Source organism: Oryzias latipes, chromosome 16 (assembly GCF_002234675.1).
Source record: "Oryzias latipes chromosome 16, ASM223467v1".
Taxonomy (NCBI): Eukaryota; Metazoa; Chordata; class Actinopteri; order Beloniformes; family Adrianichthyidae; genus Oryzias; species Oryzias latipes.
The window spans coordinates 1-216,604 of NC_019874.2; the positions used below are offsets into that span (position 1 = coordinate 1).

A 216,604-nucleotide genomic window follows, 5' to 3' on the forward strand; every position below is an offset into this window, starting at 1 on the left:
ACAGTCATACTCTGAGCAGAAAACGCTTTTTTGACACTTTTGACACTTTTGACTGACAAAATTATTTTTAAGCACAAAATCCACCCAAAAGTCAAAGTTCTCATTTGCAGTTCAAGAAAGTGTTATTTTTGTCACGTTGTAAGTTGAAAATTCAAAACAGTCATACTCTGAGCAGAAAACGCTTTTTTGACACTTTTGACTGACAAAATGATTTTTAAGCACAAAATCCACCCAAAAGTCAAAGTTCTCATTTGCAGTTCAAGAAAGTGTTATTTTTTGTCACGTTGTAAGTTGAAAATTCAAAACAGTCATACTCTGAGCAGAAAACGCTTTTTTGACACTTTTGGCACTTTTGACTGACAAAATGATTTTTAAGCACAAAATCCACTCAAAAGTCAAAGTTCTCATTTGCAGTTCAAGAAAGTGTTATTTTTTGTCACGTTGTAAGTTGAAAATTCAAAACAGTCATACTCTGAGCAGAAAACGCTTTTTTGACACTTTTGACTGACAAAATGATTTTTTAGCAAAAAATCCACCCAAAAGTCAAAGTTCTCATTTGCAGTTCAAGAAAGTGTTATTTTTTGTCACGTTGTAAGTTGAAAATTCAAAACAGTCATACTCTGAGCAGAAAACGCTTTTTTGACACTTTTGACTGACAAAATTATTTTTAAGCACAAAATCCACCCAAAAGTCAAAGTTCTCATTTGCAGTTCAAGAAAGTGTTATTTTTTGTCACGTTGTAAGTTGAAAATTCAAAACAGTCATACTCTGAGCAGAAAACGCTTTTTTGACACTTTTGGCACTTTTGACTGACAAAATGATTTTTAAGCACAAAATCCACTCAAAAGTCAAAGTTCTCATTTGCAGTTCAAGAAAGTGTTATTTTTTGTCACGTTGTAAGTTGAAAATTCAAAACAGTCATACTCTGAGCCAAAAACGCTTTTTTGACACTTTTGACTGACAAAATGATTTTTTTGCAAAAAATCCACCCAAAAGTCAAAGTTCTCATTTGCAGTTCAAGAAAGTGTTATTTTTTGTCACGTTGTAAGTTGAAAATTCAAAACAGTCATACTCTGAGCAGAAAACGCTTTTTTGACACTTTTGACTGACAAAATGATTTTTAAGCACAAAATCCACCCAAAAGTCAAAGTTCTCATTTGCAGTTCAAGAAAGTGTTATTTTTTGTCACGTTGTAAGTTGAAAATTCAAAACAGTCATACTCTGAGCAGAAAACGCTTTTTTGACACTTTTGACTGACAAAATGATTTTTAAGCACAAAATCCACCCAAAAGTCAAAGTTCTCATTTGCAGTTCAAGAAAGTGTTATTTTTTGTCACGTAGTAAGTTGAAAATTCAAAACAGTCATACTCTGAGCAGAAAACGCTTTTTTGACACTTTTGGCACTTTTGACTGACAAAATGATTTTTAAGCACAAAATCCACTCAAAAGTCAAAGTTCTCATTTGCAGTTCAAGAAAGTGTTATTTTTTGTCACGTTGTAAGTTGAAAATTCAAAACAGTCATACTCTGAGCCAAAAACGCTTTTTTGACACTTTTGACTGACAAAATGATTTTTATGCACAAAATCCACCCAAAAGTCAAAGTTCTCATTTGCAGTTCAAGAAAGTGTTATTTTTGTCACGTTGTAAGTTGAAAATTCAAAACAGTCATACTCTGAGCAGAAAACGCTTTTTTGACACTTTTGACTGACAAAATGATTTTTAAGCACAAAATCCACCCAAAAGTCAAAGTTCTCATTTGCAGTTCAAGAAAGTGTTATTTTTTGTCACGTTGTAAGTTGAAAATTCAAAACAGTCATACTCTGAGCAAAAACGCTTTTTTGACACTTTTGGCACTTTTGACTGACAAAATGATTTTTTAGCACAAAATCCACTCAAAAGTCAAAGTTCTCATTTGCAGTTCAAGAAAGTGTTATTTTTTGTCACGTTGTAAGTTGAAAATTCAAAACAGTCATACTCTGAGCAGAAAACGCTTTTTTGACACTTTTGGCATTTTGACTGACAAAATGATTTTTTAGCACAAAATCCACCCAAAAGTCAAAGTTCTCATTTGCAGTTCAAGAAAGTGTTATTTTTTGTCACGTTGTAAGTTGAAAATTCAAAACAGTCATACTCTGAGCCAAAAACGCTTTTTTGACACTTTTGACTGACAAAATGATTTTTAAGCACAAAATCCACCCAAAAGTCAAAGTTCTCATTTGCAGTTCAAGAAAGTGTTATTTTTTGTCACGTTGTAAGTTGAAAATTCAAAACAGTCATACTCTGAGCAGAAAACGCTTTTTTGACACTTTTGGCACTTTTGACTGACAAAATGATTTTTTAAGCACAAAATCCACCCAAAAGTCAAAGTTCTCATTTGCAGTTCAAGAAAGTGTTATTTTTTGTCACGTTGTAAGTTGAAAATTCAAAACAGTCATACTCTGAGCAGAAAACGCTTTTTTGACACTTTTGGCACTTTTGACTGACAAAATGATTTTTAAGCACAAAATCCACCCAAAAGTCAAAGTTCTCATTTGCAGTTCAAGAAAGTGTTATTTTTTGTCACGTTGTAAGTTGAAAATTCAAAACAGTCATACTCTGAGCCAAAAACGCTTTTTTGACACTTTTGGCACTTTTGACTGACAAAATGATTTTTAAGCACAAAATCCACTCAAAAGTCAAAGTTCTCATTTGCAGTTCAAGAAAGTGTTATTTTTTGTCACGTTGTAAGTTGAAAATTCAAAACAGTCATACTCTGAGCAGAAAACGCTTTTTTGACACTTTTGGCACTTTTGACTGACAAAATGATTTTTTAGCACAAAATCCACCCAAAAGTCAAAGTTCTCATTTGCAGTTCAAGAAAGTGTTATTTTTTGTCACGTTGTAAGTTGAAAATTCAAAACAGTCATACTCTGAGCCAAAAACACTTTTTTGACACTTTTGACTGACAAAATGATTTTTTAGCACAAAATCCACCCAAAAGTCAAAGTTCTCATTTGCAGTTCAAGAAAGTGTTATTTTTTGTCACGTTGTAAGTTGAAAATTCAAAACAGTCATACTCTGAGCAGAAAACACTTTTTTGACACTTTTGGCACTTTTGACTGACAAAATGATTTTTTTGCAAAAAATGCACCCAAAAGTCAAAGTTCTCATTTGCAGTTCAAGAAAGTGTTATTTTTTGTCACGTTGTAAGTTGAAAATTCAAAACAGTCATACTCTGAGCCAAAAACGCTTTTTTGACACTTTTGACTGACAAAATGATTTTTTAGCACAAAATCCACCCAAAAGTCAAAGTTCTCATTTGCAGTTCAAGAAAGTGTTATTTTTTGTCACGTTGTAAGTTGAAAATTCAAAACAGTCATACTCTGAGCAGAAAACGCTTTTTTGACACTTTTGACTGACAAAATTATTTTTAAGCACAAAATCCACCCAAAAGTCAAAGTTCTCATTTGCAGTTCAAGAAAGTGTTATTTTTTGTCACGTTGTAAGTTGAAAATTCAAAACAGTCATACTCTGAGCAGAAAACGCTTTTTTGACACTTTTGACTGACAAAATGATTTTTAAGCACAAAATCCACTCAAAAGTCAAAGTTCTCATTTGCAGTTCAAGAAAGTGTTATTTTTTGTCACGTTGTAAGTTGAAAATTCAAAACAGTCATACTCTGAGCCAAAAACGCTTTTTTGACACTTTTGGCACTTTTGACTGACAAAATGATTTTTTAGCACAAAATCCACCCAAAAGTCAAAGTTCTCATTTGCAGTTCAAGAAAGTGTTATTTTTTGTCACGTTGTAAGTTGAAAATTCAAAACAGTCATACTCTGAGCAGAAAACGCTTTTTTGACACTTTTGACTGACAAAATTATTTTTAAGCACAAAATCCACCCAAAAGTCAAAGTTCTCATTTGCAGTTCAAGAAAGTGTTATTTTTTGTCACGTTGTAAGTTGAAAATTCAAAACAGTCATACTCTGAGCAGAAAACACTTTTTTGACACTTTTGGCACTTTTGACTGACAAAATGATTTTTTTGGAAAAAATGCACCCAAAAGTCAAAGTTCTCATTTGCAGTTCAAGAAAGTGTTATTTTTTGTCACGTTGTAAGTTGAAAATTCAAAACAGTCATACTCTGAGCAGAAAACGCTTTTTTGACACTTTTGACTGACAAAATTATTTTTAAGCACAAAATCCACCCAAAAGTCAAAGTTCTCATTTGCAGTTCAAGAAAGTGTTATTTTTTGTCACGTTGTAAGTTGAAAATTCAAAACAGTCATACTCTGAGCAGAAAACGCTTTTTTGACACTTTTGGCACTTTTGACTGACAAAATGATTTTTAAGCACAAAATCCACTCAAAAGTCAAAGTTCTCATTTGCAGTTCAAGAAAGTGTTCTTTTTGTCACGTTGTAAGTTGAAAATTCAAAACAGTCATACTCTGAGCAGAAAACACTTTTTTGACACTTTTGGCACTTTTGACTGACAAAATGATTTTTTTGGAAAAAATCCACCCAAAAGTCAAAGTTCTCATTTGCAGTTCAAGAAAGTGTTATTTTTTGTCATGTTGTAAGTTGAAAATTCAAAACAGTCATACTCTGAGCCAAAAACACTTTTTTGACACTTTTGACTGACAAAATGATTTTTTTGCAAAAAATGCACCCAAAAGTCAAAGTTCTCATTTGCAGTTCAAGAAAGTGTTATTTTTTGTCACGTTGTAAGTTGAAAATTCAAAACAGTCATACTCTGAGCAGAAAACGCTTTTTTGACACTTTTGGCACTTTTGACTGACAAAATGATTTTTAAGCACAAAATCCACCCAAAAGTCAAAGTTCTTTTTTGCAGTTCAAGAAAGTGTTATTTTTTGTCATGTTGTAAGTTGAAAATTCAAAACAGTCATACTCTGAGCAGAAAACGCTTTTTTGACACTTTTGACTGACAAAATTATTTTTAAGCACAAAATCCACCCAAAAGTCAAAGTTCTCATTTGCAGTTCAAGAAAGTATTATTTTTTGTCACGTTGTAAGTTGAAAATTCAAAACAGTCATACTCTGAGCAGAAAACACTTTTTTGACAATTTTGACTGACAAAATTATTTTTAAGCACAAAATCCACCCAAAAGTCAAAGTTCTCATTTGCAGTTCAAGAAAGTATTATTTTTTGTCACGTAGTAAGTTGAAAATTCAAAACATTCATACTCTGAGCAGAAAACGCTTTTTTTGACACTTTTGGCACTTTTGACTGACAAAATGATTTTTAAGCACAAAATCCACTCAAAAGTCAAAGTTTTCATTTGCAGTTCAAGAAAGTGTTATTTTTTGTCACGTTGTAAGTTGAAAATTCAATACAGTCATACTCTGAGCAGAAAACACTTTTTTGACACTTTTGGCACTTTTGACTGACAAAATGATTTTTTTGGAAAAAATGCACCCAAAAGTCAAAGTTCTCATTTGCAGTTCAAGAAAGTGTTATTTTTTGTCACGTTGTAAGTGGAAAATTCAAAACAGTCATACTCTGAGCCAAAAACACTTTTTTGACACTTTTGACTGACAAAATGATTTTTTTGCAAAAAAGTACACCCAAAAGTCAAAGTTCTCATTTGCAGTTCAAGGAAGTGTTATTTTTTGTCATGTTGTAAGTTGAAAATTCAAAACAGTCATACTCTGAGCAGAAAACGCTTTTTTGACACTTTTGACTAACAAAATTATTTTTAAGCACAAAATCCACCCAAAAGTCAAAGTTCTCATTTGCATTTCAAGAAAGTATTATTTTTTGTCACGTTGTAAGTTGAAAATTCAAAACAGTCATACTCTGAGCAGAAAACGCTTTTTTGACACTTTTGACTGACAAAATTATTTTTAAGCACAAAATCCACCCAAAAGTCAAAGTTCTCATTTGCAGTTCAAGAAAGTATTATTTTTTGTCACGTTGTAAGTTGAAAATTCAAAACAGTCATACTCTGAGCAGAAAACGCTTTTTTGACACTTTTGGCACTTTTGACTGACAAAATGATTTTTAAGCACAAAATCCACCCAAAAGTCAAAGTTCTCATTTGCAGTTCAAGAAAGTATTATTTTTTGTCATGTAGTAAGTTGAAAATTCAAAACATTCATACTCTGAGCAGAAAACGCTTTTTTGACACTTTTGACTGACAAAATGATTTTTAAGCACAAAATCCACTCAAAAGTCAAAGTTTTCATTTGCAGTTCAAGAAAGTGTTATTTTTTGTCACGTTGTAAGTTGGAAATTCAAAACAGTCATACTCTGAGCAGAAAATGCTTTTTTGACACTTTTGACTGACAAAATGATTTTTTTGCAAAAAAGTACACCCAAAAGTCAAAGTTCTCATTTGCAGTTCAAGGAAAGTGTTATTTTTTGTCATGTTGTAAGTTGAAAATTCAAAACAGTCATACTCTGAGCAGAAAACGCTTTTTTGACACTTTTGACTGACAAAATTATTTTTAAGCACAAAATCCACCCAAAAGTCAAAGTTCTCATTTGCAGTTCAAGAAAGTGTTATTTTTTGTCACGTTGTAAGTTGAAAATTCAAAACAGTCATACTCTGAGCAGAAAACACTTTTTTGACACTTTTGGCACTTTTGACTGACAAAATGATTTTTTGGAAAAAATGCACCCAAAAGTCAAAGTTCTCATTTGCAGTTCAAGAAAGTGTTATTTTTTGTCACGTTGTAAGTTGAAAATTCAAAACAGTCATACTCTGAGCAGAAAACGCTTTTTTTGACACTTTTGGCACTTTTGACTGACAAAATGATTTTTAAGCACAAAATCCACTCAAAAGTCAAAGTTTTCATTTGCAGTTCAAGAAAGTGTTATTTTTTGTCACGTTGTAAGTGCAAAATTCAAAACAGTCATACTCTGAGCCAAAAACACTTTTTTGACACTTTTGACTGACAAAATTATTTTTTTGCAAAAAAGTGCACCCAAAAGTCAAAGTTCTCATTTGCAGTTCAAGGAAGTGTTATTTTTTGTCATGTTGTAAGTTGAAAATTCAAAACAGTCATACTCTGAGCAGAAAATGCTTTTTTGACACTTTTGGCACTTTTGATTGACAAAATGATTTTTAAGCACAAAATCCACCCAAAAGTCAAAGTTCTTATTTGCAGTTCAAGAAAGTGTTATTTTTTGTCATGTTGTAAGTGGAAAATTCAAAACAGTCATACTCTGAGCCAAAAACGCTTTTTTGACACTTTTGATTGACAAAATGATTTTTAAGCACAAAATCCACCCAAAAGTCAAAGTTCTTATTTGCAGTTCAAGAAAGTGTTATTTTTTGTCATGTTGTAAGTGGAAAATTCAAAACAGTCATACTCTGAGCCAATAACGCTTTTTTGACACTTTTGGCACTTTTGACTGACAAAATGATTTTTTTGGAAAAAATGCACCCAAAAGTCAAAGTTCTCATTTGCAGTTCAAGAAAGTATTATTTTTTGTCACGTTGTAAGTTGAAAATTCAAAACAGTCATACTCTGAGCAGAAAACGCTTTTTTGACACTTTTGGCACTTTTGACTGACAAAATGATTTTTAAGCACAAAATCCACTCAAAAGTCAAAGTTTTCATTTGCAGTTCAAGAAAGTGTTATTTTTTGTCACGTTGTAAGTGCAAAATTCAAAACAGTCATACTCTGAGCCAAAAACACTTTTTTGACACTTTTGACTGACAAAATGATTTTTTTGCAAAAAAGTACACCCAAAAGTCAAAGTTCTCATTTGCAGTTCAAGGAAGTGTTATTTTTTGTCATGTTGTAAGTTGAAAATTCAAAACAGTCATACTCTGAGCAGAAAACGCTTTTTTGACACTTTTGACTGACAAAATTATTTTTAAGCACAAAATCCACCCAAAAGTCAAAGTTCTCATTTGCAGTTCAAGAAAGTATTATTTTTTGTCACGTTGTAAGTTGAAAATTCAAAACAGTCATACTCTGAGCAGAAAACGCTTTTTTGACACTTTTGACACTTTTGACTGACAAAATTATTTTTAAGCACAAAATCCACCCAAAAGTCAAAGTTCTCATTTGCAGTTCAAGAAAGTATTATTTTTTGTCACGTTGTAAGTTGAAAATTCAAAACAGTCATACTCTGAGCAGAAAACGCTTTTTTGACACTTTTGGCACTTTTGATTGACAAAATGATTTTTAAGCACAAAATCCACCCAAAAGTCAAAGTTCTTATTTGCAGTTCAAGAAAGTGTTATTTTTTGTCATGTTGTAAGTGGAAAATTCAAAACAGTCATACTCTGAGCAGAAAACGCCTTTTTGACACTTTTGACACTTTTGATTGACAAAATGATTTTTAAGCACAAAATCCACCCAAAAGTCAAAGTTCTTATTTGCAGTTCAAGAAAGTGTTATTTTTTGTCATGTTGTAAGTGGAAAATTCAAAACAGTCATACTCTGAGCCAATAACGCTTTTTTGACACTTTTGGCACTTTTGACTGACAAAATGATTTTTTTGGAAATAATGGACCCAAAAGTCAAAGTTCTCATTTGCAGTTCAAGAAAGTATTATTTTTTGTCACGTAGTAAGTTGAAAATTCAAAACATTCATACTCTGAGCAGAAAACGCTTTTTTTGACACTTTTGACTGACAAAATGATTTTTAAGCACAAAATCCACTCAAAAGTCAAAGTTTTCATTTGCAGTTCAAGAAAGTGTTATTTTTTGTCACGTTGTAAGTTGGAAATTCAAAACAGTCATACTCTGAGCAGAAAATGCTTTTTTGACACTTTTGACTGACAAAATGATTTTTTTGCAAAAAAGTACACCCAAAAGTCAAAGTTCTCATTTGCAGTTCAAGGAAGTGTTATTTTTTGTCATGTTGTAAGTTGAAAATTCAAAACAGTCATACTCTGAGCAGAAAACGCTTTTTTGACACTTTTGACTGACAAAATTATTTTTAAGCACAAAATCCACCCAAAAGTCAAAGTTCTCATTTGCAGTTCAAGAAAGTGTTATTTTTTGTCACGTTGTAAGTTGAAAATTCAAAACAGTCATACTCTGAGCAGAAAACACTTTTTTGACACTTTTGGCACTTTTGACTGACAAAATGATTTTTTTGGAAAAAATGCACCCAAAAGTCAAAGTTCTCATTTGCAGTTCAAGAAAGTGTTATTTTTTGTCACGTTGTAAGTTGAAAATTCAAAACAGTCATACTCTGAGCAGAAAACGCTTTTTTGACACTTTTGGCACTTTTGACTGACAAAATGATTTTTAAGCACAAAATCCACTCAAAAGTCAAAGTTTTCATTTGCAGTTCAAGAAAGTGTTATTTTTTGTCACGTTGTAAGTGCAAAATTCAAAACAGTCATACTCTGAGCCAAAAACACTTTTTTGACACTTTTGACTGACAAAATTATTTTTTTGCAAAAAAGTGCACCCAAAAGTCAAAGTTCTCATTTGCAGTTCAAGGAAGTGTTATTTTTTGTCATGTTGTAAGTTGAAAATTCAAAACAGTCATACTCTGAGCAGAAAACGCTTTTTTGACACTTTTGGCACTTTTGATTGACAAAATGATTTTTAAGCACAAAATCCACCCAAAAGTCAAAGTTCTTATTTGCAGTTCAAGAAAGTGTTATTTTTTGTCATGTTGTAAGTGGAAAATTCAAAACAGTCATACTCTGAGCCAAAAACGCTTTTTTGACACTTTTGATTGACAAAATGATTTTTAAGCACAAAATCCACCCAAAAGTCAAAGTTCTTATTTGCAGTTCAAGAAAGTGTTATTTTTTGTCATGTTGTAAGTGGAAAATTCAAAACAGTCATACTCTGAGCCAATAACGCTTTTTTGACACTTTTGGCACTTTTGACTGACAAAATGATTTTTTTGGAAATAATGGACCCAAAAGTCAAAGTTCTCATTTGCAGTTCAAGAAAGTATTATTTTTTGTCACGTTGTAAGTTGAAAATTCAAAACAGTCATACTCTGAGCAGAAAACGCTTTTTTTGACACTTTTGGCACTTTTGACTGACAAAATGATTTTTAAGCACAAAATCCACTCAAAAGTCAAAGTTTTTATTTGCAGTTCAAGAAAGTGTTATTTTTTGTCACGTTGTAAGTGCAAAATTCAAAACAGTCATACTCTGAGCCAAAAACACTTTTTTGACACTTTTGACTGACAAAATGATTTTTTTGCAAAAAAGTACACCCAAAAGTCAAAGTTCTCATTTGCAGTTCAAGGAAGTGTTATTTTTTGTCATGTTGTAAGTTGAAAATTCAAAACAGTCATACTCTGAGCAGAAAACGCTTTTTTGACACTTTTGACTGACAAAATTATTTTTAAGCACAAAATCCACCCAAAAGTCAAAGTTCTCATTTGCAGTTCAAGAAAGTATTATTTTTTGTCACGTTGTAAGTTGAAAATTCAAAACAGTCATACTCTGAGCAGAAAACGCTTTTTTGACACTTTTGGCACTTTTGACTGACAAAATTATTTTTAAGCACAAAATCCACCCAAAAGTCAAAGTTCTCATTTGCAGTTCAAGAAAGTATTATTTTTTGTCACGTTGTAAGTTGAAAATTCAAAACAGTCATACTCTGAGCAGAAAACGCTTTTTTGACACTTTTGGCACTTTTGATTGACAAAATGATTTTTAAGCACAAAATCCACCCAAAAGTCAAAGTTCTTATTTGCAGTTCAAGAAAGTGTTATTTTTTGTCATGTTGTAAGTGGAAAATTCAAAACAGTCATACTCTGAGCAGAAAACGCCTTTTTGACACTTTTGGCACTTTTGATTGACAAAATGATTTTTAAGCACAAAATCCACCCAAATGTCAAAGTTCTTATTTGCAGTTCAAGAAAGTGTTATTTTTTGTCACGTTGTAAGTGGAAAATTCAAAACAGTCATACTCTGAGCCAATAACGCTTTTTTGACACTTTTGGCACTTTTGACTGACAAAATGATTTTTTTGGAAATAATGCACCCAAAAGTCAAAGTGCTCAGTTGCAGTTCAAGAAAGTGTTATTTTTTGTCATGTTGTAAGTTGGAAATTCAAAACAGTCATACTCTGAGCAAAAAACGCTTTTTTGAGACTTTTGACTGAAAATATGATTTTCTTTTAGCAAAAAATCTGCCCAAAAGTCAAAGTTCCCATTTGCAGTCCAAGAAAGTGTTATTTTTGTCACGTTGTAAGTAGGGCTTTGACGATAACCTCATCACCTCATCACCGCATCACCTCACGTTTTTTTTGTTGTTAAGTTTTGCATATGGCGCGTGAATGGAGCTATAATAAACACATTAAACACATTCATCTTTCCTGATAATTGACTTTTTCTGCTAGTCCTGTGTTCCGACTTTCCTTCTTTCTTTCAGACTGTTTTCTCCTTCTCTCCCATTGCGCTCCCTCATAGGCGCGCGATCTCAGTTTCTCCGCGCTGCACGTGGCACGCGGCTCCCTTTACACACAGGAGCGCGCTTTCAGAAGCACACTAACTCATTCTACAACAGAAGTTTTCGTCTCGCGAGGAAGGGCGCGCGACACGGAGGAGGATTTTGTGTGTGTAGGGAGGGGGGGGGGGGTTATTAGGGTTCACCTTCACTCCAAACATGAACGCGCGCTGTTAGAATTCCATGAATATCACTACATGTTTTGTTTGGGAACTAGTTTTTGCAGCGTAACGTTACGTGTCTGTATAAACTAAGGCGGAGCCTCCTGCCCCGTGTTCTTCGTGGCTACCGGAAAAGTGACAAAGTGTCTGCAGTCTGTTTATTACTGGGCAATATTTAATATTCTGAGATGTGTGTACCAAAGAGCACAGGTGAAGGCTCGCGTGCAGCTAGAGAACGGTCCGCTGCAGAGGGATCAACACGCACCCCCAACACACATGTGCGCACCTTCCTCCTACGTACATGCAGCGCTGACCCACACAGTCACAGTCAATCCACAACACCTATAAGGGCTTTATATATAGTTAGTTCATTAGTCAGGTAGTAGTTAGTTGTTACTGTTATTTTATAATAAAGAATACTACGTTGTCATTGTATTTATTTCTGATGCGGCCGCCGGGGGATTCTCTTTTGGGGTGGGGGGTGGGGGCTGCGGTTAACCGCGACACCGCGCCCCCTGGTGGTTCAAAATCCGACACCGTCACAGCTCTAGTTGTAAGTTGAAAAATCAAAACAGTCATATTCTGAGCAGAAAAACACTTTTTTGACACTTTTGGCACTTTTGACTGAAAATATGATTATTTTTTTTTAGCAAAAAATTCACCCAAAATCAAAGTTCTCATTTGCAGTTCAAGAAAGTGTTATTTTTTGTCACGTTGTAAGTTGAAAATTCAAAACAGTCATACTCAGAGGCGAAAACGCTTTTTTGACACTTTTGGCACTTTTGACTGACAAAAATGATTTTTAAGCACAAAATGCACTCAAAAGTCAAAGTTCTCATTTACAGTTCAAGAAAGCAAAATATTAGTAAAACGTTTAATTTTCTTTAAGATCTGTTAGTTAAAACAAAACAATAAAAGATTTAAAGCACTTTTTATGCTGCCCAAGTGTTGGAATTAGATGAACAGCAATAACAAGCTAAAAAATGATGTCACACCAAAAGAGACTCAATGTATTTAGCAAAAGAAGCATTTTTACATTTTATAATAATTTTGACAGTCTGTTGTGTTTTAGAACTCGTGAACTCGTGAAAAAATTCTATTTTCTCTTAATATTTTAACATTTATTGATGAAAATAAAATAATAGTTCAGATACAAATCTTAAAAAGTGTTACTTCCTGCTGGATGGAGCTTGAACAATTTTTTTTTCTGCTGCAGACATTTTATACACGTTAGTCGTTACACTGACATAAATCAATACAAAACTTGGTTTTATTTTAGCTGCTTTGCTGCTCCTTCTGGGTTTTACTCTGAGAGAGAATGGTTGAAAATGGTTGAAAAATTGGAAATTGTGTCTGAATTCCCACCCTAATACCTAACTACTAAAACCATAAATAGTGCGGCACTATATAGTTCTCTGGATTTTCAAAGCAATTCGGACACCAATGCTCATTACTTTTTTCTTTCGGGTGTTGTTCATTTGGCGCTTGACAAGAAAACAAAGTGGCGCATTACCGCCACCACCTGGTCTGGAGGTGAACTACTTCTATTTCCCCAGACTAAGACAAAACCAATTTTCCAAAGTAAAAAAACAAAAAATATAAACATTTTACGAAGACTATTTATGAATCTGCTGTGTTCTGATGATGAAAAATATGACTGATTTATAAATAATAAAATTACAAACACATTGGTTTTGATATAATGTATTTGTTCAGAAATAAAGGGCAAGTTACTACTAGTCCATGGCAATGTTTATATTTATTTTCGCGCCGCCAAACCCTTTACTGTCTCGTGCGAGGAGGCATTCTTTCTATTTCACTTTACTGAAAATGGCGAACATTTATCTGGCCGTTTTCCTGTTGGCAATAATTTGATTGTTTTTTGTGAGATCAGTCAAAACATTTTCTTGCAGCCCTGTGCTGCATATCAGCTCAACAACTTGAGAGTTAAACTTTAGCATTTGGGGGTACGCCATCTACTGGGCAAGAGTTTAACATACTTTTTCAACACTGGAGTATGAGTTGTATAGTCTAAATCCACATAACACTCTTGTGAGTTCAGAGAAAGTTTTGTATTTTTTCTTCAGAGTCAAACCATTTCAGCCTTTAACACAAAGTATTATATATCAGTTTATTTAGAAAAAAGATTTACAGCACACTTGTTTTATACAAAAATACATTCATTTTTAAAAATTAATATGAAAACCCAAAAACCCAGCCAAAAAAACATGAGATTTTCCAGCATTCAAAAAGACTTTATAAACTAAAATGTAAGACATCAGAATAAATAGAAACATTCCAAAAGTTAGATGTAATTTCCAAAATGAAATAATTAATGCTGCATTTTACAGGGTCTTCCGCATCTCTACTGCCTTCCCAACATAAAGGTGCCTGTCCTGGCCCTCTTTGCTGATGGTCAGTCTGACACAAGACCAAACTTTCGGTTGACGTGCAGGTCCATCGAGCATCTGGTGGAGCAGCTTCGGGTTCCTCACACTCTGAGGGGGGACAGGAGACTGAGGTCCTGGTGTTTCTTTTCTGGCTGGCGTGTGGCACATCTTACAGTGTGGTAGCCAGGGCCTTTGACATGCCACTGAGAGGGACGTTGTACACAGGACGGCAGACCGCATCCTCCAGCTGATGCGCAGGGTCATCCAGCTTCCCAGTGTGAATGAACAGTTGCCTCTCGTTTTGAGCAGCTCGCTGGGTCTGCTGCCTTCCAAAAGGCCGTGGGGAGCATTGATGGCTGCCACTGAGCGAATCTTTTACCAGAAAAAAGGCTCTCTTTTTTCCATCCGCAGGCGGATCAATTTTTCCACATCCTCGTCTGTCCCTACATATATATATAAAAACACGTTAATAATTTATGACTGAGGTTAGAATTCATCCTTTTTGGATGTACTACCTCCTGCGTTTGTTTTTAGCCTTCGACGCTAGTTAGCGTTGGCATTACCGAAATTAATGAGCTTCAAAATAATGTAGGTTGTCGATTGAGGAATATAACACATTACACGTTATATAATATATATACAAATATATTTGACAACAGGTACTTGCTACTTCTTAAAATACTTACATTTATAAGTCATCTTCTTCACGCCACCGTCCTCCATTTTCGGATCCATCAAACGCAATGCATTGTGGGTCATTTGCCATGCATTTTGGTCTACATGCAAGGCATTTTGGTCTATATTCGCCAATCTAGTGACCATCGATCCACACTTCTGGGAAATTTCTAGGGCACTCGATTTTGGAACTGTAGATTCGGACACCCCTACATACACAAATGGTGACCGCACTATATAGTGCACTATATAGGGGTTAGGGCGGTAATTCGGACACAGGGGTAGTCCCTCCAGCGTGTCCTGGGTCTTCCTAGGGTCCTCTGCCCAGTGGGACATGCCGGGAACACCCCTCTAGGGAGGCGTCCAGGAGGCATTCGGACTAGATGCCCGTGCCACCTCAACTGGCTCCTTTCGATGTGTAGGAGAAGCGGTTCTACTCAGAGCTCTCAGCGGGTGACCGACCTTCTCACGACATTCTGGATTTAATTGATAAAAAACTCTTTAGCCTTGATTGCCGCCTTAATCTACTGGAGATCCTCCATAGAGAGTTCCAAGGCCTGTGAGAGTCTCTGGAGTTCAGCCAGCAGCAGGTGCGGGAGCTCGCATCGGCGAACCAGGCCCTCAGACGTTAAGACCCTGAGCAGCGACACCGCTCGTCTCTCTCTGAAGAGAACCGATCCATCAAGGAAACCCTCCTGGATCTTCAGGCGAGGAGCATTAGGGACAATCTGGTGATCTCGTGGATTCTAGAGGAGGCAGCGGAAGACCCGGAGGCCACGGTGAAGTCCTTCATGGAGGTGAAGGGAATGCAGTTTAGCGTGACAACCAGTTCCCGGCAGAAATCCTCTGTAGAAGAAAGATCCTTTTCCCGCTGAGGAGGAAGCATCTCACAGCCGGGTCCAGAGCGGTGGTGGCCGTCGACAAGCTGTACGTGGACGGCCGGCTGTTCCAGGACCCAGAGATCACCCCCTGGCTGTGCTGAAGGCTTTCAGATCCGCGCTGAGAACATCTGCGCTGCCCAGAAGACACCAGCTAAACTTATCTCAATGAATGGAAAACCAGATCATCAATAACCCAAACCTTGATCTCAGGAAATCAGTCTTTTTCTTCACCTCTCACTCATGTTTCTGTTGTTGTTTTGTTTGTTTTGTTTTCTCTTCTTTATCTTTTTTTTTCTTTTCCTTAGTCCCCCCCACTCCCCCCTCCTCATATGTAAATCACCTAAAAGCAACACATAAGTATTTATTTATGCACGGACGGGCGCGCGCGCACACAAGCGTGCACATAGGCATGCATAATATATATATATATTTTTTTTAACTTGTCCTGTCCAACAGCTAGGCAAACAGATGAGAACTGAGGGCCTCTTGTGTTGGACATATTTTATTTTAACAAGAGGGGTTATTAATCTTCAGACAAACCAAAGGTATGTCTGAATAAACCCCTTTTGTAATTGAGGCCAAACTTTATTAGTTTCAATCATGTTTGAAAATCTTTGGTGTTGGACCGGACGGAAAAGGAAAGAGGGGAAAAAGAGAGAGGGACGTTAGAGAGAGGGGGGGGTAGGAGGGTGATAATAGGAGGGGAAGGGGGGTAAGACCATGAAGCAGCATAGAGCAGACAGGTTTACTGGTTGTTTATCATTACGGTACGGTTCAAATGTAGTACAAAAAGGGCGGGGCCTGTTCACACACACTCAAATATTATCAACACACCTGCTAGCTGCAAAAATGTCCACATGTCAACATGTGCACAAAACAGATAGTGTTCACAAACGCATACCTATGCCTTAAAACCAACTAGTGTGAAATCTTTCATTCATTCAATCATGCAAACTATTAGTGCAAAGGTGAGCTAACACCTGTGCTCAAGTGAGTGTTTATGTTCTTCTAAAATGGATGGTGGAATGTGAAAAGAAGGAGGAGGAGCGCCCAGCCACCCCCACACCCTGACCCCCGCCGCAGCAGCAGCGGCAGCCGGAATTCCCCCAACGCCACACGGGAACAGGCAGGGAACAACCGCCCCCCGGGCGACCAAGACCGCCACCTAGGCCAGGGCCAGCAGGACCGCTGCGAGGCCCCCAGAGCCAGAGAGAAGGGAGGCGCGGAGGGAAAGAGAGCGCCGCCCCAGCCCAGCCAGGAAAGCAGCCCCCCCGCCGCGCCGGAAGAGCCCAACGCAGGGCCCCACCGGAGAGGGACGCCCACAGCCCCAGACGAGCACCCCACCACCACCCAGGAGTTCCGGGCATCCCCCCGCCCCGACCCCAGGTACGAGCCAGGACCCCCCTAGGGAGACCCGCTCCGCACCCCAGGCAGCCACCCACCCGGCCCACGGTTGGTCCAGGTAGGAGCAAGGCAGGGGCCCGCCGCCCCCGCCCAGGAGGGGGGAATCCCGGGGAAAAAAGGGTGGCCCACAAGGAGTGTTATAAATATGGCCCGACCAGGCTCGGCCATGTTGGAAGTTTGGCGGGGCCCAGCTCCCAGGGGCAAGGACCAGGACCCACCCCCCAGGGACACGAACACCCCCGGCTCAGGTGTAATATGAACCCCCCCACCGTCCGGAGAGAGCACTGCCGGGCCCAGGGAGCCGGCACCCAAGGGACACGGCCGCCATCGCCAAGGGGCCCACACCCCCCACCAGGGAAGGGGTAGGGGACAGATGGTCCTAGGTCCCACCTTCCTTGTAAAATGTGAGTGCGTGTATGGGTGTTTGAGAGGGTGTTTGTGTGCATGTGTGTGTGTTTATGTTTGAGTGTATATATTGAATGGGGAGGGGTGTGTGTACTAAGGGGAGTGCAGTTAAAATTGGCGAGTAGGGCACTAAGGGGACATCTCCTGATTACTCACAGTGATGTCCCCTCACCCTCCACACCAAGGGGCCCTAAATGTCTAAGGTGCGGTTAAAATTGGTGGGTAGGGTGCCAGGAGGACATCTGCTGCTTGCTTGCAGTGATGTCCAAGCACCCCCCCTACCAAGGACCCTACATGTCTAAGGTGCAAATAAAACCGAAAGAGGGGGGGCCCACTCCATACGGCAACCATAGGAGGGGGGCCACTGCCAAGTAGCCCCCCCCCCCAAGGCGCATCGCAGGCTAGGACCCCCACCCCCTCACCCTAATATGAGGTTATATGAGGAAGGGGGTAAGTTGGGGACAGCTGGTAGACTGTCCCCTGGTGGTCAAACAGCCGTCCCCCAGCCCCCCCTAACAAAGGGGCCAGGGCCACCCAGCCCAGGGGCCCCACCCCCGGAGGCGCCGACACCCCAGGCCCGGCACCACCCACCCCACACAGAGAGAGAGGAGCCAGAAAGCGTCGCCCCCCCCCGGAGCAAGCCCAGGCCCCCACCCCCAGACGCCGGCCCTAGAGGAGCTCTGGTCAGGCCTCGACGGGACCGAGGAGGCCAACCGGCCGAGGCAACCACCGATTGCCTCAGGGGAGACCCCGACCCGCTAGCCCCCCCGATCCGTACCAATAATGGGCCCCCCCTCCCCCCCAGAACGCCCCCCAACAGGACAGGGCCGACAAGCCCCCCACCCCACCCCAGACCCCGCAGCCGAAGCGGGTGACACCCAGAGCGACCGGGGGCCCCGAGAGGGTTGTCCCGTCCCGTCCCAGAGCCAGGGAAGGGCCGATCCCAGCCCCAGGTGCAGATGGGCAGCCCATCCGGCGCCGCTGGCCCCCCCCCCCCGAGCAGGGCCCCCCGCCAACCCCCCCCAGCACAGGCAAAGGGACTACCAAGCCAAGCCAGACCACCACCCCACCCCCCCACCACGCACCCCCACACCCAAGCCCAGAGGACCACGCAGCGCCCCAGCCCACCCCACCCAGGCACCGGACCCGACCCCCCGACCAACGGAGCCCCCCACCGCCCCCGCCAGGCACCGGAAGCCCCGACCCCCACCCCAAACCACAGCAGAGGGGCAAGGAGCAGCGACAACCAAGCCCCCCACCCCCTAAGTCATGGAGTCAACCACAGGAGACCAGAGAGACTGGATTCTTTCAAAGTTACTTGAGCTTTGGGCTGACATTTTTTCCAAGCTGATATGATCAAACAGCAGATTTCTGTGTTGACTTATGTTTATATTTTTCTTGTTTTTCCAATTTATTAAAATAGTTTTTTTGGCAATACAAAGAGTTATGAAAATGATAGATGCTAATCCTTTTTCTATATCGATGGCACTCATGTCACCAAGCACACAAAGTGACGGTGAGGCTGTGATTGAAACCTTAAGCCAGACTGATAAATCGGCACATACCTGCTGCCAGAGAGCCTGGACAGGAGTGCAGAACCACAGTGCATGCATGTAGCTGTCGGGTAGATTATTATCACAGTGCTCGCAAATGTCTGAGTTACTGAGACCCATCTTGAACATCCTCTGTCCAGTGAGGTAAATTCTGTGAAGAGTTTTGAGATGGATTAGCTGCAGATTTGGACTTTTTGTCAGTTTAAAGGTGTTTAGACAGAGTTCTGACCAGAAGCTTTCATCTGTGCTGATGCTCAAATCTGCATCCCATTTTTTTGTTGGAAGGGCAATATTGTTATCTAAATTACATAAAAGTTTGTATATTTTGGAGAGAGTTCTATTCATTGAGAAATTGATCAGAGTGGTAACTAATCAACCTAATTTCTTACGTCTATAAAACTCATTAATTGTTTATACAACTCAAATTTATGTATTTATCTAACTAAATGTCATATTACTCCAATTCAATTAATACTTTTTCCATCTTAATTAATTATATTTCTTGATCTCTCATATGTCTAAGTATGAGCCGGCAGATATGCTCATTTTTATAACAATAAAAAGGACGGGAAAAAAATGCATGTTGCGCAGAAATTCATTAAAGAATTATCCGTCACTGTCATTACAGTATAATCGGTATGGGTGCTATATAAACTCATCATCCTCTCCCTCCCTCTCACTCATGGTGCAGAGACATAAGCACAGTAGGACAAAATGACTCAGCAAAACATGGCAAAACACAGTCAAACAGCTAAACAACCAAACAGACAGGCAAAAGGAAATAGTATCCCACAATCCCTTGCGGTGCCGACCTAACAGCAGCACCAAAGTTACACCTACTTAATTGAATTAATTTGAATGAAAGTAAAATAAATGTATGATAACTACGTGTTATTTTTAAACTGACTTAACAAACAAATGATTTATCTTAACTGAAGCAAATGACTGAGTTAGATCAAAGTGAAAAAGTTTATCTTTCCAACATCCATATGTGGTCTTATCACCCTCTCATGGTGGAAAAAGTATTATCTGAGCTTCTTCATCCACTAAATCATCTTCAAATGGACACGCCATGCTGCTCCACCTCTCTGAAAACAAACTAACCTTCAACTAAACCTGCTAAAGACCAGGTTATGTTCAGAGCATGAGTTGCTATGGCAACTTGACCTACCCTGAAACATACCTCCATTTCTGGAACCGAAAACTGAGGTTATCAATTTCCTTAGCCTCAAACTTACCGTGGGAGCTAGCATAACCTGCTTCCTGGAATACCCCCCAGAACTCTTAGAGAAGAATTAACTTATCTAACACTACAACTACATATATAAAGTCCAGCAGACGAGCTTCATCCAGCCGTTGTCGGGGGGACAGTCAGGGGCGCGAGTCGAGCCTGAGACAGGAACCTCAGCCAGGTGTAGGAGCGGGAGCAAAGGCGAGGTAAACGGTCAGGAACAGGAGCACGGATGAGCCAACAGGAGTCTGGAAGCACTCCCACTCCCGAGGAGGGGAGAGGGAAAGAGGGACAATACATGAATCGCACTGCACCAAACAGAGGCATGGAGAACTAAATGATACATGATGATCAAGAATAGAGGAGAGGAAGGGTAGAAGTAGAAGAGAAAAGAGGACAGAACCCCAGAGCACCATAGTTACTCCAGCTTCAACTTATAGCAGCCTTTATAAACAAATAGTTATTGTTATTAAGTTTAATTTAACATTGATAAACACAAATTAACATTAAGTTAAATAATCTCTGAATACTAACTGATAATAATCCTGTCCAAAGAGGAATGTTTTTAGTCTAACTTTGAATGTAGAAACTGAATCGGCCTCTCTTCAATGAGCTGGGAGTTTATTCCATAAAACAGGAGCTTGGTGGCTAAACGCTCTACCTCCAACCGTACTTTTACTAATTCTAGGAACCACAAGCGGTCCTGCATTTTGCGAGCGAAGTGTTCTTATCGGATGGTAAGGGACTATGAGGTCCTATGCGGTCGAGTAGGAGATCTTGGATGAGATTACCCTTGCTTGTGAGAGAGCGGATGTTCAGAAGTCCAAAGTTGGCGGAGAGTTTGGCTGCCGCATCGTTTGGTGACCAAGGTAGACGGGCCAGGAAGTTTTGATTAGCGCGACGACCGAAGTATCTCTGCGGATTATTTCATGAGCATATTATTTTTGGATATTTTGCACAAGGGAGACTTAATGCAGAGAAAATATATGTAGTTAATTTACTTATGATTATGGCTAAATACTTTATACACAAGTGTAAATATGCCAACAAAAAACAAATATTCTATGTTTTTCAGAAAGAAATGGTACTGTATGTAAACAGTATAAAATCCTCCACTAACAAAAAAGCTGTCAGAACAGTGGAAACATGGTCTCTTTTGAAACTGTATCCCTTGTGCTATCCTAGGCACTTTAACATTTGGAGTTGGGTCATCTAGACCCACTAGACAGTGCGCTGAACCTTTTTTCTTCAATGATTTGTGATCTTCACTGGTGTCCATGGATTACATGAAATCCTCTTAACCAGGGGTGCTCACACTTTTTTGGCGTGTGAGCTACTTTTGAATCGACAATGTCTTGAAGATCTACCTATAAATATATATTTATGTATGTATATAAACGCCCCTCTCACCCTCCGCGGGTGGTTTCTCCTCCAAGCTCGGGTCCTCTACCAGAGGCCTGGGAGCTTGAGGGTCCTGCGCAGTATCTTAGCTGTTCCTAGCACTGCGCTTTTCTGGACTGAGAGGTCTGAGGTCTTTCCAGGTATCTGTTGTAGCCACTCCTCCAGTTTGGGGGTTACTGCCCCGAGTGCTCCAATTACCACAGGCACCACTGTCACCTTCACTTTCCAGGCTTTCTCCAGTTCTTCTCTGAGTCCCTGGTATTTCTCCAGTTTCTCATGTTCCTTCTTCCTGATGTTCCCATCGCTTGGCACTGCCACATCCACCACAATGGCTTTCCTCTGTTCTTTATCCACCACTACAATGTCTGGTTGGTTCGCCATTACCATCCTATCAGTCTGGATCTGGAAGTCCCACAGGATCTTTGCCCTCTCATTCTCTACCACCTTCGGAGGTGTTTCCCATTTTGACCTTGGGGTTTCCAGTTCATATTCTGCACACATGTTCCTGTATATTATTTCAGCCACTTGATTGTGGCGCTCCATGTATGCTTTCCCTGCCAGCATCTTACACCCTGCAGTTATGTGCTGGATTGTTTAAGGCGCCTCTTTGCACAGCCTACACCTTGGGTCTTGTCTGGTGTGGTAGATCTGAGCCTCTATCGCTCTGGTGCTCAGGGCTTGTTCCTGGGCTGCCAGGATGAGCGCTTCAGTGCTGTCCTGTAGGCCAGCCCTTTCTAGCCATTGGTAAGACTTCTTGATATCAGCCACTTCAGTTATGGTCCGGTGGTACATCCCATGCAGGGGTTTGTCCTCCCATGAGGATCTGTCCTCCAGCACTGTATCCTCTGCTCTCCATTGCCTGAGACATTCACTGAGCGCACTGTCATTTGGGGCCTTGAGCTTGATGTACTCATGGATCTTGGATGTTTTATCCTGGATAGTGGCTTCTACGCTCACTAGTCCTCGGCCTCCTTCCTTGCGGCTAGCATACAGTCTCAGGGTGCTGGATTTGGGATGGAACCCTCCATGCATGGTGAGGAGCTTTCGTATTTTAACATCCGTGGTCTTCATCTCTTCCTTTGGCCATCTTATTATTCCTGCAGGGTATCTGATAACTGGCAGTGCGTAGCTGTTTATTGCCCAGGTCTTATTTTTGCCATTGAGCTGGCTTCTCAGGACTTGCCTTACTCGTTGGAGGTATTTAGCTGTTGCAGCTTTCCTATCTATCTCTCATCTATCTCAGATGTGATATATATATATATCCCTTGTGTGGTGTTCATATTGTTGTTACTCAGCCAGTGTTCGTGGGTCTGGTGGACCCGTTGCATGTTGTAGTTTTTATGCCTCACAATCAAACACTTTGATGTTAAAATACTCGACAGGTGTTTACCTCATCCATTTACAATCAGTATATTTGGTTGATATTTGCCCTTTACCTTTGTTAGATCACATTCATAACTCATTATTTAAAACGTGATAAAGAAAATCAATTAAAATCAAGATATGAGTGGAAACAAATTTTCAAGTGAAGCAAGGGTTTTCAAAACTACTGCCTTATTTATTTGAACACAGAAACTGAACCCATTCAGGTGCACAACACAAGCTGAACACAAGGAGTAAACCTATTAGTCAAGACAACACGTCAGCCCCATTGAACACATGGCCTCCTAGCCACTAGCCTGTACAACACATGGTCCTGGCTGCTGACGGCCTGGTCCTGTGGCTGGGTGCTGATGCTCAATCTAAATGGCAAATTGCATATACTTATATAGCGCCTTTCTTCCAACAAGGACAAAGCGCTTTACAGTCACAGACCCATTCACCCAGTCACACACACATTCACTCACTGGTGGCGGCTCCGCTGCCAAACCCAGGCGCCCGCCTGCCACCAGAGGCAAGGTGGGGTTCAGTGTCTTGCCCAAGGACACTTCGACTCATGGGCGTGCAAGGCGGGAATTGAACCTGGAATCTTACGATCATGGGCCGGCCGCCCTACCGCTGCTCCACGGCCGCCCCAATCTAATCATCTTCTTCAGAGTCACTGTCAGACTCTGAATTTTCAGAAATGTGATCCTCCAATTCTGAAACCTCCTCTTCTGAATCGTCTCCCTCTACATCATCATCAAAAACGTCTCTCTCGTCTAAAATCAATTCCAGGGCCCTCTGCGCAGAAAGTCTTTTGGCCATTTTGATCAGTTGTGATAAGAAACCACACTGGCAAAGCTATATTAAACGTGTCCCGCCTCCAATTTGTAGCAGATAAAGAGCGAGATATTAAAGATTCCCGCAAGAAAGTCAAATGGTCAAATGTGCGGGAGAACGAGAGCAAACAGAGTTGATGCTTGAATTATTCTAACAATTTTGCAACCTTGTGCGGGAACCGCAGGTGCAGAAACAGAACTCACATTTACAGTGAATCTTTCTCTCTTTGCCACTCTCTCTCTCTCTTTCTCACTGGTCACACACACACACACACACACACACACACGCACACACACACACACACACACACACCTACACACACCCACACACACCCACACACACACAGCAGGCCCAGACAGGTGGAGGACAGAGTGTATAAAACATCAATTTCCACACTTCTATTAGCCCCGGGTCCAGTGGACCCGAACATCTTATATGTAATAGAAATGTGTTGGGGGGGTATACGGTGTGTGGTCATTAAAAATGTATTCTGATATATGTTCTTCACAGAAAATGAGCCAAGGCCAGTGAGTCTGAGTTTGAAAAATTAATTAATGGTATCATTTTTCTTTTGATAAAAAGTGAAAATGGGTCCCACAGACCCGAACACCACATAAGGGATATATATATATATATATAAATATATATGTATGTAAAGTACTATTAGTAAATGTTTGTTATTTATGTTTATTAGTAACATTATTGTTTATGTACTGATGATTAAAAACTACACAGTAAGATTACGCAAAGATACTTAAGCATTAACAGATAATTTTATTACAAAGACAGAAAGCAGCAACCATCGTATTTCATACTCTGCTGTTAACCGTGGAATGGGGGGAGCATCATGGCGTTTCAAAGGTGCTGCTGGCTCCGTACGAAGCGCGTGCCTTGGACATAACAGCTTCCTTATGAGCTCGTATTTGTCAGGCGAGAACCGCATAGTTGATAGCAGGAGGAGACACGCCGCGCGGAGCGGTCTTCTGCAGGGAACTTGACGTGACGCGGGGCAGAGAGCAACTCTATTATGTCAGAAAACACACGTCTGCAGCAACGTATGCATCAGAGGATGTCCGATTGGCCGTTCTGCATGTCAATCAAGTCCCGTACTTCTCGGTGAGGATTTTGATTGGCTGGTGGATTTTTAAGAAGTAGTTTTTTTTAATCTTCTCTGTCCCGCAATCTACCCTCATGTCCTTGACGATCGACCGGTCGACGTAATGAGCATCCCTGGTATTCACCTTTATCCACCTTTGTCATGGTAGGGAGAACACGTCAATGTGGGTCAAAAGGTGGGGTCATCTAAGATAGCACAAGGGTTAACAAATTCCTTTGCCTTTATTATTTTTGTTTTATTTTTGCTTAACCTGTTTTACATTGTTATTATGTTTTGGGTCTTTTTGTTCATTTTCCTGGCGAACGTGAAAATTGTATTTTGCACACAGTGTGGAGTTTTGTGTTTGGTATTTTGTATGTCTAAAGAAGACAGAATGCAGGCTAGAAAAAGGAGGAGCAGAAAATACAGGTGAGAGGAGACGACGCTGAAGTTAGCTTCCGATTCGCGAGGGCACTACTAAAGGAACATTCTACTGCATTTTTCCCACTAAGATCACCTAAAACCAGGTCCTGTTCAAAAACCCCACGACCTGGACTGCTCATACCTGAATTATATTATGCATTAGATATTAAAAAACACTTTAATCACAGTTTTTGATTTGTGAAACCTTTCTCTGATTTGTTAAAATGTGAAAAAGGATGATTTGATTGCATTTTTTGCACTAAGATCACCTAGAACCGGGACCTGTTCAAAAACCCCAAGACCTGGACTGATCCAACCTGGATCTGAGCTCAGAAGGATACATCTGCGCATCTCCAGCATCTGCTTTATTACTGACCTTTTTCTCTACGCAGGAAGAAGATGCTTTACTGCATGACACCATTTAGGCAGCCAGGTGGAGCAGAACTCAGTCATTTCAAGGAAGATGTTCCCTGCCTGATGTTCTGAAGGTGGATGAAGGAGAACAGAAGAAAATTTTGAAAGCGCTCCAAAACTGCTCCCTCGAGTGAATGTGACGAGAGATTGATGGAACTGTGGGAGCTTTTCGTTTTTTATTTCAGTTTTTCAGCGACTGTGAAGCATTTTTCACAGAAATTATGAATAATTGAAATTTAAAGATGTATATGTGTTTTGAGGAACAGTAAATCGCAGTGTCTGCCATTTTTAAAAAATGTTTTTATTGTCTATATTTGTATATGTGTAATGCTATAATGACTGTAGCATTACATTCATTCATCTTCTATTCCGTTTTACCCCTTTTGTGGTCACGGGGCTGCTGGAGTCTATCCCGGCCACTTGCTGGTGAAGGCGGGGGACATCCTGGACAGGTCGCCAGTCTTTTGCGGGACCACAATCACACATCCATAAACTCTCACATTCACACATATGGACACTTTAGAGTGACCAATTTACCTATTAACCCTTGTGCTGTCTTAGATGACCCCCCCCTTACATTGACGTGTTCTCCCTACCATGACAAAGGTGGATAAAGGTGGAAAGATTTCATGTAATCCATGGACACCAGTGAAGATCACAAATCATTGAAGAAAAAAGGTTCAGAGCACTGTCTAGTGGGTCTAGATCAGGGTTTTTCAACCAGTGTGCCGCGGCACACTAGTGTGCCGTGGAAAATTGCCCTCATTAACTGATCTAAAAACATTTCCCCTCTCCAGGAAATCAGCTCTTTGTTCATCCAAACAGGTCCTGAGAAAACACTGAATAGTTAGGAATATGAAAGATCATAAAATACTTTTTTCTTTGTGTTTATTTGATTCTATTAGCCATTTTGATAAGAATGACGGTAACGCGATTTAGCTGCAGCTATAACTGTTTTCTGAAAAGTCCCGCAGCTTCCACCAATCATTCTTGAAGGCTAAATCACATGTCATCACTCTGACCAATCAGAAGTGTTTAACGTCTTCACTTCCTTGTTCCGATTCTTCTCATAAAGTCTCTCAGTTCCAACAATCATCAATCAACCCACAATTATCACAAAAATACATGTCAGATTGCCGGGGGGGGGGGGGTGTAGATCAAAACAGACTGAGTTTCTGCGTTTTTGTTTTGTTTTGGGATGCTGGTGTGCCGCGGGATTTTTGTCAAGATCAAAGTGTGCCGTGGCTCCAAAAAGGTTGAAAAACACTGGTCTAGATCAGTGTTTTTCAACCTTTTTTGAGCCACGGCACACTTTGACCTTGACAAAAATCCCGCGGCACACCAGCATTCAAAAAAATAGATAAATTAAAAAAAAAGAAAAAGCTCAGTCTGTATTGATCTACAGCCGCTCTGCAATCTCACATGCATTTTTGTGATAATTGTTGCAGAAAAGGCTGGAAGCTGCAGCTGTTTTTTCTAAAAGATGTATTAAAAATTCAGTCAAAAGATTCAAAAACTGTTTGATGTGTGTTCGTTGTTTTAAGACGTTAATAGGAGAGACTCATTGTGCGCTAAGACAGTCACTTTACTGCATCATGGGAGATGTAGTGCCTGTAATCCGCCGACCGCAGAAAGACCAGCGTCTTTGAGCTTCATGGTTTTGTTCACTTGTTCCAGTCCGATACCAGATTCTGTGGAAAGCTACACCGCTAAAGACGAGCTTTAGCTGGTATTTTTGTTAGAACAGAGAGACTTTTTTGCGCTAAATCGAAACAAGGAAGTGAATACTTTAACCACTTCTGATTGGTCAGACTGATGACATGTGATTAAGCCTTCAAGAATAATTGGTGGAGACAGTTAAAGGGGCGGGACTTTTCCTTACACAGTTATAGCTGCAGCTAAATCGCGGTATCCCGTTATTCTTATCAAAATGTCTTTAATAGAATCATATAAACACAAAGAAAAAATAATTTTATGATATTTCATATTCTTAACTTCTCAGTGTTTTATCAGGGCCTGTTTGGATGAACAAAGAGCTGATTTCCTGGAGATGAAAATGTTTTTAGACCAGTTAATGAGGGCAATTTCTCACGGCACACTTGACCATCTCCCACGGCACACTAGTGTACCGGGGCACACTGGTTGAAAAACACTGGTCTAGATGACCCAACTCCCAACGTTAAAGTGCCTAGGATAGCACAAGGGTTAAGCATGTTTTTGGACGGTGGGAGGAAGGCCCGGAGAAAACCTACGCATGCATGTCTATTTTGGGGTTTTATTTTCCGCATTTAACTGACCTGAGACTATGCACTCCTTGAGTTGTGGGAGACTGAGGATAAAACACAACAGTTATTACACAATATCTTGGTGGAACCTGGGTGTGATAAATTATATATTTTAAATTGTGATATATTTTTACATGACTGTAATAGGAGGCCCCTTCGGGTGTCGCTATTCCCACTGTGCAGAGGGTATAAAAAGGAAGTTTATGTGTGGTTGCCATGGCGCTAGTTTCCTGTGAGAAAAGCTGGTTAGCTCACAGAGCGGTGTTAGTTGGCTCGAACCTAGAGTGTGGAAAGACTGCTTTTATCCTTACCTGTTGATGTTTTTAAGCAGTGCCTGATGTTTTTATTTTTAGTTTCTGACAGGATCACGGTAGAGCTAGATCCTGATTTCCCGGGGGTTTTATTGACTGGGCCTGGTGAGGTTGTGTGACGCACCAGGTATAAACGTGCTTTTATCATTGTTCCGATTATTATTAAGTGCATTTCCAGCCGAACGGACTGCGGTCCAAACCCTTCTCTGGATTGAACGCTATAACAAAGCACCTTCCCTGCCTTCAAACACTATGAGACCAAAGCTGTTCTGCTCAGAGACACGGTTCGCTCGTGTGGAGCAGCCAGTTCATTCTAACAGACACAGATCTTTTTGAGGGTTGAGGGGTAGGGAGGTTAGAAGAGTGTGACCAATCGGTGGCCAGCTGAAGGGGTATGTGCGCGCGTTTGGTGTTGCAACTGCACGGTAAGGCCGAAGAGAACTATCTAGCAACCAAACCAACTCTCCAGCAAGGCCTAGCTGCTGTTAGACACTACATGCTTCAGTCTGCCTCCGAGTTTGCCCATTGAACACTACGTGCCGTGGTAGGACGCAGTGCAGAGCCGCATGTTTGTGTGGGAGCCCAGCTGCCCCAAGAGCTGCTTATGCTGGGAGAGAATATGCCTGCGAGCTCTGAGTCTCGGTTCCCCGAGAGTTGCATTACATTCAGATTTTTCCCCCACAGATTTTCAGATTTACCAAAGAGTTTGCACTGTCAGAAGACTGTTTATGTATACTGCACTGGAAGAATGTTCAAAGATTATTAAGTACATGCAGTACATGGTTGCCGTATGGAATGGGCCCCCCCTCTCTCGGTTTTATTTGCACCTTAGACATGTAGGGTCCTTGGTATGGGGGGTGCTTGGACATCACTGTGAGTAATCAGGAGATGTCCCCTCAGTGCCCTACTCGCCAATTTTAACTGCACCTTAGACATTTAGGGCCCTTGGTGGGGAGGGTGAGGGGACATCACTGTGAGTAATCAGGAGATGTCCCCTCAGTGCCCTACCCGCCAATTTTAACTGCACCCCCCTTAGTACACACACCCCTCCCCCCTCAAAATATACATTCCAACATAAACACACACACATGCACACACACACCCTCACTAACACACGCACAGTCATTTCGCAAGGAAGGTGGGACCTTGGACCATCTGTCCCCTACCCCATCCCTGGTGGGGCGTGCGGGGCCCTTGGCAATGCCGGTCGTGTCCCCCGAGTGCCGGTTTCCTGGGCCCGGCAGTGCTCTCCCCACGCGGGGAGAGGGATCCCTGAGCTTTCTGGCAAGGCCAGCAGCCGGGGATCATATCACACCTGAGCCGGGGGTGTCTGTGTCCCTGTGGGCTGTGTTCTGGTCCTTGCCGCCGGGTACTGGGCCTTGCCAATTTCCATCTGTGGCCGAGCCTGGTCGGGCCATGTCTACAACAACCCTGGTGGGCCCCCTTCTTCCTGGGGTGCCCTCCCTCCTGGGCGGGGGCGGCTGGCCCCTGTCTTGCACCTTTCTGGACCGTGGGCCTGGTGGGTGGCTGCCTGGAGCGTGGAGCGGGTCTCCCTTTGGGGGTCCTGGCTCCTACCTGGGGTTAGGGCGGGGGGATGCCCAGACCCCCTGGGTGGTGATGAGGTGCTCATCTGGGGCTGTGGGCACCCCTCTCGTGTGGGGCCCGGCGTTGGGCCCTCCTGGCGCTGCGGGGGGGCTGCTCTCCTGGTTGGGCTGGGGCGGCGCTCTCTTCCCCCCCATGCCTCCCTGCTCTCTGGCTCTGGGGGCCTCGTGGCGGCCCTGGCCTGGGTGGCGGTTGTTCTCTGCCTGCTGCCGTGTGGCGTTGGGGGCTTCTGGTTGCCGCGGCTGCAGCGGCGGGGGTCTTGGTGTGGGGGTGGCTGGTCAGTCCCCCTCCTTTTCACATTCCAACATCCATTTTAGAACATAAACACTCAATTGAGCACAGGTGTTAGCTCACCTTTGCACTAATAGTTTGCGTGATTGAATGAATGAAATATTTCACACTAGTTGGCTTGAAGGCATAAGTATGCGTGTGTGAACAATATCTGTATTGTGTGCATGTTGACATGTGCATTTTTGCAGTTAACAGGTGTGTTTATAGCAATTCAGTGTGTGTGGACAGGCCCCGCCCCTTTGAGATTTGTATTCAATCTGAACCTTACCGTAATGATAAACATCCAGTAGCTTGTTGCTTTATGCTGCTTCATGGTTTTACCCCCTCCCCCCTCCTATCCCCCCCCTCTCTAATGTCCCTTTCTCTTCTTCCCTCCTTTCCTTTTCCGTCCGGTCCAACACAAAAGAATTTCAAAAACAATTAAAATGAATAAAGTTTGGCCTCAATTCCAAAAGGGGTTTATTCTGACATACCTGTGGTTTGTCAGAAGATTTATAACCCCTGTTGTTAAAGTAAAATATGTCCAACACAAGAGGCCCTCAACTCTCATCTGTGGCCCAGCTGTTGGACAGGACAAGTTTAAAAAAAAAAAAAGTACATGTAGTAGAGTTGAAATAGGGCTGACTTTCTTTTACAGTCATTTGCATCTGAAAGAAAACAGCTGACAGAATCTCCATTCAGATACAGCTATAAGTTGCTGTTACCTACAATGAAGCACACACATGGAAGCAGTTCTGAAAGGAGCATCAAACTGACATGTTCATCAACCATGCAGTTTCATTGTTGCTTTACTGCAGCCACCGCTTTTTTTGTATGCCTCTACAGAGTCTGTGTAAAAAAAAAAAGGAAAAGCGCCTTACAAATTTTCTCCTTCAAGAAGCTTCGAAATTTAAAAGTTGCCAAGAAACTTACCTTTAAAGAAAAAAAACAAAAGAAATTGAAAGCTGCAAAGTAAGTAAAGACTTTAACTAGGGGGAAATTTTTTTTATTTCAGACAGGAAAAAAAGTTTAGGAACCCAGTATTTTTTTCATCAAATGTGCAGCATAGTTGTGTAAATGTTGAACAATGACCAAGAAATATCTCAAACTTGTATTTACGTCTGAACAAGATGTAATCGAATTATTGCTTAAAGAAAACATTGTCCATAGGAGTCATTAACAGTGTGCGTTTTCGTTCTGTACATGCAGCCATATTCACAAACATTCAAAATACCACCACAGCCTTTCAATGATTTTATAAAGAGAAAGATTTTAAAAAACTATTAAAAAAATACTTGCTTGTCTCATACTACGAAATACGTCCATAAACATTTCCTCCCAAGGTAAGAACAGCAGTCCTAACAAAAAGATCCAACTTTCATCCTGAGCTCACGTACCCTCACTACAGATACAGATTAGTCTAGTGCAGAGCATCCAAACACTCCTCCACTCTGGAAAAGACATCAACTCTCTTGCTTGTCCTTTACCAGTAAGACTGTGTGCTGCCCTCCACTGGAGACCAACAGTACTTCACGACCCTCCAGCTGTTTGCCCGTCATCTTCACAGGGCCCCACTCGTCATCCTCCTCCCCAGTGCCAAGCTGGAGGTTGGTTCCCATTCCCCAGGCATAAACAGATCCTGGAATGAGTAGAAACAAACAGAGGAAAGAGTAAGGAATGAAACATAAAATATCCCAAGAAATGAAGAAAGATAACAGCTGAAAAACAAAAAACTGCAAGAAATTAAGGAAATTATAACCCTGCTACTTAAGAACACCCTAGATCAGGGGTCTCAAACTTGCAGCCAGCGGGCTATTTATGGCCCCCGCCTTAATGTGAAAGTTTAATGTTAGTGCGTCCCGCCAGTTTTTTTTTATGACTGACACTTTTTCAGTGTTGTGTGCGGAGCTGACAAACAAACCAATCACAGTAGGGTATATGACTCTTGGGGGCGTGACACTGACTGGGCTTGAAGCAGGAAAACATTTGGGGAGACTTGACAGCCCCCTCCCCGGACCACATGAAGGAGCTCCTTACTTTCCTTTTTAGAACGTGTCTATTCGTATGTAATTTTCGAAATACATGCACCCAGTGCTTAACTTGTTTCTGGTTCGCACAGACCCAGAAACGCGTGCGGCCGTGTATTAATCCTACCCAAATGGTTTCCTGTGACTGCAGCTCACACTCTCCCAGAGGATGAATCTTCAGACAAACCAAGGGTATGACTGAATAAACCCCTTTTGTAATTGAGGCCAAACTTTATTCATTTCAACCATGTTTGAAAATCTTTGGTGTTGGACCGGACGGAAAAGGAAAGAAGGGAAGAAGAGGGAGGGATGTCAGGGGGGGGGGGGGGGGGGGGGGTGATAGTTAGAGGGGGGGGTAAGACCATGAAGCAGCATAGAGCAGACAGGTTTACTGGTTGTTTATCATTACGGTACGGTTCAAATGTAGTACAAAAAGGGCGGGGCCTGTTCACACACACTCAAATATTATCAACACACCTGTTGTTGACATGTTCACATGTCAACATGTACACAAAACAGATAGTGTTCACGAACGCATACCTATGCCTTTGGACCAACTAGTGTGAAATCTTTCATTCATTCAATCATGCAAACTATTAGTGCAAAGGTGAGCTAACACCTGTGCTCAGGTGAGTGTTTATGTCAGGGGTGGTGAACAAGTTTGACACCAAGAGCCAAATTTTTTCACTGTGAGAGTCAAAGAGCCACACCACACACTGACCTGCCAAGACGCACACACACACACACACACGCACACACACACACACACACACACACACACACACCCACACACACACACACACACACACACACACACACACACACACACACACACACACACACACACACACACACACACACACACACACACACACACACACACACACACACACACACACACACACAATTAAAGCTGTATTATTGTCCATAACACACTCCTCTCCCTACAACAGAACAGCAGTATTATAATTGTGATTATTTCAAGAAAAGTGTCCACCCTCAATACATACATCAATGCAGCTTAGCCAGAGTTAACACAGAGACTACCCTAGAGGTCAGATACCCCCTCCACACACAGGCACCTCTCTCTCATTTCATACACACACTCTCTCTCTCTTCATCTCACTCTTTTCTCTGCCTCTCTCTGACACACAACTACTCAGTGACGGGCAGTAAGGTTGATGCTGGTGAGAATGTGACTCCTCTGAAGTCAGATTTATGATGATAAAACTGAATATTTCATCGTTTATCCAACAGCATTTAACTGGTAATTCTTTGTGTCTCAACATTCCTCTTTCAATGATACTTACACCAACAAATACACAAACATCTGGACAGAGCATCCTTCTGGTGTCTGAGTCATTTATATTCACAATAAACACATTAAATACATTACATTTCAGTTGTGTGCAACTTAAATTAATTTTGACCTTCATTAGAATATCTTGCTTTACATGTTTTTTTAATTCAAAATTGTATGACTTACATTTGCATCAAAAGCAAATAATTTCTTAAATATTAATAAATTGCAATGAATCAGTTTATACTAAGTCAGTTATAATTTAACTGACTGCGTCATTCACGTACTCTCCTTCCTGCTCACATTAGGAACCCGGTAACTTCGATACACACCCATTCGCCCAAACGGCATGGAACTCAATTCTGCTAACAGCTACCTGGCTCATGGTTTTACACTGAAAATGCCCCCCTTCCCATGAGTCTTAGGGGCTGAAGGCGGGGCTAAGCCCCAAGCCAGTTGTAGCCTCTGTGATCAGCTCCTTTACGTGAGTGTCGGTCAGAACGGACCGATGTCTGTTCTCCAAATTATAACAGGGCCTTCTTTCAAAGAGATTTCTGCTCATTTATCTCCGGTTCTCTCGCTGCCTCATCAGTGACAAGCAGGGATCTCAGGGAGTCAGTCTCTGTATTAAACGATCAATGATAAAAAGGATCTGCGGTCGTTTCAGTCCAGTTGCGCAAGCAGCGTCACGTTCTGCGCTTCATTCATTCTGATTGCAGCTTTCTGCTGTTTGAGCTCCGCAAAGAAGGCAAGTGGGATGATTGCCGTTTGAATGTGCACTTTGAAAAGCTTCAACTTGTTAATAAAGGAGACAATTTGTGTCAGATCAGGAAGTTTTTCATTTTCTCCGGGATACGTTTTGTTCTTTTCTGCCATGACCAATGTTACTGGTTCCAAAAGCTCATAATAATAAACATCGTGACGCTATTCTGTTCAGTAAAAAGTAAGAATCTTCCCGTCTTCCAGAAACATCCTGTGTTTATCTGTATACTCTGAATTTCACCATTTTGACCATGAGGGTAACGGTGTGCACGCACATCAATCTGTATCTGTGTTCCGGCAGTGGGCGTAACCCGCGCAAATGATTGGCGGTCACGTATGTGTCGGGAGCAGAATCAAACACACACACACACACACACACACACACTGCCAAATTACTTTTATTATTAATTATTTATTTTAATACCCTTTGATGGTTTGAGTGTGGTTTAAGAGGGAAAAAATTATGAAATGAGGCACAGGATATGGAAAATATGACGAGACGCAAAGAGCCGCACGCTCATTGTCCAAGAGCCGCATGCGGCTCGAGAGCCGCGTGTTCGCCACCCCTGGTTTATGTTCTTCTAAATTGGATGGTGGAATGTGAAAAGAAGGATGAGGAGCGCCCAGCCACCCCCACACCCAGACCCCCGCCGCAGCAGCAGCAGCAGCCGGAATTCCCCCAACGCCACATGGGAACAGGCAGGGAACAACCGCCCCCTGGGCGACCAAGACCGCCACCCAGGCCAGGGCCAGCAGGACCGCCGCGAGGCCCCCAGAGCCAGAGAGCAGGGAGGCGCGGAGGGAAAGAGCGCCGCCCCAGCCCAGCCAGGAAAGCAGCCCCCCCGCCGCGCCGGAAGAGCCAAACGCAGGGCCCCACCGGAGAAGGACGCCCACAACCCCAGACGAGCACCCCACCACCACCCAGGAGTTCCGGGCATCCCCCCGACCCAACCCCAGGTACGAGCCAGGACCCCCCAAGGGAGACCCGCTCCGCACTCCAGGCAGCCACCCACCCGGCCCACGGTTGGTCCAGGGAGGAGCAAGGCAGGGGCCCGCCGCCCCCGCCCAGGAGGTGGGAATCCCGGGGAAAAAAGGGTGGCCCACAAGGGGTGTTATAAATATGGCCCGACCAGGCTCGGCCATGTTGGAAGTTTGGCGGGGCCCAGCGCTCAGCGGCAAGGACCAGGACCCACCCCCCAGGGACACGAACACCCCCGGCTCAGGTGTAATATGAACCCCCCCACCGTGCGGAGAGAGCACCGCCGAGCCCAGGGAGCCGGCACCCAAGGGACACGGCCGCCGTCGCCAAGGGGCCCTCACCCCCCACCAGGGAGGGGGTAGGGGACAGATGGACCCAGGTCCCACCTTCCTTGCAAAATGTGTGTGCGTGTATGTGTGTTTGAGAGGGTGTGTGTGTGCATGTGTGTGTGTTTATGTTGGAATGTATATATTGAAGGGGGGGGTGTGTGTGTACTAAGGGCAGTGCAGTTAAAATTGGCGAGTAGGGCACTAAGGGGACATCTCCTGATTACTCACAGTGACGTCCCCTCACCCTCCCCACCAAGGGGCCCTAAATGTCTGAGGTGCGGTTAAAATTGGCGGGTAGGGTGCCAGGAGGACATCTGCTGCTTGCTTGCAGTGATGTCCAAGCACTCCCCCTACCAAGGACCCTACATGTCTAAGGTGCAAATAAAACCGAAAGAGGGGGGGCCCATTCCATACGGCAACCATAGGAGGGGGGCCACTGCCAAGTAGCCCCCCCCCCAAGGCGCATCGCAGGCTAGACCCCCCACCCCCTCACCCTAATATGAAGTTATATGAGGAAGGGGGTAAGTTGGGGACAGCTGGTAGACTGTCCCCCAGTGGTCAAACAGCTGTCCCCCAGCCCCCCCCCCCCAGCAAAGGCGCCAGGGCCACCCAGCCCAGGGGCCCCACCCCCGGAGGCGCCGACACCCCAGGCCCGGCACCACCCACCCCACACAGAGAGAGATGAGCCAGAAAGCGTCGCCCCCCCCGGAGCAAGCCCAGGCCCCCACCCCCAGACGCCGGCCCTGGAGGAGCTCTGGTCAGGCCTTGACGGGACAGAGGAGGCCAACCGGCCGAGGCAACCACTGATTGCCTCAGCGGAGACCCCGACCCGTACCAATAATGGCCCCCCCCTCCCCCCCAGAACGCCCCCCCACAGGACAGGGCCGACAAGCCCCCCACCCCAGACCCCGCAGCCGAAGCGGATGACACCCAGGGCGACCGGGGGCCCCGAGAGGGTTGTCCCATCCCGTCCCAGAGCCAGGGAAGGGCCGATCCCAGCCCCAGGTGCAGATGGGCAGCCCATCCGGCGCCGTGTGTACAAGTTTTTATAAAAGTTTTCAAATGCGTTATTAATCTTGACCGGGTCATGAGTGACATTTCCTGTTTGGTCCGTAATAGAGGTGATTGATGATTTTTCTCTATTAATTTAAGCTGATTAGCCAGAAATTTGCCAGATTTATTAGAGTTTTCAAATCTTTCAAGTCGTAGCCTTTGTATTTGAAATTGTGTTCGTTTATTAATGATGTCATTTAACTGCAGCTTTAAATTTTTCAGATCTCCCAGAATGTGTTCCTGTGCAGAAGCAGCATAAGCAGTCTCCAGGGTTTTGATTTTATTTTCTAATTCTAATAAATCTGCTTTCTCTTTGAGTTTTTTGTGCGTTGAATAAGAAATGATTTTCCCTCTCATGACTGCCTTTGCTTTTTCCCAAAGAATGCACGGTGGGATGTCTGGAGTATTGTTGAAGTCTAAGAAGGTTGCCCACTCTTTTTTAAAGAACTCAAGAAATTCCTGGTCCCTTAACAGAGACGTATTAAACCTCCAGGTTGTACCAGAGGGTGTGGATTTTTCCCTAGAAATATTTACAGAGACTGGTGCATGATCACTGATAATAATTGGATGGATATTGGAGCTTTGAATATTTTTTAAAAGAGAGTTACTGATTAATAAATAGTCTAAACGGGAGTGTGAGTGGTGAACTGGAGAGAAAAAGGTGAACCCTTTAGTGTTTGGGTGACATGAGCGCCAAAAATCTACAACTTCTAATTCCAACATTTTGTCCAAAGTAGGTTGCCATTGATGCCCGAGGAGTTTCAGGAAGAGCGATAAAAATCCCTAGGACGAGTTTTCGTTTGTATCTGTTACTAAAGGTGCTTTTTTTTTTTTAAATTCAAGATGGCCGCCTCTTCCCAAGGTCATAGAAACTTATTTGGTAGCTGTAGAATCAAGCTGGTGGCATGTTTCTGCGATTTCGTGATAATCGCTCAAAAAAAGTGTTTTTTCCCATAATGTAAAAAAAACACAAAAATCGCCATTTCTCTGAGTTTGCCACAAAATGGCCGCCTAGCCGTAGGTCGTGTGGCCATCCCATAATGATTTCAAAACTTCTTTGGGATATCTCCAACACCAAATTTTGGTTTCGCGGCTCTAATTTGAAATATCTTTTTTATGGCCCTATAAGCAATTTTCGGCCCATTCATTTTTTTGTACGGGAACGCACGCTGTGATGTCATCGACTTTGGGGAAGGGGTGACGTTCTCTTTGCTGAAAATTCATTTTCAATTTATCCTAGGTGTGGGCCAATTTTGGTGAGTTTTCGGGTATGTGGCAGGGGTCAAATTTGCGATCAACGGATCCGTTAGAAACGAGAAGAAGGAAAAAGACCGAAGTAGAAACAATAGAAGTTTTTGCGGCAGGTTTCCTATGTATTTTAATGCGGCCTGTCTTTTACTATAGGCTGGGCATGTCTTTTTTGGCTTTAAACCCTTCCTTTGAGGGCTTTTTTTACGTTTTTGTCGTCATTTTTGCGATTACAATTTTGACGTTTTTGCGGTGGTGTTGTGCATGTATGTGTGCATTTTTGTTGCGTTACACAATTGTAATGTCGTTTTGTGCTTTGGGCGACTTTTGACCTGGTTTTTTGGCAAATTGACGCGTTTTCTTGACGTTTTGGACCATTTTGAGTGTTCGACCCTCGTAGCAGTTACAATATGATCCTTGCGGTCTGTGACTGCTGCGGGCCATGATTATGTAGAGCCTGAGCAGATCTCGACAAACAACAATTTAACAACATATGATCTCTTTAACAAGACAGTGGTCCCTTGTTTAACACAAAGGTTACGTTCTAAAGGTAACCCGGGAAAGGCGAAATTTGTGGGGTATGATTGTTGATCAAGGGTGTCAAACATACGGCCCGCGGTCCAGCCGGGTCATGAAGAGTAAAAATTATAAGGGGTCAAAACTGGTAAAACAGCATATCTCTCTGCATGTGCCAAAAGCGAAACTTAACAGCTCTGTGTCTGGGTAAAATGTAGTTTGGTTCCCCGTGAGCCTCACCACTGTTACATTGCTATAAGAATGATCAGTAGTGACACCCTAATGACCAAGATGTCAAAAAGTAGAAAAGGTTGAAGTAAAGTGCTGAACTTTCCAGGAAAAATTTTAAGAATTTAATTTGTTCACGGAGCTGAACTGAATGCAAAACCTGCATGCTTGGTATGTCATCAACAGGTCGCAGTGCTCAACAAACGTAACATTCATCGCCACAATGAGACACCATAAAGAAAAGATTCACTATTTGCAGTTAAGAAAACCGAAGATTTACCAACTATTAGCTGGACGGAAAAAATACCCATCTGCATTTACTGCAGCCGTGACGTCAGTGATGGAGCAGTGACAGCTGCTTTATTGTAAACACATTGGTGCAAACATCCAAACCATTTCCAGATGGTGAATTTATTGAAAAATGCTGAAGGCTGCAGATTGTACCCCAAAAAGCAGTAGAGCTTTGTCAACATAAGTCTGTCAAGGATTACGATTCCAGATACAACATCTCTGAGGAGACTTGGACGCCAAATGAAGGAATCCAGTCATTTATTGTATTTTCGGTCACTATTGATGAAAGCAACGACATCACAGATATATATAGCTGTGCATATTTATTAGAAGTGTTAAAGAGACCATCACAGCAGATTTTCTTGAGTTGATGGGTACAACAACAGCTGATGACAGTCAGCTCTCTAGTTACTGTGCTCGACAATGTTGGAGTAAACTGGTCACGTGATGACAGTCTCGTCACTGATGGCGCCCCATTAAAGGTCAGGAAGAAGGTAGGTGTTGCCACAAAATTCAGGCAGCTAACCAAGAAAAGATTCTGGGACATTTCATTGTGTTTTGCACACTTGAATGACAGTAAATATGTTTCTGCACAGGATTTGAACCCTGATATTGATGGCGGTGTGAAGTATCAGGAGAGAAAGTGAGGTTAACTCATAACTTCAGTGTTAGATGTAAAATGTTTAGTCTGTATAAAATTGAATAAACCAATGTTTTAAAAAGTGAAATGCGTGAATGAATGTGTAAAAGTTAAGTGATAAGGCTCCCAAGAAAAAAAAAACAAAGCTGTTTTTTGGTCTTGTCCGGCCCACTTAGGATCATACGGGTTGAATGAGCTCCCCGAATCAAAATGAGTGACACCCCCGTTGTAGCTGTTTTAAGGCACTCAAACCCTTACTTGCATACTTGCACTTACTTATATACTTTATACACTTTCTCAGACAGATATGAAAATTTTCACACTTCTCTGTCGTTTAAATTTCCAAAGTTCAAACCATTGTAGAAAAAATAAGTCCAGTATTATAGAATGAAAAAGACCAGAATTACTAAACAGAGAGAAATTCTGCTAAACAGCAAGACCGCAAAAGGTGAACCAGAATATAGTGAGGGGCCACAATATAGCAAACTGGCTAGCTGTAAGGCCTTTTAGTTGTTTAGATGTTTTTCTTACCTTCTCTGGTCACCGCATAGCTGACTGAAGCTCCGCAAGACACTCCTTTGGCCGGCTCCACCCCTGTGACAGCTGTGGGCACACTCTTCTCCTCTGCACCCTGACCCAAACCCAGACGTCCATACTCAGCTCTGCCAAGGCTGTATACCTGTCCTACAAGACAATCAGGTGAGATCTCATGTGAATTGCACCAGAATAAACTTACACTAAACAATCCTCAAAAATATATGTAAAGATATAACTTTAAAGGGGCCAATATTATGCTTCTCTTATGCCGTGCAGAAAAAAATATATCCATATAAATTTATTATTACCTTTGGCACACTAAAGAAAGATTTTTTAAATGAAATGTTATTTTCGCAGGTTTCCTACCAGGATGTAAGACGACTTGATCTGTGAGGCACCAGCTTTCGCTCCCTGCGGGTGCCCCCCATTTCATGACGTCAATCTAGAGCCGGCTTCGGCAGTGTCTGCATTTCGCGGACCTAAACAAACAACATCCGAACTATTGCAAAGATGGATATGCATATTGTGCATATAAAAAGGAAAGCGTTTAGCCGATCACTGCTAGCTCTGTAGAGAGAGTGGGTGTGTGCATTGGCCTCGGGGTGGTGCTGACAGTGCAGACTCTTCCTGTTCCTTATTTTCATACGTATGAATGTGAGAACCCACCCGTTTTTGTGGACTGGGAGGGGCTTGTGCTCAGAGCACAGGTTTTTAAACAGGGTTTGTACACTTTTTTTTAGCAATGGTTTACCATAACTTTTCCAAAACCTTTCACAGAATTTCCAAAACTAAACACAGTTCAGTCGGACTATTGTAGTTGGTGCTGCTAAATCAAATAAAGACACATACAGTGGTGGACAAAATTGCTGGTACCCCTCAGTTAAAGAAAGAAAGTCTACAATGCTCACTGAAATGACTTGAATCATACAATAGTAACAATGAATTAAAATTTATAGAAAATTAAATAATCAAAATCAGCCATTACTTTTGCGTTGCTGATAACAGAATTATTTTTAAAAAAAAACTAATGAAATAGGGCTGGACAAAATGACGGTACCTCCATAAAAGACTGAGAACTAATTGTCCAGGGGGTCATGATGAACTCAGGTATGTCCTTTAATTGACTTCACAGCTGTTTTCAAACCCATAACCAGTCAGTCTGCCTATTTAAAGGGAGACAAATAGTCATGTTGCTGTATGAACTGAACATGGACAACAGAAAGCAAAGGAGAGAATTTTCCCAGGACATTATAAACAAAATTATAGACAAACATGGTAAAGGTAAAGGCTATAAAACCATCTCTAAGCAGCTTGAAGCTCCTGTGACGACAGTGGCACATATTATTCAGAAAGAAAGGACCCACGGGACAGTAGCCAACCTCTCTGGACGTGGCTGGAAGATGAACATTGATGACAAATTGAAGAGACCGATAGTTGGGACTGTATCCAAAGAGCCCAGAACAACCTCCAAAGACATTAAAGGTGAACTCCTAGATCAAGGTACATCAGTGTCAGATCGCACCATTCGTCGTTGTTTGAGCCAGAGTGGACTACATGGGAGACGACCAAGGAGGAGATACATATCAGGTTGTGATATTTGTCTCCGTTTCCTTCCCACAGATGTTTACGCGCACTCGATTATCTCTACGCCCCTCCCCCTACACGCATTTTAGCCACTCACAGTGGCTTTCCCTATTCTTCTCACACGCAGTGGCCGCCTCACACACAGTCATCACGCGAGAGTGTACGTGCTCGCGTTTCATGAGTATGTATGCGAGTGTGTGTCCTTGTCCTGTCCAACAGCTAGGCAGACAGATGAGAGCTGAGGGCCTCTTGTGTTGGACATATTTTACTTTAACAAGAGGGGTTATTAATCTTCAGACAAACCAAAGGTATGTCTGAATAAACCCCTTTTGTAATTGAGGTCAAACTTTATTAATTTCAATCATGTTTGAAAATCTTTGGTGTTGGACCGGATGGAAAAGGAAAGAGGGGAAGAAGAGAGAGAGGGACGTTAGAGAGAGGGGGGGTAGGAGGGTGATAATAGGAGGGGAAGGGGGGTAAGACCATGAAGCAGCATAAAGCAACAAGTTTACTGGTTGTTAATCATTATGGTAAGGTTCAAATGTAGTACAAAAAGGCCGGGGCCTGTCCACACACACACTCAAATGTTATAAACACACCTGGTAGCTGCAAAAATGTCCACCTGTCGACATGTACACAAAACAGATAGTGTTCACACGCATACTTATGCCTTAAAACCAACTAGTGTGAAATATTTCAGTCATTCAATCATGCAAACTGTTAGTGCAAAGGTGAGCTAACACCTGTGCTCAGGTGAGTGTTTATGTTCTTCTAAAATGGATGGTGGAACGTGAAAAGAAGGAGGGAGATTGCCCAGCCACCCCCACCGCAGAAGCAGCGGCAGCCGGAATCCCCCCCAACACCACACGGGAACTGGCAGAGAACAACCGCCGCCCGGGCGACCAAGCCCGCCACCCAGGCCAGGGCCAGCAGGACCGCCGCAAGGCCCCCAGAGTCAGAGAGCAGGGAGGCACGGAGGGAAAGAGAGCGCCGCCCCAGCCCAACCAGGAGAGCAGCCCCCCCGCCCCGCCGGGAGTGCCCAATGCAGGGCCCCACCGGAGAAGGACGCCCACAGCCCCAAACGAGCACCCCACCACCACCCAGGAGTTCCGGGCATCCCCCCGCCCCAACCCCAGGTACGAGCCAGGACCCCCCAAGGGAGACCTTCCCGTCTTTATCGTTGGCCACTCCATGTAGTGTAGTGGAACGTCTGGTGGTTCCACTACGCTGCCCGTTAATTGAGAAGTCGCTCATCACAGCCCCCCCGTAAAACACCCGCATCTCTGCCGTTGATTGCTGCACTGGAGCTACGGGAAAACCGCCGCTTACACGCCTTCGGGCTGTGCCGGCTCTTCAGCCACCGGGCTGCACCGGCTTTCCAGCCGCCGGGCTGTGCCAGCTCTTCAGCCACCAGGACATACCAGCTCTGCAGCTACTACCAGGCCAAAGCAGCTCTCCAGTAACAACTGGACTAGGCCATTTTTCCTCCTGGTCTTGACCGCTTCTTCATCTCCCTGTCTCTTGTTTCTGGAGGTATTTACTCAAAATGTTTTCCTTGTGTTATACGTTATGGATTTTATGTCTCTTTGGACCCACAGAGATTTCATTGAATCTTGCCTCTGAGAGTATAACTTCTCCAACAGTTTTACAATATTCTTCAACTAAAGTCTATGAAGAAGAAGAACATCAGATCTGTCCAATTCCATATCTCATCCCCAAAGCAACAATTCAATGTGTTGCACCTCAGAATGGGTCAAATTTTATCTCTAACGGAAAAAAATTAATATGAACAAACGGATTCATAGATTAAAATGTATAATTTCTTTACTGCTTTTGCTCACTGGTAATGTGCAACTTAATCCGGGGCCTTTTCAAGACATTACACCTGAACACTTTAAATGTAGAACTGGACTTGGATTTCTGCACTTCAATGTAAGAAGTTTGTTGCCAAAACTGGACTTGATCAAGTTATGGGTTTTTACAACCAATCCTGATATAATTGTTCTCTCAGAGACCTGGTTAAAAAAGTCTGTCACTGACGATGATATTGCTATTCAAGGCTATAATGTGTATAGTGTCGTAATGTGGTCACTTGGGGAAGATTGCTGCCGCCGCTACGTCTACGTCCACCTCCACTGCGGTGACGGCACCAACAAACCCTGACACACAGATCACTAACCTCAAAAAGGACATCCAGAAACTCTCTGATGAGTCGAGGTCAAAGAATGATCTGTTGAACTCTTTTCTGGACCTGGCGCATCAACAGTCCATGCATATTGCTTCCCTGAAAGCGGCTGTGGAAGACACGAATCACTGGGATCCTGACACCTGGCCGCGGCCTTCCTCGAGCTCCACACCAAAACCACTTTGGTCTGAGGTGGTGTGCCGCAGGAAAAGACCCCTGGACCGTGATGGGCTCATTCTCTCCAACCGCTATGATGTTCTGTCGGGTCCAACATCTGACGACGTTATGGAAGCTGCTTCTCCACTCAGCGGAGAAAACCATCGCCCTGTCGCTGCTTCTCGGCCCGACAAAGAAAGCCGCCCGGCATCTGAAGATTCATCGTCCGCCAAACGCCGACAGCTACTGAGAGACACAGTGAGTAGACGCCCTGACTGCCGCCGCCGCCCGAATGTAACCCACGTCCTCGTGGAATCAGCAAGCAATGCGGGGTATCACTCTGCGGTCGCGACCGGGGCGTCAGGTTCAAAGTCCGCTGCGTCTCCCCCCGCGGCAGGTGTCGCGGTGACCGCCGCCACCTCTCCTCTTCCTGGCGGCTCGCCCCCCTCATCGGCGCTTCCCCGGCTTGCGCAACAGGTGTAACGCCAACTCCCGCTTGACCTCCTGCTGCGACGGGCCCGCTCACTTCGGCGGCCAGATCTCACGGCCGCAGGGACCCCCCTGGCTCCTTCGTCGTGGGAACCTCTATGGTCAGGCATGTTCGCGTTACCGGGAGGCGCACCTTCTGTCACCCAGACGCCCTCGTCCGAGACATCACCAACTCTGCCCACCAGCTCTCCCTTCGTAACCCCTCCACACACACAATAATAGTCCACGCAGGAGTGAATGACCTTAAGTTTCAGCAATCCGAGACCCTCAAGAAGGACTTCATCACTCTCATCCACTCCATCAAGCAGCTGGACAAACGGTGCATCATCTCCGGTCCGCTTCCATCTCCCCTCTTTGGAGACATTAAATTCAGCCGTCTGCGACAACTTCACATCTGGCTTAAAGGACACTGTATTTTCAATATTATTCCATATGTTGATAATTTCATCACCTTCTTCAATAGACATAATCTCTTTAAACCAGACGGCATCCATCCAAACCAAACAGGATCTCAACTTTTATCCATGAACATTGAACTCACACTCCGCTCTGCTAAACTGCTCACTGACTGACTGGACCACTGGCACCCATCCTCAGTTAAAACCAGAGTTATCACACAACATATCCCAGTTCACATAACAAGCAGATCTCACAAACATCCCCAGATCAGATCCACCAGATCCACAATTAGACATCTCCATAACATTCACACATTACCGGACAAAAAAAGATAAATCAATCCATCTGCACACACACACTGTTTTGAACTTTGCTATTTTAAACATTCGCTCTCTTTTAAACAAATCTTTTATTGTGAATGAGCTCATTTTAGACAACAATTTAGATTGCCTTCTTTTAACAGAGACCTGGCTGGGTACTGATGCTCCTGTTGTTCTCACTGAAGCTTCCCCACTAAATTTTTACTTTTTATTTTCTACCAGGGGAGATAAAAAAAGGCGGTGGCACTGCATCGATTGCTCGTGGCTCATCTGCAACCAAAACAATCACGCTACATAGCTACTCCTCATTTGAGCATCATGCATTTTCTTTTACCAGCCCATTTATCTTATGTGTTACTGTCTACAGACCACCAAAGCCTCCCTCCTGTTTTATTCAAGAATTTTCTGATTTTTTTTCAGTAATACATTCCAAATATAGTACAGTTTTAATAATTGGTGATTTTAACCTACAATGTTGATAAAGACAGTGATGCTCATGCAAAGGAGTTTCTCAACCTTTTGCACTGTATGGATTTCACACAGCATGTCACACAGCCTACCCGCAGCAGGGGGCGCACTCTAGACTTGGTGATAACCTATGGCCTGTCCTGCAGTGTGTCCTCTGTTGTTGACATGGCTGTGTCAGATCACTATTGTATATTTTTTAATATCACCAGTTTTACTCGACAGGAAGCTCCAGTGAGAACTGTGAGGAAACGATACATAACTCCTGATGTGGCTGCAAATTTTATCAATATTTTACATCAAACTCCCGCTCATATTTTACCTGCATCATGTGATTTTATGGTTGAACATTTTAACAACAAACTACAGTCAGCCATTGATGCTGTAGCTCCACTTAAAACTAAAACGTTGAAAACTAAAGCTACAGCACCCTGGAGGAACGAACCAATCAGAGCCATGAAACGTGAATGCAGGAGAGCGGAGAGGAAGTGGAGAAAAAAAAGTTAACTGTACATCACGAAATTTTTAAAGAACAACAAATGAGGTACAGTCATGCAATAAAAAAAGCTAGAACCCTCCACTTCTCAAACTTGATTTTACAAAACAAAAACAATCCTAAAGTTCTCTTTAAAACAATAGACAGTTTAACTAAAAGAGACTCAAATTTCCTCCATAGCAGCCTCAGATGCTGTATGTGAGAGTTTTGCAGACCACTTCAGTAGTAAAAATCAATGCTATTAGATCTACTCTTTTAACTCAAAAAGGTGTTGCTTTTAATGAATCTATAGCATTGCATTTATCAGAGGAAACACTAGAAAGTTTTATCCTGGTTGATGTTGTGGCACTTGGTCAGGTTTTCTCCCAGTTAAAGCCAACCACCTGCCTTTTAGACCCAATCCCCACATCGTTGTTGAAAACATTTGACTTTTTTGAGTTTGAGCTTTTAAATATAGTAAATTACTCTCTTCAGACAGGTGTCTTCCCTGCTGCCTTTAAAACGGCAGTGGTGAGGCCTATTCTGAAGAGTAATTTAGATCCAAACAATTATAACAATTATCGTCCAGTATCCAACTTGCCATTTTTATGTAAAATGATTGATGATTGAAAAAACTGTTTTAATTAATTTAATGAGTTTTTAAATAGAAATAACATATTTGAAAAATATCAATCCGGTTTTAGGACAAACTACAGCACAGAGACGGCCCTTGTTAAAATAGTAAATGATATTAGATGTAACCTAGATTGTCAGAAACTCTCAGTTCTGGGACTACTGGATCTCAGTGCTGCTTTCGACACTGTAGATCACAGTATTTTACTCAACAGACTGAGAGGTTTGGGCATCTCTGGTACCATACTAAAGTGGTTTTATTCCCATCTCACAGATCGAAGTTTTTACGTAAATATGGAGACATGCTCCTCAAAGGTCTTTGACATCAACTGTGGGGTCCCCCAAGGTTCAATTTTAGGCCCACTACTTTTTAATCTATATATGCTGCCACTGGGGGACGTCATCAGGAGGCATGGCGTTTGTTTCCACAGCTATGCTGATGACACTCAACTCTACATCGCTGTGTCTCCTGATGATGAAGAGTCGGTCAACACACTCTTAAAATGCATTTTAGACATTGAGTCATGGATGGCAGATAACTTCCTACAGCTAAACCAGGACAAAACAGAGGTTTTAGTGATCAGTTCTGAGGACAAGAGAGATAGTTTTATCTAAACTAAAGAATTACAAAACTTCTCAGTGTTTGAGAAACCTGGGTGTCATTTTTGACTCTGCGATGAATTTTATCCCACAAATTAAAAATATCACAAAAACAGGATTTTATCATCTAAAAAATATAGCCAGAGTCCGCCCATTTCTCTCTCTTGCCAGTACAGAGGTGCTAATGCATGCTTTTATTACCAGCAGATTAGATTATTGTAATGCCCTGCTCTCTGGTCTTCCCAGAACAAGAATAGCAAATCTTTAACTGCTGCAACATTCAGCGGCACGCGTTCTGACGAGGACCAGGGGGCAGGAACACATTGCACCGGTTTTAGGATCGCTGCATTGGCTCCCTGTGCAATTCAGAATTGATTTTAAAGTTCTTTTATTGGTTTACAAATGTTTTTATGGTCTCGGGCCTTCATATTTATCTGACATGATTTTAAAGTATGAGCCCTCGCGGACCCTGATGTCCTCTGATACAGGCCTTTTGGTTATTCCAAAAGTTAGAACAAAAACATACCGCGAGGCCTCATTCAGTTTTTACGGACCTCGCCTGTGGAACAGCCTCCCAGAGAGCCTCAGGGCCGCAGAGACTGTTCATGTTTTTAAAAGGAAGGCTTAAGACCTACCTTTTTAACTTAGCTTTTAGTTGAATTTTAGGATTTTTTTTTTCTTTTAACTAGTTTTATATGTGTATGTAAATACATTTATTTATTTATTCTATTAATTTTTAAGTCGCTCTTACTATTTCATATGCCTATTAAGGTTTATCTAATTATTTGTTTTTTTTTGTCCATGTTTTATATATATTTTAATTTTATTCCTTTAAAATTCATTACACTCCAGTGTTTTCCTCTGAGGGACCCTCCACATCGGTGACTGACCCTTCTCAGTGAACGGGGTCGCTGCAGTGGGATATCCTGGGTCTGACTCTTTTGATCGGATCTGGGGGGTTCTGTGGTAGTGTTCTCCGTGAACTTGGGTTGTGGGGTCGCTGATGTGGACAGGTCCTCAAAATATCGTTTCCCCACTTCAGGACAAAGCCAGGTCTCTACATTCTATCACTTTTTTATTTATTTATTTATTTTTTGATGTGTGTGGGTGTGTGTGTTTTTGCGGGGGGGGGGGGGGGGGGGGGGGCACGGTTTTTCTTGTCATCTTGTTTTTAAATTTTATTGTCTTTTATGCACAGCACTTTGAGTGACGTATGTTGTTGAAAAAGTGCTATATAAATAAAGGTTGATTTGATTTGATTTGATAGAGCTGCTAAGGGTGGTGGAGTAGCTATCTATGTCAGCTCTAAATTTAGCTGTTCAGTAACTGTATCAATCACTAAACCTAAGCAATTTGAGCTATTAGTCATCCGAGTGAATCCGACAGAAGTTTTATATTTTACTTTAGTTGGATGTTACAGACCACCTTTATCCAAACCAGAAACTTTGTCCTCCCTCTCTAAAGTGCTCCACAGCCTCTGTGATTCAGAAATATTAATAATGGGGGATTTCAACTGGAATTGGCTTTCTCCTGTTTCGGATCACTTTAAGGAACTGTGTGATTCACTAAGCTTGACACAACTCATTAATAATGTCACCCGATTAAATTCAGCTGATTCAAATAAATCCACTCTGTTGGCTATCGTACTAATGAATAAACCCCATAAGTTTAGTTCCTCTGCTGTATTCTGCAATGATGTTAGTGATCATTGCACAATTGCAGTAATAAGGGATGACAAAATGGTAAAATCTAAACCTGCTTTATTTTTAAAAGACATTTTAAATATTTTGAGCCTCAGGCTTTCTTTTATGATCTTTACAACTGTGATTCATCGCATTAAGTTAATTCAAGATGTAGAATGCGCCTGGGAACATTTTCATGAGACTTTTTTAAAAATCTGTAACAAACATGCCCCTGTCAAAAAATGTAGGATTTCTGGACGAAATAATCCATGGGTCACAAAAGAACTTTTACACATGTTCAGAGAAAGAAATGCTGCCTGGACCAAAGCAAGATTTACTAATCCAAACTGACTGGATCACCTTCAGAGCCATGAGAAACAAATGCACCTCTTTGACTCTGAAAACTAAATCTGATTTTTACATAAACTCTATTTCAACAAATCTTAAAAATCCCACTAAATTCTGGAAACAAATCAAAATGCTAACTGGAAATCAACTACACCTGCAAACCTTGTAGTGAACTCTGTTGCCATACAACAGAAAGAGGAAATTGCAAAACAATTTAACAAACATTTTACTTCAGTGGGCTTAGTTCCTCTATTATCTTCACCAGTGTATGGTCACTCAGATCCTCTATCCGATTCCCCTATTACAGCATCTTCTGCATGTTCTCATGCAATCAAATTTGTCATCCAACCAATTTCCAATTCAGAGTTGTTACAGTCTCTGAAAGCTATTGACCCAAAAGAATCTCCTGGTCCAGATGATTTAGACCAGTGGTCCCCAACCTTTTTGTCACCGCGGACCGGTGCAGCGCAAAGCACGTTTACCGCTGCCTGTTAAAGGCCGATTTGCGGATTTTCCAGGTTTTTTAGCGGGTGCAGGTTCCTCTTCTGTCCCTTCATTGGATCGTTTCCCCTTGTTTTTTGCTCATTTTGGTTGTTTGGGTTTAATTTTAGCGGGGTGTATCACATGATGTTTGGTGTGTCGCGACTTTGACGTGCGTTAAGTGTGACGGATGTAACAGAGAGAATTCGGTCACTTTTCAAAATAAAACGTTTTTTTCGAGAAAAACAATAAAATGGAAATCATTTTTTCTTTCTGTTCGTCCCGGTGCCAAAATTTCCTGCGGACCAGTGGTTGGGGACCACTGATTTAGACCCCTACTTATTAAGACTTGCAGCCGATTTTATTGTTGAACCCATCGCCCATATTTTTAATCTAAGTATTCAGTCAAATATAATTCCCAAAGTCTGGAAGGCAGCTCATGTTCTCCCTCTCTTGAAAGGTGGAGATCAATCTGAGCTAAACAACTACAGACCTATTTCCAAACTATCAGTTCTTGCAAAAATCCTAGAATCCCATGTAAACTCTCAACTAAAACTCTTTTTAGCATCTAACTCGGTTCTATGTGAAACTCAGTCAGGTTTCAGATCAGGCCACAGAACTGTAACAGCTGCTGTATCTGTAACAAATGACATCATCAATGCCCTAGATAAGAAATTGCACTGTGCAGCCCCATTTGTGGACTTATCTAAAGCCTTTGATTCTGTAAACCATCAGCTTCTACTACAAAAGCTAAATCTTATTGGTATAGGTGGTTCTGCTATTGGGTGGTTTAGAAATTATCTCTCACAGAGAACCCAGTGTATGATTATTGAAGATGTAAAATCAGACTTTATGAACATCAATAGTGGAGTCCCACAGGGATCAATCTTAGCTCCTATCCTGTTCACCATCTTTATAAAAGACCTAGGTAGTCATTTGCCAAATGTTAAATCCCATCTTTATGCAGATGACACCATCGTTTACACAGTTGCCTCTTCGGTCCATCTTGCTGTGAACGAGCTCCAGGAAGCCTTCAATGAACTTCAGTATTCTCTTCATCAATTACAGTTGACCTTAAATGCTAAAAAGACACAATTCAAGATATTTTCCAGGTCTCGTTCACATGATTTACTGAAGGCTGATATTCATACTTTGGAAGGGGTGAATATTGAAAAAGTGTCCTCATAAATATCTGGGTGTGTGGATTGATGACAAATTGTCTTTTACCTCTCACACTAACCACTTGCTAAAACAGCTAAAAGCACTTCTGGGTTTCTACTACAGAAATAAATCTTGTCTAAGCCTAGGTGTAAGGAAAAGACTTGTTCAGAGCACTTTCCTCCCAATTTTGGATTACGGGGACATTCGGTATATGAATGCTGCCTCGTCAACTCTCCATAGTCTGGACACAGTTTATCACAGTGCCTTGCGTTTTATCACAAACTCTGCATACAGAACCCACCATTGTGAACTGAACTCTCTGCTCTCTTAGTCTTCACTCAAAGTCAGGCGACAGAAACACTGGCTAATATTCACCTATAAGGCAATTCTCGGCAAACTACCTCAATATCTGTGCAGTCTTCTTTCTCCTGTTAACAACATATATAACTCTCGTTCCTCACTCAAATTGCTTCTTTATGTCCCTAGATTCCTCAGTGAACTAGGAGAAACAGCCTTTTCCATTGCTGCTCCGCTTTCCTGGAATAATATTCAAAACTCTCTGCATTTAAGTGACCTTATTCCATTGAATTGTTTTAAAGCAAAACTTTCTGAGCTTTTAAAAGAAACATGCACATGTCACCCTTGACCTATCTGTACCACTTTTTAATTAATCCTATTAGTCATTGCCCTACTGCTCATGTTCAATGAATAATTGCATCTGTATTTTGTAATGTATTTTATTTCTGTTGTTTTTTAACTGTATTTATTTTGTTTTGATGCCTTTTGGCCCAGCTCTTCCTTGAAAAAGAGATGCAGTCTCAATGGAATTTCCTGGTAAAAAAAATAAGGAAGCATCCGACGGGACAATGAACGACAACTTTCAGAGATCCAAAGTAACCAGCTGAAGGCAGAGGCTCGATTAGAAGAGGCTGAAACTCGCATTGATGAGGTGGAAACAACCCTACAAGCGACATTAAAGCTACTAAAGAAACTTCTGCAGCGGCAGGATAACATGGAAGCTAAGATAACAGAGCAGGAGGCTCACGCACGGAGAGACAATATCCGAATATACGGCATTCCCGAAGAAGCGGAGGGCACCATTATGATCGCCTTTTTAGAAAAACTGCTCTTCGAGACTCTGGATATCACACGTGACTTCGGTGTTAAGATAGAAAGAGCCCACAGAGCTCTAGCACCAAAGCCCACAACACCGCAGTCCAAACCGCGCTCCATTATTGCCAAGTTCTCCAACTTTAGAGCAAAGGAGGAAATTATAAAGAGGGCCTGGCAGAAGAAACAGACCATTTACAACAATAACCGCTTCTTCGTGGACCACGACTACCCCCCAGCAATCCAGAAGAAACGTATGGAATACAACCAAGCAAAGAAAGGCCTGAAGGAGAGAAAAATCAGATCCCAGACGCCTTACTCTGCGAAAATGCGCGTATTCTACGAGGAGGGAGCGGGCCTATACCAGACCGCAGCGGAGGCTACAGCTGACATGTCATCGCGGGGGCTCCCGGTCAACGTCATCCCCCCTCCCACCCCACCAGCGGGAGCTACAACCACTTTCTGCGTGGAGCGGAGAGAGAACCGCGCGGCACATAGGAGCACGGAGGAGCATCAACCGGGCTACGTGGAGAAACTCTAAGAATACAGGAGGAAACCACCAACAGACAAGTAAATGGTTAAAGAAGAAGTTCTTTGGATCTGGTGCACAATGTAAGTGTTCGAGGTGCCTTTTAATTTTCGTTTCCCTCCTGACGTTTGAAGTATACACTAAACTAGTCGGGACACACCATAGCTATGACAGTAAAGACAGCACAGCCATCTCCCAGGGCCCTGCCCTTTAAAGTGGGCGGGACTATCCCTGACTGGAGCTCCAACATCTCCAGCTCCACAAAGGTTCTGTTTGCCAGAACCTCTTCTCCGGAAGAACTCTCCCAGCAAAAAGTTCTTTTGTTCAAAATATTTGTTGAGAGAACACTTGTTTTTTTTATTCCTGTTGTTTTCTATGTTCAACTCTTTCTAGTTAAACGGATGCATTATTATGTAAAGGGACCATGTATCAAGAGAACTCTTGTCAGACACAAGATACCATGACAGATAATATAGTCCTATGTGCATCATGCACATAGGACTATATTTTGTCTAAACTAAAAAAGAACAAAGTCCAAATTGCCATGTTACAAGAAACTCATCTTAACCAGACTGAACATGAGAAACTAAAAAGGATGGGGTTCTCAAAAGTCTATTTCTCATCTTACAAAACTGGACACAGAAAGAAAGCAGTGATGAGAGGAAAAATTATATCGTTTTGCACGCATAAAAAGAAGGAGAGAGAAACTAAAATATCGGACTTGAATAAAGAACTGAGACAACTTGAGAAAGAATGTAAAAAACGTCCAGAAAAAAAACTGAGGTAAAATTGAAAATTTTAAGAAACAAAATAAATGCAATGTATTTAACAGATATACGGAAGAAGATGATCTACACAAAACAAAAATATTACGAATCCGGTCCCAAATTTGCCAAACTATTAGCAAGTAAATTAAAAAAACAAGAAGCGGACAGCACAATCTACAAAATTAAAGACTGAAGGAATTTTATATTTTTGTGATCCTTATTTCTCCTAGGCTTTTATCTTATCTTTATTTCATTGAAGGTTTTCTTTTAGGTTTACTGTGTGTGGTTCCTTTGAATTTCAAAGGGGCTTCCTGAACATTGCATATGTAAAGAGGTTGTGATGCTGTAGCTTCGAACTCATCCCCTTCAGGAAAAAACGGTCTTTGATCTTCTGAGGCCATCTGGGAGGCTTGGCTGTAGGTCTGACTTGGATCATAAATCAATCATGTCTGAGACTGATTCAATCCCTGGGAACCGCCACAAGCATCTGCTCCCGTGTGGGGAACAAAGGTGTATTATCTACTGTATGCTAGGAAGATCCGGCCACATGTGGGGGACCACCTGGGGAGCCATTTGATTGCGGGACCATGTCAGTCTGGGAAGTGACTTCCGACGCGGGAAACGGATGCTGACTCCTAACATGGACTGACAGAAGTAGGCAGGCTCCCTGCCAGCCAATCCGAGCGTCCAGAGGAGGAGTCTGGACGCCATGCTGTGTTACGAAGGAGGAGGCTGAAACCGACATGTTAAAACAACTGGACGGAGAAGCTTTCGTTGTCCTCAACAGGCTGGCATGTTAAGACGTTGGTAATTTTGGCGCTGTGCAAGCTCTGAAACATTGAGAACCCAGATGATCTGTTTTATTTTGTTTTACTCTGTTTTTAGAAATATTGTTAGGGAATAAATTTGTTAAACTTAATCCGGTGGAATCCCGTGGTTTTCTTCTCGACTTTTTTGAACATGCAACAAGGAAAGTAATCCCAAAGCGACGGATTATTTCCTACATTTTTGGTGAACCCTGAACGTGAAAAGTGGGGAAGGAACGCGGAATCGCAACGCGGATAAGAGGACAGATAGTGGCTTATTACGAGATCTCTTAGACTTTCGGCGAAAAGTCGGTGACGCCCCTCCCCACGTGCTTGACTTCCCTCGAGGCCTCACAAACAAAAGGTAAAGCAGGAACCTGTTCGTAAATTCTGCATATTGATCAGGTTATTCTCGTGAATAACTCAAATTGTGGGGAAGTGAAGTATGTGGGCGGCATAGCGCACCTGTATAAGTTTTGTGGTTCACCCTCCTGAAACAGCGAATTGGATAATGAGAAAATTTATGAAAATTGAATCTGAGCAAATTGTGCAGGTTTTGTGTCTGTTCAACCTGTCAAAATTGAATAAATAGCAAATTGGGAGCTTGTGATATTTGGATTAAAGCAGATTTAGTAGGTTTTGCATCTGTTTAGCCTGTACAAAATCCTGTACAAATAAACGGTGTTACTATAGGATTTAATTTAGCGCGTTTTAGGATTTTCGGAAACACCAGGAAGGCAGCGACCCTTCACAAATTATTTTTTAATGCGTAGAGAAACCACAGAGAGATTCACAATAAAAATGAAAGGTGCACTAGACAGCAGAAACGAGGAAACCGGTGAATTTTGTTTTGACGACAGACTTGATGACGCTGACGACTTGACTTGACAACAGCGGTGAAAATGGCTTGAATGAGGATGAATGGAATGAAATGTATGCGATTTTGGAAAGAATGGGATGAAAAAGTGTTTGAAATCTGTGAATTTTAACTGTATCTTCCACATTTCCCTGTGTATTGTCTGCTCTACGGACGCAGCCATCTTGCTCACAGCGTGTTTACGTCACATGGACCAATGACGGGACGTTTTAGTTGCTTTGAATGTGTCGACGATTCTGATTGGGTTTGTTTGTACCACGTGGTAAGCGTGACGGAGTCCTAGCCAAAATGGCGTCGGCGTCTGTGATTGGCTTTGTTTGTACCATGTGGTCTGCGAGACGCATCCCTGGCGACCAATATTGCGGGACGTGCTGAACTTTTTTGGTCTAACACATTTTGTGTAAAATAATTTTGCAATTATTTCAGTTTTCTCATTGTGAATACATGTCTCTAATTTGTTTGTATGTCCTAATAACCGTAATTAAGTTCAGCTTTGTTCAAAGAAGTTTTATACATTGACATTTTAAATTTGTTTAATTCCGTTTTCTGTTTGTTTTAATCTTGTGCACTGCTGTTTGAATGTGAATGAGAATGACTGGCGGTTTAGTTTGTTTGAATCATAATCAGGAGTATTTGAAAATTTTTATCAGAATGGGGAAAAGGACGAGGTAAAGAAAAGGGAAACAGTTTTTGAGGATCTGGAAGGATGTTGCAATGTAGAGACAAGAAATGTAAGGTGAAAAGCAGGAGAAATGAAAGGCATGGGAAGTGAAATGGAGGGTCTGTGGACACGGAAAGGTGTGGGTAAGAAGGTGCGGGGTCTGGTAGAACAGAAGAAGAGGGAACATGAATGTTAAAACGCTAGTTATGAACGAGTCATTTCAGTAAATTAGAAGACCAAGTTCCAAAATTTGTGTACATAACCAAAGCGAAATCCAAAAGATTTTCCTAAACTTTTACAAACATTTGTACACACAACCAAACTTAAAACACCCCCACCAAATACAGAATTTTTTAAAAACTCTTAATTTACCAGTTATAACAGAGGATCAAAATGAGTTACTCACAGCTGAAATACCCGAAAGAGAACTGTCAAGAGCCATAACAGATCTCAAGGCAAATAAAGCACCCGGGCCAGACGGTTTTCCTTCAGAATGGTACAAAAAATTAAAAATGGAATTATTACTTTTTATAACCCAAATTTTAAATAAAGTATTAAAAGAAAACAAAATACCACCTTCATGGAAACAAGCAAATTTATCAGTGATCCCGAAAGAAGGAAAAGACCCACTTAACTGTAGTTCATTTAGACCCATCTCTGTCCTCAATGTGGATTATAAACTGTTCACAGCGATCATGGCAAAGAGATTAGAGTCTGTTCTGCCATGTCTCATCAATACCGATCAAACAGGCTTTATTTCACAAAGGCAAGCGCATGATAACATAAGACGAACCTTACACGTATTGAGTCATATTCAGGTAAACAAAATAGAAGCAGCAATGGTCAGCCTTGATGCTGAAAAAGGTTTTGATTCTGTCAGCTGGTGTTTTTTATATATAGTCTTGGAGAGATTTGGGTTTCATTGTAAGTTCATACAAGTAATAAAATCACTATACACAAAACCAACCGCCCGTATTAACACTAGAAAGTCCAGGATTTTTCACTCCCCCTGCAGCGTCCAGAGCACAGCCAAATGGCTGGGTGGCTCGAAATGACTAATTCAACAGCCTTCAATTAGCCACCTTTCATTTGTAAATGCAGCACCAACTACCCGATCATCTGGATGAAGACATGTCCTAGCTAACCACATTCTTTACTCTGATCAGGGTGGGGGAGAATTTTCTGCTTCAAAAGAGCCTCCAAGCTCTGACAAACTTTGAGAGGAGAGGAGACACACTGTGCCAACAGAAAAAGCAAAAGATGGCACGATGTGGCATTCAGAAAAGGTTAGGAGGCCTCTCCATCACAGCACAATTGAATGTTACACTGCTGAGGAAGAGCCAACTGCTTTGGTCAGAAGTACGGTGTCGACTCGCTTACAGAGTTTCCTGTGTTTCCTCACTCTGAACATGCTTCAGACTATTCGGGACTGTGTTGTTCAGCATGAACGTCAGACAGAAGATGACAGCTGGTTCATGGCCCTCCCTGAACTAATGGGGTTCATTGCCATCCTCCTTGTGATGGGGGGATAAAACTTCCATCCATGCAAAACGCAAGATGGTTGGCGAAAATGGGAAATCCACTGATCTTAAAAAACTATGGTCAGAAACCACTTCAAAGATATCATGCGGCATTTACACTTTGATGTCAAGGGCACCCGCATGGAACAAGTTGGGACTGACAGGTTTCCTGCAATCTCCAATGTTTGTGGGTTTGTTGTTGCCAACTGCATCAAACTTTCAACCAGGCAAAATTCACTGGGAGCTTCCAGAATCAGTAAAAAACCTTGCACAGGTACATGCGGGAGCTGAGAAGGCGAAAAAGGAATACCGTTTTTGGTGACAAGCTCCCATACCTGGCAAAGGGAAACGGGTAATATGCCAGGTGAATAGTCAGTACAAGAACAATAATGCCAGAGTGCGCTTTGTTGATTGCTACAAGTATACCATGTGGCAAATGCAGAAAGGAGATTTTGGGGCAGTACCAAGTATGCGCAGACAAGTAGTGGGTTGAAGATATGACTTTGACCGGATGATTTCTTTGCTTGAACATTTCGGTATTATGTCGGTAAAGAAGTGTCTTTTGTGCATGAACGATAAATCTCAGCCAAAAAAGAAAAACCAAACTGTGGTGACCTCTTACTAGAAGTGACAGAGGTGAGGGGAAATAGTGAAAACTTGCGCAGCCACTTGGCTTGTCCTTTTTGCATGCCAAGAGAACAACCTAATGGCTGTGCTGTTCATGTGCAAACTATGTTGAATGCTGCTCTTTGGGCATGTAAATTTTAACTAATCCAGCCACTTGGCTGTCCCTTGGACATTGTAGGTAGAAAAGCCAAATGGCTGCCCTACGGACGTTCTAGTGTTAAAATCAATGGTCAATTGTCAAACACCTTTGAACTGGAACGCGGAACAAGACAAGGATGTGGGCTTTCACCCCTCCTTTTTGCTCTCTACATTGAACCCCTCGCTCAACTAATCTGGCAAACTAATTATGTAAAAGGAATATCTATTGCTGGGGAAGAGCATAAGGTTGCCCTATATGCTGATGATGTAATAATTTACACAAGAGAACCTAATGAATCATTGCCCAGATTATTTGAATGTTTAAATACATTTGGATACCATGCAGGAAAACCCAAATACTGACTTTAAACCATAATCCACCAACCCCACTACGTACCAAATTAAATCTCAAATGGGACCTGTCCTTGCTAAAATACTTGAGAATTATAATTCCAAAAGACATTACTAACACAACAAAATATAATTATGAAGAATTGATCAAAAAGATAAAATCTGACATCAACAGATGGTCCGCCATCCCTTACATTAGCCCAGTGCTTCTCTATTTTTTGCCAGGCCCCCACTTCAAAAAGAAAATGTTTCGCGCCCCCCTACCCCCCCACACACACTCGTGCAATGACAATATATATATTAGGTAAGTATCTATAAAAATTGTGTAAGTATACTTAAAATTGTATCTTTTAACATTAACAAAAGAAAAAAGCAAACTGAATACTCTTTCAAATTTCAAATCATATTAACTTTATTTTGTCACACAGAAACCCTGCTCTAGTCTAAAGCAGAAAAGAAGTTTAATTGATATTTTTTTAATGATCCCACAATGGGGAAATCCTTCTCTGCATTTGACCCATCCCCTGGGGGAGCGGTGAGCAGCAGCCGACCGCGCTCTGGAGGCACTAGCGTTAAGGGTCTTGCCTAAGGACGCTCACTGAGTGATGTTAATTCACTCAGTGAGGGTAAAGTAAAGTGCCTGTATTAAAGTCCTTATTTAAACTAGAAACATTTTGACCAACTGAACCATTTGATGCTGAGAAAAATAATTCAATCAATAAATAATATTAAATGTAAATTGATCTGAAACATTAAAACAGCAGCACCAATATATTCAACGCTTTTAGTCTGAAGAAATAGATAGAAAACATTGTGCTGATTGTTTTGCTAAACGATTGTTTATTTTCTGATGTCATAAAGTGCAGAAACTTTGCAGTTTTCCTGCATTACCTGGTGTCTTTATGTCAAATACTAAACAACAGACAGACAAAGAATACATTTATGGAAAATAAAGACATGTCTTAAAAATGTCTACAATAGTTAATAAAGAATGACAATATTAGCATGAACTGAGGAATCTAAAGGCACATGAGGATCCAGGTGTTGGGCAACAGACAGCGCTTGCAGTATGAGGGGCCGTATAAGACATTATTTATTCTGAACCATTCACATTCATACATTCTTGCTCTCACAGTCATATATACTCTCTTTCGCATACATATATTCTCTTACGCATACATATATTCTCTCTTGCACATACATATATTCTCTCTCTCGCATGCATATATATTACTTTACACATACATTCTCACTCTCATTGTCACTCTTAAAAAAGAATATATGTATGTGAAAGTTAAGTATATATGTGCGTGTGAGAGAGGAGTATGCATGAAAAGGAAGTGACTTTGCATGAAAATGAAGGCACTTTGCATGAAAAGGAAGGCACTTTGCATGAAAAGGAAGGCACTTTGCATGAAAAGGAAGGCACTTTGGATGAACCGGAAGGCAGATGATTTCTCGTGCTCTGATTGGACGAGAGGCCGCCACCTCCCATTTTGAACGAACGCTAACATGAACCAGCAAGAAGGAGCCACGGGGGTCCTGCAGCAGGCCATCGGAACCTTAAGAAATATTTTATCTTCACTTAAAGTGGTCACAAATCTGTCTGCATCTCTAGAGGCACAAAGGAATGTCTCAAATACCAATAATGGTAATGGAAGCGCCACCGAAACAGAAAACCCGTATCCACCTTATTCCTAGCCCCCATGAGCCTTTGCATGAATTCTGGGCGACACTTCCTGTAGACGCCGGAACACGCATTTACATTAAAACAAATTCCTCTTGTTTTCGATCAATAACTACATATAAATGTGGGAAAACCAGCTGTCATGTCTTAAAAAAGGCAATGGTGAGGTGAAGATAAAATATTTCTTACGGTTCCGATGGCCTGCTGGAGTACCCCCGTGGCTCCTTTTTTTTTTTTTTCAAACTTTATTGAATGTAAAAATTCAATACAGAATTATGTTAAACAGTGAACAACAACAACGAAGGAACAAGCCAGGGGGTTAATACATATTATGCAGATATATTGAAACAAACGCACAGATCTAATGTTTTGATGGCGTTCTTATTATCAGAGTTTCTTATTGTCTTTATGTATTGTTTGAACTCATTGATAAAGATTGAGAAATAAGGAGTATGATTCGTAACTTTTGATTTATGAATGTGCCATTTGCATAACAACAAAAGGTTAATGAAGTACAACTGTTCTTTTTTATGAGATGGTCAGTGGGTGATGCCAAACATAACATTTTCTAAGTACAGGCGAAAGTCAGGGTCAATGTGGGCGGAAATGAAACGACAAACTTTATAGACCAGAAAGTAGTGGAAAAGGGACATGACCAAAATAAATGTACAGCATCTTCAGGGTGTTCTTGACAAAAAGAGCAGGCAACATCAATATCTTTTTTGAACCTTTGCAGATATAGTTTGGATGGATAGAATTTATGGATTAGTTTGAATGAGATTTCTTTCACTTTATTGGTTAAAAAGTATTTTGCTGGTAAATTCCAAATCTTTTTCCATTCTAAATGATTATCTAAATTATTCAAAAAAGAAACTACATAAGGAATGGAAGCAACATCCTTCTGGAAGAGTGAGCATATACTGCGATTTGTACCGTGGCTCCTTCTTGCTAGTTCATGTTAGCGTCTGTTCAAAATAGGAGGTGGCGGCCTCTCGTCCAATCAGAGCACGAGAAATCATCTGCCTTCCTTTTCATGCAAAGTGCCTTCCTTTTCATGCAAAGTCACTTCCGTTTCATGCATACTCCTCTCTCACACGCACATATGTACTCTTCCTCACACGCACATATATACTTGGCTTTCACATACATATATTCTTTTTAAGAGTGACAATGAGAGTGAGAATGTATGTATGTGTAAAGTAATATATATGCATGCGAGAGAGAGAATATATGGATGCGCAAGTGAGAATATATGTATGTGCAAGTGAGAATATATGTATGCGTAAGAGAGTATATATGTATGTGCAAGAGAGAATATATGTATGTGCAAAAGAGAATACATGTATGCGTGAGAGAATATATGTATGCGAAAGAGTATATATGACTGTGAGAGCAAGAATGTATGAATGTGAATGGTTCAGAATAAATAATGTCTTATACGGCCCCTCATATTGCAGCATTCCTCCGCGTGCCCCGTGTCACCTGGCAGACAGAGCCCACACCACCCCTCCCCTTTCGTTCTTACACACGCAGCCCCCTGTGACAGGAGACAGGAGTGCGCAGATACGGTGATTCACAGGTTTCAGGCTGTAAACTCTGATTTAACAGAGAATAGGAACCGAATAGAGGCGCAGATTTTTTTCCACGCACTGAGCCGCTCTCGCCGCCGCCCCCACGTTAAATTTGCGCACCAGACAATTGCCCGTATTGCCTGCGCCTAACACGGCCACTACCGCGAGCCCGCCCTGGCATCGCACCGGGCGCGCCCCACTATTTGAGAAGCACTGCTTTAGCCTGACCCAACAAATTGAATCAGTGAAAATGAACTTACTACCGAGATTCCTGTTTCTCTTCCAAGCTTTTTCTGCTGAATTTACCAAACAACAGTTTTTACAATGGGACAAAATTTTATCAAGATTCATGTAGCTGGGCAAAAAGCCACGAGTTAAATTTAAAACCTTACAGCTCCCCAAAGAAAGTAACCTAAAAGATTACTTTTATTCCGCACAACTCAAACCCCTAATAACACATTGTAATCCAAATTACTATGCCCGTTGGAAAGACATTGAATTACTTTTAGTTTCAGACCCCCCAGTACTGGCGCTCATGGGAAAAAAAAACACAGGGGAAAACCTGGGAAAAGTTGAAAACCCATGGATAGTGACACAATTGAAAATCTGGTCACAAATAAAGGACGAATACAGACTACACAATAACTTAAAAATTGTAAGATGGTGCGCATACGACAGTGATTTCAAGCCTAACCAGTTAGACACCAGATTTCGTCACTGGACAATGCGAGGGTTAAACACATATCACTCTTTAATGGACAAGGGAATAATGAAAGATTTCCAAACACTTAAGGATAATTATAACTTAGGAAAAAAGGAATTTTACAGATATTTACAACTACGCAACTACATTAACAAAGAGATCCTCCACACCATGGATACACAGGAACCAGTGCTTGGTGAAATATTAACAGCATACAAAGGAAAATGTAGAAAAGGTATGATATCTAGACTTTACAAGGGATTTATGAGTAGAAAATTGACCTCAACTCAATATATAAAGAGTAAATGGGAGAAAGAAAGCAACACAACTATGACAGGCGAAGAATGGAGAGATTTCTGTATATCAGTGTGGAAATGTACAAATTCACATGCATGGAGAGAATTTAGATGAAATGTTTGATGAGATTTTTTATTACACCCAAACAAAAGAAGCATGGCAATGGAGATAAAAACAAATGCTGGAGGGAGTGTGGAGAAGTAGAAGCCAACCATTACCACATATTTTGGGAATGTGCCATTATAAAACTATTTTGGAAGGAAATACATAAACACATTGAATCCATATTAAATAAGACAATACCCTGTGATTTTACTAATCTGATTTTAGGTAAGACAACTCCCACCTACCACTGAAAATTTATTCAGAATATTAATAACTGCTGGTAAAAAAGCAGTGACAAGACACTGGCTCCTGCCCACTGTACCCAGCTTGGACAATTGGATAGACATTGTAAATGAAATCTGTCAGATGGAAAGACTAACCTACTCACTTCGGATAGAGATGCCCAAATTTTTGAAGATATGGTCACAATGGATATTTTATGTTAATAATCAAGATAATCAAGATGAATGTTTTATTTTATATTATTATTATTTTTTTTTTTTTTTTTTTTTTTTTAAACTTCCCTCCCTAATAATGCATCCGCTGTTCCCTGTTTTGTGTCTTGTTAGATACTAAGTTATGTTATCGAAAAAAAAAGAAAATAATTGTTGAGAATGGAGATATGTCATGGGTTCAAACTGGCCCTAAGTGAATCTAAATGTACTGTTTTATAACTTTCCCAATGCTCATAGATAAAATTTTGAAAGAAAAAAAAAGTGAGCCACCAAGACTGGATCAATGGACAGACATTATGGAAGAGATCTGTTCTATGGAAAAAATGACATTTCACTTACGGTTGAAAGATGAAAAACTTTAACTCCAATAGAGGAAATGGAAGCAATTTGCACCCCGCTCAGAACTTAAAGTTCAAACTAATTTTTGTTTTACCCCACTTGTTCAACTTTGTTTGTTTTGTTTTTGTGTATTTTATTTTATTTGCTTTACTGGTTTGTTTTCCTTTTCTTTATCTGTTTGTAATTTAAAAGTGCAAAACGTTAAATGAAAAGTAAAAAAAAAAAAAAAAAAAAAAAGACAAGCACGTACTTCTAAGTTTTTGGTGTTGATAGTTTTTTTTTTTTTTTTAAACTAGCAGCTGAACAGAAGCCTATTTCTGCCCAACTGGTACCACAGGAGTCAGTACATGACCACAACTACTAGCCTGGTTTGAGATATTTGGTAGTCCAAGCCATGGTGGTTGGTAAAAAATGGGTCAACAGCAAAATTAATTTTTAATGGTATTGTTTTGATGTTATTTTTTATTTTTTTTTAAATACTGGCCGTAAGTATGTTTTACATTGTATTTGCAGCTGATCCATGTGCTTGATGAAAGCCAATCTGACAAGAGAAGACAACCAGAGCTCGGGTTTTAGTCAGTGCATGATGTTCAATCAATCTACACAATTGTCTTGTTGTTTTGTGCTTTTGTGCTTGTTTTGTGACTTTTGGCGATTTGATGTGTTTTTTTCTACGTTTTGAACCTTTTTGAGTGTTCAACCCTCGTAGCAGTTACAATATGGTCCTTGCAGTCTGTGACTACTGCAATTATGGGCCATAATTATGTAGAGCCTAAGTAGATCTCCACGCTACATAGTTTGTCAAAGTGGTGTTACCATAGTGCAGTGCTTCTAAATTATTTTTTGCCAGGCCCCCACTAGGAAAAAAATGTTTTGCGCCCCCCCAACCCCACTCGCGCGGTGACAATATATTAGGTTAGTATCTATAAAAATTGTGTAAGTAGACCTAAAATTGTATTTTCTCACAATAACAGAAAAAAGCAATATAACAACAAATATTAACTTTATTTAGCCACAGAAACCCTGTTGTAGTCTAAAACAGAAAAGTAGCTTATAGTGCCTGAAATAAAAAATCTGTCAGTCATTATTTAAACTAGAAACATTTTGACCAAATGAACCATTTGATGCTGAGAAAAATAATTAATTTAATAAATAATATCAAATGTAAATTGATCTGAAACATTAATGTTTTTTTAGTCTGAACAAATAGGTAAAAAACATTGTGCTGATTTTTTTTCTAAATGATGGATTGTATATTTCTGATCTCATAAAGTGCAGCTGTTTTCCTGCATTACAGACAGGCAGACAGAAAGAATACATTAATGGAAAATAAAGACGCATCATCAAAATGTCTATGATAGTTCATTAAGAATGACATTAGGATGATCTGAGGAATCTAAAGGCACAAGATGATCCTGGTGTTGCGTAATCCAGGCAGGGTTTGCAACTCTCCGCGTGCCCCGCTTCACCTGGCAGACTCAGCCCACCACCCCTCCCCTTTCGTTCTCACACACGCGCATGTGACAGGAGACGGGAACGCGCAGCTGCAGGGACGGGAATTCAAAGTTTCAGGCTGTTACAAACTCTGTGATAGAACAGATAATAGGAAACCTACAGTGGACCAGATTTTTTTCAAAGCATTGAGCCGCCGTCACCGCCACCCCCCCGTTAATTTTGCGCCGCGTAAAATTGCCCGTATTAACGGTGCGTAAAAACGCCACTACTGCGCGCCCCCCTGGCATCGCATCGCGCCCCCCACACTATTTGAGAAGCACTGCCGTAGTGTAACCTCATCATTAGTCAGGCCACCAAACCTTTATTACAGATTTGATTTAGGTTTAGATTTGCTTTATTGTCATAGTGCATAGCACAATGAGATTGAAGCATCGCCATCAGTGCAAGAACAGCAAGGAAGGGAAAGTTAAAAAAAAACATTGTAATACAATAAAAAACAAACAAACATTATGTACAAGTGTGCAAATATAAACTGTAATGAAGAGTGCCGAAATTATTGTGCAAAATTGTGTACGAAAACTGTCTGTAAACATGTTAGAAGTGCAAGAGGTGGTAATGAGGTAGAGTGTTGATGCTGTGGACAGAGAAGTAAACAGGAATATGGATTTTATCTGTGCATTTGGGAATTGAGGATGGTTATTGCCTTTGGAAAGAAGCTGTTTTGAGTCTGTTCGTTTTGCTTCTGATGCCTCTGTAGCGCCTCCCAGAGGACAGCAGGTTGAACAGATCTGAGCCGGGGTGTGAACAGTCCGTGATAATGTTATGAGCCCTAGTGATGCAGCGCGCAGAGTAGATGGGGAGACGGCGTCCAATGATTTTCTGAGCCGTCTCTACGACTCTCTGAAGTCTCTTTTTATCCGCGGCCGTGCAGCTGCTGAACCAAACAGTTATGCAGTAAGTAAGCAGGCTCTGGATGGATGACTGGTAGAAGGTCAGCAGCAGGTTGGTGCTGATGTTGGTCTTCCTGAGGACCCTCAGACACTGCTGAGCCTTTTTGATGATGGCAGTGGTGTTGGCTGTCCAGGAGAGGTCGGCAGAGATGATGATACCGAGGAACTTGAAGGTGTGGACCCTCTCCACGTGCTCCCCATTAATAAGGAAGGGGGTTGGGTCTGCGCCATGTTTCTTGAACTCGACAATGATCTCCCTGGTTTTGCTGGTGTTCAGGGTGAGGTTGTTCACTGTGGACCAGGTTGTCAACTTCAGGACCTCCTCTCTGTAGGCAGACTCATCCCCCCTGGGAATGAGTCCGACCACTGTGGTGTCGTCGGCAAACTTGATGATGCAGTTGTTGTTGTGGGATGGCCTGCAGTTGTAAGTGTAGAGGCAGTACAGCAGGGGGCTTAGCACACAGCCCTGTGGGGCGCCGATGCTCAGTGTGCGGGTGATGGGGAAGTTGTTAATCCAATTGCATGTGAGGGGTGGGAGGCCAAGAGTGAGCAGTTTGTCACAGAGTCTGTCCGGGATTATTGTGTTGAAAGCAGAACTGTAATCCACAAAGAGCATCCGGACGTAGCTCTGCTGCTGCAGAGCTACCTACACTGGCATATTTCGTAGCATTTCACGATAGCAAGCTGAAAGGGTCATGCGCCGAGTTGACGAAAATTTCCCATCCCGACAGCATGAAGTTAAACTACTTCCACTTTCTTCCAAATTCGAATCTCGTGTAAAACTATTTAATTTTGTATGTTTTTTGCATCCAAATATTAAAATTTCATGACTTTACTAAAACTTTGCAGAATATTTTGTTTTTCACAAACTTTTCAAAGACCTAGCATTTTCAATTTCCAAAACTTTTCCAGGGTTTTCCAGGAATACTCAGAAATGCATGAATGGATGTACCGCTTGGGTTATATTTTGTTAAGAGTTAACATTATAATACCCCTAAAAGCTAAAAAATAAAGTTTATTTTGCATGATATAGGCTCTTTAAAAATATCTACTTCATCAAAAGCTTTTCAGAAGATAAAATGCTAAATTCTGTAGAATATCAAATACATTTGGATTCATGTGTTGTTTACCTTCAGAGTCAAGACACAGCGTATGATGTTGTCCTCCAGAAAAGTCCACCCAGGTAGTGGTGGAGTTCTTGAAGCACGTCAGTTTTACAGGAACAAAACACATCTTGGTGCTTTTGGTGCCTGGGCAAATAATTCAGAAATAATCAAATGAAACCTTGGAGTTCAACCAAATGTTCCCTGTTGCTTTTATAAGTTTGACAAGAATTAACAAGCATATTCCAGTTCACGCCATCACTACCGTATTTTCACGAACGCCGGGTGCACCAGGTGTTAAGGCCCGGGCACGTTCAGGCCCTCAGTGCCTCCAGAGTGGGTTAATAAAAGAACCAGTCTCTGTTCTTTTTGAGGAAACCTTTTTACTGTTCTCCCTAACTGTGTAACACAAACTGAATGCGCGCTCACAGACTCACTTGCGCGCCGCGCCTGACCCCCCTCCTTATTACTCCCGCTGGGCGCAGGAGCTGAGAACACACATTGGCTTGTGCTCAGCGCCTGACCCCCCTCCTTGTTATTCACGTGGGTGCGCAGAATGCTGGAGCTAGGGCTGGGCGATATGTTGTGGGGACCTGGGGCTTAGCCCCGCCCATGGCCACTAAGACTCATGGGAAGTGTTGATTCCCACACAGTGAGTTAAGGAGTTAAGGATAAACTCTTATGAGTCAAACTTACCCAGTTGGTGATAGTTTGAGAGGCCAAATCCATAAACGTGTCCTTCTTGTGACACAGCAAAGGTAAAGTAAGCTCCACAGAAAGCATCTATAAAGTGAACTTTCCCCTTCAGCTTCACCATCTGCGGCACCAGGAGTCGCTCTAAAAACCACAGCAAGGTAGAGTAAAAAAATGACATGGGTAAGATTTAACCACAATATTGTTTAGTGTTTTGCTGTTGTAACAACTTCACCTACCAAGACCTTTTCTACCACCTCTGTTTGAAAAATGCTCAGGCACTCTTCCCAGCTGCCCCTGCTCTGCACAGCCTGATGTGTAAAGATTCCCATCCCGTGTCACTAACACCAAGTGGTCGTTTCCTGTCAGAGCATCCGTGAAGACAACAAGGAGACAAACATCTGACAAAGACAGTTTGAACTAGTTTATAACAAGATGATGTACACTTAATGTTTTCATAGCAGTCACTTCTGCTTATATTTATTTGAATGTTCCATTTGTTTTGGTGTAAAGGGACTTGTGCTCAAATGCACTGACACAAAGTGAGCACTTTGGACAGCTCTACTTGCACTTTACAAAAAAAAATTCAAGGCGCAAGTGGTGTTGTACAGCCCACAGGCACTACCAGCCCTTGCCATCAGCCTCTATGTATCAACGCCGCAGGGGTATAGGCACCACCGCCGCTCTCACCACCCATCTTTGAAACGAACTTGCTTGCTTAGCAGTCACGACGCACATCTAACTCTCACTTGTCTTTCTGATAGGCTGTCTGAGCTGCATGTGGATAAAAGTGCTAGCAATACTATCAGCATCATCAACTGACTCAGAAAAACGCCTTACTTCAGATGCTAATACTGGTAAGAGCCACATGTGGTAAGTTGATAGAAAATCCACTTTCTTCAAAACGGCGGCTTTTCTGTTAGTTTTATCTTTATAGCAATCATTTTGTTTTGGTACCACACCCACATTACTTATATGTTTGTATCCAATGTTATATTAATTTGTTCAGTTCTAGTCATGGATACATGCATTAAATGTTCACAGTTTTCCATTTAAACATGTGCGAGTAATAAGAGAATGCCACTTTAGCTAGCTCACCACTCGCACACCGTTAAAAATGTACAACTTCTAATTGCAACATCTTTTCCATAACTGCTTTTAATTAAAGGTGGCGGCCTCTTCCCGAGGTCAAATGTTGACAAAACTCCACTACGCCAAATCTCCAATTTTGGCACAAAATGGCCAACAAACCATAGGTGTGTCGCCATTCCATAAGTATTTCATAACTATTTCATAACTTCTTTCATTGGATATCCCAGACAAAGGTATATTGGTTTCGTAAGTAGATTTCCATTTAGAAAGAAAATTTATTTAGCTGATTCAGCACAATTTTTTGCGACATTTTTTGTTTACCACACCCACTATTTTAACATTGTCATCTAGAATGTTGCATCGTTTTATTCAGCTTGGGCCAGGGAAATGCATATTGAATTTTTACGACACCCCAATAAGAAATGTGCGAGCTAGCTAAGATCGCAACAGTTGCAACTTGCCACGTACAACCATCCAAAATCTACAACCTCCAATTCTGACATTTTTCCACAGTGGCTTGCCATTGATGGCCGAGAAGTTACGAGACTATAGATAAAAATCCCTAGGACGCGTTTTCGTTTGTATCTGAAACTAAGTTTTTTTTTTTTTGAATGTGTGCAGATTTTGGTGAGTTTTTTTGTGTATGTGGTGGGGTCAAATTTTTCGCTCAAAGGCGCAGATAGAAAGCGGAATCATAAGTATTGCAGAAACAATCTACAAGTTTTTGCGGTTAGGACCGACTGTGTCTTTGTATTTTGTGTTTTACTACACACTGGTCATGTCTTTTGGGGCTTATTCCTTTCCTTTGAGTTTTTTAAACCATATAGTTTTTGTCAGTCGTTGCAAAAACAATATGGTCCTTGGAGTCCTTGACCGCTGTGGGCCATAATCAGCCTAGAATCTTTAAATAAAACTTCAAGCAAATTCCCGGGAGGTTTTACTCACCTGAGGCAATTTTTACAGCAGGTTCTGGGATGGGGATCTTCACTGGGACTGGGCATGTTTTCATGGGCTCCAGAAGACCAATTACACCATTATTATCCTATTAAAAAAACAGCACAGCTGAAAATTCACAAAAATTAATAACTGCAGAAAGAAGCCAATACCATACAACAGGGGTGTCAAACTCATTTTCACTGAGGGCCACATCAGCATAGTGGTTGTCCTCAAAGGGCCAGACATAACTTATACATGTAACTAAATGTAATGAAAAATAAACGCAACTCCTCCTTAATGTTAAATTACTCATTTCTTTATTATAACTTTTTAAAGTGACAATTACAGTTGCATAGAAAACATGTTTGCTTTTTAATCTAGCATAAATCCTTTTAAATCTGATCCTCTCAGGTTAGGTTTTATGGACAGTGTTTAAGTTCTAATGTACGGAGCCCGTGTCCTGACATTAAAAAATTAAAATATGTCTCGTTCCCACAGATCAATATCTTGCTCGCACAAAATAATATTCCGTTCCGACAAGATAATATTTCGTTCCCTCGAAATGATTAATTCGTGCGAACGAAATGACTCTGACAGCCAGCGTAATCTTAGGATATTTTTCTGATTTTCATCGAGACAATAATAGATTGCTCATCCTTGCTTTTATTTTTACCCCTATTGAATGCTCACAGAGACACGGAAGTAGCGGCAGAAAGCGGCTTTTAATAAATTTGATCTATAAACATCCTCCGTGTCTTAAATGCAATGTAATAAGACACACACAGACAGAAATGTGAAGGTTTCTGCTGAAAATCTATGACGTAAATAACAGGATAAATGATCGGCTAGTTAGTTAGCGTGTTGCCTACTAACCTTCGAATGTAAAGCAACTGCTAAAGAGTATGTTAATAAAAGACAAGTCCTGAATATTATTATTCCTATATATTCGACCCTAAACTACAATATCAGCTGGATGTCTGTCTACCGGCCAGCCAGCTGCCCGAATGCCGGCATGACAAGCAAAAGAGCTCTGCGACGGAGCTAGGTCCGGTGAATCGTATGGCAAAGCAGCAAGCCTAGGTATCATAAATCTTATATTTTTCTTATATTCATTGAGACGATTATAAATTGATCATTCTTGTTTTTCTTTTTCCTTGCTTGAACGAATGTGGGTCACAGAGACACAGAACTTACCGCTGAAAGTGCCTTTTGCGACCGGACGGAGAGTATATCTGTGTTTATGAATGACTTATGACGTGAATAATAATTGCGTTCGCACGAATTAATTATTTCGAGGGAACGGAATATTATCTTGTGGGAACGGAATATTATTTCGTGCGACCAAGATATTAATTTGTGGGAACGAGACATTTTAATTTTTTAATGTCAGGACACGGGCTCCGTACTAATGTATTGTTGCCCAATCCAATACTTCAAGTCAGATTCCTCCTAATTTTAAGAAATTAAAAACTATTTTAAGAAATTAAAAACTGCTCTCGCGGGCCACAAAATGACATGGCGGGCCACATTTGGCCCGCGGGCCTTGAGTTTGACACATGTGCCATACAATAAAACCCATTAAGAGTCTGAGAAATGTATGGATTAGATTAAATAAAATAAAATAAACTTTAACCAATTTAAAAAGAGATCAAGTCAACAAGTGATAATAGACCTCAGCTAATTATGGTGAAAATGAATTCCACGTATTTGGACATTTTAGGAAAAACCATATCAGAGTGCCAGAAATTGACTGAAGGAGTTTACAAACCCTGAAGGAGCCCCAGATGTAAACAGATCCATCCTCTGTGAGAGCAGCTGTGTGGCTGTCCCCTGCAGACACCTGGACCACCTTCTCACCTAGAGTCACCTTTCCTGGAACCATCTCAGACCCCTCTTCTGTTGTGTCTCGACCAAGAGCCCCCTCATCATTACAGCCAAAAGTATACACCTTAAAAATAAATAAATGAATAAATCTACTAATTCATTTTTTTTAACTTGAGAAAAAAAAGCAAACCGGGCCGTCATTCACGTACGTGTCTACTTTCGCTGAGACACACAGTGTGCATGCCTCCTGCTGTCACTTGAAATACTTTCTCAGGTAAGGACAGGAGCGCTGGCTTCTTCCTCTGAATGATGTCCTCACCCAAACCAAGTTGGCCAACATCACCCTGGCCTAGGACCAAAACTTGGCCCGGCTCGTTGCAGTGACTGCCATGTGAAACTGCAAATAAATAAATAACACTTCAAAAATAAGCTGATCTAATGTAAACATGGAATTCAGTAGCTACAGGGGATTAATTTTATCTAACTAGTTTAAAGTTGAAGAATATTTCTATCTAGATTTCTCTTCCAATAAATAGTTTGGCAGAAAGTGAATTATTTACAACACAAAAAATATTTTTTTATGAGTAACCCCTTGTAATTGGACATACACAGCAAACTTAAATATTACCTTTTACTTTCTTGGGCTCATTAGCACCTTCAACAGCTGCAGACTTCCTCTTTGGGGCAGTCTTCTTGCTGGGCATTGTGACACTATTAAATAGAAATTTATTTATTTATATATATATATATATATATATAAAAAACATATTAAGTGTTCATATATTTACAAAAAAAAAAAAAACAAGCTTTGCTCCAAGCCTTCAACTAAAATCAAAGTGAGAAACGTGGATCAGGCAGACATAAAGGCCTATGCTTGTTGAACTAGCAGCTGCTGGCTCTCTCACAGCAGCTGCCTTGGGGTCCAGAGGCTGGTTCTTAACCCCAGAAACAGCTGGGCTTCCTCTGCTCCCCGCGAGCGCCAGCACACCAGTGTCAACACGCCTGCAAACTATTGAAAATCTAAGTCCAAGGTGGTTTGGATAGGTGAGTTTACACCGAGCCTGCGGTTTAATTGAGCTGCATCATGACCGCTAACGCTGCTAGCCATGGCCATGTGTCCTTAACACTTAGTGAGAGAGGGTCAACAAATACGCTCCATTGATTTATGTCCTTCCTTTAACATAAAAGAAAAACACAGAAACACTGTTTTTTTAACATTACACACACCAACAAGGCGAAAAACACAATCAACTCAGAAAAACGTTTGTAAAATCACTTGCTTTTCTAGCTAGCTAGCTAAAACGTTAGCGTCTCTCCCAAAAATAAATGAATAACGAAAAAGTATAGGTATATTTTTAATTAAAAACTCATGAGGAGGGTTGTTTTTGGTTCTTTAAGAGTAGTTTTAGAAGCATATAACTAACCTGTTAACGGTAGAAGTTAGTTGATTTAGCAGTAAACGACGTGCGCTGCCTGCTACCGGTTTCATGCGTGCATGTGCGCGACGTGACCAATGAGCATAAAGCGTCAATGTGTGTGTGTGTGGGGGGGGGGGGGGGGGTGACGCACAGATTGTTTGAACCAATGAGTTGGTTTGAACCTTAAGAACGCCTACTTTGTTAAAGAGACAGGACCCATAAAACGTCATTTGTTACTGATGTTTTTAACACTATTTTTCTACAAGCGAGCGGCGATAAAACAATTTCATTTAAGTTAAGATCATTAAAAAAAATGAAAAACAGAGTAAATTTTTGTTTCAATGAGGTAGTAAGAACGTGCATAACCGATCTCCGCCAAAACAAATATGGATACAGTAGCAAACCAAGCATTGCAGCCAACCTTTGTTTTTTAACAATGCTACAAATGTACAGTTAACACTCATTAGCACTCATTACTGCGGTGAAGTTAGTTTTAGGTTAGATACTCGACAGGCATTCAGCGCCAATCTCGAGTGGGGGTCTCTTTGGGGCCTCTTAGGGACAGTTGTGGGCAATGAGTTATACCACTAGAGGAGACATCAGGTGATTCCTCATGGGAGGAGAGCACTGCCATCTTGGTGAGGTCAAGTCACTGCTGCAGTTCATGCATGTGAACTCATTTTTTGCAAAATGCCAGTTCATTGTGCGGGTTTCAACTGCCAAAATCTGAGTCCACAAAGGAGGAAGGCAGAACATTTCACAGGTAAGAACTATAATTTTTTCTTTTACTGCTGGAGGGGCTTCATTAATAGAACACATGTTGACATGCATGATGCTGCAGGGCTATTATCAACATGCTGCATGATGTACGGATAATTTGCTGTCGACATAAATGTAAACTTTATTTAGTTAAACCTATAAACAGTACACTAGGACTAGGCTAATATAGTTATATAAATTTATACATTTCTGACTCAGTGACTGAACTTTTCTTGCAGGTTTCAATGGATTCAGACTTAAGGAAAAAGTGGGCCTTAGCGATAAAAAGAGCTAACCCAGATGGATCACTGTGGTACCAACTAGCAATACAGTCTGGATATGTTCAAAAGATTTTGGGGAAACAGATTTTGATAAGAGGCCAAACTGTTCGCTTGAAACCCTACAACATAGCATCTATAGCTGTGGAAAGGTCTGCAGGCCCATATCCGATTTTCTGACTATATCCGATTTTTTTGACAACCCGCTTACATCCTCTTTTAAAAGTGACCCGTATCCGATTTTTGCATTAACACTATACAATGCTGAGACTATCAAACGTAGACGTTCTGAGGACTACGTAGCAGCATTTCCGCCTTCCGCGGACCTCCTCTGGACTTTTGTGACTGCGGTTGTCATGGAGGCAACTCAGCGATGAAGGAGGCATTGCCTTGGGGGCTCAGAGGGGAGAGGAAAAAGGAGGGCTGCTCGGCTCTCTCTGAATTTTGAATGAGGAAGTGTTTGCAGACGTGCCGTACTAACAGTTTGATCCAAGTGTTGAACCTTTCCTGCGCGATGACTTCTCTTTTCCGACCGTGGTCAGAAACGCACGGGAGATTTTCTCCAGGGCCGAAGGCGGATTCTGCACAGAGTGGGTTAAGAAAGACTCCAAAACAATCTTTTGGGGGAGACACCTTCTTTTTATTACGGTTCTCCGACACTCTCCCGCTCTGCGCTCACACCCCTCTCCTCTCCTAACACACACACACACCCACACACACAGCACGCGCGGTCGCCATCATACACGCCCACACTCCGCAACACAAGCAAATAAATAAACGGCTTCTAGCCAGTTCCAGAGCAATTGTGTCCCGCTTGATTAGTTACCGTTTGCGTCCCGACCGCAAATAACAGCGGTTTCCGACTTTGGCTCATCCGTGCTCCAGTTCCTGACCGTCTACCTCGCCTTTGCTCCCGCTCCTACACCTGGTTGTGGATCCTGCCTCTGGCTCGTCTCTGCTCTGTACCTGACCGAGTACCTCGTCTCTGCTCCTGCTCCTACACCTGCATGTGGTTCCTGTCTACGGCTCGACTCGTGCCGTTGACTGTCCCCCCAACCACAGCTGGATGAAGCTCGTCTGCTGGACTTTTATATATGTAGTTGTAGATTTAGATAAGTTAATTCTTCTCTAAGAGTTCTGGTAAATTGCCTGTCCGTCCTGGGGGAGGATCCCTCCTTCATGTGGGCACCCCTGAGGTTTCTTCGTTTTTTCCGGAATCCGTTTTTTTTGGGAGTTTTTCCTTACCGCGAAGGGGGGTCTAAGGGCAGGGATGCCAGTATAGCTTAGTCAGTTTGTTAGTTCATTTTAGTATTTTCCTATTGAACTCTTTGTATTCATGATCCTTTTGAGTTCATGTTTTACTTCGAAGCCCATCGAGACGACTGTTGTTGTGATTTTGGGCTATACAAGTAAAATTGAATTGAATTGAATTGAAGCCTGAGGCTGAAAGGTAACACGCTGACATCAACATCAGTGCACAAAAGCACCTTAATAAGTCATGTGATCTCAGTTGGTGGTCTCCTGAGTTGATGTCACTGACGTACGACTCGCATTTACTGGGGAATATCCGATTTGTCTGCTTACATGGCACACGCAAATGCAGGTATCCGATTCGTATCCGATTTATTTCCACATATGAGTGAGGCTTGAATCTGATCTGAGAAAAACGGAATCCATGCGCTTTTGTCCTGCTTGCACGTTCACCGGTCATATCCGATCTGTGCCACATGAGAGGAAAAAAATCGGAATTGGGTCACTTGAACCATGCAGTGTAAATGCGGCCTTAGTTACACAGACTGATCACTCACATGAATCAGTGGGTTAAATCAATTGTTTTTCTTTTGTTTTTTGTTTCTTTTTAAAGGGGAAAATCTGTTTTGACTTTTGGACTTATTGATGACTTATTATTATCATTTATTATTGTTGACCTATCATTGATTTATTGTTATCATTTAATAATATTATTGACTTACTATTGATTTATTATTATTATTATTGATTCATCATTATTATTGTTATTGACTTATTTATATATTGTTTTTTATTATTATTATTGACTTATTATTGATTTATTGTTATCATTTAATACTATTATTGACTTACTATTGATTTTTTATTATTATTGATTCATCATTATTATTATTATTGACTTATTGTTTATATAGTTATTTTTTATTATTATTATTGACGTATTGTTGGGCTTTTCTAAATAATTTAAATTACATGAATTACATCAAAGAGGTCTAAAACTTTGAAATGTTTAAAAATTATTTTCATAAATTCTTTGTAATTTTTATTTATTTATAAGAAGTCCTGCAACGATGCATTTTTCATTAAAGTTTGAGCTTATAAGGCTGACTGTTTCTCTTATTTAACAGCAACAAATGATGTATTTATATATAAAATTATATACATACATTATAAATTTATTTATATGTATAAGTATATAGAAATATGAATATATATAAATTATATAAAAGCTACTTAGATGCCACCAAAGGCTATAGAAATCATTGTCATGTGGGCGTCGTCGACCTCACCAAGATGGCGTCGCGCTCCGCCACCGACAGCCAGGCTTCTAAAGCGGGCGTGTCTCCTGTAGTGATATAACTCATTGGTTGTGGGTACCGGATCGACTCGGGCTGCCACATCTTTTCTTTTTTTTTAACTCAACTTTATTGCACATTATGCCATTTTACAAGAATGTACTTTTAGGTATGCAATAAAAAACACAACTGCAAATACAAAATACACATCTGTAACAAACAGAATAACAAGAATAGAAATAGAAATAAGCCAGGGGGTTAAACTCTACGAAAAAATACTGAATCTATCACGTACAGACAATGTTCTGATTGCTTTTTGCTTCTCTGAATTTCGAATACTGTTGATATACTGATTTAATTCAGAAAGGAATCCAGTGAAACAGGGTTTTCTACCAGAAAATTTACATTTATGAACATGGAATTTGGCCAAAGTGAGTAAAAGATTTTTAAGTAAACAAGAGTCCTTTTGATTATTTTTTTATATTAGACCCAACAAGACATCTTTCCAAAATAAGACAAAACAAGAATCAATTTTATCATTAATAAAATTACACATCTTCTGCCAAAACACCTTCACTTTGGGACAATACCAGAAAAGATGGATAACTGTTTCAGGGGAATTACAACCAAAACTACAAAGTGTCTCAATGTTTAACTTAAAAATCTGTTTTGAAAAAACATTTTAGCTGGATAAATTCTATGGATAATCTTAAAAGAAACTTCTTTAACCTTATTAGTGATTAAAAATTTATTGGGTGTTTGCCAAACCTCCTTCCATGCAATGTCTTCAACAAACATGTTCCAATAAGACATGCTACGAGGTAGTGAAACTATGTTCGTTTGAAATAATGTTCTTATTGCTTTGTTGTTTTTTCCTGGGATAACCAGTCAGACATATTTTCCCCACAGGAGTATTTACGGGAGAGAGTAGAAAAGGCTCCTCAATGTGAACTCTTTTTTTTTATGTATGATTTACTTATAAGTTTTTCAAAATAAGAAAAACAAAAAACAATTCAAAACCACAATTACAAAGAAAGAAAAGAAAAGGAAAAAAAAACATTTACACAAATGAATGAATAAAATCTTACAAACAATATACTGTGCTACCAATCTATGAACAGCAGAGACACTGCACACCTCATAACTGTTAATGTACTTGAAAGTTCACTGGGTCGTTTCTAAGGTCAAGGACATGACATGCTCTAAGAAAAGTGACCAAATTTCAGAGAATTTACATGCAGTACCATTAAGAGAATGTCTGATTTTTTCCAGCTTAATGAAAGAAAGAGAGTCTCTTATCCACTTTGAGTGAGTGGGTGGGCAAAGATCTTTCCAGTGCATCAGGATAGTCTGACAGGCAAGTAGCGTCAGAAAGGCAATAAGGTCCCCTAACCAAGGAGGGAGAGAATGATTGTCTGGAAGTATACCAAAAAGGGCTGTCATTGGGGATCGGTTTACTTTGACGTTACAGACAGAGGATAAAGAGTCAAATACAGAGTCGCAGAAGTCAGAAAGCGACAGGCATGTCAAAAACATATGAGTAAGATTTGCAGGGCCTAGATTACATTTTACACAGTTAGGATCAGTACCAGGAAAAACTGTGGCAAGTTTGCTTCTAGACCAATGAGCTCTATGAACCACTGTACATTGAATGATACAGTGCCGGGCGCATATTGATGAGGAGTGAATTCGCCCAAGCACAGATCTCCACTGATCATCATTTATGTCTACATGACCAAGCCACACGCAGCTGGTCAGATGACGAATCAAGGGTGGATAGTAAAAGGTTATACATTTTTGATATTGTACCCTTCAGAGAGGGGTTTTATCCTCATGAGAGTGTCAATCATAGTGGCTGTTGGGGCACTGGAAGGATCAGGGAAATGACGACAGATAAAATTATGAGCCTGCAGATACCTAAAGAAGTGAGTGTTGGGCAGATTAAACTTTTTAGCTAGTAACTCAAACAGAGCTAAAGTTCCGTCTATGTAAAAGTCTTTTACTGAAACTAAGCCACGACTTCTCCGGAGGGCAAAAGTCTTATCAGTAGATTATGGAGGAAACAGAGGGTTAAGATAAAGTGGGGACATGAGAGAGATTTTTTGGATTCCAAGGTGCTGTTTGAGTTGAGTCCATATCTTTAAACAATTTTTAACTATCATGTTATCGGTATAAGATGTGAGAGATAATTTAAGAGGCAGACACAAAAGAGAGAATAAAGTAGCAGAAGCAAAAGTACAAGATGATTCCTCTATTAGTAACCAGACTGACTTAACAATGTGACTATGACACCAAAATAATATTGTTCGGATATTTGCAGCCCAATAGTAAAATAAAAAGTTTGGTAGGGAGAGGCCACCATTATCTTTGGTTTTCTGTAATCTGGTTTTCTCATCCTTGGAGGCTTTTCTTCCCATAGAAATTGGGCAATAGAATTGTAAAGGGACCTGAAGAATTGATTTGCCTGCAAGAGATAACGGCAACATAGACCAGCGCTGTAAGTCACAATTAACTTGATCCAGTAATGGGATAAAGTTGGTTTTGAAAAGATCAGAAAATTCCTTAGTCACTTGAACGCCTAGATACTTAATGACAGATGAAGAGATTTTAAAAATTAAGTCTGAGGGGGGGTAGGCCATGGCCTCCGGATTGATAGGAAAAAGTTCACTTTAATCTAGGTTTAATTTGTAGCCAGAGATCTGACCAAACTCCCTCAGCAGAGCTAAAACTGGTGGCATGGAGACAGCTGGATCTGAGATAAATAATAAAAGGTCATCTGCATAAGGCTACTTTAGGATCTACACCGCCCCTCAAGACACCGCACATAGAGCTAGTTCTAATAGCCACCGCAAGCGGATCAATGGCTAGTGCAAACAAAAGAGGAGAAAGAGGACAGCCCTGTCTAGTTCCACGGCCCAAGGGGAAGTATTCTGAGTAGTCGTTATTAGTGCGAACATGTGCCATAGGTGATGTGTACAGTAATTTGATCCATGACAGAAATTCAAAGCCAAAGCCAAAGCGTCTCAGAGTACAAAACAGGTAAGGCCACTCGACCCGATCAAAGGCCTTTTCAGCATCCATAGAGATGACCATTTCAGGGGAGTCAGTTGGAGAGGTACAGTATAAAATATTCATAAGCCGCTTAATATTGTGATATGAATGTCTGGTTTTAATAAAGCCAGTTTGGTCAGGACTGATTAATGTGGGCATTATCGGCTCTAAACGTTTTGGTAGCAGTTTTGCTAAAATTTTAACCTCCGCACACATCAGAGATACAGGCCTATAACTGCTGCAGGATCTGGGATCTTTATCCTTCTTTAGGATAAGAGAGATTGTGGCCTGTCGCAAAGTTGCCGGTAAGACACCAATATCAGCTGAAGCCTGTAACATGTTTAGCATTAGAGGGGATAACTTATCCATAAAAACCTTAAAAAATTCAGATGGGAACCCATCCGGTCCGGGGCTTTTCCCACTCTGCATAGACATGACAGCGTTCTTTAGTTCTTCAGCAGTGAAAGGCTTATCCAATTGAGCAGCTACATCTGCTTCAACTGTCGGAATATTAAAATGTGAAAAGAAAGCTTCGTAACGTTTCTCATCAGGAAAACATTCAGAGGTGTATAGAGCAGAATAAAAATCCCTAAATGTATCATTGATAGATTGAGGATTAAGTGTGAATCCATCAGAGGTAGAGAGTTCGGTAATATTTTGAGCTGCTGTTGACTGTCTAATCCTGTGTGAGAGTATTTTATTAGGCTTTTCCCCAAACTCATAATAGCTATAACGGGTCCTGAGTATTAATAGCACTGCCTCGTCGGTGGCCATCGAGTCAAATTCTGCCTTTTTTATAAGCAATTCCTTAGATAGATCAGCACTGGGGGATTCTGCACACTTATTTTGCAGTTCGGATATGACAGAGTAAAGATCACAGCTCTTTTGTGAGGCAATCTTATTTTTATAGGCACTGTATGATATTATTTCCCCTCTCAGAAATGCTTTACATGCCTCCCAAATTAAAATTGCAGATGCATCTGGTGTATTATTAGTAGAAATGTAAAGGTCTATACGTTCACTAATAAACTGAACAAAGTCTGTGTCTTTGAGAAGCAATGGGTTAAAGCGCCATGGAGACCGTGACAAAGAGTTGCCTGGGGGAGAAATATCAAGCGTAACAGGTGAATGATCTGATACTATGGGGGTGTATTCACAAGAGTTGACCGCAGAGAGCAAATTATTATCAATGAGGAAAAAATTTATTCTAGAAAAAGAGCTGTGCACCGGCGAGAAAAAAGAAAAATGCTTAACATTTGGATTAAAATGACGCCAGACATCTGTGACACCATATTGTGACATGAACAGTTGTATGGCTTTAGAGGATTTGGACACAGAATAGGGCTTAGATGAGGAACGATCCAGTGTTGGGTTAAGGCAACAGTTAAAATCACCTCCGATTACAAGCTGGCTGTTATTTAAATTAGGAATAGAAAGAAAAAGTTTCTTAAAAAATTCCTCACTGTCAAAGTTTGGACCATAGACATTTACTAATGTGAGACTCTTACCACAAAATATGCCTAAAACTATAATGTAGCGGCCATTGGGGTCTGATACCTCAGTAACAGAAAATGGAACTGATTTATGGACAAGAACAGCCACACCTCGGGCTTTACTGTTAAATAATGAGTGATGAATTTGCCCAACCCACCCAAACCGCATCTTCAAGTGATCAGCTGCTTTCAGATGAGTTTCCTGCAAGAATACAATCTTTGTGTTTAGCTGTTTTAAATGACTGATTTCCTTCTTTCTTTCAATTGGAGAATTCAATCCCTTCACATTCCAACTAACAAACTGTGAGGCTCCTCCAGGAACTGGTGGGGCATTAGGACCCAGCATATTCCATGTTTGAGTAAGGTGATTCTGGCCCCAATACTCTGATATTAATAAACTTTACAGGAAAAGTAACACAGAAAAAATAGTAACAAAAAAATGATAAAAACACAACAAAAAGAAAAAAGAAAAAACAGTTGTTACAAAAGGTAACAACCAACCCTCTGATATATTTATCAGCATATTTTAATACTTCCTTAATCCTAACTCCCTGCTACCACAATGGGGCTACAAAAATGTAAGAGCAATTCAGTTTCAAAACAATAACCTTATTCAACCACAGACCTGTGATATAAGAAAAAGAAAAAATAAAACACTGCCTGTTTGCAGCTTAGCTTTTTTTCTTTTTTTAACATCAACCCAAATCACACTTTAAAGAACCAATCAGTAAAATTTTCAGATTAGGCACACATTTATATTTGTCCAAACAATGCAGAACGTTATCACCTCTGTTTAGGAGACGTTGCGTGTGTCCTGTACAAACTTTTCAGCCGCTGCTGCAGATGCAACCCACTTTTTCTCTCCGACCGGCAAGGTGATGCGGAGTTTGGCTGGGAAAAGTAAGGATGGTTGGAATCCTCTCTCATACAGCTCAGCCATGGCAGCGCGGTACTCATTACGCAGCTTCAACACGTTTGGACTGTAGTCATCGTAGAAACGGATCGCATGTTCCTTGTAGGATAAGTCCTTCCTCTTACGGGCCTCGCAGATAATTAAATCCTTCACCTGGAAACGGTGTAAACAGAGAATCACAGGCCGCGGTTTGGCTCCCTGCAGCGGCTTGGCCACAGGTACCTGATGAGCTCGGTCAATCTCTGGAGGTGTGGGAAGAATATCCGGACCAAAAACTTCACTGAGGAGCTGTGAGAAGAACGCACTTGGACGAGGGCCTTCCATGTTCTCAGGTAGGCCAACAAGGCGAATGTTGGAGCGCTTGCTGCGCCCCTCCAGGTCCGCCACCTTTGATCGGAGCAGATCATTGTCTTTTTGCAGCGCGCTACACTGCTTCTCCACGTCTGTAAGACGTTTTTCAACTGCTCCAGCGTTGTCCTCCAATGACGTAATACGATCACCGTGGACAACTACAGAAGCCTCTATGTTGGCCAGTTTCGTAGCGAAAGTTTCAAACGAGGACTTAAACTCAGTGGAGAGGGCCTCTTTATGTGGCTCCAGCAGAGCTGTGATGTCTTCCAGGGCTGAATTAGCGCCAGCAGCTGCTAGGCCAGGGTTGGGCTCTTCTCTGGCTACGTTCACACTGCAGGCTGAAACGACCCAATTCCGATTTTTTTGCCCCTATGCAACCCAATTCCGATCTTTTCATGACAGTCTGAACGACACAGATCCGATCTTTTCAATTGCAACCGCCGTCTGACCGGCCGGGCGGCTTGATTCCGAACCATACATCATCGATCCGCAACAAACATCATCATTTTGCGTTGAAGTAGGCGGGAACGAGAACATAAACAACAACCATGGCGGACGATGCTGTTGAGACCAGTCAGTGGAAGGGAAGCGAGGTCCCCGATTGGATTAATATTTGGGGTGATCGCTCTATTCAGGCCAAACTCCAGGGCTCTTATCGCAACCGGGCGGTTTTTGAAAAAATGTCCAGCTAAATGGCCGAGCGTGATGTTGAACATTTACTGCGATGACTTTTTTTTCTTTCCCCCCTTTCCGACCGTGATCAGAAGCGCGGGGGACCCAAGGCGGATCCTCCTCCTCCCCCTCCCTGTTCTGACCCTTAGATTCTCTAGGATTCTCCAGAGCGGGTTAATAAAGAATCAATAGCATTTATTCTGGGGGAAACCTTCTTCTATTATCGTTCTCCTTCCTCCGTAACACACAACAAGAATGCGCGCCCACACTGCCCCCCCCCCCCCCCCATTCTCCACCGCTGCACGCGCTCTTCCCCTTTCTGTACGGCGCACGCGGCCCGAACACATCCTCATTCTACTACAGTGGGTACAGACGATTTGCAAAAAGAGCTCCACTGTTGACGACACTGTTGTTGACATCCATTGTTCACGTTGGCTCCGCAAACAACGAGTGACGTCGTTCACCGTTGAGTATTCTTCTGCGCATGCGGGTCAGTTTTGGGTCGTGGAAATGTGAACGGTCTTGTAAAAAATTCGGATTTTTTCAAAAAATCCGAATTGAGCATTAAGCCCTGCAGTGTGAACGTAGCCTTTGTCAGTTTGTCTAGTTTTCGGCTTCAACATTTTTATAATAGATTTATCTGAAATAATTTTGAAGAGTAGTTCACAGTTACCAAATATGGGATCAGGAAGGTGTCTGGTTAACAAGGTTCAAGTTTCGAAATGCCCATGAGGAGCAGGTTGAGCACGCGTGTTGCAGCTCTCACTCCATACCGGAAGTCCCGTCCTCAATGGGAACTCTGTGTTGGAACTTAAACAGCATGCAGATACCAGAGGGAATAGCTCCAAACACTCTAGCGTACTCTAAAGGTGGAACAGGGAAGTTAAATTTAGACAGAAATTTCTCATAATTTAAAAGTAAGCCCTGGTTGTTAAATAATTGATACACAAAAATAATCTTATTTCGAAACCAATGTTCTATGAAGAGTGATTTATGTTTATATAAAATGTCTCTGTTATTCCAGATAGAATATTTGTGAGGTGAAAAGTTGTGTTTGTATACAAGGGACCATGAAAGGAAGGCTTGGCGATAAAATGCAGATAACTTAAGTGGGATTTTACATACATCATAATTACACATGAGAAAGAAATCAGCACCACCACTTTTAGATAAAATATGAAGAGGTATAGTGTTCCAAATGGAGCTGGGATTTCTAAAAAGTTGTTTGAGCCAATTCATTTTAAATGTGTTATTCAAGGTAGAAAAATCGAGAAAATTGAGGCCACCTTTGTCATAGGAGTTCATGACAACATTTTTTTTAAGTAATGGGTTCTTTTTTTCCAGATGAAATTAAAAAGCATTTTGTCAATTTCTTTGATAATTTTATCATCAACATGTAAAGCCAAAGCTGCGTATGTTAAGCGGGAAATACCTTCTGCTTTGCTGAGTAAAATCCTTCCTCTCAAGGATAAATCTCTGGAGAGCCACTGATTCAATTTCCTTTGCGTTCTTGATTTATTGGGTTAAAATTTAGGGAGCTTCTTGGATGTTGGTCTTTTCTTGTTATTAAAATATCTAAATATTTCACTTCAGATTTACAAAGTGGTAGCAACACATTCTTTAATTGCTATTAATTCGCATTCATTCACATTCAGACAAAGACCGGATGCCTTTGAAAATGTCCCAATAACGTAAATAGCAACAGGAATTTGCTTTTCGTTTTTTAGAAAAAGTGTAGTGTCAATGGCTGCATGGTGGCACAGTGGTTAGCGCTCTTGCCTCACAGCAAGAAGGCCCCCGGTTCAAGTCCCGGCTGGGGGACATGAAAAACAACATCAACGGGGGACCTTTCTGTGTGGAGTTTGCATGTTCTCCCTGTGCATGCGTGGGTTTTCTCCGGGATCTCCGGCTTCCTCCCACCGTCCAAAAACATGCTTCATAGGTTGATTGGCAACTCTAAATTGTCCATAGGTGTGAGTGTGAGAGTGAATGGATGTGTGATTGAGGATATTCTACCCTGCGACAGACTGGCGACCTGTCCAAGGCATCCCTTGCCCACGCCCAAGTAGCCGGGATAGGCTATGGCAACCCCGTGACCCCGAAAGGGAATAAACGATAAAGAAGATGAATGAATGAGTGTAGTGTCATCTGCAAGTTGGGTAATAATTAGTTCTTTGTCAATGAGATTGATACCTTCTACTGCATTGGATTTAATGTGATGTTTTAACAGTTGAGAAACTAAAAGGAAAAGATACAGAGAAACAGGACAATCTTGCCTAATTCCTCTCTCTAGATTATATCTGGGAGAGGTGCCACCAGGTAATTTAATAGAGCTGTTACAGTTTTTGTATAATGTAACGATAGTTGAATAAATGTATTCTCCAAAACCAAATTTTTTAAGACAATGCAAAATGAATTTATGTTCTACGGTATCAAATGCTTTGTAAAAATCCAGAAATAAAATAAAACCATTATCATTTATAATGTCCGGATGATCAAGAATGTCCAAAACTAGCCTGATATTATTCATTATATGTCTACCTGACATAAAGCCAGACTGGGTCTCATCAGTTACTGAGTCCAGTGTCAGTTTTAGTCTTTTGGCCAATATTGTCGCAAAGATCTTATAACCATTGTTGAGTAGTGATATTGGACGCCAGTTATCTAAGAATGACGTGTCTTTTCCAGATTTTGAAATTAATGTTGTCAAGCCTTGAGTCAATGTTGTAGGAAGAAGTTCTTCATCTATACTTTCTAAAAACATTTGATGCAAAAAGGGAGACAGATCCTCAGCAAAACATTTGTAAAACTCTGAAGTCAGCCCATCTGTCCCTGGTGATTTATTGGATTTAAGTTGTTCAATGACCTTTTGTACTTCAAGTGTAATCATGCTATCACATTGCTCCTTTTCACTTTCAGTGATGGTCTTGACTGTTAACGAATCTATGAAGGCATCTGTTGAAACTTGACAAAATTTAGAGCTATAAAGTTTCTGGTAAAAATCACAACAATAGTAAGAAATGACTTTATGGTCTTCTGAAATAGTTCCATCTATATTAATTTTGTGAATGCTACTACCTTTAGAATGGTGTCTCTCCAGATTAGGGCTGCCACATCTTCTCGGGGTCCTTCGACCAATGCTGACGCCACCCTACGGCAACACCAGTTGGACAAACTACTTAGCGATTTTATGTTTCCTTTTGTAAAGGAACAGAACAAATATGTTCTGTTTATGTTTTAAAGAAGAAACAATGGCAATATAAACTTATTTTTCCTATTTGAGCAAAGGTATGACTGTATAAAAACAATATTTATTTATGGTGTGCAGTCTGGTTTAATTCTCCCAAATGTCAGTTTTCCTTTTTTTATCTCAGGAAAAAAACATTGTCATATTGATAACTATAATCAAAAGGAGCAGCCCACAGTCCTAAGCATTAAACGAATTCCAAACTATGGAATTACAGAACTTCATTGGATTTAACAATTATGATTGCAAAGTTTATATTTCCAGTTTAAAACTTGTTGAAAGCATTAAAAAACTAATTACAAAAAACAGCACTTTTTTTGCTCAATTTTTATTGTTTCTTCATGTTTTATCAAAACAAACCACCAACCCAAATTTTTTTTTTCGTTTTAATAGTCATCCATGTTTCTCACGAATAGCAGGAAATTATTATAGTATTATCGTTCACCGTAACTGTAACTGACCAATCACCATCGTATACGTCATCGCGCCAACTTACAGCCAATCAAATAGTGTAACGTCATCATTGGTCGAAGGACCCCAAAGGACCCCGAGAAGATGTGGCAGCCCGAGTCGATCCGGTACCCACACCGTCAACAAATTAACAAGTGCATTAACAATTAGATTTTAGACAAGTAGATTTTAGCTCAAACCCAGGACTAAATGCCGTGCAAAAATAAAAATAAAGTACAATTAAACATATCCTCGTGTTGTGTTTAAACATTTTTTGGCGGCAGTTTAGCTCAGGCGATAGAGCAGGTTGTCCAATAACTGAAGGGTTGCCGGAGCAATCCCTGCTCTCCCCAGCCAGCTGTCGCACCCCGAGCGCGGCTGGTCTGCAGCTCACTGCTCCCCCCGAGGGAATGGGTCAATGCGTTGAAGAATTTCCCCATTGTGGGATGAATAAAGTATCAATTATTAATTATTATTTTTTTAATGTATTTTGCCGTGTTTTTTGAGAGGTTTTGCAATAGTAGATGCTTAATACTTTACAAGAATTTTTCTTTGAAGTAAACGGTCTGTTTTTTTCAATAGCTTCCAAACCATGTGACCTTATGATTCCAAATATATGCCAAATTATGGCTCCAACATACAACACAAAAATGTTATATGAATTTTTATATTTAAATTCCAAAGGTTTGCATAGGAAATCTGGTTAAAATTTTCAATAGCTCCCAAACCAGGTGACCCAAAGAGATGGAACCATATGCCCAATTGTGGCACTGACATCCCCACATCAGACACACCACTTTATTTTGCAATAGGTTTTATCACTTTAGGTCACATGGTTTGGGAGCTATTAAAAAAAAATTATAATTTATATGCAAACTTCTGGAATTTTAATAGAAAACATCATATACATTTTGCATCATCTATAATTGCAAAATAAATTGGTGTGTCTGATGGAAAAATTGAAAAAATGACCAAATTTCATTTGCAAACCTCTGACATTTTTATATAAAAAATGTATGTAAAGTATTTAGCATCTTTGATTACAAAACAAAGTGGTGATTCTCATTTTGAGATGTCAGTGCCACAATTCGGCATAGGTTTCATCTCTTTGGGTCAGGCGGTTTGGGAGCTATTGAAAAAATGACCAAATTTCATATGCAAACCTCTGGAATTTTAATATAAAAATTCATCTAAAGTTTTTGTTTGTATGGTGTATGTTGGAGCCATAATTTGTCATATATTTGCAATCATAAGATCACATGGTTTGGAAGCTATTTAAGAAAAACAGAATCATTACTTCAAACCATTTTTCTTATAAGCATCCATCATTGCAAAACGTTTCTTAATAAAACATTGCAGAATAAATACGATTATTTAAACACAACATGAGGAAATATTTTATATTAAATTGTTTTTTTGTACAGAATTTAGTCTTGGGTTTGATCTAAAATCTTCTCCATCTCATGCACTTGTTAATGGCCCCTAGGAGACCTCACTGGAGATCCACACTGAATGTCTGTCGAATATCTAACCTAAAACGAACCTCGCCGCAGTACACTCATGATGGCAGCAAAAAATGATCAAGCTATCATTACAGTCCAATGTGTGGAAAAACTGATTTTTGCAAAGACGTGACCATACAGTGTGGTATAATGTTCTAATAATGTTCACCTTGTATTATCTTTACGTGAAAAAACAGGGAACTTTATGAACTTTACGAAACTGAAATGTGAATGGATTTGCCATTAATTCTTGTACAGATATTTAAACATATTTAAATATATATTTAAATGCTTGTTTGTACACATATCTGATGACATTTTTTTAAACTTGCTCAAATATATCTAAAAAGTAAAATATGAAAAAAAAATATTTAGGGTTGGTCCATCTTAGGGCTTCACCATGAGAAACCCCAAAACTGCCACAAGGTGTTGATCCGACCCTCATCTACCTCAGAGGCTTCAGTAGAAAACCACAGTAGAATTCAAAATTGTAAAAAAAAAAGAAGAAAGCAAAGGGGACTTTAAAGTCATTTGGAAAAACAAGCATATCAAAAAAATTAACTACAAACTGCTCCATACTGAATTGATTTCAAGATTTTTTTTAATTAATTCTAATTTAGAACCAGAAGTGGCTATTTACAGATAAAAAACATTCAGTTTATACATTTACACATTCGATTTAAAATAAAAAGCTGTAACAGAAAACATACATTTTCACCTTCCCACTCTTTTAGCATTTGATCATAAACTAATATTTTGCAATTAAAAAAATAGCAACCTATAATGATTTTATTTTTAAAGTTTATTCTCAAACGAAAGGAAGACAAGATATACAGAAGCATCAATTAAACATAAGTTTTCCACAGTATTGAGAACCCTGTAAGCTACTGGCCAGACAAGATAAAACACATCTGCAGATTCAAAGGGGCCAGCCAAAATGACTCCCTGTAGACCGAGTAAACAAATATATGATTTTTAATAAATCCCTGATCTACAACAACTTACACTAGTATAGACATTTTTAGCAGAACTTTATTCAAAATGGCTACACAAAGCATTGCATGTGCGATATTTAAAGGGAAATACAAAAACTCATAAAAAGTATAACTGGAGAAAGATCATCTAGATCCAATGGCACTGGATTTAGGTGTTGGCTCATGCAGTGGATTGCAGAAATTAGTCTCCTATAGTCTGTCAGGAAAAGGTTATGTTGGCACAGAAATACAAATAACGTCTTGACCTGCATCTGTCTCGGTAGCTTAGTTTGACGCATTAATGGCCACCTTAAAATAACAACAACAATCACAGGCAAAGCTTAAAAAAAGCGGTCCCTACTTGTGATCAGAATCACATTGCGAAATTTTTGTGCAGAATATTTTGACATTGAATCACTTTCAAGTTTCGTTCTTTTAACTGTCTGTTCACAATAGAAAACACAAAGTCCCAGAGATGTCCAGTTCTAAAGCAGTCTTTATCCTCATGTCCACTCATGACACAGCAGACTGTTTATATTATGTATCCCTTACTGTATATTCTGGGCGACTGTCATTATTAGCATTTTTATTGTAAGCCTTTATATGAAGAGGAGCTGGCGTTTCCATATACAGTAAAGAAGAGAAAAGGCAACACAGAACGAGGTTGCACTAAATGTAACTAGATCTGAGTCCCTGAGGGGAACTGCACAGCAGCAGCGGAATGAGGTCAGCCGCATTACTCTAGGTCCTCTACCACCCCTCCTCTTCTCTAGCACGTGGCTCCCCCTATCGCATGGGAGAAATACTGCATCCCCTCCTCACCCGCTAAGATTTCAGTTCAGCAAAAGCGATGTAGTTAAGAGGGTAATAATGAGCAAGCAACAAGCTCTGTCCTTCTGAGTCCAGGCTTTCTTCGATGAATGGTACAGAACATTCTGGAATGGGAAACAGTAGTGCCAACGGAGCAGCTGCTTTTCACACAAACTCCAAGTGCTTCATGGTCTGATAGATGATGCTAAGGCCGATGAAACCTGTGGTAGAAAAAGAAATGTTATAAAGCAGGAAACTGCAACTGAGTATTAGGGTCACTGTAAAAAAAAATAAAATAATAGAAAAGATTTACGAGAATAACGTTGTACAATTATGAGGAAAAAAAATAGAATTTTACATGGATAAACTTATAAAATTATGAGAAAAATTCATAATTTTACGAGGAAAGAGCCATGTCTATGAAGACTCTCATTCATCCAGGTTGGTTCCATTGTAGTAGGTTTAGGGGATGTCATCTGGACTTATTTTTTAAAGTTAGAAGACGTTTCACCTCTTATCCAAGAGGCTTTGTGAATTCTGAATTAGCTGGTCGAAGAGCTGGTATATATGCGAGCCATGTTTTTTCAAAAAATGTAGTTGGTTGTATAACCCTCTATCTAAGCCATAAGGTGAAAACTGTATCATGTCATCCTGTTCCGACACGGAGGAACTAAAACCTTGTTACTTATTTATAAAGCTGTATTGTTTCTAAACTAGTGTGTAAAAGTTCGCCATTTAATACTGCAGAATTTTTTTAAATCGATATTTGAACTCTGTACATGTTGATATTATTTACATGCGCACTGTGGTTTGGGTCATGTGTAACCTGCTGGTCTAATAGGAAAGCGGTAATGATGGCAGCGAACACTACAAGCATTCTAAATGAGGACAAGACACCTAAAAATGTAAAAAAGGAGTATAAAATGCACCGAGCATAATAAAATGAAACAAGGACTCAAGTCCAAATTTGATGAAGAAACAACACCTTCTAAACATGCACATTGTTTACATAAGAGCAGAAAAATACAGGATTCTTTTGGCCAAGAAATTGGAAATATTCAGAAACTGCATCAAACTGTGGCTTTGTTTGAGTGGTGATTCCAAGACAATTACTGAAATTTACCAACAATGTTGCAGAAGAAGCTGGTTTTCATCCAACATGCTACATAAGATTTATCGATGAAAGGCGCTTGGATTTGTTTGAGAAACATTAAATACAACATTCAAGTATCCGTGAAGCAGAGAGAGCCAGTACCAAGCACCTCAGGATCAACTACTGTTAACTCCAAGAAACTAACTCCAGTCAGGAACTGGTTTACTTGTTGTTTCACCTGGTCATGTTCTACCTGTCCTTTGCATCGTATGCAAGAAAGTGGATAAATACATCACTGCGTCAGGCAAATGCACGAAGGATCATCTTCCATTGGCACAGGCCTTATGAGCTGGTATGTAGGGAAGAAGGTGACTATTCGTACGTAATTTTCTACATATGTAGGGCCAGTGCTGAACTTTTTTCTTGGCTGCACAGACCCACATGTAGGGTTAAGGTTAGGATTATGGTTATGGTTAATACACCAAATGGTTCCTGAGCGCTGCTGTGTCTGCAGCTCACTGCTCCCCAGGGGATGGCTCAAATGTGGAGAACAAATTTCACACACCTAGGTGCATTCAGTGAATTCCAGCGTGGAAATCTCATAGGATGCCACCTGTACAAAAAATCCACCCATGAAATACCCTCAGTTCTAAATATTCCACAGTCAACTCTTAACTATCAGAACAAAATGAAATCAAGCACAGAGTTTGGGAACAACAGCAACTCAGTCACGAAGTGAGAGATCATGTAAACTGACGGAGAGGGCTCAGCAGATACTGAAGCGCATGGTGCAAAGAGGTCGCCAACTTTCTGCACAGTCAATTGCTACAGAGCTCCAACCTTCAGGTAACAATCAGATTAGCCTAGTACAGTACACAGAGAGCCTCATGAAATGGGTTTCCATGGCCAAGCAGCTGCATCCAACCGAGACATCACCAGGTGAATTGCAAAGCGTTTATTGATGTAAAGCAGTGATGTGAAGCAGGCCGCCAATGGACTCTAGAGCAGTGGAGAAGACTTCGCTGGAGTGATGAATCACGTTTTTCCATCTGCCATCTGATGGACGAGTCTGGGTTTGGAGGTCACTAGGGGAACGGTCAATTTTGGACTGCATTGTACCATCTGTGAAATTTGGTGGAGGAGGAATTATTGTGTTGGCTTGTTTGTCAGGACTTGGGCTTTGCCCCTTAGTTCCACTGAAAGGAACTCTTCCGAATACCAAACATTTTGGACATTTCCATGCTCCCAACCTTGTGGGAAAAGTTTGGAGCAGCCCCTTCCTCTTCCAACATGACTGTGCACCAGTGCACAAAGCAAGGTCCATAAACACATGTTTGACAGAGTTTGGTGTGGATGAACTGGACTGGCCTGAACCCCGATAGAACACTAGAACATATCTATGCATTTCATCTTTTCTGTAATGACTTTGAAAAATCGGTGTGAATTCTGTTTTGCTTTAACTACAATCCTTGAAATCAATCAATCAATTAGAGCGGAGACTCAGAGCCAGGCTTTCTCGACCAATGCGCTTTTGGAAGAATGGTTAAAAAACTCCTATACCATTCTGCTCAACCTTGTGGACAGCCTTCCCAGAGGAGTTGAAGATGTAATAGCTGTAAAAGATGGACCAGCATCATATTGAACCCATAACTAAACGTTAGGAATGGGATGCGGGAGAGGAGGGGAGCAGAGATGAAGAGCATGCCGGCCTGTCAGCTTCCTTGCTGTCTGCTAAGGAATATTTCCACTGCTATTTTCAGCTGTACCGATCAAAGTTTGTGCCCCTGCACGGAGAAACGGCATCAGCTGACTCAGAAGTGGAAAATATCCTGATGTGCTGAAGAAGATAATCGAGGAGAAAAATTATCATCCGGATAAATGAATGATGGATGAACACAGTCTCTTCTGGAAGAAGGTGCCCTTAACTTAACTGACTTAACTGATGAAGTAGGAAGCATGGACTCCTGGTTTAAAAGCACAGAGAGACAGAGAGACACTACTAATGTGCGTTATGAAGTACGCTACAGTACATGCTATTGCTCTGAATTAAAAAAAATAAATATTGAGCAATAGTCCAATGTTCTTTAATATGTTGTTTTACAAAGCATCAGAAATGTTTCAGAAAGGTTTTTGATGAGTAAAGGCCCGTAAACACCGGGACGAATATTCGCCAGGCGTTATTCGCCAGCGTTTTTAGCCACGTTTTTTGTGTTCACACCCAGGCGATTTTCGCTGACGATGAGCCGAGCGAACATGCAATATCATTCCCTGACATTAGATGGCGCTTAATGTAAACAGAAATACTCCTGTACACAAGGTGGCGCTGCGCAACTTTACGCTTCTTAAAGTCGCTTTTCACTCAGAAGAAGAGAGCAAGTATTTACGCGCTTGTCAGAATAATACAAAGAAAACATGAATATTTCAAGCACCAGTAGCTCCAACTGGTGCTTGGTTCGGGGATATTTTAGAATGTCCGTCATTATTTCTTCGCGGCAGTGTAGACGCTACTTGGCGTCTATCTTCTTCGCTGGTATGTGTGCTCAGCAAGGCAGTTTTGTGTTTGAGTGCCCCCAAGTTGTGTTTTACTGTAACTTCAGAGGCTCCAGACACGTGTGCAAAAGCGCCGTTCTCATTGGTCGAATAGATTTCGACGCGAGGCGTCAAAAAAAAAAAACGAACCCGAGGCGTTTTTTTTTTTTTTGACGCTTTGACGCGTGGCATTTTTTCGCGTCGGTGTGCATGCTCTCATTGGTGCCCTTTGTTTAGTCACGAGGCGTTAAACGTCGGCAAAAAACGCCGGCGAAATTCGTCCCGGTGTGAACGGGCCTTAAGGATTGTTGACTGACATTCTTTGGTCGCAGGGGGTGGGGGATGGTTCTCCATATTCCAATTTTCAGTACAATATCAGTGTAGCAGATACAGGTTTTTGCCATTAAATATGTTCCGCTGCGAGCAAACGGGGGATTATTGCCATGTGTACAACGATCTGTATGTTTGTGGATGATTTATTGAGAGTAATAATTTTATTTATTATTTGTATTTGTGGTGGCAGCGTTATCATGAAAGCTAGAGGAGTTGCTTAAGTGATGTCAAAAGATTGTAATTACTGTTTCAAAGCAACAGATATGAATCTACAAGTAACAAATCCTCAAAGTGACAAAGCATCGATATTGAAACATTTAGAGTTAGCGTTTAGCGATAGCCTTTAGCGGTCAACAAAAGGTGCATATCCGCAGCTCACCCACTCCAACTGGCATTCATTCATCACCATGAACAGGTGAACCTCATTTATAAAAAATCATGGCTGTCTAACTAAGTGACACACCCACCACACAGTGTAAACAAAAAATTAACGCTCGACAAATTAATAGTTTTGGCACCTACATTCTAGTCCCTAACAATTCTCTAAAGATTAAGTACAAAATACAAAACTATTACAGGTTAGCATACAAGAAAAACAAAAGACAGATTCCAAATTATTGCAAAGTCCTGGATCAATGTTCTTTGGCTTCCTGCAGAAAACAAACCTTAACTAGAAGGAGCTGCATTTCCAGAAGAAAATTTGAAAAACACAAAATGGCTGCCAAACAGTTTCCATCCCATAATGTCTTCAAACCTGGATGTTGTAGTCCAAAGCACTGATCATTTGACAGTAAAAGTGCAGTCACCTCCTCCAGAAGGGGGCATCCAGTCTAATGCTGAACCTCATGATTAATTCTCTCAACTATGCATGTGCCATCAAATCTAGCACACTCATCCATGTATAATGGAGAAATATATTGATCATCAGCTAGTTAGCTGAATGACACAGCATTATATTGTCATTTAACCACTAACATATATGTGTTGTAACAACATGATAGTCACTTCTCGTAACAGCCACCTTGCCAGCCATGGTGTGAGAATCAACACTTCCCATGAGCCTTAGCAGCCGTGGGCGGGGCTAAGGCCCGGGTCCCGACGCTTGTTCACAAGATGGCTGGAGCACATGTTTGATCGGCAGCTTCCAGCTACGAGGAGAAAAATAAAAAATACATCAAAACTAACTTAGATTTGCTCCCACTGTTTTTCTAACATACATTGAGTGTTTGTGTGTGTGCTTTAAGCTGCTCTGATCATTTTAACGTTTGAATGGTGTCTTTAGTTAAAATTGTGTGGAAGTTGTTATAGTTGGAAGAAGCAAAGGTTTTCAATTATTGAATGCTGTACTGCTGAATGAAAGCTGAATTTGTGGATGAAATGGCTCAACTGTCCTGGAAAATCCTGGAAAATCTTGAATAGTTAAAGGATAACAAGTCAAAGTTTATGAGTAACCCCACCTCAAATAAAATTCTTCCATGTAACGAAATATAATTGAGTTAGTCGAACTCAATTTTATCAAGAAAGGCAAGGTAAAAAACAATGCTGTAAAAGTTAGAAGCCAGCCTCGAACTCAGAACGATATACCTGCTAACTAACCCACTGAGCTAACACTTTTGTGATGATAAAATGCAGCCGGTATAAATTAATCAGGCTCGTCGTGTATCGTCTTATTGGGAGAAGCCGAGTTGAAACGATTTGATACCACAGTTAGTTTTTTACGTGGAAAAAACGAACGAAAGTTTTCACTTTTGAAAAGTCGAAGGATTTGAAGGACCAAAAGTGGTGGTAAAAAAAATTGCGGGGGTAAAAAAATTGTAGAAGGAGTTAAACAAGGCCCGAAATTGTTGAAAAAAGGCTGAATTATTGAAAATTTGAAGCTTTGAAGGAAAGGAATGAGCTGAACTGTTTCATATCTCAATGGTTAAAGTAGGTAAAAACCTGTAAAAGAAGTTAAGCACAAGGATTCCCTATGTATTTTAATGGAGCAAAAAATCCTAGAAAATCCTGGAATATCTTAAAAAGTTCAATGATATGAATGACCAAAAGTAATAACTGTAATAAGTTGAAAAAGTTAAACATTTTAAAAGTTGAATGGTAGAAATTTTTTTGAAGTGTCCGAACCGGGTCTCAAACCGGCAACCTCTTGTACCATCACTTCCCAATGTATTTTAAGAGGGCAAAAATTCCAGGAAAAACTGGAATATCTTAAAAAGTACAAGGATTTGAAGTACCAAAAGTCATAGCATTAATAAGATGAAGGAGCTGAACATTTTAAAAGTTGAATGGTTAAAATAGGTTAAAAATTGTAGAAGGAGTTAAGTGCCGAAAAACGGCGGAAGATAGGGTGAAGAATAAACTAGGAGCTGCATTTCCAGAAGAAAATGCAGGGTTGAATGCTGTATTGCTGAATGAAAGCAGAAATATGATGAAAAAGCTGAACATTGTATAAGTAGAAAGTCTAAAATAGGTCAAACATTGTAGAAGGACTTAAGCATGAAAGCTGAAATTGTTGAAAAAATAGCTGAAATGTCCTGGAAATTCCTGGAATATTTTGAAAAGTTAAAGGACCAAAAGTCAAAGGTGAACATTGTAAAAGTAGAATGACCAAAACAGGTTAAAATTTGTAGACAGAGATAAGCATTAAAGCTGGAATTGTTGAAAAAATGGATGTACTGTTGAAAATTTGAAGATGATGCTAAAATGGCTAAAAGTGCTAGCATCAGCATCATCAACTGACTCAAAAAACCACATTGTTTGAGAGTGTCATATTGTTAAAAGCTACATGTTCTTAGTTGACAGAAAATCCACTTTTTTCAAAATGGTGGCTTTTCTATTAATTTTACCTCCATAGCAAACATTTTATGTTTGGGTCGGCATGGGATGAGGAACAAATCGACGTCAGTTTCAGACAAATCGGAAAAAGTAAACCTTTGGAGGTCCTTAGCAACGAAGTTTGTTTGCTAACCACGCCCACATTCCTTATATGTCCAGATCCAGTGAATTTCAATCTGTTCAGTTCCAGCCATGGATGAAGTTTATTGCAATATTTGCTTCAGATTTTGTCATAAAAAGGCCACCAACAGTAGGTTGTGTCGACATCCCATAATGATTTCTAAATGTATTGTATAGTCCAAAGCCTTGTGATCATTTTAATGTTTGAACTGTGTCTCTAGCTAGAAGTATGTTGAAGTTATATTCGTTTAAAGAAAAAAAGTCTTCAGATTTGAAAAACACAATATGGCTGCCAAACTGTCTCCATCCCATATTGACTTCAAACCTTGATGTTGTAATCCAAAGCACTGATTATTGGAAATTAAAAATGGAGTCACTGCCTCCACTAGGGGATTTCCTGTTTATTGCTGAGCCTCGAGATTAATTCTCTCAGCTATTCATGTGCAATCAAACAAAGCACACTCATCCATGAAAAATGGCAAGACACATTGATCATCAGCTAGCTAGCTGAATGACACAGCATTATTGTGTCATTTAACCACTAACATATGTGGTGTAACAACATGATAGTCACTTCTCGTAACAGCCACCTAACTCATGGTTTGGGAATCAACACTTCCCATGAGCCTTAGCAGCCGTGGGCGACGCTTGTTCACAAGATGGCTGGAGCACATGTTTGAACTGCAGCTTCCAGCTACGAGGAGGAAAATAAAAAATACATCAAAACTAACTTAAATTTGCTCCCACTGTTTTTTCTAACATACATTGAAACGTCAAAGCTTATGAGTAACCCCACCTCAAAGAAAATTCTTCCATGTAATGAAATCTAACTGAATTAGTCAAACTCAATTTTATCAAGAAAGGCAAGGTAAGAAAAAATGCAGCTAAAGTTGTAAGCCAGCTTCAAACTCAGAACCTCTGCATGATAAACCCCCTAACTAACCCATTGAGCTAACACTTTTGTGCTGATTAAGTGCAGCCGGTATAAATTAATCAGGCTCGTTGTGTATCATCTTATTGGGAGAGGCCGAGTTGAAACGATTTCATGCCACAGTTAGTTTTTTTACGTAAAAAAAACAAACGAAAGTTTTCACTTTTGAAAAGTCGAAGGATTTGAAGGACCAAAAGTGGTGGTAAAACATTTGTGGAGGTAAAAAAAATTGTAGGAGTTAAACAAGGCCCGAAATTGTTGAAAAAATGGCTGAATTACTGAAAATTTGAAGATTTGAAGGAAAGGAATGAGCTGAACTGTTTCATACAATGGTTAAAGTAAGCAAAAACCTGTAAAAGAAGTTAAGCACAAGGATTCTCTATGTATTTTAATGGAGCAAAAAATCCTGGAAAATCCTGGAATATCTTAAAAAGTTCAATGATTTGAATGACCAAAAGTAATAACTGTAATAAGTTGAAAGAGCTCAACATTTTAAAAGTAAAATGGTAGAAAATTTTGAAGCGTCCGAACCGGGTGTCGAACCGGGCACCTCATGCACCATAACATCCCTATGCATTTTAATAGGGCAAAAATTCCCGGAAAAACTGGAATATCTTAAAAAATACAAGGATTAGAAGTACCAAAAGTCATAGCATCAATAAGATGAAGGAGCTGAACATTTTAAAAGTTGAATGGTTAAAATAGGTTCAAAATTGTAGAAGGAGTTAAGTGCCGAAAAACGGCGGAAGATAGCATAAGAGAAAAACAAAGGGTTGAATACAGCATTCAACCAATGAATGCTTTACAGCATTCAACCAACTAGAAGGAGCTGCATTTCCAGAAGAAAATGCAGGGTTGAATGCTGTATTGCTGAATGAAAGCTGAATTTGCTAAAGAAATGGCTGAACAGAGCTGTAAGAGCTCAACATTTTAAAAGTAGAATGGCTAAAGTGGGTAAAAAAAAACTGTAAAAAAAGTTAAGCGATAAGATTTCCTATGTATTTTAATGAAGCAAAAATCCTGGAAAATCCTGGAATATCTTAAAAAGTTTAAATATTTGAAAAAAAAGTCATAGCAGGAATAAGCTGAAAAAGTTGAACATTGTAAAAGTAGAATGGCTAAAATAGGTCAAAAATGGTAGTTAAGCATTAAAGCTGAAATTGTTGAAAAAATGGCTGAACTGTTGAAAATTTGAAGATGTTGCTAAAATGGCTAAAAGTGCTAGCATTGGAATCAGCATCATCAACTGACTCAAAAAAACACATTGTTTGAGAGTATCATATTGGTAAAGCTACATGTTGTAAGTTGATAGAAAATGCACTTTTTTCAAAATGGCGGCTTTTCCATTTGTAGAAGCCATAATGAAGGTGGCACAGGTGAAGCGCAGCGTCATCAGCCAGGTTGTGGGTGTGTCACTGGGGGCGTGTGTGGCACGAAGTTTGAAAGGTGCTCACTTACTCGCTGGCGAAGCATTAGAATGGATGAGGAAGTGGGGTGAGCCGCGGTGATCACATAATTTGTTGACCGCGTTACTTGATCGTGTCACTTGTGTGGTTTGGAAGTCTGTCACTGCTGGAATATTTAATTTATCAATCGTTTGGACTGTATTGATTGGAAACCTGCAAAAGAAAAAAAATACTTCGCAGCCAGGCAGACGTTTGGGACTTTTCATTGGAACGCGCGTCGGACAAAGAAGCCGCAGCTTAGCCCACGGCGGCCCTCAACGCTGTTTAGCCGCAACATTAAAGTCAACAAATTGTGACTCTCAGAGACATTGATCGGTGGAATTATTACCCTGGAGTTTATGGAGATCATTGGATCGCTTTTGGAATTGGAAACTACTGGATGTGCGACGTGATTGGAGCGCAGCAGCCCACTACGTTCATTCATCAATGGTTTGGTACGGCGTTCATTCATAAAATCGTTGGACCTGATGTATGGAAGCACACACAGCAGATGCATGTGCCTGAAGACGGATAGTAATGACAACTCATCTTCCCGTTTAAACAACAAAATGGAGCCAAAGGATTCTATATCACACTCTGATGTTAAAGATAAAGATGAAAAAAGACAGCCAAAGCTCACTGTTAAAGCTTTGGAAAACAAGATTGAAAAGTTACAGAAAGACCGCCAAAGAAAGATTAATGAAATTAAAACTGTAATCAGAAACCTCAAAGAATTTATGCAAACTCAAGAAAATGTTAAGATTGTTCAATCTCACTCTGATAACTTAAAGACATTAATGGAAGATGTTCAGCAGCTTTATGAATCTGTCATTCCACTTCTTCCATTAGATGAACAAGAACTGCAAAATAACTGGTTTTCAAGCATTTATAGATTTAATTCTGCATTTATAGCTGAAGTTGGAAGTTGGCTTTCAAATATTTATGACCAGTCATGTGACCAAAAGGCTTCCACCACAGAAGAAACCTCTCATCCACAACAGTCTGATTCGTTTGTTGAATCCTCAGTCAAAAAGCAGCAGAGTCATACATTTCTCATGGCTCAAAGAACAGCAATGATGCAATTGATGATGTGAAGCCAAAAGACAGTGTTTCCAACATTGGTAGTAGAAGATCAAACAAAAGCCACTCAAGTAGGAGTAGGTCATCTCTATCCTCAACATCTTCAGCACGCATTAAAACTGAAGCAGACATTGCTGCATTAATGGCAAGACAGAAAATGTTAAAACAAAAGCATGCTTTAGAAGAGCAAGAGGAGCAGCTCAGGAAAAGGAAAGAAGAACTGAGTTTGGAGACTGAAATTGCAGCATCAGTGGCTAAAGTAAAGGTGTACCAGCAGAGCTCAGCTTGTTCTCAAGCAACAGCTGCTTCACGTAACGGATCTGATGGAATGAACTCTTATTTTGAAAGAGAACAAAAGAAAACGCAAACCTTGAATCCTTATTCTAAATCATTTGAACCTACAGTTATTGGACAACAATCTCACAATACTGTTACAGCTTGTCAGCCGCAATCACAGCCAGTCGTCAATACTAAAGTAAATCGAGTGGATACTCAGACTCAAATTACAGGTGTAGTTCAGAAGAACTTAATGACTCAACAAGATGGAGTTTATATTATGAATCAGTCTCACCCTCAACCAACACATGAAACGCACCCATCATTAGCTGGTGAAAGTAAACAATTAATATCAGTGTTGGAAAGACAAAATGAAATCACGTATTTGTTGGTTCATCAACAGTCTGTATTTTCACTCCCAAGAAGAGAGATTCCAGTATTTGATGGTGATCCTCTTCATTACAAGTCTTTCATTAGTGCATTTGAAGACAGCGTTGAAGCTAAAACAAACAGTGCAAAGGATTGTTTGTATTTTTTAGAACAGTACACTAGAGGTCAACCTCGAGAGCTAGTAAGAAGTTGTATCCAAATGCCCAGTGATTCTGGATATGTTAAAGCAAAGTTACTGCTTCAAGAACATTTTGGTTGCTTAATCAAAATCATTTCTGCATATATGGATACAGTTTTTTCATGGCCTGCTATAAAATCTGAAGATGTAAAAGCTTTACAAGGATACAGTTTTCTACTCAGAGAATGCTGTAATGTTATGGAAGACACCGAATTCATGCACGAGTTGGATGTTCCTGGCAATATGCAAGCTATTATCAGGAAATTACCATATAAGTTGAAGGATAAATGGAGACACGTTGTTTGTGACATACAGGAAAGGTTTCACAGAAGAGTCAACCTTCTTGATATTGTTCAGTTTATTGAGAAGCGGGTGAAGATTAAAAGTGACCCACTGTTTGGTGACATTCAAGACTTATCTACTCCAAGGAAGGTTGTTAGAGCTTCCAAGCCACAGCCATGTTCAAAGTTCAAAGGAAGCAGTTTTGCTACCACAGTTGGTGTTACAAAAAGGAAGGTAGAACCTAGAATGGAGAGAGAGAAAGACTTACCTGTTGTTAAAAGCTGTATTTTCTGTGGATCAGGACATTGTTTGGATTTGTGCCCTCTATTGGAAAGGAGAACACATGTGGAGAAAATGACCTTTTTAAAAGAAAAGGGTCTGTGTTTCGGTTGTCTGTGCATTGGGCACATGAGTAAAGACTGCAGGAGAAGACTGGAATGTAAAGTGTGTGGGTTGAAGCATCCCACAATGCTGCACATCTTTCCTAAAGAAAAGGAAACTGGTCCAATTCAGAGGAAGGAGAACGCTGAGAGTGCATGTGCGATGGCTTCACTTTCTGTCCAATCTAGTGGTTTAACTAGGGCCGGCGCACATGACTGTACTCTGCCGATTGTACCAGTTCGAGTTAAATCCAAAAAGAGCCTTCTTAGACCCTGGTAGCTCTGCATCGTTTTGCACTGATGAACTCATGAGGAAATTAAAGCTAAGTGGGAGAAGAACCAACATCCTTTTAAGAACAATGGGTCAGGAGAAGATGGTTGGGAGTCACATCGTTTCAGGCTTGGAGATAGCTGGATTGGATGAAGATATGTTTTGTGAATTACCCGAATTGTACACACAGAATTGCATGCCTGTACATCGTGATAATATTCCCCATCAAGACGATCTGCTAAAATGGCCACATCTGGCAGACTTAAGAATCACAGAAATCAATTCTGGAATTGATTTGCTTATCGGTGCAAATGTTCCTAAAGCACTAGAACCATGGCATGTCATACGCAGCGAAGATGGTGGTCCATACGCAGTTAAAACAATCCTTGGCTGGACAGTAAATGGACCTCTAAGAGTTGAAGTTGGTGGAGAAACAAGAAAATAAACAGTTAAGTGTCACTGTTAACAGAATATCTGTGTCTAGACTTGATGATCTGTGGCAACAGCAGATGAAAATGGATTTCCCTGAATGTTCTCAAGGTGAGGAGCTTGAATGGTCAAGGGAAGATCAACGTTTCATGGAGATGGTTTCAAAATCCATCAAGCTGAAAGACAACCACTATGTCATTGGACTACCTCTGAAACAGATTGATGTGAAGATGCCAAACAATAGGGCGGTAGCAGAACAGCGTATTTTGATGTTACAAAGGAGATTTACTAAAGACCAACAAGACCTTCACATTTCTGAGCTTATTTTACACTATGTGCATCATCAGACAGGACATGGTGGACGCAATCACATGCTTGCCGAACTACGCCAAAGGTTCTGGATTCCAGGAGCTAGCACCACTATCAGGAAGATTTTATCCAAGTGTGTTACTTGTCGCAGACTCCATGCTGCACCAGGCTGTCAAAGGATGGCAGATCTTCCCCCTGAGAGGGTACGTCCAGATGAACCTCCCTTTACTCGTGTTGGAGTTGATTGTTTTGGCCCCTTCGAGGTCAAGCGAGGAAGGAGCATGGTGAAACGATATGGAGTCATCTTCACTTGTCTCGCAATAGGAGCTGTACATCTGGAAGTATTGTCATCATTGGAAACGGATTCCTTCATCAATGGCTTCCGAAGGTTTAATGCCAGGCGTGGGCAAGTGTTGGAGCTGCATTCAGATAATGGAACCAATTTTGTTGGGGCTGAACGCGAGTTAAGAGAAGGGGTAAGAAGATGGAATCATTCTCAAATCAGCAACACCCAACTTCAGAAGGGAATCAAGTGGATTTTTAATCCCCCCACTGGATCACATCATGGTGGAGTGTGGGAGCGTCTGATCAAATCACTGCGAAAGGTTATGAACTCTGTTTTAAAGACCCAGAGTTTGGATGAGGAAGGTCTTCATACCTTCTTATGCGAAGCCGAAACCATTATTAACAGTCGCCCCGTAACCAAGGCCTCCACTGATGTTAACGACTTAGTACTACAGTACATGGCAGATCTTTTTTGGAAACACTGGTTGAAGGAGTACCTACCTCAGCTTCAAGAGCGGCAAAAATGGCAGAGCATCCGAAGAAATCTTGTTCCTGGGGATATCGTCATCATCTTGGATGATTCTGCACCTCGCAATTCATGGCTGACTGGTCGAGTTGTGGAGACAGTTCCTGACAGAAGAGGACTTGTGCGACAAGTTCGCATTAAGACTAAGACTAGTTGTCTAAATAGACCTATTACCAAAGTGGGCCTTCTACAGGAAGCGGAGGAGCCATGAAGATCCGAAGAAGACTTTCGATTTAACATTGACTCTTACTGTTGGACTGGTTTGAATGATCACTTGGGCTGGGTAAAGCTCACATGGTGGGTTGGTGTTTTGTTACCTTGATAGTTTTGTCTCCTACATATTAATGAGTTGGTAATTTTTATGTGTAATAATTAGGGGCCGGAATGTAGGAGCCATAATGAAGGTGGCACAGGTGAAGCGCAGCGTCACCAGCTAGGTTGTGGGTGTGTCACTGGGAGCGTGTGTGGCACGAAGTTTGAAAGGTGCTCACTTACTCGCTGGCGAAGCATTAGAATGGATGAGGAAGTGGGGTGAGCCGCGGTGATCTCATAATTTGTTGACCGCGTTACTTGATCGCGTCACTTGTGTGGTTTGGAAGTCTGTCACTGCTGGAATATTTAATTTATCAATCGTTTGGACTGTATTGATTGGAAACCTGCAGAAGAAAATAAATACTTTGCAGCCAGGCAGACGTTTGGGACTTTTCATTGGAACGCGCGTCGGACAAAGAAGCCGCAGCTTAGCCCACGGCGGCCCTCAACGCTGTTTAGCCGCAACACTATTGATTTTATCTCCATAGCAACCATTTTATGTTTGGATCGCCTGGGGATGACGAACAAATCAACGTCAGTTTCAGACGAATCGGAAAAAGTAAACCTTTGGACGTCCTTAGCAACGACGTTTGTTTGCTAACCACGCCCACATTCCTGATATGTCCAGATCCAGTGAATTTCAATATGTTCAGTTCCAGCCACGGATGAAGTTTATTGCAATTTTGCTTCAGATTTTGTCAAAAAATGGCCACCAAACAGTAGGTTGTGTCGACATCCCATAATGATTTCTAAACGTATTTTATAGTCCAAAGCCTTGTGATCATTTTAATGTTTGAACGGTGTCTCTAGCCACAAGTATGTTGAAGTTATAATGGTTGAAAGAAACAAAGGTTTGCAAGGATTTTCAATATATTTTAATGAAGCAATAATCTTGGAAAATCATGGAAAATCCTGGAATATCTTGAAAGGTTCAAGGATTTGAAAGACCAAAAGTAATAGCTGAAAGGATTAAGCTGAAAGATCTTAACATTGTAACAGTAAAATGGTTAAAATAGGTAAAAACTGAAGTTTAAAATCGCCTCACATTTAGGCACAAAATGGCCGCAAAACCGTAGTTGGTTTTGCCATCCCATAATAATTTCAAAACTTATATTGAAGTCCAAAGTCTTGTGAGCGGTTTAATGTTTGAACAGTGTTTCTAGCTAAAGGCATGTTAAAGTTATAATGGTTGAAAGAAACAAAGGTTTCAAGGATTCTCCATGTATTTTAATGGTGCAAAAAACTTGGAAAATCCTGGAAAATCCTGGAATATCTTGAAAAGTTCAAGGATTTGAAGTACCAAAAGTAATAACTGTAATAAGTTGAAAGAGTTGAACATTTTAATAGTTGAATGGTTGAAAAATTTGAAATGTCCGAACCGGGTCTCGAACCGGGAACCTCATGCACCATAACTTCCCTATGTATTTTAATAGGGCAAAAAATCCTGGAAAATCCTGGAATATCTTAACAAGTTGAAGGATTTGAAAAACCAAAAGTCATAGCAGGAATAAGCTGAAAAAGCTGAACATTTTAAAAGTTGAATGGTTAAAATAGGTTAAAAATTGTAGAAGGAGTTAAGTGCTGAAAAACGGCGGAAGATATCATAAGAGGAAAACAAAGGGTTGAATGCTTTACCTAATGACCTATCATTGGTTGAATGCTTTACAGCATTCAACCAATGATAGGTCTGTCTAAACAGTTTGTCTTGGTCTTGATGCGTAGCTGATGCTCAAGTCCTCGCTTATCAGTAGTTGTTTCTAAAACCCTACCAGTTATCCAGGCATTCTGAGTCCTCAAAAAGTCCTCAAAGGACGGGTTTAAAGCCAAAAAGACATGCCCAGCCTATGGTAAAAGAAAGGCTGCATTGAAATACATGGGAAACCTGACCGCAAAAACTTCTATATTTTTTCTGCTTCTTTTTTTTATTAGTACGGCCCGCAGCAGCAGTCACTGACTGCAAGGACCATATTATTTTCGCAGTTGGAACGATTTTGATGCCTTTCAGCGAAAATGTTTCAAAATACAGGTACAAAACCAAAACGTGCGTGTTAGAGATATCCCAAAGAAGTGTTAAAATCGTTATGGGATGGCCACACGACTTACGGCTTGGTGGACATTTTGTGGCAAACTCAGAGAAATGGCGATTTTCGTGTTTTTCAGCATCATCAACTTACTCAGAAAACAAATTGCTCCATTGGTAAAAGCCACATGTCATAAGCTGATTAAAAAAAAAAAATCCACTTTTTCAAAATGGCGGCTTTTTTGTCAATTTTATCTGTCAATTTCAGACGAATCGGAAAAAGTAAACTTTTTGATGTGCTTAGCAACAGAATTGTTTTGCTAACCACGCCCTCATTCCTTATATGGCCATATCCAGTGTGTTTCAATATGTTCAGTTCCAGACATGGATGCACACAGTTTTACACAGTATTCCATTGAAAATCATAAGAGTTATAAAAGTACGCCACTTTTGCTAGCTCGCCATACGCACACCGCTCAAAATTTACAACTTGTAATTGCAACCTTTTTTCCAGGGTAGCTTCCCATTGATGCCTAAAAAGTTAGGAGATGATCAATAAAAATCCCAGCGACAAGTTTACGTTTGTTTCTGATATTCAAGTTGCTTTTTTTTTTTAATTCAAGATGGCGGCCTTTTCCCGAAGTCAAAGGTTGTCAAAACTCCATGGGAGATTGTAGACTTACGCTAACAACATGTGTGTGAAATTTCGTGAAAATCGCTCGAAAAAAAGTTCCTTTTCCTATATTATTTTTAATCGCAAAAATGCTGAAATCGCAGAATTTGGCACAAAATGGCCCCCAAACCGTAGGTCATGTCGCCATCCCGTAATGATTTCAAAACTTCCTCTGGATTTCGCAGACAAGTATATATTGGTTTCGTTAGTCAATTCTCAAAAAAAAATCCAAATTTTTTCCTTTTTGCCGAGTCAGCACATGTTTTTGCAACGTTTTTTTGCTTACCACGCCCACATTCGTTTATCAATCTTGTCATATGTTACATTGTTTTGTTCAGCGTGGGCCAGGGAATCACATATTTTATTTTTACACGGCATTTGGATGAAAAATGTGCGAGCTAGCTAAGATTGCAACAGTTGCGAATTTGCCACGAACACACCGTTCAAAATCTACAACTTGTAATTCCAACATTAATTCCAACAGTTGCTGGTGATGCCTGAGAAGTTACGAGAAAATTGCTAAAAATATGAAGTGAAATGTTTTGTTAAAAAAACTGTTGTTACATAATGAGGAAATAAAACACTTTAAGTTCTTAATTTGTTGTTTGTTTATTTTTCGTCCTCAAAAAGTATTGATAAGAGTACCATTAAAATACCGGATTGATAAGCAGTATCAATAAGAGTAGTAGTAGCGTTAAAACCTTAACGATGCCCATCCCTAGTCAAAAGTGTAAAAAAAGCATTTTTGCTCGAATTCTGAGTATTTTAACTTTTCATCTATACAATGTAACACTTGTTTTGAACCACAAATGAGAACATTTGCTTTTGGGTGCGTTTTGTGCTCAAAAATAGTTTTGTCAGTCAAAAGTGCCAAAAGTAGGAAAAAAGCACTTGTGCTCATATTCTGACTGTTTTGACTTTTAAAATTACAATGAATAACACTTGTTTTGAACTGAAAATGAGAAAATTTCCTTTTGACTGCGTTTAGTGCTCAAAAATCATTTTGTCAGCCAAAAGTGCTAAAATTTTGACTGTTTTGACTTTTCAACTTACAATGTGACAATGAAGAACTATGGTGGCCAACAGGGCTCACACTACAAACAAAAGAAACAACGCAACGGCATTACCGCAGCATTAGCATTAACCTCAGCACAACGGAAATGACCGAAAAAGATAACATGAGGACTCTGTTGTCCTACCGGCGGAGAAAAAATAATTTCGTTTCAAATTATTCTGTACAACTGAGTTTTAGGGCCACCAAAAAAAAAAAAAAAAGTAAAATTACGATATTTTAAACTGTGAATTTACGAGAAAAAAACTCGTAATTTCACAAGATTGAAGTGGAAGTGATCATACAGAGCAGCAAGTGAACGCAGCGCAGCAGCAGAGCAGACCCACTAAACTTAGTAGAACAGGTGAACTGAATGTTCACTGTTCCAAATGTTTGGAAGCTCATTTGTTTGATTTACAATCTATTAATGTTTTATTTATTGATGGGTGGTTTGCAGGATCTCTGCAGCCCGATGAAGCCATCGTTGTCCCTGCAGATGAGAATCCCTTCTTCCTCCTTTAAAGACCAGATCTCTACGTCTGTGTGACGCTTCCGTCTGAGGAGGCGCACTTTTTGGCATTTTCAACGTTCTAATGCTAATATAACAGACTATTTTCATTCCTCTTTATTGTTTAATGCTGAAACGGGACGTTTCATCTGCAGGAGGGGGCGTATGTAACACTGTTTACTTCCACTCTGGTGTTCAGATGACAGGTTCATGACGTAATGACACAAATGAACTTCAGGTTATGGGAATGAAAAGGAAAATAAAGGCTGCAGCAGTCTGCTTTACTGACCCCAAACCCCGGAAAGCCGGCTCCACAGAAAATAATCTGATTTTGAGTCGTCAAAAGGTTCAGAATCTCTTTGTTTTTTTAACCTTTCCAGAAATAAAGCTTCACAAAAGGCTCCACATATTTCATCTTCAAGCTAGGCTCCGATAAACCTTGGTGTTTTTTCCTTGTTAATCTATAAATTTTTGAGTAATTTTTATGTAAATTCACGACTTAAAAGTCGTAATAAAAAAAAAAGACCAAGAGCGTCAGATGCAGATGTCCCTATGTGGAGAGCTGGGTAAATTTATAACACCCTAGAAAACACCTTAATATCACGTAGCTCTTCGGAGCACTGAATAGTTTGAAACTGAATTGTTTTTTTTCCTGCCGGTAGGAAAAAAAAGTCCTAATTTCCGTTGTGCTGAGGTTAATGCTAATGCTGCGGTTATGTCGTTGTGCTTCGGGTAATGCCGTTGCCTTGTTCCGTTTGTATGTAGTGTGAGCCCTGTCGCTCACCGTATTTGTACTGGAGCTCCTTGAAGGCACCAGGCAGAGACAGGATGTTTGGGATTGAAATGTCAGTAAAATGATGACCAGATATTGGTATTAATTCAATAATTTTCTTTTGTTTTAAATTGAGATTTTACAGATTATTTTAAACCAAAATGAATGAGAAATAACCATAATTTGCATCATTTTTTGAGACATGAACAAAATTTAATAAAAGCACACCTTGTGTAGATTCTGCTTTCTTCATGAACCTCCATTTCAGTGCTCTTATAGTCATTAAGCTCCTTTCGGATGGCGGCCTGCAAGAATCAATACTGAGTTAAATGTGAACTTCAGGAGAAAAAAAATATTCATTGGGGGCCAACAATACATTATTGTAGCAATAAGTGTAGAGCTCACCTTATCGGCTGGAGTCAGCTTGGTCCATGGCTTGTCTGCCCTCCGGTCATAGTCCTGGGCATCTGTGACTTCCACATATTCATGGAATCTTAAGATTTTTCTCGCCTGCAGTTCTGCAACCGTGGGTCTTTGACTCAGCTACAACAGAAAATTTTGGTTTATTCTACATTTAATATGTCTCTAGCTATACAAAATGACACTCAGGTATTTTTGCTGTACCTTTCTGGTCAACCGCCGCTTGATTTCTCTGACTTCCGCCTGTCTGTCAGCCTGATTTTTAGCTGAGGAAAGGATGAAAGGGGAAAAAGTGTCAGGACCAAATTTAGATTTCAACATGAAAGATTTTTTGGACATTAAAGAAAAAGTAGAAAATGAAACATTTCCAAAATTAGACCCTTAGTTAATGATCACATTTCAAATAACTGTTAAAAATGCAAATACTGAATGTGGCTGTAGGCACATTCAGCTTTGAGGCAAGAAAAAAAAACAATGTGGCTTTTAACACCTGAATATAATGAAAAAATCTTTTGATAAAGGAGTGAAAAGTGCTGCTGATAAACGCAGACAAAAATCAGTCTAGCTTTGAAAGCTCCGCCCCTTATTCCAAAGATATGTTAATATGTCAAGAGTGAATACTGACGCTGAAGGATGTTTCTTTGCTCCAGCTCCTCAGCGGTGGGTCTCTGACTAAGTCGCCTAAAGCAAAAGAAAAAACAAACAAGAAAAGAATCTGGTACTTTTTTACATACTTTCATCACCTAATGAGACAGGTGATAAGTAGGGCATGGATCTTTGAAACAACCTCTTATTCATTTACAAAGTGTCTTCATATGAAATTGTGGAACGTAAACGCGACAAACTGGGATTTTACCGCGAGAGTGCCGTGCCGATCTGAGTGCGGATGGCCTCCCACTGCTCCCTGCTCTGCCAGGTGAGCCCCTGTCCATGAGGCTGCTCGTCCCTACTGCTCCCGTCCTGAACGAACCTGTCCCTGTCAGGCACACATGAACGGCTGCCCAGCTTTAGAGCCAGAGTGTCTTTTCTATTCACTTTGCTGGCCAGAGCACCTGCACGAGAGATGAAGGCCGGAGTGAAAACACTAAACAACAGCGCTAAGCCTCCTAAGGGAGCAGTTGTGCTTACTTGGTGGAGGCTCATCCTCCTCATCCTCATCTTTATGAAGCATAGGACCATCTGTGTCACTGTCATCTTCTCGCATGTGATGCTCCCCTTCTTCCTCCTCCTCATCTTCTTCAACTTCCTCACCCTCACTCCCATTTTCTCCTGGGAGAAAGCAGACCCCGGCATCTCCAATCAGGCACAGACGACTCCGAGGCTCCAGCTCTGGCTGGGGGATCTCGCCGTCATACTCCTCTTCCTCTTCATCGTCTTCCTCCTCAGAGTAATCATCTTCAGATCTATTGGAAAGAATAAAAAGATCAATAATAAAAACAGTGTTTAGAATTGACTTTACATTTTGACGTTAAAGCTGCGTTCTCACACTGAACGCGAAATGCGCAGCAGAGGAGGCCAATTGCATTGTTAAGTCAATGTACAGGTGTGGGGGTCTGACAGCAGCGCGATTTGAGCGGTGCGGCCAGAGTTCTAATATTTAAACTTTGGTGAGGTCAGAGACGTAACTTTGGGCATGTGACGTTGTCAGTGAATACACATCCAATATGGTGGATTGATCTGGTAGTTCTCTTGAATTTCCATCCATCCATTTTCTTTACCTGCTGTATCACTTTCGGGGCAGCAGGGTTTCTTGACCCTGTCCCGGCTACTGTTGGGCTAAGGCCAACCCTGGACAGTATGTCGCAGGGCTCTATCAGGGCTCCAGACTGCGAGCAATTGGTCGCATTTTGCGACCAAAATTTGAGAGTGTGCGACTGAATTTTACATCCAGTCGCACATATGCTACCAGTAAATTTGCCTCCCCCACCCTACGTATTTTTTATACATTAAACGTGGAAGGGGCACATCAATGATCAATGAAATAATCAATGAGACGCAAGCCCACACGCACGCAGGCAGACACACACACTCGCGCACATACTCATGAAACGCAAGCACGTACACTCTCGCGTGATACCTGTCTGTGAGGCGGCCACTGCGTGTGAGAAGAATAGGGAAAGCCACTGTGAGTGGCTAAAATGTGTGTAGGGGGAGGGGCCTAGAGATAATCGAGTGCGCGTAAACATCTGTGGGAAGGAAACGGAGACAAATATCACAACCTGATATGTGCGTCTGAACTATGGGTAAGCGAACTATTGATTCATTCTTCCGACCTGCGGCTAGTGTACCAGTGCCAGAGTGTACAGCAGGGGTCTCAAACTCGCGGCCCGCAGGCTATTTGCGGCCCCCAAGATGATATTTTGCGGTCCCCGCCTTAATATGAAGGTTTAATGTTACTGCAGCCCGCCAGTTTGTATGAATGACACTTTTTCATTGTCGTGCGCGGAGCTGACCAACCAATCACAGTGGGGTATATGACTCTTGGGGGCGGGACAATGACCGGGCTTGAAAGCAGGACACCTGACAGCCCCCTCCCACACACATTAAGGAGTTCCTTACTTTCCTTTAGAACGTATTTATTCGCTCGTAATTTTCTAAATACATGCAGTCCGTGCTGAACTTTTCTCTGGGCCGCACAGAACCGGAGGAAGGTTTAGGTTTTGGTTACGGTTACGGCGGCGCATCAAACGGTTATGCACGGCCGTTACGGCAGCACATCGCTCCCGCGGGAGTCGGGTCAGCTGAGGAGAATAAATGTCCCACAACTACATGCGTGACAGCTAACAGGGCTTGACCTTTAAACACGCTCGAGCAAAAACAACATTAGTTTTAGACACACTGAAAATACGTGGGGAAAATGCAACGATAGACGTGTTTGAGATGAACCGGCACCTCGCCTGGATCATTGGGGAGACCAGGCGGGGGGGGGCTGTGAGATGAAAGCGAATCTGCAGCAAGACTGAAGGAGAACAGGAAGATGGATTTGTCCTTAACATTCAATTTAGTTTTAATATTCTTCTCCCCCCTTAGTATGATCTGTGTTATTATATATTTTATGATTATTTTAATGTTTTGTGATGTATGTAGCCTTTTTTAATGAATTGGTATTTTAAATTATTTTAATTAATCACTCCACTACAAAAACCATCAGGACATATGTCCCATAATGCATTGTTTTGTAGTCAGTAGGGCAGCTTTCAGTCAGTTCAGTTTCCAGCTGTGTCCGGGTAGGTTTGCCCCTTGCTCCCACCCCTTTCTCGCGATATTTTTGTGATGATTGACAGTTGATGTTGGAGCAAAAACAAAAATATATGTCACACACCAGGTGATCTGCGCAGCGTTGAGTTCACCTGGGTGATCTCAAACACGCTTATTGTGCATCTTGGCTGCACCTATTTGGTGTCACAAAGATAAATTTCCATGACAGCGATGGTGCTGTCAGTTTACCTTCTTGTTGCATCTTCAAAAGTGCAGAATAAAATGTGAAACTGAATTTAAACAGCACATTGTAATTTCTGCATCTATTATTAAAGTATTTATTAGTAATACAGTGGAAATTAGTAGATTTGGTTAGCATGTTAATTTACGGTATGCGCCCCTAAATTTTCTGGTTGTGCCCCTAAAATTTTCAGTTAGGGGCCACTGTGCTCCTAGTGAAAAAAGTTAGTCTGGAGCCCTGTCTATGGAGCAATTCTGGTGGCTAGACAGGAAGCAGCCTGCCTGTGCCTCAGAACCTTATGATATTTTCTTATTTTCATTAAAATAGTTTTAAAAAAAGATCCACAGATTTTATTCTGTTTTTTTTCCCTCTCAGGTTAAGGACAGCAAGCCTTCAAATTCTGGAGATCTGTAGGACCTTGCAGTGTAATTTCCTCAAGAAAATGGAGACCAGCAGGGAGGACCTTCCTTCATAATGTGACACATTGGTAGTTTGATTTGAATAAAGGCACTGCCATATTTTATGTTCAGGAATGTGGCTGGGGTCAGTTGGATATGTTGCTCCATGTAGGTTGTTTTTTTGCTTTTTTTAACTTCCAACAGCTGGGCAGACAGATGAGAGCTGAAGGCCTCTTGTGTTGGACATTTTTTATTTTACCAACAGGGGTTATGAATTTTCTGACAAACCAGAGGTATGTCTGAATAAACTCCTTTTGTAATTTAGGCCAAACTTTATTCATTTTAATCATATTTCAAAATCTTTTGTGTTGGACCGAACGGAAAAGGAAAGGAGGGAAGAAGAATATCGTGTTTCATCGCTGACATTAATTGAACGAGCGCAAAGACAACTGACTGGGTTTATTCAGGAACTGAGTGAGTGAACTTTACAACCGCGCAGGCACAATTCTAACTGAGTAACCCCGCATTTTACAACTGCACGCCTGCAATCCAAACGGAGCCATGATCCTACGCGCTGACTTTGCTTTTGAGCGCTCCTTAGGTTTGCACGCAGTGTTAAGAGGGCGTTTTTGTCACTTGGGGGCGGTAACTTCTCTGGTTGATCTGATTGGCCGATATTTGCATGTCAAATCCGGCGAGGCAGCGGAGCAAGACTTTCTTTTTTCTGAGCAGGGGGTGGCTAACACGTGGCTCTCGAGCTGCATGCGGCTCTCTGCCTCTTATCATATTTTTCTATTTACCGTACTTTCATAACCATAAGGCGAACTTCAAAGTTTTACATTTTTTCCACAATCTACGGAGCTGCCATAATGTGTTGTTGTGTGACTTCGGTAAAGAGGACCTAGAGGAAAACAGCATGAGAACGGTATTAACACAGAGAGTGAAATACAAATGCATTTCAAAAGACAAAATATTGTTTTTTTTGCCTTTAAATCAGAGTTGTTCTCTTCAAACTGTGAATGCAAAGATGCAGCGAGCCGGCTGCAAATATAAAATCCATGTTTCGCAAGTGAGGACGCTGGAAAACAAATTCCGACAAGACAAGAAGACTGTTTGACTTCGGTTAACCCTTGTGCTATCCTATGGGGTCAAGATGACCTTTGATGTGTTCTTGCTACCATGACAAAGGTGGATAAAGGTGGAAAGAATTCATGTAATCCATGGACACCAGTGAAGATCACAAATCATTGAAGAAAAAAGGTTCAGAGCACTGTCTAGTGGGTCTAGATGACCCAACTCCCAACGTTAAAGAACCTAGGATAGCACAGAAACTAAGTAAAAGATCTGCAGCGCCTTGCCAATCTCCAGCCTAATTGTATAGTGCTGCTTCAGCGAGTGAAGGGGTAGGCAAGACATGTGAGGAAGGGCTGCCAGGTGTGTGTCAGGGAGGGGCATGTTCATCATATTTTCTGAATTAATTATTTTTTAAACTATTTTCTAAATGATTATGAACTGATGGATGCTATTGGTAAATAATGCGTCACACAGGCATTCATACATGAAAATGGGACAAAAAACCCCTTTGACTAAAAGGTCACTGTGGGCATCTGTATATCATGTTTTGTGATGTTTTCAATTGTTGTTTTTATTTGTTATTTTCAGCTTTAAAGGTTGACTATTATATCTGTCCGGGGAAAACAGATGACAAATATTAATGTTCACTCTCCCAGATAAATAAAACAAACTGAAATAAAAGGGAACTTCTAAAGGCAACAATAAAACACAGAACCACAGATGATTTGCAATTAAAACCAAAATGATTATCAGTACAAAAGAAGTTTCAAGTAAAATCATTTGTATTGATGAGGTAATCTGAGTGTTATTGATTTCAATTGCCATAGCCATTTATATAAAAAGAAAAATTTTCATCTCTAATTTACCATCTACAGAAAGAGTAACAAAATACACAGATTTGCTTCATTGAGCACCAGCGGTTTCTATTTAGCATCCCTTTCACTACAAGAACTATCAGGGCACTGTTTCCCACAATGCATTGTTTTGTAGTCATCAAGGCAGCTCGCAACCAGCGCAGTAGCAAACTTCCAATTGCGCGTCTAATGGGTAGTCTCCTTGCCCCTGCCCCTTTCTCGTGATATTTTCATGATGATGCACATGTGGCATCAGAGCAAAAAACTAACCAGCATACACCGTTTACAAGGCGATATGCGCAGTGCTGGGTCTGCCTGGGGGATTTCAAACACGCCAATTTTTGAACAGGCGGCAGGCAGAGAATTTGTCACGCGAATCGTGTTCGGTGTGAACGCAGATTTAAAGATTGCAGGGTATATTGATTCCAAGAGTAAAGAAATCAAATAAAGAAGTAAAACGGTGAAGGAAATCTGGAAGAATGAGGTCTGTGCTTATGTGAAAACAGAACCGCAGACAACACAGGCAGAAGGAACTTCAGGTTTTTCTTCTATTCAATTTACAGTACAAAGGTTTTTGAAGAAAAATCTCAAGTGCTGGGTGGCATTTATCAAAACCTAGATGCCCACATGTTCCAGAATCAAGACTTACTTTTTTTAATCTTTGTATTTAAATAGCATGAAGATAACCTTTACCCTCAAAAGTTTAGGTAAAAACTGGAGGCTAAATGAAAATGCAAACATTTCACTTGAGCCTCAAACAGGTTGGTTCGTGAAAACATTGTCTGACATTAGACTAGTCCATGGCCTGAAAAAAGTTTTTTGTTTTTTTTTACTTAAACAACTGAGCAAGCAAACAGATTTTATTGTTACAATTGGGGTTTATGGATCTTCAAACAGACTGAGTGAATATTTGTATAAACCCCTTTTGTATTTGAGGCTAAGCTTTATTTATGAAAATTAAATTTTTTTTCATTCCTTGTTGGACCGGACAGCAACAATACAAAAAAAATAGTCTGCACACAACTATTTAAGGGTTTGAAGTATAATCATGCATCAATGATTAAAGATTTATCTCCCAAGATTACTGCACACAGACAGGGACACACAATATTCATATTACCGATGTTCACGAAGAGGGGTGTAGAAAAATATAAGAAAAAAAAAAACAATACCCATGCCCGTATTTCCACTGCGCGGTTCAAGTGACCCCATTCCGATTTTTTCCTCTCATGTGGCACAGATCGGATATGACCGGTGAACGTGTAAGCAGGACAAAAGCGCATGGCTTCTGATTTTCTCAAATTGGGTTCAGGCCTCATTCATACACTGACCAAAAATATAAACGCAACACTTTTGTCATTGCTCCCATTTTTTATGGTATGAACTCATAGATGTGAAACATTTTCCACATACACAAAATAACCAGTTCTCTGAAATATTGTTCACAAATCTGTCTAAATCTGTGATAGGGAGCACTTCTCCTTTGCCAAGAACATCCATCCCACCTCGCAGGTGTGCCATATCAAGATGCTGATTAGACAGCATGATTATTGCACAGGTGTGCCTTAGACTGGCCAAAAGAAAAGGTTTGCCATTTGGACAACCTTCAAAATGTGCTTTTATTACTGTTATTATTGGTATTAAGGGCCTGCTCGCTCATAATTTTGCACCGGACCCCACCACAGAAACGGAGACGGAGGTCAGGACCCATCAGCCCCCGACCGAGGAGTAGGAGGAACAGAGAGCACGCAGAGGCGCCCCGGCCCCGGAAGGGACCCGCCCTGCCCCAAGGCGCACCGGGCCGATACCCAATGCCCCGACCGCTCGAGACCTACGCCGGCGACCAGACGAGAGGCACGCCAGCGCCCGGGAGTCCTGACCGATTGGGATGGGGGGGGGGGGGGGGTTTACTTAACTATATTTATTTATTTCCTCAATTGCTTTTACAAAAATTGTTTCCCTCTTATTTTTTTCTTCCCCTTTTTTATTTTTATTTATTTATTTATATTTATCATTTTTCCCCCCTTTTGACTGATCTATATTTGTCTCTTCTCTATTTATTTATGATTTTAAAGCCAGACAGAGAGCACTTGAGGTCAACTCCTTTAAATGTAACTGTTTTTATAATTGAAATTGTAATTGTATTAGTTGTCTGTGTTTGTAACTTTTTGCTGCCTCTTGGCAAGAACTCCCTTGTAAAAGAGGTTTTTAATCTCAATGGGACCTTCCTGGTTAAATAAATAAATGAATAAAATGTATTTATTTATTTAGTTTAGTCCCCTCCCCCCACTATCAACTCCCCGGCTTCTTGGTGAGTTGTTATGTGTACAAAGCGAGACTTGTCATGCTCTAGCATACATGGTATTGTTGTATCCCTGTCCCAAAAACCCCCACCCGAGCACGAGGCACCAGGCCCGCTGCGCAGTGCGGCAGAGGCACTGCAGAGCACACCAGCCCCCAAAGACCACACAGCCAGGGAGGAGCAGGTCTAGACACCACCCCCAGGGCCGTAGAACAGAGCCCCAGCCCCATGCAACCGGGTCCCCAATGGGAGCTCTGGTTCCCGGGCGCCTGAACCCCGGACCCATCAGACGTCCCTCGCCAACCACAAGCACCCCCATCCCCCCCAGGCAGCCGAGTGTTCCACCCTCACCCCCGGCCAAGCCAACAGGTGGTGCCCCAGGGCACAGGCAGGCCAATCAGGACCGCACCAACACACCCCCGGGACCAGAGACGACTGGGACCCAGCCCCGGACGCAGGCGAGCCCCCCCCAGACCAGGGGCAGTGCCGAGAAGCCGGGGCGCAGGTTGACCCCAGCTACACCTGGGGGATGAGACAGCAAAACCCCCCCAAGCAGGGTCCCCACGGGCACCCAACCCCCCATCCCCAACCCAGAGACCCCAGGGGCAAAAACCCCACCCCGTCCCAGGTAGTGATCCCACCCCAGAAGGCGGAGCTCCCAGACCCCTGTCCTCGAAAACCCTCGGCAGCCGGACCCAGACCTGAAGTTCTTCTATATTGTTTTTGTCCACTGCGGATGTTAACTCTAAGCTGACATGATCCAAAAGTAGGTTCTGATATTGATCATAACTGATGCTATTTTTACTCTTCCAATTAACTAACTAATTGTTTTTTTAGCTATGCAAAGGGCAGTAAAGATGACAGATTTCGATCTTTCCTCTAATCTGATGGCGCTCGTATCACCAAGTACACAAAGAGATGGCGAGGCTGTGATAGCGATGTCGAACCAGGTTGACAAATCTACACACACCTTCTGCCAAAACCAGGACACAGATGAGCAAAGCCACAGGCGTGTAGATAATGATCTGGGGTATTGCTGTTACAAAACCCACAAATGTCTGATTCTCTGAGACCCATCTTGAACATCATTTGTCCTGTAATGAGTTTTATGAAGAGTTTTAAACTGAATCAGATGCAGATTAGGACTTTTGGTTAGTCTAAAAGTGTTTGAGCAAATCTGTGACCAAAAAGAGTCGTCTGTATTAATACCAAGTCTGAATCCGACTTCTCTGTTGGCAATATGACTTGGTTTCAAATATTACTTAGAAAATATATATATTTTAGAAATTTGATGTTAGATTAAGAAATGTATTCACGGGGGTTCCGGTGACGTCACTCTACCGAATGGCAGCTTAACGCAGTAGCTCTCTCTATTTTATCGTCTTCACCCCGTAAAAACATCAGATTCTTCTAAGAAAAGGTCGGAAAATAGCATAGGAATAATCGGGGTGAACATGGGGAAAAAAGAAAAGCAGAAAGGGCTCACAGGGGAACGCACAAATGAGGAAAACGCCGCGGCGGCGCCAACACAACAACAACAACAAGAAGCTAATGCTATGGCTAAACCGGAGAAAGGGTCCGACTCAGCGTTAGCCACAATACTCGGGGAAATACGCGATTTCCGCAGAGAATTCCAAGACTTCAATTCGGATTCGGCAAGTATCAGTAACAAAATAGCCGGAGACCCGAATTGATAAAGTGGAAGACCGAGTACAAAACGTGGAGCATGTAATGTTAAAGATGCTAAAGATTGTCGGCGAACAGGAAGAGAAAATTGTGGACCAGGAGAGTCGGGCCAGGAGAAAGAATTTAAGACTCTACAATGTTCCTGAGGGAGCAGAGGGATCCTCCATGCAGGAATTTGTGGAAAAAACAAAAGATTTTTTAAATCTCTCTCAAGACACCAATCTGGGCATTGAAAGATCACATCGGGCCCTCGGTGCAAAGAGGAGCGGAACAGAAACTCCCCGCTCGATTCTGATACGGTTTGTCAGCTTCACAACCAAAGAAGATGTTTTACGCAAAGCCTGGGCAAAAAAGACTGTTCTTCTGAACGGAAGAAAAATATATTTTGACCAGGATTATGCCCCAGCCATTCTATGGAAACGGAAGGACTATGCTGAAGCAAAAAAGGCTTTAAAACAACAAAACATCAGATTCCAGATGCCATATCCAGCCAAACTGAGGGTTTTCTACCAGGATGGAACTGTGCTCTACTCTACTGCGGAGGAGGCTTCCAGGTCAGCGATGTTACACCAAGGGAAACCCTGACGGAGCAGCTGTCCCGAACAGCCTGGGAGATGATGGGAACACAGCAGCAGCAGCAGCGAGACACAGAGGAGCACCGAGAGGAAATTATCCGCAAGAAGCTTCAAGCTTTTAGGAGGCGTTCCCCCGCTTCTGCAGAGGATCAGTGAGGACGAACAGTCCTCCTGTTAAAGTCTGTGAGTACTTTTCCCCTAACAGCTGAATGTATGCAAGAAGAGAGACAACGGAGAAACGAGTATTAAAAACATAATCAGGGGCCCTTTTCCCAGGAGGAAGGGTTTTCCCCTGTTGGTAGGACTTGAACTACATCCGTGTCAGGGTCTGACAGAAACGACCCCAACCTCAGAATCACATACTTTACTTCTTTGTTTTTTTTGTTACTACAGTTCTTTGTTCTTGTTCATTAAGGGAGTTGACCAGTCAAAAAGGTATCTATATTTTGAAATGTGCAATTTTTTTTCCAGAGTGATGAAAGGTATTAAAGTTATTTCTTTTAATGTCAATGGACTCACAAATCCTATTAAGCGTAGCAGAGTTTTGACTAAGATGAAGAAAGAGCAAGCACAAGTGGTGTACTTACAAGAAACTCATCTAAATGATGAGGAACATGAAAAATTAAAGAAAATGGGCTTCACAAATATGTTTTTCTCCTCATACATATCTGGCCGTAGGCGAGGCGTGGCAATTTTAATCTCCAAAAATGTGAATTTTGAAAAGTCTTTTGAGATTAAGGATAAAGAAGGTAGGTTTGTTTTAGTCCGGGGAATGATAGATGGTAATCTAATTACATTTATGAATGTATATGCACCACCAGGAAGCGACTTGAGTTTCTTTAAAAAAATTATTAATATAATGGTAACAGAAACCCGAGGTCTATTGATTTGTGGTGGAGACCTAAACATCAGACTGAGGCCGGACTTGGATAGTTCTAGTGGGAGAATACAAGAGCCAAATACTTTATATAAAAAAGTCTCTACACTCATGGAGGAGGTGGGTTTGATAGACATATGGAGAGAACTTTTCCCTACAAGGCGAGACTACTCCCACTACTCGGCTCCACATTCAATTAATACCAGAATAGATTATTTCCTAACTTTTGGTAAAGATAAGGATACAATCCAAAGATGTGAAATGGGGTCAATAGATGTAAGCGACCATGCACCATTATATCTAACTATTCATCTAAACACATGTCCAAAACTATTCTCTTGGAAATTAAATTCACTCCTTCTTAAAGACACAAATATGAAAAAAGAAATAACAAAAGAAATGAGCGATTTTCTTAAAATAAATGATAATGGAGAAGTGTCATTTCCAATTCTATGGGACACATTAAAGGCAGTTATGAGAGGGAAAATTATCTCAATCGCCTCCCATAGGAAGAAAATGCGTTATAGAAAGGCTGAAGAATTACAAAAGAAGTTAACACAACTAGAAAGCAAACATAAAAAGAACCCTTTAACAAGCACACTGCAACAATTAAAAGAAGTAAGAAACAAAATAAATAATCTGAGTACACAAGAGATAAAGAAAAAATTAATGTATCTGAAACAGAAATACTATGAAGGTGGATCCAAATCAATGAAAATTTTAGCATGGAAACTAAAAAAGAAAATCGCTGACAGCACTGTAATCAAAATCAAACATCCAGAAACCGGAAATATCATGACCAAATTGAGTGAAATGCATGGGGCGTTTGAAGCATTTCATAAAAACTTATACTCCAAAGTAACTGGTGGGACGGAGGACGAGATTGATCATTTTCTTAACTCCATAAACCTACCAACTCTGAACGAAGAGCAAAATGAGAGAATGACAGCAGAGGTCACAGAAATGGAACTTAGGAAAGCCACAAGTCGTCTAAAAACCAATAAATCGCCGGGCTCTGATGGCTTTACCGCAGAGTGGTACAAGGAATTTAAGGACGAGTTGATCCCTATAATGCTTCAGACATTCAACTGGGTGTTAAAGAAATCCCAAATACCACCAATTTGGAACGATGCCATTATTTCTGCCATTCCCAAAGAAGGTAAAGATAAATTTGAGTGTGGCTCATATAGACCAATCTCCGTCCTTAATATAGACTACAGACTGTTTAGCTCAATTATGGCCAGGCGAATGGAGGAATTCTTACCCAATCTGATAAGTAACGACCAGACTGGATTTATAAGAAACCGGCAGACACAAGATAATATACGCAGAACCCTGCATATAATAGAGCAGATACAAATATCTAAAAATAAAGCTATGCTCATGAGTATAGATGCGGAAAAAGCATTTGATTCAGTAAATTGGGACTTTCTGTATAGAGTATTGACTAAATTTGGGTTTCATAACATAATTATTGAAACAGTGAAGGCTCTGTATGCCAATTCCACGGCAAGAGTTAAAGTTAATGGTTACCTCTCAAACAGCTTTACTATCCAGAGAGGAAACAAACAAGGTTGCGCCTGGTCTCCACTTTTATTTGCCTTATATTTAAAGCCACTGGCACAATCAATTAGACAAAACAAGGATATCAAAGGAATAAACATCCAAGGAAAGGAACACAAACTCGCGTGTTACGCAGATGATATATTAATATATTTAGAACAACCTACAAAATCTTTACCTGAACTGATGAATCTGTGCAAACATTTTGGAAACTTATCTGGGTATAAAATTAATATGGACAAAACTCAAATACTTGCTTACAACTACAGCCCTCCAGCCGTTTTGGCGGCGTAATACCCAATGAGATGGCAGACAAAATCAATAAAATATTTAGGTGTAAACATACCTAAAAACCTGAATAAATTATATGAGGAAAATTACATCCCACTACATAAGAAGATAGTGGAGGATGTAAAACGTTGGAACTTGATTCCTTTTCTTTCTTTATATTCAAGAATTGAATCCATCAAAATGAATATTTTACCAAGATTACTCTATCTTTTCCAGACACTACCTATAAATATCCCTCAAAACCAATTTCATGAATGGGATAAAATCATATCACGTTTCATATGGGGAGGTAAGAGACCAAGAGTTCGCCTTAAAACGCTACAATTCCATAAAAATGAAGGAGGGTGGGGCCTGCCTTCTCTAAGGGATTATTTTCGAGCAGCTCAAATGAAAACGGTGATTAACTGGTGTGATGTGAACTGAAACGCTAAATGGAAAGACATGGAGGAAAATTTGATCACTATTCCCATACAAGCAGTTCTGGTGGACTCAAATATCCAAAAACATATTGACAATATTTGCAATCCGTGGGTTAAGTGTACACTCTCTATATGGAAAAACGTAGTTAAAGAATTAAAACTAGAAAACGACCTCTCAATATTCAAATGGTATGCCTATGATTCTAATTTTGCCCCAAACAAATTGGATTCACGTTTTAAATATTGGTCCACCAAAGGGCTATCAACATTTGGAAGCTTGATTAAGGATGGCAAGGTAATCAGTTTTGAAACGTTGAAAGAAAAATACAGTTTGGAAAAGCAGGACTTTTATAGATACCTACAAATAAGGCATTATATAAACACAAAGATTGGAGTAAAGGTTGAAACTAAAAGAGATCTGGTTGACATAATTACAAAGGCATATAAAGGTGATGTTATTAGAAAACATATTTCTGCTCTGTATGCGTTTTTGATAAGCAAGAATCCTCACTCGACTGAATATGTGAAGACATTGTGTGAGAAAGAGGCCGGAGTGAACATAACACCGGACGAATGGACATCAATATGGAAACAACAATGGAAATGTACTGCTTCACAAAGATGGAGAGAATATGGATGGAAAAATCTGATCAGATTCTTTATCACACCACTTCAGAAGACTCATTACGATGGAAACCCTCCGTTATGTTGGAGAAAATGTGGAAACCAATGAGCACATCATGTTCACATCATGTGGGACTGCCCTCTCATTAGGGTTGGGCGATGTCCCTTAAATTGGCTGTTGACGATGTTTGCTGTCAACCATCGGGATGGACGATGACATCGTCGGGGGGGGGGGGGGGGGGGGGGTATTTTTTACATTTTTCGTTCGTTCATGTTTCGTTCGTTATATAATTGCTAATCGTTATTTTGCTTTTTTCATTTTATTTCCCAACTAATGGTTAATCCGCGATGATCCAGTATAAACTGAGGGAAGTGACTTTAACAAAAAAAAGCGGTATGTGTGGGAGATTTAAGACTGCGATCCGTCCCGCAGCTCTAGGGGTACAAGCAACCGAACTCAGAACCGGGTCTAAAAGTGTGTGTCTGAGCACAGCTCGGATCGTCAGCACACACAGCGGTTTGAGCTTCAAAGCAGAAATGTCGCTCAGTCCTTAGAAAACATTCAAACAATCACGTGGATTTGTGTTTCCAGTCGTGTCCCGACTAAATAAAGGCTGATGTTATTCTTACATGTTTACGTGCAGCCAGCAAGCAGCACCACCCAAAGCTAATGTTGTTAGCCCGTGTTAGCATACTGCTAATCCTGGCTTCGTTCAGAAAGAGCTCTGACCACACGGATTAAAATTCAAATGATGAGCGAACAGGTGCTTCATAATAACCGTAACATTATTAAAAGCACGTTTAGAAGATCGTCTCGTATTTTACCGAGCTGACGTGTCAATGTATATAGCCGCTCGGCGCTGTTTAAGATTGTTTTGTATTGAATTGTTACATTCAATAAAGTTTGAAAAAAAAAGCCGCTCGGCGGAAGTTATATCCCCTTCCGGTTTTCAAACCCTACTGCGCATGTGCGAATGATTTATTCCGACGGAAAGTGTGACCTTAGTGAACGTTTTTATATTCTGAAAACATTTTTCTGGGCCCATGAACACGGTTGGATTCTAATCCGACCATTGATCCCATCAAGATATTTTGCACATGTAACCGCGGCTTATGGTGTCGACTCGCAACGTGGCGGGGGCGTGGCATCACGATGGTGGTCTCTCCTATAGTTCAATGTTCTTATATTTTGTTAAAAAAACAAAAAAAACAAAAAAAACACTTTTCTATGTTTGTGTATTAAGAACTTCTATGCAAATTCAAATTATAATGTTTATTGTACTGTTTTGTACTGTAAAACTGAAAACATAAATAAATAATAAAAAAAAAAAAGAAATGTATTCACTGTATCAGGGAGTGTCATATGACTTGGATCAAACCTTGTACTTATTAGGGATTTCAGTTACAGATATTCTAAAATAAAATGTATTACTTAATTCATACCATCCTTTTAGGTTTTCAAAAGATACAAATGTATTATCTTGAATGATATGTTCTAGATGTTTAATTCTGTTAGTCTTCCATAACACACTTTGACCTCAGTGAGATTAAAATGTGGATTCATCACATTACTGGTAGTCTAACTTAAAAAAATCATAAATAGGAAATTAAGATATTACTAAAAGTAGGAACTTAAAGCGTTTAAAATATTTTTCGTGCTATAGAAGAACTAACACACCAACAAACACACAGAGATTTAAAAATAGAATACAAGAATTACTGTTTAAAAGACATTTTCAATTTATTGACAGCAAGCCAACAGAAAAATCAAAGCGCATTAAATTTACGAGCCAGTGCAAAATGCATTTTTCAGAGGCTTAATACAATTCTTTAGGTAAAGATCAGAAAATGCATATTATGAAATGAGCAGCATCTTTTCAATAAAGATTTCCATTTTAATGTTGGATTCAGAATGGACACATTTGGTCCGCTTAAAGTGGACCAGAGTTCGTTTTTCACTAAGCTTTGGTTAGCGCGGAGATTCCTCAGTCTAAATACAATCAGTCCTCGGAGCGGAACAACTGAACCAAAACGGCCACCGTAGCCGACGTGTAGCAATAAAGCAACGATTATGTGTTATAAAAAAGAAAAAAGGGTTCAACTTTTTACTTGTTACTACCTTTATTTTAACACAGCCGTACCAAAGTAACAAGTAAAAAGTGTTTATATTCAAAACTGGTAATCAAAATATAAAGTTTAATAAGTTCACTTAAAGGATTGTAAAGTGGAGCACCTTCGTCTTTGGCCAATGACAGATGAGATCTTTAGTCATATGGTTTTGTTTACAAGCTTTGGTCTGTAACAGAATAGTCCGCTTGATGCCAGTCTGAATACAGACCAAACGCAAGGTTTGAGACTCAGACAAATTAGCCAGACTCAATCAGGAGCAAACCTCAAACCTTTTTCAGATACGGTACTAAACCAAAATAAAACTTCCGTCAGTATCAGAAAATAAACAAAATGGAAATAATCGAAGTTCTGCCTGCAGCCCAGTACCAAGTAGCCCGCGGATCGGCACCGGACAGCAGCCCACCGGGCCGCGGACCGGTACTGGGCCGCGGGACACTTGGTACCGGTCCGCGGGAAATTTTAGGACCGGGACGCACAGAAAGAAAAAATAATTTCCATTTTATTGTTTTCTTTCTTTGAAAAAAACGTTTTATTTTGAAAAGTGACCGGATTCTCTCTGTTACATCAGTCACATTTAAAGCACGTCAAAGTCGCGACACCAAACATCACGTGATACACCTCAACCACCCATGGTAAACGTGTTTTGCGTTGTACCGGTCCGCAGTGACAAAAAGGTTGGGACCACTGCCCTAAGGCATAAATATAACTTCCCCAGCTTCTGTTCTCTCTCCAGGTACCTAAATGTGAGAAAATGCACAATCAGTTTTTAATGAAGAAATATGAATGTTTGTGGTTAAATGGGCAACAAAAAGTGTTTTTAAAAATGTATTAAAATATTTATTAAAGCATTAGAGGAACTTAATAAAAGTGTTATAAATACAGTAGTGAAAGTATTTATTAGAATCTTTGTTTGCTCTCACCTGGAGGAAGGAGGCAGCAGTAAAATGCTCAGCAGTGGTTTGTGTCCACAACTTTCTACTAAAGCCTGGAAGGCAGAGGCTGCACTTTCAGGTGACATGGACAGCTGCCCACGTCATCTTCAGTGAGTTAGAAGATGTCACTTTTCCTCACGGAACTACAACATCTCCAATAAAACAAAAATCCACCCTCTTCACGAGTGTTCATCCATGTCATTTTTTTAATGATACTTGGCTGGGTGTAGGACTTTCACGCAGGAAAGCTGGGTTTGATGCCCAGAGCGTGCAATGAGCTAAAGAAAAAACCAGTGTGGGTCCTTAGGCAAGACCTTTTGCCTATCTGAGTCTCTCTGTGCCTTTAAAATACAGTTTTGTGTCAGAAAGGGCATTCAATGTAAAAGCTCTGTGCCAAATCACCTGCTGATTTGCTGTGGCGAATGCAAGGTTAAAAAGAAAACTTGATAACCAATCACAGCTTTAATTAATGATTGATAGCAAGTCCAACAGCACAGTGGGATATAAAACGGATGCTTGGTTTTCCCTTTCAATTTTTTTCTGCGCTTCAGAATTTTGATGTAAAAACAGAAAGCAGATGCATCGGATGAACGCTGTGATCATTTCACTGCAGCAGTGGACATTTCCGCCCACTGCTGCAGTGGAGATGCAGAATCACACACACATTTCTGAATGTTTTTTGTTCGACAAATGAAGAAACTCACAGTTTTAGAGGTTGGATGCTGACGGGCAGAGGACGGCCACGCTCTCCCTGGTAATCCGGGGGGGTTTCAAACAGCAGAGCGTGGGCCCGCTGCAACCCATCTGGGTGTGGCTGGGCCGGCCCAGGACTGGAAAGTGCACGCTGGATCATGATGTGCAGCGGGACGGGGGCCGGGTGCTGAGGGGACTCGTTGGTGGGGCTTGGCAGGTCGAAAAGCATTGGGATGGGTTGGGGCAGTGGGTGCGGGTAGGAGTGCTGATGGTGGAGGTGGTGGGAGTGTATTTGCTGGCGGGGTGGGGAGGGGGGAATGTGAGTTGGCAGAGGAGGGGAGGGAGGAGGGGGCATCTGGAACCCCACAGATAGGCTGCTGTGGTCTTCTAGGGAGTGTGGGGAAGGGCTCAAAGCAGAGTCTTCTATGCCGCGCTTGGTGATCGGGGTGGTCCTTTTAGGAGGCATGGGGGGAGAGGGCTTGGCGACATGACTGGCGCCCCCTGTAGTCTGAGTGAAGTCACCTACAAATAAAACACATCTTATGCATAAATGTTTAGTGCTGATGCTTGGAGGGACCTAATGGCAAGTTCTTTATTATTCACAGGCCATTTGCCTCTGTGATGTGAGGCACCAGTCAGGAGAGATTGAACCACTGAGAGCACGAGTACAGGGAGAGGAATCACAGGGTTGCACTAGAAATGAAGCATATGCAGTGCAAGCCCTCACATCACAGATCCAAAACACAAACATGCTCAACCTCAAAGCTTTGTTATGTGCAAAAGTTTCCAAATAAAAGATTTTGTGCAAAACTTCTGCTCATTTCAAGCACATTATCTACAGTACATTTTCCATATGGCCTTTGAAAACCATGTAGAGCAGCACTGGTCCTAAAAGCAGAGCAGTGCTACAGAGGCACAGTGTGAGTTATAACATGCAGTTGACTGCCCTGCGATGGATCACATCGCCCCTTCCTTCACTTCTTTTCTGCCCTGTGTTCCCTCTCTTTCATCTGTCCAGCCCCCTGAGCAGAAAGCGAGTGTATTAGTGCTTCCAACATGGATGCCTTGTCCTCCACAGCTGCAGCTCGCTCAAACAGTCAACTGGACTCACGCAGGCTCTCCTACACAAAAAGCGCACTCATTGTCAGCCCGTTATTTGCATGCGGCTCCTATCAACTTCACCTGAAGAAAAGCATTAAGGGCTGATTAGCAATTTACAGACATGTTGGCAGTTTGAAAGACATGACATGGTGAAGGAAGCAGACTCTGGAAGGGGCAGTGCAGAGACTGGTACCCAGGCTGAGACACCAGGGGCGTCCTTTTACCTGAGCGCAGGCCTCCGGCCCGCCGGCACAAGTACACCGGCAGGGACAGGTAGACATCATAGTCACACTCTCGCTTCCAGCAGGACCAGTAGAGCGGAAGCTGTGCGTTTTCTCCCCCCTGCAGGGCAGAGACTAACAAGGAGGAGACGAGGGCTTTCAGCTAAGGCTTTAAAAGAACTCAGCTACATGGAGGTTTAAAGTCCCACTCCAACCATCTTTTGATCTCTTGTAAAAGTGCCCCCAGTGGTCTCTTCATTATAATTATGCAGTTTGTGGCCAAACAAAATAAAAAAAACCTGTAATGTTTTTTAGGATATAGTCTGCAGAGCGACATCAGTTCAGTAGAAATTTGCGTTAGAGTTGTGGACGGGCCAGTTGGCACAGAGTAAGTATTCTCCCTTTTTATACACTCTTCCGTTAGCTTGGTTTTCATTGTCTGAGCTGGCATTTGGTTTAAAACTGTACAGGATAGCTCCAACATTGCTCACTGTGTTTGTTGCACCGATAATGTTAGCTTGGAGTTGTGAGGGGCTGTAAGCTAGTGGGAGAGAATCTAAACAAGGGTCTCATGGGAAATCTGTGCAGGATTACTCACCACCAACAGTCCCCCCCCATAACTTGGAGGTAAATTTCTAATGGAATACTGCTGCTGCACATCCTATGTCTTAGAAAAGACACAGGTTTTTTTCATTTTGGCTGTGAAAATTGACCACTGGAAAAACTTTGAAAATAGATCAAAAGGTAATCGGAGTGAGACTTTTCACACTCTGTTTTAGAGCAGATTTGAAATACATAAAGAATTCCCAGAAATTTGTACTAATTTTTTTGCATATTTGATATCAAGGAGGTTTAATGCCCTTTAAGTAATGTCAGCTGTGGGTTGTCAAGGTTCCTAAAAGCCACTTCATACCGCAAAAATTAGTCTGCAGCATTTCATGTAGAGTGGGGCAAAAAAGAATTGTCAGCCACTACTTTTTCAAGTTCTCATCACAGGCATGCTTAAACTACAAGAGACAAAATGAGAAAAAAATCCAGAAAATCCCATTTTCTGATTTTTAAATAATTTATTTGTAAATTACGGTGGAAAATAAGTATTTGGTGAACAAAAGTTCAACTCAGTACTTTGTTATATACCCTTTGTTGGCAATGACAGCTGTCAAACATTTTCTGTGAGTCTTCACAAGGTTTTCACAAACTGTTGCTGGTATTTTGGCCCATTTATCCATGCAGATCTCCTCTAGAGCAAACATGGACTTTCAACTCCCTTTCTAAAGATTTTCTATGGGGTTGAGATCTGAAGACTGGCTAGGCCACTGCAGAACTGTGAAATATGTCTTACAAGGCACTCCTTTGTTACCCGGTCAGTGTGTTTGGGGTTGTTGTCATGCTAAAAGACCCAGCCATGTTTCATCTTCAATGCCCTTGCTTATGGAAGGAGGCTGTCACTCAGAATCTGATTATACATGGCTCCATTCTGACACAGTGTGGTGTTTTTTCTGTTCTGTTTCCTGACTGCCTCTGTGTTTTGCAGGTCAGCTGTCACTCCTCCTGGATGGCCCCTCCCTTTCCTGCCTGGTCTTCTCTGTGGAGGAGTGCACAGCTGCCTGAACTTTGCAATCATGCTTATTTAAGTTGATGCTACTCAGTCTTCAGTGTCTGTGCGTCCCTGTTAAGTCAGTGGTTTTCCTACTCAGCCGACACTGAGGTCTGTTTTGTCCTTTGGCCTTTTTCTGAGCTTAGTTGTTCCCTTTTTTTGCCTTTTGCAGTTTTCCCTCTCTTGAGGAGTTTTTTGTGTTTTTGTGATCCCACCTTGTGGCGCTTTCTGTTAGCATTAAATCGCCCCTAAGCGCATTGCTGAGTCTCAGCCTGATTTCTATCTGCACTTGGGTTTCCGTCCCTCCAGCCGTGACACATTCATTCTTTCCTTTACACGGATCAGTCGTCCTGGTCCTTTTTCTGAAAAACAGCCCCAAAGCATGATGTTTCCACCCCCATGCTTTATAGTAGGTATGGTGTTCTTTGGATCCAGCTCAGTATTCTTTCTCCTCCAAACACGATGAGTAGAGTTCTTACCAAAAAGGTCTATTTTTGTTTCATCTGACGATAGGACATTCTCCCAGTCCTAATCTGGATCATCCAAATGCTTTCTAGCAAACTTTAGACGATGTGCACATGTACTGGCTTTAGCAGGGGGACACGTCTGGCACTGCAGGGTTTGAGTCCCTGGGGACGTAGTGTGTTACTTTGTTACTTTGGTCCCAGCTCTAAGCAGGTCATTCACTAGGTCCCCTGTGTGGTTCTAGCATTTTTGCTCACAGTTCTTGAGATCATTTTGACCCCACAGGGTGAGATCTTGCAGGGAGCCCCAGATGGAGGGAGATTATCAGTGGTCTTGTATGTCTTCCATTCCCTAATAATTGCTCCCACAGTTGATTTCTTCACACCGAGATGTTTACCTGTTGCAGATTCAGATTCAGTCCCAGCCCTGGTGCAGGTCAACAATTTGGTTTCTGGTGTCCTTAGACAACTCTTCGGTCTTGGCCACAGTGGAGTTTGGAGTGTGACTTTGAGGTTGTGGACAGGTGTCTTTCTATAGATAACAAGTTCCAACAGGTGTCATTAATACAGGTAACGAGTGGAAGACGGAGGATCCTCTACAGAAGAAGTTACAGGTCTGTGACCTAAATAAGTGACCAAATACCTATTTTCCACCATAATTTACAAATCAAACAATGGGATTTTCCGGATTTTTTCCATTTCTCTCATAGTTGAGGTATACATTTGATGAAATTTACAGGCCTCTCGTCTTTTTAAGTGGAAGAACTTGCACAATACTTTTCTGTCCTACTGTATTACAGTAGATTTTACTTGTGCTCTTTTAGTGTGTTGCTGTGTTGTTTAAGTCTAAATATTTTGTTCACAAAACCTCTTGACCTTAATAATCAGTGGAACTCCATGACCAGGTATACATTCAGTCTGAGGACTGCTTGTTAAATGAAATGCAAAAGTCTTGCACACAAAAACAACAGCTTTTCATGAAAGCTTTGGATATGAACATACAGTACTTATTAATAAAAATAAAGATCTTTTTATCTACTAAAATGGGCAATAAAGAGTGAAATTCACAACATTATAAACTTGGGGGAATTATTGCATTGGTATATATAACATTTTTTTAAAAACAGATGAAGTTTTAATTTTTGCAAAGAGTGACTGAAGTTCTACTATTATTGTTTTTAAACTCCTATATATCTTTTTTTATTGTATCTGCTTATATGAAAATATGATACTGATTTAAGAAAGAAACATCTGTTTAAATGTGCTGAAATGCAGCTTGTTTCCTTAAAGATGTGTTCACACTAAATGCGATTTGCACGTCAAATTCTGGTTGAACTTTTAGCGCGTGATCAATGAACGCCAGATTTGTACATAGAGCCAGCGATTTCACTTAAATACTTGCGTAGCGACACCCAACCACAGGCGTTCCAGATGGGGAAGCCCAAAATTCTGGTCTATGCTCGTTTCCAAAGACATGTCATTGAAAGTGGCCACTTAAACGCGCGTCGACGCAGCTGGTCTATATGCACCAATATTCTTTTTTTTATTTATTTTTTTTACTATTCACTAGCGCTTGTCTGCTACCTACAGTGGGATGAAGCTTGATGTGAAAACGAGCGTCCCTGATACCAAAGCCCAACATTGTGGTGTGTGTTTCCATACGCCATTTATCATTTAATGGAAATTGGCCGCTTGAACATGAGTCGACGCAGCCAGAGTTTAAGCACCTTAACATTGAAACTGGCCGCCTCTGCCGCGCGAATCGTGTTTGGTATGAACGCACCTTTACAGGCTCCCAAAACTCTACAGTAGTGTTAGATCTCAAAAGAACAACCTCATAACAAGGTACAAAACCCACCAGATGTGCTGCAGTGAGAACAATTATTCAAATCAGGAAACTTTGATGAAGTGGGAATTCAAGCGCACTGTTAAATGAGACAAATGTACAGTAAACAAGGCAAGGCATCCGCCCAAAACCAAGAGTGTCTGTAATCCTTGCAAAACCTTACAAAAGTATTTCAAGCGTAGCTTTAACTAACTAGGAAGAAGCGGTTAAAGTGTCCAGATAACATCATTACCGGGATGTGTGAATGACCACAAATCTTTCTCTAGTATCAATTGCGCAATAAATTGTAAATACTTCCTGTGGTGGACATTCCACATTTGTGGAGGCACTTACCCAGCGTTCCTGCATTGCCTCGGTTCATGGGCTTGGGTGGAGGCACTGGGGGCTGCTTGACTGCCTGAGAGGTGGAAGTCAAAGTAACCTGCTGAGTGCTGGTCCCTGCAGAGGACACCAACCGAACAGGTTTGGAAGTCACAGCCGACAGAGACGAGTACTGAGTGGTGGGGTGGTTGGACAGTGTTCGAGTTGAACCCTCACTTCCTGGTTCTGGGGTGGAGCTTATGAGCCATTTTGGAGGTATGACTGACTGTTTAGGTGGCAATGGTTCTCGCAAAGTGTCCTGAACACCCTCTGGGTCAGGCAAAAAATGGCTGTCCGACTCTGCGAAAAAAAGAGCAACAAAGACTTTTTTTCAAAGCTGTGAAGAAGCTTAAGAAGCTGTGACAAATACACCTGTTTAAGAAAGTACTACTTCATTACCTCGTCATAGATTTTTGGACACCTTTTACCAAAAGTACATTAAAAGGGCCTATATCAGGGGTGTCAAACTCATTTTCCCCGAGGGCCACATCAGGACAGTTGTCCTCAAAGGGCCAGATAGAACTTATACATGTAACTAAATGTAATGAAAAGTAAATGTAACTACTCCTTAATGTTAATTAACTCATTATTTATTCATCATAACCTTTTAAAGTGACAATTAAAAAAACAAGTTTGCTTGTTACTCTAGCATAAATCCTTTGACATTTGATTCTGTCAGGTTAGGTTACATGGACGGTGTTTAAGTCCTAATGTATAGTTGCCCAATCTGAAATTTCAAGTCAGATTCCCCCTAGACATGAATAAATACACAACAATTTTTATTTTGAGAAATTAAAAACTTTTATGCTCTCGCGGGCCACATAAAATGACACTGAGGGCCACATTTTGCCCCCGGGCCTTGAGTTTGACACATGTGGCCTATATCATGCTACTCTCAAACCTTTTATAGTAAACCATGTACAGTACAGACCAAAAGTTTGGACACACCTTCTCATTCAAAGAGTTTTCTTTATTTTCACGACTATGAAAATTGTAGATTCACACTGAAGACATCAAAACTGTGAATTAACTCATGTGGAATTCTATACATAACAAAAAACTGTGAAACAACTGAAAATATGTCATATTGTAGGTTCTTCATAGTAGCCACCCTTTGCTTTGATTACTGCTTTGCTCACTCTTGGCATTCTCTTGATGAGCTTCTAGAGGTAGTCACCTGAAATGGTCTTCCTATAGTCTTGAAGGAGTTCCCAGAATGCTTAGCACTTGTTGGCCCTTTTGCCTTCACTCTGCGGTCCAGCCCACCCCAAACCATCTCCATTGGGTTCAGGTGACTGTGGAGGCCAGGTCATCTGGGGCAGCCCCCCATCACTCTCCTTCCAGGTCAAATAGTCCTTCCACAGCCTGGAGGTGTGTTTGGGGTCATTGTCCTGTTGAACAATAAATGATGGTCCAACTAAACGCAAACCGAATGGAATAGCATGCTGCTGCAAGGTGCTATGGCAGCCATGCTGGTTCAGTATGCCTTCAATTTGGAATAAATCCCCAACAGTGTCACCAGCAAAGCACCCCCACACCATCACACCTCCTCCTCCATGCTTCATGGTGGGAACCAGGCATGTAGAGTCCATCCGTTCACCTTTTCTGCGTCGCACAAAGACACGGTGGTTGGAACCAAAAATCTCAAATTTGAACCATCAGACCAAAGCAGAGATTTCCACTGGTCTAATGTCCATTCCTTGTGTTCTTTAGCCCAAACAAGTCTCTTCTGCTTGTTGCCTTTTTTTAGCAGTGGTTTCCTAGCAGATATTCTAGCATGAAGGCCTGATTCACACAGTCTCCTTTGAACAGTTGTTGTAGAGATGTGTCTACTGCTAGAACTCTGTGTGCCATTGACCTGCTCTCTAATCTGAGCTGCTGTTAATCTGCCATTTCTGAGGCTGCTGAATCGGATGAATTTATCCTCCGCAGCAGAGGAGACTCTTGGTCTTCCTTTCCTGGGGGGGTCCGCATGTGAGACAGTTTCTTTGGAGCACTTGATGGTTTTTGGGACTGCACTTGGGGACTCTTTCAAAGTTTTCTCAATTTTTCAGACTGACTGACCTTCATTCCTTAAAATAATGATGGCCACTCGTTTTTCTGTACCGTTTTTCTGTACTTAGCTGTTTTTTTCTTGCCACAATCCAAATTCTAACAGTCTATTCAGTAGGACTATCAGCTGTGTGTCCACCTGATATCTGCACAACACAACTGATGGTCCCAACCCCATTTAGAAGGCAAGAAATCCCACTTATTAAACCTGACAGGGCACACCTGTGGAGTGAAAAACATTTCAGGTGACTACCTCTAGAAGCTCATCAGGAGAATGCAGTTTTGATGACTTCAGTGTGAATCTACAATTTTCATAGTCAGAAAACTTTTTGAATGAGAAGGTGTGTTCAAACTTTTGGTCTGTACAGTATGTGATAATATAGTACCTTTGGCACACAAAGGAACAATTTTTTAAGTAAAGTTTAGTTCTTTTTTTAAAGTTCTTTTCCAACCCGGAAGTAAGATGACACAATCTCTATGAAGTGATATTTATGCCGACACATTGAAAAACAAAACATTCTAAGAAGCAAAGGAAAACATTAAATATTTGCTATTAAAATTTTTTTTTGCTTTCAAAAAAATATTTTTGCATTTACAACACAAATATTTCCACATGAATTGTGTCTCACCTCACTTTTTCACTACCTATAAATTTGCATTTAAGTTTAGCTTGTTATATTTGCCGTCAAACAGCCTGTTGATTGGTCTAAATTCTATCCAATCAAGTGTCTAGTATTGACGTGCTTGGAGGCAAACACAGACTTTGTATCGGTTCTGTTATAGATTGGGACTTTTTCCCATTTCTCTCTGAGTAAAACCCAAAAGGAGAAACAAAGGCACAAAATAAAACAGGTTTTTGTATTTATTTCTGGTAGTGTAGCGGCCAGCGTGTTTAAAATGTCCAAAGCAGAAAGAAACAGCTGAGCTCCGACTCCGTCCAGCCGGAAGATCCATTTGATTACGTTTAAGATTTGTATCTAAACTATTGTTTTATTTTAATGAATAAAATGTTGAAATATAAAGAAAAAATTTTATTTTATTCATGAATAAAATATAAGACCACATGTTCACTATCATGGCGGCGGCGCATGCACACGCAGCGGCTCGGCACTCGTCATCTTTTCTTGGATTTTTGATCGTGTTTGTCCGTTTGTTTGTCTTCTTGTTTTGTGTTATTACTGTGGATGCTCACATTGAGTACAGTCGAGACGAACTACTCTGCTTAGGGAACACATATTGGACGTGCAAAGACTCGCTGCTTGCTTTGTATATTAAATATACTTCCCCACAAGAGACAGCAATATTCTGGACCAGGTGTACAGAAACATCAAGGGAGCCTACAAAGCTGCAGCAGCCCCCCACCTAGGTGTATCAGACCAGATCTCTCTTCTAGTGACCCTATCCTACAGACCAGTGGGGTGCAGAAGCAGACCCACCATAAACACTGTACAGGTGTGGAGTGAGGAGGCCACCGCATCTCTCCAACACTGTTTTGAAGTCACAGACTGGGATGTGTTTCCTGAGTACAGTACAGCAGCTGTGGAAGACTACACAGCTGCTGTACTGGATTACATCAAGTTCTGTGCAGAGGAAACAGTACCCAAAAAAACCATCAGAACATTCCCCAACCAGAAGCCCTGGTTTAATGAAAAAGTTCGGGCACTGCTAAAGGCCAGGAACACCGCCTACAGGTCAGTAAGCCAGCTAGAAAACAGCACAGCCCGGAAGAATCTGACAAAAGGAATCAAAGAAGCCAAAGACAACTACAGACAACGGATGGAGGGACACTTCAGGAACAACGACCCTCGCAGCATGTGGAGAGGAATCAGGACTCTGTCTGACTACAACAGAACCACCACACAGGTCAGTCAGGACAGGGATCTTCCAGACACACTGAACCTCTTCTTTGGCTGCTTTGACAAGCAGTAGGGAAAAACCCAGCCTACTAGCAGGGTGCAGCCTGAGGGGGAGCCATCACTCATGCTTGAGGTGAGATCCACCCTGAAAAAGATCAACACTGCAGAAGCAGCAGGACCGGATGGGGTGACAGGCCGTCTATTGAAGTCCTGCGCTGACCAGCTGGCTGGCGTGTTTAAAAATATTTTCAACCTCTCCTTACAGCTCTCCACAGTCCCCACCTGCTTCAAATCCACAACAATCGTCCCTGTGCCCAAAAAACCTGCTGTTGCAACACTCAATAACTACCGTCCAGTTGCCCTCACCCCGGTGATAATGAAATGTTTTGAGAGGATCGTCTTAGAACATATCAAAGATAACATCCCCGCATACTTTGACAGACATCAGTTTGCTTACCGGGCAAATAGATCTGCAGAGGACGCCATTTCCACCACACTCCACACAGCCCTGACTCACCTGGAGCAGCCAAACACCTACTGTACGTCAGGATGCTCTTTGTGGACTTCAGCAGCGCATTCAATACTGTGATCCCCCACAAACTGGTCCACAAACTATCCAATCTCGGAATCTCATCCACGCTCTGTTCATGAATTATGGACTTCCTGACCAACAGGCCCCAGAATGTCAGGATGGGGAGCCTGACATCAGACACCATAATCCTGAGCACAGGCCCACCATGGGGCTGTGTGCTCAGTCCAGCCCTCTTCACACTCTTCACTCAGGACTGTGCTCCCATCCACTCTTCCAACACTATAGTGAAATTTGCGGATGACACTACAATGGTTGACCTCATTACCGACAATAACGAAACCTGGTAAAGGCAGGAGATCCAACACTTGGAGGAGTGGTGTTCAGCCAGCGATCTGGTCCTCAATCCCACCAAAACCAAGGTCATTATAGACTTCAGGAGGACCAGGAGAACAACTCAACCCCCACTCCACATCAGAGGTGAGGAGGTGGAACAGACCGACTCTGTCAGGTTTCTTGGCATCCACATCTCCAAGAACCTGACATGGACACTGAACACCTCCAAACTGGTGAAAAGGGCCCATCAGAGGCTGTTCTTCCTGAGGAAGCTGAGGAAGGCGGGTCTGGCTCCGGGACTTCTCAGGAAGTTCTACAGGAGCACCGTGGAGAGCATCCTCTGCCAGGGCTGTACAGTGTGGTACAGCAGCTGCACAGCAGAGGAGAGGAGAGACCTGTCCCGGGTGGCGAAGACAGCGCAGAGGATTGTGGGAGCCAAGCTCCCAGACCTGGACGCTGTCTATAAAGAGCGTCTACAGAGAAGAGCACGGGCCATCATCATAGACAGTAGCCATCCTGGACACTCCGTTTGTGCCGCTGCAATCAGGCAAAAGGTACCGGGTTTTAAAAACAAGGACAAATAGACTGAGACGCAGCTTCTTCCCCAGAGCTGTAGTCTCCATCACCCCCCCGCTTTCCATCTCCCACTGACTTAAATCTTATCCATCACAGACACCCCTCAGTACAACACACAACTATATGTGCAATAAAACTGTTTAATTTATGAAATTTTTATGTAAAGCTTCCTAACGTTTTTTACAGATTTTTTATATTCTTCTTTTTTTTTTTTATTGATTCTTGATGTTTACTTCTTTTTGACTGAGTGCCAACGGAATTTCACTGTAGAAATACACTGACTATAAAAATCTTTGAAATCTTTGAAATAATTTTGTTTTTTACTTTGGACAAAACCACACAGGCCTGTTGATTGTGCGCACGTGTCAAAGTCAGGCCGGCAGGTCAAATTTGGCCCGCAGTGTAATTATAATTGGCCCGCAAGATCATATTAAATGTGCATTACAGCTGGCCCGCAGTATATACTGTACCGCTAATACTACAAATCCCACAATGCTTTGCTAGTATGTAGGTGCACAGTCAAAACCGGTAAGCGTTCCTTTTTTCTGTTGACAGTCGTTGATAGCCAGACTCCAGTCACAATGACAAATTAATTTTACCCTCCACAAAAATGGCCAAACGAAAGATGAACAGGAGCTTTGAAGACAGGTGGAAGGCAGATTATCTGCTCAAGAATACTGTATAATGAACAGACCTGTTTGTCTTGTGTGCAGAGCCAACATGGCTATAACGAAAGAATATGACATAAGAATACACAATATGCAAAAGTTAACCATTACATATTAGTTGCAGTTAATTTTTCAATAGATATAGAGTTTAGCCTGGGACTTTGATTTTGAGTTTGACACCCCTGATTTAGCATAATGTCATAATTACGGTTTCAGTTGATCCTCAGCCATAAATTCACAAATTTGATTTTTTTTTTAAATCAATGCTTAAAAAAAAGAAAGTACAAGTTATTTTTTAAATGATTAAAATTGATTTTTTCTTCAGCTAAAGAGCAAAATTCAGGGTAAAATAAAGAGCCAGTTCAGCTCCTGAGCCTAAGTAGCTGACACCATGTTAGATAAATATGGTGAATTGATTGGATAGAATCTAGACCAATCAGCAGGCTGTTCGATGGCAGATGTATAAAATTCTACTTTATTTGCAAACGTATCACCAAACAGGCAATCAGAGTGTCTTCATTAACAATGACAAAAATTAACGAACATAACAATATCACGACATGAATAAATAAAATAACCCTCACTCATATTCACACTTAAACATATTTCTAAAAAAGTTCCTAGAATAAATTTAATTTTTGGAATATGTCCAATAGTAAACTTGCACCCTTGTTTTGAAATTGACAGTAGATTGTTCAACGCGTAGTCCATGTGCGAGTCCTTCAGGTTGATCCCAAAGATGATGTTTTCAAAAGTAAGAGGAGAGAGCTAGTCCAAAAGATGTTTCCAGAAAGTCTTGGAGTAAGAATAACGAAAGAGAAGACGTTGGGTAGTTTCTGTGTCTGAGTCACAGAATGTACAGTTGTCATATTCCACATTGAATCTCCTAAGCAGTTTACTGGATGGATATATCTCGTTTAAATTTTATGATAAATTCCTTTTGTTTTTGTGGTTACTGGGAAATATCAATAATTGCTTCCTCATTCTTCAGAACATTTTTGGAGAAAAACATTTTTTGTTTGATTCCTGGCTAGTTTTTTTTTTAAGGTGATTAAATAAGGTGATTATATTATAATAGTCTGATTGTTCTAAAGAGTGGACCGAGGCGTTGTTTGAAGGCCATTTTTGGAGTTGTTAAACTTACAAGTTGTAAACAGAAGTAAACAGAGCAGCAAACGCAATGTTTCAAGAGCAGTTAGGTTTTATAAGTATACGTCCATGAGAGCGGTGAGCCAATGTTTTGTGTTTGTACCGGGTGAAATTAGTTTGTTTATTGGTGTGGACATTTTCTGCTAACTTAACAAATTAAGCTAGTTTAGGTGAGAAGTTATCCAATGTTGGATTTTTTTTTTTTTTAAACTTGTCCTGTCCAACAGATGACATCTTAAGGCCTCTTGTGTTGGACATATTTTACTTTAACAACAGGGGTTATGAATCTTCTGACAAACCAGAGGTATGTCTGAATAAACCCCCTTTGGAATTGAGGCCAAACTTTATTCATTTTATTCATATTTGAAAGTCTTTTGTGTTGGACTGGACGGAAAAGGAAAAGGAGGGAAGAAGAGAGAGGGATGTTAGATGGGGGGGGGGGGGGGGGGGGGCTAGAAGGGTGATAATATGGGTGGGGGGTAAAAGTTGCTGGATGTTTATCATTTAGGTAAGGTTTAGATGTAATACCAATCTACAAGGGCGGGGCCTGTCCACACACACACTTAAATGTTATAAACACACCTGTTGGTTGCAAAGATGTCCACATGTCAACATGTACACAATACAAATAGTGTTCACACATGCATACTTATGCCTTAAAACCAACTAGTGTGAAATATTTCATTCAATCACACAAACTATAAGTGCAACGGTGAGCTAACACCTGTGCTTAAGTGAGTGTTTATGTTCTTCTAAAATGGATGGTGGAATGTGAAAAGGAGGAGGGAGAGTTCCCATCCATCCCCACACCAAGACCCCCGCCGCTGCAGCTGCGGCAGCCAGAACCCCCCAACGCCACTCAGCAGCAGGCAGGGAACAACCGTCCCCTCACATCCGCCACCCAGGCCAGGGCCAGCAGGACCGCCCCGAGGCCCCCAGAGTCAGAGAGCAGGGAGGCACGGGGAGACAGAGAGCGCAGCCCCAGCCCAACCAGGAAAGCAGCCCCCATGCCACGCCGGGAGGGCCCAATGACGGGCCCCACCGGAGAAGAGTGCCCACAGCCCCAGACGAGCACCCCATCACCACCCAGGCGTTCTGGGCATCCCCCCGCCCCACCCCAGGTACCCCCAAAGGGAGACCTGCTCCGCGCTCCAGGCAGCCACCCACCCAGCCCACGGTTGGTCCAGGAAGGAGCAAGGCAGGGGCCAGCCGTCCCTGCCCAGGAGGGGGGCACCCCAGAGAAAAGGGGGTCCACAAGGGGTGTTGTAAACTTGGCCCGACCAGACTCGGCCACCGTTGGAAATTTGGCGAGGCCCAGCACTCAGGGGCACAGGGACACGGACGACCCCGGTTCAGGTGTGATATGATCCCAGGCTCTTGGCCTTGCCAGAAAGCTCAGGGATCCCTCTCCATGTGAGGAGATTAAAGAGAGCTGGGGGGGGCATTCCATACGGCAACCATGGGAGGCGGACCACGGCCAAGTAGCTCCTCCCTCCAAGGTGCTCGCAGGCTAAACCCCCCACCCCCATCACCCTAAAATGAGATTATATGAGGTAAGGGGTAAGTTGGGGACAGCTGATAAGACTGTCCCCTGGTGGTCAAACAGCCGTCCCCCACCGCCCCCCAACGGGCACTGGTAGGCCCCGACCCCCACCCCTAACCCCGGCAGACAGACAAGGAGCAGTAACGACAGGGCCCCCACCCCCTAAGTCATGGAGTTAGCTATGGGAGACCAGAGAGACTGAATTCTTTCAAAGTTACTTGAACTTTGGGCTTACATTTTTTCCAAGCTGATATGATCAAACAGCAGATTTCTGTGTTGACTTATATTAATATTTTTCCAATTTATTAAAATTGTTTTTTAGCAAGACAAAGAGTTATGAAAATGATAGATACTAATCCTCCTTGTACATCGATGGCACTCATGTCACCAAGGACGCGAAGTGACGGTGAAGCCGTGATTGAGAGCCTGGACAGACATGCAGAACCACAGTGCGTGCATGTAACTGTCAGGTAGATTACTATCGCAGTGCTCACAAATGTCTGAGTTACTGAAACCCATCTTGAACATCCTCTGTCCAGTGTAGTAAATTCTGTGAAGTGTTTTGAAATGGATTAGCTGCAAATTTGGACTTTTTATCAGTTTAAAGGTGTTTAGACAAAGTTCTGACCAAAAGCTTTCATCTGTGCTGATGCACAAATCTGCAATCATTTTATTGTTGTAAGTGAAATATTATTATCTAAATTGCATAAGAGTTTATATATTTTGGAGAGAGTTTTATTCATTGAAAAATTAATCATAGAGGTAACTGCTTCTGGTAGCTTAAAATCAATGTCTTTGTATTTAAACTTTTTGGTAATAATTGATTTAAGTTGCTGATATTCCAAGAAGTTATTTATTACACGTTTGTCTTGTAGTTCCTGGGGTGTTATGAATCTTTTATCAATAATTAAGTGCTCTTTTAGTGTTACGCCTCCAGTTTGCCAAGCTGGGAAGTGTATCATTTTTTTGTTTATGAGGATGTCTGGGTTGTTCCAGATGGGTGTCATTTTGCACGGTTGAATTGATGATTTTGATATTTTGAGAAAAATTCCCACCAGGCTGTTAAAGTAGCGTTTATATTAATACTTTGAAAACAATCCTGTTTTTGAACTGTTTGGCTAATAAATGGTAGATCTGACAGGTTGATCTTTCCACATAACGCCTGTCCCAAGTCTAACCATGAGTTGGTTTCTGGGTTATTTTTTAACCATTTTAAGATGTATTGTAATCTATTTGAAAAAAAGTATTTATGGAAGTTAGGTAATTCTAAGCCTCCACAGCTTTTTGCAGATTTTAAAGTTTTTAGACTAATTCTTGCAGGTTTATTATTCCATAAAAAGCTTGATATGGATGAGTCTAATGTTTTGAACCATTTTAGTGGCGGTTGTGTGGGAATCATTGAGAAGAGATAATTAACTTTAGGTAAGATTTTCATTTTAACCGTGGCTACCTTGCCCATAAGGGACAAAGGCAGGTTGACCCAGCGTGTTAGATTGTCTTGTATGCTTTTCAGTAATGGGGTGTGGTTTAGCTGCACCAGTTCTGATAATTTGGGGGAAAAATAAATACCTAGATATTTGATATTCCCTGATTTGACTGGTATTGTGAGTCTTTGCTCCGCATTACTGTTCAGTGGTAATAAAACAGACTTATTCCATAGTCTGATATGGAGGAGAATTCATTAATGATTGTTTCTGTTTCATTTACAGAGCATGAATTATTTAAAAACAGTAATATGTCATCTGCATAGAGACTAATTTTATGATGGCTGTGTTTGGTTTTAATTCCTTTAATGCTCCCATTCTGTCTTATTGCTGCAGCTAGAGGCTCAATAAATATAGCAAAAAAAGGAGAGAGTGGGCAACCCTGTCTGGTTCCTCTTCCAAGAAAAAACTTGTTGGAAGTCTGACTATTAGTTCTGACTGATGCATTGGGGATGTGATATAATATTTTAATCCAATTGATGAATGATTCTCCAAACCCAAACTTATGGAGGGCAGCAATGAGGAACTCCCAATGTACCGTAAATTCCGGACTAAAAAGCGCACCCGATTATTAGCCGCACCCACCCATTTTCACGTGTTTAACTAATTTTATACATACACAAGCCGCGTCGGGGTACAAGCCGCATGAATTAGGCAACATTGTCATCCTGACGGATCACTTCCTGACTCAGAGTGTAAGTGTGATTTATTAGCACACAGTGGGTGGAGTCATTTTTGCCTCACGCTCATGTCTTTGAGTCTATCTGCATCTGCCAAACAGTATGCAGCTCTATTCTGTTCACAAGTTCCTCAGTTATGGTTTTTATTTTATTATTTTTTTTTTTTTAACTTATTGACAATCTAGGTATCACACATAAAATTACAAACAGTAACCATATAATCAACATTACATCCCTCAGTTATGATGAGGAAATTTACATCCCCGATCCCCCATTTCCCATGAGTCTTAGGGGCTAAAGGCGGGGCCAACGCCCGGCTCGCCATTCTGTTGTACGTGTTTAAGAATGAGCAGCGGTGCATGGAGGGGTGAACGGGTAAAGCTCTCCTTCCGCTTGTGTCGCGGCAGCGTTATGGGAGTAACAGGGCTGGTTAAAAAACACGCTAGTAAAATAAAGCAGCGACGACTGAAAAGCGCGCGCCTCAGCGCGATACGCGCGCCTCCTCGCGGCGCGTGGGTCAGAAGTTTCCTTCCACAACAAACACTTGCTCCGCGGACGCCTCGAGTAAGCCCTGGCTGCAGCCTGCAGAATGGCTCGACGCCTCTGCGCTCCGCGCTCCCGCGCGCTCCTTGTCTCCCCTTCCTATCTACTCCGACAGCTCTGGCCAGCGCGGCTTCAAGGAGGAGCGCTTCGTCCCCATTGCGCCGGTGGACGGAGCAAATTGTGTCTGTGCAGAGCAATCGGACTTAATACTGTACGTTTTGTGTATGAGGGGCGGATGAGTTGTTACGTGTGGGAGCCTTCAGACTTCCATCGGCCCCGCAGCTCTATGTGATGAGCAGCAGGACATGTCTCCAGCTCACACGGAGGCTGTGAGCGTTTCAATGCAAAACTCCGCTCAGTCCTTAATAACCGTTAAAACGACCACGTCAATTTGTGTTTCCAGTCGTGTCCCGACAAAATAAAGGCTGATATTATTGCCACATATTTACGTGCAGCCAGCCGAGTCACTATGACTCAGAGGTAAATGCACTCCTGAGCATGCGCTGTTCTCTCCGTCACGCAGCTGACCGGCTTTTCCAAACCCGTTGGTGATTTTTTCACGCTGCTTTTAACTATTGCTTTTAACTTGAAAGCTTCATCATATTGATGATCGATGATCGATCACGTGCACGTTGTGTCTAATGGCACCAAAGGATTCTGGGATGCGGCTGGACATGCGTGTTTCGTTTTGTTGAACCATGACTGAAGTGTCTAAGACCTGAAGTCAGGTCCATGCTGTTTGGCTGCTTAGAGGTGTGTTGAAAAATAAATGACTTGTGTTTGATGTTAGAGAATTCAAACCATTCACTGTGTCCAAAAATACGTACACGGCGGCCGCCAATAAAATCCAATAATTAGCCGCGTCACTGAATAAGCCGCACGGCTGTAAGCGCAGGAAAAAAGTAGCGGCTTGTAGTCCGGAAATTACGGTACTCTGTCAAAAGCTTTTTCAGCATCCAGCTATAGTATAGTCATTTCCTGGTTTTTAATGCTGGCAAAGTCTATAATGTTAACGAGTCTGCGGACATTGTCATCCGAGTGTCTGCCTTTGATGAATCCCGTTTGATCGAGGTGAATTATGTGAGGAGTGATTTTTTCTAGTCTCTGTGCTAGTGCTTTGCAGATAATTTTTACATCTGCATTGATTAAAGAAATGGGGAGATAGCTTGAAGGGATTGTGGGGTCTTTGTCTGGTTTTAGGAGGAGAATTATGTTGGCGGAGTTCATGTTAGGTGGCATTGATTGGCTTTCCTTGATGTTACCATTTCAAAAAAAGAAAAAATTGGGGCCAGCTGTTCCCAAAATTCTTTATAAAACTCAGCAGGAAAGCCGTCGGGCCCTGGTGCTTTACCATGAGGCATAAGTAACAGAGCTTCTTGAAGTTCAGACAACGAGAGCGGTGAGTTTTAGTTTGCCATCTGATCGTCATTTAATCTGGGTAGGTTTACTTTATCAAGAAATGAGTTGATGCTTTGCTCTGATGGGTTAATCTGTGATGTGTATAAGTTTTTATAAAAGTCTTTAAACGCAATATTAATTTTGATCGGATCATGAGTGACATTTTCTGTTTGGTCAATGATGGAAGTGATTGTTGATTTTTCTTTATTAATTTTGAGCTGATTAGCAAGAAATTTGCCAGATTTGTTTGAGTTTTCAAATCTTTCACGTCGTAGCCTTTGTATTTGAAATTATGTTTGTTTATTGATGATGTCATTTAACTGCAGTTTTGATGTTTTCAGATGTCCCAGAATGTGTTCCTGTGCAGAAGCAGCCTAAGCAGTCTCCAGAGTTTTGATTTTATTTTCTAATTCTAATTATGCGTTGAATAAGAAATGATTTTCCCTCTCATGACTGCCTTTGCTGTTTCCCAAAGAAGACATGGTGAAATATCCGGAGTATTGTTGAATTCTAAGAAGGTTGCCCACTCTTTTTTAAAGAATTCAATACATTTTTGGTCTTTCAAAAGAGACGTATTAAACCTCCAGGTTGTACCTGAGGGTGTGGAAATTTCCTTAAAATTCTTTATAGAAACTGGTGCATGGTCACTGATAATAATTGGATGAATGTTGGAACTTTAGATATCTTTCAAAAGAGAGTTACTAATTAATAAATAGTCTAAATGGGAGTGTGAGTGGTGAACTGGAGAGAAAAAGGTGAACCCCTTAGTGTTAGGGTGACATGAACGCCAAGCGTCGCAGAGACCCAAATCATTCATGTACTGCTTTAGGATACTTGCAGACCGCCATGTATGCTGGTTTGCTGCTGTGCTGAGTCTGTCAAGTTCAGGGTCCAGAATCAGATTGATGTCTCCTATAATAATTGTGGAGTCAGAGTGAACCAAAAGTGAGGTGAAGAATCTGTAAAAGGAGGAAGAGTCGTCAATATTCGGGCCATAAACACTCAGTATTCTGAATGGATATATTAATGATTACAAATCTACCTTCTGGGTCAGTAACTGTATCCTTATGAGTAAATTTAATGTTTTTATTAATTAAAACAGAAACTCCTCTTTGTTTGGAGTTGTAACTAGCAGAATACATGACTGGAAATTGTGAGTAGCACAGGAGATGATCAGCTGATTTAGATAAGTGGGTCTCCTGCAGTAGAGCTATATCTGCTTTTAGAACACACAGGTGGGTTAACGCTTTCATCCTCTTTGGCCCAGAGCCAAGTCCACGCACATTCCAGCTAACAATGTTAAGACTGGTCATAACTGCTCTGACTGGAAAGGTGTGAAGCTAAATAATGCGTGTGTGCCAATCTGTGTGTGCATGCCTGCAGTGCAAACCTGCTGCACAGAGAAGCGCTGTGCATGTGTACGCGTGAACGTTTTCTGGCTATTTGAGCTGCATGTTGCGTGCATCCTATGAGAGCCTGTGTGAGGTGTTTGCAGTTTGTCGCCGTGTGTGTGCGGGATTGCGTGTGCACCCCCGTGTGTGCGCTTGTGTGCGTGCGCGCCCGTTCCGTGCATAAATAAATACTTACAGAGGATGCGTTGCTTTTCAGTGATTTACATATGAGAGGGGAGAGGGGGGGGGACTAAGGAAAAGAAAGAAAAGAGAAAGAAGAGAAAACAAAAACAACAAAACAACAACAGAAACATGAGTGAGAGGTGAAGAAAACAACTGTTTTCCTGAGATCGAGGTGTGGGTTATTGATTATCCGGTTTTCCATTCATTGAGATAAGTTTAGTTGGTTTCTTCTGGGCAGCGCAGATGTTCTCTGCGCAGATCTGAAACCTTCATCACAGCCAGGGGGTGATCTCTTGGTCCTGGAACAGCCGGCCGTCCACGTACAGTTTGTCAACGGCCACTACTGCTCTGGAACCGGCGGTGAGATGCTTCCTCCTCAGCGGGAAAAGGATCTTTCTTCTACGGAGGATTTCTGCCGGGAACTGGTCGTTCACGCTGAAGTGCGTTCCCTTCAGCTCCCGTCCTCTGCCCTACACCAGCTCCTTTTGTTTGAAATGTTCAAATTTCACTAGATTGTCCCTCGTGCTCCTCAAATGAAGATCCAGGAGGGTTTCCTTGATGGATCAGTTCTCCTCGGAGAGACGAGCGGTGTCACTGCTCAGGGTCTTGACATTCTCTCTGAGGGACTGGTTCTCCGCTGCGAGCTCCCGCACCTGCTGCTGGCTGAACTCCAGAGACTCTCGCAGGGCTTGGAACTCTCTATGGAGGATCTCCAGCAGATTAAGGCGGCAATCAAGGCTGGAGAGTTTTTTAATCAATCGAGTCCAGGATGTCGCTCACGCCGCTGCCTGGAGAGGAGGCAGCCCCGGGAGAGTCTTCAGGCCGTCCACGCTTGGAGGAGGGGGTGGTGGTGTTGGGTTTCCCCATGACGCAGGTATTGTAACACTCGTCAATGCATTTCTCCAGGTCTTCCAGGCTGACAAAAGCTTAATAATCTTATCAGGTTATGTTAGTTTGCTGGAATTATTTTAATATGCCGGAATAATGAAGCAAGATCGAAAATGTTTGTTTAACTGCTTTCGCGCCGCCAAGTTGACTCACCACACTCGTCTCGTTGGGTCTCGCGATACTACAGCATCAGCGCCTCAGCTCCAGGATGTCGCTCAATCCAATTCAATGTTTGATTTAATTAGTTCATACAGTTAATATCATACGTTTTCAGAACACTTTCAAGCTCTCTACAGCGCTGATCGCGTTGTCGGCGTGTAAGCAATTCTCCGTAATCCTCAGCAACCACTCAAGGAGGAACTGGATGAGGCGCCTTCTATGGAAGAGACCACAAAGCCATTAAGCAACTAAAGAGTGGCAAGGCAGCAGGAGTTGACTGCGTTTCACCAGAGTTATGGAAGCATGGTGGCCCAGCGCTACACTCCAAACTCCATGAACAGATTATCGGCTGTTGGGAGCAGGGAAAATTACCACAAGATCTCTGTGATGCAGTCATCATCACCCTCTACAAGAACAAGGGAGTAAAGTCTGATTGCTCAAACTACAGAGGGATTACTCTACTCTCCATCGAAGGGAAGATCCTCACAAGAATCCTGCTCAACAGACTTGTACCCACCATCGCCAAAGACCATCTTCCAGAAACCCAGTGTGGCTTAAGAAGCAACAGGAGCACAACTGACATGGTGTTTGTCCTCCGACAGCTTCAAGAAAAGTGTCGTCAGCAGAACAAGGCACTCTATGTAACTTTTGTCGACCTGACCAAGGCGTTTGACGCTGTGAGCCGAAAAGGCATGTGGTAGATCATGGAACGTCTTGGCTGCCCACCCAAATTCCTCAACATGGTTGTTCAGCTGCACGAAGACCAGAACGGTCAGATCAGGCTCAATAGCGACCTTTCAGACACTTCCCCCATCATCAACGGCGTAAAACAGGGCTGTGTCTTGGCACCCACCCTTTTCACCATCTTTTTCAGCATGATGCTGTCGCAAGCCACTGATGGCCTTGATGACAAGGATACAGTGTACATTCTGTACCGCCTCGATGGCAGCTTGTTTAACCTGAGACGACTGAAGGCTCACACCAAGATCTGTGAGCAAATGATCAGGGACTAGGGTTGTGCCGATGGACGATGGTGATGGGTGAGAGACATCCCGATGGAGAGACACCATCGTGATGCCACGCCCCCGCCACGCTGCGAGTCGACACCATAAGCCGCGGTTACATGTGAAAAATATCTTGACCGGATCAATGGTCGGATTAGAATCCAACCGTGTACATGGTTCCAGAAAATTGTTTTCAGAATATAACAAAAGTTCACATGGGACACACTTTCGGTCGGAATAACTCATTCGCACATGCGCAGTAGGGTTTAAAAAACCGGAAGCGGATATCAGTTCCGCCGAGCGGCTATTTTTTTCTCAAACTTTATTGAATGTAACAATTCAATACAAAACAATGTTGCAGAGCGGCTTTATACATTGATATGTCAGCTCGGTAACATACAAGACGATCTTCTAAACATGCTTTTAATAATGTTACGATTATTATGAAACGCCTTTTCGCTCAACGTTTTATTTTCAATACGTGTGGTCATTGCTTTTTCTGTTTACAAAACGGAGCCAGAAAGAAGCCAGAATTAATTAGCAGTATGCTAACACGGGCTAACAACATTAGCTTTGGGTGGTGCTGCAATCTGCATCTTGGCTGCGTGTAAACATGTGGGAATAACATCAGCCTTTATTTTGTCAGGACACGACTCGAAACACAAATCCACGTGATGTTTGAATGATTTCTAAGGACTGAGCGGCCTTTCAGCTTTGAAGCTTACACCGCCCCAAAGCGCTGTGTGTGTGCTCACTATCCTCTGCTCAGACACACACTTTTAGACCCGGTTCTGAGTTCGGTAGCCCATTCCCCTAGATCTGTGGAACGGATCGCAGTTCTAAATCTTCCACATACTACCGCTCATGTAACAAAGCAACCCCCCCCCCCTTCCACTTAAACACAAAGCTGTAAGTCTGTGCTCCGCCGGTCCACTTGACTAGTTAAGTGCGGGAGCGGACCATTTCTTTTCTAGTTTGTTTGTTACTGTTTTTGTTAAAGTCACTTCCCTCAGTTTATACTCGATAATCGCGGATGAGTCATTAGTTGGGAAATAAAATAAATAAAGTAATAAAGTAAAACAACGAATAGCAACTATATAAGACCGAAATATTAAAAATAGCGCCCCCCCGACGATATCATCGTCCATCCGGATGGTTGACAGCAAACATCGTCAACGGCCAATTTAAGGGACATCGCCCAACCCTATCAGGGACCTCCTCTTTGTCGAAGCTCTCGTAGCTCACACTCAGAGAGCACTTCAGCGATTAACTTCCTGCTTTGCAGATAATAATAATAATAATGGATTAGATTTATCTGCGCTTTTCCAGACGCTCAAAGCGCTTACAGTGTGTCCATTATTCATTCACTCCTCATTCCTACTTGTGATGGTAATTGGTGATGCCCTGGGGCAGACTGACAGAGGCGTGGCTGCCAGTTCGCGCCTACGCCCCCTCTGACCGTCACCGGGAGCATTCATGCACATGTGAAGTGTCTTGCCCAAGGACACAAGGACAGTTGGCTGGGGGGAGCTGGGAACTAACCGCCGACCCTTCGATCATTGGACAACCCGCTCAACCGCCTGAGCCACTGCCGCCCAAGCTCTTCAGACTTGAAGTTAGTCTAAAGTAGACAGAGGTGGATGGACACATAGAGCTACAATGTGCGTCTCATGTTGCAAGGCTTGCTCGGAAGCTACCCTTAGACTTCTCTGCTGCTTTCTGTCGTTACCTCTATTCACAGAAAGATGGAATACCATCACTGAGAGACTTTGCAGAGTGTGAAAATGAGCTGGTTATCCAAGATGTTGGAGATCATTCAGACAGAGTAGAAACTCTGAAAGATAGAAGCACCATCAAAAGAGATAAGAGAGCTGCTAAGAGGACCGCAACTGTTCTGCATGGTGCAACACAAAAGCAACCCCCGAGTGCCCTCAGCTACAACCTCCACTGTGTCAGAAGTTCAAGAAATACCCAAAGCCTATTGCCCTTATTGCAGACACACACTGAACTTCTTAGACCGATGCAGGAATTACAAGATCCTGACAAAAGACCAGAAATCCACTTGGATTAAATCCAATAATCTGTGTTGGCAGTGTGGGCGCCATCATCAGGCAGCTCAGTGCAGACTTAAAGTGCAGTGTAAAGTATGCCCAGGGAAACACTTTGAGGCCTTGCATGAGGTGAACCTCAGAGCAGCTGTATCCAAACCACCAATAGAATGAGCTACCAAGATGAAGGGATCATCTGCAGATGTGCTCTATCTAGAACGTTGGGTTGGCTGCAATCAAGTGCTTCTGAAGACAAGCAAAGTGCTGCTGAAGAATAATAATAATATTCATCCCAAAATGGGGAAATTCTTCTCCGCATTTGACCCATCCCCTGGGGTGAGCTGCAGCTGAACCGCGCTCGGGAGGCAGTAGCGTTAAGGGTTTAGCCTAAGGACCCTCACTGAGTGAGGTTAATTGCTCGCCCTTCGACAATTCTTCCATATTTCCCTCCCCTCAGGTTAAGAGTCTGGGGTTCATCCTTGATAGTACTCTCTCATTCACTGCCCACATCAATAACATCACCCGCTCCGCTTACTTCCATCTGCGTAACATTCTTCGTCTCCGTCCCTCTCTCACTCCTCACGCCACAGCTGTCCTAGTCCACAGTCTCATCACCTCCCGTATTGATTACTGTAACTCCCTTCTTTCTGAACTTCCACAAAAAAACTCTAAGCTTCAACTGGTTCAAAACTCAGCAGCTCGAATAATAACCCAAACCCCCCCCCCATTCACCATATTACACCCGTCTTAAAGCAGCTTCATTGCTTACCAGTACATCACCGGATCACTTACAAAATCCTAATTTTAACCTTCAAAGCCCTCCACAACCTCGCCCCTCCGTATCTCTCAGAGCTCCTGACTGTTGCTACCCCCACTAGCTCCCTCAGATCCTCTTCGTCCCTTCGGCTGGCTGTTCCACGACCCCGTCTCATTACCATAGGGGATAGAGCATTCAGCAGCTCTGCCCTGCAACTCTGGAACTCCCTCCCCTCTGATCTACAAAATATGGACTCACTCTCTCAGTTTTCCAAACATCTCAAAACTCACCTTTTTTGTCATGCATTCAGCACTTAATATTTAAATAGCTGTTTTTAACTGTTAATGTGGTGCACCCAAATATGTGCATCCACATTTGGTTTTTATTTTAAAATTAAAAGCCATTATTTTGTAGTAATTAAAATAATTATTTTTGAATGCATTTATTAAAAATAGTCTGTGGAAAAAAAGAAAATAAAAAGGAACTATATTATGAGTCTGGTAGGCGGAACCTTTGACACTCTGGCAGTGCCTCCAAGTGGCTGAAGACGGATCAACTTCCTGTTTCCGTTAGAAGTGATTTGGAGAATGAAAGAGTGCTCGTGTCGTTTCTGCTCTGAGATTCGTTTTATATTTTCACAGAGACAATTCTTTTTGTTATTGTGGTCGCCGCACCCGGGACCCGTAACATTAACTTATTTTGTGTTCCGGAGTTTTATTGTTGTATTTTTTTGTTTTTACATACTTTTGTACTGTGAGGCGACCTTGAGTGTCCAGAAAGGCGCCATATAAATACAATTTATGATAATTATTATTACCCTACGACAGTGCTTCTCAATTATTTTTTGCCAGGCCCCCCCTAGGAAAAGAAAATGTTTCGCGCCCCCCCTGACCCCCCCCCCCATAACCCCCCCCCCCCACACACACACACAGACACACTCGCGCGGTGACAAAACATCAGGTCAGTATCTATAAAATTTGTATACCTAAAATTGTATCTTTTAACACTAACAAAAGAAAAAAGCAAAATAAATCCACTTTCAACAAATATTAACTTTATTTAGCCACAGAAACCCTGTTCTAGTCTAAAACAGAAAAGAAGCTGAAAGTACCTGAAATAAAAAAAATCTGTCATTCCTTATTTAAACTAGAAACATTTTGACCAACTGAACCATTTGATGCTGAAAAAAATAATTCAATCAATAAATAATATTAAATCTAAATTGATCTGAAACATTAACACAGCAGCACCAATATATTTAACGTTTTTAGTCTGAAGAAATAGGTAAAAACGTGCTGATTTTTTTTTTCTAAATGACGGATTGTTTATTTCTGATCTCATAAAAGTGCAGCTGTTTTCCTGCATTACCTGCTGTCTTTATGTCTGTCTGACACCAACTAAACCACAGGCAGACAAAGAAAACATGGATGGAAAATAAAGACACGTCATCAAAATGTCTACAATAGTTCATAAAGAATGACATTGTTAGCGTGAGCTTAGGAATCTAAGGGCAGCGGTGATCTTGGGCAACAGGCAGCGGTAGCAGTGGTCCGCGTGCCCCGATTCCCCTGGCAGACAGGGCCCACACCACCCCTCCCCTTTCGTTCTCACTCGCGCAGCCGCGGACAGACAGAACAGACAATAGGAACCGAATAGTGGACCAGATTATTTTCCAAGCACTGAGCCGCTGTCACCGCTGCCCCCACGTTAAATTTGCGCACCGGACAAACCTGTGCCTAAAACCGCCACCACCGCGCGCCCCCCCTGGCATCGCTTCGTGCCCCCCCCTGGGGGCGCGCCCCACTATTTGAGAAGCACTGCCCTACGAACAGTAAGACAAGGACTAAAAACTTTGCATGGAGCATCAGTGAAGGGCAAGGTCTCTTCAGCCAGCAAACCATACAGAACGTTCTCTATTCAGAGTGCTTTCACAGCTGAAGATTTAGGATTAGCTGAACATTCTTACCCTGTGAAAGCATTGCAGAAAAGGTTTAAACATTACAGGAACCTCCATCTGGAGCCATTTACAAATGCCAAGCTGTTACTTTTGATTGGCTTTGAATCTCCTCAACTAGTCATGCTCATAAAAGCTGGAGTTCCAGCAGCAGTCAAGACTAGGTTGGGTTGAACACAAAAAGGACCAGTCACATCACTTCAGCATGTCTCTTTCTTTCAACTGTTTCTCCACAAGCAGAACTGTTAGGCCACATTGGAAAGCTTTGGCAACTTGACACTCTACCATAGTGAAATTAAGTTAGTGAACAAATCTCGAAAAGAAAAGGAAGCTGTAAATTTGCTGGAGGAAAAAACCATTAGAGTGAATGTAGCAGGAACACACAGGTATGCTACTCCCCTTCTTCGCGTCAGTAACATGCCAACACTCAGAGTATCACCTGAAGCAGTACTGCCAAGTCTGTGAAGTACAGAGAAGCGCCTCAGCATAGATCTAGAAAAGTCTCGGGTCTATCAAGCAGATATGACAAAGTTATTAATAACAGGCTATGTTAGAGAAGTGACTGAAGAGGAAGTGAGGACATCAAAAAAGTCATGGTACATCCCCCACCACATGGTAACACACTACGGAAAGAACCTTGTTGTGTTCAACTGTTCATTTACCTACAGAGAGAAGAACCTCAATTTGCTGCTGCTACCAGGCCCAAACCTGGGGGCTTCTCTTCTTGGTATTCTGCTGCACTTCAGAGAACACTCCACTGCCATTAGCAGTGACATCAATGGGATGTTCGACCAGGTAAGACGATTGCCTGAAGACCGGTCATTGTTACGTTTCATATGACGAGGCATGCAAAAAGATACTTCCCGCAAGTGTACAAATGGCAGGTGCTCCCATTTGATACAACATGCTGTGCAATCTATGCACTTCAGAAACTTGTAAGTGAAAACAGTAACCAGTGAGATTATATGCGTGACTCCAATGAGAAGAACATCTATGTTGACAACTGGCTACAGAGCTTTCAGTCTCCTGAAGTTGCAAACGAAGTGGTGGAGAAAGTGTGCTCCTTATTATCAGAAGGAGGATTTGAGCCAAGCAAGACAGGGGGCCAGTAAAACTCAAGTATCATTAGCCATCTGCCAAAGGAACTCAGGTCAGAGAGCAGCGAACAGTGGCTTAATCATACTGATATGGACCCTCAAGAACCTGATCTTGGTCTGCGTTGGATGTGCAACTCTGACAATCTGCAGTACAGTGCAGTGCATGTTATTTGTCTGGCGCCGCCCGGAGCAGCAGCCTGTTACAGCAGCTCCCTCTCTGTTGTGTGTTTTTCTGCCTATTCTTTACTACTTTTTGCTACTACTTTGTACATATATACTTCTTCTCTTTCTCTACGTCAGTAAAAGTACACAACCATGGATGTGCAATTTGCGAGACTAGTTTTTTGGCTATTTTTTCCTCGCTGGACTGCTTCTATTGACATCAGGGGAGCCGACAGCAGCGGCTCTGTTGTTTACACACGTAAACAGGTGTTCGTGTACCAAAACACTGGGCTGCACTACATGGATAGACCAGACATCCCCGCTGAGATCAGGAGGAAGAGAAGAGGATGCAGAGCAGGAGTTAGGCGCCGAGAGAGGAGAAGTCGGTATAAACCATGCCTGCCGACTGTTGTGATGGGCAACGTGAGATCTCTCCCTAACAAGCTGGAGGAGCTAACGGCGCTAACTCGACTACACAGAGAGTATCGGGAGAGCAGCAGGGCTCCAGACTAACTTTTTTCACTAGGAGCACAGTGGCCCCTAACTGAAAATTTTAGGGGCACAACCAGAAAATTTAGGGGCGCATACCGTAAATTAACATGCTAACCAAATCTACTAATTTCCACTGTATTACTAATAAATACTTTAATAATAAATGCAGAAATTACAATGTGCTGTTTAAATTCAGTTTCACATTTTATTCTGCACTTTTGAAGATGCAACAAGAAGGTAAACTGACAGCACCATCGCTGTCATGGAAATTTATCTTTGTGACACCAAATAGGTGCAGCCAAGATGCACAATAAGCGTGTTTGAGATCACCCAGGTGAACTCAACGCTGCGCAGATCACCTGGTGTGTGACATATATTTTTGTTTTTGCTCCAACATCAACTGTCAATCATCACAAAAATATTGCGAGAAAGGGGTGGGAGCAAGGGGCAAACCTACCCGGACACAGCTGGAAACTGAACTGACTGAAAGCTGCCCTACTGACTACAAAACAATGCATTATGGGAGTGATTAATTAAAATAATTTAAAATACCAATTCATTAAAAAAAGGCTACATACATCACAAAACATTAAAATAATCATAAAATATATAATAACACAGATCATACTAAGGGGAAGAAGAATATTAAAACAAAATTGAATGTTAAGGACAACTCCATCTTCCTGTTCTCCTTCAGTCTTGCTGCACCCCCCCCCCACCCCAACCCCGTCCCCCAAACGATCCAGGCGAGGTGCCGGTTCATCTCAAACATGTCTATCGTTGCATTTTCCCCACGTATTTTCAGTGTGTCTAAAACGAATGTTGTTTTTGCTCGAGCGTGTTTAAAGTTCAAGCCCCGTTAGCTGTCACGCATGTAGGTGTGGGACATTTATTCTCCTCAGCTGACCCGACTCCCGCGGGAGCGATGTGCTGCCGTAACGGCCGTGCATAACCGTTTGATGCGCCGCCGTAACCGTAACCAAAACCTAAACCTTCCTCCGGTTCTGTGCGGCCCAGAGAAAAGTTCAGCACGGACTGCATGTCTTTAGAAAATTACGAGCGAATAAATACGTTCTAAAGGAAAGTAAGGAACTCCTTAATGTGTGTGGGAGGGGGCTGTCAGGTGTCCTGCTTTCAAACCCTGTCATTGTCACGCCCCCCAAGAGTCATATACCCCACTGTGATTGGTTGGTCAGCTCCGCTCACGACAATGAAAAAGTGTCATTCATACAAACTGGCGGGCTGCAGTAACATTAAACCTTCATATTAAGGCAGGGACCGCAAAATATCATCTTGGGGGCCGCAAATAGCCTGCGGGCCGCGAGTTTGAGACCCCTGCTGTACACTCTGGCACTGGTACACTAGCCGCAGGTCGGAAGAACGAATCAATGGTTCTTTTACCCATAGTTCAGACGCACATATCAGGTTGTGATATTTGTCTCCGTTTCCTTCCCACTGATGTTTACGCGCACTCGATTATCTCTAGGCCCCTCCCCCTACACGCATTTAGCCACTCACAGTGGCTTTCCCTATTCTTCTCACACGCAGTGGCCGCCTCACAGACAGGTATCACGCGAGAGTGTACGTGCTCGCGTTTCATGAGTATGTGCGCGAGTGTGTGTGTCTGCCTGCGTCCGTGTGGGCTTGCGTCTCATTGATTATTTCATTGATCATTGACGTGCCCCTTCCACGTTTAATGTATAAAAAATACGAAGGGTGGGGGAGGCAAATTTACTGGTCGCACATGTGTGACTGGATGTAAAATTCAGTCGCACACTCTCAAATTTTGGTCGCAAAATGCGACCAATTGCTTGCAGTCTGGAGCCCTGAGCAGCATCTTGTGCTTCACAGAGACTTGGCTGAATGATCTTTCCTCTGACGAACATGTCTCCCTGAACGGATTTCACCTCGTGAGAGCGGATTGGACAGCTAGAGAGAGCGGCAAGAGGAAAGGAGGTGGGTTAGCGATGTTTGTGAACGACAAATGGCGCAACCCGAGACACATCAGTGTCAAGGAGAGACTTTGTACGCGGGACATTTAGCTGCTGGCTGTCGGACTTCGGCCATATTACCTGCCGTGGGAGTTCTCGCATGTTATCGCGATAACTGTGTATATCCCCCCATCTGCTAACGCAGAGGTGGCCTGTGAGCTTCTTCACACTGTGGTGTTTCAGCTGCAGATTTCACACCCCCACTCTTTTTTTCTTAAATCCGGACACTTTAATCATGCTTCACTTTCCTCCACTCTTCCAAACTTCCCCCAGTATGTTACGTGCCACACCAGGAACAGCAAGACACTGGACCTACTGTATGCAAATGTGAAGGATGCCTACAGCTGTTCCCCCCTCCCCCCACTAGGTTGCTCAGATCACAACCTGGTTCACATTTTACCTGTTGTTACGGCTGTGGCCGTATTTGGTTTTGGTTTGTTCTGTTTGTTCTGTGTTTTGTGTATTATTTCTATATCAGAGCGGGACTTCTGTGTTTTGTGGATCTTTGTTTGTATGTCTGATTATTTGCAGGTGTGGTGCATGAAGGTGTGGCCTCAATTTGGACAAGCTGGTGGAGGCAGCTTTAAAGGCACCATTTGGACATCCAGTCGGTGGGAAGGGAGCCTTGCTGCAACAGTCTCCACTGCAGCTTGGCACTCTTCTCCATTTTGGTTTTGATTTTGATTTCACCTCTTGTTTAGTTGTGTGTTGCACTTTTGTATTTTGTATTTGTAGTCCTTCGTAGTTTTGTCTGTGCCCACTCTGATTAATCTTTTGGTTCACAGTTATGTTAAGTGAAGCTGTAGGGGTGAACCGCCATTTTCTTTAGTACATGTTTTCTCCTGTTTTTTGTTAGGTTAAGGAGGTTAGTGTTTGTCTTTATTTTTCCTTTTCCTTTGTACAGGTATGATTACATGTTTCAGTTAGTTGGGGTTTTGTTTGTTATTTTGGCCTGGGTTCACCCTGAAGCCTTTTAGCTTCACTTTTAGTTCTTGTAGGATGTTTATTTGTAAATAAATTTGGTTATTTTATGGAGACATTTGTTTGGTGTTTTGTGTTGCAGTTAATTTAATAGCCAAAACTTTACTTTTTTATGTTATGCCCCCCCTAGCACCCCTAGACATAAAAGGGGGCGTAACACCTGTCTATAAACCCATGGTGAAACAACAACCTCCAACTACAAGATCTGTGAGAAGATGGACAGAATAGACCGATGAGGAGCTGAGGGACTGTTTTGAGACCACAAACTGGGAGGTGCTGTGTGGATCGTATGAGGACATCGACAGTCTGACACACTGCATTACAGACTACATAAACTTCTGTGTGGAGAACGCTGTGCCCACCAGGACGGTGCGGTGCTTCCCCAACAATATGGGTGACTCCTGAGCTGAAGACCCTGTTAGGTCAGGGAACAAAGAGGAACTGAGGAGGGTGCAGAAGGAAATTAAAGTGAAGATTAATGAAGGCAAGGAGAATTACAGAGAAAAGGTGGAGAATCAACTACAACAAAAGAATGTGAAAGAGGTCTGGAGAGGCCTGAAAACCATCTCTGGACACAACTCAGACAATAGGTGCCATCAGGGCGATCAAGAGTGGGCAAATGAGCTCTATTCATTTTTCAATAGATTTGATCCAGGGCCCACTCCCCCCACAACTACCCAATCAACATCATACCATTCGAAATCCCCAATATGCTGGTATCAGCTGCCACCCCCCACCGACTACGCCTTCAACACCATTCAACCATCACTGCTCAGGGGAAAGCTGGAAGGTGCTAGGGTTGACAACCAGCTGACCTCGTGGATTGTTGACTACCTCACCAACAGACCACAGTATGTGAGGCTCCAGGACTGTGTGTCTGCCCAGGTGGTCTGCAGCACGGGCACTCCACAAGGGACAGTGCTCTCTCCTTTTCTCTTCACACTGTACACATCAGACTTCCACCATGACTCAAACAGCTGCCATATCCAGAAGTTCTCCGATGACACAGCCATCGTTGGAATCGTGTCAGAGGGAAACGATCTGGAATATAAGAAGGTGATCAAGGACTTTGTGGACTGGTGTGAACTCAATCACCTTCACATCAATGCAACCAAAAAGAAGGAGACTGTGGTTGACTTCTGGAAAATGGCTTCTCAGTCACCCCCAGTGGTCATTCAGGGACTGGACATCGAGAGAGTGGATGTGTACAAGTACCTAGGTGTTCACATCAACAATAAACTGGACTGGTCAGACAACACAAGGGTCCTGCACAAGAAGGGCCAGAGTTGCCTCCACCTCCTGAGGAGACTGGGGTCCTTTGGTGTGTGTAGGCCACTACTCAAGACCTTCTATGAGACTGTCGTTGCATCAGCAACTTTCTATGCTGTGGTCTGCTGGTGTGAAGGAATCAATGAAAGGGACAAAAAGAAGCTGGACAAGCTGGTCAAGAGAGCTAGCTCTGTCCTGGGTTGTCCTCTGGACTCAGTGGACTCTGTAGGTGAGAGGAGGATGCTGACCAAGCTGTCCAGCATCCTTTGACCAACTTTAACCAACTGGTAAAAGAAACTGCAAGGTGCCTTCACGGGTGACTGGTGACAACCTTACAACAGGGCATTACAAAAAGGCTGAGCTTGGTCTTCTGATATGTGCACAAAGAGAGAGTTTTCCTGACTATATCCAGTGCCTGACATCTGGAAAACCAGTCAGCTTAACCAACCGTTTGGTTACTTTGTCTCTGGAGTTTGGTGAGTCACCTCCACTCATCAGAGTAGGTGGCCAACTCAGACATTAACCTGATTTGGAAGAGAAAAAAAGTCTTTATGGACCCAAAACATCCTGTAACCAGACTACTCATTCGACAGGCCGACAGTGATTTAAAACACCCAGGAGCAGAGAGATTGTTTGCAGAGTTAAGAAGAATATATTGGATTTGCTGGAGCCGTGAAGCAATAAAACGTGAACAGCGCTCCTGCCCTGAGGGCCAAAGATGAAGAGCACATCCATCCATCCATCCATCCATCCATCCATCCATCCATCCATCCTCCTCCGCTTATCCGGGCTTGGGTCGTAGGGGCAGCAGTCTTAGCAAACATGCCTAGACTTCCCTCGCCCTGGCCACTTCCTTCAGCTCCTCTTAGGGGACCCCGAGGCGTTCTCAGGCCAGCCGAAAGACGTAGTCTCTCCAGCAGGTTCTGGGTCTTGCCCGGGACCTCCTCCCAGTGTCCAAGATACAAGGCCGAAGGTTGCCTGAAACAACTACAAAGTCGATCATTGACCTCCTGCCTAAGGTGCCCTGATGCCACGTGTATTGATGGATACCCTTGTGCTCGAACATGGTGTTCGTTTTGGACAAACTATGACGAGCACAGAAGTCCAATAACAAAACAGCGCTAGGGTTCAGAACAGGGAGGCCATTCCTACCAATCACCCCCCTCCAGGTGCCAATGTCCTCCGTTGGGGCACTTTCCAGTACCCCTTCAAGAGAGACCAAGAAGGCCGGGTACTCCAAACTGCCGAAATCACAGTCAGAGACCTGTCCCCACCCGAAGGCGGAGGGACATGACCCTCTCGTCCACCGGGGTGATCTCCAACACTTGGCGGCTGAGATGGGGGCACACGAATAAGCCCACACCAGCCAGCCAGCTATCACCATGAGCAACTCCAGAGTGGAAGGACTGAGTTTCAGAGCCCAGGCTGTGTGTGGAGGTGAGCCCGACTATATCTAGCCAGTATCTCTCAACTTCTCGCACAAGCTCAGGCTCCTTCCCCCAAATCCCAAAGACAAAATTCCATGACCGGGGTTTGGGCCGCCAAGGCACCTGCCTTTGACTGCCAACCAAACCACATCGCACCGGCCCCTTTTAAAGTCTCCTACGGGTGGTAGGCCCATGGGAGAGTGGTTCCACATTGCTCCATCGGGCTAAGCTCTACTGGGGCTTGTAGGAAGAGCCTCGGTCACCAGACGCTTGCCTGCAAGCCCCAACCCCAGGCCTGGCTCCAGAGCGGGGCCCCGGTGATGCCAATTCAGCCGATATAATTGGCTCCTTGAATTTCTTTCTTCTCATTAGGGGCTTCTGGGCTCCCGCTCTTTGTCTGACTCGTCACCCAGGACCTCTGCCATGGGAGACCCTACCAGTAGCTGGCATTATTTTGCAGTGACTTAAATAAAGTTTCACTCACAATACCAGTTAAATCAGGAAATATCAAATATCTAGGTATCAATTTTCCCCCCAAACTATCAGAACTGGTGCAGCTAAACTACACCCCATTACTGAAAAACATACAGGATGATCTAACACGCTGGACCAACCTGCCTCTGTCCCTTATGGGCAAAGTAGCCACAGTAAAAATGAAAATCGTACCCAAAGTTAATTATCTCTTCTCAATGATTCCCACACAACCGCCATTAAAATGGTTCAAAACATTAGACTCATGCATATCAAGCTTTTTATGGAACAATAAACCTGCAAGAATTAGTCTAAAAACTTTAAAATCTGCAAAAAGCTGTGGAGGATTAGAATTACCTAACTTCCACAATTACTTTCTTGCAAATAGATTACAATACATCTTAAAATGGTTAAAAAATAATCCAGAAACCAACTCATAGTTAGACTTGGAACAGGAGTTATGCGGAAAGATCAACCTATCAGATCTTCCATTTATTAGCCAAACAGTTAAAAAACAGGATTGTTTCAAAAGTATTAATATAAATGCCACTTTAACAGCATGGTGGGAATTTCTCAAAATATCAAAATCATCAATTCAACCGTGCAAAATGACACCCATCTGGAACAACCCAGACATCCTCATAAACAAAAAAATTATCCACTTCCCAGCTTGGCAAGCAGGGGGCATAAAACAACTAGAGCACGTAATTATTGATAGAAGATTCATAACTCCCCAGGAACTTCAAGACAAACATGGAATAAATAACTTCTTGGAATATCAGCAACTTAAATCAATTATTACTAAAAAGTTTAAATACAGAGACAACGATTTAAAGCTACCAGATGTAGTTACCACTCTGATCAATTTCTCAATGAATAAAACTCTCTCCAAAATATACAAACTTTTATGTAATTTAGATAATAATATTTCACTTCCGACAACAAAATGGGATGCGGATTTGAGCATCAGCACAGATGAAAGCTTTTAGTCAGAACTTTGTCTAAACACCTTTAAACTGACAAAAAGTCCAAATCTGCAGCTAATCCATTTCAAAACTCTACACAGAATTTACTACACTGGACAGAGGATGTTCAAGATGGGTCTCAGCAACTCAGACATTTGTCAGCACTGTGACGGTAATCTACCCGACAATTACATGCATGCACTATGGTTCTGCACGTCTGTCCAGGCTCTCTGGCAGCAGGTATGTGCCGATCTATCAGTCTGGCTTAAGGTTTCAATCACAGCTTCACCGTCACTTTGTGTGCTTGGTGACATGAGTGCCATCGATGTAGAAGAAGGATTAGGCTCTATCATTTTCATTACTCTTTGCATTGCTAAAAAAACTATTTTAATAAATTGGAAAAGCAAGAAAAATATAAATATAAGTCAACACAGAAATCTGCTGCTTGATCATATCAGCTTGGAAAAAATGTCAGCCCAAGGTTCAAGTAACTTTGAAAGAATTCGGTCTCTCTGGTCTCCCATAGCTAACTCCATGACTTAGGGCAGTGTTTTTCAACCTTTTTTGAGCCACGGCACACTTTAACCTTGTCAAAAATCCCGCGGCACACCAGCATCCCAAAAAAAAAAAAAAAAAAAGCAGAAACTCATAGTCTGTTTTGATCTACAGCCCCCCCCCCCCCGGCAATCTGACGCGCATTTTTGTGATAATTGTGGCAGAAAAAGCAGGAAGTTGCAGATGTTTTTTCTAAAAGATGTAATAAAAGTTAAGTTACATACAAACTGTATGTCCGTTGTGGTTTCAATCCGTGTAACAAGGACGACTCATGTACGCTGAGGCGCTGTCCCAATGCATCATGGGAGATGTAGTGTGAATACGGCTAGAAAACGGCAGAAAGACTTGCGTCTCTGAGCTTCATGGTTTTGTTCACTTGTTCCAGTCTGATACCAGATTCTGTGGAAAGCTACACCGCTAAAGACGAGCTTTAGCTGGTGTTTTTGTGGGAAATGAGTGAGTTATGAGCTAAATTGGAACAAGGAAGTGAAGACTTTTAACACTTCTGATTGGTCAGACTGATGACATGTGATTAAGCCTTCAAGAATGATTGGTGGAGTCGTGGAGACAGTAAAAGCTGCGGGACTTTTCAGAAAACAGTTATAGCTGCAGCTAAATCGCGCTGCCGTCATTCTTATCAAAATGTCTTTAATAGAATCAATTAAACACAAAGAAAAAAGTATTTTATGATCTTTTATATTCCTAACTACTCAGTGTTTTATCAGGACCTGTTTGGATGAACAAAAAGCTGATTTCCTGGAGATGGTTAATGTTTTTAGATCAGTTAATGAGGGCAATTATCCACGGCACACTTGACCATCTTCCACGGCACACTAGTGTGCCACGGCACACTGGTTGAAAAACACTGACTTAGGGGGTGGGGGGGCCTGGTCGTCGTTGCTCCTTGCCCTTCTGCCGTGGGCCGGGGTGGGGGTCGGGGCTTCCAGTGCCTAGCGGGGGGTGGTGGGGGCTCTGTTGGTCGGGGGGTCGGGTCCGGCGCCTGGGTGGGGCGGGCTGGGGTGCTGCGTGGTCCTCTGGGCTTGGGTGTGGGGGTGCGTGGTGGGGGGTGGGGGGTGGTCTGGCTTGGCTTGGGGGGGTGGTCCCTTTGCCTGTGCTGGGGGGGTTGGCGGGGGGCCCTGCTCGGGGGGGGCCCAGCGGCGCCGGATGGGCTGTCCATCTACACCTGGGGCTGGGATCGGCCCTTCCCTGGCTCTGGGGCGGGACGGGACAACCCTCTTGGGGCCCCCGGTCGCTCTGGGTGTCATCCGCTTTGGCTGCGGGGTCTGGGGTGGGGTGGGGGGGGGGGGTCTTGTCGGCCCTGTCCTGTGGTGGGGCATTCGGGGGGGGGGGGGGGGGGGGGGGGGCAGGGTTAGGGTTGGCGGGGGGCCCTGCTTGGGGGGGGGGGCCCAGCGGCGCCGGATGGGCTGTCCATCTACACCTGGGGCTGGGATCGGCCCTTCCCTGGCTCTGGGGCGGGACGGGACAACCCTCTTGGGGCCCCCGGTCGCTCTGGGTGTCATCCGCTTTGGCTGCGGGGTCTGGGGTGGGGTGGGGGTGGGGGTCTTGTCGGCCCTGTCCTGTGGTGGGGCATTCTGGGGGGGGGGGGGGGGCACTATTGGTACGGGGCAGGGGGGGTTGACGGGTCGGGGGCCCGCTGAGGCCATCGCTGTTTCCCCGGCCGGTTGGCTGCCCCGGTCCCGTCGAGGCCTGACCAGAGCTCTTCTAGGGCCGGCGTTTGGGGGTGGGGGCCTGGGCTTGCTCCGGGGGGGGCGACGCTTTCTGGCTCCTCTCTCTCTGTGTGGGGTGGGTGGTGCTGGGCCTGGGGTGTCGGCGCCTCCGGGGGTGGGGCCCCTGGGCTGGGTGGGCCTGGCCCCCTTGCTGGGGGGGGGCGGGGGACAGCTGTTTGACCACCGGGGGACAGTCTACCAGCTGTCCCCAACTTACCCCCTTCCTCATATAACCTCATATTAGGGTGAGGGGGTGGGGGGCTTAGCCTGCGATGGGCCTTGGGGGGGGGGGGGGGTTACTAGGCAGTGGCCCCCCTCCTATGGTTGCCGTATGGAGTGGGCCCCCCCTCTTTCGGTTTTATTTGCACCTTAGACATGTAGGGCCCTTGGTAGGGAGGGTGCTTGGACATCACTGCCAGCAAGCAGCAGATGTCCTCCTAGCATCCTACCCGCTTATTTTAACCGCACCTTAGACATTTAGGGCCCCTTGGTGGGGAGGGTGAGGGGACGTCACTGTGAGTAATCAGGAGATGTCCCCTTAGTGCCCTACCCGCCAATTTTAACTGCACTGCCCTTAGTACACACACCCCTCCCCCCTCAATATATACATCCCAACATAAACACACACACATGCACACACACACCCTCTCAAACACACATACACGCACACACATTTTGCAAGGAAGGTGGGACCTAGGACCATCTGTCCCCTACCTCTTCCCTGGTGGGGGGTACGGGCCCCTTTGCAACGGCGGCCGTGTCCCCGGGGTGCCGGCTTCCTGGGCCCGGCGGTGCTCTCTCCGCGCGGTGGAGGGGTTCACATTACATCTGAGCCGGGGGTGTTCGTGTCCCTGGGGGGTGGGTTCTGGTCCCTGCTCCTGAGCGCTGGGCCCCGCCAAATTTCCAACTGTGGCCGAGCCTGGTCGGGCCATATTTACAACACCCCTTGTGGGCCCTCTTTTTTCCCCGGGGTTCCCCCTCCTGGGCGGGGGCGGCGGGCCCCTGCCTTGCTCCTCCCTGGACCAACCGTGGGCCGGGCGGATGGCTGCCTGGAGTGCGGAGCGGGTCTCCCTTGGGGGGTCCTGGCTCGTACCTGGGGTGGGGGCGGGGGGATGCCCGGAACTCCTGGGTGGTGGCGGGGTGCTCGTTTGGGGCTGTGGGCGTCCTTCTCCTGTGGGGCCCTGCGTTGGGCGCTCCCGGCGCGGCGGGGAGGCTGCTCTCCTGGTTGGGCTGGGGCGGCGCTCTCTTTCCCTCCGTGCCTCCCTGCTCTCTGGCTCTGGGGGCCTTGCGGCGGTCCTGCTGGCCCTGGCCTGGGTGGCGGGCTTGGTCGCCCGGGCGGCGGATGTTCCCTGCCGGTTCCCGTGTGGCGTTGGGGGGATTCCGGCTGCCGCTGCTGCTGCGGTGGGGGTCTTGGGGTGGGGATGGCTGGGCACTCTCCCTCCTTCTTGTCACGTTCCACCATCCATTTTAGAAGAACATATACACTCACCTGAGCACAGGTGTTAGCTCACCTTTGCACTAACAGTTTGCATGATTGAATGACTGAAATATTTCACACTAGTTGGTTTTAAAGGCATAAGTATGCGTGTGAACACTATCTGTTTTGTGTACATGTCGACAGGTGGACATTTTTGCAGCTAGCAGGTGTGTTTATAACATTTGAGTGTGTGTGTGGATAGGCCCCGCCCTTTTTGTACTACATTTGAACCGTACCATAATGATTAACAACCAGTAAACTTGCTGCTTTATGCTGCTTCATGGTCTTATCCCCCTTCCCCTCCTATTATCACCCTCCTACCCCCCCCCTCTCTCTAACGTCCCTCTCTCTTCTTCCCCTCTTTCCTTTTCCGTCCGGTCCAACACCAAAGATTTTCAAACAGGATTGAAATTAATAAAGTTTGGCCTCAATTACAAAAGGGGTTTATTCAGACATACCTTTGGTTTGTCTGAAGATTAATAACCCCTATTGTTAAAGTAAAATATGTCCAACACAAGAGGCCCTCAGCTCTCATCTGTCTGCCCAGCTGATGGACAGGACAAGTTAAAAAATAAATAAAAATAAAAATAAAGTTTCATCAGTTAACCAGTAATCTAATCTCGATTTAGATGTACCATCGGGTTTGAACCAAGAATATTGTTTTGTATCAGTATTTTTTCCCCTCCACAGATCTACAAGAATTACAGAATTACAGTAGTCCAACAATATTTTATCCGGGTGGGAGCTGGAATATCTACTCAGGAACCTTTCTAACCAGTCGTCTTTAACCATATTCCAGTCTCCACCTAGAATAATATTTTCTGTTGCATATTTAATTTTGAGAACTATAAAAGTGTCTTATCTCTGTAAGACGGCCTTTATTTTGAGATATGTTACAATATCCATGAATATTTTCCTATTATTACCACTTTGAGCACTGATGTTATCCAGTGACCAGTGTGACTTAGTTTTGATAATTATTTTCCCTTTATAATTGTTAAATATGATTGCTACACCTGCAGATTTGGATGTGCCATGTGAGAAAAATATTTTGTTTCCCCATTGAGTTCTCCAAAATTTTTCATCCTCTATATTTGAGTGGGTTTCCTGAAGAAATATTAATTGAGGGTTTTTGTTATTACAATGTAAAAATCAAGGTTTTCTTTTAACATCATCTCTCGGAGCTCTAGACCTCTAGTAGTAACTGTTAAAAGGCTGAAATGACATTGCAATGGCATTAACAATCATACAAACATTTATGCAACAAATAAAAAACAAAATAAGAGTGTCAATAAGTACGATGGAGTACTTAAATAACGCGAATCAAAGTCGTAAATTTACGAGAAAAAAAGTCATAAATATACAAGAAAAAAAACTTAAATTAACGAGATTAAAGTCAAAGTGAACATACAATGCAACAAGTGAACGCCACGCAGCAGCAGAGCAGACCAACTAAACTTAGTGAACAGGTAATCTGAATGATTACTGATAAGGTTAAAAATGTTTGGAAGCTCCTTTGTTCGATTTATTAATGCTTTATTTATGGATTCATTCATTGGTTTGCAGGATGTCTGCAACCCATTGATGAAGCCATCGGTATCCCTGCAGTTGTCGTCTTCAATCCTTACTTCCTCCACAAAAGACAAGATCTATACGTCTTACTCTCTACTTTTCTGGCATTTTCAACATTCTTCTGCTAATATAACAGACTGTTTTCATTTATCTTTGTTGTTTTATGTTGAAATGAGACATTTCATCTGGAGGAGGGGGCGTATGTAACACTGTTCACCTTCCGCATGGGTGTTGTGCGCATGAAAGGTTCATGACGTAAGGTGACAAATGGACTTTTGGGATTGTGAATAAAAAGGAAAATAAAGTTGCGGTCCTCTACACCCAAACGTGTCTCAGTGCCTCAGTGCTCCTTATTTTACATATAAAACTCCACTTTACCAACACTGAACCCCGGACAGCCGGCTTTACTAACAATAATCTTATTTTGAGTTAAAAGGTTCAGAATTTCTGTTTTTGAAACCTATCTGGAAATAAAGCTTTACAAAATGATCCACATCTTTTATCTTTAAAGTAGGCTCCGATAAACAGACGACTTTGGGTTTTTTTTTCTCAATAATTTATGACTTTTTCTTGTAAATTTACGACTTAAAATTCATAATTAGATTTTTTTTAATTGTTTGTAAACTGGCCCTAAAACTCATTCATAAATAAGATATTTTTGAGAATTATTTCCCTAGAAGTTAGCTTGAACTTCAGGTAGATCCCAAAAAACATTTCTGTTTAGCCGTTTCTATAACTGAAGGGTCTTTATCTGCACCCGTTTTAATTCTTCTTTCCCTTTCCTTTCTTTTAAAATAAACTTAACCATGATTTTTTTTTTATCTTTGCACTGTTATGTATTGTGATTTCAATGCATTTTTTCTGTTTTGTGAAGCACTTTGAGTTACTTTGTGTATGAATTGTGCTATACAAATAAACTTGCCTTGCCTTAAACACCTCTCTGTCTCTCTAACATCTCCAGCTACGCAGCTGCAAAGCAGTGAAGTCTTCTCTGCTTCAGCATCTATCCCCCTATCTAGGGATCAGCTCTGAAGACAAACTGCAATTACCACTCAATACCAACCTCCCTCCACTCAAGCTCAAACACCCCTGAGCAGAATCCCCCCATGCTTCTCTCACGCCGATGCTCAAAACCTGAAGTCTAGCATTGTTTATTAAATGAGGAATACATTTCGCTGCCCTGTCATCCGTCAGAGAGGGAAGTATAGTACAAGAGAGGAGGACGTCAAGAGAGGGAGAAAGACAAAAAAGGAGGGCAGAAACTAGAAATGTGATAAAGATAGAAAGAAAGTAGGAGAGAGAAAGAACAAGGTGAGACAGAGGAGCAGAACAGGCAGGAACAAAGGAGGGAACACAGAAAAGCAGCTCCATAACAAACTGAAACAGTGTTTTGGGGTTTTGTGGATCTTTTCACTTTGATGCACTGAACTTTCTGCGTTATTCAATGTTAGTCATATTATCTCTACACTGCACCCAGCAACCCCCCTAAGCATGAAAGATCACTGCACAAAAGAGGTTTGAAACACTACAAACTGTTCCATGGATAACTGTCTGTGATATCCTTTACCTGTGACTCCTTACACTTATCACTGAGCTAACAAAGGTGTTATCTAATACATTAATGAGAAGAGGGCCAGCTATTTCCTCATCCTCCTGAATAGGAAGAATAGCTGGAGCAGGCCCCCTGGGAGCCGGCAGAAGCCTGTCTATATCTGGGAGTCTGGGAGGACAGTGCATAAGCTGCAAAGTGATGGCAAAAGGGAGGGAGGATATGCTCGGCCTGAAATACCACCTGCTATTTTCACAAACGTATGAACAAGGTCAAACAGGAAACATGCAACTGCAGTGGTAGGTTCTTGGAAAAGGTCCTCACCTCTCCAGGCCCTTCCCTCCTCTGCAGATGCATGTCGAGGAAGCGTCGGCTTCCAGTCTCCTTCTGTGGGTCGACTCCTCCTGCCGTCTTCTGATGGAGCCTTCTGCAGCCCAGGTCTCCTCTGCCCATCCTCAGGGTGCAGCCTGCCCCCACGTCTGCCCTCCTCCATCTGCCTGTGGATCTGACCCTGCCAGGCCAGGTTGGATTTCCATTCCCCCTCTGCATGGGATCGTGGTCCCATGACCCCTAGTCTCCATCCATCCTCCTGAAGTCCAGTACCTCTGGTGGCCAAAGCTCCGCGGCGGACACCATCTGAGGGAGAGTGCCCTTTGCGATCATCTGGTTGGCTGAGCCACGAAGGCTTCTTCCTGTAGTCAGGCTCTGTGGGGGGTTTGCTTGGACTCTTGACACTGCTGACAACTTCTCCACCAACCCTAACTGGTAGAGTGTGGCCATTCTTCACATAAGATTGTTTCAGATTTGGAGCATCTCCCCCTGTATTAGATAAATAAGTGACCAATGAGTGATCAATTCAGATGAAAAATATTCCTGCTGTATTTTTTTTTATTGCATTTCATCTTTGGGTTCAAATCAGGATCAGCATAAAGTGAATGAAAAACCACATTATACATTTGAAAAATAAACAATGTAAATTTAAATTAAAAAAAAAGAAATTTTTAAAACTTGAAAGTACACACAGTGAACTTGAAAGAAATATTTATAACTATTTTCAAAATTAAAATGTAAATTTATAAACTTAAATTAAAAAACATCTAAGACTGTTACCAAAGGAAAAAATGTTTTTCTTCTTAATAACTGCTATTTTGTATTTTCAAATGTTTGTTTCTATCCCCCTTCAATTCCGAATTTTCCATTTCGTAGTTGGCCCTTATTTTATGTGGGGGTGGGCCTTTGAGCCCATGGACTACCAGTATTTCATTGAAATCTGGATTCTGAGGTTTTGGTGACATTATAATTACTGTATTTTCCGGACTATAAGTCGCCCTTTTTTTCATAGTTTGGCAAGGGGTGCGACTTATTCTCCGCAGTGACTTATATTAGAAATAAATTGAAATAAATACATTGTTAACCCTCCTGTTATGTTCATTTGTGAGGAACAGAGATGATGTTCCTGGGTCAATTTGATGTATGAGGTATGTTAAGTGTTTAGAGTATGTTAAGTGACTCAGAGAATCAGCAAACCTATTTTTACAATAAGATCTTTAAGGGTAACAACATAATATTTTATTTTAAAATTATTTCATAGATTCAGAAATGCAATCAAAATGACAACTGTTTCTACAAACACAGGATGAAAACAGAGTATTAGTTGGCCAATGATGCTTCATGAAAGGAATAAATAAATAAGTTTGAGAAAGAATTACTGTGAAATTATGAGATAAACAGTCTGCTATGATTTTGTCATATGAGGTTGTGCAAGTTATTAGTTCTTGGTCTCAGATTTTGTCAAATAAATTTCCCGTCAAAATGCGACTTATAGTCCAGTGCGACTTATCTGTGTTTTTTTCTACTTTATAATGCATTTTTGGGCTGGTGCGACTTATACTCCGGAGCGACTTATAGTCCGGAAAATACGGATACGTATACCATTATAATTACTGTAAGCCACATCAGAGGAGGCATGACACAGGCGGCAGGAACATCAGGAGCTGTTTTAGAGAGGGAATGACGTAGCCAAAACTTCCATCACTCAATTTCTATCATTTTGCGGTTTCTTAGTTTATAAAACATGTCTGTTGGTAGCTCAAAGCTGCAACCCAACAAAAGAATTTTATTTGACCTCATGTTTATATAACTTAATGCTATTTTTCCATCCTTATCAATTGGTATGGAAAATGTATAGACTGCAATGAGCTTTGATTGTTGTCTGAGAGAAAATGGGAGCACAAACAAATAAGTCCCACTCCAATAATGTTAATTATGATTCTGCTGTTTTTAGCAAAGAACAGTTGTTTTCTATGGCATAGCTTCTGCAGAGTCACAGGAGTTTATTAAAAATTTGGATCTGAGATGTGGACGGGATCATTGGAAAGAGGGAGCATGCACCCATTTCTCGTGATTCATCTGTTTACACACTCTCAGTAGTTTACAGCCCCTCACATCCCCACCTAACATCAAAGATGCAACAAAGATGGCAAGCAATATTTGAGCTATCCAGCAGTACAGTTTTGAGCCAAATGGAAAACCAGCTCAGACAAGGGAAACGAAGACAGACATGGATCTAGATGTCTACAAATGGATCCATCAGAATGGAGCAGAGGGAGCTTGTGGCCGATTGACTGTAGTTGGGACGTCACAACTACATGCTTTTTCCAACAGCTTTTTTCCATATCCTCCTGATTCACAACAATTAAAAAATGAAAATGCTCTGAAAGACTGTTTTAATCATAATTTTCTTTATATATATCCTCCCATTACGAGAAAAATGCCACAAGAACATGTTAAAAAAAATCAAAAACCAAATGTTTTTTGGAGTTGGTCTTTAAAAACTCATGCAGCTCTAATAAAAAAGCTCCAGCAACAGCAGGGCAAGCAGAAAGCTTCAAGCTATTCAGCTGCGAGGCACAATTCATTCCACTTTTACTCAGCTCTGTAGAGTAACATGTCATTTTAAACAAATACTGCATTAGTATGAAAACAGCTAGCAAATGAGCCTTTTAGGATATTTTAGACACCTGCTCTTACTTTAGTGTCTGTAGTAGGGAGGGGAAGGGTGGGGGATGATGGCTTCAGGGCCAGCATTATCAGAAGAGACAACCACAGTGCAAATAGATCAGCTGAATCGCAGGAGCTGTCTCACCGTTGTCTGGAATCTCTTTGAGCACACCCTGTTCAATCAGCTCCTGTCGCGTTCGCCTTGTTGACATCTTCCTCTCCAGCTCTGCCATAAGCAAACACAACTCACACAAATGAATGACCAAATTAAACACATTTTGTTTCCTTCTTTGCAGAGAAAACAACAGGAGTAACAAAATAGATTGTTGCATTTGGACAAAGAGACCTAGAATCTCTCTGAAGTGACTAGAGCTATAATGAGTATCCGAATACTCAGATACTTGCGATCTTTTCTCAAAAAAAGGAGTACAAATATCTGTGGTGTCTAAACAGCTGAATGCCGATCTTTTCAAATATATTGTAGCCCAGCAAAAAAAATACACTTCAGGAAATGTAATTAGTGCTCTAATATTGCAGAATAATGATGGATTTTGAGTATATAAACTAAATAAACCATATGCGCTAGGTCAATGGAAGTCAATACATTTAAAGTAGGTCTGGTGAAGGTTCTCATTTACAAAGTAAAACTATCAAGTGTTTTATGTAGATGGAAATTGAGACTGAAGTTCAGTTTACTAAAATAAGTTCTTAAAAACTGATTTAGTTTTAAAAATACAATGTTCCCTTGTTTATCGCGGTGGTTACATTCTAAAAATATACTGAAGTCCACAAGGTACAATTACAGATGTGTATTATGGCTATAAAACCCCTCACAACACACACATTTTTCTGAGACAGACATGAAACATTTTCACACTTTTCTCTCTTGTCTCAAAGTTCAAACCTTCTTAGAAAAATAGGTTCAGTATTATTTAATGAAAAAGATCTGCTAACGATCAAAGATCTATGTAGATTTGGCAATGCTGATTGCATCTTGTACAGAAGACATGACAACGTGTTGTGAGATCCAGGGCTCCAGACTAACTTTTTTCACTAGGAGCACAGTGGCCCCTAACTGAAAATTTTAGGGGCACAACCAGAAAATTTAGGGGCGCATACCGTAAATTAACATGCTAACCAAATCTACTAATTTCCACTGCATTACTAATAAATACTTTAATAATAGATGCAGAAATTACAATGTGCTGTTTAAATTCAGTTTCACATTTTATTCTGCACTTTTGAAGATGCAACAAGAAGGTAAACTGACAGCACCATCGCTGTCATGGAAATTTATCTTTGTGACACCAAATAGGTGCAGCCAAGATGCACAATAAGCGTGTTTGAGATCACCCAGGTGAACTCAACGCTGCGCAGATCACCTGGTGTGTGACATATATTTTTGTTTTTGCTCCAACATCAACTGTCAATCATCACAAAAATATCGCGAGAAAGGGGTGGGAGCAAGGGGCAAACCTACCCGGACACAGCTGGAAACTGAACTGACTGAAAGCTGCCCTACTGACTACAAAACAATGCATTATGGGACATGTGTCCTGATGGTTTTTGTAGTGGAGTGATTAATTAAAATAATTTAAAATACCAATTCATTAAAAAAGGCTACATACATCACAAAACATTAAAATAATCATAAAATATATAATAACACAGATCATACTAAGGGGGGAGAAGAATATTAAAACTAAATTGAATGTTAAGGACAAATCCATCTTCCTGTTCTCCTTCAGTCTTGCTGCAGATTCGCTTTCATCTCACAGCCCCCCCCCGCCTGGTCTCCCCAATGATCCAGGCGAGGTGCCGGTTCATCTCAAACACGTCTATCGTTGCATTTTCCCCACGTATTTTCAGTGTGTCTAAAACTAATGTTGTTTTTGCTCGAGCGTGTTTAAAGGTCAAGCCCTGTTAGCTGTCACGCATGTAGTTGTGGGACATTTATTCTCCTCAGCTGACCCGACTCCCGCGGGAGCGATGTGCTGCCGTAACGGCCGTGCATAACCGTTTGATGCGCCGCCGTAACCGTAACCAAAACCTAAACCTTCCTCCGGTTCTGTGCGGCCCAGAGAAAAGTTCAGCACGGACTGCATGTATTTAGAAAATTACGAGCGAATAAATACGTTCTAAAGGAAAGTAAGGAACTCCTTAATGTGTGTGGGAGGGGGCTGTCAGGTGTCCTGCTTTCAAACCCTGTCATTGTCCCGCCCCCAAGAGTCATATACCCCACTGTGATTGGTTGGTCAGCTCCGCGCACGACAATGAAAAAGTGTCATTCATACAAACTGGCGGGCTGCAGTAACATTAAACCTTCATATTAAGGCGGGGACCGCAAAATATCATCTTGGGGGCCGCAAATAGCCTGCGGGCCGCGAGTTTGAGACCCCTGCTGTACACTCTGGCACTGGTACACTAGCCGCAGGTCGGAAGAATGAATCAATAGTTTGCTTACCCATAGTTCAGACGCACATATCAGGTTGTGATATTTGTCTCCGTTTCCTTCCCACTGATGTTTACGCGCACTCGATTATCTCTAGGCCCCTCCCCCTACACGCATTCAGCCACTCACAGTGGCTTTCCCTATTCTTCTCACACGCAGTGGCCGCCTCACAGACAGGTATCACGCGAGAGTGTACGTACTTGCGTTTCATGAGTATGTGCGCGAGTGTGTGTGTCTGCCTGCGTGCGTGTGGCTTGCGTCTCATTGATTATTTCATTGATCATTGACGTGCCCCTTCCACGTTTAATGTATAAAAAATACGTAGGGTGGGGGAGGCAAATTTACTGGTAGCATATGTGCGACTGGATGTAAAATTCAGTCGCACACTCTCAAATTTTGGTCGCAAAATGCGACCAATTGCTCGCAGTCTGGAGCCCTGACATCGTTGAGTGACAAGGTCTACAGCAAATTAGGACGCAGGACACAGTTTGCTGTTTAAAAATGGCATGCAATATTCCAATGAAAGAAATCTGTAAACTAGCCAGACCAGGATACATAATCCACCATATACAGAGGGACCACTGGAATTAACAATTTAAATAAACATAATCAGGGTTTGTACAGTTTTTTAGCAATGGTTTACCATAAATTTTCCAAAACCTTTCCTGTATCTGATCTTTTCAGTCTGAACGACACAGATCCCATCTTTTTAAATGTGACCCAGGCCACTTGGGTATGTGGTCCTGAATCCGATATATTTACGATCTTTTGAAATGCAACCTCCGTCTGCACGGCCAGGCTAATGTAATGTATAAGTCATCGATACGCTAAAAAAGTCATAATTTTGCGTTGAAGTAGGCGGGAACGAAAACATAAACATCAACCATGGTGATTTTTTGCTGAGACCAGTCAGTGGAAGGGAAGAGAGGTCACCAATTGAATTCATATTTGGGGTGACAGCTCTATTCAGGCCAAACTCCAGGGCTCTTATGGCAACAGAGCATTTTTTTCCAGCAATATGGCCGAGCGTGGTGTTGAACCTTTCCTGCGATGACTCCCCCCCCCCTCTCCGACCGTGGTCAGGAGCGCGGGGGACCAAAGGCGGATCCTCCTTCAGGGTACACTTCCCCGTTTGGACCCTCAGATTCTCCAGAGCGAGTTAATAGAGTCAATAGGATTCATTCTGGGGGAAACCTTATATTATCGTTCTCCTTCCTTCGTAACACACAACACGAATGTGCACACCCGACACACTTCCACACACACTCCCTCCGGCGCTCTACGCGCTCTCTCATCTCTCTTACACACTCGCGCAGCACATTCACATCTCCACTCCACAACAGTGGGTACAGATGATCCTGGCCTTTGCCTTCTTAAAATGCAAAGATTGTAATTGTGCTGCTCCTTTGTGAAAATAAATGTAATAATGCAAAAAGAGCTCTGCTGTTGACAACACTGTTGTTGACATCCATTGTTAACGTTAGCTACTTCCACAAACAACGAGTGACGTCGTTCACCATTGAGTACTCTTCTGCGCATGCGGGTCACTTCTGGGTCATTTCACGGTCACACAGGAGATCAGAAAATTCACATTTAATTGGAAATGTGAACGGCCTTGCAAAAAAAATCGGATTTTTCAGACAATCAGAATTGAGCGTTAAGCCCTGCAGTGTGAACGTAGCCTAAGTGTGAATACCTGGCCCCACCCTTATTGCGAAAGGGAAAATGTGCATATAAGTTCCGGGTCAGCTGGTGCACTTCCTGCCTTCTGCTTCCTACTCTCAGCTGTTGCTGTTGCCACACCAGGACACCAGACACCTTTTTGGACCAAACCATATTTGGGAACCTCAACGCTTCCATTGGGTTCATGTGACTAACCCCAAAAATGCCGGCTCATCGGTGAGTCTTTGCGGCCCTGAAACTAAAAACAATTGGTACAAAGCTATTTCACAGTCACAGAGCAGCAGGGCTAGGGTAATGCTGCACATTTATGGCTTTGTTTTATTAATGATTCTTGTTTAATTGTTTTAATGTAGTCGGCCGAATTCAAGCCAAAGCATTTTTGTTTAAGTTGCTTTCTTTCTTTTGTGTTAATTGAACTCTTTGAACTGTTTTGATAACTTCTTGTTCCATGATGCCAAAATGGCCACCGTTTTTGAATTGGATAGAATTAATATGTTGCGCAACATTTTAAAGTTTGAATGTTTCATTTGTTTTATTTATTCTGCTTTTGATTATTGACGGGATAAAGTTAATTTGTAATTTTAGAGTACATTTTGACTTAAAACTTTTATCCAGTTAGAAACCTTGACACCTTGAATTATTTGACTTGTGTACACCATTTGAATTCTACTTGTAACAGCTGTTTGATTTTGATCAGAACATTGTTTCTCCTGTTTTTGTTTCCTAAAATGATGATGGCTAATCTGAGCTGTTTCAGTAAACCCAGTGAAAGGACTGTGGTTTGCTTTTGTTCAAGTCTGATTTCAGATTTTTTTTCTGACCCCTTCTAGGTCAGGTTTTTCTTTGGGTATTGTCTTTGATCTGCAACTTGATGGCGAGCTACCCAACCACATGATCCTGAGATCCTGATACTACCACCTTCAATAACGACTCACTAGCTGCAGCAAACCTCAACTACATCACCACCAATAGACTTTTGGATATTACTCCATAGGACTCAGACATGCACCCTCGTTTCTTGTTTTGTATTGTTTAAATGTTTTATTTTGTTAATAAAATCAATTGAATTTTACATTAATCGCTGTCTTGTTTTCATTTACACATTTTGGGCTCCTTGAGACGAATTCTGAATATTTCAACTAGCGCCTAGCCCAGGGGTTGGCAACCTTTTTTACTCAAAGAGCCATTTGGGACCGCCCCTAATGAAAAGAAAGCACCCGGAGCCACAACCCGTTTCGACATCATTACATATATTATGCATGTATATATTATATCAAGGGTGCTCATTACGTCGATCTTCAAGGACATGAGTTTAGATCGCGGGCCAGAAAAGATTTAAAAAAAAAAAAGTACTTCTTTAAAATCCACCAAAGTCCTCACTGAGAAGTACGGGACTTGATTGACATGTAGATTGGCCAATCGGACATCCTCTGAAACATACATCACTGCAATTGCACATTGTGTTCTTAAAAGGATGATACCAAAAAACAAAAAAAAAACAAAAAGGATGATACCGCGGCCGCGTTGGGAGGAGCCACCAGCTAAAGTTACGGTCTGATCGCTGCATGGAGCGATGTGTTTGTCAATGCATGGTAGACACTGAGAATGTGGAGAGATCAGGTTTATTATTTTGAAGAGTTCTACTTGGTAATCATGTTTCCATGTTTGATTTCATAATATCATCCCAGAGAGTCTCTGCTTCAACTCCCGCAGTGAAAGCTGCATCTGAATCTGACGCTGAATCTGAAGCTGCGTCTGAATCTGACGCCCGTGTTTTCATCTCTCTGACAGAGTTTGAAGCCAAAGCCCCTCCCCCGCCTCTCTACCTGCTTTTCCTCTCTACCTGTTCACCTGTTAACATCCTCTGCAGCTGAGAGTTGGTTTCCCCGCGCTCCTCAGTGTATTCTACACAGAGAGCGCAAAATACGATAGTCGGGGCGCTCCAGCGCAGCACAAGGATGAAAGAGCCGGACGCAGGTTATAGCGGGGATAGAGCGGGTTGAGCAAATGAATGGAAGAATGCGGCCTGCTGAAGAAATATTCAATATTGTACAGATTTTATTATTAGTCAGAACTTTCTTTAATTTAGAAAAAACTTTTATTTTGCTAAATCAGTCCAGTACGAAAAAAAAACATCAACAAAAGCTGTGTTGGGCGGTTTTTGGCTGGGTCTGGCGGTTTTCAGATGACTTTTGGGCTGGAAAACTGTGACTCTATCTGGCAACACTGGCGCAAACTCTCAGTCTGTCATCAGCGAGTTGCTCTCTGCCCCGCGGTACGTCAAGTTCCCGGCAGAAGACCACACCGGACCGCGTGTGTCCTCCTGCTATCAGCTCTGCAATTCTCGCCCGATAAATACGAGCTCATTTAGGAAGCTGGTTTTGACGTGGTACACGCTTCGTACGGAGCCAGCAGATGAACAAACTAAAATAAAATGTAATTATTATAAAATACTCATTATTTTCCAAAGTCACAGGGAGCCACAACAAAAGGATGAAAGAGCCACATGTGGCTCCGGAGCCATGGGTTGCCGACCCCTGGCCTAGCCCTATAATCTTAAAAGCGTTACATGATGCATAAGACGAGTTACAGCCAGAGTTTGCCTTGATGTGAAGCTGCAAAGGCAGGTAGGGACCATCAGTAACGTACACAAAAATACCCCTGACAAACAATAGCAGTTTCTCAGTAACTCACCAAAAACAATCTCAAAAACATCCTAAGTAATCATTACAGTGCCGTTAAAACAAACTCCACAGAAGTTCATGATATCATTACTCTCTCGAGTAAGCCAGCATGCTTCAGTAATGCAAGTTTTAGACGCGTCCTTATCTCCTCACTTTAGGAATACAACTGTTGTAATCCTAAAAAATATGAAAGCGAATTCTTCAGCAAAAATCAGAAAACGTATACCACTCTCCCAAAGTGAGGGTCCAGCACAGGGGCGGGCAAAACCTTTTTTTACTCATGGGCCAGAAAGGATTCTAAAATTTGACAAAAGGGCCAAACCAGTAGCTTGTGGGTGGAGTTTATTGGTAATCCAACTCATAGGAGAACAAAATAACATAGAACAGCATTATGAAAAAGGTTATAGCAAAAATGTGCTAAAAAGATCATAGCAAAGTTGACCACACCCACAAAGTGAGTGTCTAGGTCAGGGGTCGGGAACCTTTTTGGCCGAGAGAGCCATAAACGCCACATATTTTTAAATGTAATTTCGAAAGAGCCATACAATAATGTTGTGTCCCTTTCCCACACTGCGGCACGGAGACTTAACCTCTTTTAGGGTTCTTTATTCTGGTTACTGTAGGCTGTAACCAACACCATATAATTAATTCAGCAACTCCTCAGTCTCTCCCGCTGAGAGCGCTTCACCCAACTTCTTATTCGCTAACTGCAGCATTAGCCCTCCTATTACCCTTATTTGGCCCATGGCTGAACCCCATTGGTCCAAACTACATAACAGGCCGGGCGACAGAATTGAGAGCTAATCAGCATCTGTGCTTGATGCGTTCAATGAACTCCAAAATTTTGAACGCAACAGGTCAGTCCGCAACAATATGTTTAAAACTAAATATACGAGTGAATGTGTGCATTTTATGTAATGTCAACACTTTCAAAGTACAATAAGTCTGTGGATTCTTTTTAATAACATTGTTATGCTGTTGCTAATAAATGATGAGTATTTCTTACCATTATTACGACTTCTGGTGCTGCGTGGTTTTGCTGATTGCTGAGTCTGGTTGTTACATGGTGAGGTTCTGCTTCATGAGACTTTAAACGTGATCTTAGGTTGGTCTGAATATTCTGTAGATGTGACAAAGACTGCTCACATGCAGACACACACTCACGCTGCAATATGTGACGGGCAGCGGGTATTCGACAGTGGCTCAGGTGGTTGAGCGGGTCGTCCAATGATCGAAGGGTTGGCGGTTCGATCCCCGCTCCCACCAGCCAAAATGTCGTTGTGTCCTTGGGCAAGACACTTCACCCTCCTTGCCTCCAGTGTGGCTCCACTGGTGTGTGAATGCGCATGAATGATCCCGGTGATGGTCAGAGGGGCCGTAGGCGCGAAATGGCAGCCACGCCTCTGTCAGTCTGCCCCAGGGCAGCTGTGGCTACAACCATAGCTTACCATCACCAAGTATGAATGAGGAGTGAATGAATAATGGACACAATGTAAGCGCTTTGGGTGTCTTGAAAAGCGCAGATAAATCCAATCCATTATTATTATTATTATTCAAGTTTTGACAATCCCTGCGCGATTCACCTTGCTGCCCGTGCCCACACCCCCCTTTCTTCCTCACACATCCCGCTGCAACTGCACGCTCTTTCTCAGAGACAGGAGCACGCAGTTGAAGGGACGGTGGTTCACAGGTTTTAGGCTGTTATAAACTCTGTGAAATAATAGATGACAGTTAATTGATGCGGTGCAGATTTTTTTCTCCAAGCACCGTTACTACTGGCATCGCATCGCACCAGAGATGGACTGGTCTTATGAAAAAAAAAGTATAATTAAAGATTTGTCTGCGAGCCACATGTGACCATCAAAAGAGCCATAGGTTCCCGACCCCTGGTCTAGGTGTTCATCCACAGACTGTGCTGCTTTCTGCCCAAAATTGTCATTGGGACTGACTCACAAACGACATAAACAGTTCATACTGGTCAATATTTAATGCTTCCAAAGTTTTGCTTTGCAATATTTGAATATAGTAAGCAAGAAGAACAAAACGTTCTGGCGATATTGAGACGGGCAATAAACAAAACGGATCATGTCTATGATACGGACACATTTGTGGCTTTTCTACTTTTTATTGCAGCTTATCTTATAGTTTTATAAGCAAATTAGTTTGGGGCACAGCCTGATCAGAGTTATTTGCTTTTGTAGTTCTTAAAAAATATTAGAACAAAAATCACAAGATTTGAACAAATCACCGAGCTTCTTCTTTCTTCTGCAGATGTTTTCTCCCTTTTTTTAAGGCTCACCAGCCCGACTTTTCTCATGCTGCTTATGTCGAAGGAATTTGAGCAAAGTTTGAATTTTGCACGTTTCTGGAGCAAAATGCGGGGCTCGACATAGCCAATTGTCCGCTGGCCCGGTCCAGCTCGCTCGAACAGTACGGACCACAAGAATTTATTTTTCACTTGGGCCACTAAAATATCTAGCGGTTAATATACTTTTCACCTTTTTCAATAAAGTATATTTTGCAAAAACGTGTAGATTTACCTCGTCTTCATCGCTTTGAAAGTTTGACGTCCGCCATGATTGTTTTGGTTACGTGGTGCGCACGCATCTCCGCAACAGCGAACAGTGTTCACTCTCCGCATCCGTCGGAGCAATTTAACGGCGCGAAAATAGCTATGGAAGGAGTGGATGGGGAGGCTACTGAAGATGCTGAATAGACGGAAGAATGTCAGAGATGTGGAAGACATGGCAGGAATAGATAGGAATATGTTAGATGGAGTAATGGGTGGAATTCGTAGTATGGACGGCAAGATATTTAATGAATGCATTGAAGAGGAAACTATATGCACTAAGCTTTCAAAGGCAACTCCAAATACCTGAATCTCAGACTCAAATGCAGTTTAATGTCAAAGTACTTCATTTTGTATTTCTTTACAACACTGTAAGCAGTAAGTATTTTTAGTCAAAAGCTAAATGATCTCAGTAATTTAATTTTATTTAATTTTTCAATTATTTAATTTATTAAGTAACTAAAGTAACTAAAAAGTAAATGTAACTTTGCAACTTTAAACAAGTAACTCTGCAGATTTGAACAACATAACAGTAATTAAGGATCTAAAAACTAAATGTAACTTTGCAACAGTAACAAAAAGCAGAACCTCAAGGCAGTCAGAGCAAAAAAGTAAAGAAAACTTCTTAACTATTGATTAACAAATGTGAAACAGCAGTGATTAGAAGCAGCATGAAAACTTCTTAACTAGTGTTACCTACTACACTGCAGTGCTCTCTTCAAAAAATCTGAAACAGACTAGAGCAGATTTAAGTTTGATATGCTCTATTTTCATTCATTGAAAAGTGTATAAATAAGTGCTAGATGTCACCAGAATGCACCAAATTGCAGCATATTAAACTTTGCCAGGGGGGCTGCCCCGGACCCCCCTAAAGTTGCAAACACCTGTGGTGCTTGCTGCGTCTGCCTGCGGCATCCGTCCGTCCTCGGGTCGCGCTGTGCGCGGTGTCGGGCCAGTAACTTTCAGGCAAGGCCAGTAACTTTCAGGCAAGGCCAGTAACTTTCAGGCAAGGCCAGTAACTTTCAAAAACTACTGGCCCTGTGGGCCAGTGCAAATTTCTGGGCTGTGTCAGCCCCTGAAAATGTGTTTCAGGGTCTTTCAGTAGACACAGTTGATACCTCTCCTTGAAAAGCCACTCGTCGTTAAAGCTAAATGTCTCTGGCATGTCGTAGCATTTCACGATAGCAAGCTGAAACTGAAAGACAAACTGCTTTACGGCAATGTGAACTCCCATCACCGATAGCGTGAGGTTGAACTTCTGCCACAATTTATATAAGAATATCATGTTGAACTATTTCTATTTGTTGCATCCAAAATATCAAAATTTAACACATTTTCAAAAACTTTACAGATAATTTCAGATTTCCCACACTTTTCACCTTCTTAAACTTTTTCAGGTTTTTCTAGACAGTACAAACCCTGCATAATCAATACTTGATTAAGAATATTACAGAAATCTCTGGATCCATTTTGTGAGGTCCTTTGACTGTCTACAAGCATGGTAGATAACCATGCTTGTAGACAGTCATAGGACCTCACATACTGCTTCAGCTTAACGGCTGTAAAATCTAAAGTGTGGGAGTCTTTTGGTTTTTCCACTAAAGATAAAAACAGTCAGTTTACAAAACATTTCAGTTAGAAACACTGTTATCAGTTTAGACTAAAGAGCTGTGAATGTTTTCCAGTTGTTACAGAGTCAGTTTTATTTAGGTGTGTCTTCATTTACTATTTTCTTATCTACCTACTGGAACTGCGGTAAGCTAAACTTCGAGGATGGAAAAATTGTAGAAAACATTTTCAGGATTTGTTATTAAATGATCAACAGTGAAAGTGATGTTTTGTTTACTGTTGAGATTAAAAAAGAAGTTGACAGAAAAACTGACTTTTTTCTTTGTTGCAATATTTCTGTGTTTTTGTTCGTAATGTTTGTTGATTGTGGTCTGTTGTTCTAACTAAAGGTTTAAATGATGGTGTTTAAATACATATTTGAATTTTTTTTACATCTAGTGAAAGGACAGGAATATAGCAACCACTCTAAGATAATGTATTACATAGTAAGAATCATGGTTTGATCTGTGAATCAAATCAAATCGCCACATCAGTTAATAAACAGCCCTAAAAGTGACCTGCATTGACCTCTACCAAAAACAAACCTTCAGAAGTTTCCTTGAATTTCTCGCTGCTTTTCTTCTTCCGCCACCTCCACGGCTTAAAGATCTTTCCAAGGGTAGAAAACTTGCTGCCTTTATGCTTGGATGGAGGGGTGCTATCCCCTCTGGAGCTCCCCTCTCCCAGCATTGTGTTGCGATGCTGGTCAGCTTCATCCTCTGAAAGGAAGAAAGCAGAATTCAGCAGGAATCGAGATTTCAAGAAACCTTTTTCTTGCACCAGGTCCTGGAAAATGAGCGCATGGCTCCATCAGGGGAAGTGTGTTCTGACAACAAAGAATTATTTTCCAACAAAGCACCTCCACCGTTAAAAGACGGCCTGACTCATGTCTAGTACCATCTTGAGCTGTTCTCAGGGACTGAGTGTGCTTTGGCAGGGGGGATGCTGAGAGCTCATTGAGCCTTCTGCACATCCAACAGTGAAAGTTTGACACTGGCATTCAGCCAGAGTTTCTCACTGTCAAGTGCTGACATTCCTCAGCTGGATGGAGACTAGTGCCTTATCAGCCTTTCAGGTCTCTGTGGCTTTGATGAGCAGAGGGGCGCCAACAGAGGCAGTAGCAGAAAAAAGTCGGTCATTCAGAATGCATACACAAAGCTAACAGTCAGGAAGCGAGACCTAAAGAACACTGATCAGTACGAGCCGTTGCAGACGCTGGAAGTGCTCCGTCAAAAGGCTTTCTGCAGTAAAGGCTAAACGCTGCGAGGTGCTGAGCGCGGAAGGTGCTGCGAACGTTAGCCTTCTGTAGAGGCTGCAGCTGCTGCATTCAGCAGACATAATATGTATCACTGGAAAGATAACAGACTGTTTTAAAATACGCAGACACGTGCACACACAGGATGTCTTGGCGTCAGCAAGTTCGATTCCCACAACAAAATACTTGATGTGGTTTGTCTAGCAGCGCAATAAAGAACAGCAATATTGTTAAAAGTAATGAACATTTTAGTCAAACAGAACAAGTAATGGTTTTCTTGGACCTTTTTTTCCTGCAGCTGGTTTACAGTCTTTCTAGGAGGCTGTAAGCCTTTCAGCCTGAATGTACTTTATTAACGTTGACTTTGAGTTTAAAGGCCAACTTTCTATTCTTCCCCCCAAATTAAATATTTTTTAAAAGCATTACCTGGAAGAGTGTTTGGAGTCCAGCTTCCATAGTGGCTGGACCTGAGGCAGCATGCCATGAGGAGGCCAGATTTATTCAGCTACACCAATATTTTACATTTCTGTGTGTAGTCCAGCAGTCAAGAACAAGAAAAGGAGTGGAAGGATGCAGAAGGACTTTCAGGGTTCACAAATAACTCCTCAACATAGAAATCCAGCTTATCCCTAAAATAGAGATCAGAGGATTGAGAGCAGCTGCTTCCCTGTGATCCAAACCTGATGTTCTTCTGCGAAGCAGAAAGAAACGCCTGTCAGAAATGCCTCTGATACAATGGCTCAGCTGAGCCAGAGGAGCAGGATAAGAGCTGGCTATGTCAGGCCTGGAAAGTGGCACTGAGAAGACGGAGAGCTAACGCTCTGTAGCCAGCATTCACATGAAAAAGATGCAGTAAAGATCCAACATTAGGAAAACAGGCAAAAAAAACTCCCATCGGATGAGGAATGTTCGAGAACAACAAACTCAACCATCACATTTAAGGACATGTGGATCCCTTCTTAAGCATTTCTCACAGATAAAAACGGCCCGGCATGTCATTGTTTCAGCTGTGTGCTTGCACTAAAGCTGTGTGTTTCTGTAGCTTTGAAAATGGGAGTACAGAGGAAAAAAGCTACAAAGGGAGAAAAAATACAAACACTCATGGAGGAGGGGGACTAGAAACACTGTCACACAATCAGGGTGGAGTGCTGTTTCCTCTTCAAGAACAAAGACAGCATATTCCCCTCAAACTCAACACACTCCAGCACAAGCTGCAGAAACACTTGAAATGAGAAAATAAGGTGAAAAAATAATACAAAAAAAAGAGCAGACACCAAAAATGTCCCGTCATCGCAAAGGCGCTCGAACAGATAGGGTCAGAGTGAGACAAAGGGAATGCGGGTTTCATGTAAATTCCCGGTTTGAGAATGAGTAGTACGAACAGATATTCACAGAAACTCAATGAGGACTGTAGTCTGTTCAAGCTGTTAGTCATCTGAGCTGTCACTCATGTAACTGAAAGTAATGGACGATGATCTATAAACCTTGCACCTCTTGACTCTAAAAAAGTCTCAGTAGGAGGCTATGAGAGAAGCTGAATGCATATCCTCATTTCTGGCATCATGCCCATTTATTATGACATATCCACAAGCAGCCAAACAGCATGGACATCACTTCTGCTCTTAGACCCCTTAGTCATGGTGCAACAAAAAGAAACATCCATGCTCAGCCCTATTTTGGTCGTATTCCACAATCCCTTGCTGCTATTAGACCCAACACGCACGTGACCGCCACTACAATATAATACAGCTTTCAAGTTAAAAGCAGTGGGAAAAAAATCCACCATCACCAACAGGTTTGGAAAAGCCGGTCTGCTGCGTGACGACGGAGATGGATCTTCCTTCGGTTGGATGGAAGGTGGATCTTCCTTCGGTTGTTCACTTCCCCGTTTGGACCCCCAGGGTCAATAAAGAATCATTCATCTTCTTCTGGAGGAAACCTTTTCTTAGATTTCTCTTTTACTCTGTATAACAAACATAAACACACACCCCCAACACACTTTCGCTGCTCTTGCTCTCACTCGCTGCACGTGCGCTCTCCCCTCCTTCCGCTGCACGCACTCCATACACACACGCGGTTTGGTACATTCATATCCTCAATCTACAACACAGAGTGGCGACCCTGGGGTTAGCCCCGACTTCAGCCCCTAAGACTCATGGGACGCTGGTGTAAAGTACCTCACCATGACTGAGGTGGCTTTGAGCAGAAGTGACATCCATGCTGTTTGTGAGTGTGTTCAAAGAAACAGACTATAACACTGGAAAGGAGAATATGCAATTAGCATTTACTTCTCCCTCTCTGACAGTTTTGAGGTAAAAATAAATAACACATTTGTGGAGTGGAAATAAGCGTAGATCGCAGATACGTGTGCATTCCAAAACATTTTATTGAACTAGAAAAGTTGCATTTCCTGCGGAAATATGTTTGATTACGTAATTGCTGAAGGTGGTTGCTTTTAAGGTCGACTGCTTTTAGGGGTACAAGACTCTGCATTTTTTATTAGTTCACCATCCAAAAATGGATTGGATGTTTGGTTTGATTGGACTCTTTCTACTTCATCACCGCGGTGATCAAAATCCCACACCGTCACAGCTCTACTCCAGAGCGGTTTTACTAAAGAATCGATCACCATTCTTCTGGGGGAAACCTTTTATTACTGTTCTCCTTCACTCTGGAACACCAAACATGAACGTGCACCCCCAACACACTTGTGCGCGCTCTCACTCACTGTTGCGTGGCACATGCTCCTTCCTCTTACACACGCAGCGTGTTGACACACTTACACATACTACAACACACATACTACAACACCTATATAGTTAGTTAATTAGTTAGATAGTTAGTAGTTAGTTATTACTGTTATTTGTTAATGAAGAATTCTGCGTTGTAATTATAAACTGTATTCATTTGCGATGCGGCCGCCGGGGGATTTTGTGTTCAGCGGCGGCGGCGGCGCGGTGTTGCGGGTTTGCGGCCCGCAACAATATAACAGCTGCTTCCCAATAAAAAATAACTGTCATCCATAAAATGAATATACTTCATTGGGTTTACTGGATTTCGCCAAATGAACTATCGCAATATAATCGGCGAAACAATTTTTTCTAACACTCCTAGTTGTGCAGCTCTCTGTGCTTTCATTTCTGTGGGAAACTGATCCAATTGGCTTTGGCTTCTTCTCAACTCCTCTGCCGCTTCCCGTGCGGATTCATAGACTTTCACTCCAGTGTCCCAATGGATTCTCAGATTGGTGAAAAGGGTCTGGAAACGGACCCCCCTTTTCCTTCAGCGCTTTTTTTATTCTGCTGTAAGCTTTGCGCTTTTGGACCACCTCCGTCGGGTAATCATGGTCGAAAATCAGCCGTCTCCCCTCCAACATTGCTGGCTGTGTCCTGAGGAACTGTGCTGATGAGCTGACAGATGTCATCACCAACATCTTCAACCTCTCACTGAGCCAGGCTGTCGTCCCCCCATGCTTCAAAGCCCCCACCATCATCCCGGTCACACAGAAGTCATCTCCCTCATGCTACAATGACTACCGCCCCATCGCTCTCACCCCCATTCTCATGAAGTGCTTTGAGGGGCTGGTCATGCAGCACATCAAGTCTACCCTCCCCCCCACTCTGGACCCCTACCAGTTTGTATATCGGTCTAACCAATCGACCGATGATGCCATCTCTACAGCCTTCCATTCAGCATCACCCACCTGGAAACAAAAGACTCTCATGTCAGAATGCTGTTCATCGACTTCAACCGCAACTCCTGCTTCTTCATCACAGAGGTGATCAAAAATCCCACACCGTCACAGCTCTAGTCCAAACAGCACATGTGATGCGGCAGTAACACGGCAGCAATATGCTAGTAACAGCACTAACAGGGCTGGTTAAAATAACATTCCGGTAAAAGTTACTGAGAGAGAAGAAAAAAAGAAGTCACTGAGAGAAGCAGTAACTTATAGGCGCGCACCTCTGCATGCCACGCCCCTTCCGTGCTCTGAAACCATGGAAGTCTTCTTCCTCAGTGTTGGATTGGAATAGCGTCAGACAATCTTGGCCACACACTCTCTCTCAGGGTCTCCTTCGTTGTCACTGTCAGTGTCACTCTGAGGTAAATTCTCTCCTGAGCTCTCGCTGTCCTCTCCGTCACGCAGCAGACCGGCTTTTCCAAACCCGTTGGTGATGATGGATTTTTTCACACTGCTTTAAAGAATTGCTTTTAACTTGAAAGATGTGTCATATTCTTGCATTTTCCATAATGTGCTATTCATTCACAAAGCAGGAATTTGCATTAAACTTGTGTCTTCCTTGACACATATACCGTATTCCCCGTCTCACTATTACCCTTTCTGCTAGAGCGCCCCCAGCAGCTGTTAGAAAAAATGCAATAAAAAAAGAAGAAAATGCATAAATTAGCCACATCATTGAATAAGCCGCTTATAACTGCCACTTTAATTATCTCATTACTTTTTGGCACTGTTTAGATTGCTATTCTTCTTCTTCTTATAACTGTTTATTCATTCATTCATTTTCTATTCCATTTTGTCCCTTTCGGGGTCACAGGGCTGCTGGAGCCTATCCTGGCCACTTGTGGGCGAAGGCAGGGGACACCCTGGACAGTAGGGTAGAATGTCCACACTCACACTCACACCTAGGGACAATTTAGAGTTGCCAATTAACCTATGAAGCATGTTTTTGGATGGTGGGAGGAAGCCGGAGATCCCAGAGAGAACCCACACATGCACAGGGAGAACATGCAAACTCCACACAGAAAGGTCCCCATTGATGTAGTGTTATTCATGTCCCCCAGCCGGGACTTGAACCGAGGGCCTTCTTGCTGTGAGCGCTAACCACTGCGCCACCGTGCAGCCTTGTTATAACTGTTATTTTATCTATTTTATTATATTATTTTATAAGCTGCTTGCACTGTGGGGCGAGAGGAAAGTAATTTCATCTGTGCTGTATGTCTTGTGTAAGCAGCATATTTGACAATAAAGCTGACTTTGACTTTGAAATATGGGAAAGTAATGTGGATGACTTATAAATCAATGTAGTAACAGAAAAACAGTAAAAAATATATAAATATGAATTGAATTTTGACATGTGCACTTAAAGTTTACTCTACGTTAAAATCCATTTTTTGGCTTTAAAGTTAAAAGTAACTTTTTTTTTACATCAAAACCCTAACCCAATCATGAAGAATATGTATGTATATCTTGATGAGTTTATCACATACAACTAAAAAAATGCCCACTGAAACCTACTTCTGGTTTCTTTAAATTGATTTCTAGTCAACTTACGTTGTAAAGATGAAAATTTTGGTTGACGGTGGAGAGGACTGAACTAGAGGGCTGCATTGGGATTGGGTCCCGCCGGGTCCCGCGGGACCCAACGCAAATCTCGCGGGATTGGGCGGTTTGAATTGTACTGCGGGCGGGAGCGGGCGGCAAAAAAAAAAACTCTGCGGGATCAGTTTTGCCATGAATATCTCATGAATATATAATAGTGGACTACGTTAGGCTGTGCGGCTGTTGGAGTCTTATGTACTGAAGCTCCGTGAAGGCACCAGGTAGAGACGCCCAATGGCCACTTTCATCTAACCTGTTGTTGGGGGTGTGCAGCGCCCCGCCCCGCCTCTTAGAAATTGTGTTCTTTAAAGCCTGATACCGCGGTCGCGTATGGGCGGAGCTATCAGCTAAAGTTCTGGTCTGATCGCTGCATGGAGCGATGTGTGCATCAGTGATGGTAGACACGAAGAATGTGGAGAGATCAGGCTTATTATTTTAAAGAGTTCTGCTTGATAATCATGTTTCCATGTTTGAGTTCATAAAATCATCCCAGAGAAAGTCTCTGCTTCAACTCCCGCAGTGAAAGCTGCGTCTGAATCTGACGCCGTGTTTCCATCTCTCTGACAGTTTGAAGCCAAAGCCCCTCCCCCGCCTCTTTACCTGCTTTTCCTCTCTACCTGTTCACCTGTTCACATCTTCTGCAGCTAGTTATTTTCCCCGCGCTCCCAGTGTATTCTACACAGAGAGCGCAAAATATGGTCATAGCAGGTTAACACGTTAGTCGGAACGCTCTAGCGCAACAGAAGGATGAAAGAGCTGTCAATCTATCTGGCAACACTGCGCGGGATAAGGAAAAGTATTTTTCCGTCAGGAAAAAATTAATTCATAGATTTTCAGCTCTGTTGAACCATTACAATGTTTTTCTTCCTGCAAATGACTTTGACCTGCATCTATCCCAGCTGGTTCAGCGCGCTTCAGGCCGTCTGTCTGCGCGCGGACACACGCACACTTTTTTTACCGAACAGGATTTGTGAAAATATATTTAATGATTATGTTGCACATTACACAAAAGAGGAATGCATGAAAAGATGAGACTGGAGGAGGGACATGAATCTCTTTAATAATATCAATAAAAATACGTGTTTTTTTCTGCGGGACGGGAGACGATACAAAATCAATGCATCTCTATTACTGTGCGGGACTAAATTCTATGAGTTTTGCGGGTGCGGGCGGGAGTGGACATACATATTGCGGGTGCGGGCGGGAGTGTAACGCATACGTTGCGGGAGCGGGCGGGATTGGTCAGAAATTTGGCGGGTGCGGGCGGGAGCGGGATGAAGAAAATAGTCCCGCGCAGGGCTCTAGACTGAACAACCTCATTAACAGAGTAGATGTGCAGCTTTTTTCCTCCACAGCATCACCCTTAACAATCCACATTTCAACGATACTCACCACGATTTTCCATTACACGGTTTAACGCAGACCAATCACCAGTTCCTGGAAGAAATAAAGGTTTTACAATAAAACACCAGTTTTAGACTGAATTCTTTTTCCAAGACTCTACCACATTCATACCACACCATCAATATGGTTGTTTAGAAAATACAAACGAGCTCTACATCCAGTACATTTCATTCATTTAACACTCTCCTTGGTGTGTGAATGCGTATGAATGTCCCAGTGATGGTCAGAGATTGCCGTGCACACTGGCAGCCACGCCTCTGTTAATCTGCCCAAAGGCAGCTGTAGCTACATCAGTAGCTTACCATCACCAAATATGAATGAAGAGTGAATAAATAATGGACACATTGGACGAACTTTGAGCATCAGGAAACGCGCAGATACAGTCAGGACTATAAATATTTGGACAGAGACACATTTTTCCTAATTTAGTTTCTGTGCATTACTACAGTGAATTTTAAATAAAACTACTCAGACGCCATTGAAGTGCAGACTTTCAGCTTTTATTCCATGGGTTGAACAAAAAGATTGCATAAAAATGTGAAAAACTAAAGCATTTTTTAAGCACAATCCCTTCATTTCATGGGCTCATAAGTAATTGGACAAATGAAATGACTGAAAACCAAATGGTCATTCCTAATATTTGGTTGAAAAGCCTTTGTTGGCAATGACAGCCTGAAGTCTTGAACTCATGGACATCACCAGATGCTGGGTTTTCTCCTTCTGAATGCTCTGCCAGGCCTTTACTGCAGCGGCAAACAGTTGCTGTTTGTTTGTGGGCCTTTCTGTCTGAAGTTTAGTCTTCAACAAGTGAAATGCTGCTCAATGGGGTTAAGATCAGGTGACTGACTTGGCCATTCCAGAATATTCCACTTCTTTGCTTTTATAAACTCCTGAGTTGCTTTGGCTGGATGTTTTGGGTCGTTGTCCATCTGTTTTATGAAACGCCGTCCAATCAGTTTGGCTGCATTCACCTGGATCTGTGCAGACAGTCTCTGAACACCTCAGAATTCATTGGGCTGCAGTCTCGTTTATTACTGGACAATATATAATATTCTGAGAAGATGTCTGTACCAGAGAGCACAGGTGAAAGCTCGCGTGCAGCTGGAGAGCATGTGTTATGCGTTATAAGGTAGGCAGTAGCATTAAGGGCCCTCACTGGGTTATGTTAATTGCCATTTTTATGGTAATTGCCCAATTACCAATCATTATTCATTCCACCACTGGAAGTTGAACCCTGGTTTCCTGCACGCCAGTCCTGTATTTTACCAATAAGTAATATTTCATTGAAAAATTTCAATGTCTGATCCTACAGAAGAATTGCAACATATGACATTTTCACACTTTTATACTAATAAATGCTGTTGGATTTTAAATTCTGACGTTATGTTAATGACCCACATAAAACAATTTAATAGATTTATTTAAATGTATATTTATGCAATTCTATGTGTATACATTTTATGTACCTACACTTGAAAAACTTATGGATAGGATGATGATGATCGTGTCCCTTAGCAGCAGTGCAGCTGTATAAGTTTGGGTCCCAGCCAGCTCCACCCATCTTAAACACTCTACAAGAGAAACACAAAAATAAGTCATCAACGTGCATCGTTACTGCCAAAGAAAAAAGATCAAAAAAAGGATTTAAAATTCCAAGATGCATGAGACTATCAGCACTAAACTGCAATTTTTAGGGGGCTAAGGGCATTTCTATGGAAGTGTATTGCATTTAATACAAATTTAAAAATGGGTGATAATTATTGTTGTTGTTTTTTTTGCATTTAAAAAAGAAAGAAAAAAACGGGTGACCTTCTTTAAAAACTACAAGCACAAAGAACGTGTGCAACGTGGTGGCATAAATATTACTACATAGAAAGAAAACTGCCCGCCGGACAATCACATCTACCACCCCGGCCAGGGCCAGCAGGACCGCCACAGGGGCCCCCCCAATGCCAGAGAGCTGGCAGCCCCAGACAAGATGATGCTGCCATATTCCAGAATGGGGTGAATGTTGGTCTAATATCCAGTTATAAGAGCTTTTTGTTCAATTGTATTTCTCTTCAAAGTACAGGGCTCCAGACTGCGAGCAATTGGTCGCATTTTGCGACCAAAATTTGAGAGTGTGCGACTGAATTTTACATCCAGTCGCACATGTGCGACCAGTACATTTGCCTCCCCCACCCTTCGTATTTTTTAATACATTAAACGTGGAAGGGGCATGTCAATGATCAATGAAATAATCAATGAGACGCAAGCCCACACGCACGCAGGCAGACACACACACTCGCGCACAGACTCATGAGACGCAAGCACATACACACTCGTGTGATACCTGTCTGTGAGGCGGCCACTGCGTGTGAGAAGAATAGGGAAAGCCACTGTGAGTGGCTAAATGCGTGTAGGGGGAGGGGCCTAGAGATATTCGCGCGCGCATAAACATCTGTGGGAAGGAAACGGAGACAAATATCACAACCTGATATGTGCGTCTGAACTATGGGTAAGCGAACTATTGATTCATTCTTCCGACCTGCGGCTAGTGTACCAGTGCCAGAGTGTACAGCAGGGGTCTCAAACTCGTGGCCCGCAGGGCCGCAGGCTATTTGCGGCCCCCAAGATGATATTTTGCGGTCCCTACCTTAATATGAAGGTTTTTGCGGTCCCTGCCTTAATATGAAGGTTTTTGCGGTCCCTGCCTTAATATGAAGATAGATAGATAGATAGATAGATAGATAGATAGATAGATAGATAGATAGATAGATAGATAGATAGATAGATAGAATAGATAGATAGATAGATAGATAGATAGATAGATAGATAGATAGATAGATAGATAGATAGATAGATAGATAGATAGATAGATAGATAGATAGATAGATAGATAGATAGATAGATAGATAGATAGATAGATAGATAGATAGATAGATAGATAGATAGATAGATAGATAGATAGATAGATAGATAGATAGATAGATAGATAGATAGATAGATAGATAGATAGATAGATAGATAGATAGATAGATAGATAGATAGATAGATAGATAGATAGATAGATAGATAGATAGATAGATAGATAGATAGATAGATAGATAGATAGATAGATAGATAGATAGATAGATAGATAGATAGATGACTTTATTAATCCCACAATGGGGAAATTTCATTTATCTGTGGCAGCAACACGACATTCAGAAATAATCTATATAATATAACATCAATAAAGGACATAACAAATTACATTTATATTAGATAATTAAAAATATTACTAAAATTATTATGAAAAATTATTATCAAAAATGAGATTCTTATTAAATAAAGAAATAAATATTAAATAAATAAATACAGCTGCAAAAGTGTAAAAAACATGCGGTCTGCAAAACATGTAAAAAAAAAAAAACATTACAATTTTTTTTCAAAATACAGAAATAACTAATGAAGTTCACACCAAAAACAAAAACAAACAACTGTTCAGGAACAAAAAAAAAAAAAAAAACTGGCGGGCTGTTTGTATGAATGACACTTTTTCATTGTCGTGCGCGGAGCTGACCAACCAATCACAGTGGGGTATATGACTCTTGGGGGCGGGACAATGACAGGGTTTGAAAGCAGGACACCTGACAGCCCCCTCCCACACACATTAAGGAGTTCCTTACTTTCCTTTAGAACGTATTTATTCGCTCGTAATTTTCTAAATACATGCAGTCCTTGCTGAACTTTTCTCTGGGCCGCACAGAACCGGAGGAAGGTTTAGGTTTTGGTTACGGTTACGGCGGCGCATCAAACGGTTATGCACGGCCGTTAAGGCAGCACATCGCTCCCGCGGGAGTCGGGTCAGCTGAGGAGAATAAATGTCCCACACCTACATGCGTGACAGCTAACAGGGCTTGACCTTTAAACACGCTCGAGCAAAAACAACATTAGTTTTAGACACACTGAAAATACGTGGGGAAAATGCAACAATAGACATGTTTGAGATGAACCGGCACCTCGCCTGGATCATTGGGGAGACCAGGCGGGGGGGGGCTGTGAGATGAAAGCGAATCTGCAGCAAGACTGAAGGAGAACAGGAAGATGGATTTGTCCTTAACATTCAATTTAGTTTTAATATTCTTCTCCCCCCTTAGTATGATCTGTGTTATTATATATTTTATGATTATTTTAATGTTTTGTGATGTATGTAGCCTTTTTTAATGAATTGGTATTTTAAATTATTTTAATTAATCACTCCACTACAAAACCCATCAGGACACATGTCCCATAATGCATTGTTTTGTAGTCAGTAGGGCAGCTTTCAGTCAGTTCAGTTTCCAGCTGTGTCCGGGTAGGTTTGCCCCTTGCTCCCACCCCTTTCTCGCGATATTTTTGTGATGATTGACAGTTGATGTTGGAGCAAAAACAAAAATATATGTCACACACCAGGTGATCTGCGCAGCGTTGAGTTCACCTGGGTGATCTCAAACACGCTTATTGTGCATCTTGGCTGCACCTATTTGGTGTCACAAAGATAAATTTCCATGACAGCGATGGTGCTGTCAGTTTACCTTCTTGTTGCATCTTCAAAAGTGCAGAATAAAATGTGAAACTGAATTTGAAACAGCACATTGTAATTTTTTGCATCTATTATTAAAGTATTTATTAGTAATGCAGTGGAAATTAGTAGATTTGGTTAGCATGTTGATTTACGGTATGCGCCCCTAAATTTTCTGGTTGTGCCCCTAAAATTTTCAGTTAGGGGCCACTGTGCTCCTAGTGAAAAAAGTTAGTCTGGAGCCCTGAAGTAGTCTGAAAATATCTGAAGAGAAGCCAGCAGAGACAAAGAAAAAGTGACAGCTCAGAGAGAAGACTGTTTTCACAAACATTTGTAAAATAATAGGCCGCACAAGGTTTTAACCAGCCATAAACTTTCCAGATAATGAAGACTCAATAAGATAAAGTTGTTTCTGATTTGTGTAAACTTGTAAAAGGATTATGAATTTTCCAACAGCAAAGGTGAATTTGGCAGGCATCTGTTGCAAAGAAAATGTTCCTCTGAAACAGACACAGTTAATCAGGATTTATGTAAAAACAAAATATGATCAATCTTTATGCCCTGAAAGATAATCTGAGACTTGGTTGTGTTCTTATTGTTAGAATGGTATTCTGTGGGGAAAAAAATGTAACTTTTGCATTTATTGAACTATTTCCAATTAAGAAACAACTTCAGCCTCTGCGGGAGTATGCGGCTCTTAAGGAGCTTTTGCTATGGACATGCAGCCTGTCTGCATTGGAGAGAGAGGAGAGGATCATCAGCATGTCTGCCTGGGAGACTTAATGTACAGCATGCTCCTGCTACTTGGCTCGGACGAAGGCGGTGTTCTTTTCCCACACATTCTTTTGCAGCAGCTTCCGCCGCCTGTGCGTGCAGCTTTGGCCAACCCTGCTTGCCTGTCGGCAGGAGATCACAGAGGACTAGTTGAGGAGGCCGACCGAGTCCTGCTTGCTACCAGGCGTTTCACCATGCAGCATGCAAGGAGCCAAGAGTCTGAGCTCAATTTGGAAACAGGAAAAGCATCCCCGTGGATGAGAGTCAATCTTCACCCACTCCGTCTGAATGACCAGAGCAAGGAGCAGTCCAGGGGTCACAGTTAAATCAGGTGGATAAGTTCCGACACCCACGGCCAGGAAGTCCAAACGCTTCAACGTGAAATTGTCATAAAACTAAAAAAGTTTTATTTGAAATCGACCGCACAGTTACCAGCGCAAACCGGAGCATGGGTATTGGAACGAAGATCTTCCGGTAAATTGAGAGCTTCTTGGCTCAGCTCTCTTTTCACCATAGCGGACTGATCCAGCGACCGCACAACGCCAGATGCTGCTCTAATTTGCCTGTCAATCTCACGCACCGATATTCCCTAGCTTGTAAACAATTTAAACCCTCCACCTGGGGCAGGAGAATATTATGTATTACACATGGGTTGTTCATGCTGTGATACATGAAGAAGACGAGCAGTGTAATGACTCCATTTTATTTGAACACCCAGAAGTGAGCAACTGTTTTCTTCCTCTTCTGACACCAACAGTGAGTTGGTTGACATGCACTCTTTAATCATGGCCATTTATTTCTACCGGCTGTGTGACAGGCTAATTTATAAACTGACCATGTCTTTCTCAGCTATAATTGGTGGTGATGTAGCAGTCATCAATTTTCCTACGTAGAGTTGAGTTGTTTCAAGGTCAATACCTGGTTCATGAATTGTAGAACATCCTCATACAGTGAAACAAAAAGTCTTTTTCAGTCACTGGTTCTCTAAGTTGTCCTACTTAAGAAGACGAGAGGGGTCTTTCTCTAAAAAAACACAAAAAAAAACACTTAAACTGTGAGAGATGGCAGAAAAAGGTTTTCACTAGCACATGTATAAAGTTCTCCAGTGGCCATCTGAATGACTTAGGAGGATTGGGAGATTTCATGTGATCGGATGAAAGAAAATAGTGAAGTACAAACCTGGTGAGGACCTACATGTAACCTTTGTCCTATCTAAACACCAGGGTTACATTCCGAAGTATTGGAGAGCTGCATCATTATACAAAGAAATTCTTTAAAAATTATACAATGTAATTACTTGGATTTTTTTGTACATTCTGTCTCTTAGAGTGTAATTGTATCTATGATGAATATTAAAAAACAAACTGATCTGTGTAACTGGGACAATTTACAGAATCAATGACTGACAAACACTTTTTGCCCCACAGTGTCTACCAGAGTAAAACATCATTATCTAAATGTTATAGTGTAACTATAAGAAACATCATTTAGTTAATTGTTTGACTTGATTACGTGTACTATATTTAAAAGGTCTTATATCAGTCAGACAAACTCAATGATTGTAATATCTGTTCCGTCGTATGTAAATTTTATAAAACTTGAAAAACATGTTTTTCTTTGTTAACGTTTGCTTGGGCCTTCAAATTTTCTTTTTTTTCTTTTTTCAATGAGTAGTAATATTTAGGATTGTCCCAATCAGGTTTTTTGGGTCCGATCTGATTCAATCATTTAAACAGAGTCCATTTAAAAATATGAACAAATTTAATACAGAGATCTAGGTTTTTTCTAATTTTTATTTTTTAACCTTTTAATACTTAAACAGAGAACCTCTGCGAAGTAGCTTGAACTATCAACTAGTGTCTTAGTGCTGAGCCTATTTCTCATCGTCTTTCCCCATCAGTTAAGATTAGGGTTAGGGTTATACTTTTATATGAAAAGTGCTTTATAAATAAAGTTTGATTTGATTTAATAAAAATGGTTAACTATTAGGTAGTAAAAACTGGTGACAAGCAGTCATGTGGTAAAAGTTTGGTGACTAAAGTATTAATATCTTCAGAACTATTAAACATTTTTGATCAGATGTGATTTCTTTGTCCATTAAAAATTCTTAAAAATTAATGATGATTTTCTTTTAAAAGATATATGTAGCATAAATATGATGATGATCATTCATGACTAGATCAGATAAATGGAAACATTTGTTAGTTTTGGTTGTTTTTAGAGAATATTGAATTCTTTTTTTAACCTCTTAAAGCCTGGCATCAACATGCGTGGACATGACATTTTGAGTTTTATTACCACAGTAGTTGATTCTGATTTAGTGATGGTATTTTTGGCTCTTTTTAGGTAGCCAAATCTTTAGGATCAGTTCATTTCAAAGAGCCGGCTCTTTTGGCGCTTTTTATATTCATTAACTTTTAAAAAGCCAAACTGTAGTTTATTCATTAAAACCTGGAAATAATCTTTGGGAGGACTGATAGGCTGTGATCTGGATCAGAATAATTGAAATTCAGATTTGGACTAGTAATTGAGTTCAAAATATTCACTCAAAAAACTTTCCCATTGAATGAACATAAAAAATTATGGAAAGGTTTTCCACCTGATTAGATAGCTTTACTTGAACAAAAATGAATCATATTGGTCCTACTTAATGTACCTAGGTTGGGTCAACTTGAAGTACAGTAAACGCGATGGTTACGTTCCAATAAGAACCCGTGATGGCAAAATCCATGAAGTAGAAACCTTTTTTTTTAAAACTATTATTGTACAATTAAATACTCTTTTATACATTGAAAAGAAAGAACAAACCATTTTACAGGCTCAAGCATTTGTTTCACAAAAAAGTACTTTAGAAACGTTTTTTTTTCAACAAACAACTTCTGTACTTTACTGTCAAATAATAACTTTAATCATCGATGTGAACAGAAGGCTTCAAATTGCGGAGATTAGCCCCGCCCACCGCGACCCGAGTAATTGGATTAAACGGGAGAAAATTTAAAATGATTATGAAAAAATACAAACACAGTGGGACAAATAGTGACTCAGGTGTATTTCACTGCTCTTCAGACTGAGCCGCTGCATCCCGACTCCGCTCTGCAGCTGTGTTTATTCGGGAGAAGAACATAGTGATAGGCAGTTGTTGTCGCTCTTTTTTCTATGGGTTTTAGAGAAACTCAAAATTGCAAGATGATTTGCACGTACGTGTTGTAAATTTGGCAAGCTGTTTTACGCACCTGTACATATGAAACTGCAACGTCATTGACGCACAGGTAGAGAAGAAGCGGAGCGACTTTTTAGCCAATCAGAATGCAGAACACAATGCACGACGCAAATCTGTGAAGCACTGTATTTAGGTTGGGTCAACTTAATGTATTTAGGTTCAACCTAATAAATTTAAGTTGATTCAATTTAAATACTACAGTTGGACCCAACTTAACTTAATATTGTTGCTCATTCTCAAAAGAAAAAAGCTGATCAAACTTAAATTAATCACGCCGCACCACGGAACAAATTGTTCGTTTTTTGTGAGAAAAGCGATCCATATTGAAAAAAAGCAAGAATTAAGGACTAAAATCTGGTTAATATTTATTGATTTTGTAAGTGACCATGGTATAAGTGGGTTAATGGCCTTTGAAGTACACATTATCACTTTTTAACGCACTTCGTGGAAGCAACCATCCGAGGGACGGTTCAGGCTTCCAGGGCGTGACATAACAGAGAGACTGACATAACAGCAACCTTTGGTGTTTTGTACTTCTAAAACAGAAACCTAATGGACTCCACTCAGTGTTTTTGTTTTCTTCCTTTATAACTTTAAATTATTTTCATGTCATGATTTTCTGTCAAGATTGCAGATGCTGGCGCACAATGATTGCCGCTCCTGATCTGGATTTAACTGTTTTGCTGGATCTAAGTTTTTTTCTACTCTTTGGCAGCCTAACTTGTGGAAAATTAAGACTCTAGTTTCATAGTTTTGTCTAATTATTTGTCAAAATTTGGAACATCTACTAGCATCTGATCTCAGCTCAACCCACCTTTTGGCATCTTCCTGCTGTTTCTGCCTAGATCTGGACACTCCCTCACTGAACCCATCTGCACATCTCAACCTGTATGGATTGTGTATCCATTCCAGTGTACACAGCCCAGGGCAATATCTTCGTGGCCGTTAACCAGCATCTAACTTCAGTAAGTTAACTTTAGCATCTTTGCCGGTGCGGCTTCCTTAGCCATCCCTCTGCTGACCGCCTTTGACTTTACGGCTGCTGTGCTTCCGATGCTGAGGAGGCCTACCCTCTGCTGTCTCACTTCACGAATTCTCCACAAACTGTCTGGGTTTTATTTGGTCTGGTTAATCCACCTGTTATGGAGCTAGCATTAGCTCAGTGCTATCTCCAGCCTGCCAGAACATGTTTCTGCAGCCATACTCCACCTCTGCTCTCTGTTGGAACAACAGCATTCGCTTGCTTTCTAATGAAACTGTTTCACATCGCCGTCCTCAACACCGTGGGTCTGGACGTTCATTTTCCCACAATCTGGCATCCCCAAACAGTATCCCATCTCTCTGGTCATGTCACTGTCCACAGATTGCCTCACTATGCTATCACAACAAAAGGCAAAGGAATTTGGCCAATCTGCGTCCTCTCCCTCGCCACTCTCAGCCAATCACAAAGCAGCGTCCTGTTAAACTGTCTTCTCAACACACGCTCCCTCAAGAAAAAAGCTGTCATCTTAAATGAATTTCTCACGAATCAAAAACTTGATTTTCTCTGTTGAACTGAAATCTGGCATAAACCTCTGGATTATTTCTGCCTTAACCAAGCCACTCCCTCAGGATACACCTGCATTAAAAGTGGCCGCACTGATGGTCGTGGTGAGGGGAACCGCTGTCATTTATAGAAAGGACATTAAAATCGCTGATATCTCCTTTCCAACAACAGACTCATTTGAACATGCAGTCTTTAAACTACCCCCCCCCCCCCCCCGTCACTGCTGTAATCTATCGACCACCCAAACCAAACGCCACTTTCCTCTCTGATATGACTGATTTTTTGACCCAACTCTCTGCCATATCACCATCCATCCTCCTTATTGGTGACTAGGGTTGGGCGATGTCCCTTAAATTGGCCGTTGACGATGTTTGCTGTCAACCATCGGGATGGACGATGACATCGTCGGGGAGGGGGGGGGGGGGTTTATTTTTTACATTTTTCGTTCTTATATAACTGCTATTCGTTTTTTTGCTTTTTTCATTTTATTTCCCAACTAATGACTAATCCGCGATGATCCAGTATAAACTGAGGGAAGTGACTTTAACAAAAAAAGTAACAAACAAAATAGAAAAGAAGTAGTCCGCTCCCGCACTTCACTACTGAAGTGGACCGGCGGAGCGCGGACTTACAGCTTTGTGTTTGAGGGGAAGGGGGGGGGGGTGCTTTGTTACATGAGCGGTATGTGTGTGAGATTTAAGACTGCGATCCGTCCCGCAGCTCTAGGGGTACAAGCAACCGAACTCAGAACCGGGTCTAAAAGTGTGTGTCTGAGCACAGCTCGGATCGTCAGCACACACAGCGGTTTGAGCTTCAAAGCAGAAATGTCGCTCAGTCCTTAGAAAACATTCAAACAATCACGCGGATTTGTGTTTCCAGTCGTGTCCCGACTAAATAAAGGCTGATGTTATTCTTACATGTTTACGTGCAGCCAGCAAGCAGCACCACCCAAAGCTAATGTTGTTAGCCCGTGTTAGCATACTGCTAATCCTGGCTACGTTCAGAAAAAGCACTGACCACACGGATTAAAATTCAAATGATGAGCGAACAGGTGTTTCATAATAACCGTAACATTATTAAAAGCACGTTTAGAAGATCATCTCGTATTTTACCGAGCTGACATGTCAATGTATATAGCCGCTCGGCGCTGTTTAACAATGTTTTGTATTGAATTGTTACATACAATAAAGTTTGAAAAAAAAAAAGCCGCTCGGCGGAGTTTATATCCTTCCGTTTTTCAAACCCTACTGCGCATGTGCGAATGATTTATTCCGACGGAAAGTGTGACCTTAGTGAACGTTTTTATATTCTGAAAACATTTTTCTGGGCCCATGTACAGGGTTGGATTCTAATCCGACCATTGATCCCATCAAGATATTTTGTACATGTAACCGCGGCTTATGGTGTCGACGCGCAACGTGGCGAGGGCGTGGCATCACGATGGTGTCTCTCCATCGGGATGTCAGTCACCCATCACGATGGACGATGATATTGTCCATCGGCACAACCCTATTGGTGACTTTAATTTTCATATTGATGACTCATGCTCTAAATGTGCTACAGAAGAATGGTGAAAAATTCCTATAAACACACTCCTCTACCTTGTGGACAGCCCTCCCAGAAAAGTTGAAGCTGAAATAGCTGCAAAAGGTGGACCGACTTCACATTGAACTCTATGGGTTGGGAATGGGATGGCACTTCAGTTCATAGTCAAGGCAGCTGGCCGAATACTTTTGGGAATATAGTATAGCATGATATAGCCCCTTTAATCATAGCAGCAAAGGTAGATATAGTCGTTTAAGTCCACAGTGGGTGGTGTATTTCTTGGTGTAAACCTCAGTCTCTCAACAGGCCTATAAACTAGGGTTGGGCGATGTCCCTTAAATTGGCCGTTGACGATGTTTGCTGTCAACCATCGGGGTGGACGATGATATCGTCGTGGAGGGGGGGGGGGTATTGTTAATATTTCGGTCTTATATAATTGCTATTCGTTATTTTACTTTATTACTTTATTTATTTTATTTCCCAACTAATGACTCATCCGTGATTTTCCAGTATAAACTGAGGGAAGTGACTTTAACAAAAACAGTAACAAACAAACTAGAAAAGAAATGGTCCGCTCCCGCACTTAACTAGTCAAGTGGACCGGCGGAGCGCGGACTTACAGCTTTGTGTTTGAGGGGAAGGGGGGGGTGCTTTGTTACATGAGCGGTAGTATGTGGGAGATTTAGAGCTGCGATCCGTTCCGCAGCTCTAGGGGAACGGGCTACCGAACTCAGAACCGGGTCTAAAAGTGTGTGTCTGAGCAGAGGATCGTGAGCACACACACAGCGCTTTGGGGCGGTGTAAGCTTCAAAGCTGAAAGGCCGCTCAGTCCTTTGAAAAATCGTTCAAACAATCACGTGGATTTGTGTTTCGAGTCGTGTCCCGACTAAATAAAGGCTGATGTTATTCCCACATGTTTACATGCAGCCAAGATGCAGATTGCAGCACCACCCAAAGCTAATGTTGTTAGCCCGTGTTAGCATACTGCTAATTCAGGCTTCTTTCCGGCTCCGTTTTTCAACAGAAAAAGCAATGACGACGCGGATTAAAATGAAAACGATGAGCGAACAGGCGTTTCATAATAATCGTAACTTTATCAAAAGCATGTTTAGAAGATCGTCTTGTATATTACCGAGCTGACATATCAATGTATAAAGCCGCTCGGCAACATTGTTTTGTATTGAATTGTTACATTCAATAAAGTTTGAGAAAAAAATAGCCGCTCGGCAGAACTGATATCCGCTTCCGGTTTTTTTAAACCCTACTGCGCATGTGCGAATGAGTTATTCCGACCGAAAGTGTGAGCCATGTGAATGTTTTTTATATTCTGAAAACATTTTTCTGGAACCATGTACACGGTTGGATTCTAATCCGACCATTGATCCGGTCAAGATATTTTTCACATGTAACTGCGGCTTATGGTGTCGACTCGCAGCGTGGCGGGGGCGTGGCATCACGATGGTGTCTCTCCATCGGGATGTCAGTCACCCATCACGATGGACGATGGTATCGTCCATCGGCACAACCCTACTATAAACATCCCTAAATATTCATAACAACAGTTCAATGAAATGTACTGTAAACCATCTTTATGAGGTCTTATGATGCCCTTTGTCAGGTTGCAACTCCATCAATTCTTGGTTTAACTAAACCAACTTTTAGTCTTGCAGTCTTGCGGTCCAATGGTATTTTCCATGCAAAGAGAAGACAAAGTTTCCTTTAGATACGGTTTGCTTGATGGCACTTCAGGCCTTGTGGTGAGTGGTAATGTAATAACAGTATCATAATAGAGAAACGCTACATCTGTCAAACAATGTATATTTTCCCACACTTCCACATTTCTGGATTAAAGCACTTTATTTAAAAAAAAAACTTTTTATAGCATCTAACTAGTAGGGTAAAAGGTGAACTTTTCAATCAAAAAGAAGAAGCATGGTTTAATGAAGCTCAGATGTGAAACACACCTTTAACCTTCCCTGACAGCACAAAGAACAGTGGTTTTTTTTTAAGGTTTCACAGTTTTCACAACCAAACAAATTGACTACACACCAACCTATACCTTCCACAGGCCCCCTAGATGACTTAAAATAGTCAAACAGAGTGGTGAGTGTTACCACACAAACATAAACAGACTCCTTGTATGCACTGTTGCACGATTCGTTGCCACATTCATTTTTTAAGCAAGTAAATGATATGGTTCTATTGGGTTACACATGGAGTTTTAGTCGCCATTCAAAGAGTGTGTGTCTATGAAAAAAGGGATGTTGATGGCTTAGTTCCTATTTGTAATGTTAACTCTTTCCTTGCTAGCCATTGCACACAACACAACTAATTCAAAATAAATACATGTGCAACCTCGTCTTTGAAGATTTGGACGCATTTGGTGCTACAGGCTGCTAAAAATGTTTATGCGTGGTATGTTTTTGTCACACATGACATATTTTACAACCTCGTTACAGGAGAACAAAACAGCACTATAATCCACTGAGACAGTATACAAACAAAACAATTCAAATACTGGATTTTAAAAAACTATGCGTTTTCACCATCGTACCATTTTACCCAAAAAAATCTGTTAAGCTGAGAGAACATTATTACAAACACAAAACTCATTAATGGTTTGTCATCCCCTCCACTCAACCAGTTTGTTCAAATAAGAATAGCTCCCCAAGAGTGACATGAGGAGACTGCATAATTCCCCGCAGAGAAGGGCCTTCAGTCAGAGCTCCTTCTCAATAAAAGCAGCACGAGAATGGAATACTGTCCTTCAGTGTTCGAGAAGCAACCACATACAATCACTTTAAAAAGCACCTTAAAAACTGGCTCTTAACACAGCATACTTGTTTACATTGAATTTCAATATTCCCCCTTTTGCCTGATCTGCAACTATGTCTTTTATATTAATTTTCATGCTTTGTAAACCACCTCATTTTTTTCATTGTTATTTTAAATGATTATCTAATAACTGCATTTTCATTGTATATCATTTTTATTCTCAGTTTAAATTCTGTTTTTAATTGCGGTTTTTAGCATTTTAGGTAGACAGGTAGACGTGTTATCCTGGGACAACAGATGAAATATAGCTGCTAAGCTGATTCTGGCTTATTGCATGTAATGATTTCAATGTGCAATGTCCCTGAGAAATAAATAAATTGATGATTTTTTGAAAGTTAATCGAAGCATGGTGATATTAACACCAGAAGGCAAAAGCAGCTAAGATAAAAGCTCCCAATCAAATATAAAAATGTCTGTGAGTCAGTCAATCTTAGCTATTCATCATCAATCACCATCTCTGTGCTGTAACTCTGTCCAACATTGTAGAACGAATAAAGCATCTTGTTTAAAAAAATGACATGCTTAGCGCCAACATTTCTGCCTAGTTGTTGCTTTTCCAAAGCCATCTCTCAAATAACTGAATCCACAAATCAGGTATAGCAAGTAAGCTTTCAATACTGCCTAAAAGTCCCAACTGTGTAACCTTCTGCTGAGCGTAAACACCCTCCCTAGCAAGGTCTGCTAGTTCTGATTTCATTATGAAAGAGGAGGAAATGACAGCACCTGACTGGGTGATGCCATCTTTAAATGGGAGTCTGCGTCTTACTCCAGGGGTTGTGATTTAGAAAAAAAGCTACAAACTTGGATAAAGACACACATCAAGAAACTTTTATCCACTGTCATTTAGGAACTTTGCCTGGGTCTTTTGATGATGTCTTCTTAAAAATGAAATACGGAAAAATAAACCCAGAGAACAGAGTTGGGGAAACATGTCTGCCTGTGATAAGAACCAGTATTTGCAGACATTTGAGGCACTTGGTGGAAGTCACAGTGCACATTTGCAGAATGTGGGCAGTCTCAACACCTCTCTCTGAAATGGAAGAGTAAGGGCATCTGTTCCCAATCCGTGCTGGGTGAGCGCCACCACTAAGCTTGCCCCAGAAAAACACTATTCACCACAGGGACTAGTGGCCCACTTTTTCAAGGAGTCCAAAAAGCTTTTTTGCCTTGTTAAAGTTTTTCTCTTCATTGTCCCTCCAATCTGTGTGCAGGCTGTCCTGCAGCAGAGGATACCATGACTTCTAACCACAAAGCAGAAGCTCACTGACCATCGGCATGTTTCACATATGTGCTGCTGTACATGCTGAAGGTCTGACTGACCATCATCTCCTCTTATAGCCATTGGCTGGCAAAGAGGTAGAGACATTTAGCCAAATGCTTCCAAGGAATCTTAAGCCTCATATGTGGTGTGGACGATATTAATCAGGCTGAGATGACAATTTAACCGTTGTGGTTGTCTTTCGGTGGCCCTTTAAAAATGCACTGACAATAGGAAGTGGGATGAGATGCAGCTAAATCAGAGAAGGGGACCTATTGATTACTGTAGTATGGCTTCAAGTACCTCACATTTGCATTGGCTTCACTTTGAGGTGAATGAATCCGAAAGAAATGCACAGAAGATAGGAGATCTGTTTAATTCCATCTCGAAAGAGGTGTGTCTGTCTGCCAATAAATAAGAACACATTGGAGCAAAAAAAGTATTTAGTCAGCCACCAATTGTTTAAGTTCTCCCACTTAGAAAGATGAGAGGCCTACAATTTTCATCATAGGTGAACCTCAACTATGAGAGACAAAATGAGAAAGAAAATATCCAGAAAATCCCATTGTCTGACATTTAAAGAATTTATTTGCAAATTATGATGAAAAATATGTATTTGGTCATTATTTGTATTAATGGCATTTGTTTGAACTGGTTGTCTATATAAAAGAGACCTGCCCACAACCTCAATAGTCACACTCCAATCTCCACTAGAGTGGAGTTTAGAGACTAAAACCAAAGAGCTGCCTATGGCATTTCATGAATGCCTTTAATTGAACGAGGGCAAAGACAACTGAGCGACTGAGTATTCAGGAACTGAGTTAGCGAACCTTACAACTGCGCAAGTGCAATTCTAAGAGCGACCCCGCATTTTTCAACTGCACGGTTGCCGTCTTAACTGAGCGGCGATTCTTTACAATCGCTGGGTTTGCGCAGAGTTCAGGGGGTGTCTTTGTAACTTGGGGGCAGTAACTTTTCTTGTTGATCTGATTGGGCGGAATTTGCATGTCAAATCCGGAAAGGCAGCGCGGTGCGACTTTACTTCTTTAGAGCAGGGATGCGGCTCTTTGCCTCTTATCATATTTTCTATATAACGTGCTTTCACGACCATAGAGCGCACTTAAAAGTCTTAAATTTTCTCCAAAATGTATGGAGCGCCCTAAGGTGCGGCCCTAAAGAGTTGTTGTGTGAGTTCAGTTAATAGGACCTAGGAAAGGACAGCATGATAATTGGAAAGGTGGGAAGTGAGGATCTGATAAAAGACACCCCTCACCCCACCCCAATAGCACAAAGGTGCAGGTATAAGCATGATACAGAACAACATCGCTTTGGAAACCCTGAAAATGCCACCTGCAAAGAGACACGCTTATGAAACACAGTTTAAACTGCAAGTTATCAGCTACGCGAAGGAACAAGAGGAATCGAGCAGCTGCCAGAGAATTCATGATTAATGAATCGATGATTCGCAAGTAGGGGAAGCTGGAAAACAAACTCAGACAAGACAAGAAAACGCAGCTGAGTTTCCGCGGAAACAAGGCGAGGTGGTCCGAGTTGGTAGATCGATTCGACTCGGAAGTTCATCTTCCGCTCCTTTTACTGGGACGCAGCGCCGGTTGAGTTATGCCACAATTTGTGAATGGATTGCAGATGCTTGGGCTACATGTCTGCTTGCACTGTTGTTCGAGCTTTTGCAAAAGCCGGTATGATTCATGAGGAGCCGCACAGCAACGAGACAGACACTGACGATGACGAAAGGGAAACTGGCGTGTTTAATAGAAATTTAGCCCAGCTGTTCATTTCAGATACAGAAGATCGGGACTTTGATTGATTTTTGGTTGCTGATTGATGACTGAAAAAATAAAAAAGAAATCACAACCAACCTAGTTTTGCTCCTGCTGCTTTTTTAAGACAAACACTAGCATACATGTTTTACTGGTAGGTTTTAACGTTAAATACAGAAAAAAACACCCATAACTGAAACTGGGCCGTTTAATCCAGTGCTGTTGTATTGTAAGGGGAGGAGTGTGCTATTGGAAAGACTATGGCTTGTGTATGGCTTGGCAGGTCAGTGCGTGGTGTGGCTCTTTGACTATCACAGTTAAAAATTGCGGCTCTTTGTGTCAAACTTGTTCGCCATCCCTGTTTTAGAGCCTTTAATAGCATAAAAACAGCGGATGTAACTTGGATTAAAACGTTAAACACGTTTTTGGCCCATATCAACAACCCAAGACCTAGGTAAGAAAGTGCAGCGGATTTTCTCATGTGAAAATCACTGCATTTGTTACCGTTTTAATCCACGTTACATCCGCTGTTTTTTTTTTTTTTCGATTAAAGCCTCTAAAAAAATTAAAGTCCCACCCGCCGCCTCGCCAGATTTGACATGCAAATTTTGGCCAATCAGATCAACCAGAAAGGTTACCACCCCCCAACTGACAAACACACCCCATGAACACCACCCCCTGAACACTGCGGGCAAACCCAGTGAGCACACAGGAGCAAAGCAAGTTCTCAGGATCGCCGCTCAGTTAAGATTGCAACCGTGCAGTTGTAGAATGCGGGGTCGCCTGCTTAGCATTGCGCTTGTGCCGTTATAAGGTTCGCTCACACAGTTTCTGAATACAATCGCTTGATTATCTTTGCGCTCGTTCAATAAATGGCAGTCATAAAATGCCATAGCTGTCTAAGGACTCCAGAAACCAAATTATTGACCTGCACCAGGCTGGGAAGAATCTGCAACAAGTAAGAATCTTGGTGAGAACAAATCAACTGTGGGAGCAATTATTAGGAAAAGGAAGACATACAAGCCCACTGATTATCTCCCTCCATCTGGGGCTCCCCACAAGATTCACCCTGTGGGGTCAAAATGATCACAAGAACTGTGAGCAGAAATCCCAGAACCACACAGGGGACCTAGTGAATGACCAGCAGAGAGCTGGGACTAAAGTAACCAAGGCTACCATCAGTGACACACTATGTTGCTAAGGACTCAAATCCTGGGCTGGGGGCAGGGCTCCAGACTGCGAGCAATTGGTCGCATTTTGCGACCAAAATTTGAGAGTGTGCGACTGAATTTTACATCCAGTCGCACATGTGCGACCAGTAAATTTCCCTCCCCCACCCTTCGTATTTTTTATACATCAAACGTAGAAGGGGCACATCAATGATCAATGAAATAATCAATGAGACGCAAGCCACACGCACGCAGGCAGACACACACTCGCGCACATACTCATGAAACGCGAGCACGTACACTCTCGCGTGATACCTGTCTGTGAGGCGGCCACTGCGTGTGAGAAGAATAGGGAAAGCCACTGTGAGTGGCTAAAATGCGTGGAGGGGGCGGGGCCTAGAGATAATCGAGCGCGCGTAAAAATCTGTGGGAAGGAAACTGAGACAAATATCACAACCTGATATGTGCGTCTGAGCTATGGGTAAGCGAACTATTGATTCGTTCTTCCGACCTGCGGCTAGTGTACCAGTGCCAGAGTGTACAGCAGGGGTCTCAAACTAGCGGCCGCAGGCTATTTGCGGCCCCCAAGATGATATTTTGCGGTCCCTGCCTTAATACGAAGGTTTAATGTTACTGCAGCCCGCAAGTTTGTATGAATGACACTTTTTCATCGTTGTGCACGGAGCTGACCAACCAATCACAGTGGGGTATATGACTCTTGGGGGCGGGACAATGACAGGGTTTGAAAGCAGGAAACCTGACAGCCCCCTCCCTCCCCGGGCCACATTAAGAAGTTCCTTACTTTCCTTTTGAACGTATTTATTCGCTCGTAATTTTCTACATACATTCAGTCCGTGCTGAACTTTTCTCTGGGCCGCACAGACCCGGAGGAAGGTTTAGGTTTTGGTTACGGTTACGGTTACGGCGGCACATCAAACGGGTTACGGCAGCACACCGCTCCCGCGGGAGTCGGGTCAGCTGAGGAGAATAAATGTCCCACACGTACGTGCGTGACAGCTAACGGGGCTTGACCTTTAAACACGCTCGAGCAAAAACAACATTAGTTTTAGACACACTGAAAATACGTGGGGAAAATGCAACAATAGACGTGTTTGAGATGAACCGGCACCTCGCGTGGATCGTTGGGGACACCAGGCGGGGGGGGGCTGTGAGATGAAAGCGAATCTGCAGCAAGAAGACTGAAGGACAACAGTTGGAGTTGTCCTTAACATTCAATTTAGTTTTAATATTATTCTCCCCCTTAGTATGATCTGTGTTATTATATATTTTATGATTATTTTAATGTTTTGTGATGTATGTAGCCTTTTTTAATGAATTGGTATTTTAAATTATTTTAATTAATCACTCCACTACAAAAACCATCAGGACACATGTCCCATAATGCATTGTTTTGTAGTCTCTAGTTTCCAGCTGTGTCCGGGTAGGTTTGCCCCTTGCTCTCACCCCTTTCTCGCGAAATTTTTGTGATGATTGACAGTTGATGTTGGAGCAAAAACAAAAATATATGTCACACACCAGGTGATCTGCGCAGCATTGAGTTCACCTGGGTGATCTCAAACACGCTTATTGTGCATCTTGGCTGCACCTATTTGGTGTCACAAAGATAAATTTCCATCCGTTTTCTTTACTATTTGTACTGTCATGACAGTGATGGTGCTGTCAGTTTACCTTCTTGTTGCATCTTCAAAAGTGCAGAATAAAATGTGACACTGCATTTGAAACAGCACATTGTAATTTCTGCATCTATTATTAAAGTATTTATTAGTAATACAGTGGAAATTAGTAGATTTGGTTAGAATGTTGATTTATGGTATGCGCCCCTAAATTTTCTGGTTGCGCCCCTAAATTTTTCAGTTAGGGGCCACTGTGCTCCTAGTGAAAAAAGTTAGTCTGGAGCCCTGGCTGGGGGTGTTTTTCAGAAAAAGGGAGCAGGACGACTGATTCGTGAAAAGAAAAGAATGAATGGGGCCATGTATCCTCAGATTTTGAGAGAAAACCTCATTCCATCAGCAAGGGCATTAAAGATGAAACATGGCTGGGTCTTTTAGCATGACAACAAACCCAAACACACTGACCGGGCAACAAAGGAACGATTTCGTAAGAAGCCACTCCTTCTAGACCGCTTCTGGAGTGGCCTCGTGGCCTAGTGGTTTTTCAACCTTTTTTGAGCCACGGCACACTTTAACCTTGACAAAAATCCTGCGGCACATCAGCATCCAAAAATTTAAAAAAAAAGGAGAAACTCATAGTCTGTATTGATCTACAGCCAAACCACAATCTCACATGCATTTTTGTGATAATTGTGGCAGAAAAAGCTGGAAGCTGCAGCTTCTAAAAGATGTAATAAAAGTTGAGTAAAAATATTTAAAACTGTTTGATTTTTGTTCATTGTTGTTTCAAGACGTTAAGAGGAGAGACTCATTGTGCCCCGAGACGCTGTCACTTTAACCCAATGCATCATGGGAGATGTAAACAGCCGCCAACCGCAGACAAACTAGCGTCTCTGAGCTTCATTGTTTTGTTCACTTGTTCCACGGTCTGACACCGGATTCTGTGGAAAGCTACACCGCTAAAGACGAGCTTTAGCTGGTGTTTTTGTTAGAACTGAGAGACATTATGAGCAGAATCAGAACAAAGAAGTGAAGACTCTAACCACTTCTGATTCAAGAATGGTGGAGACAGTTAAAGGGGCGGGACTTTTCAGAAAACAGCTGACGCCACGCCTAAATCGCAGTACCGTCATTCTTATCAAAATGTCTTTAATAGAATCAAATAAACACAAAGAAATATGTATTTTACGATCTTTAATATTCCTAACTTCTCAGTGTTTTATCAGGGCCTTTTTGGATGAAGACAGAGCTGATTTCCTGGAGATGGTAAATGTTTTTAGATCAGTTAATGAGGGCAATTTCCCACGGCACACTTGACCATCTCCAACGGCACACCAGTGTGCCACGGCACACTGATTGAAAAACACTGATCTAGACAGTCTCTAGATCTCAACCTCACATCTGTCAAACTCAAGGCCCGTGGGCCACGTCATTTTATGTGGCCCGCGAGATCATGAAAGTTTTCATTTCTTAAAATAAAAAATAAAAATTGGTGTGTATTTATTCATATCTAGGGGGAATCGGACTTGAAATATCAGATTGGGACACTATACATTAAATTTAAACACTGTCCATATAACCTAACCTGCCAGAACCAATTTACAAAGGATTTATGTTATAGTAACAAGCAAACATATGTTTTCTATGCAACTGTAATTGTCACTATAAAAAGTTTGAATAAATAAATAAATGACTCATTTAACATTAAGGACTAGTTACGTTTATTTCTCATGACATTTAGGCCCCATTTCCACTGCATGGTTCAAGTGACCCAATTCCGATTTTTTCCTCTCATGTGGCACAGATCAGATATGACCGGTGAACGTGTAAGCAGGACAAAAGCGCATGGATTCCGTTTTTCTCAGATCGGATTCAAGCCTCACTCATATGTGGAAAAAAAATCGGTCAGGAATCGGATACGTGCATTTGCGTGTGTCATGTAAGCAGACAAATCGGATATTCCCCAGTAAATGTGAGTTGTATGTCAGTGACATCAACTCAGGAGACCACCAACTGAGATCACATGACTTATTAAGGTGCTTTTGTGCGCTGATGTTGCTGTCAGCGTGTTACCTTTCAGCCTCAGGCTGCAGACCGTAGTCGGAAACCGCTGTTATTTGCGGTCGGGACGCAAACGGTAACTAATCAAGCGGGACACCATTGCTCTGGAACTGGCTAGAAGCCGTTTATTTATTTGCCTGTATTGCGGAGTGTGGGCGTGTATGATGGCGACCGCGCGTGTGTGTGTGTAAGTAGAGGAGATGGGGTGTGAGCGCGGAGCGGGGGAGTGTCGGAGAAATTATAAATAAAGTGTCTCCCCCAAAAGTTTTGGAGTCTTTCTTAACCCACTCTGGAGGCTGAGGGTTCAGAACGGGAAAGTGAACCCCGAAGGAGAATCCACCTTCGGCCCTGGAGAAAATCTCCCGTGCGTTTCTGACCACGGTCGGAAAAGAGAAGTCATCGCGCAGGAAAGGTTCAACACTTGCATCAAACTGTTAGTACGGCACGTCTGCAAACACTTCCTCATTCAAAACTCAGAGAGAGCCGAGTAGCCCCCCTTTTTCCTCTCCCCTCTGGAGCGCCCAAGGCAACGCCTCCTTCATCGCTGAGTTGCCTCCATGACAACCGCAGTCACAAAAGTCCGGAGGAGGTCCGCGGAAGGCGGAAATGCTGCTACGTAGTCCTCAGAACGTCTACGTTTGATAGTTTCAGTATTGTATAGTGTAAATGCAAAAATCGGATACGGGTCACTTTTAAAAGAGGATGTAAGCGGGTCGTCAAAAAAATCGGATATAGTCAGAAAATCGGATATGGGGATCAAGACCTGCAGTGGAAATGCGGCCTTAGTTACATGTATAAGTTATATCTGACCCCTTGAGGACAATCATCTTTGGAGGAAGAAAGTTCTTGTTGCCCAGCAACAGCCACAAAACATCACTGCTCTAGTGCTCTAGAGGAGATCTGTATGGGGGAATGGGCCAAAAATATCAGCAAAAGTTTGTGAAAACCTTGTGAAGACATTTGACTGCTGTGATTTCCAACAAAGGGTATATAACAAAGTATTGAATTGAACTTTTGATATTGACCAAATATTTATTTTCCATGAATACATCCTTTAAAAATCAAACAAGGCGGTTTTCTGGATGTTTTAATCTCATTTTGTCTCTCATAGTTGAGGTATATCAATAACGAAAATTACAGGCCTCTCTCATCTTTTTAATTGGGAAAATATGCACAATTGGTGGCGGGCTAAATACGTTTTTGCCCCAGCGTACAGCATTATCTTTATATGCCAATTTTCCCTCATGACCCTAAAGGTATAAAGAAAAAAAATGCATACCAGATGGAGAGTGGAAGGAATTACTTGAAGCTTAGGCGCAACTCACAGATTTCACTCAAATACTGCGTATAGTTTTTAAATGTAAAAAGTAGCTGTCAGGTCCATCTACTCTTCCATGCTTGATACTACAACCTACGAGCCAATTTGACATACAAACGGAGCAACTAATTATAACTGTATCCACGATTTTAGACTGTTACCCGACTGTATTTTTTTTCTGACAGTGAAACACAAATTACCTGAGAAACTGGGTCGGTCTCTCTGCTGATATTCATCACATTGACTTCTGGCGGGAGCTGCAAACAGAGCCGCCTGTCAAGGCTTTTATCACCAACCTGCCTCGTGCTCCATGTCTACGATGGGATCTAGTCGGTGGAATACAGATGCTACTGAGTGGAAGGGGGTGAAGTCTGCCAGAACGAGTAACGCAGTTTCCGATCAGATACTTCAAAATAAAGGCACTGCCTGTGTAAAACAATCTCAGACTTTTAATATAAATACGCAAATAATAGGTAAAATGCAGAGCTGAGATTCAAATATTACAAACTTAGAACATCTACCGGTATATTAAGTACATTACTTTTTCTGCTCAATGTATTTTGCTTTAAAATAAAGGTAATAGAGATTTAAATATCTGTAAGTTGACATAGTTTAGAAGTATTTCAAGCAAAGTAATTCTTGTTGCAAAATATAATTTTGAAGGGCCTATATTGTGCTTTTCTAAGCCTTTCAGAGTAAACTCTATCCATTTATATCAGGGGTGCTCATTACGTCGATGGCCATCGACCGGGAGCATCATGGCATTTCAAAGGCGCTGCTGGCTCCGTACGAAGCGCGTGCCACGGAAAAAACAGCTTCCCTGATGAGCTCGAATTTATCGGGCGAGAACTGCAGAGCTGATAGCAGGAGGACACACGTGTGGCGGCTTCAATAAACACTCTGGTTGTCCGGAGTGCTCTTCAGCCGGGGACTTGACGCGCTGCGGGGCAGAACGCGACTTTTTGATGACAGAATTTGCACTCCGTGAATTTAAACACGCATGTGCAGTGACGTGTTTCAGAGGATGTCCGATTGGCCGTTCTGCATGTCAATCATGTCCCGTACTTCTCAGTGAGGTTTTGA

The 216,604-nt window shown here is 41.9% G+C and overlaps 2 protein-coding genes across 2 annotated transcripts; both read right to left on the minus strand.

Moving 5' to 3' along the window:
• Positions 1–31,081: 31,081 nt before the first annotated feature.
• rcc1 (regulator of chromosome condensation 1) lies at positions 31,082–73,105 on the minus strand. The gene is made up of 10 exons (XM_023964257.1): positions 72,999–73,105; positions 72,203–72,285; positions 71,784–71,971; positions 71,519–71,698; positions 69,760–69,856; positions 67,962–68,084; positions 67,726–67,866; positions 67,057–67,176; positions 39,996–40,148; positions 31,082–31,730 (listed from the first exon to the last, which is right to left on the minus strand). The coding sequence occupies exons 1-10, from the start codon at positions 73,061–73,063 to the stop codon at positions 31,555–31,557; spliced, it is 1,326 nt and encodes a 441-aa protein (XP_023820025.1). The 5' UTR covers positions 73,064–73,105; the 3' UTR covers positions 31,082–31,554.
• A 15,740-nt stretch (positions 73,106–88,845) lies between these two features.
• Positions 88,846–215,775, minus strand: phactr4 (phosphatase and actin regulator 4). Its single transcript, XM_023964259.1, has 16 exons — positions 215,722–215,775; positions 193,325–193,429; positions 191,847–191,891; positions 184,404–184,577; positions 173,008–173,088; positions 170,187–170,681; positions 132,903–133,229; positions 128,666–128,797; positions 127,352–127,862; positions 110,612–110,886; positions 110,340–110,535; positions 110,109–110,164; positions 109,688–109,749; positions 109,469–109,606; positions 109,292–109,368; positions 88,846–90,259 (listed from the first exon to the last, which is right to left on the minus strand). Exons 3-16 carry the CDS (start codon positions 191,857–191,859, stop codon positions 90,244–90,246), a joined length of 2,553 nt encoding a protein of 850 aa, XP_023820027.1. The 5' UTR covers positions 191,860–191,891; positions 193,325–193,429; positions 215,722–215,775; the 3' UTR covers positions 88,846–90,243.
• Between the last annotated feature and the right edge of the window lie 829 nt (positions 215,776–216,604).

Bases quoted from the DNA above. Each gene is read 5' to 3' on its own strand.
- rcc1 (XM_023964257.1), bottom strand. From the start codon at position 73,063: ATGAAACCGGTAGCAGGCAGCGCACGTCGTTTACTGCTAAATCAACTA. The intron at 72,286-72,998 runs GTTAGTTATATG...TCTATTTAATAG, and splicing joins CTAACTTCTACCGTTAACAG to TGTCACAATGCCCAGCAAGA. The intron at 68,085-69,759 runs GTGAGTAAAACC...ATGCTCTGACAG, and splicing joins TGCTGTAAAAATTGCCTCAG to GAAACGACCACTTGGTGTTA.
- phactr4 (XM_023964259.1), bottom strand. The intron at 110,536-110,611 runs GTAAGCACAACT...TCTCTCGTGCAG, and splicing joins GGAGGATGAGCCTCCACCAA to GTGCTCTGGCCAGCAAAGTG. The intron at 109,607-109,687 runs GTACAGCAAAAA...TTTCTGTTGTAG, and splicing joins AGCGGCGGTTGACCAGAAAG to CTGAGTCAAAGACCCACGGT.